Raw genomic sequence first — 288,358 nt, forward strand, 5'->3', positions numbered from 1 at the left:
GTCTGTCTGTCTGTCTGTCTGTCTGTCTGTTTGTTTGTCTGTCTGTCTGTCTGTCTGTCTGTCTGTCCGTCTGTCTGTCTGTTGAAATCAATTTTCTGAAGGCCCCAGATATCTCCGGGATCCAAATCTTCAACAATTCTGTCAGACATCCATAAATAACGGATAAATAACGTCCATAAATAACGGAGATATGAGCAAAAATCCGAGACAACCTCTGAAAATTTCATCAAAAAACACAATGTATTGCATGCTTTGACAAAAAAACAACAAATCGTATGGTTGGATGTGCAAGCTATGCGTATTTTTTTTTTTGTGTTTTGTTTCTTTTGGCGTTGTTGTTGTTTTTTATACAACTAAACGTTTGTTTGGTTGTGTGTTTGTTTTTTTGACAAAAAAACAACAAAACGTATGTTTGGATGTGCAAGCTTTGCGTATTTTGTTTTTTTTTGTGTTTTGTTTCTTTTGGCGTTGTTGTTGTTTTTTATACAACTAAACTTTTGTTTGGTTGTGTGTTGGTTTTTTTGACAAAAAATCAACAAATCGTATGTTTGAATGTGCATGCTTTGCGTATTTTGTTTTTCTTTTGTGTTTTGTTTCTTTTGGCGTTGTTGTTGTTTTTTATACAATTAAACGTATGTTTGGATGTGTGTTGGTTTCATTGCCTTGCGTATTTTGTTTTTGTTTTTTCTTTTGGTGTTCTGTTTCGTTTGGCGTTGTTGTTGTTTTTTGTGTTCTTGATAAATTTAGGATGCTGTACGCTGAAAGTGGGCAATGTACATACATACCTATATACTTATTATAAAAAATAATAATGCATCCACAACAAAGGCGAAGGGTATATAAGATTCGGCATAGCCGAATATAGCACTCTTACTTGCTTTATTTTCATTTAGCCATTTTTGTGACTAAATCAAAACTTATATACATATTTACTTATTAACTAAAAATTTTGAACCAGTAAACAAATTAAGCACATATAAATTGTTGGAACCTTCCATAAATTCTTCAAAATTGCTCTAGTTCCCAAATTATATATTTAAATTTTGTCCAAAAATACATGTTGTATTATTGCATGGTTGCTCAGAATTGTGTGTTCAACGGCCAAAACTCTGTTACTTTTGAAACGATTGCGATATTTTTGTATTTTTTTTAATGTACAGATAAGTTTTTGAACACCCATAGTTAAATGGTCATAAAATCATATATTAGACTCATAAAGATTTAAATAAAAATGCCATAATTATTATAGAGAAAATTGGCGTTATTTGAATAAAAATTGTTAATATTAATGTTAAGGTTTTACGCGCGAGTCCGGGCGTTTATAAAATTAACTTTATTTGGGCAATGTATTTTTTGATTCTTAAAAGTTAGGTTCCTCTAAAATTTAAATTTGACATACACACCATTACAAAAGTATACATACGATCGACTTATTGGGCTTTTTTGTAAACATCTATTATATTAAAATACAATTTTAGCTGATGGCCTAGGCAGCCAGTGCTATTATTTTATATATTAATCTTGTATTTATATATTTTAATATCATGTAAATAAATAAATAATTAAAATACAAGGCCTGACTCTTTCATTCACTCACACATTCACTGACTCATTAGTGAGTGAGTGAGTGAATGAATGAGTCAGGCCTAGTATTTAAATATATATATGTTTAAAAAAAGCCCAATAAGTTGATTTCTAATGGTGTGTAAATATAGTACTTTAAAAAATATTTTATAACGCCTTATACATGCCATGTATACCGTTTTCAAAGACTACAATCCAACCAATTTAGAAAGAAAAATTCAGTTCATTATCGGTAATAGTTTAGCTAGCTATGATCATTATATCTGATCAAATATAAAAAACTAACTTTTTTCCAAAATTAAATATTTATGATTACGGCATGCCACACCCGTGATTTCTAATATTTTGATTAAATATTTTTGCTACCGTAGTTTTGATACGTTTACTAACTAATGGCAAAATGTATGTTTTTGCCAATGAAACTCAATTCTGTCCGACTGTTAGAATATTTTTTTCTGCATTACATGAGAGGCATATTTGCCATATATTCACTTATCAAAATATTCTCCATCGATTTCGAATTTGCCCTGTAGCATTTTGCAGGACAGGTGATAAATACGAGATTTTTAAAACATCGTCATATGATATACGTGTGGCCATTACGTTATTTTAAAGTTAAGGATCAACATACAGGAATAAATATTCTTATTTTCTTCCATTTGAACGTGTGTTATATTCATACATTTTTGTTTGTCTATTCGGCATAGCCAAATGTAACATTCAAAGTTGTTTTTTGTGTCAAATGTATGTATTTTTTTAATGAACAAATTTTAGCCTTCTTTTAGCCCCTTTTTTAGCCTTTTTTTCTAAGTATTTAGCCCTTTTTGTTCATCAAGAATTGGCAACACTGTAGTTGTGTTGTCTCAAAAAAGTTGTTAGTTTTGTTAGCTACGGTTACAGATGTGTTGCAGAACTGTATTACGTAGGTTCCACTTAGATTCTGTGGTTCTGCATTAATAAGAATTGTTTCATTGAATTGGTTTAAGAGAATTGTTCCGGGTTCAATCTCTTAAAATGTGGGGTACTACGATTGTCTATTAAGCTGCAGTTTGCTACCTTGCTTTTAATTAAATCTGCTAGACACATATTATTTTCTAAATTATCTAAATTATTTCTGTTGCAAATAGCTTTTACATTCATTTTTCATACTGTTACGAAATTGTACTTGAATTCAAATATAACGATTTTAAGGGCTGATTTAAAAGTAGCATAATGCTTTCAAATAACATTGCTGTAATAGCAAACTGTAACATATCTGTGGGCATTATTAAATAAAAGCTTTCAGTTGACCATTGGTCGTAAGTTGGGAACGCTGTTTGAATTCGAACATTCAGTTAAATAACATTGTGGAAAGTACACCACAGTTGGCGTATGATCTAGAATATTCGAACTTTGACAGTTAAAAAGCAATCTAGAGTGCAGGTGGCAGTGTTATAAGAGACGCTTTTCGAATAAACATCAACTAGTGCCTTAAAGTGTGTTGTGTTTTTCAAGTAAATTCGTGTACATTATAAATTGTGTCTGTATTTCTGCGAATTTGCAAACGTGTATAAAAAACATTGAGTGACTATTTAATTCTGTTGTTGTACATTTGAATAAATAAAGAGTTGTTACTATTTTCAAACTACTAAACGGCTTTTATTTGCAATCAAAAGTATCAGGTTTATTTAAAGGAAATAAACCAGCATTTTGAAAAGGTTAAAACGTAACAATTGGTGTCAGAAATGGGATTGCAAATTAATAAGCATGAAGTTTGAAGAACTGAAAGTTGAACAACTCAAGAAAGAATTGAGTAAGTTGGAGCTATCAACAGCAGGTAACAAGGCAGAATTGCAAAACAGGCTAATAGATGAATTCAAGCAGCGTGATATTGACATCGGTACTTACGAATTTGAGTACAAAGAAGAAATTGAGATATGTACCCGTTCAACAACGAGCAACATGGACTTAAACACAATGTTTGCCGCCATGATTGAGCAAATGAACGAAAATTCTAGAACATCTTAGAAACTTCTAAAGTAAACAACCAGAAACTTCTTGCCGACAATGAGAAACTTCGTGCTGAGGTTAAAGCTGAAGTCAAAGAAACTTTCAAACACTTAGCTGAAATGGAAGCGAAACTTCAAGAATCCTCTCGAGTTACAGATGAGAAAATTCAGGAAATGTCTAAGGTTATTAACAGCAGAGTGGATGTCGTTGACAAAAAGGTGTCCGAATTAGAGAACGGCTTAGAAAAACAATCCCAAAAAGTTGATAATAAATTTCTCGATCTGGAAAGGAGAATTAATAATCTTCAATGCCAAGACGGACTGGTGAGAGTTATTTCAGAAACATCGAGTAGAATAAAGGCTTCTAGTTTTGATGGTACCACACCATTTAATGTGTTCAAGTTCCAGTTTGATACGGTTGCCATTAGAAACATGTGGAAAGACGAAGAAAAAGCTATCGAGTTGATTTTGGCCTTAAAAGGAAATGAAAGTGTGCCAGTGAGTAAAAGAAATTGTTATGATGACATAATGGAGGCGCTACAACGTAAGTACGGTGGCGAACATAATAAAGAATTATACCGAACGTAATTGCGTGGTAGAGTGCAGAAACCCAATGAGACGCTACAAGATTTTGCGATGGAAATCGAGCGTTTGCTACAGCTTACTTATCCAGGGGAAAACAACCCATTTTTGGACCATATCAAGATATATGCATTCGTCAATGGCATTCGCGATCCTGAAATAAAACATGCGGTTTGTGCTACACCTAAACCATCATTTGCTGAAACAGTCTCATTTGCGCTGGCGCAAGAAACAGCAAAGATAATTTCAAAGCCCCAGGAGTGTAATGTGCGGAAGATCGAGGTTGTCGCTGAAAATGATAGAAGTATGGTCAACGAATTAAAGGAATTAATAGAGGCAGTTTTAAAGGCTTTAAGTAAGAGACAAACTAAAGCCAAAGTTAAATGTTATAACTGTGGAAAAATGTGTCACATTCAGCGAAACTGCAGAGCACCAATAAAGCGAATCAGAAATGTTTCAGCATCAAGAAATAACCACCTGGCGAATCATCAAGCATTACAGGAGCCACCTTTAAAGCGAGCTTGCACTGAGGTACAGGATCGGACACCCACACCTGATGGCCCTACCATCTCCATATCAGTACTGCAGCAGGAAAATAACAATCTTACTGCTAGTGGGTACATCAACGGTCGGAAGCACATCCTTACTATGGACACGGGAGCGTCGCAGTCTATCATCAGAACAGATTTAGTAAAGAAATCGATGGAACCAATTTGCAATGTAAGTCTATGCACCGCTACTGGAGAGCGTGTCACTGTCCATGGTAAAGTTAATGTGAAACTAACTATTGGTGGTATTAGCGTAAATCATGTCTTTGTTGTTGCCGATATTGTGGACGAAGTAATCATTGGTGCAGACTTCATGATTAATCACAGCATTACTTTGGATATGGGACAAAAAGTCATGAATTGGCGAAATGTTAAAATACCCCTTGACGTCGGATATGAGAGCAAGTCTCAAGTAAGAAAATTAGTTTTCGTTGAGCACAAAAGGTTGCCACCGCAGTCAGAGGATTTGGTATGGGCCCGTGGAAGTGGAGGATTGTATAGACAATGGTTTGTTGGTGTTGGAACCAGCAGAAGTGAAAAGTGGCCATGTAACAATGGAGGCCCCCGTTGAACAGTGCAACGGCGGAATGGTTCCTGTTGGATTGCTTGGTCTGTCCCGCAGAGAAAAGATCATCAGGCCGGGTTCCAAGATGGGTGAAGGTGCTTCAGCAGAAAAAGAAATGAATGAACTCGTTCGGAGACGAATTAAAATGACAAATGACCAAATGAAAACCAGATATAGCTCACAACGTAATAAGGGTTTGTCATCCAAATTAAGGAATCACTGCATAGGACCACATAGGGCAGTTAAGAAATTGGACGACATGGTTTATAGAATACGGAAATGTGGAAGACTGATATCGGGAATGAAGGTCGTACATCTAGAACGACTAGCCGCCTATAGTGAAGTGAATCTATGCCTATTCGGGACGAACAGGCTTAAGCGGGGGGCAGTGTTACGAAATTGTACTTGAATTCAAATATAACGATTTTAAGGGCTGATTTAGCATAATGCTTTCAAATAACATTGCTGTAATAGCAAACTGTAACATATCTGTGGGCATTATTAAATAAAAGCTTTCAGTTGACCATTGATCGTAAGTTGGCAACGCTGTTTGAATTCGAATATTCAGTTAAAGAACATTGTGGAAAGTACACCACAGATGGCGTATGATCTAGAATATTCGAACTTTGACAGTTAAAGAGTGTTATGGCAGTGTTATAAATAGTGGCAGAGGTTGCAGTCGTTAGTCAGTTTATCAGAGACGCTTTTCGAATAAACATCAACTAGTGCCTTAAAGTGTGTTGTGTTTTTCAAGTAAATTTGTGTACATTATAAATTGTGTCTGTATTTCTGCGAATTTGCAAACGTGTATAAAAAACATTGAGTGACTATTTAATTCTGTTGTTGTTGTACATAAATAAAGAGTTGTTACCATTTTCAAACTACTAAACGGCTTTTATTTGCAAACAAAAGTATCCGGTTTATTTAAAGGAAATAAACCAGCGCACAGTGGGAAAAACCCTATTTAGTGGAATTAAATTCGTATCTTCTAAACGCTTGGCCAAATTAATTTCATTTATATGGAAATATTGCAGGCAAGGGGGTAAGCTAATAAAGTAATGCAAAATGGGTACTGCTACTTCTGTAGAATGAGCGGGAGAGGCTGCTAAACTACACTACTTCGGAAGAAATTCTATACTATTTTCAATTCTAAGAAATTATTTTAATATATCTTTCAAAAAAGTTAAATTTTATAAGTAATTTTATTTATAGCATGTAACTATTTAAATCTATAGATTTTGGACATTTACCCTATTGCCGGCATAGGTCGAAATATTCATATAAAATTCAACTTTTTTTAGTTTTATTAATAAGTTTATTTTTAAAAACGAATAACAATTATACTGTGCAACAACCAAAATCGGAATGGAGAAAATCGGGAAATATTTGGACCCGCTGTCATCAAAAAACTGGAGTATTATGAATCACTAGGAAGTAATGGATCCAACAAAAGTTGCTTAACATCTTTCGATAACGGTTCCACTTTTTTATAGCTGCTTAATAACAACTTTGAAAACAGTTATTTTGCGCCACTAAATTGTTGATTTCTCCCACAGTGCCCCGAAGGAAATGTGGACACTATAGACAAAATTGTAAAAAATACTGTTACGTTTTAACCTTTTCAAAACGCTTTAAATAAACCGGATACTTTTGATTGCAAATAAAAGCCGTTTAGTAGTTTAAAAATTGTAACAACTCTTTATTATTTCAAAATGTACAACAACCACAGAATTAAATAGCCACTCAATGTTTTTTATACACGTTTATAAATTCTCAGAAATACAGACACAATTTATAATGCACACGCATTTACTTGAAAAACACAACACACATTAAGGCACTAAGTTGATGTTTATTCGAAAAGCGTCTCTGATAAACTCACTAACGACTGTAACCTCTGCTACTATTTATAACACTGCCATCTGCACTCTAGATTTCTCTTTAACTGTCTAGAGGTTTCTAATACATACGCCATCTGTGGTGTACTTTCTACAATGTTCTTTAACTGAATATTCGAAATCGAATACAGCGTTGCCAACTTACGATCAAATCAACTGAAAGCTTTTATTTAATAATTCCCACAGATATGTTACTGTTTTACAGCACTGTTATTTGAAAGCATTATGCTACTTTTAAATCAGCCGTTAAAATCGTTATATTTGAATTCAAGTACAATTTCGTAACACTGCCCCCCGCTTAAGCCTGTTCGTCCCGAATAGGCATAGATTCACTTCTCCCATAGGCAGCTAGTCATTCTAGATGTACAACCTTCATTTTAGATCTCGGGCTCTTTTCTTTCTGTATTCTGTACACCACGTCGTTTAATTTCTTAATCACCTTGTATGGTCCATCCCAATGGGTTTGTAGTTTGGGAGACAGTCCTTTCTTGCGTTGTGGGTTATACAGCAGTACAAGTTGGCCTTCATTAAATCCATCAGAATTCGCTGCTCAATCGTATCTGGCTTTCATTTTGTCGCTGGTCATTTTTATTCGTCTGCGTACGAATTCGTAAAGTTCGTTAAGGTCATCTTGCTCTTGGGAAGTGTTTTCATTATTTGATGAGGGCTTAATACCGAATTCTAAATCACCAGGCAACTTGAGTTCTGTTCCGAAGATAATTTTTGCAGGTGTTCGAGAGGTTGAGTCATGAACAGCTGACCTGTATGCCAATAGAAATTTTGGTATGTGTTCATCCCAGTCCTTCTGGTGTGCACTGACCACTTTTCTTAAATATTCCTCCAGGGTGCGATTGAATCTTTCGACCATGCCATCAGATTGAGGATGCAGTGGCGTTGTTCTGGTTTTTCTTATTCCGTATAAGTCGCACATTTCCTTGAATACGGCGGATTCAAAATTTCTACCCTGATCCGAGTGCAACTCCAGTGGAACACCATAGCGACATACCCAGTTGTTCACAAATACGCTTATAACCGTTTTAGCTTCCTGATTGGGTATTGCATATACCTCTGGCCATTTGCTGAAATAATCCATAACCACTAGAACGTAACGGTTTCCAGCATCACTCACAGGGAAAGGGCCTGCTACATCCATCGCAATCCGCTCGAATGGCGCACCTGAGTTATACTGAAGTTGTCCACGACTTCTTCTTACTGGACCCTTCGCTGCTATGCATTGTGCACAATTGGCTACCCAATCGGCTACTGCTTGCTGACAACCCACCCAATAAAAACGTTGTTTTAGCTTCTCTAAGGTTTTTGTCACACCAAGATGACCACCACTGGTCCCTTCATGAAACTCTTTCATTACTTCGTTTATTTTAGAGGATGGTACAACAATTAGATTTGTCACTGTTTTACCGTCAGCACTTTCCCATATGCGGTATAAGCAGCCATTTAACAATTGTAGACTATTCCATAGGGCCCAATATGATTTCATCAGAGGACTTTCGGCCGATATTTCATTGCGGGCTGGCCTTCTGCCTTCTTCTTTTGCCGATATTATTTTTGACAGTATGGGGTCATTTCTCTGCGATACAGACCAATCTGCACTGGACGTTCGACTAATGCATATAGACATTAGTCGAACGTCAATGACACATTCCTTTCTCTCGGCTTTTACGCAATGCAAGGCCGTCTTGAGAGCGCGTCCGCATTGCCGTGTTTCAAACCCATCCGGTGCTCGATGCTAAAGTCATAGCTCTGAAGCCGCTCAATCCAATGAGCTAGTTGCCCTTCAGGTTGTTTAAATTGCAGAATGATCGGTTCTCAGTTGGAAGTGCTGACCATACAAATACTTGTGGAAATGCTTCACACACTCTAATACTGCTAGGAGTTCACGTCGCGTTACGCAGTAATTTCTCTCAGGCTTGGAAAGTATTCGGCTGTAGTAGCCTATGACCTTTTCCGTCCCGTTGATCACCTGCGAAAGCACACCGCCTATTCCGTATCCACTCGCATCGCTGTCTAGCACAAACTTCGCCCCTGGGATGGGATATGCCAAAATTGGTGCTGTACACAACAATTCCTTTAACTGAAGGAATGCCTGTTCTTGAGATTCACTCCACAGGAACGCTCGCGACTTCTGCGTTAGCTCATGTAGGCTTGCGGCAACACTGGCAAAATTCGGTACAAATCGTCGGTAGTACGTGCAAAGGCCTAGAAAACTGCGCAATTCGTGAAGATTTCTCGGACGAGGCCAGTCCTTTACGGCTCGTATTTTATCCACATCTGTTGATATGCCGTCTGCTGTTACGCGATGCCCTAAATACTTAACTTCTTTCTGGAACAATGCACATTTCTTTACGCTAAGTTTTAGTCCAGCCGCTGCTATTCGTTTAAGGACTTCTTCAAGGTTTTTCAAGTGTTCATCGAAAGACTTCCCCATGACAATTATGTCATCGAGGTACACCAAACATGTCTTCCAGTGAAGTCCTTTCAACACATGTTCCATTAAACGCTCGAATGTGGCTGGAGCATTGCAGAGTCCAAAGGGCATCACATTAAACTGCCATAATCCATCACTAGCACTAAACGCAGTTTTCTCTTTGTCTTTTTCTGCAATCTCTACCTGCCAATAACCACTTTGCAAGTCCAATGTGGAGAACCATTTTGTTCCAGCTAATGTGTCCAGGGTGTCGTCAATTCTTGGTAGCGGGTAGCTGTCTTTTTTGGTAACGTCGTTCAGCTTTCTATAATCGACGCAAAACCTAGTCTTTCTTTTTAACTAACACAACAGGCGAGCTCCAAGGACTTGAAGATGGTTCGATTACTCCATCCCGCTCCATTTCGTTAACCAACTCCTTCACCTCACTTCGTTTTGCTAGAGGAATACTTATGGGCGCCTGCTTAATGGCCTCGCTTCGCCAGTATTTATTTGATACTTTACAATTGCCGTTCTACCTTGGCTTTGACTTTTTAAGGCGAAGACCGATGTATTTCTATCGGGCGGCGCTAATCCTCCTACCCATTTCCCCACATATTCCGCTAGTAGCTCGTGTTCCTTGGTGGATTTATTGGCATGTTCCGGATTTTTCTCGCAATTGATTACTGCCTCTGCTGAAGTGCATCGACCTATTTCGGAATTTGGCTTAACGACTTTTACAGAGCTGCACAGGTTAAGCACTCTTACAGGAACTATTTTGTTGTTGCAGGGTTTAACGAGGGCTTTGCTGTTATAAGATCACTTTTTATTTCTGCTGGTTCTACCACCCACAAACTGTTGTCCTCACAATCTCCCTCCATACAGGCCCATACTAAAGTTTCTGACTGTGGTGGTAGTCTCTGATACTCGACGGTAACTAGTTTTCTTACTTGAGTCCTATTTTCATATCCCACGTCAAGGGGTATTTCCACATTTCGCCAAATCATAACTTTTTGTCCCATATCCAAAGTAATGCCGTGAGTAATCATGAAATCAGCACCAATGATTACTTTGTCCACAATATCGGCAACAATAAATACATGATTGACGCTAACATTGGCAATGGTTAATTTCACATTTACTTTACCATAGACGTAATGGTTCAATTGTGTTCTTGACTAAATCGGGTTTGACGATGGACTGCGACATTCCTGTGTCTATAGTAAAAATGTGCTTCTGACCTTTGATGTATCCACTAGCCGTAAGATTGTTATTTTTCTGCTGCATTACTGATATGGAGATTGTGGGGCCCTCAGATGTTGGAACTAGCTCTTGCCTCATAGTGCTTGCTCGTTTTAGTTTAAAGGTGATTCTTGTGACGATTTGACAGCTGGTTGTTTCTTGGAGGCGAAATCGATCTGGTTCGTTTTCTCGGTGCTTTGCAGTTTCGCTAAATATGACCAGATTTACCGCAATTATAACATTTTACTCTGGCATAGCTATGCTTATCATTAAACGCTTCCAAGACCTTTTTTAATTCGTCGACTATATTTCGCTCATATTCAGCAACAACCTCGATATTGCGCACCTTGCATATTTGCGGATTTGAAATTATTTTCGCCGTTTCTTGCGCCATGGCGCGCCAGTGCAGTGCCAGGGCCGCTCTCTAATTCGGACACCTTTTTGTCAACGACATCCACTCTGCTGTTAATAACCTCAGACATTTCCTGAATTTTTTCATCTGTAGCTCTAGAGGATTCTTGAAGTTTCGCTTCAATTTCAGCTAAGTGTTTGATAGTTTCTTTGACTTCAGCTTTAACCTCAGCACGAAGTTTCTCATTGTCGGCAAGAAGTTTCTCGTTGTTTACTTTACAAGTTTCTAAGATGATTCTAGATTTTTCATTCATTTGCTCCATCATGGCGGCAAACATTGTGTTTAAGTCCATGTTGCTCGTTGTTGAACGGGTACATACACACAAAAAAATCCATTGGTTATATTTCCTAAAAATATAGTATAAATTTAACTAAGCGCAAGGGTAGAATGGGATTTACAAAGTTTCTTAGTTAATATAACAACAATTTTAAATGATTTCTATGTTCGAAAATTCAACTAAAAATTTTGTTAAAATTACTTATAAACTTTTAAAAATTACCAATGATAACAAAGTTAAATCATAATTTTATTTTTGGTAAACTATCGATGAATGAAATGTAACGAAACTAATTTTTTAGTTAAATTAACTTTATTATATGTAAATTGGTCATTTATATATGTTTTACATTAATAACAAATAAATCTATTTATTATTATATTTATTAAATAATTATTTATTATTTATATTATAATTAAAAAATATAAACATAAGAGCTTTATGAAAGTCACAGTACCAGTATTAAAGATTAAAGAAACAAATTATAATCGTTTGACTTTTTTTTGATACATCAGCTGCTATTTGGTCACTTTTTCAAATTACTATGCTTATGACATTTACATGTTCATCACTGTTTTTCCAATATATTGTCTAAAAAGGCTTTACATCAGGAGTTAAAGTTGTATGAATGGATGTGACCCGGATTTATTTGTTTAATATAATGATAAGACAAAGCTTCTGATTGTTATACATTACACCTCAAGTCGACTCACAAACCTCCTCGTGGTGGTCCCTGAGCGATATTCTATGCTTGTATAATGTAAATCCATTAAAATTGTTCCCGAGTATCTGCCTATAGTTCGTATGTTGCCTGACACAAAGGTTGCTTGATATTACTGACCATAATTTGAATTTATTTTGCTAAAATATAAAATTAGTTTATTTATTTAAATATTGATTTAATTTAATTTGAAAAAATATATACCAGTTTGTACAAAAAATATTTTGAATTGTCAACAAAATTAAAAAATGTGTAAAAATTATTTCGAAGATAATACCTTATTCCAATAGTTGTATTAACATGGATTTTAGGTAAAATGTATTGTATAAATTACCTATTAGCATGGATAATAAAACTTAGTTTTTTACTTCCATATAAAAAAATTACCTATGAAAGCTTAGTTAATATGCCCTCGAATATTTTTTTGTGTGTATCTCAGTTTCTTCTTTGTACTCAAATTCGTAAGTACCGATGTCAATATCACGCCGCTTGAATTCATCTATTAGCCTTTTTGCAATTCTGCTTTGTTACCTGCTGTTGGTAGCTCCAACTTACTCAATTCTTTCTTGAGTTGTTCAACTTTCAGTTCTTCAAACTTCATGTTTATTAATTTGCAATCCCACTTCTGACACCAATTGTTACGTTTTAACCTTTTCAAAACATTTGGTTTATTTCCTTTAAATAAACCGGATACTTTTGATTGCAAATAAAAGCCGTTTAGTAGTTTGAAAATTGTAACAACTCTTTATTTATTTAAAATATACAACAACAGAATTAAATAGTCACTCAATGTTTTTTTATACACGTTTATAAATTCTCAGAAATACAGAAACTTTATAATGTATAAGAATTCACTTGAAAAATACAGCACACTTTAAGGCACTTAGTTGATGTTAATTCAAATAGCGTCTCTGATAAACTGACTAACAACTGCAACCTCTGCCACTATTTATAACACTGCCATCTGCACTCTAGATTGCTCTTTAACTGTCAAAGTTCGAATATTCTAGATCATACGTCATCTGTATTGTACTTTCTACAATGTTCTTTATATATTCGAATTCAAACAGCGTTGCCAACTTACGATCAATGGTCAACTGAAAGCTTTTATGTTACAGTTTGCTATTACAGCACTGTTATTTGAAAGCATTATGCTACTTTTAAATCAGCCCTTAAAATCGTTATATTTGAATTCAAGTACAATTTCGTAACAATATTATAAACCATAATAACAAAAACATTAAAAATTCATAGGAAAAAAGTCTACATACAGCAACCAACAAATAAATATTATTTCAAAATTTTATATAAAATTAAAAAAAAATAACTCTTTATACTTGGTTGGTACACCTTGGGCATCAATAAGACGACGGTGCATTAATTTCACCAAATTCTCTGTAATACAGGGTGTTTTTCGGCTTATGCTCGAGTAAGAGCGATTTTTAATGTTTCAAGGCAACTGATGTCATATTTTCGCACAAATTTTTACAAAACGTCCCATATGTGCTCTATTGGGTTTAAGTCTGGCGACTGGGGTGGTGAATATAGTAGCTGTCTTGGGGCATAATAAAGAAGCCAGTCTCGAACAATGTGCGCAGTATGCTTAGGGTCGTTATCTTGCTGGAAAATCCATTGATTTCCCAGACCCAAACTATCAACAAATGCCTTAATATTTTGTTCCAATATGTTTTTATATTGATAGCGGTCCATGTTACGCACGGCAAAAACCAAACGACCCACTCCAGATGACGTCATGGCACCCCAAACCATAACTTTGCCTCCACCATGTTTGACTATAGGTACAATATTCTTTGGATCAAGAGCAGTGTTTGGTTTTCTCCAAACTTTGGATCGGACATCACTTACGAAAATATTATACTTACTTTCGTCGGCGAATACAATACAATTCCCAAAATCCATACCCTTGTCCATATGAGCTTCAGCAAACTCTAGCCAAAGTTTATGTTTCTTCGCTAAAATGAGTGGTTTTTTGCGTGATGTTCTGCTATTAAATCCATTGTCATGTAAAATGTTTATAATTTTTCGTGAAGTAACAATGTTATTGGAACATTTATCGATCTGTTCCGCAAATTTTGGAGCGCTTATTTTCGAATCCTGGTTCACTACTTTCAAAATACTGGTAACATCATAGGTTTGCCAGATCTTGGATTATTTTCGGTTCTATTGGTGTTATTATAATGTTTTATGATCGTCTGTACAGTAGCTGACTTAATTTTGTTGTCTTAGCAATTTCTCCATAAAATTTATTTTCCTTTCGGAGATTTACGACCATATTCCGAACTGGAATATGAACCCCTTTTTCAATTTGCCATTTTCAAGGATAAAAATTGTACTGAGTCTACTTTATTAATTTACTTTGATTATAACGTTTTATTCAAGACGTATTTAACAAGGTGACAGCAGTGGCGAATTAAAATAAATACAGGCGAATTCACTTATTTTTTATATATAGAGTTTGACATACGGGCGTACAGGCGAATATTTTTTATATATGAAGTTTGACATTTGTGCGTGCTATTTCTATAATCAGCTGTGCTGCCGATTGCACCTTGGTTTTATTCAAGGCGTATTAACAAGGTGAGTGCATATTAACAAGGTGAGATGTTATTTACATTTGTTATTGTAAATAACATAATATTTTAATTCGCCTTGATTTTGACATTTACCCTACATTTTAACAAAAACAAATTGCCTGTTGTTTTTGCATTGTTGTATTTGTTGCCGGGACGCACTCACCTTATTAATACGCCTTGGTTTTATTGAAATCCCATTATATTTTCTTTTTCACAACCCGCAAAAATTAATTTTTGTACCAAACCACTGGCACCGGCGAGTATATCCCAGCCGAGAGCGAAAACGTGTCGTTACACTGCGAATAGGTTCACTGTATCGTATGAAGATAAAAACTCATATACAAGTAAATATGGATATATTTTAAGTAAGAGTAAACTTTTGTTTTAATATTTCTCAAAATATGTTAATTTTGTTCGTTAATGGCCTGGCGATTTTTTATATCTCATTAGAACGACAATTACGTACATATTTCGATTCTTTTAAATTAAATTGCAAAAGTAATTACTTAATAGCAAAATTTTTTTAAAAAAAGCATTTTTCCCCTTCTAAATGCACCTCAAAACTAAATCGAAAGTCGGCACGGGTTGCCCTTCTTAAATGTTCTATTCTATTAAATGTTCCAAATAAGATTGTTAAGCTCATTTTGTTATATCAGTGACGAAGAATATACTTGGTCAGGCCATTAGCTTCAATATAACATGCCATCGTTAAAATTGAGCCTGATTTTCTATGAAACGAATAACAAATTTCGATGATATTGTTACGAAATTGTTCTTGAATTCAAATATAACGATTTTAAGGGCTGATTTAAAAGTAGCATAATGCTTTCAAATAACAGTGCTGTAATGGCAGACTGTAACATATCTGTGGGCATTGTTAAATAAAAGCTTTCAGTTGATTTGATCGTAAGTTGGCAACGCTGTATTCGAATATTCAGTTAAAGAACATTGTAGAAAGTACACCACAGATGACGTATGACCTAGAATATTCGAACTTTGCCAGTTAAAGAGCTTTCTAGATGGTAATGCAGTGTTATAAATAGTGGCAGAGGTTGCAGTCGTGAGTGAGTTTATCAGAGACGCTTTTCGAATAAACATCATCTAAGTGCCTTAAAGTGTGTTGTGTTTTTCAAGTAAATTCGTGTACATTATAAATTGTGTCTATAAATTCTGAGAATTTATAAACGTGTATAAAAAACATTGAGTGGCTATTTAATTCTGTTGTTGTTGTACATTTTAAAGAAATAAAGAGTTGTTACAATTTTCAAACTACTAAACGGCTTTTATTTGCAATCAAAAGTATCCGGTTTATTTAAAGCTGGCCACACACGGATGATTTGTTAGTCCGATTTGTTCGTGTTCGACTAGTTAATGGGGCTGTGCGCGAACAAAATCACAAGTAATTGAAAATTTTCAATCACAAATCAGGCGAACAAATCATTCCGTGTGTGGCCAGCTTAAAGGAAATAAACCAGCGTTTTGAAATGGGATTGCAAATTAATAAGCATGAAGTTTGAGGAACTAAAAGTTGAACAACTCAAGAAAGAATTGAGTAAGTTGGAGCTATCAACAGCAGGTAACAAAGCAGAATTGCAGAAGAGGCTCATAGATGAATTCAAGCGGCGTGATATTGATATCGGAACTTACGAGTTCGAGTATAAGGAAGAAATGGAAGTTTCTACGCGTTCAGCAACAAGCAGCATGGATTTAAGCACAATGTTTGCGGCTATGATGGAAAAGATGGAAGGAATGCAAATGAAACTTCAAGAAACTTCTAAAGTAAACAACGAGAAACTTCTTGCGGAAGTTAAAGAATAAAATAAAATAATGGAAATGAAATTTGAAGAAACTTCTAGAGCCACAGACGAGAAGCTTCGGCAAATATCGGAAGTTATAAACAGCAGAGTGGATGGCATTGAGAAAAAGGTGTCCGACTTAGAAAGCTGTTTAGAAATACAAGCCATAGACGTCAATAAAAAACTCTCCGACTTAGAGATTGGTGTCGACAATAAACTGCACGATCTGCAAATAAAAGTTAATAATCTTCAATGCCAAGATGGACCGGTTCGAGTTATTTCAGAAGCATCTAGCAGAATAAAGGCCCCTAGTTTTGATGGCAGCACACCATTTAATGTTTTCAAGTTCCAGTTCGATACAGTTGCCATTAGAAACATGTGGAACAATGAAGAAAAAGCTATAGAATTGATATTGGCCTTAAAAGGGAATGCCGCAGTAGTTCTTGAAAGCGTGCCAGCAAGCAACAGAAATTGTTATGATGACATAATGGAGGCGCTACAACGTAAGTACGGTAGCGAGCATAAGAAAGAATTATACCGAATGGAATTGCGTGGTAGAGTGCAGAATGCCAATGAGACGCTACAAGATTTTGCGATGGAAATCGAGCGTTTGCTACAGCTTATTTATCCTGGGGAGAACCATCCGATTTTGGAGCATTTGAAGATAGAGGCATTTGTGAATGGTATTCGCGATCCAGAGATAAAATATGCGGTATGTGCCACACCAAAGTCATCATACTTTGAAACCGTCTCATTCGCGCTGGTACAAGAAACTGCAAAGATAATTTCAAAACCCCAGGTGTGTAATGTGCGGAAAATCGAGGTTGTCGCTGAAAATGATAGAAGTATGGTCAACGAATTAAAGGAATTAATAGAGGCAGTTTTAGAGGCATTAAGTAAGAGACAAACTAGAGCCAAAGTTAAATGTTATAACTGTGGAAAAATGGGTCACATTCAGCGAAACTGCAGAGCACCAATAAAGCGAATCAGATATGTTTCAGCATCAAGAAATAACCAGCTGGCGAATCATCAAGCATTACAGGAGCCACCTTTAAAGCGAGATTGCACTGAGGGACAGGATCTGACACCCACACCTGATGGCCCTACCATCTCCATATCAGTACTGCAGCAGGAAAATAACAATCTTACTGCTAGTGGGTACATCAACGGTCGGAAGCACATCCTTACTATGGACACGGGAGCGTCGCAGTCTATCATCAGAACAGATTTAGTAAAGAAATCGATGGAACCAATTTGCAATGTAAGTCTACGCACCGCTACTGGAGAGCGTGTCACTGTCCATGGTAAAGTTAATGTGAAACTAACTATTGGTGGTATTAGCGTAAATCATGTCTTTGTTGTTGCCGATATTGTGGACGAAGTAATCATTGGTGCAGACTTCATGATTAATCACAGCATTACTTTGGATATGGGACAAAAAGTCATGAATTGGCGAAATGTTAAAATACCCCTTGACGTCGGATATGAGAGCAAGTCTCAAGTAAGAAAGTTAGTTTTCGTTGAGCACAAAAGGTTGCCACCGCAGTCAGAGGATTTGGTGTGGGCCCGTGAGGAAGTGGAGGATTGTATAGACATTGGTTTGTTGGTGTTGGAACCAGCGGATGTGAGAAGTGGCCATGTAACAATGGAGGCCCTCGTTGAACAGTGCAACGACAGAATGGTTCCTGTTGGAGTGATAGGTCTGTCCCGCAGAGAAAAGATCATCAGGCCGGGTTCCAAGATGGGTGAAGGTGCTTCAGCAGAAAAAGAAATGCATGAACTCGTTCGGAGCCGAATTGAAATGATAAATGACCAAATGAAAACCAGATATAGCTCAAACGTAATAAGGGTTTGTCATCCAAATTAAGGAATCACTGCAAAGGACCACATAGGGTGGTTAAGAAATTGGACGACATGGATTATAGAATACGGAAATGTGGAAGACCGATATCGGGAATTAAAGTTGAACATCTGAAACGTCTAGCCGCCTATGGGAGAAGTGAATCTATGTCTATTCGGGACGAACAGGCTTAAGCGGGGGGCAGTGTTACGAAATTGTACTTGAATTCAAATATAACGATTTTAAGGGCTGATTTAAAAGTAGCATAATGCTTTCAAATAACAATGCTGTAATGGCAGACTGTAACATATCTGTGGGCATTGTTAAATAAAAGCTTTCAGTTGATTTGATCGTAAGTTGGCAACGCTGTATTCGAATATTCAGTTAAAGAACATTGTAGAAAGTACACCACAGATGGCGTATGACCTAGAATATTCGAACTTTGACATTTAAAGAGCTTTCTAGATGGTAATGCAGTGTTATAAATAGTGGCAGAGGTTGCAGTCGTGTGTGAGTTTATCAGAGACGCTTTTCGAATAAACATCATCTAAGTGCCTTAAAGTGTGTTGTGTTTTTCAAGTAAATTCGTGTAGATTATAAATTGTGTCTATAAATTCTGACAATTTATAAACGTGTATAAAAAACATTGAGTGGCTATTTAATTATGTTGTTGTTGTACATTTTAAAGAAATAAAGAGTTGTTACAATTTTCAAACTACTAAACGGCTTTTATTTGCAATCAAAAGTATCCGGTTTATTTAAAGGAAATAAACCAGCGTTTTGAAAAGGTTAAAACGTAACAATATCTTACACACACTCTGTTTTATTTAAATTTAAAGATAGGAAGCGCTTAATGAAAAACTTTATTAGTACCAATAAATTAAACTATAGTAAACTTTGTTCTGAAACTTATTAGTTTATTTATCTTAGATCTATGGAATTTATTTATGGAGCGTATCGCAACACATATTACTTACTCAATGTTTTGTCCCAGAGTTAATCTTTTTAATATTAAGGACATATTGACCAGATAAGTCAGATTTGGTATTTGCGTTTTTAATATATTTATCTATACATACATATCGCAAACCCAGTTCAAAAGTGACACAACTCAAAATTTAAATTTTTCAGAAATCGAAAATAAATATATACCAATTGAAACATAATGAAATACATTAGCGTTTTTTTAGCAACAGTTAACAACAACAGAATACACTGATATATTTTGTATAGATAAACAAGTGTATTGTGCATAGTTTAAGCGTAAAATTAATTTTTTGGGTTTATATAACCCGACAAATTAATTTTGAGTTGTGTCACTTTTGAACTGGGTGTGTGATATGAAATAAGTTTATTAGTATTATTCATATAAGGTAGACAAATTTCTAGATGTACATTTATTTATCATTTCTTTGTGCTTTTTGCAAATAACTATACAAAACTATTTTGTAATAAAAATATAATTTGCTAATTTAATTTTTTATTTATTTTTATATTGTTGTATTTCTACTATGCATTAATATGTGTCTGTTTATTCTTTATAAAATCCATACATTTATTCTTAATCCGTTTCAATCCAATCGGCACTTCCCCAGTTTGGTAGCATGGTTTCATATTCCCATCCAGGACCCTAGAAAAAATAAACAGTAAGCAGAACTTTGTTATACTATGTATATTATATGCAAACTAATTGAAATATATTAACATTAAACAATTACAAGAGATTTGTTGGACTAACATATCGTCTCCTTAATAAAAGAATAGTGTATAATTTTTTTGGCCATTTCGAAATAATTGAGTTTAAAATGTTTGTGTTAGTAGACATCTAGAACAAAAGTAATATTTCAATTGATCTTTTGACCCACTTTGTGGAAGTAGAATTTCACCAAATTTTGACCATATATAGAATCAGATATGTAGATTCTTATTATCCAAAAATAATGGTGTAGTCGCTTATACACTATTGATTTATTGAGGGGACGATATATTCCATATTGTGATGTTACACTCATAAAGTGAACATTTTTCAAACATTTTGAAAAAAAAAACCTAAAGAATTTATATTACATCCGTATTTGTATTTCCTATGTAAAATAAGTATTTTTTAAATTACTTAAATTTTACATTAAAAATATTATGTAAAATAAGTATTTTTTAAAATCAATTATCTATATACATATGGGGCATTTCACGTCAAGTGAACCAACTTTTGACCCTAATAAAAGATTTTAGACTCATTCATTAAAACGTACTACCTATATGATCTTAAAAAACTATTTATTGTCATTCTGAAGACATACGGAAATCAGTTTTTTAGAAACAGCGTTAAAGTTAAGACGTGTGTTATTTACATAAATACTTACAAAATTCAAAATGTCTACGACTTCTAAAAAGGCTAAGGTTGAAAATGAAATTTATTCGTCTTTTTGTTTTAATCCCTTTAACAAAATGAAGCACAGATCATCAGATAAGCGAAATATTTCCGACGGCTTATTAAAAAAATTCCCTACGCTGTCAAAACGATTGAAAATTTGTGGATCATGCAGGAAAGAACTCGGAAAGTTGAACGAATTACCGAAGTTGAAGTTATTCCAGATGAAGACAAAAGTAATTCCGAGAATGAAGACAGAACTGTTGATGATGATGGTTATTCTAACTTTTCAAATTCAACGAATGAGTGTCGAAACCAATACCATAAGGATGCAGTAGAAGTTCTTGAACAAATAAAAGAGAAATACAAAACGTCACAGAGTGAAGCTGAAAGAATTCAACTTCTCACGCTTGCTCCAAGAACATGGAGTTCTGCAAAAACAATGACTGAGTTTGGAACGTCTCAACGAAAAGCAAGAATTGCTAAACAATTGGTTGCTGAGCATGGGATTCTCACACTCCCAAACAAAAAGAAGGGAAAAACTTTGGAGTGCGATACTAAATCTCTAATAACTCAGTTTTATCAGCGAGATGATATGAGTCGCCTGATGCCAGGGATGAAAGACTGGATGTCTGTACGAATCGATGGCAAGAAAGTTCAAATGCAGAAGAGAATGGTTCTCTGTAACCTAAATGAATTATTCGCAACATTTCAATCTGAATACGAGGATGTCAAAATTGGATTCACAAAATTTACACAACTGAGGCCAAAACATTGCGTTTTGGCAGGAAGCAGCGGAACTCACACAGTATGTGTTTGTATTTACCATGAAAATGTTAAATTGATGTTGAAGGAAATCAACTTAAATTACTTAAAAGATGATTCATCAGAAGATTTACACCATAAATTGACTATGTGCCCTAATGCTACAACTTCTTGCCACTTAGGTGAATGTTCGAATTGCCCGGAAACCACATCCATCAAAGAAAATTTAATCAACTCTTTTGATCGAGAATGTATTGAGGAGTTAAAATTTGAATCTTGGCTTCAGACTGAAAGATGCACACTGAAAACCATAATTTTAAATGTGGATGATTTTGTGGAAGAACTGTGTAGAGGATTGCTAAATTTGAGAACCCATGACTTTTTAGTCAAAGAGCAGTGGTCATTCTTCAAGGACTTGAAAACACATTTGAAGTCTGGTGAATTCATTATTTCATTTGATTTCGCAGAGAACTATAAATATGTTCTTCAGGATTCCATACAAGCATTCCACTTCAATAACGACCAAGCAACTATATTCACAGTAGTTATTTACTACATGAAAGAAGAAAACCTGGAACACAAAAGTATGGCAATCATATCCGACGATTTAAAACATGACACCGTTGCAGTTTATGAGTACCAGAAGATAATACTAAATTATCTAAAATCAAAATTTACAGTAGAAAAGGTATACTACGTTTCGGACGGAGCTCGTCAACATTTTAAAAACAAAAGTAGCTTCGCAAATCTTACAGCTCATGAAAAAGATTTTGGAATGCCAGCTGAGTGGCATTTTCATCCTACTGCTCATGGTAAAGGAGCATGTGATGGTATTGGAGCAAACCTCAAAAGAAATGCAGCGAAGTATAGCCTCCAGTGCTCTCATCAAGATCGCATCTTAGATGCGACTGCTTTATTCCATTGGGCAAAGAATTATTGTAAAGAAACTAAAATAGTTTTTAGTAGCAAAGATGATCATGAGGAAACATTGAAAACACTAAAGAGCAGATTCCATGCTGCGGTAACAATCGATGGCACTGCTCAATACCATGCTTTCATACCGCTTGTCGATGGAAGACTCAAATTAAAAAAGTTTTCTGCATCTACTCAATGCGATTTCTTTCCAAAGCCAAAAAAGAAGCCAGCATCGAAATCAGTAGCTGAATCTAATAACGCCAAGAAAGGATTGACAAAAAAAAAGCAGCTAATAAAGGTGACAAATAAGGAGGATAAAAGTATGGATATTTGAAAATTTAAAAACTTCATAAATTAAGTGTAAAAATAGTTATTATATAAATTGATCTATTGTGATTAAGATTAAATTTTACTAAATTATTCATCTTTTTATTATTATTATTAAATTAATTATTATTACAAATAAATAACAAAATTAAATTATTCAACATTTCCATAGAAAAAGAGTGATTTTTATTCCTGAGGTTAACATATTATGAGTATTACAGTATCGAGGCTATGAAATTTTAGTTGGGTATGTTACATACCATCGGAAAGGCTAATGTGTCTAGTTTCTCTGCGTAAGTTTAATTTTTAAGGTTTACACACAAATATGAAAAAAATTAAAATAGTGCAAATTTAAAAACCTTTGTCTTGAGTTACAAAACATTTATTTTGATAGATATCCCACTCGCATCCCACTAAGCGACCAAAAAGGTTTTAAAGGAAAAGACCTAAGCTTTCTTTTGAGAAAAAAAAATTAATAAAAAAAAAGAGTCCATTTTGGAAAAAAAAAGTCAAAAACGTTTTTGATTTTTCAAAAAAAAGTAAAAAATTGTATGTCTTGAGTTACAAAACATTTTTTTTATAGATATCCCACTCGCATCCCACTAAGCGACAAAAAGGGTGTTAAAGGAAAACACATAGGCTTTCTTCTGAGCAAAAAAAAAAATTAAAAAATGGGTCCATTTTTTTAAAAAAAGTCAACAAAGTTTTTGATTTTGCAAAAAAATTCAAAAATTTTAAATCTTGAGTTACAAAATATTTTTTTTGATAGATATCCCACTCGCATCCCACTAAGCGACCATATAGGTCGCTTAGGAAAAGACCTAAGCTTTCTTAAAAAAAAATAAAAAAAAAATAAAAAGGGCCCATTTTGAAAAAAAAGTCAAAAATATTTTTGATTTAAAAAAAAAAAATCAAAAATATTTTATTAAATTTTTTTAATTTTTTTTCGAAAGATTGCATAAATAGCTATCTAAACTATTTGGGACACATTTTGCTAAGAACAATAGGTAATAAGTTATATGGATAAAAAAAAAACACCTGTTTGGCCAAAATGTCAAATGTTGACCTCCTATAACTCAGAGAGTTCTTGACCGATCTTGTTGAAAAATGGTGTCCAAATTACTATCCAATAGAACTAACATTGGTGCAAATTTCATCGCGATCGGAAGACATCGATTTCAAAAGTTGGTTCACTTGACGTGAAATGCCCCATATATAAAAATGAAATGGTCCATGTATGTAATGCCAACACGTGAGAACGGCTGGAGCAATTTGGCTGATTTTTTTCGGGTAAAAGTCGGACATTTTTTTTTGAGCCCAGTCAACTGTAATAAAAAAGCTCCCTAAGGTATGCAGTACAAATTTAGATATTTTATTTGCAAATAAATAAGAACAGGCAGGTGTATGTGGGTTGGAGAAACTTGACGAACTAATATTAGTAAAAGCTACCGGGCGAAGCCGGGGCGCTCAACTAGTTAAATATAAAATTCGTTTACACAGACAATATAAAATACTGATAATGATTAAAATTAAATAATAGTGTTGTTGTCCATACTTTATATGTATATAACACATATGTATAGGAGAATCCATATCAAAACGGACAGAAAACTGTTATTTTCGGATTTTAAATCTTCGATATTAATAAAATTTACCACACATATTCCAAAGGGTTCCTCAAATCAATGATTTTTTCATCGGAAACCCATTTCATTACAAAAATATCGCGACTTGAAAAATTTGTTAAAATTGTCTGAAATTATATACACATAATTGCCCATAACTTTGAAACTACTCAAAGACCAGCATAATTTTGTACTCCATTTTAAAGCCAAATATATTGTCCTCCGATCTAGACAATTTTAACAACTTTTTCAATTTTCAAATCGCGATATTTTTTAAGATCGGAATGCGTTTCCATTGAAAAGTCACTGATTGGATATATTATGTAAGTGGTAAATTTCATTAAAATCGGAGATGCTGTCCGCTTTCACATGGATCTTCCCACATTTTTCTTACATTTGTTTAAGACATTTGAGATTTTGGCATTGATTCTACATTTTACAATATCAAAATCTTGTATTTCATCTTATTGAATACGCTTTGGACTAGTTCACATAAATAGAAAAGTATTTTGTCAGTGCAATATATGTATGTGCATTAGACCTGCCCTTTTGCTTTGGTTGGGTCTCATTTTGTTCTTCAGTATCTAAAACTAACTTATGCAAAAATTTAAAGCAAAATTGCAACATGTTTGAAAAACAAAAAAAAAGTTATTATTTTGCAACTTTCAATCGATTTCCGGTATGTGTCTTCATAGGATTGAGTTCGAATCATGCATCAGCTAGCCTAGGAAATAAGATCCAAAGTAAATATATTTTTTAAGGGCAGATTTAAAGTAAATATCGCACTTAATCAACAAGAGGGTATTAACTCAAAATTTTAAAATTTTCAGTAGAGTTCAAAAACTGTTTGTGGTTACATTTTAAGAGAATTTGAAAATCCGAATACATCACAGTAAGAAAATTCCATTTGAAAATATATTTACATTAAGGGTATTCATTTAAAAAAAAATGGAAAATTACACTCTGATTTTTTATACTTTTAGACAACAAACATAAAGAAAAAAAATCCATTTTTTGAAATGAATAAGAAGGGCACACTTAGAAAGGTGACTGCGATGAAACAGCTGATTATTTTTTTATTCAGTTTGAATTGTCAATTCACTTGTGGTTGTTGTGGCGAAAAATACAATAAACCCAAAAGCAAAAACAACAACAGGCAACTTTGACAGTTCACCTACTTTTTAACAAAAACAAAGTACCTGTTGTTTTTGTATTGTTGTAGTGATGCAGTCACCTTTCTAAGTGTGCCCTGTGAATAAGGGTTTTTCTTTTAAATTATTTCAATTGCACAAAAAATCTATTTTATGTGTTAATACCACTTTTCTTAAACTTCTCGATGTTTTTTTTGTATTATTTTATCAACAAAACAGTATCAACTCAAAATACAAACAAATTTAAATAAAACAATTTGATTACTTTCAACTTGAATACAGGCTCAAATCAAAATACTTAATACCTTTTTTATGAAAATATACGATGCATTTTGAACTTTTGCATTAACTCAAAATAATACCTTTTTGTTGATATAACGGTCACTACCCTCTTCAATTTGTAAATTATGTATATTTTCATTGAAATTTGTTTTTTTATTGAAAAAAAAAAAAAAAAAAACGGAAAATAACTTTAATTACACACCTTATATTTCCATGCATGCAAATACATAACAAGGTCCTTTGGTTTCGGATCTCTGTAGCGAACTTTACATTCATAACAGTGTTTATCTGAAGTCATTTTTTCAGCATTGAATGCCATGTCTGGAGCCTCGTGACCAGTTTGTGTAGCAACTGTTACCTGTAATATTGGATTAAATAATAAAGAAAAATATATAAATAAACATATAGAAAATTTTTAAACATTCACAAAGCCACCCACTTCTACCTTGATGTGAGAATATGAATCATTTTTCTCATACACTTCATTGCTATTGTTAGTATCGGCAATTGTAAGATTGCTAATGTCTGAAGCATGCGTAATTTTAACTAGTTCCACTTCATTTACATTTTTCAGAAGTTGTGCAGCAGGGTCCGCAAGACGTGGACTGTTGGGGCATGTTGGTGAAGTTTCACGAGATGTAATTTCCGAATCGTCATCACTTAAAACATGTCCTTTAAATGCGTACAAAAATTAAATTATTCATACGGCATTAATTGATTAAAATGTATTTTATATATACCTTTTGTTTCGCTTCCTAAGCTTATAGTGTCAACATCACAGTCTCCTTTAATAGTTTTAAACATTGATATATCAGAGTCACCATCGATACCCAACCAATTTTCAGCATTATGAATATTGATTAAATCACGCACTAGCTCTTCGTCAGTTTTACCACCAATATCACCACCTTGGCCTTTAAGGGGTCCAAACACTTCATGATTATACAAAGGATCGTTAACAACAGGAAATCCTAAAAGATAAGTAGAAATATATATTTATTTTAAAATAATTATGGTGTGTGGTTGTAAACTTCAAAGATAATTTTAAATTAAAAACACATACTAAACAGAGAAGATTTGTGGAATCAAAAATGTGTTAGATAATAATTGTATTCCGGACCGATATCTTCCTCCTTAGGGTATCACAAAGGGACCAATTCATGGACCCAAGTGAGTTGGTAAATACTGGCTGCCTTCTTAACCTAGCCTAAACATGTCGTCACTTTCCATTCGAAGTGAAGTGTGTTGCGTTTGTATGAATGGGAGCTATTTCTAAACTGCTCCATACTCCGTGCAACAAAGCAGAATTGGGTGTTCTTTAAAAAAATTAAATCACATAAGTAGCAGTCAGTTAAAATTGTGATTGTGATTACTAAAAATGTCATCACTTATTAGTTTAAATTTCAATTTAGTATTACAAAATTGAATGAGGAAGCCTACTTCCTAAGCAATTGTACATTACGATTCATTATAAATGCCTTTCTAAATTCGTCAATAATTAAACACTTAAAAATATCACACAAAACTGTTTTTAAATATGATTTGGGAATTTAAATATTTAACATCAATTTAAAATGTTATAAGATTAAAGAGTTTTTAGATTAAATATAGAAATAAATAAGAAATTAAATATACCTTTGTTTTATTAAAATGTATTGTACATTTGACTTTTTTTCTATACTTTTTTAAAATATCTTCCACAATGCATATACCAAAAAATTGGTTTCACCACTGATAGAACGTAGTCGATTAATCAAACTTGCATTGGTTCTATGCAATCATTCAAATGAAGAGTCGTATATTTAAATATTTGCATAAACAAACAATCTCCAATGACACCGACTTCATCATCAGATGAACACCTGAATGACCTACTTCATTGAATTATTGTTTATTTATTATCAGATTTTGATGAAAATTCAGAGAAATATGGTAATATATCACATATTGAAATTGGAGTTTTAAAAATTGTATAAAATACAATTAATAACTCAAAATTTTTTCAAATTCAGTATCAGTACAATATTGCCTTTGTATATCACTAATTTATATGTTTGTAAAGTACTTTTGAAAATTGTTTTATTGTATAAAAAACTATTTTTTTAACAATCATACCGATTAAGAAATGTTTTGATATTTCATTACCTTTAGTACTAAAAATTATAATTCTAAAAAATTCACTAGCATTAAGTGATAATTATATTATTTTACATTAGCAATGTTCCCAAATAATGCCAATGAAACATCAATGCCCATCAAGCTTATTTTGTAACCCTCTTATTCATAATGAATTTTTAATTTTATAAAAGGTTTATAAAACAGATTTTCCATACAAAATTTGTTTTATAAACCTGTAATAATGTGCTGTTTTTCTATAGCAAACGATTGCTTTGAGTGGAAATTTTACATGTGTTTTGGTTTTGTTACAATAACAAAACACATGTTAAATTTCCACTCAAAGTACTTGTTTGGATTGGAAAAACAGCACATAAATTTAAAAAATTGATTATGAACAAGGCCTTAAGTATTTACATTATGTATGTGAAAATTAGCTTATATAATAAACAGTTTTAAAACTTACCTAGATATTGTAAGTGGACACGAATTTGATGCATACGTCCTGTTAGTGGTTTGCACAATACAACACTTGTTTTTCCATTGTAAGAAATTTTCTGAAATGTTGTTGTACAATCCTTGCCCTTTGGTGACACTTTACAGACTCCAATTTTATAGCTAACAACTTCAATTGGTTCGTTGCATTCGATAACTCCCCTGTGAACAATTTAATTTTACATTCAAAAGACAAGTTTATAAAACAAACGAAATCAAATACATTCAACTGCAATGCATTAGAGAACAACAAATTTAATGGAATAATTAAATAGAATTCACATTTTATATGTTGATAGCAAAATAGTGTGTTTATATGTATGTATAATGTGCTTTTAATTAGAAAGAGCAATAATTACATACATACATATCTCCCAATTACTTCAAGACTGTCATAAATAAAAAAAAATAATAAATTTTTTAGTATACTCTCACCTATGCTAAAAATATAAAGATATTCTCCTCTCAAGTGGTGAGTATACAATATATTGATATCCATTTTCTACAAAAGCATGATAAAATGATAATTCTACATCATTAACTCAATAAAACCGTTTTTGATTTATGACAGTCTTGAATTAAATGAGCGATATATACTTATAAATATGTAAGTACACAGGTACATATGTATATGCATGTAATAACTCAGCAAAAACATTATTTACCTAAGCCAGCAAGTAGTAAGTATTACACCTAATGAAAAACTACTTATAATTTGGCCGAAAAACTAATTACTGTGTGCTACACAACATATAACAATTCTGTTTTGTTGCAGTCCATAGAGTACGGAAATACGCGTACTTGGATGTAGTTTATTTTAGTGAAATAACGATATTCTTAAAGTTACAATATTAAAAAAAAATCGTAAGTTTCCAAGCTGTAGAAAAGTAAGTACCATTCTGCTAAATAAATTAATATGATGTGTAACGTTTACTCATTACAAAGTAATGTAATACATAAGTAGTTTTGGCTGTGAAATAAGTGAATTAGCATGTAGTATATTTATGATTCCTAATGCAGCATTGTCAATTTTACAAAATAGAAATACTTACTCTGGAAATTCACCTTCCACACGACAAATATACTCCTTTTGCACTTGCCTATTGCGGATTTGATGTTCCATTTGTCGTGCTTTTTTGGGACTGCGGCCAAATAAGAGAAGACCTGAAGTAAGACGATCTAAGCGATGTATTGTACGTAAATTCTTCAAATTATATTCTTTGGCCAATATAAAAACTACAGTGTTATGCCGATATCTGCCACATGGATGAACCTTTAAAGTAGATTTTTATATACAAAATTATTTTCATATTTGTATTACAAAATGCAGTGCATGTTTTATAACTAAAACCTAAAGTAAGTAAATAGGATAGAAATAGGCATTAAGCACACAATACAATGTGCAGTGTTATCGCATTGGAATGTTGCAAAGATAACACAGAACATTTTTAAATTGACCTTGATCAGACATTATTTATTCTATATAAATTTTATTCATGAAACTCATTTATTAATTTTAATTTAAGAAAATTAATAATATAATACAAATGGAATGAATGAAGGTTGGAATAAAATATTCAGACTTATTACGAGTATCGTAGTCATTGGCGTTGTCGTAATCCTTTTTATTTGGTATTATTTAAATTTTTCGACAACGACAAAGTAAAATATATAGAAATGTTGTGGTATTCGAAAATCGTAATACCAATTTAAAAAAAGACTTATTTTCGACCATGACAACGGCAACTACATTCGCCATAAGACTGATTACTTATGTGTAAATGTATCCGTCTTTGGAATTTACGAATTTAGTCGATGACTAGTTTTCGTTTCAGAGGTGTTACATATTTTTTTGTAAACGCATTACAATGCTATAAGTGATAGTACAACATTTTAGCAAGATTCGCAAAAATCTTTTATAAAACTATATGACGTTAATTTGGTTATTTTTTTCGTATTTTAGTAATGATAATAATTAATAACTTGTTCATAATTAAATAAAACAATAATACTCAATTCGTGAATACTGTTTTAAAGATTAAAATTTGTTTTATTTTATGATGATTTCTTCAGGGAAGTTTAAAGGAAATCGAAAAATCCATAAATAGTAATTTTTGTTAATATCCTATTGGATTATTATTTTTTTTTTCAAATTTACAATTATTATTTATATAGTATATAGGAACTGTTGGCATTTTAGGTCTACTAAGGGGTAACACAATTGGATTTAAAAATAAAATAATGTTTCGAAAAGAGTAAGTTATGTGTAGGATTTATTGGTGTGAACAATGGAACAACTTTAAATACATATGTCTGTATATGTAAGTAATAAATAGTTCAAATTTAAATCGTATGTAACTACAGTTATCAGGTATAAGTTAAGCGTTTTTATTAGAAAATCATCATAAAATAAAAAATCTAACTTTTTAAGGCAGCAACCCCCTAAACATACATATTTGTTAATTATGGTAAATAATAATAATAATGGCAGTCTTTAAGCCACTTACTGGTATAGATGCTGGTTTATTAACAACCACAATATCGTCGTCCATGTGTACTATTGTGATTGGTTGACTAGTAACTGGAACTTCATGTCTGTAAATACATATACATTTATACATATTATAAGTTTAAGTAAATATGAAATGGATGATTATATTTCATTTTTTACATATGATAATATAAATTAATTAATCATATTCTATTATTAAAATTAGAAATGTTTGGCTTAGATCTATAAATTATATATTGTTTATTCGTTAGAACATCTTCAAGTATTACATTAAATGAACAAACATATGTGCAATTATAATTACATATAGAAAAACCAGTGCAATTTGAAATATTTCTTTAATTTATTATTCACATCTTTTTATTATGCCCTTCAAAATAGAACTTATAATGTTAAATTGGTGAGTTTGTAGTTTTATAAAGTTTATATTTAGTTATAAACTCGATAATCACGACTACATTTCCAACTCATTGTGTATTCTATCCGAATTGTTATTAACTAACTCTATAACCGAATTGAATACAGCTATTTTTTTAATTTCAATTTTATTCAAATCAGTCTGAAAAATACAGCCAAATTATACTGTATGAGTTTTTATTTCGACTGCGGTTGTTTCATAATACCTTCGTTTTCAGTTTAATATTGATAATATGTAGGCGAGACTGATAAAAATTATTTTGATAAAAAAATCGGGATTACTATCGAAAGTAATGTACTGGATATACATATTAGTTGTATTGTATGGTGGGAGGCATAATACACAAGACAAAGCTCAAAGATGTGCCTCACTTGGCATGACCGCAACAATATCTACCGATTGATGGCAAATCCGTATAAATATTGTACAATTTACAACCTATTGCATCTAAGTTGTATCTCGTCCCATTATATAATGCAATACAATTTTATACAACACATAAAACATGTGTACCTCGTTTTATTTTATATAATATCGAGTATGAATGGATCAGTGATGGAAAAGTAGATACTAATATCGTATAATAATAATGATTTTGATTCAATACATTTTATTTGGAATTCAAATTTATACTATTTTTAAATTTTTAAAATTGTATTTTAATTTTGTAAAGTAAACTTGTATAATATTACATGTTAACTCTTAACGTTAGCAGCAAAACACAGATTAATTAAAATTAAAATTAATGTTTTTATTTTTACAATAAGTTTTTATCTATCAGTTTCTAATCAAAGGCTAGATATGTTTATATAACTATCTGGAGCAGCGTTTAAAATTTGGAGTTTGATATTTCACCATAAATTCTTATAGGGAAAATATTTACACTCGTTGCTCAGAGCTTATTTTTAAATATTATTAAGTCTGTTAATAATCGCAATGCAAGTATATTATATTAAAGAAATAATTCAAGGAGTATGTGATTTCCTATTTGATATTAATATTATTTAAATCAATATTTTTCTTGTCAAAATTTATAATTAGTGAAAAAAGATTTCAGAAATAACTCAACTTTAAGAGCCCATGTAATTTGTGTAATTATTGATTATGATTTTAAATTTTGTTGAACATAAATCATGAAAACTACAAGCTTTATTTAATGTCTTTTGTAAATATATTAAAAATTATAGATATTAAATAAATAAACATACAGTGTCTTATAACACACACTTATAAGACTATTAAACGTTTATGAATACAAATTTTTGAATATTTTCTTATTTACGACTTATAAAGCTGTTTCAAGTTATTCTGAATTAGACCGTGAATATTTAAATTATAATTTTAATCCATGACACAACAATATAAGGTACACTCAGTAGAAAATAAATTCTCAATTATACAATTCTTGTAACGTCAAACAAAAGAAAATATGAAAAAAAAATAAAAATCAAAGTTTGACGTTATAGGAGTAAATATTGAAAACTCTCCCTAGTGATTCTACCTTCTACAATTATTGTATCATGATTTTAATCCTTAAATCTTTTAAGTCCTCTAAAAAGGAAAAACTAAGTGAAAATGAAAAACTGAGTACGCATTTTTACTTCATTTCAAATCTAGTTTCATATATACATATATGGTATCGTTTAAGTGCAAAATTTCCAATTTGTGTAATAAATAAAAAAGGAAAATTTTTTTGTGAAATTTTGTTCATGTTTTTGTTGTATAAAAGTGTAAAAAAATCAGAGTGTAATTTTCCTTTTTTTATAAATTTTATTTGGTAAAATTGCTTTCTGAAAATGACTGTGGTTAAGTGGAAATTATAAGAATCACTATTTGAAATTTTCCATCACACGAAAATAAATAACTTTTTTTCACCAGGGATATACAAATGTTTTTATCGCATATTATGATATTAACCATATTCAAAAAACGACTTAATTGGGTATGTTTTTAATGTTTATATATGTAGCCGTGCCTTTTCCTTCCTCTTATCTCCTAAAAATTCCATCTACGTAAAACGAATATCATTTAAAATAACAATATTTCACTGTATAATTGATTAAAAAAAAGAAATACTAATACATGGTTATTGTAAAAAGAAAAACTTGTTTCTCATCGTTGAGTTTGTCTGTGTCGTATAGGTGTTACTTTAAAGTTTTAAAAATTTTATTTTTCTTCAAAGTATTTTGACCGAAACTGTATGTTTGTAGGAATCTGTTTACATACATACAAATATACACATTTTCTTAAGTATATAAATACATATTTGAATTAAATTTGATTAAAAATTCATACGTACCGATGAACAATATTTGCTAACAAATCATTGTGTTTTAGTCTGTAATCAACAGGCACTTTATCATAATTTACTGTTAAAGTTCCTGATTTGATGCAGCGTTCATACTCTTCAGCTGGATGTGCTCGAAATTCACGAGCGAATACATCTAGAATCTTTTCACCTACCCAACGTCCTTTGGTAAATGTTGTAAAAGTAAAATAATACGGATAAACCTTTCGTAATCCTTTAATCGAAAGATGATTATTAATTAATGGTCAGAAATAAATTGATAGTAATTGAACAATGTCAAAATAAATTAAAAGTTTACTAAATTTAATACCGTTTTCAATGTAGTACGATGTCTCGTGATACCGCTCATCAGTAAAGCCGGGTCTTTTAGCCTTCAAAGCCTTTGTTTCTAGTTTTGCCTGCAAATAAAATGTATTAATTATATAACAACTATCAATAGCTTGTATTATCGTTTTAAGAATTAGGTTTGAGTTGAATACATTCGCATGTTATACGAAATATTAAATAATATTTAATAATATTAAAATTTAATGTTTAAAAACTTACCTTTTTCAAATCTTTCAATTGATCGGAATCGTCAGCTTTTCTTTTTTCAGGATTCTGAATTTTTGGCTTTTCCTTATCATTGGGAGGCAATAACTGAAATGAAGAAAAAATATCAATTAAAAATAATATTATACTTTTCTAATCTTTTTTTTTTATAAAACATTCTTTTATAGAGGTCTCATGATATTTAATTATTGAAATTGTACCTAAGTTATTTTAAAACATAAACAAGTTTTTGCGCTTTCTTTCCAGTTTTAAATATTATTGGAAAAATTCAATGAAATATATCATTCGCTGCTTAAGCAGTAAGATCGTAATATTCTTAACACACGCTTTTCATTAAAACGTTTAACCCAAGTATTAGTTGACTTTTGTTTTGATCAAGTCACCTTTGTAAAGCATGTCAGTTATTATGTTTAATGTCAATTATGTTTATTTGTTGTTAATCTGATTGAAATGAGTGACCAGAAAAATGTGCGTACTAAAATTATTAATTATTATTTTCAACAAATCCCAACTTGGTCCCACAAAAAAGTTGGCCAAACAATCAAAGGTCTGCTATCAAACTGTTTCCAATGTTACTAAACAGTACCAGGAGAACTTGTCCGTTGATATAAAACCTGGTTCAGGTAGGAAAGCAATCCGGTTAGGTCAGTACTCGGACTATTTGGTACGAAAAGTCAAGGTCAATGCAGATTTAAAAGCATACAACAAGGCTCAAAAAGTTCCTGCCAGGAACTCTGCTAAAAATTTGGAGGCCAAAGACAGAGCACGGAAATTGAAGACACATTTTATACAAAAAATATACCTGCTGCATAATGGATGACGAAATGTACGTATGGAAAATTTTTCGCAGCTTCTGGGTCAATTTTTGTATGTTGCACATGCTCAAGGGAATGTTGAAGAAAAGTTTAGGACCCAAAAGTTCTTGGTATGGCAAACAATATGCGGTTGCGGCAAAAAAGCCAAACATTTGTTACAAAGGGCTCTATAAATTCCGAAATTTACATCAAGGAATGTTTACAAAAATGGATGTTTCTATTCATAAGACTTCTTAATGTGTCCACTTATTTTTGGCCTGATTTGGCATCTGTCACTACGGTAAGAATGGTCTTGAGTGGTACAAGAATAATAATGTGGTATTTGTATCAAGAGAGGCAATTCCTACAAACTGCCTTGTGTTGAGGCCAGTGGAGAGATATTGGACTCTTGTTAAAAGAAAATTGAAATTGGTAGATTTTAAACGGAAATGGACAACCTGTTCGAACAAAGTGACAAAAAGCATTATAAAAATCATAATGGAAGGGTTTTCGAAGGGTTTCATCATTAGTGATTAGAACTATAAAAATATTTTTTTTTTTGTAAATTGTAACAATAATTTCAATCAAATAAAAAAGATTTAAAACTGTAAGTTTAGTGTTTTCATTTTTATTAAGATATATGTATGTTAAAAATTTTTCGATCTCAGTCCTTAGGTAATATCATAAGGAAACCTTCTGCTCATTATGCTGTTCATAGGGGTAAAATAATACTGCAAATGAGACATTTACATCTGCATGTAAATACATATATGAGTCAACTTTTATTTCACTGCAGACATAACCACATAATTTTAATAATAAACTAATTAATGCAAATCAATATGTTGATGGATGAATTGATCAGTATTTATTTGATGAATGAATGCCTCAGAAATCATATAAATATGTACGTATGTACATATTTGTGTTCAGCATGAATTTATTAACTTATGGGAAAAAACTTTGGTCTAGACTGGCGAACACAAAACGGCCCACGCCACACCGTGCATTCATATTCTGATGATCATGAAAATAAATTTTATTAGTTTTTTTAAATTTATTAAACACTTGTTGAATAACCTATAGTTTCACACGTGATTTCAAATAAAAATAATTCAGACCACACTTTTCATAGTTTGTTGTTTTTCTATTCACAAGAAATTGAGTGATATTTTCATTTTTTTTAGTTCTAGAAAACACATAAAATTTGTTGACATATTTTGTGTATTAATAAATTTAAAGAGATGGTGTAAAGATAGGTATATAACATAAAATTATATATGAACATAGATACATTCGTACATACAATATATGACCATAGTATGTAGTACATATGTATAAGTACATACATATGTAGGTAAATACATAATTATACTTATGTATTCAAAATACATATAATATGCATACACTGAAAATAATCTATATATGACACATTTTTCTTTTAGAAACATTCATTGTCCCCTGTTTTTTTTTCTATATAAGAAAATTTCGTATTTAACCAATTATTACAGTTTCAGTCAAGTGAATTAAGGGGAAGACGGACATACCGCATCGATGGCTGAGTTGAAATACAAATTTGTGTGCAATTAAAAACATTATTTGACTAACAACTTTTTTAGTGCTCCACAATTTATGTATTACGCGTAGGTACATAATATAAGTCATGAATATTTTTTCAGTGTAGACATTAAAACAATATTTGGCAAGTTATCAAATGTTCTCCTGGTTTATATTAACTACAAAAAATAGTTGTCAATAGTAGACCAAACCATTTGCTACTTATTATACAGGGTGGTGTAGGATTAGCGGAGTTCACTATTAAGTGCGAATCATTGCAAATGCAAAATTGTATAGGTTTTTGTGTGTATTTTGTTATTGGATTACGGTAAAATTTTGCATTTGCAATGATAGTGAACTCCGCTATTATTTTTTCTTTGTTTTTTTCAGAATTTTGTTAAAAAGACTTGGGGAAAGAATAATTAATAAAGTTATGAAAAATATGTTAAAAAGAACACGAACATGTTAAAAAGAACAAAATTAATAATAATCGCATAAATAAAAAAGTTATGTCAATTCATAATCCAGGAATTCGAATAAAATTTAAAAAATTAAAAAAAAACAATTCGAAATCATTTTTTTTTCCAAAAAATTAAAAAAATATACATATTTGGAAAAAAAATAAATTTTGATTACCTAAATATATTTAAAATTTTTATTTTGAAGTATAATTTGGTGAAGGGTATATAAGATTCGAATATAGCTCTCTTACTTGTTATATACAGTGGTGGCCAGCTAATTAGGGACAAAATTGTTTGCTAAATTCCATGTGACTCTCAATTAATTTTTCAAATATTTCAACAAATGTATATGCAAAAGGACTGTTGTAACAAAAAAGTGTATTTTATTCAGCTGTGTCAATTCATTCATATTTACCACGAACACATACAGTTTTTCTACAACTTGACCAAAATTTTATTTTTTAAATAAACATATTTCCTAACTTTTATATAATTATATTTTCATTATTAGAATATATTTAGACCAAATTTCGTACTTTTAATTCCATTTCATTCGGCCATATCATGTTATTAACAGCGGATGATCACTGATATCCACATATTTTTGTCAATATATGTATATTGTAAAGCTTTTTCCAAAAATTTTTGAACAACTAAAAATAGTAACAATTAATTTCATAACCTTTTGTTTTGGCACTTTCGCACTTAAAATTAAATAAATACAAAAAATTCAAATATTTGTCTCTAAATAGCTGGCCGCCACTGTATATATAGATGAAATATCATTTGTTTACAATTTATTTTAATTTAATCTATTAGTTTTTGTTTTGTTATATCGTTAGCTTAGTATGCAAACGTGCTAAGGACTGGGATCGCAAAATTCTTAACACACGTTTTTTATTATAACTTTTAACCCAAGTATTATTTTATTTTTTTTGATCAAGTTACCTTTGTAAAGCATGATTAATGACAATTATATTCATTTGTTGTTAATCTGATTAAAATGAGTGACCAGAAAAAAGTGCGTACTAAAATTATTAAATATTTTCAACAACACCCAAATTGGTTCTACAAAAAGTAGGCAAAACAATCAAAGGTCTGCCGTCAAACTGATTCCAATGTTATTAAACAGCAGCGGTAGAACTTGTCCGTTCATACAAAACCTGGTTAAGGTAGAAGGAATGATCCACATGATGTTTCTAAAGCCCAAAAAATAGAAAGCATTTTCAAAAGAGCTCCCAACACCTCTGGTATGAAAGCAGTCCGGTTAGGTCAGTACTCGGACTATTTGGTACGAAAAGTTAAAGCCAATGCAGGTTTAAAAACATACAAGGCTAAAAAATTTCCTGACAGGAACTCTGCTAAAAATTTAGAGACCAAAGCCAGAGCACGGAAATTGAAGTCAAATTTTACACAAAAAAATATACAGTAGATCAATTTAATAACCGGACAATTATCCATTTTTTAATTAATTTCTTTTTTAATGTGAACAGATTTTTCTAAAAACAGAAAACCCTTCTTAATTTCTTAATTCATCTTTATATTGCATATTTCACTTGTATTAACACCACAATAATATATGCATACCATTTTATAAGCGAAAAACTGAAGTCTGGTAAAATAAAATATCAAATTAATAATCGGACATGTGGCAACTACCATGCTTAAGTGTCATTTTATACCGGAATTCCCCGAACAAATTTAGTTGGCAATTAGCTGGAATTGTAAAAACCTTTATAGGGAGTTTTTTGAAAAAGAAAATTTTTAAATCTGTTGCAAGAGTTTCGAAAAAACGCGATATGAGCAGCAAACGTGTTCAAACATCGATAGAAGTTAGAGAGTTGATAATAAAACATCATCAAATGGGAATGTCCGTACGTGAAATTGGAGCTGCAGTTCAAAGAAGCCATTCCACAGTTCACGACATTATAAAGCGCTTCAAAACAAGCAATTCCGTAGAAAATAAGACAAAATCTGGGCAACCAAAAAAGTTTACTCCGTCTGATGAACGATGGATTGTTAATCAAGTAAAGAAAAATCCTAAACTCAGTGCTCCTAAATTGACAAAATTGGTGTCAGAAAGCTTACAAATAAGTGTCAACCCAGAAACTGTGCGAAATGTACTGCGTAAACACAATTTCCATGGTAGAGTTGCACGTAAAAAACCATTTGTAAATAACGTAAATCGGAAAAAGAGATTGAAGTTTGCTTCTGAACATAGAAATCATGACTTTTCGTACTGGAGTAATGTGCTTTTTACAGACGAAAGCAAATTTAACGTTTTCCGGTCAGATGGACAGGCGTACGTTTGGAGAAAGCCGAATGAAGAACTAAAGGCTTGTAATCTTCGTCCTACAATAAAGCATGGTTCAGGAAGTGTCATGGTTTGGGGCTGTATGTCCGCCACAGGACCTGGACAGCTAGTTTTTATAGATGGTATAATGGACCAGTTTAAGTATATCTCAATTTTAAGGGAAAATTTGGCTCCAAGCGCAGAAAAATTAGGCATTTCGGAAAACTTTATATTCTATCAAGACAATGATCCGAAGCACAAAGCGCATAACACACGTATGTGGTTGCTGTATAATTGTCCTCATGTCATGGAAACTCCCCCTCAGTCACCAGACATCAACGTTATAGAGAATTTATGGGCTTATTTGGAAAATAAACTAAAGTCTCGGACAATTTCAAACATCAGTCAACTAAAGATTGCTCTAAAGGAAGAATGGGAACATATTGATCCAGCTTACTGCAAAAAACTAGTGGAATCAATCCCAAAACGATTAGAAGCTGTCCGTAAGAGCAAAGGAATGCCCACAAAGTATTAGATTGACCAACAATATTAAATTTTAAAAGTGTCCGTTTATTAATTTGATCCAACTTGTTAACATATTATTATTTTGTTGTTGTTTCTCTTAGAATTGAGATTTTTTTTGCAAGTTATGTTAACGTTTTTATTAGCCAAAATTAAATAAATTAATTGCCTTAATAATTTTTTTAGTTTGATGGAAAAATCGTGTGTATTTGCTCAAAATTATTATTACTCGTTTCTGTCCGATTTTTAAGTTGAGCCACTGTAAATATATATAATGGATGATGAAACGTACGTATGGACAATTTTCGCAGCTTTCGGGTCAATATTTTTATATTGCTGATGCTCGAGGGAATGTTGTAGATAAGTTTAGGAACCAAAAGCAGACAATTTTTCCAAAAAGTTCTTAGCATGGCAAGCAATATGCAGTTGCTGAACTATTTGTAAAAAAATAATGCTTCCATTCATAAGACTCCTTAATGTGTCCACTTATTTTTGGCCTGATTTGGCTTCCTGTCACTATGGTAAGAAAAGTCATGAGTGGTAAAAGAACAATAATGTGGTATTTGTACCAAGAGAGGCAAATCCTCAAAACTGCCTGTAGCTAAGGCCATTGGAGAGATATTGGGCTCTTGTTAAAAAAGATTTGAAGAGCACAAAAAATGGGTCCAAAAGTGTGGTACAGTGTTTGAACAGTGACAGAAAGCACTATAAAAACCAAGATGGAAGGGTTTCCGAAAAAGGTTAAAAATTTCATCATTAGTGATTAGAACTATAAAAATATTTTTTTTGTAAATTGTAATAATATTTTCAGTCAAATAAAAGAAAATCAAAATTGTAAGTTTAGTGGTTTGATTTTTATTAACATACTAGCTGTCCCGGCAAACGTTGTTCTGCTATAGCTCACGCAAAGTTTGAAGACTCCCACTATAATAGTACTCCAGATATGCAATAATAAATGTTTACTTTGTATGGGAGGTGCAATGCCCATTGTTAATATATAGGTCACTTGTGAATCTAAACCATCCAGGGATCAACTCAAATACACACAACAAATTTCATTGAAATCGGCCCAAATGTTAAGGAGTTACTAACACACGTACAGAAGAATTATATATATAAAGATAACATATATGTATGTTAAAAATTCCGATTTCAGTCCTTAATTCCATTTTCAAAAAGTTTACAGGACACAAAATTCTATAAAATTCATTGAAATCTGGATGATATAATCGCAGTCTAGAATTATATCATTTTGTACTACATATTTTGTTTTTATTTTATTGGACCTAGCACATTATCTAATAACACTTTTGTTATTTGTTATCATTTTAACTCTAGGAAAACATAACATAAACATAATACATGATGCAACTAAAGTTGCATCAAATATTAAAATTTAATTATAAAACTAATGATTAAAAGAAGTTAGTGCCAAACTTGTTTTAACATAGTTATACCCAATTCCATTTGACTAAGATAATAATTTTGACTTTGGCATACCACAGTATAACGAGAAAAACGAAATAATTTTAAACGGTCTTTAAGCAAACTGTATATTTATTTTTACTTGCTCTAAAGTTTTGTAGTATTAAAATCTAAATTTTTATAAAACGATATTTTTATTTAAATTGAGAAGAAAGGAAAATCATGGAAATTCGAAAATGTTTTCTTGAAAACAAAATAATAAAATGTTCTTGATGGCACTTGCCAGAGATAGTAATGAGCTACATACTATATTTGTTCTGCATCTTTATGAACGATCCACATCCATTTTGGTCTGAAAATTCTATGTTGAAATTTGTCCAAAATGGCTAACATTTTCAGCACTAATGTATCATATCAAGTATCGCAATATTCCGACCGAAACCGAAAATAGCTGCCACTTTAATGTACACTCATACATACATATGTTCATAATATATATGTATGTATATGAATGAATGTATGTACAATACATTTATATACATGACGATTCTTTGCATTAATAAAATTCATAAAAAATCCCCAAAAAAAAATTAGATTAGAATTTATACGTAAAAATGTTTTAGATGACGTTTAATTTTTAATGGTAGCACACTTTTTTTTATTATTTAGATTTACGTTTGTTGCCAAGTTTTAGCAGAAACGAAACAAGTGTTTTTGTACGCTAAAATTGGAGATGTATACTTGCGCAGTCAGAAGGTTTGTAACAACTAATGAACAAATTCAATTGATAGTTTTTAGTTTGTTTTTATATTTTCTAATTTCAATGAAATTCGATTAAATGTATGACTTAAAACTGCGGGATTTGCAATAGATGGCGTATCTTTTGAAAGCGGTTTTTGTTTTTAATAACTTATACATATGAAATTTTGAAGCGTACATGGCTGTCATTTATTTTCACATAGTTATTGAACATTATACAGCCCAATTATGAATAAAAAATCCTTCAAAACATCAATTTTATTGGTAACAAACCACTCTTTCCCACATTTCGATGTGTGTTTGATGTCATTATCATGTTGGTATCTCCATTTAAGCGGTATTTCATCCTTGTAAAAGATTTTAGCCCACCTTCTACAGCTCGTCTTTGGATCGTTCTAGGAGTAATGTTTAACGATAAATGCGTGGACTTTGACGACACAAACGGATCCTTTTTATTAAACGTACTATTGCTTTGTCGTCGCGATCGTTAGTTTTCCTTGGGCGACCAACCCTATGTACTACAGTCAAAGAGCGAACGAAAACGGCTTATTAAGCTGGATGCATGGCGTAATGATTATAAGGTGTATGCGTTACGGCAACAAATACAACAATACAAAAACAAATAACTTTTATAGTGTCAAAAACAGCTGACATAACGTATACAAACTAGGGATGCCAAACGGGACTGGGTTTTACAAATCCCGGGATTCGGGATTTTAGAAATGTAAATCCCGGGATCCCGGGATTTTTCGGGACCCCGGGATTTTTCGGGATCCCGGGATTTTTCGGGATTTTTCGGGACTTCGGGATTTTAGTTAAACGTCAAAAACATCAAATTCAACAATAAAAACTATTAATTTCATTAATATATTTAAGTAAAAATATATCAAATCAAAAACTAATGCATTAAATTAAAATAAAATGGTCCATGATTTCCCCTTGTTCCATACAATTGTCCCCCGGAGTACTGTTTGAGCAGTCATAAATATCTTGATTATGCGGCAATCCTTATAAAATTTTGCACAAAATAAGTTGTAAGTACTCTGAAATTATACTGTAGAGTACTGCGGAAATCGAGCTACATTTGCTTCTAGTCCCCTTCAAAAAATAACTTGAACATAAAATTCGTAAAAGTGTAAATTGTGTAAAAGCCTGTCAATGCAAGGGAGACGTGCTGTTCCCTGATTCAAATGAAAAAATCTGGCTGCGTTTGGATTTGAAGCGAGATTAGTATTATAAATATGCTGAAATTTAGCTTTCTAAGTATTTTGGGTGATTAAAAATCTTCCTAAAATATCAAAAATCTCATAATATTTCGGGATTTGTTAATCCCGAAAAATCCCGGGATTCTTTTTCACAAATCCCGGGATTCGGGAAATCCCGATCCCGAAAAATCCCGGGATTTTCGGGATCGGGATTGGCATCCCTAATACAAACTACAGCAAAAAAAAATTTTGACAAGATTAAAGTTGTAACCAAACTCGAGCAAAAAAATAATCAGCTGTTTGATTAATGTCACCTTGTATATCATTACACCATGGCTGGATGTCTACACTACGCGTCTTCGTATCAAAGCATTGCGTGCTTTTCATACCTACTTCGCATTCTACGCCTCAAGTTATATGCGATGCTTTTTAAGCGTCAAATTTTTGTTTTATTATTAAAAAAAACTTTTTTAACTTTTTTTCTGCAGCTTTTATTTATTTTTTCACCATTAAACTTGTTTTAATTTATTAAAATTGAAAAATACACATTAAAAAAATAATATAAATTGTCAAAATCAGCTGACATGTTCGTGCGCCGCTTGTGACGCTTATAAAAGTAGATCTACTTTAAGCATTCTACGCGTCAAGGCATTCTAAGCTTTTGTACTTGTAACTTGCAGCGTACAAATACATTGATTCTACTTTTTTGACAGCCGCGTAGAATGCGAGAAAGCGTAAAACGCGTGGTGTGGACCTCCAGCTTTATTGTGGAAATGAATATAAATTTTTCCAATGTACATCACCGAAACAACATTATTATAATCTGTTATTATTTTATCATTTAATTGATCCGAATATTTGTTATTTCTTTAAAAGCACAGAAAAAAATGGTAAATGAATAAAAATTGTTTCTATACACTCTTAGTGATCTGTGAAAAGGAATAACGATATTTGTTGTTGGTAATTTCTAACACTTGTATATAACAATAAACATTCAGGGTTACGTGCTTTAGTTTTGTCGATGCAGTTTTAGACATATTGGTAGAAATATATAAAAACAAAGTTTTGAAATTAAAAGCAACAAATTATTTTTCTATACAATTCATATATATACTATACATATATACTATTCTTTGAATGATAATAAAAATTTAAATGGAATCGACATTTTTTAATAAGTAGAAGTCCGTGCTTTAGTTTTGTCCGATACTGTAGATATTAATAAAAACGGGAAAAGTTTCATCACAGGCGACAAAGTTTTAAATATTTGCGATTTTGCATTAAAATATCTATTTATTGGTGGTTTTTGCTGAAACATTAACAACATTTTTAACTAGGTTCTGAAATGTTATTGGAATCAAAAATATGAAATTAACCCACAAAATGATTCATTAATTTGTTTATTTTAAAAATCCATAAATATTTTAAATTTCTTCTTTCAATCATTTCAATCAGCCTGTGTTTTCAAGCGTTTTGAAAAATGTTACTGATTTTGAACCCTGCCACCATGTACCCATACATTAATGGAGTCTTTACTATCAGACCATTTATTTCGACTTAAAATCCACGCATAGCATCTAGTCAATTATACAGCTACCTCATATGTTTGGAGACTTGGATAACTGGCGAATATGAGTCAATGATTTACGGCTTATATATAAATTTAAAAGCCTGTAAACCTCTGCGATGGGTAGTCATCTTGACGCGATGCAGAGGGGCATATGGTGAGCACATACTAAGAACTACCCTTCCCCTTGTCAAGTAGCGTCTGTATATCCCCTATGGGGCGGCTACTTGACGGTACTGTCTGAGGATTTTCCCTTTCAATGAAATTGGGCCTTCTTGACAGTACATGTCCGTTTTTCTGGATCCCTTGGGTCCTCTGTCCCTTTCCCCTACAGAGTCAGAAATCCACCAGCGTCTGTTCCCATATTGGGCGGCTTGGTGGTCTTTTTGACCCCAGTGGGTCGGCAGTTCTTTCACCTGGCAGCTAGGTATAAAATGCAACTTTTATGTCGGTCCGTCCGATAATGAATGACGACAAACAGTGCCCTATGTATCCGGTCGGAGGCCAGGGTTAGGCAACAAACCTGCCGAGTCACTTTCAGCTGATGATTTATCATCACTAAACTGGGCAAGGAACATCCTAGCTGACCTGCAGAATCCTCCTCATGCGTCTAAGGACGCGCCTAAACGCAACGTTCCGAGGAGGAGGCGCAATCGCAGTGCCAGCAGCCCGCGACGAAACGTCCTAAGTCTCAACGGTCGGTTGACAAATCCTTCAGCGAGGTGGCAAAAGGTCATCTTGTTAGGGCTGTCATCGATCGGAGTGACTCTGACTGCTCCATATCTCATGCAAATTGCTGATGGGAGTGTTCTGGAGAGTTCTCAAAGAGAACCCGGGACCCCCCCCCTCAGTGTGATAATGCCGGCTGGTATCGTGGTCGGGTTAAACTGATGGCATGTTCAAACGAGCGATCTGCCATGCTTTTTAAGCAGGCTGTCGCTCTGTTGGACGGCCACTGCGGGTGAAAAGGTACAGAAGAAATAAGAATATCCACAGCTACTTGGAAGTACCATTCATTCTTTAAGGATAAGAAAATCAGAGATTCAGATTAAAGGCTGTTAGCTGTTAATAAAAAGCAATTAGCTTTAATTTTAGTTATAATATTTTAATACTTATTGTTAGGTCTAAGAAACTGCTTTATTTCGGACATTAACGAAAAATCTAATTTTTGCTACAAATAGATGAAATTACAATCTGCTTTCCAAACTGGGAATTTTTTTTGACAATCGTAAACAAACATAACTATTTTCCTTATCCCCATTAACACGAAGTCTGGTTATGTGTTAACTAATAGTTATACTGTCGTATATATATGAGAACTGTTAGTTTAACTATTAGTTAACCCATAACCTAAGCCGTGGACGTTTTGATATTTCTCAACAAATGAAAATAAGATGTACCCTAATGTACACAAGTATTTACTGCAGCAATTTTGCCTACTATAAATTATTGTAAGTCAAGTTTACTATAAATATAAACTTCAAGCTAATCACAACGTAAGCTAAGCAACGTATAAGCTAAATAAAAAAAATATATTTTATCTACTACTTACTGTGGGAAAAACTCAGAGGATATCCGTAAACTATGAAGAGTAAACATCTAAAGGTAGGGTCACACATGGCAAATATTTGACGAAAAACGCGTAACTGCTAAATAAAATATATTTTAATTCTTTTATTTATTGTCAAAAAATCCTTTCACTTAAGACAATTCAAAACAAATATTTAGTTTTATTTTATTTGATGCTGTTTGTTCTTACAAAACACTTGTAAGAGTAAACACGTCAAACAAATTTGTGCTAATAAAAAGTGGTTATGCTTTTTTGAGTAAATATTTGCCATGTGTGGTACGGTCACGTGTAATTGCAGGGTATAGCAATTAAAGTGTTATTTTTATTTTGTGAAAGGGTTATACATTTTGCTTATAAAGCAAATTTTGTGTGAAAATTTTTGTTTTAAAAACCTTTTTAAATTGATTATGAATATGGGGGTAAAAAAGCAACGGTGTTACTGAAGTACAAATTTATGCATAGATTTTAATTAAGCCATATGCTCGTTTCATTTGTAACATTTTGGTCGATAAAGAAAAACAAATATATTAAGTCGATTTCGATATTTTTTTTGGCACAACATTTTGAATATCTCCAAAACTCTTGTTTAAAAAATAATTTGGGTAAAAATTAAACATAATTTGAATATCCAAAAATATGTGCTGCAATCTTCTTAATTTCATATAAAACGGTTCAACACCAGAACCAGAGTGTATTTTATAGCTTTAGAACTTGGAATAACATGCTGCTGATTCAGTGTTGTCCAGTGTCATGAAAGTAATAAAGCATTTTTAGTGACTTATAAAAATATATGTATGTACATTTTTATTAAAAGATAAACTTCCTTCAGACCTACAAACCTTAATTTAAATATAGTGTGAGAACAAACTCAGGATCACAATCTACATCACAAATTCACAGAATGTGAATTTCCATTGAATTATATTACATACATACATAGATATACATACATTCATACATATATACTTAGCTGCAATTATATTACGAGTATATTGGAAATACTTATTATTAAACCACATTCAACTATTTATATTGTAAAAAAACAATCGCTATATATGTATGTAAGTATATACAATTCTACCTGTTATGCACCTGTCTATTTAGTAATTTAAACAATATTGCGTTAAAAAGCTGAATAGATAGATGGAAAGAAAGTAAGAAAATTATTACAAGAAAGACAAAACAACATATTTATTTATTTATATATACATACATACCAGTCTTGCCAGGGGCTTGGAAAAAGTTACAACTTTTCTCATAAAAAATTACATTTACGAATTTTCCCAAATAAATGCTATATAGAATTAGGTTATATAACTATATATAACTAACAATAATAACACGGTGCTACGATGGAAAAAAAACTTGGAAAACGACCTAGCGTGTTATAGGGCTTGCTGAGTACATTAAAAATTGTGTCAAAAAAATGTTCAAAATCACCCTCAAATTCAGAAGTTATTCTGAAAAAACCGTTTTCAGTGATGTTCGTCAACTTATCGATCTGTAACTCAGTCAGTTTTTGTCCGACTTAAAATTAGTTAACGGGTTTGGAAAGAAAACTGATTACGCTTTAAAATTACGTGCAGTTTTTTATACATTTGTAAGTTATCAGTATTGTTTTTCTTAAGAATATCTAAAAGAAAAAGAAAATTTATCAACTTTTTTGATTTTAGTCGCTTTTCATTGTTTATTTTGATATGAAAGTTTATAAAACTTTATACCAACTAAATTTAGTTTTTAATAAAACAGGGTTTTAATTATTCAAATCGGATTAAAATTGTAAAAGTTAATCAACTTTTAATTAACACCATTTTTAGTATTTTCTCCCCCAGCGCATATGAATAAACAAAAAACTGTAGAAAAAAAAATATTTGTAAAATTTTGAATTTACAAGGTAAATTTTTTCGAACTTTTTTCAAAAAAGTTTAATAACTTTTGCAAATATAAAGCGATTTTAACAAGTTATATCTCATTTTTTCCCATATAAAGTTGTCTTTAAAACACTGTGCAAAAAGGAATAGTTTTTTATAGAAACAAATTAAAATAAATATTGTTGAATTTAAAAAATTATTAAAAAAATAAAAAATAAAGCGAAACTTTTTATAAAAACTTACGCAATTTACGCAAATTTTCGATATACATTTTATACATACATTTTATGATCTATACATAATTGTTTAAAATTTTGAAATCGGTCTAAAAATGTGTGAGTTAGAGGTACTAAAGTACTACGACCTACCCTAAAACAGTTTTTTAAAAAATATCTCAAAATTTTGTGTTTCAAAATCTTTGAAAACGGTTTTAGTATGTCCTCACCTAGGCCTACAATCCCCATTAGGTCGCTTTTCAAGTTCTGACAATAAGTGTAATTTTGTAGCAGAGTGTAATTTTGTCCGTAGTCAACCGATTAATATATACATACATATATAGAGTCCGAATTACCGAATCGATTGCGAATTTTTATGGTTGTCTAATTAAAAGAAATGTTGGTATTTTGAAATTTATATAACATTTTGGAGTTTCAACAAAAATATGACGCGATATTTTTCATCATACCTCAATTTAAACTTCTAGTATGATTTTAAGGCCACTAGGTATATGAAATGACAGCTGCATTAATTACATACGATATTTTCCAGACTTATTTAAGTGTCTAAAAACAGAGTTACAATTGTTGTATCTGGTGAAATCATAGTACATTACTATGACCTTTCGAATTTCCAGAGTCTGTTTCAAAATGATATAAACCTAGTTGGTAATAAATTACAAATAAATCACATTATTGTTTTAGAAACATCCATGGCTTGATATGAATTTAAAGTACTAAAAATGTTTACTAATTTTTCATATTGTACTTTATTTAGACGCAGGGCTGAAAAGTTATGAAAATAAGGTCCAAAACAAGAAAATTATACATGTTACGTAGAGGGTTGAAAAGTTACGAAAAATGTAACAAATGTAACCAAACGGCACCACTGATACATACATAAGTACTTATATATGGTATGTACACAGAAAGAAAAAAGCACTTCTAAATTTAAGTTTATTTTACTCAAATTTAGCCAGAATTATACTTAAAAATTTAAGTACGATTCATACTCATTTGTACTTAAAACAAGTATAAACGGGATTGATTAAAAAAATCAAGCGGAAATTTTCTTAAAACAGGAACGAAATTCTTGAATTAATTAAGAAAATCTTGTTTTAAGTACAAGTGAGAAGTTAAATCAAGTAGTTAATTCTTAAACTTCAAATTCTTATATTGATCCATAATAGAAAAAGAGCGGTATAAATTTTACTCTTTGAGCTGTTCTGAAAGTAATTTTCTACTTGCGCTGTGGGTTATTTACATGAATAAATAAGCAATTTGCATCAGAAAGAAGACACCCTCCTGCTCCAGCTTCTCCAGGAGTTTCATCAGCCAAATAATTTTTTCACCCAAAAATTTTTTTTTTAAATTTAAAAAAAAAATTAAATAACAATTTTAAATTTTTTTTTTTCCAAAAAATTAAAAAACAACTTTAGAAAAAAACAAGTAAGAGTGCTATATTCGGCTATGCCGAATCTTATATACCCTTCACCTTTGTTGTGGATGCATTATTATTTTTTATAATTAGTATATATGTATGTACATTGCCCATTTTCAGCGTACAGCATCCTAAATTTATCAAGAACACAAAAAACAACAACAACGCCAAACGAAACAAAACACCAAAAGAAAAAACAAAATACGCAAGGCAATGAAACCAACACACATCCAAACATACATACGTTTAATTGTATAAAAAACAACAACAACGCCAAAAGAAACAAAACACAAAAGAAAAACCAACACACAACCAAACAAAAGTTTAGTTGTATAAAAAACAACAACAACGCCAAAAGAAACAAAACACAAAAAAAAATACACAAAGCTTGCACATCCAAACATACGTTTTGTTGTTTTTTTTTGTAAAAAAACCAACACACAACCAAACAAACGTTTAGTTGTATAAAAAACAACAACAACGCCAAAAGAAACAAAACACAAGAAAAAACAAAATACGCAAAGCTTGAACATAGAAACATACGTTTTGTTGTTTTTTTGTCAAAGCATGCAACATTGTGTTTTTTGATGAAATTTTCAGAGGTTGTCTCGGATTTTTGCTCATATCTCCGTTATTTATGGACGGATTTTGCTGATTTTAAATAGCAAAATTCTGGAAAGTATGTCTGACAGAATTGTTGAAGATTTGGATCCCGGAGATATCTGGGGCCTTCAGAAAATTGATTTCAACAGACAGACAGACGGACAGACAGACAGACGGACATGGCTTAATCGACTCCGCTATCTATAAGGATCCAGAATATATATACTTTATAGGGTCGGAAATGAAAAATGTAGAAATTACAAACGGAATGACAAACTTATATATACCCTTCTCACGAAGCTGAAGGGTATAACAAGTAAGAGTGCTATATTCGGCTATGCCGAATCTTATATACCCTTCACCTTTGTTGTGGATGCATTATTATTTTTTATAATTAGTATATACAGTGGGGAGCTCAAATGAGTACATGTTTCTATTGTGTGCACTTCTTATGGAATAAAAATAAAACTAATAAAGCAAATCCAAAAATTGTTTCTGTCATTTATTTTATGTTTAATATGTAACAAAATGAATTACAATTCAAACAAAAAACATCCAGTTCTAAATAAAAAAACAGACAAAACTAAAATAACTCGCATGTACTCAATTTTGCACCCCACAATAACCTTAGGGAAGAATTGCATTTTTTAAAAAAATTTTCAAAATCCTTTATTACTTAAATAAAATTTTACACGCATTGGCATATTTTCTATAAATTTTTCATTAACTTTTTTTGGAATACTCTCTCTCTCGTGCTCAATCCGCTGTTAAAGCTCGTACAAATTGGTAGGAGTTAATCGGTATTGTTTCAACCGCCAATTCACGATTCACTAAAAATTCTCAATAGGATTGAACTCAAGACATTGAGCTGATAACTGCATTAATAAGAAATTTTTCTAGGAACACCATTCTTTACGATTTTTGACGTGTGTATTGGGTCACCATCCTATTGAAAAAATACTTCTTCTGCGGGATAAGCGTTATAATCTACAAAGTCAAAAGACGAATGTGAAAAAGACAAAGATGATTACGTATTGAGGTCGGTATATCGAACTGGACACTATTTCGGTAGAAATTTTGCTCACTAAACCATTTTTCAAAGTTTTTGATGAGTGCTTTAATTCGCCGTCCTGCTGTAAAATAACATCTTCGACATGATTGGCGCTCTTATCTACAAAATCGGAATGGCAAGTCTATAAATTTGGTATGATTAGTCTTCAATATACGCAGATAGTCTTCTTAACTCATTATTTCGCCGATTTTTTCAAAATTGGTGACACAGTAAGGAAACAGTAAAACACGGTAATGATATGGGGTTGCTTTATATCGTGCCACCTTGGACCAATGCAAAGAATCAATGAAATAATGGGAAAAGAAAACCATCTGCGTATTTTGCAGACTCACCATACCGATTTTGTAGTCTCATCATCACGTATTTGTATATAAAAGAGGAAATCCTGCAGAAGAAGTAATTTTTCAATAGGATGGTGACCCAATACACACGTCAAAAATCGTAAAGAATGGTGTTCCTAGAAAAATTTCTTATTAATGCAGTTATCAGCTCAATGTCTTGAGTTCAATCCTATTGAGAATTTTTAGTGAATCGTGAATTGGCGATTGAAACAATACCGATTAACTCCTACCAATTTGTACGAGCTTTAACAGCGGATTTAGCACGAGAGAGAGAGTATTCCAAAAAAAGTTAATGAAAAATTTATAGAAAATATGCCAATGCGTGTAAAATTTTATTTAAGTAATAAAGGATTTTGAAATTTTTTTTAAAAAATGCAATTCTTCCCTAAAATTATTGTGGGGTGCAAAATTGAGTACATGCGAGTTATTTTAGTTTTGTCTGTTTTTTTATTTAGAACTGGATGTTTTTTGTTTTGAATTGTAATTAATTTTGTTACATATTAGACATAAAATACATGACAGAAAAAATTTTTGGATTTGCTTTATTAGTTTTATTTTTATTCCATAAGAAGTGCACAAAATAGAAACATGTACTCATTTGAGCTCCCCACTGTAGGTATGTATGTACATTGCCCACTTTCAGCTTACAGCATCCTAAATTTATCAAGAACACAAAAAACAACAACAACGCCAAACGAAACAGAACACCAAAAGAAAAAACAAAAACAAAATACACAAGGCAATGAGACTAACACACATCCAAACATACGTTTAATTGTATAAAAAACAACAACAACGCCAAAAGAAACAAAACACAAAAGAAAAACAAAATACGCAAAGCATGCACATTCAAACATACGATTTGTTGATTTTTTGTCAAAAAAACCAACACACAACCAAACAAAAGTTCAGTTGTATAAAAAACAACAACAACGCCAAAAGAAACAAAACACAAAAAAAAACAAAATACGCAAAGCTTGCACATCCAAACATACGTTTTGTTGTTTTTTTGTCAAAAAAACCAACACACAACCAAACAAACATTTAGTTGTATAAAAAACAACAACAACGCCAAAAGAAACAAAACACAAAAAAAACAAAATACGTAAAGCATGCACATCTAAAAACATACGTTTTGTTGCTTTTTTGTCAAAGCATGCAATACATTGTGTTTGATGAAATTTTCAGAGGTTGTCTCGGATTTTTGCTCATATCTCCGTTATTTATGGACGGATTTTGCTGATTTTAAATAGCAAAATTCTCGAAAGTATGTCTGACAGAATTGTTGAAGATTTGGATCCCGGAGATATCTGGGGCCTTTAGAAAATTGATTTCAACAGACAGACAGACAGACGGACATGGCTTAATCGACTCCGCTATCTATAAGGATCCAGAATATACATATATAGAAATTACAAACGGAATGACAAACTTATATATACCCTTCTCACGAAGCTGAAGGGTATAAAAATAAATTTTGTTTACCTAAAAATATTTAAAATTTGTATTTTGAAGTATAATTTGGTGAAGGGTATATAAGATTCGGCACAGCAGAATATAGATTTCTTACTTGTTTTTAATCAGTATTATTTGTAGCGTTGTCAATTTAGCGCTTTAAAATAATGTCTTTATAATTTAATTTTCTTTAACTGTCAAAGTTTTATCTTATGATTTTCCAACTATTAAGGTCGACTTCAGAGCTGATGAAATCCTGTCTTGTCAAAGTTTGGGAGTGGTTAAAAAACACTCAAAACTCTGATAAAATAAGTTGGGAGCAATGAAATTTAGTATACAATTTCAATTTATTTTACAAATATTTCTGTTAATACAAATATTATCCTACTTTTACCAAAGGATCTCATAAATAGATGGACTCACAACAATGTCTACAAATTATTCAACTGTATTACGAATCTTTGTTAGAAATATTTTTTTGTGCACTTCGAGCATCATATAGTTTGCATCATCGACCTATATACCACCCTGTCAAACTTGAGTCTCATTGTTCGGTATAGGATGATACGCTACCTAATAGGCCACATCCAGTCTTCGGCGATAATCCAGCTACGATTCCAGACATGGAAGCGAACATTTCTTACGTAATTCTGAAGATACCGTTACCAATGCCGGAAAGAGTGATTGAAAATTGAATCACCCATTATGTACATATGTATCTATGTACGTTGTTTATATACGAGTAAGGAAAGATGAAATTACAGTTACTGTGTTGTTCTTTTGCCATCCGCTTGTTGTTGACCATTTGAGGAGACATGTTCTTGTTTTAATTGGCCTAAATCAATATAGTAATTGATGCTATAGTTGGATCAAGTAAATTGCAGATACTGATAATGGAATTTAAAAAGCTTTTGTGTTGGTTACAAGAGATGTATATATTTTTTTAATGCATTTAATGCTACTGCTACCTCAACTACAAATTTATATAGTGTACGAAGGCTATCACAAAATTTATTTTCAGTTTTAGTTACAGCTCCAATGTGTATGAATATGTGTGTTTAAGAAATATAAATATGAAATATTTATGTCAAAAGCGCATTAATGAAAATAATAGATTGTATGTACTTATTGTTTCCGCATTATTTAACCAGATTTATTAACAAACTATCTATTATGATTTTTGATAATGATGTTATCTGTAAGTTAAGACTGAAACTGAGGCACTAATTATGGAATTAAATAGTGATCGAAATTGTATTTAAATTCAATTGAAATTTTTATCGCTTCACCCTACCGTAAATCTCTGACCGTTCGCAATATCCGGCCGGTATTGAGACATTTGTATTTAAAATTTAGAAACGAAATTTTCGGTATTTTCTTTTAATCGATTTTATTTTATTAAGTTTACATAAATAACTAAATTATATATATTCTAATTTGTTAATTGGGTCCTATCATGTACATTTTTTTTCATTAAAAATTATAGAATGTTTTTTAAATCATTAATTTCATCATACTGCTTGCTTTTGTTTTATAAATAACATATTTAATATTGTTTTAACATCACATTTTTTATGATATTCGTATAAATTTCAAAGAAATTTGTTTTAATTGTTAATAACTCCAACGGCGACCCTATAATTCTGAAAGGGCATGTTGAGTAGATCATTTTTGTAGAATAAACTTATAGTCCACCTGGTCTGAATTTTTTTTACAGTGGGTCAAAGTTTTAATTTTTTGATCGAAGTGAGCAGTATACTAACTGAAAAATTGTTGTAAGTTAATGTCTAAGAAAATTATTATTGTCAGAGTTATATCTTAACACTCTAGCTCCTCTCCTTAGGGGCCAATTTGATCCTTTTTCGAGAAAATCAAAAAAAGTCCTATCAAAAAGGACATTTAAGGATTAAAATATTCGACAAAAATTTCAGTGGGGGTCACCAAAGATGTAAATAAAGCTCTTTACGCTTAATTAGCAAAATTACACGCCCCTTGGGTCTCATATTTTAAAAAAAAATCACCAAAAATCTATTTATGATCCGAAAGAGCTGATATTTAAAATATAAATAGTTTTAGAGAAGATCTACACATATATACACATGTAGGCTATCAGTTTTAGGTCAAGAGTAATTTAGATATATTTTTTTTTTTTTATTTTGCTCGATCTTCTTTTAGTTTTTTATATACATATGTCGGGCCTACGGAGGTTCAAAATTTTTTTTAAAATAACTTCTATATTTGCGATAATATTTCGAATACTACAAAAAGAACTTGCTAACAGTTATCTCTTCCATATAAAAAGTTATAAGCACCAAAGTTGGAAGAATACCATCCGCCAACACCAACATTATTCGTATAAGTCCGATAACAGCTTGAAAGAGTTGTCGAAAATTGGACCATCCGGATGGACCACTTACAGCATAGTCGTAGCCAACATTTGAATAAAATAATCTTTGAAATGTAAATGTCAGAGTTGTTGAGTTTCTTTAGCTAATAGGGCCTGAACTTCCTTAATGTAAATAAAAAATCATATTTTTATTAAAATTTTTCCGACGTTTCGTAGATGTTATGTCTACTTTTTCAAGGGATCGTCTATTTAAATAATAAAACTTAAAATTAAAACAATATTTTCAAAACAAACATTTAGAACACTTACAGTTTTTCGTAGATATTTTCCTTACATCAAATTATTGTTACATTTATCATTAAACATATAATATTAAACATAAAATACATACACTGGTGGACAAAATTCACCGCCATTTCCCCTTTAGGACGTATAAAGGATCGCCACGCTACGTTTTTGTAAATTAGGTTAAGTTAAAAAGTATAATTAAAATGAATTATTGTTTTTGTTGAAAAAATAAAATTTTGTGTTTCAATTATATTTATAACGTGGTAGTCCTTTAAACATTCTAAAGGGAAATGGCGGTGACTTTTGTCCATCAGTGTACATATAACCACAATTGTACAACTTACGGCCATTTTCACAATGTACAATTAAAAGTTAACGTGAACTTTAACCGCAAGTTAGGCTAATATGAATTTCACAATGTACGATTAATTCTTAACTGACACTATTTAACAACTAAGTTGCTGTTAAACATAAACGAATAAATTTCGCCGGTTAGCATCTTAATTGTAAGAAATATAATAAAAGAACATGGAAAAACATTTATATTTTTGTAATATTTATAATTTTTAAAAGTGTAAAGCGAAGAAAAGTAAATTTTGCACGGGGTGATCCATATACCACCCGGATATTGCACTTACAAACCAAACAACAAATGTGCACTTTTCCTTTTTGGTTTTCAGTAATTGTTGTTCAGTTTGTTCTGTAAATTTTACAGTTAGGTACCTTAATATTTTTGAGTTTTATACGTTTTTTTTATTATACCACTAACCCCCATTAACACGAAGTCTGGTTATGCCTTAACTAATAGTTATACTGTCGGTTAAAATTATTTTTGTATGAAAACTGTCAGTATAACTATTAGTTAAAACATAACCAGACTTCGTGTTACTGGGCGTAAGAAAACAAATTATTATTTTTTATGCCGTCTTTTAGACAATTTTTTATATTTCAATCTTTCATTACACTATTTTTCGTAAACAAATGTATGCATTATTGCCATACTTTCTACTGAATGCTTTGGTTAAGTAATCAAATGATGGTGAAACGTAAATCGGTAACCGTTGGTTAAATGGTCCCCGTTAAACAAACCGACAGTTAGTTAATTTTCCGGTTAAAATGAAATAATCGTACATTGTGAAAATGGCCGTTAGTTTAATATCACAGTTCGTTTAATTAATAGCAACCCTGTAACTCAGTCAATTTTTTTGGTGTATCCTCAAGCTTTCAAGCGTATATCTTTTCCTTTCCATGCCCTCTTTGTCCAATATTTTGACACTTTAAAAATCAGCTGAGTGCCCTGTTTCTAAAATATGTTGTGCAAGTGCAGTTGTCCCTTTTCCCCTCATTATGTCCATTTTATGTTCTCCCATTCTTGTCTCCAAGCTTCTCTTTGTTGTACCTATTTATATGAGTTCAAAATTTTTGTTGTCTTTTCCCTTGCATTGAATTTCATACAAAACATTGCCTTGTTGTTGTTTGTCAATCGGTGTTTTCGTTTTAGAAAATATTGCACTTATTGTCTTATTGGGAGATTGTTCCTACATTTACATCTACAGTGGTGACTTTTTTACGGATGCAATCTTTGAAAAGTAGTGGAACAAATTCTATATCGTGTTAATGATATTTTTGTTTATTGAAAATTAAAATAACTCATACCTACTAAACTATTGAAAGGAAATATGTATTTTGTATTATGTGCTAAAGATATTTGTATGTCTTCCCTCGTATGTACCTACATACATTTAAATGTATAGAATAGGTAGGTATATGTATGTTTGTGCAGAATTATTCGTGATGTGTCTTGTCTGCTGCATCAGCATGAACATCAACAAAGTCAGCATCTCACACAATTCCATTCAAACATTAATAAAAAAATATGTACTGTTGTACTAGAAGAAGGTCTCATCTCTACATTGCGAACGAACAGCAACAATTCTATTTCTAATGTAATAAAAGTGCTTTGAATTGAGGTACTTTCATCAATAAAGAATGAAAAAAAGAAGAATAGAAAATAAAATAAAAGAAATTACATTACATTACACCGTATATACATATATACACCGTATGTACATATTTATGTATAAATGAGTAAGTATACCAAACTACGGTATTGCCCACAACAAATGTACCATATTTAAAGATGAGTACGTATTACGTATTCTTTCTAAGATTGGTCATGTCTCTTTAAATGGTCATGTCTTTATTAAAAAACAAAATCAATTTGAAAAAAGTAACAACTAACCTAGTAGCACAAATATTTATTTATTTATTAAACATTTTCTTGGGGTACCGTCCACTAGCCCACATTCCAACTCAGATACTCTATATTTTAAGCCGTGTGTCCACTCACTACCAAGTTTTCTTGCGGAAGTTTTTGTTGTGTAAACATGTATTAGAAGTCGACTTCCCGAAGTCACAGCTTGCAGAAGTTACTTGCAGTAATTATGTGGAAACACGTGTTTGTTGCTTGCTGGAAGTAACTTGAACGACTTGCTGTGAACAGAAGATGCCGATCGTGTTTTTTATGGAAGAGTAACTAAAAGCCGGTCTGTTTGAATACTTGTTTGAATTACAGATAAAATGTATTCAAAATCATCATTAGACATTCTCAGGAAATGTTTCAGTTGCATGGAATCTTCGGTCCACAAATTCTTCAAGCTCCCAATATCTCGCCCAAACCTTTAATTTTGTTTCTTTTTTAATTTTTAATTAAATATGCTGCGATGGCAGCTGCCAATCTTATTTTGTTACTGTACTGCAAGCTGTACTCACATTGTGTGGAAGCACGTCTGCAATTTCTTGCAGCAAGTTCGTCGTAATAACTTCCATAAATTACTTCTGGATGCAGACATCCGCATGTTTCGGTTTGAGTGGAAACACTTCAGCAAATATGACTTGCTAGTGGACACACGGTTTTATATATGATATCGTAATTCCCACCCTTTTATATTTATTGAATTATTATTCAATTTAACCCTTTGTCGACCACGGGGACACATATATACATATATAAAAATGAAATGGTCCATGTATGTAATGGCATCACGTGAGAACGGCTGGAGCGATTTGGCTGATTTTTTTTTATTCTATTCGAAATTTTCAGGAGATGGTTTGTAAAAAAAAAATCAAAAATTCCGGGTAAAACTCGGATTTTTTTTTATTTTTTGAGTCCAGTCAACTGTAATAAAAAAGCTCCCTAAAGTATGCAGTACAAGTTTAGATATTTCATTTGCAAATAAATAAGAACAGGCAGGTTATGTGGGTTGGGGAAACTTGGAAGAACATTAGTAAATGCTACCGGGCGAAGCCGGGGCGGTCAACTAGTTTGTGATATATATGAGGCCTGGTAAGCAAGGTTGCCAACTCTTCAAAAATGGTTAGAAATGGCTAAAACCCAAAATTAACTGAATATAAATTCATAAATATTACATTTCTTGCACCCATTACCACGAAGTCTGGTGTTAACTAATAGTTATACTGACAGTTTTCAAAAATAATTTTTACCGACTTCGTGTTAATGGGGTTTAGCAGATTAACCCCCATTTTCTCAATCTCCGGTTATCGTTTTTCGTAACGATATACTTCCAATTAATACAATTTTTGTATGAGAACTGTCAGTATATCGTCACGATAAAAAATAACCAGAGATTCAGGAAATGAGGATATATATTGTAATATCAACAAATTTTTTTCCTTTTTGATAAATTAAACAAATTTCTGGGCACTTGCATTCAAAATCGGAAGAAATTCAAAATTGATTTTTGAATATGCCTGATGTGTTTGCTTTAGAAACAATTTCGAATCCTGTTTTCATAAAACCAATAATATTCTCATCAAATCATCTCATCAATTCATTTGATAAAAAATACTGTTTTATTTTTAAAAAATTCCAAAAATGTTCAAGAAAAGTATAAAATAAACAAGTAAGAGAGCTATATTCGGCTGTGCCGAATCTTATATACCCTTCACCAAATTATACTTCAAAATACAAATTTTAAATATTTTTAGGTAAACAAAATTTATTTTTTTCCACAGTTGTTTTTTTTTAATGTTTTAAAATTTAAAATTTTTTTTTCCTATTTTGACCCATTGTAGGTCCAACTTACTATGGTCTTATATAAGTCGTTGCAAAGGTCTTCGAAATATCTATCATTAGATATCCACATTGTCCAAATTAATGACATAGTAATTCAGATATAGTTCAAAAATAGGTCAAAATCTAGGTTATCCTGTTTTTCCTCATATCTCAGTCATTTGTGGACAGCTTTTGGATCCCGAAGATATCTGGGGTCTTCAGAAAATTTATTTCAACAGACAGACAGGCTAAATGAAAATAAAATCGCTAGATCTAGCTAAATCTAGTGCATTTTTGTTACATAAAGTTATAAAAAAAATTTTAATGTCAAAATATGTTTTTTTGGCACTAACTGATTCGCATTAAATAGACAAACTTACCTTCATCCGAATAGTCTTATGGCCGTGAAAGGGTTAAACTCTTGAGACTGTCGGTGCACACATGTCTACCTTACATTATTTAAAGTTATTTCTTTAAATTTTTTGTATCAATATACATACGAGTATTTGTGTTTTTTCTTCCATTCCAATTAGATTGAATTTTTTTAAAGCAGGGGCTGAATTACCGCATTGGTGATCGATTGAACTATCGTATCGAAAAATAAATCGTAATTATAACAAAATGTGTTCAATTTTATGCTCGATATAGCATATAGGTATAGTTTTTAGTGGAGGGAAGTGGTTAGTTTACTAACCACCGTGTCGGTTGGCATTAAAATTAACTATGATAAAAATTTGTCTTTCGTATACATTTTTTTGAAATCGAATATTTTTGACTAAATTTTCTGACCAAACAATCGAAATATCAAATTAACACTGATTTCGATGAACAATAAAATAAACACTCTGTGCATTTTTTATTGAATGCGTGAAAATCTCATAAAAAAAAAACTGATTTTTACAATATTTTCAAATTAATATATTTATCTAACCAGAGCACCCTGACAGCAAAGTTTTGCAAAAAATCATAAACAAAAAATATAATTGTTTAGCTAAATGGCAATAGATGCCAATAAACTATGTTTTAAAGACTATAGAAAATGTGGTTAGTAAACTGACCACCCAACAGCAAAGAGTTGTCAAATTTCAAAACAGCATTTTGCTTATGTTTATATTGCTCAAAAATAATGGATCTTAAGGATTAATCAATTTAAAGACTATAGAAAATGTGGTTAGTAAACTGACCACCCACCAGCAAAGAGTTGTTAAATTTCAAAACAGCATTTTGTTTATGTTTATATTGCTCAAAAATAATGGATCTTAAGGACCAATCGACTGAGAAAATAATTTAAAAAAACGACAGGTCGTAAATGTGTCATTGTATATTTATGATCGGTTCAGTATTTCATCTACTACTTATACAAATATCATCTGAAACTAGGACTTTAACGATTCTAAATTTCTCAACGATTTATAACTGGTAACTGGACTGATTTTAAAATTTTATATAGTAAAAAATAATTTATTCTGAATTTTATTAAAAAGCAGGCAGAAACGTTATTTAATATCACTGATATTGATCTATTACAAGATTTAGATTATATTGATTAGATATACATATATTGAATAAATAATGGAGGAAATAATGAAAGCAATTTTGTTCATTCATTCCATGAAAGTTTTATAAAACAAATAATATGAGCGTTTGCTTAAATTTGGCTATTTTGACATTTCGATTTTTTCTAATTATGGAAAAATACGCAATATAATTTATGATTTTTGATTTTAGAAAAAATTAAAATTTTCAGCACTTAACTTTTAGACCTAGTGTCACAATATTCCACCCGGCACTCTTCATAATTTTAACAAAAATTGTTTTCCATACAACTGATTGCCACTACTTATGAAAGGTTATTATGACCTACTTAAATTAAAAAAAATTAATGAAAATGTAATTTTCTGATGCAGTTTTAAAAAAACGTCTACACTTTTGGTCCAAAACGCATGCATTTGCATTAAGAATGCACTTTTACATTAAAATATTCCATTACAATTGTGCAATTTATGGACAACATAATTACTTTTCATTTGTTTCCCGAATAAACAAAATCAGTCTATAGGTTGACAATGATGAATTGAAATATTTTTTTTTATATTAGAAAACTGGTGGATCATTTTATAAACAATTTTCAAAAGTAGATATTTATCAAAAATGCATTAGAAAATTACATTTGCATTATGAATGCACTTTTAAACGAAAATATTAACTTTTAGCTGCTAAATTTAAAGAGGTCATCCGACCACATCTTTACAATATATGACTACATAAACTTACATACTTTGTCGAATTGAATATCATAAATAAAATCGAGAGATTAAACTTAAAAATCGCTTCATAGGGTATATGTGTGCCAAAAATTAACAAAATCTGAAGGCCCACGGTAAATTAGACATATAAATACGTATGTATTTAAACATTCGTATTTATATAACTTGTATGTTTTGATGGTTCGTTTGCATGCAACATTTTTCTTTCAAATTAATCAGAATCTTGAAACAAATTAGTTTAACTGAAACAATGGAAAATAAAAAAAGCACATAACCTTGGCCTATTATTTAAAGATATGTGTGTGAGAATACATAACAAAGTATACTTTATTTTATGCAGTTTTTTAAAACAATGAAATAAAATCTCGTTTACTGGTACTAAATAATTTATGTTAAATTGGAAAAAAATATACACAATGATAGCTTTCATTCCAAACACTACACAGTGCCACAGAATCAAAATATTTTGCAAATAAATCTGCCACTTTTAACTTACTGTTCCCAGCATTTCTAGGAGACAGTCCCGAACTAGTGATTTTACCCATCATTTAGGGTGGCAACTAGTTACATAACTAGCTACGTGACTAGTTGATTACAATGAGACTGTTTAATAGCTGGTCCAAAGTAGTCAACGTATTGGATTCAAATACTGGTTAAATAGCGTCAGTTACCTTACTAGCTACCTAAATGGTAACTCGATCAGCTACATAACTAGTTATTTTAACATGTGCTAATTGACATGAAATCTGTGGTGGTTTGGAAAAATTAGGTAACTCCACTTTTTAAGAAAATTGAGGTAACACCAAAAATCGAAAGTACGTTTTATTTACTATCACTCTGTCAGATCGAATTTTAAAAATTATTTTCATTTAAAAACTTGCTAAATTCATTCAAGGTAATTCCATATTTTCTTAAAAAATTTAAAAATTAGAAGTTTAAAACGACGTTGTTTCGAAAACTAAGATAGAAAGAGCGAAACAGAGCAAATTCGGGTCTTTGGGTTCAAATTTTGAACATAAAACAAGAAAAAAACTTTGATATGTATATAAGAATAAAAGGAAAAAATATTTTTTGAAAAAAAAACTGAGTAACTGCATTTTTTCGTAAAAAAAAACAGATAAAATAACGTAGTGAGTCAAATAGTCAATGATTTACCACAAATGATTACTAAAGATTCCTTAATTCCGTAAAATATAAAAATAAATTCAAAAAATTGTTTTTTTGGATAAACTAGGTAACTCCATTTTTCGAAAAAAAAGTAACTGATATCGATTTTCGGTTCTAATGTCCCAAAATGAGTTCGAGGAACCAGAAATCTTCAACATAATTTAAAATTATGTTTTGTTTAATGCGCATGCATAATAACATAAATTCATATTAAATAATTAGTGAAATACATATGTTTAAAACTTTAAATGTGTTTTTCTCGTGTTTTCAAAAAATGCAGTTACCTAGTTTTTCCAAACCACCACAGAAATATTAATTTAAAAAGACATCATCGACAGTCCAATTAACGATTGCTTGTAAGCAAACCTTCCTTGAAACTCTCCAATATATTGCTTCTATTGGGTAAAATAACTATTTTCTAAAGTGCTGTGCGAATTACCCAAAAACGTTTACTCTAGATTACACACAGAGACACTTAAGTGACGATTGTCTTCACGCTAGATTACCTGGGATGTATAAAGTAACCAATTGTCTTCTCTCTGCACTACAAAGAGCATATATGTGCCAAATGACACAAAATATAAAAATTTGATTCATTGACTAGTTGCTTAACTGCAGTGCTCCGATTGACATGACAACTAAGGACTTCAGAACGTCGCTGTGGGGTCTTAAAGTAGGAAATCGCAGAGATGTACAATTTTTAAACCTTTACCCATTTCGGCATTTATCGTATTAATTCGTATATTCGATCCAACTTTAAAATTCGCTGATTACTGCAATTCTGTTTTATATTTAAGGTTTTTTTACGATTTACATTCTAACTTTAGAAATCCCATTATTAATATTTATTTATAAATGCTCAAGAAGCCTAATTATGCAATTGTGAAATAAACAATTAACGAATAAAGCTTAACAACAAGATTTCTTTTGCCTTCACTTAATTTTTAAATATTTTTCCATCTAATCGTCTGTCCGTCCGTCCATTCGTCCGTCCGTCCGTCCGTCTATCTATCAGCTTGTCTTGTAAGTGTTGGGATACTAAGACTATACAACAGTTCAGAAATTACTAATTTATACATTAATTAGTGAATATGCGCTAACAAAGATTTATATCTATAAAATAAAAGTACAATACCCAGACATTCACACAACTCCCCGTACTTAGATACTTACATACACTCATAGATATGTATATTCGTCAGACATTTACTTATTAGGTATTAGTACATACTTTTTTTTATTTTTCAGTCAAGGTAAGATTTAAACAACAATAAAGGTACGAAACTATACTCGAATATTTGAATTAAATAAAGAAAAAAACAAAATACAAAAAAATAATAAAAATATTAAATAAACAAATAGATAAACAACAAACAAGTCATGCATATCATCACATTCAGTGTTTGGTTGTATGTATGTATGTATGTATGTCTGTCCGTCTGTCTGTATTCTTACTAAGTGTTTCAAAATCCACTTTGATTGAATATTTTATTTTTACAATAGTTTTCATATTTTATTTGTAATTCATCATCATTCACATAAACAAACAACAAAAACAACTCCTGCATTCATTTGTATTTGTATTTTTAATTTGTATTTATTTTTCAGTAATGAGTAATGTTGCAAGTTAATTACAAGACAATACAAGTCTATCGATAGTTGCAACACTCGAAAATTAACCGATACATGTTTTCAAAGTACATAGATATATACAACATACATATGTAATTAGAAAAACGAGGTCAAGAGGTTTCTAAGAGATGTCGCACGTGGTTTTTAAACAAAATCATAGGTTTCGTTTTTGCAATCGATAGTTGTGGAAACACCTTTTGTTATTTTTACACATTAAATAATTGTCAGGTCATACTAGCGCATTCATGACCGTAAATCCACATGAAAAGTTGGTGAGTAGGTCAATAATATCTTTTGGGATGTTTGCAGCTCAAGTTGTCGTATTTTACCCTAATTTAATCGTTCCAGACCGAAGATCATACTGTTAAAGTTCAGATGGATGCAAATAAGAATTCTATATTCGAAATCAAATGACCAAAAATCTTGTGTTTGTAAATTATTGCCCCTTAATGACGATATCTCAAAGTTTCTCATATTTGTTACAACTTTTCATAAGCTGTTAAATTAAAATATTGTATCGCCATTTTGATTTTATTGGAGAAAATCGAGATCAGGGTCCCTTAAAGGTGATACATAAAATTTTTATTACTTTAAAGGAACCTTACCCAGAAACCCTCGCCATAAAAACATATAAAAACCCTAGTGGAATTTCGTATAAAATTTTCTAAACATATTACACTTCAGAAGTTTCTTATTGTATTGCAGAATATTCCAATTATGTTCCATGTTTGTATTTCAGACTTCTCTAATTGCATTTCGGAAAATTCTTATAGCTTATTTCTGAAATGCAATTGGAAAGTGTGTAGCTCCCAGAATTTTAAAAAAGTTTTACCAATTTGATAACACCATCCGACAAATAGAGAAAAAATTCGTTAGACACGAACCGGATGATATACGTCTGAAACTATAAATTTAATGGAGAAAAACTGTGTTTTCAGTTTTTCATTTCGTGATCCTGTGTCCTTTTTTGAGGACTTCAAAGTTTCAAAGAAGTACATTTTTCAAAAAATATTTAAAAATACTCCAGCTATTCCAACAATGACAAATTGTATGTCTGAGTTTTAATATATTTTGTATTATCTTTATTTTATCCTGTAAGGATCAAAAGATGTCAAAAATGTCCTTTAAAATTTTTATCCTTTAATATCCTTTAAGATTGTCAAAAAAATAGTGCGTTAAAGACCCAAATATTCTTTACTAAATGTCAAAATTTCATCCATTATATATATAAAGGTCAAATTAAAATATAAAAAAAAATTATTGGAAATCTAAAAGGATATTCAAGGATAAAAATTTGAAAGGACATTTTTGACATCTTTTGATCCTTACAGGATAAAATAAAAATAATACGAAATATTTTACAACTTTTCTTGATCATTTGACACCAAATTTGACATAGTAGGATGATCAGAAGTATTTTAAAACATTTTTTTAAAAATGTTCTCCTCTGAAAATGGAAATGGAGATTTTCCCCATTTATCCTAGTATGATAATTAATCTGTGTGTATTTCTCCAGCAAATTTATATAATATTTTTTTAATTTGTTCAAAATTTTTCGAATTTGGAGTTGTTTTTATTTTGGTGAGAAAATTAAAAAAAAAATATGTTTGCTGGAGAAATGCACACAGATTTCTCAAGGTTACTTAAATATCATAATTCTATTCGAAAGGCCTAAATTCGCTGAGAAACTTAAAATCAGTTTATATTCAACTAAGTTACTGGCTTATACATATGTGCATAAAGGTATAAAAATCCGATTTTTACCCGTAACTAAGGATTCAGATTCTTGATATACTCGATAACACCTACCAGGGAGATCTGTAGGTATACCCGGTATTTCTACTTTATTCTTTTTTGGATCAGTGTCATCATTAAAGTCTTGCCTTGGGGGAACAATTGTATGGGGACTAGGTGAAATAATGGACAATTTTAAACAGTTTCAATAGGGTGCCCGATCCAATGGTATATGTGTTACCAAAGTATGTTTGATTGCAAGGTTTACATGGATGGATGTATATCAGAAATTGATACTGACTCGATTGGTATACATTAAGGTATCGTTACAAAAACCCGCATAAACACACAATAATACCCTCACCACCTATAGCAGTGTAGGGTGTAATTAACACGAATAAAAATTTGTAAACTGTGCAACACATATGTACAGTAGTGAGTACCACCTTACGAGAAAAAAAAGTGCGCCGTACATCCTCTAGTATAAAGTATTTTTGTAAGGCAGTTACGACAAACGTAGTGGTCGCCTTTTTACATTTTGTCTTATATCTTGGCCATTTACAGTCGGATCTTAAAGTATGATATATCAATGATTTTGTATTTATCCACCAGATCTGTGTTCCCAGTGTAACAAAAATTTTAACAAAAACAAAACACATGTAAAATGTACACTCAAAGTACATAAGCGAATTCACTTAATTGTGAATAAATTCGAAAATAATGCATAGATTTTTATGATCGATGTCTCATTTTGTTCCTACTATTACACGTGGCTTTACGACAAAGCAATAAATCTAAACAATTTCTGCCGTTTTCGATTTTTCATGATTTTTTTATATTTTCACATAAAAAATATATTTTTTGCTTCAATTTGTTATTATAACTCCGAAATTACTGAGCCGATTGAGAAAATTTGTACATAGCATGGGGAAAATGTTTTAAAAATTCAATCAATCGAAAGAAGAACATTAACTACTCAATTTTATGTATATCAAACAAAAAAGTTAAATTTTGTGAAAATTAGCGAATTCAGTTAATCTATATGGGGCATTTCACGTCAAGTGAACCAACTTTTGAAATCGATGTCTTCCGATCGCGATGAAATTTGACATTTTGGCCAAACAGGTGTTTTTTTTATCCATATAACTTATTACCTATTGTTCTTAGCAAAATGTGTCCCAAATAGTTTAGATAGCTATTTATGCAATCTTTCGAAAAAAAAAATTAAAAAAATTTAATAAAATATTTTTGATTTTTTTTTTTTAAATCAAAAATATTTTTGACTTTTTTTTTTATTTTTTTTAAGAAAGCTTAGGTCTTTTCCTAAGCGACCTATATGGTCGCTTAGTGGGATATCTATCAAAAAAAATATTTTGTAACTCAAGATTTAAAATTTTTGAATTTTTTTGCAAAATCAAAAACTTTGTTGACTTTTTTTAAAAAAATGGACCCATTTTTTAATTTTTTTTTTGCTCAGAAGAAAGCTTAGGTCTTTTCCTTTAAACCCTTTTTGGTCGCTTAGTGGGATGCGAGTGGGATATCTATCAAAATAAATGTTTTGTAACTCAAGACAAATGTTTTTAAATTGATTTTTTTCATATTTGTGTGTAAGTGTTTCTAAAACCTTAAAAATAAAAACCACAACAACTGACCGATAATAGCCACTGGAGGGGTGCAATATGAGGCCGACCGCTATTAATTTTCCACCCAAAAAATTTGTCTGAGTTTTGTATCTTGCGGCTTTTTTAGTCAATCCTAGAGGTAGTTTTCAGCGCACGTGATTTTCATTGTTAAAATATCAGGTGCCCCAGAAACAAATTTTTGGAATCAAGTGGAAATATTTTATGGCCCTTCTCCGAAGTACCAGTTTATTTATTATTTTATGACATTTGACTTTAAGAAGTGGGTGGAGAGGTAGAAGTTGACAGGTAGGTTATTTATATGGTGGTTTATTTTTATTATTATTTGTAACACAAAAGTATGGCAATCATATCCGACGATTTAAAACAGGACACCGTTGCAGTTTATGAGTACCAGAAGATAATACTAAATTATCTAAAAAAAATTAATAAAAAAAAGAGTCCTTTTTGGAAAAAAAAAGTCAAAAAGGTTTTTGATTTTTCAAAAAAAAGTAAAAAATTGTATGTCTTGAGTTACAAAACATTTTTTTATAGATATCCCACTCGCATCCCACTAAGCGACAAAAAGGGTGTTAAAGGAAAACACATAAGCTTTCTTCTGAGCAAAAAAAAAATTAAAAAATGGGTCCATTTTTTTAAAAAAAGTCAACAAAGTTTTTGATTTTGCAAAAAAATTCAAAAATTTTAAATCTTGAGTTACAAAATATTTTTTTTGATAGATATCCGACTCGCATCCCACTAAGCGACCATATAGGTCGCTTAGGAAAAGACCTAAGCTTTCTTAAAAAAAATAAAAAGGGCCCATTTTGAAAAAAAAAAGTCAAAAATATTTTTGATTTAAAAAAAAAAAATCAAAAATATTTTATTAAATTTTTTTAATTTTTTTTTCGAAAGATTGCATAAATAGCTTTCTAAACTATTTGGGACACATTTTGCTAAGAACAATAGGTAATAAGTTATATGGATAAAAAAAACACCTGTTGGGCCAAAATGTCAAATTTTGACCTCCTATAACTCAGAGAGTTCTTGACCGTTCTTGTTGAAAAATGGTGTCCGAATTACTATCCAATAGAACTAACATTGGTGCGATCGCGATCGGAGGACATCGATTTCAAAAGTTGGTTCACTTGACGTGAAATGCCCCATATATATAAAAATTAAATGGTCCATGTATGTAATGTCATCACGTGAGAACGGCTGGAGCAATTTGGCTGATTTTTTTTTTATTCGATTCGAAATTTTCAGGAGATGGTTTGTAAAGAAAAAACAAATTTAAAAATTACAGTTAAACCCTGCTTTTTTGAGTTCAGTCAACTGTAATAAAAAACCCCTAAAGTATGCAGTACAAATTTAGATATTTTATTTGCAAATAAATGAGAACAGGCAGGGTTGGAGAAACTTGAAGAACTAACATTAGTAAATGCTACCGGGCGAAGCCGGGGCGGTCAACTAGTTGTGAATAAATTCGAAAAGAATCAATAGAATTTTTTTATTTTTTTTTATTTATTTTCAACAACCTAGCCTTATTGGACATAACCGGTTATAAATTTCTACTTAAGAATAAGAATTTTTATGATCGATATCTCATTTAGTTGCTAATATATGCGATAAAGTAATAAACCTGAACAATATCTGCTGTTTTCGATTTTTCATGAGTTTTTTAAAACACAAAAATTTGCTATTTTCACGTAAAAAATATAGTTTTTGCTTCAATTTGTTATTATAACTCCGAAACTACTGAGCCGATTAAAACGCAATATATAAACGGATTAAAGGTTATGTAAGTTTGAACTTTTCTAAGTTTACTTTAAAAATGAGTTATCATAAATTATGCGCAGAAAAAATCTATAGGATTAAAAATTTTTACCATTTTTGTACTTAGGTAACTATGATGCATCAAATCTATATAGTGGTTAGTGAAGCCTTTTTTTGCTGTTGACCTGTGTTATGGACCGATCGTTTTTAAATTTTATAAAATAACGTTTGTATATATATGTAACTGATTTGTTTTAAATTTTATTGGAATACCAACATTTTTAAAATATTTATGCTAGTTAAAGTGATTTTCGGAAGTGGACCTTATATGGGAGTTATGACTGATTATGGAACGATCGTCACAAAATTTGGTGGTGCGAGTTCGGCTTATATAAAACTTATTTGTGCTGAATTTGGTTTGAATATCTATATAACAAAGATATTTATGGGAGCTTAACTATTTTCAAATAGGGCAATTATTTGGGGGCTAGGAGAAATAGTGGACCTATTCTAACCAAATTCAACAGACTTCGCCCTTGGAGCTTTAGAAAAGCTTGTACCAAATTTTGACAAAAAGACACGATTTCGTTACATCATACTTATACATCCGACGGCAAATGCAGACTGTTCTGCAGGTATAAATACTAGAACGGTCTTCCCGAGACAAAAACATTGATATATCATACTTTAAGATCCGACTGAAAAGATATAACGAAAAATGTTCACCAAAATAAAACATTTTGTAACTGCCTTGCAGAACTACATACATTCTATTAGGGGGTGTACGGGGAACAATTTTTTGAGGTACGGTCTAATGTACAGTGTAGTTTGTAATCTTGAATTTGTAATGTACCTGGTAGAGTGTCCAAAAAACGGGCAAATTTAAAAAACTGGTTTCCGGTTTAGCCGAAAAAGTGTGTTTTTGAAAAAACCGGTTTGATTTTTGTCTTTTAAAAAAACCGGCTAAACGGTTTAGGTTTTTGTCTTCAGAAAAAAAAGGTTAACCGGATTATATTCAATTTTTATTAAAAATTAAACATTTTTGAATTCTTACGGCTCTATCTTTATGCAATTACTTTATATCTTTTACGAAATGTTGTCAAATGCTGAAATTTTCTATAAAATAAAACAATATTTTTAAAAATGATATCAAAGTTTTTCAAAAATATGTTTAAATGAGATTTAGAAAATATATTTCATTAAAACCGGTTAACCGTCTTACAAAAATCGAAAAGTTGAAGAAAACCGAAACCGGTCGAGTTTACAATGATGAAAAAACCGGTTGACCGGTTTTCGGTTTTGGATACTCTAGTACCTGGCATAAATGGAAGATACGAATTGCGTCAAATCAACCAACTTACCTTTTTCAAAGAGATTGAAAGATTATTGGCCGCATTTATATTGTTAACATGATGACGCATTGCAACAACGTCAACATTCAAGTTTATTGCTGCCGGTAGGGTCTGTTGATGATGGTGGTGGTGGTGATGACTGTGACTGTTGAGATGGTGTTGAGGAGATGGAGAAGATGGAACACATGTTAATTGAGGGGTCGACGTATTGACCTGATTTGGTGTTTGTTGAGGTATAACTTGTGAACAACCCGAAAGGGTTGTTTGGTTGGGCACTCCAACCAATGGATTGTTGAGTGCAGCGGCAGCAGCTGCAGCGGAAGAGGCCAAGTATGTACGCAGGGCAAGTGGTGAGAACATTGCGGCCGCAGCAGCAGCAGCTGCTGCAGACGGCAGTAAAGTATTTGGATGTTGCGTATGGTTGTTCTGCATTTGGGTACCTTGCAGATGTGGAAGACCATGTCCGTGGCCGTTAAGCATGTTTGATGATGGCATGGAAGGTGCAGTATGTTGTGGTGGTGGTGCTGCTGCCACAGCCGATGTATTATGGTGTAGAGTAGCTGGTGTATTGCTGCATGCAAATGTCCCCACAGCATTTGGATGAAAGGTTGGATGTTGATAATTGTGTGCCCCTGCTGCTGCTGCTGCGGCTGCTGTTTGCACTTGAATTGTTGTTGCGGTATTGTTGTTAACATTGCTCGGATGTTGGTTCGGCAAGACTTGGCATGTTAGGGTAGCATTGTTTGTCGCTGCATAGGGACTAATTGTTGCTGCATTTGGTGATCCTGGTTGAGGATACGGCATTGTTAGCATTTTTTGTATTGGTATTCCCCATGGTAAATACCATGAACCAGGCTGATACTGCATGTTATTTAATTTGTTTGGTCTTTGTTATCACTTTTTTTGTTGTTTTTATTTTTTGTTTCTAGCTCTCTCTCTCTGTCTCTGTCTATTTCTTTTTACTTTGTACTAATATTTTTGGTTCTTGGTTCTTATTGTTTATTTAAATTTTATTTTTGTCCAATTTAATCAACATTCCATTATATGGATGTTTAGTGTAGGCACATTATAATTATTCTATTTCATTTATAAACATTATACTTGTGTGTAGAAAAAATGTTTTTAACAGTTTTGAATCTGTGAATCAATAGATTGATTAACAATACGCCTTGTTTACAAATAAAATTTACACATCCATGCAAAAAAAAAAAACACAATTTATTATTTACGCGTATTAATTTTTCTATTTTGAAGACTGAAATTAATTCTCGATTTTATTCCAACAACTACTGGATAAATAATTCAGAAATATTGTGTGTGTGTGCTCTTGACTGACGTCTAGATACAAACTGTTGAATACATTAGACCACCTAAGGAAATAATGTTTTACCCAGTCACCACCTAAAAATTAAATTTACATTTTCTTGACAGATCTTTAAATTTGTGAATAATAATAATCTCAATTTGATTTAACTCAAACAGCGTTTTGTTATTGTAGTTCGAGAGGACGTGAACTCGAATCTACCAAAATGGTTACTGTATTTTTCGAATTTACAACTCAATTCAGTTGTCAAAAAAGCTAACACTCTGAGTGATTAGTGAAAAGGACATATTTGGTTATTACATCGGTAACCTGCGGATATACGGTATCATGAACCTTTTTGGTACTGAAAATTTAGCTAAATCGGCACACGACCACCTCGATTTTTATCCAAAATGTATACACAAATTGGTCTATAAATTACCAGTTCGGTTAAAAATTTTAAACATCAATAAAGACAAATATTTGTGTGTGCCAAAAATAATTTCTTATCGGCGACGACCACTTTAAATTTGCAATTATGTTTCCCTATATCTCGGATACTGGGCAATATATTTATATATATATGTCCAATGATAGCGTAACTTCGAAATTTGAACCGACAATTGTCCAATTTCAGAAACAGATATGTATATATTTAGATAAAGGTAGTGTATAACCAAGACATTAATTTTTAATTTAACACATGTTTGTGCTCAAATTCCAAAAAATGGTTTTCGTAATATGTTTGCTTACAATGGTTGGGAATATTCTGAAAACTTCCATATCTCCACATTTCAAGATTATTTCACATTAATTAAAATATTTCAAACAATTGCATCGCGACCCTATTTATGAAACGTTGTTCTAAATCATGTGCTTTTTTGCAAAAATATTGTTCTCGTAATAAACATTCACCAACTTATTGTATTTTTTATTATATGTAAGCTGTTTAAATTAAATTAAAATAAACACATACTACATTTGTATACTCATTAATAAGAGTGTAAGAATACAAAACAATTTGAAATATTCTAAAGCAATCTTTTAAAATAACATAACTTTAGCGTTTTTATTCGAATTTTCGAAAATTGTTTAAAATATGTATATCCCAGCGTAAAATATTCTGGATAGTTTTTCATATTATATTTTATTGTAATATTGTAATTTATGCAAATAGTTCATAAAAATAGTGATTTTTGTTTAATAATTCTGTTTTAATTTAGAATAAATAAAATCAACAGATAAAACGTAGAGTTGGTATGAAAATCTCACCTAACAGGTGACAGGTTTGCCTTAGTCTTTGGTGTGTTTTGGTACAACGAATTTATAGTTTTTATTTTTGATGGTAATCATATTTATCATGTATTTGGAAATAATTTTTTAATTTTGTATTAGATCACAGACATATACATTTTGCTGGGTGTTCATTATGTATATATGGATAAAAAAATTAAAATGAAATGTTTACAATAGTTTTTGTTTTTTTATAAATCTTGAAATCCATTAAAACTGTGACATTTAGTTCAAAAAAATATACTTGCACTAGGGTTGTCAATTAATCGAGTTTAATTTTAATCGAATAAAAGTTAACCATATTTTATATTATTCGAGTGATGGAAATTTGTTTTTAAATTTACTCGATTATTTGAAGGAATAATCAATAAAACATTTACTATACATTTTTTAACAATAAAGAATAATACAGAATTAATAAAATATATAAATTTTATACTGATTCTGGGACATTTAACGTATTCATGAGCATGATAGACTTTGTTCTTGTGCCAAAACAGCTTTCATCTTTAGTTAAGTTTGATAATTTTGTGATTTTGAGATCTTGAGATTTTGATAAATGTATAAACTATTTTTTAATAAATTATCATTATAAATGATTGGTTTTGTTTTTTTTTTGAGATTTATATATAAACTATTTTTAGCAAATTTAGTTATTCGATTATTCGGCAATATCTGATCGAATATTTTTGCATTCCCAACTAAAACCAAACTTACACATACTATGTGTGAAAAATGAAACGAACAATTAAATTTTGTATGAACGTATGTCTAACAAATACCCTCTCAACTTTAGTTCACATCGTGATCGAATACTATACTATAAATTTTAGAGTTAAATTAATCGAGGATATTTTGTTACAGAAAATAATGATATAAATCCAGCAAAATCTTGATAATTGATAATAATTTGTAATTGTTGAATAACACACTTTTCAATTAATACTGCATACCATCTGCATTATACGGAAGTAGTCTAATAATGAATCATTTATAAGCTGTTAACGTGTCACACGAAGAATCAATAGCGGTATTCAGTGTTTGGTACGTTTTAGGTTGCAACTGTTTGTTATTGCAATAATTTTGCCATTACCAAACAGTGAGCGGTATTTTAAGCAACTTTGCAATGCTAGATGAAAATTAGGTAACAGCTGATATACAGAATTATTGGTCGTGAAAATTTACAAAAAGCTGTTTGATTATTTTGTGAAATGGTTTTAAAATACCACGAAATAATAATAATCGCATAATCTGTTTCTGATTCAATTCCATACAATTCAAGAAGTTAAAATTACTTTAGTTTAGACAATAATGATTCTATCAAATCTTCCAAGCAAGGTTGGCTACCTTTACCGCTAATCATTATCGTTACCGAAATAACTGCAATTACAGATATAATCGTGAATAACAATATAGATTTTTTACTTTACTTACAATAAAAGAGATAATTCAAATTTTCAGAATTTTAAATGCAACAGCATCATTGTCAGCATAATTGAAATTTTTGTAAATTTTATTATAAATTCAAGTCAGACCGAAATTAATCTTTACTGTTTCGAATCGGTAGACAACCTTGGTAAAAAAAAGTTTTCCTAATATTTTCCAATGCCGCCACCCCAATATTTTATTTTATATTATATTATTTTTTACTTTTAATTTAAAATATGTTCATTAGGGCTATAACTTTTTAAAATTTTTTGAAAATATCAAAATTGGCATAGTTTTAAATTTTTATTAGTATGCAATGAATGATGCATATATTATTTTTAATACTTTAGCTTCTTGACTTTAGTGCGTTTCCATATGGGCAATTCCACGAGAATGACAACTACGACTGCAACTTTTTTCAAGATGATTTGAATAGGAGAAAACATTAAAATGTTACTATGTGAAAGTATTTTAGTTGTAATAACATTTTAAGGGTAAAAATAATAGATTGAACTGACTATATTTCATTTTTTAATTTAATTGGTATGTTTTAGGCTAAGATGGTATGAAATGAATTTGACTATTTTCTATTATTTTATTTTAGTTTTTGTATACAGATATTTACAGAATATGTATTGTCACGTTTTTTTAGAAAATCATCCACAGATTGTTTTTATTTAAATATGACGGAATGTAAAGGAAAAGTATTTGCTTTAGTGTAAGAAATTAAACGAAAACATAAAGTCTCTCACGATTCGCAAATTTTTGCATATTTTTACATGTACCTCAAAATTACGTCCGTTTTATGTCACGTACGATATACCCTTATTTCGCTCAATATTTTGGACAACAATATTTCGCAAGAACTTTTTATTATTTTAAAATATAATACCCTCTGAATCACGTACGATGACATGGAATTGCCCATATGTATTTTAAGAAAAGTATATTAAAAATCTGGGAGAATCTATTTTTTTTGTATTGATTTAGAAAATGAATTTGGTTCGTGAAGTTTTTTTTTTTTTACAAAATAACAAGATAATATTTTTCGTTAATAAAATAACATTGCCCACCTCGTGGTATTATGCGAAAAATTTGGTTATAGCCCTAATGTACATACATATATATGAATATATGTAGGAATATATATATACCACGAAACACAGAATAAAATAATACAATATTTTTTAAAAGTATTGTTGTACATTATTTAATTTTTTTGTCTTTTAAATTTCTATCCTCAAAGATACCGAGACATAAATGTCGACCTAAAATACTCATTCAGAAACATTACGAAAAAAAATTTTACAAAAAAAAAAAAAATATTTATATACATATATATAATATTTAGTACATTATAATCAACATACATAAATACATACTTATACAAATGTATAATACACACACGTCGTACAAACTTAAATTAAGAAAATCTAAACATTTTCAAATTTCTCCGTATTTACAATAAAAAAATAAAATAGAAATAATAATAAATAAATTAGAAAATACAAATCCCAAAACAAAGACGTATTTAAATACCAACAGAATACTTTGGCAAGTCACTTAATTTAGTATACATATGTATATTCATGTACATTTGAATGTATTCGTTTTTATGAGTTGGTTTTTAGTAGTTGTATTAAAATATAGAGAAACAAAAAGTTCTGAATACCCACTTATGTAAAAAAAATAATATATTTAACTAAGTACTTATTTTAACTAAATAATCTTTCACAAAATGATTTGAAAGCCACTGAAATTATTCAGTTATGTTATTAATTCCTTAAGGTAGGGTCACACATGACAAATATTTGACGAAAAAGACGTAACCACTAAAGGTATTTATAGACGGCAATACTGAGTATTAATATTTGTCAAAAACTCAAGTATCATAATACAATTTCATCGTCTAAACAAAATTTGTATTAGATTTTCAAAAAATACTAATGAATTTTTTGATTTACGGTCGATATTGAATATGTGTTTAAAACAATTCAAAAACTTTTTATTTTCATATGTATCGGGTATGTATTTATAAAAACAAATAAGGCAAATAAAAATGTCAAGAAAATATAAAATAAAATTTTCAGAAAAATATCAATCAACAAAGAAATAAAATATTTATTATACTATCGTATAAACAATAAATGTTTTTCGAAACGATTTTTTGAAATACCGACTGATTTCAATAATATTTTAAATTTGAAAAGTGTTAATACTCAGTATTGCCGTCTATAAATACCTTAAATTAAATACATTTGATGATACAAAACAAAAAATTTAGTTTTATTTTATTTGAAAAGTGAATAGAGCAATGTTGGTATCGGTATTGGAGATGATAATAAATTTCAAAATTATCAAACATTTCCTAAAAAAATCTTATTTTGGTTAATATTAAATGAATAAACTACCAATTTATTTATTTAATAACAAATACTCAATTCAATTCCATTTGACTGAGATACTAATTTTGAAATTTTGCCAAAAAAAAAAAACGGTATGCAAATTCAATTAGACTAGGGGCCGATTTACTGTATTCCAGATTCAACTAGGCGAGTGCGTACTATAATTCATTTATTTTTTTGCGGGAATTTCAGAAAATTTGCGGGCACAAATAGAATTTGTTAAATTTTTTTTTATTAAATTTCGCATTTTCTTATAACAGAAAAGTAATCTATACAGAATTATCTTTCTTAAAAAAAACTTTAATAAAACACTTTTCCCGATCATTATGTGGCCCAAACATGTAGAGGAAAATGTTAGAAAATCAGAACTTGTTTTGAGAAGTTTTATAATGCTGGACTCCATCACTTATCACCATCCTTAGTTTTTGGGACATTTTCTTATAACATTTTTCTTTATTTTTATCGATTTAACTCTAAAAGCGAAATAATTGCAGACTTTACGCAAACAGTGTATTTTTACTTCTATTTGATTTTTTGATAAAAAATGGACTTAGCACGTTTGCACACTAAGCTAACGAAATACAATAATATTTGGAAAAACAAAATAATGATAATTTAAAATGTTTAAACAATATAACGGAAGCTGAATGAATGGACTTTTAATGAGTAAATTAATTTGTTCAGTTAACAAAAACACAATATTTCCACGAATAGGAAATTTCTCACATACATTTCTCAATATCTCACATTTAGAAACGAAAATGATTAACAAATAGTTTGTGTAGAGTATCCAAAACCGCAACCGAAAACCGGTCAACCGGTTTTTTCATCTTTGTAAACTCCACCGGTTTCGGTTTTTTTTTAACTTTTCGTTTTTTTTGACAAACCGGTTTTTGTATGACGGTTAACCGGTTTTAATGAAATATATTTTCTAAAGCTCATTCAAACATATTTACAAAAAACTTTGATACCATTTTTGAAAAATATTGATTTATTTTATAGAAAATTGGAGCATTTGACAACATTTCGTAAACGATATGAAATAATTGCATAAAGAATTCAAAAATGCTAAATTTCCATAAAATAAAAATTTAATATAAAGACAATAATCGAAACCGCTTAACCGGTTTTTTCAAAAACACACTTTTTCGGTTAAACCGGAAACCGGTTTTTTGGACACTTTAATTCGATGCTAAGCTAAGCTAAGAATTATAATTACATATATGAAATATCTTTAATCTTCAGTTTTCCAACATTTGCTTCTAATAATCTGTTTTCTTAGTTACAAAAATCATAATCTTTTGTTATACGAGTACGTTTTAGTTACATTATTACAATATGTTTGTGCATTCTTCTTATTATTACGAACTTTTGTACAGTTTTCGCTGGGCTGTAAACTTTATTTATAAACATTTATGTGGATCTTTTTCATTCTCAAATTTAAAATGTAATTTTGTCAGACAAATTGTAATAAAATCGTATTAAAAACCTAAAAATGTTTCGTTATTTATATCACAATGAAATGTTCAAGCACCGAAATATGTCTTTGTTTTGCTTTTTATTACATTTTGAAATGCAAATACAATATACAATACAATAAAATAAATAAACAAATAAATTCTACTAAATATTATGAAATTATTTAGTCAGGGACGCAAAAACTTTGTACATACATTCATACATTAATATGTAACTACTATAAATTGTGTAAATGATCTTCTTGTACTCTCGTACCAGTGTACAAATGTTAATTTAAGACATTTTCTCAAGATCAGTAATGAGTGCATGTTTTGTTTACAGTAGCTGAAGTACGCAATAGTCCGCCAGCCAGCAATGAAATCAATTACTTTAGTAGTTAGTTACCTTGTCTATCTCCAGTTACTACAGCTCTAAAATATTTATAAAAATGTATGTGCAACTTCAATTGTACTTCAGTACATATGTTTCAGTACGAGGTTCGCAGCAAACAATTTTTAAAACTATTCTCAGGACTTTACACATGATATTGACTCTAAATTGATACTTTGTCGAAAGAATCCGGTTATAACCAAAATCAATATTTGCAATAGAGCATCAGGTTGTTTTTTTATACGAAGTTCTGACAATTTAAAACGCAGACGCAATCCGCCCTAAATTAAAATCTATTTTAATTTCATTGCGATCATCTGTTCGCTCTCTCTCTCTCTCAATTAGAGTGCCTTATATTTTTCTTACATTTTACGAACAAACACCGTAAATCTCACATAGAGATGCTAATCGGGTCTGATTTTTGAAAATCCCGGGGTTCGGGATTTGATAAAGAATTTTTTTGGGAAATCTAAAATCCCGAAAATTATAAGAAAGAAACGTACATAATTATGTCTTTACAATTGAAAGTAAATTTTTTCTTTAGCAATTAATTTTTATTAGACACTAAAAAGCTATTAGACACTATTGCATCTATGGTTTCATCTGCCATTCGGAACAAATTTTGTTTCCGACATACATATGATGCTGCCGAAAAACATCTCTCACATTAAATCTTTCACAAATCTTTACTTTTATTTAAAAAAATCAATACAATTAATTTCTAAAAAGGTAAAGTAACATAAAATAAACAAAAATAACATGAACTAAAACAAGTATTACAAAAAATAAATACAACGTAAAAACAATAGGAACTTAAGCTATCGTTGTCTATTGGATCTGAAAAACTTTTTAAAAATAGAAAATGTTCTTTCGACATCAACTGATGTTATAGGAGCAAATTTAAAAGACAATATTTCTTTAATACTTAGAACGGTTAAGTTTGAATTAGAACTAAAATTTCATATTTAGATGGCTCTATTATTAAAATAGTGCTTATTTTATATTAAAAAAGCCATATATTTTTCAGTTTTGAATTTTATCTATTTTTCAGTTTTGAATTTTAAAGGAAGTAAAAACATGTAACACAACAGCGAAAAATAAGTATAACAAAAATATAGTCAATATATGCTATTAAACAGTAAAAAATGCTCTAAAAATGCAAAAATATGACATAAATATGCTCTTAAAACAAATATATGCAAAAATAAACATTTAAGGGTAAAATATGCAAAAATATGCACTTACAAATCGATGCCAAAATTCTTAAATAGTTCTGAAACGTGTAAATATCTTATCCATGTGCTCATTAGACTCACCAGAAAAAACATGCATTTGCATATTTTGGTTTCCCTGCTTATAAAAAATCTGCAAATCCTCTTGTTCCTTCAGAAATAAAATGATCTATTTCTTTTGCAAGTTGCAAATCTACATTATAACTTGGTTTCGTTATTGTTATTTTGGGTTTTTTACATTTATTAATAATATCTTTTAGCCTTTTAGCAATCGAAACATTTTCATTTTGTTCGAGCTCCTCATCTGAGATAAAATCAATTTCGTTTGAAGAGAATTTAAATTGAGTTTTGTTAGATAATTTACAAAAAAAAAGATGAACAATTGATTTTCCAGAGGCCTACTCAATGAAAACCAAAAATACCGCTTTCCTTTATTAACTATGTTGTAGCAGGAGTTGAACTTAACAACTTTGCTGAACATCACTTTGCTTCATATAATTAACATTTTCTCTGAGAAGCGGAATTCACATTCAAATACGGCTTCTGTTTCTAATCCGAAATAGTTTTCAGGAAACTACCATTTTCCTGAAACAAAAAGTTCATGATATTCTAAACTTTTCACTTTTATTTATATGAATCGGTAAATTGACAAAGAAATTAATGTTTGACCCTCGTTCATAAACGAGTTGACGACTTATAATACTTTCTAAATAGAAAGAATCTAATCGAAATGTTTGCAAAAACATGCTTATAAATCTAATTAGATAAATATGTACATATGTATGTATATATCATCAACACGGTACTATTCACCAGTTCTTTCTCGCGTGCTAGACTGTGAGAATTGTGTATTTTGTGTATACAATACTACATACATACATAGATATAATGATTATTTTTGATTTTGAAAATAATTTGAATGAGCACTGCAGCAGACACGCAACAAAGACTCAACACGACGAGTACCAGCGCAGACACAAGCATCATTTAATGAATGTAAAATTTGTAAGGAACAATGTTTGTAGGAAGGTGCAGGCGCGTATCCACAGGATAGGGAATAAAATTTGTTTGAAAAGAAAATATTTAAAATAATCTTGAAAACGTGTATTGTTCGACTACGTCTACATTTAGGATGCATTTTTAAATACAAATATAATATATAAATTATGAGGTTTAATTAATCTCCTTTCATGTATTCACATCAAAAGCACAACTAGTTTTATTTTCCAACACCATCCATCTTGGTTCGGTTGCTATTTAAAATCGGCATATAAGCAAAAGCCACGACTACATCGATTTTTTTATACCTATTTGTTCATTTATATCGATCACTAAATCATGTACATAGACAATAGGCATAACATATGAAAGGCATTTTAATTAACTTTTCGATAATGAAATATATCAAACGAAAGTAATTTCAAAGGGCTTCCACCATTTCTTTCGTTTCTTCTTTTAAATTATATAAAGATGAAGGGTATATACGATTAGATACATCCAAGTATAGCACTCTTACTTTTTTTTTTGATTTTAAGATAACCATCTTAATAATAATATATGTTTATAGTTATGTTTTTTTTTAAGTATTTATTATACAAATTGCAAATTGGAAAAAAAAAACATAAACTTTGAATAAACACACCCCCACGCTTCGTTGAGATTCACGCCTGTGTATGAAAAAGTATGAAATATTATTATTAAAACAATACAAAAAGATACAGTGTGTTATACGAGAACATTTTAACCATAAATTTAAACTACATTTTGAATTAAACATATTTGAAATCAGTTGTGTCGCAACGACTGCTAGATCGCTTCTGTGGAGTAAGTAATATTGTTAATCGATAATCATAACTGTCCCTTTTCACATATTTTACAGGAGCCAAAGATAAAAACAGTCTAAAATATAGTCCCTTTTGGGAATTGGCTAATTTTGTATAACTCATTTTGTATTTTTTAGTGCAAATCGATAATTAAGAATCGATTATGTAATCTGATCTAATCTGCTAAATTACCGTTTCAGTCTTATAACAAAAACTATTTTAGCTGAAATGCATATCGCCAATATGCTTACAACGGATTAAAACTTGCAAAGAATCTGAAAAAAGCTTCTCTCCTCTCAAGTTTCTTGTTATGCACTTAAGATAATTTAGAGGTTAGGGCTCGATATTTTCTTTATTTTTATCGTTTTAATTTTGCTCTCAAAATGGAGCCACGATTTTGATATCAGTAGTCGAGATGATAATAAATGTCAAAATAATCCAATATTTCTTTAGAAAAAAATATGATTTAAGTTTTTTTTTTTTAATTAAATTAATAAACTAATAATTAAAAAATTGTGAATATTGATGAATTATTTAAGATTTTTTAAGGAAAAAAAAACTTCTGCCAAAATTTATTTATCGGTACTACACCGAAAGGTGGCCGATGTTACATCATAGTCGGTTTGAGGTATGTTCAGGTGATTCTATGTGATTAATGAAGTGATTAAGTTTTAATCATGCCATCTCGATTTTGAAGTGATTAGAGCTTAATCACGTTTGAGATGATTAACTCTGCAAATGTGAAAATAGTATAAGAAATAGTAAAATGTCATAAAACATTCAAAGTCGTTTTTCTCGAAACGACTTTTTTTGAATTATGCCGTTGTTGCAGCAAATCAAAGACTCAACTGTTTCTTGAAAATTTCAAGAACACTTACGTAGAAGTTATTTCGAAAGTGACAATTTTATGCGTTAGTAAGTTCTTAAGGGATTACTATTAATACATTTTAGCCTGACAAACTAAAGATTTTAGCTTGTAACTTGACAATAGTTATTTTAACTGGACAATCAAGCATTAAAGACCATATTGTCATATGCCTTAGTCGAGAGATTGTATTCAAGAAATGGCAAATTTAAAAATTCGTATCGGACATGTGAAATGCGAATTGCGTTAATAAGCTTTTTGCCAATAAAATCTTATATTGACAAAATTCGAGTTAGCATGTTTTGAATATAGATTATTGTATACTGTTTAAAAATTATAAATTGTTTTTATGAAATAATTAAATATGATTTTTTTGTAATATTTTGCATAAATGTTTCTTAAAAAAACTACAAAGAAAACAAATTAAGGTTTTTGCTTAAATTGTCTATTAAAACATACTGTACTGTAGTGTATTCATAGAGTGGATTGTATAAACTTTTTACTTACTATACAAACATACATCTAAATATGTACGTTCGTATTTATGTTATACAAAAATGGACAAATAAAGTTGCTTTACTCGGGTAATTACAAATTAATTACTTTATACAGATTCAGGTTATGATCATGAGAAATGTTTAATAATTAAATTAAGGTTAAGATCAATATTAAACAGGGTGTAATGTTTTTTTGTTTTTTTTTTCGTAACAAAAAAAAAAACAAGACAAAACAAAATAACAACAGGTGAAATATTTGGGTGATTTTACTTGTAGTTGTCTACGAAAAAACAATTCGCAATGCCAACGTTTTTTTTATCATTAAACAAATGCCATAGCACAGTCGACAACCAATAATTTAACTATAATATTGCAGTTTTTTAATTTATGTTTTACATTACGTTTTTTTTTTTGGCGTAAAATTACGCTATTTTTTAACTAAGAATAACGAAAAAGGCCCTACATCATCACGATCGATGATATTACTCTCAAACAATAATACATTTGAAAATAATTCGAAACGTTTTTTATGATTGAGATACGTAAGGAGTGAGTCAATAAAAATTTTAACTGTTAAAAATTCCATAAGAACTAACTATGTAATTTAGAACTAAAAGAAAAAACATTTATTTTTGTTTAATCATTAAATGAGTTTTGAGATAAAGAGTGATTAAAAAAAAAATCTTATAAACAAGATTCCAGTCAAAGCTTATCATCGGTCCAACAAAATTATTATTTTTTTAACCAGCTTTTAAAAATATGTCAGATAACATCTATTCTAAATCATTCATTTACAGCTGATATTTGAGACAAAATGGTCATCGAAAAAACTACGTGAAAAAATAATTAAAACTTTAAAAATAAAAAGCCAATATGGACTTTCAAAGCAAAAGGTTTGAAGGTTCATCATCACACTGTTTCAAAAGCAATTAAACAGTATAAGGAAGACATGAGCATTGAAAGAAAACCTGGATCAGGTAGAAAAAAAGGTCTAACAGATATTAGTAAGACAAAAGATGTTGGAGCACCGAACACTTCTACGAGAAAAACTGCTTGCAAAGTTAAATGCTCTGATTGTTGATTGTGCAGAGCAAAAGCTAATGATGGGTTGTAGTCGTTGAAGGTTTAGAAAGTTCCAGATCACAATGCATTAAAGAACTTAGAAGCAAAAGAACGTGCGAAAAAATTTAGGTCAAGTTTTAGAAATAAAATATACCTGTTGTGTGATGGATGATTGTAAAATATTTGAATAAATTAACGTATTTTTAAAAATTTTTATATTGAACGGTTTAAGTTTTATTTAACTTAATACAAGTATAAGTTTTTTTCGGGTCACTCTTTATTGCTTGAGAGGTTACCTAGAACAGGTTAAACTACTATTCTAGGTTCTCTTTGAATACATTTTATGGTCCTTGCTATATAATTTGTATATAAATTTAAATCGGAAAATTTTTTTTCTCTAAATTATCGATTGTTTTTTAAATGTATTTTGATCAAGAAAAATGTGTTGTTATTGGTAGATGAAACATTTTTTAACGCACTCCTTAGTACATTCCACTATACATTCATATTTGCGTAAGCAACATGATTTAACACTTGGGGGTTTAAATTAAATTTCTTTAAAAATTCTATGAGCAATTAATTTTGAAACAAAAGTAATAATTTAAAGTTGGTTAAAAAAATGTAATCTAATTTGAAAACAATGAGAAATAACAACAAGTAAGAAAGTATGGTCGGTCAAGCACGACCATATAATACCCTACACTAAATAAAAGAGCAAAAACATTTTTCTTTTAAAATTTCAACAATTTATATTTTTGAGTGATTTTCGGAAGTGGGCCTTATATGGGAGCTATGACCAATTATTGACCAATCACCATAAAATTTTTGTATATATAAAACTTATTTGGAGCGGAATTTGTGGAGATACATAGTGATTCTAAGTCGATCGGTATACTTTAAGGTGGGTGTTAGACTAATATTTTTGGGCGTCACAAACATCTGCACAAACGCATTATTCCCTCCCCACTATGGTGGTGTAGGGTATAATTAAATATTTGTTTATGCTAAATCAGCCATTTATTCCATAAAACCATTCCCAATAAAACAAATTCATTAGCTTCATTCAAACACTTTTTTGAAAAGAGTTAATTCATTGTTGAATTAATTTATAGTCATAATAAAATATATTCAACCTTTGAATGGTTAAATTTTTAGTACTTTAAATCTAATCCAAAATTAATTAAAATATCATAAATAATCATTTAAAAATTAATTGATAACATTTGTCTACAGCCTACTTAAAATAGATTTGAATTAAAGAAACATTTTTAAAAACTATTTTGTAATGGATTATAATTTAGGAAAATTCAAAAGTATTAATTGTCAAAGGAATGCCTTCCATAGGTTTGAAGTATTATGGAATTACCTCTACGAATTCGTAGAGGTATTCTTTAATGAAATGGTTAAGAGATAATATTTAATTTGATTTTGAAAATTCAATTAAGTATTAATTCTATAAAACCTGTAGAGTGAAATTTTTCGATTTTCAATATTTTTCGACTATTGGGCTGATTGGTTTTTATTTTCGAAACAGAGGTGATATAAAGGCAGACAACTACTTGAATAACTTCAGGAATGTTTTAATTCTCACTTACTCTAGCCATCTTTTCTACAACTTTTGGCGACACACTCCTCATTAATACATTTATTAAGAAAATGCAAACCTTTTTCAAAACAAACAACATCATTAGAAAAAGTTATACACTTGTTGTTCAGAATTGGTTTCTCATTATTTTGTATCAATACAAACTTAGCTATTTATATAGAAACAATAATCTTTATCTGTCAGTTTCAAACAGACATATTCGTTTATAAATACATATGTATTTAAATGAAGAACTGAACATAAATATGCCCTAATAACCACCAATGCCAACCAATTTGTTTTATTATATTTTAAGCGATGTTTTTCTAACATTTTCATTACACTTTTGAATTTATTATAATAATCGTGTGGTAAAATGGAAGATTCTTATTTATTATACCATGAAATAAACAGCGCACAAAACAGAGTGATGCAAATTTACTTTTTGTATTTCAGTGAACCTACAATTTTAGAAGGCGATATCATATACAATATTTTGAGCAAATTTCAACACCCTACAATTATAGGAAGAGAAAATGTTGTTGTTTGTCTCACATTGATGAACTTCTCCTAATGTACAGGTTTGTATGTGTAAATTGTTTTAACCCTTGTAGGAGTTAAAGTAATAAATGAAAATCTTACCCTACTGATCAAATTGTTAGTTAAAATTACGTTTTTCCAGAAATACACAGAACCCACACGCTAGGCATGGTTACGACAACAACACTATGTAACAATATATTGTTGACTGAAACATAATTATTTTTCAAACAATTAAAGAATGATAACTACACAAACATATTATTTTATTTACAACCATTTAAACTTACAAAAATAACCATTCAATGTTAAGTTTCTATATGTGTACACAATGGCCCATAATCATAGTCAAAAATAAAGTACATTTTAAGAGAATTAAACTCGACTTTACTTAAGAGTGGACTTTAGGTCTATCATAGACAAGTTAAAGTATACTTCTGACACTGAAGTCGACTCTAAATATAAAACTAGCTGAAGTTGTTTTTAACTCGTTTAACAACAGCATCAGCTGTTCTTCGCCGAGTAAAAAAGTTCGTCACAAAGTAAAAAATGTTTAAGTTACAAGATATTGGTAGAGATTTTGCAATTATTGAACAGTTATCAATAAAATTAGTACCAAAATATCGTAATTATGATAATTATCTTATCTTTTCCACTTTTCCACAACAAACAACTTTCTTTCTTTAGGTGTCCCGGTTACTTTTAATTTTGTATGTCAGCTGTTCAGCGTTGCCACTTGTCTGTTTTTTGTTGTATATTGTATGAAAACATTTTCTACATTTGCGGTTGTTCAATTTAAAACATACTTTAATTTTGACTATGGTTGCAAATTAATAAAAAGCTGGTTTTTATTTTAAAGTTGTTTTTAAAAAGAACCGACTTTAGTGTTTGACTATGATTATGGGCCAATATGTTTACTTTTAATAATATTTTGTTCTCTCCATTTGTAGAATGCTTTTGCTTATTTTTGGTGTTTATCTAAGCTATGATCTTTTTACAAGTAAAGTTTGAGTGTCTGTAATTCCCATTCGCTCTATAGTTTTATTTGTAAAATTCAGTTTTCCTAAAGTGAACAACAAAAAATTTCAATCAATTTGTCAATACTATTTAATTTTATAAAAACTCCCGCGGAATTTTTTATTCATAATTGGGCTGATTATGGAATAAGAAGCAGAAAATGCTTAAAATGAAATCTATGCTATTGCAAGCTGTACTCATTAGACCATGATCATCCTGAAATGTTTCTGAAACTCAAACGGTATTGTTCAACATAAAACGAAATCGAATATTTTCTAAGAAATCAGCAAATCAATATAATGTTGATTACCCAAACACATTTAAAAGTAATTATAAATAATCGACCTCTTTCTTATCAAATTCGATACAAATCTTAAACTCGTTGCTTTTCGACTGTAGTCGAAATAGCTGATCGAACGAATTGTGATTTGGTATTATGGCGCACATTCGTTGCTTACAACCTTAGACCTGCATAAAATTAACGAAAATATTTCAGTTAAAGGGGGGTCAGACGGCATGTATTGCTTGTGTTTTGTGCCATGTATTGGAACATTTTTCCACATGTAAACATATACATACCGTGTGATCCTTATGAAACTTTGTGTATGTAAAATACATGTGTATTACTCGTGACATTTTTGGCAATTAGAGCATGTTCTATTTTCGTGTGTATAACAGTGTTGTATTTTGAAATACAACACTGTGCGAGTGCAAAATAAAAAAACACAAAACAAAAAGGAGTAAAGAAAAATCATAACAAAATAAATTTCATTGCATTAAATATATTTATTGTGATTTAAAAATGTTTTAAATAAATATTTTGTTAAAAACAACAAACATATAAACTAATAGAGGTTATGTCACATGCAATTACATATGTACGTTTGAACGTGGAAATTATGAATCGTATGTATAACGTGAATTTTGACATAAGCTAGGTACTCTGTTCAAAATTTCGTGCGAAATACTGCCAAACTACATATAAAATATTTGGAATGAAATATATGCGAAATAATTTCGCAAAAGCAGTTTTTATTGTGAAAAAACATGTGAAATACACCTGGCACCTTATTTTTCCACACGAAATAACATACGCAGCACTTCTTTCGCACGAACAGCTAGCTGTCAAACAGCATGTAAAATTTTTCGCATGAAAATACCATAGTTTTTCGCAAATATGAACAGAGTACTAGGCTATACACATGAAATTCCATATGTATCGAATACATGTCCCAATACACAAGCAATACATGCCGTCTAACCCCCCCTATTAGTGGGATTTGGTCCACCAAAAACAAATAAAATTACAAATACTTAAATTTTCAACAATATTTTTAATTTTATTTGCAGTGTCGAAAGCAAAATTGTGTTTGTTGAAAAATTCGATGCACAACGAAATTTTCGACAGCGATGCCAACTCATAATACGAATTTAACATTCGATATTCGATAGCCAAATGCAACTCATAATAGGGGCTAATATGCTTACGTACCCTAACATCCAGACTAATCCGATATAATCCGCAGATTTCGAACGGGTCTTGCATGAAAAATTAAGAATTCGAAGTGTGTGACAATTGTACAGATCCCTCAACTCAAATCGAAACTAAAACATTGCATACAATTATTTAACCCTCCGTTAGTCGCAATAATTTTCAATCGAAACCAGTCGCAATGTATCAAATTGATATCAATAAAAAAAACGATATCAATTGAAAATAATCTCTTCACTTTTTATTTCGAAAACATAAAAACAATATTAAATTCAAAGTATTTAAAAGAGTAATAAAAATAAAAAAATTTACAATACATTTTTTTACTGTATCAACCAGATCAGTTGCGACTAACGGAGGGTTAAAAAGCTGTTTAGAATCTCGGAAGTTTTAATCATTAATTAAATATTTTGAAAATCTGGACGCAACTTTTCTTTATCTTCAAAACTATATTTCTTCAGAATGGATAGTCAGAAAGTTGAGATGTACCAAAAAATGCTAGTTTTTCGAAACTTTTAAGCAGATTAAAAAGTAATCTTGTTATATCTTGGAGGTAGTGTCAATTTGAATTTTCTGATATTTTATTTATCCAAATTGGGCAAATCGTTCTCGTGTCTAAATAATGATTTATTACGAGAGCCAGAGCATTTTTTAAAATGCAATAAAAATTAAAATTCTACATCGATCTGATGTGTGTATGTTTGGACTCGTAAGTCCTTTATGGGTTAATGCGTGTGTTAATAATATTTATGATGATTGTCGTTGATGTTGTATGTTTGCTGGCTAGCTGCCTGACTGACTGACTGTTTGGCTGGTTGTCTGGCATGGACGCTGGTGGCTGCTGTTGTTCTTTGCTCAAATTTAAAAATAGGTAAAATAACAACAAAATTGTATTTGTTACGTTTTTTTTTTTTTTTTTTTTTTTTTTGAAGGAAAACGAAAATAATGAAACGAATTCTAGGCGTAAAATATAATACACATCTAAAACTACCTACATATACATACATACATACATTCGTAGATACTCAACTCACTCATATAAATATTTACGAGTATCTTTGTTTGTAGGAATATAGATATGTATGTACATTATTGTACATTCAAACTACATGTATCACAGAAAAGAAATAAATTTTATTTATTGACGACAAATTTCAGAAATGTGCTTTAGCAACAAGTAAATATCTTAATATGAAAATACATCCATAGATATGTACATATCTCTATGTATATAAACATAGATGCATATTTATACTGTATTACTTCTACATACATAGATATGTATGTATATATTTAAGTATATGCATATTCGAATACAAGTGTACGTACGAGTACATACATATTACTTAATATACCTTAGTGTAGTTTAGTATGCATGTTATACATACATATGTTGATGCTTGCAGCCATTCGATAAATTTATTTACTCTTTCAGTGGATTCAACACTAACTATCACCATCGCATTCAATAAATCTATTGATTTAGTTGTTTATGTTCATGTGCACTGACGTATCAATGCCGTTCTGGGGGGTACAATTACCCCTGTTACTACTAAAAAACGTATTTAAAAATTATATCACTGCTCTAACGACTTTATAAAATTAATTTAAATTTTTAATTATGAAAATTGGAAAATTAGTTTGGTTCCCGAATTATATTTCTCAATAATGCTCATAGGTCCCCAAATTTAATTGTCTTTTTTTTTTTTTTAAAGAAACTTTTAAATGTTTCAATAGATCTGAAGGATCACAACATTATCAAACTTAACTAAAATATGAAAAAACTTGTGGCAGTTACTGTAAATACCAGAAATTCGAATTAATTAATTCAATTTGAGTTTAATTCACAAAAATCTTGATTCGGAATTAAATAATTTCAGTTATTCATTCCATAAATCCATGAACAAAATCTTATTTTTTAGCTTCATTGAAATGTTTTTAGTTAAATGAATTCATTCATTGTTAAATTAATTCATAACAGAATTCATTCAACGTTTGAATGATTAAATTAAATTAATTTAAATCTAATCAAAATTTTATTAAAATATTGTTTTTTTCTTCATTCAATTGGTTTTTCAATATTTACAAAATGAATTGAAAAACATTTACTTAAGTCTATTTGTAATAGATTTGATTTGAATTGAAGAGTCATTTGAACATTTGAATGGATTTGAAATGAAGAAAACTTGGGTAATGGAATTAATTTTATAAGTATGTAATGAATTCTTAAAGGAATGAATTAAATATCTTTAGAGTACTAAGGAATTAAGAAAACGAATTAATTCGTGCTGAATGGTTTAATGAAATTGTTAAGAGGATAGATATACTTAATTTGATTTTGAAAATTGAATTATGTATTAATTCATTCGACCCTTTGCTATTGTAAATATGTACGTAGGAAAAAATAAATTATGTAACAATAGAATTGAAATGATTTACCAACTAATGATATACAATTTTTTTTTCATATTTTATTTATTGTATCTTCACAAAAGAATGTGAACTATCAATAATTTGTTCAACTCTTAAATCTAAATATTAATTTTTATTTACGTCCCACCACAGTTGGACGAAAAATTATGTTTAATTTATAGATCCTATCATCAGAGCAGGTCTGTTGGATTCCCTCCAATTCCAATTAAAACAGAAATAATAATCTACATCGACATCAATATTCAAAGTACTTTCAATCAACAATAATTTATTTTAATCTTTCAGAAAAAAAAAACAAATAAAACTCGAATAATTGACAACTCTAATTATATTAAAAATAAGAATCCAAACATCGAGTTTTTTGCCAAAAAAAAAAAATAAAAATAGTAATAGCGTATTTTAGGGGTTTCACATATTACTAGAAATTAAAAAGAAAGGAGAATTTTCAAGCCACAGCTATGTTTTATAATGTTACACACTCGTACATTTATTTTTACAATATGTACGAGAGTACATACAAATAAATAGTTTATTTACTCAAATTTTACAATTTTTACATGTGATGAATTCTAAACCGTTCACGTGTTTACGACCACATCTAATGTAGGTTATTCATTCGTATTCACTCTTCAGTAAACATAAACATCATTATTTAATGTCACATTTTCATTTTTATATCTTCATTCTTAATTTTTATTTTTATTATTATTTTATCATATGTAGTATGTTTGAATGCAACATAAAAACACCGAATGTATGAACTCAAGATATTGGTAAAGACATGCCAGAAAATCGAAATGAAAATTCATATTTTGTGCTAAATTGATTATTGTCAGGAACTATCGCAAAATTTAAAAGGAGTAAGAGGTTTTACAGCTTTAAAATAAACTGTTATATATTGGGAATTTTAAAACTACTGGTCCGAAAACAAAATTCAGAGAAACCTATGCTCGGCCAAATAGGTTAAGACAATTTTGACTTCAAAAATAAATAAAGCATAACTGCAGCCAACAGATGGCCCAATCCAAATTTCATAGGACCATCAAGAAACTTAGATGTAGCATTGGTAAAGGTGGGTGAGGTACAAAACAAAGTTATTTTAGACAGTGACCGAAAATAATAATTATTCTTGAAATTTCTAAGAAAAAATCCATCACATACCATTTTGATCGTTTTCATAAAATAACATGCTTTTTAAATTCTTGATTTTTATTTTTTTGTCAGAAATAATTGTTATTTTTTGATTTTTATTTTTTTTGTCTTTGTCTTTGATTTTTTTTTGTTTCAGAAATATTTGTCAGACTTTGATTTTTATTTTTTTTTTTGTCAGAAATATTTTTCAGACTTTGATATTTATTTATCTGCCAAAAAAAAAAATAAAGATCATTACACGACAAATATTTCTGAAAAAAAAAATAAAAATCAGAAAATAACAATTATGTTACGATTATTATAAATATCATAATTGTTACGGTCCCTGGCTAAAATAGAATTTGTCCAACTTAAAAACTTCGTATTTTGGAACAAGTTTTTTTTGAAGTGTTACGGAGCCAATGCCACTTTGATGACAGTATTGAATTAATTCTTTGTTGGATGATTTTTCACTTTCAAAACTACTTCTACGTAAGTGTTCTTCAACTGTTTTTTTACATTTCCTTGATTCAATTTTGAAGACATACTATTTTTCTTTAAAATTTTTCATAATTCTAAATTTACATTCAAAACAAATGGATTTGACCCAAATCACGGGTTTCCATACAATTACAATACCAATTGAACTCAAAAACACTTCAAAATAAATGGACACATTTTATATTAAAGCAGAGTATGACCCGGCGAAATTCGCCCCGCCCCATTTTTAAGCCTTCAGACAATCTTTAGAGTAATAATACAACACAAATATTTAAATTTTCAATGTGATTTATATGAATGGAATCAGTAGAGAGCAACAATGTTTTTCAATTTGTTTTGATAAATATTGCATTGAATTTCAATTGATTGAAATGCTTTTACCATATATGGATATAATGCGTGATTTACGACAATCCGGAAACAGTTTAACAATACACGAAATTCGTTTAAATTGCAGCAAGAAAAATAGCATATTTACTGTAGAAAATTACAATGCCAAAAATGACACCTGTCAGATTGCGCAAAGTCAACGTATAACGCCATCTATCGGATTTTGGCTGAGAACTCTCACACAAAATTTCATACAAAAACTCGATTTTTTCCAATTTTCCGACTTTTCCGGAGGGATTTTCCAAAATTTTATTCCGTAAAAACCTTCTCCTCGAAAATACGAACAACTGGCAAACAATTTTTAAGAAATCGGCCCAGCCGTTCTCATTTTATGAATTACTATATATTTTGTACACCATTTTTATATATACAGTGAGCCTCAAAAGTGAGTGTACACCAAAAATTATTTGATTTTTTTAAGATAATGAAAATCCTAAAATTTATTCATCGATTAAAATTTTAAAGTTTCGGTTTGTTGGAGATTGGGTTGAATAATAGATTCGGTTGTGAAAAAAAAAATATTTAAGTCGGACTATAATGATGTTCATGATATAAAAAAAATCAAAAAATTTGCTGGTGTTCACTTACTTTTGAGGCTGTGTGTATATAGATTTTACTATGATTGACTGAAACACAATTATTTTTCAAACAACTATAGAACGATAACTATGCAAACATATTATATTATTTACAACCATTTTAACTTAATTAACTTTATAAGATTTTCTCCATTTGTAGAATGCTTTATGATTTTTCTCTGTCAGAGACATATTACAAATTTAACAAACATTCTAGTTCTTGATATAAATCATGTGGAATAGATAAAAGATACCACAGACTTCATTATGTTGCAAGTATTCGGGAACAATGGAAGTATGTTGCAGATTCGTTTATCTCAATTTAATTTATAATTCACATAAATATCTACCTACCTACATATGTATGTCAATATTTTGTATATAAATATTTAAGATAAACATTATATATTATCATAAATACATATGTGTTATTTGCAGTTTCAGCAAAGAGTGAACCAGAAAAAACTTATTTATAAAAATGTTCGCTTAGCAAGTATTAATACTTAGTTCAGCAAATTTGCCGTTTTTTTTTTTTGAATTTCTTAAGATATGTCTAATATTAAATTAAATTCCACAAGTCTTAAATAATTTTTGAGCTATTGAGAGATTCGTCTCATACAGAAACTGGCAGTGAAAAAAATTATAACAAAACTGAAAATTATAAAAATTTGTTGTGGAAATTTTCATTAAAAAAAACATGTTTGTTATAATTTTACCATTTTGCACTATAGTTCAAAGTATCACTTTTTCAGTGTGAAATTCAAATTTCGAAGTTGTTATTATTCATAATTTTTTGTTGTCAATTTGTTACTAAAATTCCAATGCAATAAAATTCGCAATTGGTTTTTGTAAAATACAAAATACAGCTTGACAGCACGACTTCAAAGTTAAAGTTTCGATACATTTTTAAAAATTTGTAAATAGTATCAATATTATATTGTAACTTTTAACCGTTAATTGTGGAAAGTGTGTGAAAAATTTAAATAATGTTTAAAATGGAAAACAACGAGACGTCTAAGTACTTAATTTTTCTTTCCTAAATATTTGGAAACTAGTTGCCTTTATATTAAAAATTACAATCTTTAACCATAACATTAAAGTAATTTCTTTTGATTACAAAACTTTAACTTTATAGAAGCTTTTAAAAAATGTTAACGTTTGTTAAACTGGAAATAAAAAGAAATAAATATATTGAAATGTTGTGAATTCATTTCACTTTATTTCATACTGCGCAAATTTAATAATTTTTTCTAGGTGAATGTACTATAAAAAATGAACTTTTTGAAATTTGGCTAAAAGAACGCCCAAAAGACACAAAGTATGATGCTATTATTAAATATATTGTGAAGAAAATTAGTGCTCATGTTATTCCTAAGGGTTGTAAGAAATTATTGGATGAAAAAGTCCGCCTTTTTGTGTACAATTACTTAAAAGTAAAATGTCAAAAATGCAGAAGAAAGGCCGCACTCCATGCGGTCAAAATTCAAAATTTAAACTCGCCAACACTTCTTCTTTGCGCATGTCAATTTATTTATTCAAATCTAACTAAGGATTTGGAAATTACAGATTGATTTCCCTTTTTTTCTATACTACTGTGCGAAGTTTTATCTGATACTTCAGTTAATATTTTGAATCAAATGTGTTTACAAAATTAATTACTGATTCAACTAATTTGACCGAAAACTAATATGAAATAAATTTTTTCTAATCAAAAGCAATGAATTTACTTCTCCTGATGGGCTAACAAAGGGCTAATTTTTTCTTAAATTTGATGAAAATATAAGTATTTCTACCTATGGTCCAATTTTGGTATCAAACAGTAGAATACTTTAATAGTTATTAATTTCGCACGGAAAAAGTGATATGTACTTTGAACCAGTGTTTAAAAAGCTACGATAACTAACAAATTTTTAACTGTTGCTACAACTACTGCTTCAAAAAAATGTATGTAGCGGTAGCAGTAGCATTTGTCTTTTTTCGTTTTCTCGTTTTTTTAAAACTACTGCTACCTTCAAAATATAAAACTCTTAACAGAGCAGTAGTAATACAACATGAATTGTAAATGGAGTAGTAGCATAAAAATACAAATCATTGCTACTGCTCTATATCGAGTTTTAATTTTTAAGGTAGCAGTTGATGCAGCAGTTAAAGTAGCAATAAAAGTAGTCAAAAAAGAAAATCTTCAGTCATAACACCAAAATTGACAGAATTAAACACTGTGTGTTGTTTTTATTTTAAGAGAGAGTTTGAAAGAATTATTCGTTTTTATTCGTCTCAGATGTTCGTGTTGCTAACAGAAAGATCATGTTTTCTGTGTGTATAACAAAAAAGCCGAACTTTTGTTTACAACACGACCAACTTACACAAATATACATTCACAACAACAACACATAATATACTTTTTTGGCTGAAGATTTCTATGTTTGACTTATTTGATTGCTACCTCAACTGCTACTTAGCTGCTACTTCAACTGCTACTTAACTGCTACTTCTTCTACTACCTCAACTGTTACTTCTATTACTACTAAATTTTAAAAGTAGCAGAATTAATAAAAAATTTAATGACTGCTACATCAAAACTTTTTCTTTTTTAAGGTAGCAATAGAAAATAAATTACTCTGATACTTTTAAATTTTTCTTTTATTAGTACTACTACAACTACTGCTACCAAAATGTGAAGGTAGCAGTAGTAGTAGTAATTATTGACTCCGAGTTTTTATTAATTTTTTAACTAGACTACTTGTGTTTTTTCGTTGCTACTGCTACTTGTAGTCTAGTTTTTTAAACACTGCTTTGAACTATAGTGCATTGTCATAAAGTTCAGAATATGGGGAGTTTTAATTATATATATTAAAGAATTTTCTTATTGAACGATTTAAGTTTTGTTTATGTTAACCTGTTTGTATACAGGTATACATTTTTAATGCCACACTCCTTATGTTATGAATTTTGCATATGTTTGTATAGTGGCATGTTATTGAGATTAAAACAATAAACGACGAAATAGTGCAAGTGTTGCACAGCAAATGAAATAATGAAATAATTTGTATTTGCCTATTCATTGCCTATGGATATGTAAGTGTATTTATGTCTGTATTTGCACACACAGATACGACTAAATGCCTACGAATGAATGCTGCAATGCTGCTGACCAAATGTGTCGCAACATCTTAAAATAAAATTACATCATATGAAAATTCTATTACTAGCATATCTATGAGAATAATTTGTGAAATTTCTAAAGAATTTTATATACAGCTGTCGGCAAAAACTAACTACATATGTAAATTGCAATACATTATAAATTAGTGATAAAAGGAATATTAAACAGCAACATTTTTGAAAAAAAAAAAAAAAAAAACAACCGACTAGTCAAAAACGTTCGCTAGAAAATACATTTTCAATACCTTATTCAGAGCCGATGCTACACCGATTAACATTGTATGATTTGCAACAAATGTCACATTATTCCCCACGCACTCACCAATCTTTAAAAAAAGTACACAGAAAAAATTATGGCTAACATATTTTTAAACATATGCATGTTTGAAACCAGATTTGAATTTTGTTATTTATTTTATTTGGTTTTATAAATATTTTAATTGGTTTTAAATTTGATGGTTAACAATGCTAACAACTTTTTTTAATAATGAGAAACGTCTATTTGTTTTGTAAATCTTGTACTTAAAATCAAGTACGCTTTCATTTTGTGATACATTTTTATAATATTAAAAAAATATTTTCTTTATTAAAATTGTGTTTGAATTTTTTTATAGAATCAAACAATTTTTTAAATGATTGAAAAAATGTTTGTTTACTTTGAAACAAAAACATATTTTGACAAACAGCTGTAAAATAAAAATAAATTATACATACATATATTTTGAAAAAAATAAAAAATATTTACATATGTACACAATTTTTAAGTTTTGGTCTTCATGAAACAGACTAGGAGGTGTTCAGGGGCTCAATAATTCCTCACGTTTCAAGATTGGTAAGTATGTATCAACTTAAAATTCTTTATTATATTATTGTTAAACCTGCCGGTATACATAATTGCAGACTTTGTTAGCTTCCTATGACTGAAATTTGGGAGAATACGACATAAATGGTAAGACGATTGATTTTCAATTAAGATGAATATGAAAACTGGTTTATCTTCCCACAGGTGAACAATATCCACATAACTTGGATTCCCGTTTGCTGGAAAGTCAGTTTGGCAGAAGCTAATTAATATTTTGTATGGCAGTATTTTCTATAGAAAATATTATGTATAACAGTATTTTCTTTAGAAACTACTGTGTATAATAGTATTTTCTTTAGAAACTATTGTGTATAACAGTATTTTTCTATAGAAAATATTGTGTATAACAGTATTTTTCTATAGAAAATATTGTGTATAACAGTATTTTATATAGAAAATATTGTGTATAATAGTATTTTCTTTAGAAAATATTGTGAATAACAGTATTTTCTTTAGAAAATATTGTGAATAACAGTATTTTCTTTAGAAAATATTGTGAATAACAGTATTTTCTTTAGAAAATATTGTGTATATCAGTAGTTTCTATAGAAAATATTGTTTATAATATTATAATATTTATTGATTTTGAATTTAAATTGTATTAATATTTTAATTGATTTAATAATAAATATTGTTTGAATATCTATTCAAAACCAACTATTTGATTGTATGGTTTTATTAAAAATATTGTTTGATTTTATGTGGTATTTCAAATAATATGTTTCATTGATAGTTAAAATATTTTAATAAGAAAAAAAAATTTTTTTTTTCAATAAAATATTTACAAATTTTGTTGTTTGAGTTTGTGATTTTTGTGATAGGTCCCATTTCAATAAAATATTCAATTGACTTTATGAATTTTGTAATTGGATTTGAATTTTTGTTTTTTCTGTGTATATTTTCCAAAACATTAAGAGTTGAAAATAAATTTTCAATTAGAAATATATTTTGATAATCTAACATGCAGTTAGAACTCAATCACATATTTTCAAATTTAAAAAATTTTCCAAATTTTTTCAATAGTTTAACGATTGTATCTTGTACAATTTGTTGTGTTTCGTTATCAAATTATCAGTTGGTAAATGAAAGAAACAATTTATTTTCAACTTTTAATGTTTTGGAAAATATACTATTTCTTTTAAATATTGATGAGTGCGTGGGGAATAATGTAACACTTGTGGCAAGTCATACAATATTAATCGATGTAGAATCGGCTCTGAATAAGTTATTGAAAATGTATTTCCTAGCGAATATTTATGACTTGTCGGTTGTTATTTTTTTTAGCGGATTTCGAGGATTTAGTGTTTGGTAGCATATTTGTTAAATGTTTAATATTAAACTTCATAATTTATGATGTATATTTAAAATACGATTGTTAATCTTTTAAATCTGCGTTCAAATCTGTCCAGACAGCAAAGATATCATCTATTCACAAACGTTATTCACCCTTATTCCACCTTGCGTCGTCGACATCGTCGTCAATATTGAGTCAAAAAATGGTATGTGTTTCTCCGAAATCGATAACAATTGGTACAAAACGCTGTCAAAAGTTACCAATTGTTATGGATATCGGCGTAACACATACCATTTTTTGACTCAATATTGAAGAAGATGTCGACGACGCCAAGTAGAATAAGGGTGATTATAAAATTTTGTTGACAGTTTTAAACCCTATTATTTCGAAATCAAAAATAAAGTTTTAAAACAATTTCGAAATTTTTTTTTTTGGAAAACGATTAATAATTTAAGACCTTGGAAGCAACGAAAATCGATAAAGTCCCATTTAAGAACCACCATAATTGTACATATACTATACGTAATATCTATTAGAAGTATATATTCAAGAAGAAATTAAATAATAATTTTTGTCGTCGGGTATAAGTATGTAAACTCACATAAAAACATGAAACAAAATTGCAAACAATACACATAAAAACAAGAATAATTTTGAAATCAAATAACTAAACTTTTGTTGGCCAAAAATTTAATTACATTTGAATACGTTGAAACTTACATACACCCAATGTTCATATACAATATATATATAAATATATATCTATCTGAGTGTATTGTACAGTTTTGCATATATGTTTATTATATTATGTATGAACATCTGTATATATGGGTAATTCCATGAATATGTCAACCACGACTGAAAAACTAAAAACTCTTGAAACTTTTTTTTAAGATGAGTTGAATAAGATATGAAAAACTACTAAAATTTTACTATGTGAAGCTAATACGAGCAAAAATAACAGTTTAAACTGACTTTATTTTAATTTTTTTTATTTAATCAGTATGTAGTAGGCTAGGGTAGCGGCGAAAACTAAGCGCCCAATTAGTAGTGAGAAATGAATATTTAGTTTAGTGTAAGAAATTAAAAGAAAGAGAAATAAACACCTCCCACGATTCTCAGATTTTTACATGTACCTCAATAACACTATACAACAAAATCATATTTTTTCTAAAATTACAAGGTCCGACCAATAAATTTTGATAGAGGAGACAAAAAAAAAAAAAGACGCGTGTATCGTTTTGAAAGTTTACATCTGAATTTCATTTGAGGGGGGTGGGGGGTTTGTTAAAGTTTCCCAACTCTGGCACATTCTTATTGTTAATTGGCATAAGAAACCATGTGATTCTTACATTTTAGGTATAAAATGTGTTCAGCAAATTTATGTAAAATGTTACGGTAAACACTTTTGTAGAATATGTTAACCCTCAAATCCTCAAGGCATGGGTCTTTTTTGTCCTTCTTTTAAAATATAGCAAAAACCACAATTAAAACAGGGATTTAAGGGGTTAAAATGTCCCACAAATATATTATCCGTGAATTTTTACTATAAGTCCCTGAATACACCAAAACGGAAAATTCAACCAGAAAGTCAGAAATAAGAAAGAACGCCTAGGGTAAATTTCACATTTATTAAGAATTTTATTTTAAAGTACCCCAAAAATTTAGTATGAAAAAAAATAGTTCAAATTTAACTAAAAACAAGTAAGAAAGTATGGTCGGTCAAGCCCGACCATATAATACCCTACACTAAGTAAAAGAGCAAAAAAAATGTTTCTTTTAAAATTTCAATAATTTATATTTTTGAGTGATTTTTGGAAGTGGGCCTTATATGGGGGCTATGACCAATTATGGACCGATCACCATGAAATTCGGTCGTGTGATTTGTGTGTATATTAAAGTTAACTATGTTGAATTTTGTGTGTTTACCAACATTTTTAAGCGATTTATGCACGTTAAAGTGATTTTCGGAAGCGGGTCTATATGGGAGCTATGACTAAATATGGACCGATGGTAACAAAATTTGGTGACATGAATTTTGTGTATATAAAACTTATTTGGAGCGGAATTTGTGGAGATACATATATAAATTAAACATTTATGACCGATAAAGTCCAATTTCGGGAGGACATTTGTATGGGGGCTAGGTGAAATAATGGACCGATTTCAGCCAGTTTCAATAGGCTTGGTCCTTGAGCCGAAAAAATAATATGTATCAAAATTCATCGAAATATCTTCAAAATTGCGACCTGTACTCTGCGCACAAGGTTTACATGGACAGCCAGCCAGCCAGCCAACCAGACGGACGGACGGACGGACGGACGGACGGACGGACGGACATCGCTTAATCAACTCAGAAAGTGATTCTAAGTCGATCGGTATACTTTAAGGTGGGTGTTAGACTAATATTTTTGGGCGTTACAAACATCTGCACAAACGCATAATACCCTCCCCACTATGGTGGTGTAGGGTATAATTACTACATAAACTGATCACATGGTTTCTTATGACGATTAACAATAAGAATGTGACAGAGTTGGGAAACTTTACCCCCCCTCATATGAAATTCATATGTAAACTTTCAAAACGACGATACACGTGTCTTTTGTTTTGTCTCCTCTATCAAAATTTATTGGTCGGACCTTGTAATCAATTCCGTGTTATGTCACAACAAATCTATTCCACTCTATAGGCGTACACATGTCATGTAAGATGACATGGAAATGCCCATATGTAAGTAAGTACATATGTATGGATGTATGTATGTAGATATTAAGACTAGAACCTACTCTAATTGTAAAAACAATTGAAATTATAAATACAAAATTTTCAAAAAGCAGAAAAAATATTTTATTTACGTAAAAGTTTGTCTGCCAACCTGCAGATGTTAATGGCTTGGACGTTTGCGTTGGGCACCCTTTTTGATTTAATGAAAATTTTAAAACAAAGATAATGAAATTTAATTCCAAATTCCATTCATTTATGACTACAAAAAGAAAACAAATATATGTATGTATATTTTTTATTTTACTTCAACTCAAGTGGATTCTTTCAATGAGGTAAAATGTTTACTAGACTCTGTTGAAGTATTTGCTTTTCTTTCTGAAGATTTTGCATTCGATTTCCTATAAAACTCAAATACTGACATTCATACATATCAGAACTGTAAATGAATGATTCATATTTGATTTTTAATTCACCATGAATTAAACAACAATACAATGAATTGAATTAAAATTTAAATGAAAGAATGAATGAAAAGAATAGAAGTAAAATTCGACGATTAAAAGGAAAGTTAGAAAAAATATGACAAAAAAACTCTTATTTTTTATCGAAAAACTCTTGGAAGATTTAAAAAGTTGTCTAAAAGTCTTTTCAAATCCATTGGATTACGAAATATTTTAGAATCGCCATTAGGACCATTTTATTTAAGAATCGGAATCTGAACTATATAGTGAATTAAAACATGAATTACAATGAACGTCAATAACAAAATGAATTATATGAAACGAATGCATTCATATTTTGAGCAAACTGAATACATTCAAGAAATTTTAATTCATGATGAATTCATTCATGTTTCAATTCATTGTTTTGATAAAATGCGGGTATTTAAGAATTTTTTATTAATGATAAATTCATTCAAATTTCAATTCATATTTTGGAATGAATGATTGAAAGATACATTAAAAAAGTAATCATTCTTTTATAGCTCTGATACATTATCTAGATATTTGTTGAATTCACATACGGAGAATTATTAGTTTTATTGTGTTTTTTTCTTCAAATTAATTTTATTTCTAAAAAAAAACAAAATAGTTTCGAGTAAAATATCTTTGTTTGGGTGATTTTATATGACGATTTTTTTAGCTTTGATCCAAGTCGCCTGTTCGGAAAAATAAAAATGGTTTATAAAACAAAATTTGTCAAAGATTTCGGAGTTAGTATATTATACAAAGATATTATTTGGCCAGCAAGAATATAGTGCAAATGATAAAATCTTATTTGACTGTTTGGAGGAGGACACTGAAATGAGATTGTAACATAATGTTGATTTTTTGTAATACATTGATGTACTGTAGGGTGTTGAATGAAATAAATATTGTTCATATAGTGCAAGAGTTCAGCATTTTCCCATAAAACTTATGCATTTTAATCAAAAAAAATATATTTACAATTTAATTCAAAGCAAAAAGCTACACTTCCAAACCTAGTTCATAACAAAATGAAATAAATACTATGAATCGGACCAAACGCAACCGACCAATTTGACAAGAAAATGACGCATCTTTGAAACAGTCCAGATAATGAAGTAGTCCTGTACAATACATGTATGTTAGCCTGTACAAATATGTTAGTTCCAATGAAGATATTGTATCGATTCTTCATATGTCAGATCTGACCATACGATCTGACATATGACCAATTATCGGGGTTGTCGTTTTCAAAACCGATTCCGACAATGATTGGATTCTATGACAACCCCGTATATAGTGCTCAGTAACATTACTTATAACAGCACCTGTGTTAAGTGTCTGATGCAATTGAGAAGAAATTTCCACATTCAATTCTCGTAATGGCATACATTTTCGACAGGAAATGATATATACCAAGAGAGAGGAATACCTAAAGATAGTACAGCCAACATTTGACTCTTTGGAACGACTTAATTGAGAAAATGTTGGCAGTCCTATCTTAATGTTGATACATAGCATGGAAAGATATACCCAGACTGGTCTGACGGTATTGCAAATTGACATCCATGTTGAATTTACCCGTAGTGAGAATATTCCTGACATGGGCATCAAACAGTTTTGCCAGTATGTATTTTCAATCAAAACGATGGCAGACTGATTGGACTAAAGTACTTTGCGATGTTGTGGGTTATCTCTCCCGCTTTGTTCTTTCGGAATATACTCTTATTCCAAACTACCCCTACTAAATAACTCTGGGAATACGGCCCTGGCCCTAATAATAATAATACATCGGCCATCTAAGCATATACAAAAACGAGTTTCTGCACTGGGAGAGATGAAAATTAAATTTCTACAAAAGTAATACTCTCATCTACATCAGAGAAGTACATGAGTTGATTCGATTTTTTTCTATATGAATGAAATCACTGCATTTGTTGTGTTTTCAATCATCAACATGTGCAAATTACAATTGATTGCCATTTACCCAATCATTTATTAAATGCCGTTAGTAATAACAACTCAAAAATTATTACTGTGTTTTGATTTGTATGCAAAGTATTCAAATGATTCATAAAAGCTCGATGATAAGTTGAATGCATAAGACAAAATCAGTGCATTAATTTGTTTTAAATAAATTTACGCGCGTGGTTCAAGAACTAAATTTCGTCTTATTTTGATACAATGGACAGACAGCGAAATAATAAAAAATATTGAAAAAATTAAAATATGCTAGAAAATACCTTCTAAATACAGTCTTAAATTAATTCAAACATTCTCATATAGGAAGTGTATATTTACTCAAAAAACTCAGCGTATATTCAAAACACTCATATTGATTCGCTGCTTTTGTGAATGGTAGAATTTACAGAATATGCAAGCAATTACATGCATTTTGCAACAAAACACTTGCTGTAGTGAATCATGCAATTATAGTATTCGTTTAGTTTATGTATAGTGATAACTCAGTATTCACTTTTGCAAAGTTTACTTAATATTCAAAGAATATTAAGAAATTGCAATTTAAATGATGGCTTTAAAAAGTGTGATTCCGATAAAAACTTGTTAAGACAATGTATTATGATTTAGAATGGATACATGGTACCTATGAACAATAAAATATCAATGGCAGTTAACTATATACATACGTACTATAATTCATAAAGCTACAACTTCAACGATCCTTGTGAATATTTGATTGTTGTAGTTCGATTAAGTGTAGTTGTGTAAATACATACGACAACACATGACTGACTGACTGACTGACTGACTAACTGCAGATAAAACATTGTAAAATACTGTACTAATTGATATTTGCATCACATCTGAGTAAATAATGTCAATGATCTGCTAACATTGCAAAACTCTGACACCATGTGTAAATATGTATGTAAATACGACTACGTATGTAGTATCCTATGTACGAGTAAAATTTTAAAATCCGTATTGGACAGACGACACTTCACCTGCTTACAGGGATATTTGTTGTGTAAACTTTGTAAACATTAAACAATAACTTTTTACGCCACACTAACCTTATCCTGGCTGCATGCCTGCATGCCTGCCTGGGCAGTTAAAGGTAGACGTGTGTGTCTGATGATTATTCGTTTGTACTTTTTTATGAGTCATAAGTTTTCTGGCGTAATTTTACATACTCTAACACATACACATCGATACGAGTACGATACAAGTGCAATACATACATACTAGGGTGATCGGCACGGTTTTTAATAACCGGTTTTTTTTAGCTAAGGTCGGTTTCGGTTTTTTTGCTCACATTTCGAATATCGAAGAAACCTGGGATTTCTCCTCGAATAGCCGGTTTTCTCTAGAAGTGTGTTTTTTATGAATTTTAGTGTAAAAAATATTCAAAATCCAAAAAAAATATTAAAACAAATACTCCAACTATTTTAGAAGACTTTGTATATTTAGAAAATCTCACAAGTGATCTGGAAAGCCTGAAAACTTAGTCAATGCTTTGTTTTCTATATGTCTTACAAATTCACCAAGTAAAAGATAATTTTCAATGTCTATTTGATAAAAACAACAAAAAAAATCGATCGAATCGCATTTAAACTGTGTTTTACTAATTCCTAAGAGATTATTTTACCTTCATTAGGTCTTCAATTTTACTGACGTTAACGATCATCGGGTCAAATTTAACCCAAATAGAAAATAGATTTTTTTTTAAAAAAACCTAACGTAGTTGCTGACATTTGAAATTAAATTAAAGTCATAAAATATCAAAAATATCAACCACTCATTTCTAGAAAAAATAAAGGATAAGAAAAACCGTAGTTCAGCAAGTTGTAGTGCTACCAAAGCTCTGAAAAAATGAAACTTAATTGTACGTAACAAAAGTCCAAACAAGTTTATAGATATTTTTTTGCAAATTTGTTTTTCTAAAAACCTAACATAGTTGTTGACATTTAAAGTGAAATAAAATTCATAAAATATAAAAATATCAACCACTCACTTTCAGAAAAAATTAAATATTAACTTCAAAATGGGTCAAATTTGAACCGAAGACCTTGTGAAGAATAAGTGAAATAATCAAAATGGTTTTAATCACTATTATTTTAATAAATAAAACTTGTTTTCTTCTTATTTCTAGGCGTTTTAATGTTTTTCCAAAAAACTGGTTAACCGGTTATTATAAAAAAATCGAAACCGAAAACCGGTTTCTAAAAAATGTCGAAGAATCGATCACCCTAATACATACATACATACATTTGCATGCACATTAGAGTGATCCAATAAAAAAAATAGTCGGTGTTCCCAACTAAAATTAATGACTACACATTTTATTATACAATTTGTTTATTGGTAGCGATACTCCTTTAAAAGATCTTTCATTTGATCCAGCTAAATGTCTAACTCGAAAACAAAGATTTTAAGAAACTTTAACAAATACATACCAACAAATCCTACCAGTGAAGCGATTTTTGGCACAATTGGGACACTCGATATTATTTTTAGGCACCATTTAGACACTCAATAATTCCGTTTTGGATACTAACTATTACAATGGCCACCAGACTAGACCGACATGATATGTTCTCTTTTTCACATGCAACGGCACTACATAGTAGGTTTTAACCGGCTCTAAACCGAAAAACGACATTTATTCTTCGGTTATCGGTTTTTTGTTTTTGAAATATTTTTAGCAGAAAAAATTAAAAATTTTTAACCGAAAAACAAACTAGCTATTATATTATGCATAAGTTAATTTAAGCAGATCTAACAGTGCAAATACGATTTTAGACACGGAAATTCATCCACAATATTCTTCTAATTGTACTTTTGCACAGGGACCGAAAATAATAATTATTCTTGAAATTTCTAAGGATAAACGCCATCACATGAAAATATCGAAGATTCAAGTATACCATTTTGATCGTTTTCAACTACATATACATACAGTGGTCGACATAAGTCTACGTAGGACCACAATTTTTGCCACTTTATTAGAGAAAACCCGGTAAATAAAAAAATAATTATGCAGTTTTGTTTGAATTGCTAACTTGCAAAATTATTCATAAAAAACAATAAAAAAAAACAAGCTACATACGACCACAGCATGTCCTGGTTTTTTTTTTGAATACTAACAGATAAGCATGCAATTTATTAAGTCTACAGTTCAAACAATATTCAGTAACTTTGAAAACACTGGTAGAGTTAAAAACAAGCTGCGAAGTGGTCGCCCAAAGAAACTACATCGTAGAGATGTAATCTTCATTTTAAAAGAAGTTAACAAAGTTAAAAAAAAGTAAATACCACAAAATTGGCCAAAGAACTCGCAACAAGATCAGAATTTATTGTTCATCCACGAACAATTAAAAGAACCTTAAATAATAATGGTAATTAAAGCAGAACTCCTCGTAAATTAGCGAACGGATCGCAAACTTCGTTTGGAATTCGCCCAAAAGCACTTTGAAAAGGACATGGAATTCTTGAAGAGAGTTTTGTTCACTGATGAGTTAAAGTATAACATATTTGGAAGTGATGGGAGAGATAAAGTATGGCGCAAAACAAATACAGCAATGTATCCGAAAAACTTACTCGCTACAGTTAAGCATGGTGTTGGCAGTGTGATGGTTTGGGGTACTATCGCTGCTTCTGTAGTGGTAAAGTTAGTGTTTATTGAGGATAATATGGATCGTTATCAGTACAAATCCATTTTGGAACAAAATTTGAGAATATCCGTTGATATTTTAACTCTTGGTTAAAGTTGGATTTTTCAGCAAGATAATGATCCGTAACATTGGTCTCAAATTGTCAAAGATTGGCTACTCTACCATGCCCCATGACAATTGTACACACCACCTCAAAGTCCGGACTTAAATGTTATTGAGCACGTGTGGGAAATTCTACAGCGGAAGATCCGAAAACATCTTATTACTTGTGCACCAATGTTAAAGGAGAACCTTCCAGAAGAATGGCAAAATATAACGTCCGCAGAACTGGAAAATTTAGTTGCTTTGATGCCCAGACGCTTGTAGATACCCGTGGTGGCCCAAAGAAATATTGAATTTAATGAAAATTTGTATTCGCTGAAAAATGTTTATTTAGTGTACAGATCGTATTATGTAGACTTTTGTCAACATATTTTATTAATTTTTTGTGAATAAAAGTTAAATTAATTATAAATTTTGCGATATTTTTTGTTATATTACTGAAAATGCATTTGAAATAAAACTGCATCATTACTTTTACTTATTATGGTTTAGAAGTCCGCGAGTTACGAAAATAATGGTCGTATGTATTCATAAAAAAACATGGGCCCTAACTATGAAAGAAATTTTAAAGTTAATTTTTGTTAAAGTCGACTTTATTTTAAAATAGAACATTTGTTTTTATTTGAAAAAAGCTTCAAAACTTTTTCCAACATATACATTCAAATAATTGAAAATATTTTTCAATGAATGTAAATAAAAAGAAGAAATTTCAAAAAATTATAAAAACAAATTGTACATAAAAGTTCAAAACAAAAAGCTTTTCTTGAAATAATAAAACAACATTTTAAATTATATTTGAAATTTGTTTTATGGTACGAAATTTAAAATAATAGTCAACTTTATGGACTTAAAATCGATTTTAAGGCTTTCGTAGTTAGGCTGATGGTTTTTAAATTCTTGATTTTTATTTTTTTGTCAAAAGTATTTGTTATTTTTATTTTTTTTTTCTCAGAAATATTTTTATTTTTTTGAAAGATATAAAAATTAATTATTGAGTTTTATTTATTTACATATGCAGTGGCGGCCAGCTATTTAGGGACAAATTTTTTTTATCGACTTAATTTTAAGTATTAAAGTATTTTGAGCCATTTCAATAATTGCTTCTGATGAACCTTCTAATTTATATTGTAAACCTTCCAATAAAGAATGTTACCATTCACACAATTAAGTTTCATGTAGAAATTACGCGATCTAAATTGTTCATAACTCCCATATAAGGACCACTTCCGAAAATACTCAGGAACAAATTTATTGAAATTTTAAATGAAAGCTATTTTGTTCATATACCCAGTGTAGGGTATAATATGCATGGGCTTAACCGATTACACTTCCTTAGTTGATTTTTAAATATTGCTATTCAAATAATATTTTTTTAAAATTAATTTCGAATGATAAATAACAAAGTTATACCCGTTTTATCAGATCCTATATTAACCCTTTCGGGACGGAGTTTTATTTTGAGAACCAAAATATATATGGTAGAAATTTTTGCATATTCTAAAAGATTGTGGAATGTTCCACAATGTAACACAAAGAGTTGTTGCAGCCTGAGCATATCATCTTTGTACACTTTTCGATACCAAGTAAAATAAAAATGGAGATATTCGGGAAATATTTGGATCCTTTGATATCAAAAAACTGGAGCAAGATGGGTAAAAAATTTGAAAATTTAATTTTCAAATACGAATATCTCCTAAGATATAAGAGATAATTGATTTTACAGTGCTTGACGAGGAGATTCTTTATTTGTATTTTTTTTTTAATCGGAATCCAAATCGAAGTCCGCTCCCCTGGTAGGTCCATGAGTTCCAAACTCGACAAGACTTCCTCTTTGCGCATGTCAAATTTTATTTGCCTCTATATTTTTTCTATACTACTGTGCGGCCGACTTCCAAACTGCTCAAATTTCAACAATGTTATGCTTTTATTCAAATATTATAATGAACTCCTAAACATGGTTTAGGTGTTATTTAGATAAGAAATTGCACTTGAGAATTGCTGGGACGTATTATCCCAGTAGTCCCGAAAGGGTTAAGCTAAAACTAAATGAATTTACGCAGATTTGTGTAGAAAATAATTGTTTACACAACTTTTGTATGTAAAACGTTGGGTAAACAAAAATGTATATAATGTTAGACAGTGAATTTTCTCTAAAAGATACGATTCACTTCAAACGTTTAAAAAATATTATTCAAATAGCAATGTTTTTTTTTTTTTTTTTTTTTATCTAAAAATCGGAAAAAGTTCTATCGGGATCCAGTTATTCGATTGGCCTCACATTAGCTACTAAAGAACAAAATGTGACCCATCCAAAGAAAATCTATTTTTAAGGTCAGGTCTAGTATGCATATGTGTGATACATAGAAACTTTAAAGATTTAAGAGATTACGTGTTGGAATCTAGTTTTGTGGTTCATTTTCATTTTACGGACATTTCATATCACGAAATTAAAGTAAAAAAAAAAAAAAACACACACATATAAAGAGTATAAAGAACCATTTTCACAAATGAGTTGGCTGATGGAGCAACCATTGTTGGGGCTGCATTGCTTGATGCAGTTGCGGTTGTTAAATTCACATGTCATTAGGAGTTTTATGTCTCTGAGTTGATTTTTTTTTTTTGTTATCCTATTAACACTTTTTATTCCACATTTTAATGTTTGTTGGTATGTTTAAATACAGAAGTACATCATATTTTTTATGTCTTCATTTTTATTTTCACATTTGAAATGGCAATAAGATATGGATGGATTTGTCGCAGTCATACACTCAAAAAGTTTTGCAGCAAATAATCAATGTAAGCTAAATTAAATATATGTATATCTGTAAACATAAAAACTATAATCAACAATTTTGACTAATTTTAGATAAATACACGGACAAAAAAAATAAACAATTAATTTTGGCACAAATAGTTACAGCTTAAGGCTAAAGGTAGGGTCACACATAGAGATGCCAAACGGAAAATCCCGTTCCCCAAAATCCCGGGATTTTTTTATTTTAAAATGATGTTCAGCATAGTTGTTAAGCTCAACTTCTGCTACAATATAGTTAATAAAGGAAAACGGTATTTTTGGTTTTCCTTGAGTGGGGTTCTAGAGAATCAATTCTTCACCTTTTTTTGTAAGTTACCTAACAAAACTCAATTTAAATCCTCTTTAAATGAAATTGATTTTATCTCAGATGAGGAGCTCGAATAAAATGAAAATATTTCGATTGCTAAAATGCTAAAAGATAAGGTACTGTTTTTTACCAGTATGTACATTAGGCTGGGTCGATTTGTATGGACGATCAAAAAGCAAAAAATAGTATAGCAGAAACGCAATCTACGGAAAATTCTATGAAAATTTCGCCAAGAAATCATAGGTCTAAAATCAAATCCTATCTTGCGTATTTCGTCTTTTATTTCTATTAAAAAACATATATATACTGAAATATCATTGGATAAAAGACAAAATGCGCAAGATAGGATTTGATTCTAGACCTATGATTTCTTGGCGAAATTTTCTTAGAATTTTCCGTAGAATGCGTTTCTGCTATACGATTTTTCGTGAAAAAAAATCGACCCACCCTAATGTACATACTTTATTGTTATTTCTTCTTTTATATAATATGTACGTTTCTTTCTTATAATTTTCGGGATTTTAGATTTCCCGAAAATCCCGAAACCCCTGCTCGGGATTACGGGATTTTTTACCTAATCCCGAACCGCGGGATTTTCAAAAATCTGTCCCGATTAGCATCTCTATTCACACATGACAAATATTGATTACAAAGGGAGAGTCAATGAAAAGTTTCAATACCCTATGGAGCTATTTTAACATTTTAATTTTTTTTTTAATTTTTCTAAACGATCTATAGTTTCTCGAATTAATCGCTTTGAAGGACGATTATGAGCACCATAAAATATACGTTATGCCCGATGAGTTTGTTGAATTGAACCATGATTTGAACAATTTGTAAACGTTGTTCTGGCGTGAGTCTATTCGTGATAAAAACAAAACCAAATATTTGTATTGTAAAGCAAAGAGGTAAATCATTGGTAATGTTATTAGTAGGGGCGGATTTTCATGCATTTATTCGGACTCTTTAAATTATACCAGGAATTAAATAGCTACATTTTTAAAATTATAATTGTTCTTCTGAAAAAAGGTTAAATATATATTAATTAATCTTGGTATGAATGAATGTCAGTATATTGATCGTGATGTAAAGTAGCATCCAACCTTAATTTTGATCTCAGTTAAGCAAGTAGTAAATGTTTCCCTTATAGACAGTAATTGTCACTAATGTCTGATCACTTGGCTGATTCCAATTTATATATTTTGGGTAATTTTTTATGTGCTATTACATTATACATCCCATGTTATCTAGCGTAAAGACAATTGTCACTTAAGTGTCTCTAAGTAATCTATAGTGTAGTCACTTTAAATTGTGTACTGCATTTGTCTCTAAGTTATCCAAAAGGGTCAATTAATCCCCAGCTTACGATATCCAAGTCACGTAGCTAGTAGGGTGATCGGCCCGGTTTGTAATAACCGGTTTTTTTTTGTTATGTCGGTTTCGGTTTTTTTGAAAAGCTCCTATTTCGAATATCGAAGAAACCGGGTTTTTTTCCTCGAATAGCCGGTTTTTTCTATAAGTGTGTTTTTATGAGTTTAAGGGCCATTATTACAACTTGCCTTTAAGTTCCCTATAGTAAATATTAACTTTAAGCAATAGAAATAGGTACACTTAGGTAAAGTTAACTTTAAGGGTACCTTTTTCTATTGCTTAACTATTACGAACATAAAGGCAAGTTGTAATAATGGCCCTTAAAGTTAACTTTTACTATTGGGAGCTTAAAGGCAAGTTGTAATAATAGTCCTTAGTGTATTAAAAACTTTAACTTTAAAAAATCGATATACTCCAATGCACTTAAACTGTGTTTTACTCATAAGAGATTATTTTAGCCTTCATAATGGGTTCAAATTTACAGACGTTAACGATCTTCGGGTCAAATTGGATCCAAATAGAAAATTTATATTTTTTTTGACAATTTTTTTTAAAAAACCTAACGTAGTTTTTGACATTTGAAATTTAATAAAAGTCATAAAATATCAAAAATATCAACCACCCACTTTTAGAAAAAATTCAATTTTAATTTAAAAATGGGTCAAATTTGACCCGAAGACCTTATGAAGGATAAGAAAAACATTGCTTTGGTATCTAACCGAGGAATTGCAGTTTTCATACAAGTATAATGTTCAAAAAATTGTATTGATATTTTTTTTTGCCAATTTGTTTTTCTACAAACCTAACGTAGTTGTTGACATTTGAAAGTAACTACAATTCATAAAATATCAAAAATATCAACCACTCACTTTTAGAAAAAATTCAATTTTAATTTAAAAATGGGTCAAATTTGACCCGAAGACCTTGTGAACGTTAAAAAAGTAATCAAAATTAGAATTAAAGGCTTATTTTTTTGTTATTAGAATACATGTTAATTCTTTATCATAATTATATGATCTCTTTCTTCTTTTGTTATGTTTTAACATGAATAACCGGTTATTATTTAAAAACCGAAACCGAAACCGGTTTATATTAAATTCCAATTTTTCGAAGAGTTTTGAGTTTTGTAAGATAACTAACGAAAAAAGTTATGAAAAACTGATTTTCCGGGGTCCCACTCAATGAAAATCAAAAATGTATTTTTTCTTTAATGGCTATGTTGTAGCCGGCGTTGAGCTTAACAACTTAACTAGATGGTCAAAATGCATGAAAAAGGCAAAAGAATTACAATTTTTCCTATACGATAATATATACTAATTTAAAATCGATATATCTCGATTCCTAGACCTGACCCGGCGAAACGCCGGGACACGTATAACTTTTTTTTTACCGATCTAACATTTCCCATTGGGCAGAACCCCCGCCGATCACTGTCCCTACTATTTGTCGCATAGTGTAATTAAATATTTATTGCATTAAGTATGGATATAATTGCTAGGTGATGGTTTTATGCGAATTTACATTCCAAATATTTTTGAGTGTACCACATACCCACAAACACTGAGTTTGTTACTCTCCCACAATTATATTTCCGGGAAAATGGCGCTAATAAATGCATATGCATATGTACAAAGGATTAATACAACCTCATGTGTGATTATATGTGTGTATGTAACAAACGTGACAATTACCATGACACATTGTAATAATTTGGCAAGAACGAACGTTGGTTGCATCGTGGGCGTGTTTGAGAGATTATAAAACATAATTAATATACGAGCGTGGTGTTTTTCCTCTGTGTGTGTTAAATAAGACATAAAAGTTAAATCGTTCAGAGAAGTGGTTAAACTGATAGACGACATAAGAAGATAGACAACACATAAACATTTAACGATAAAAATTACAATTAAACAAAGACTCATTGCATTTTAAATATGTATTTCAAATTATTTACACATGTGTTGCTAGTGTGTATAAGCAGGCGCGGATCCACAAAGGGGGGTGGGGGCTGGTTTGTAAATAAGGAAATTACAAATATATATTAATTTCTGTTGTTCCTATAAGTAGCATAGGGCCGTATTACAAAGGGACTTTTTTAATATAAAAAAGGAAAAGAAGAGAAAAACATTTCAAATTTAAAAAGAAGTTGTTTTTAAAGCATTACGTAGAATGGAAACATTTACAAAAATTTATTCGGAACTAACTTCCCTCCTGATCCCATAAACAAAGGGGCACATGGAATGAGACAAATCAATAGAATAAGATCTAGGAACATTTTAAACAACAACAAATTTAGTTATTATATATTTATTTCAAATAATATTAAACAACTGTTTTTAAGTGCGTATTTTTTATATTATAAGAGTATATTATATAAATCATCGTGAATACCGCCAAAGAATACAGACAAAATTTATGTCCTCTTCTCCTCAAAAAATCTTATATCAATAAAATGCGAATATTTAAAAATATTTTTGTTTTTGAAATTTAAAAAATTTAAAGAAATTTTGGACAAAGTATGTATGTGTTTAACGAATATGATCAAAATTGGAAGACGCAAAATTCATTTTGTTTGTGATGTCTTATGGAATTAATGATAAATGATTATTATCAATATATAAGTTTATTGTTCATAATAAATTTTTAATTTTATTAAATATTTATAAAACAAAATTTCCATACAAAATTCGTTTTTTAAACCTGTAATAAATTAAAAAAAAAAATGTATTATGAATAAGGCCTATTATTTTATAAATTCTAAATTTGTATTGTTTTGTCGTGTACCCATAAACTAATAGAAACCTTAAATATCAACCGATTTTAAATTTTAAACAAAAAATTTGGACCAGTAGTAATTTATAAGTTCTTTTAAATTTAGGGAGTTTTAGGAGATGGGGCATTTCATGTCAAGTAAACCAACTTTTGTAATCGATGTCTTCCGATGAAATTTTGACTAAGGGTTAGTTCTATTTGAGAGTAATTCAGACACAATTTTTCAACAAGATCGGTCGAAAACTCTCTGAGTTAGAGGGGGTTAAAGTTTGACATTTTGGTCAAGCAGGTGTTTTTTCTTATTCATGTAACTTATTACCAATTGTTCTTAGCAAAATGTGGCCCAAATAGTTTAGATAGCTCTTTCTTCAATCTTTCCAAAAAAAAATATTTAAATAAATGTTACTTAGTAAAAGCCTGAAACGTTATATTATATTTAAAGAAAAACTGTAGAAAATGTAAATTATGTTTATGAACCCATTAAAAACCAAGACCATTTTAAATGGAAAATTTTAAATTCATTTATTTATTTAAACTAAAATACGGTCAAGGAACATAGAAAACTTAAAAAAAATATTAGGAAACGTGTTTTTGGAGCTGTACCCGAATGGGTACAATGCACATAGGGGCAGCTATATGGTGACTTGTGACGATAAATGAAAAATTAAAAATGCGTTTTACAAAACAAATGATATGTCATTGGAAAGAGGACACTTTTCTACATATAGTTTGTTCAGAACATTTTTTTTCAAAGCTTTGGTTTAAGAGTAGCAGCAGGCCAAACGTAATAAAAAAAATTACTACATTTAATATCTATTAAAAATGGAATATTGAGGTGTATATTTCATTATTAAAATATCTTATTCTTTATTGAATAAAATAGTTTTTTTGTATTAATAAAATTGATATATGTTGTTGGGAACTGATTTGTGATCTTTTTTTAAAGAAATTATGAATTCACGTACTTAAATTTTGGTAAATTCCGAACAAACTATTATTATAATTTTTTTTACATGAAAAAGCTCTTTGGAAGTAAAAAAGTAGCATAAATGCGCAAAAATGCCCATAACTATTTTATGTTGAATAAAGAAGGGAATGTATAGAATTATATTCTATTTTAACATTTTGCGGTTTTCGATTTTATAAAATTTTTAAAATTTTCAAAAACGTTTATCAAAAGTCTTAAGTACAAATTTTGTATGAAAATTTGTTTTATAAATCTTTGATAAATGGTTGTAAATAATACATACATATATAGCAATACATTTTTTATTAGCAAATAAGATTTTGAAAATTTTTAAGCTATTTTTAGCATTAGTTTAACTTTTAAACTAACGCTAAAAACAGTTACCAACTTTTATATCGGCAAAATTTGAAAATCGTAACTTTCTTCTCATAAATTCAGATTCTGTAATAACAAGACTCCAAAAAAAATATAAACGAGCTTCCACAGGAGACATCGGAATTTTTCGTGCCAACCTGCGATACATCAATTTCAGATGAAAGCGATATAGACGATAGTTGTGATGAAAATGATGCTTTTATATTAGATTAATTGTAGTATTTTATGTATGTATTTTTAATTTTTTATATTACTTTTTATTCTTAAAATCACATATAATTAGTGTTTATAAACCGGATAACCGGTTAACCCTAAAACCGGGTTTTCTTCAAAATCTCGGCTTTTTAGGAACCGGTTAATTTAAAATGTTGATTTTCGGTTAACCAGTTTATATCACTTGGTTAACCGGTTTTTAAAATTTGGAACTAAAATCAATAAATCCCATGTTTTGGTGCATTTTTTATATTCATTTTTATTTTATTAATCATTTCGTTAGCTTAGTGAACAAAGCTCCTTTTCAGAAATAAACAGTCTAAAATCCATGATTTGAAATATTTTTGAAACCTGATAATGGAGTTTTATTAATTATTTAGTAAGATTTATAATGACAAATAATCACAGTTAAGAAGAAGTGCGTTTGCATCTTATATGTCCGTTTTTGGGACTTGGAACATTTTCTCTTTCATATCAGAAAGTCGAGGTGAAAATAAATTTTTAAAATTATTAAATATTTAATTTAAAAAATTGTGATTTACATATTTTGGTTGAAATTTAATGAAGAAACCAATAATTAAAACAAGTATTATATATAAAGTAACATATTTGTACTCAATTCCATTTGAATAAGATAATATTTTTGAAATTTTTACAAAATAAAATGGACTTAGCACTTTTGCATATTTATAGTTATATAATATTAACATTCCCGACTACTAAAAACCAAGAATTGTAAAGCTGTGTATACTTTATTAGACATTTTATGTTTTCTTCACATATGTATATGTCGATTAACCGGTTTAACCGATTTTTTCGAAGTCGGTTAAAGGCCAATTTTCGGTTAACCGACAAACCGGATTTTTAAAAAGTCGGTTTTTTATAAACACTACATGTAATGTAATTTAATGTATTTTAAATGACTGATAAAATTATTAGAAAAATTAAAAAAAAAAATTCCATTGTTTTTATTTTTTTATTTCAGTATTTTTCACTTTATTTTGTTCGGTGGGTTACAATATTTTTCCATATTTGAAATCCAGAGAAAATTACATTTTCAATAATACCAATAACTTACATCAAAACCCAGTAGTTGATGTATCGACCCTTTTAATATATCTTTGCCCCTATGTGCAATGGCGTAAAGTGAAAGCTATTTTTATAGTGTGTGAAAATTTGTAAATCATTCCTTTTTCAACACATAACGCAATATCGCATTATTCAGACAACCATATTATTCTGTTATGACATTCACCGCATCGTAGGGGATTTTTTATCCTTAGGAAATTGGTTTCCAGGAGTAGGCGCGACACCAGAAGCCAATGTAGTTTGGCCGTTTTGTCAGTAGCATCTAAATTAGTGTTATTAGCCAAATCAATAAAACGTTATATTTCTTTGAATCTATTCCGCGACATAATTTCGGAAACAATTGGAGTGTGAGTATCCTCTCAGAGCTGCCAATACACTCTTGTCATAGAGCGATATCCACTGTAAAGCAAAATACTCAAGAATATTTTCAAATCTTCTGCGTTAAAGGATAAATTGTGCGTATTAGCTTGCGATGCATAAATGGTTAAACTAACAAGCTTTTTCCATTCAAGTCTGAAATAATATTGAGCTCATTGTCCAAAAAAAAAAATAGTTTGAAACATTTGAACATCTTATTGTCTTATTGTCCAAATAGATTTTTTTTTGCTTGATCTTGAGGGCATATTTTCTGTTAGAACATCTCAAGTGGAAGGAACATCATCGTCGCTATCACTGTCACAAAATACTTATATTTTACCTGGTACATGCGATTTCTAACAATATCCTCAGCAACACCTTTATCTTCATCCATATTACAATCCGGATCTGATAAAATAATAGCTATCAAAATTGTGGTGCTCATATTTTTCCAAAAGATCAAGTTTTTAAAACATTTGCATTAAAAACTTTACATTTTGATGGTCTGAAATTCTATTTAGCGTAAGAAAAATCTTTAAAAAAAATAATACATATAAAGCCATTGTACCCAATTGGGTACACCGATTTTTCTACTCACATAACTTTGTCCAAAAAAAATAATTTTTCTTATTCATTTCTATAAAATGTATACACAATCACTCTACTTCTTTCATAAGACTTGCTTTCATAAGACTGGGTTTGATCTACGCAGCATTACAATAACTATGATACAGCATTACAATAACAGGACAAAATATACCTTGACGGTATTATTTTTTTAAAGTTTGTATATGTGTTTTATAAAAACACAGTGTGTTGAATGCAAAAGCACAATAAACGTTGTCAAAGTTATCTTGTTATAAAATTTATCCGTATTTGAATATTGCATTTTTTCTGTACTCAAGCAGGTACAATGGCTGGGAATGGGTTAAGATATATTCTTGGATACAAATCAGATTCCTTTGCCATCTAATAAGCAAATATGAACTTTGAGCATCTATAAAAACCAAAGTATTGCGAAAAGAACATAAAATTTGATGTACATAAGCTTGGAAGATGAATACATTATTGAATTCCGAACAAAAATAATTGGAGAATCCATACCCCCCAAAATAGTTTGCTGGATCCGTGACTGGTATAAGTATGTATGTACGTAATATGGAAAGTATATAAATTATATTATATGGTTATTTTATTTTATTTAATTTTATTTGTTTTCCTTTCTTTTTTCTTTTTTGTTAGCAAAACCAACATATTTGTCATGTTTTAATTAGAGGCAACAACTGTAGTTAATGTTACCGCATTTTTGCATATACATCCATACATAGATATTTACATACATATGAATTCATACATCGAAATATGTAAAATGTGGTTGAGTGTATGTGTAATATAACAATACCCTCTAGTTTAACAGGTGGCAAAGTACACCCCCCCCCCATTTTCATGTACATTCAACAAGAAACTGTTAGTTAGTAAGACTGAATCAATGATTTTTTTATGTTTTACTTTTCGGATTAGTATTGATTGATCTCGACTTTTAAATTACATGTAAAATTTACAATATCTTGTCACTAGGTACACTCTAAAAAATGCATGTAAATTTACTACTATAATCTAAGCAAATTTTCATGTAAAATTACAGAAAATGTGTAAATTTGAGCACAATATGTCTATCCAATTTTTTTACATACTTTTATCTGCAAAAGTACGTACAAAATATAGTACTTTTAATGTTTTGAAACATGTTTATAATATATTACAGATATTAACTTTAAAATTACATATAATGTGTTTAGATATAAATTTTACATACAAAGTGTGTAATCGTACTTTCTTAAAACGAGTAATATATTAATTGTCAAAAGTGTTGTTTCTGAAATAATAAAAATAAAGAAAATCGATACAAAATATTTGTTATAAAAAAAGAAGGCAAATAATAAAAATTAATAATTTAAATAGTTCGAGAAACAATATAACGGAATGTAAGTCATATAAAGCAGCATCCATACGCACTCTAATATCAGTTCTATATCCTTGCACCAGTTGTACAATAGCTTGGGTGCGATTTTTGTAAAGTGGCCGCATAAGAATCAATAACACTGCCGATTTGATGCGAAGGGAATTGTGCCAAAATACAGGTAATATTGCGCTCATATAGAGTCATAAGTTTGAATACTTTCTTTCCGCCGAGATGTTTATTTGGCCGGAAATCGAGATGATAAAATTTTTTCTAATTCAAATTATCCTTTTTTCCAAAATTTTAGTTTAAAAACATGACCATTTTAACAGCTCAATTGACATAAGAGGAACAAACGTGCTGACTAAGTTCTCAAGAATAAGCATCACGTCCCCTCAAGAAGCTACTACGCTGATATTTTAAACATGTATTTATAAGCGGTCGCTGGATGTGAATATCCTAGAAACAGTATAATTTGTTCTTGTAAATGTTTAATAAAATCATCTTGAATTTAATAAAACAAAATAACTGTTATGTTTTTATATGTATTTTGAATGGAAAGGAGAATGATATGAATTGTTTAATATAAAACATTTTTGAGGTATATATACATATTTTACGTGTAGTTTTAAACATTTTCACTGTAACTTTACATATTAACAATGTCTTTTTAGACACAAAAAAATTAAATTCATATGAAATCGATATGTTGCTAAATATTTTTAATCACACAAATATGTAAATTCACACTCTTTTTGTTTAATTTTTTACATACAATATGCTTAAATATTCGAATTTACACACAACGTGTATTTTTACCCTATTTGTAGTAGGAGAAAAGTTACCTACTATAAATTGAGTAAATTTACATGAAAATTTATTAGAGTGTAGCGTAGATAAGATAAATTAGCACTATTCTCTTTATGGACTTGCCCATTGACAAGTCTCAAGCTATATAAGGGGATGCGTGCCACTTTGCATGCCTTTGTGATTTATTAAGAAGATATTATTAAGAACCAAGTTTTTAAACCCGGGGCCGATTTACCGCATTCGATATGGAGTAAATTCGATCGTAATTTTTTACGGCATTCGATATCGAGCATGAAATTTAGAACATTTTGTTATAATTACGATATCGAAATTATTTTTCGATACGATAGTTCATTCGATCACGAGTACGGTAATTCGGCCCACGGTTTTTGCTTATATCTGGGCCATTTATGCACTGTGGTTCCAATCCCAAATCTAGTTGGAAAAAATTAATAATAGTGTGTTCCGAATAGATTGAAATTTATTTTTTATAATTGCTAAAATATAATGTAAAACGATTTTTTAAGTTAAACAAGTCACACATTTTTTTTTTATTTCATATTTTATTTATTGTATCTTCACGAAATAATGTGAACTATCAATAATTTGTTCAAATCTTAAATCTAAATATTATTTTTTATATACGTCCCACCACAGTTGGACGAAAAATTTTGTTTAATTTATAGATCCTATCATTAGCGCAGGTCTGTTGGATTCCTTCTTCTTAGTCGGATGTAGCCATTACTTCTCATTAATGTTCGTGCAAGTGGGTTTGGGTGAACTTCTAACTTTTTAAAATATGACTCCGCTTGTTTTTTTATTTCATTTTTCACCAGGGAGACACCTAGGTCCTTATGAATGTTAATATTTCTCACATACCAAGGCGCTGCTGTTATCATTCGTAATATTTTATTTTGGAATCTTTGAATTTTTTCAATATTAGAAGCTGAGGCCGTGCCCCATAATTGAATTCCATAGCACCATATGGGTTTTATTATTGAGCTGTACAGCTAAAGTTTGCAATCTAAACTCAATCTCGAGTTTTTACCAATTAGCCAGTAAATTTGTAGTAATTTTAACTTCATTTGAGTCAATTTCGTATATATAAGCTTTTTCCAGGTAAGACGTCGGTCTAGATGCAGACCTAGATATTTAACTTCAGTTTGTTGAGGTATTATATGATTATTTATTAGGATTGGAGGGCACGATTCTCTACGCAATGTGAATGTAAGATGTATACATTTTTGCTCGTTTACTTTTATTCTCCATTGTTTTAACCACCTTTCTATGTCGAGTATATGGTCTTGTAACAGTACAGATGCTTCTTGGGGGTTTTCATGAATGGCTAGTATAGCTGTGTCATCAGCAAAAGTAGATATGCAAAATACATTTGAATTCTTTTATTTATTTCAAAACAATTTGTTTTATTTTATTTGATGCTGTTTGATCTTACAAAACACATGTAAGAGTAAACACGTCAAACAAATTTGTGCAAAAAAAGTGGTTACGCTTTTTTGAGCAAATTTTTGCCATGTGTGACTCTACCTTTAGTTAATATTTTGTTAAAATATTTCGAACAAATTTATGCATCTTCAAATTAACTAAATCTAAATAGTTCTTTTAAAAAGTTTTGATTTGTTTCGGATTAGGCCGAATAATAATTTTTTGGGTTCTGTTCGGTTTTGGTAAAAAAAAATGGCTTCGGTCTGACTCTACTAAATAAATTCTAGTTCGTTTGTTTTAGCACATAGAAGCCAATACTTCAGATCTTATATGGATATTGAAATTATCTTTTATTAAATATGTATTTCACTTTATTGATCCCCACTTGTGTAAGTTCTTTATTGTTGGGTGTCAAATTTCACACATTAATATCGTAATTTTATATGCAAAATAACGTAACTAACATTTTTTTAATTTTTGCAAGAGAAAAAAATTTACCGATAATTCAAATTGGGCGACCAAATGTACCAATTTTATTTAGAAAATAAAGAATTATTATAAATTTTATTGGAGCACGTTTCTCTTCCATTCCATTCTATTTAAAACAAGTAAGAGAGCTATATTCGGCTGTACCGAATCTTATATACCCTTCACCAAATTATACTTCAAAATACAAATTTCAAATATTTTTAGGTAAACAAAAATTTTTTTTCCAAAGTTGTTTTTTCATTTTTTGGACAAAATTTTTTTCGATTTGTTATTTAAAATTTTTAAATTTTAATTTTTTTTTTTAAATTTAAAAAAAAAAATTTTTTGGTGAATAAAAAATTCGGGTTAAAAAAATATTCCGATTTTGACCCATTGTAGGTCCAACTTATATACTTTGTTGCAAAGGTCTTTGAAATATCTATCATTAGATATCCATATTGTCTATATTAATGACTTAGTAATCCAGATATAGATAAAAAATCGAGGTTGTCCTGGTTTTTTCCTCATATCTCAGTCATTTGTGGACCGATTTTGCTGATTTAAATAGGAAACTTCTCGATTGCATGTCTGACAGAATTATTGAAGATTTGGATCCCAAAGATATCTGGGGTCTTCAGAAAATTAATTTCAACAGACAGAAGGACAGACAGACGGACATGGCTTAATCGACTCCGTTATCTATAAGGATCAAGAATATATATAGGGTGAATTCCAAAATGTATGTATGCAATGCAACCTTAAAAAGTCGAGCGATTCTTAACGCAACCGTGTAAATTTTTCATATCGCAAAATGTCTTTGCACGCTTTGTCTTGATAAAGATATGACTGCATTGTATACATACATTTTGGAATTCACCCATACTTTATAGGGTCGGAGAATTATATTGTTGAAATTACAAAAATATTAGTCTAACACCCACCTTAAATTATACCGATCTGTTTAATTTATATAGGTATCTAAACAAATTTCGCTCCAAATAAGTTTAATATATACCGAAGTCATGCCACCTAATTTTATGATGATCGGTAGATAATTAGTCATCGGACTCATATAAGGACCTCTTCCGAAAATAACTTTAGTGAGTTTAAATCTCTTAAAAATGTTGGTATTCACACAAAATTCAACAGAAATAAGTTTCATATAGAAATAAATCACACGACCTAATTTCATGCCGATCGGTCCATAATTAGTTATAGCTCCCATATAAGGCTGAATTTGAAAAAAAATATATGTATATGTTTTTTCTTATTTACTCAGTGTAGGGACGTGCTTGACCGACCTTACTTTCTTACTTGTTTTTTTTTTACTTTTTTGTTGGTGTTGCAAATACGGCGCAACAGAAAAATGTCAGCTGATTGTTTATAAGCAACCAAAACCCACTTTTTATAAACAGTTTAAAAAGGCCCACTCACTTCCCTACACAAATATAAACTCGTATATGCATAGAAAAATACTTATATATACATACATATAAAGTGGAAATTCATTTGTCATTGCTAAAAAGGGAAAACTTAACTAAAAGGCACTTACTTTTAGGCTTTTTTTCTTCTTTGCATTTGCATTTGTTACTTTTCAAATATAAAACTTTTCCAAATACAAAAGATATAGTACGAAAACAAAATAACAAAAAATAAATAAAATAAAACGAAAAGCAAAAAAATGTTACATAGTTTCGGCAAGTTATTTGATACTCGTTCCGTATTCATATTCCTTATTTATGTATGAACATTAGACCTGCCCTAAAACGTTGATTTGCTTAGGATGGTTTTTTTTATTAACTTTTCGACTTTTTTCGAACTTTCGACTTTTTTAAATTTTTGAATATTCGACTTATACTATTTATGAAAAGTCGATTTTTTTTGACTATTTTCGACTTTTGCATCATGTTTTAAATATATGTTTGCTAGATTTATTGATGGGAAAACGCATTTTATAGAATCGACTTTTATCGAATATTCGACTTTTTTTTGGGGTAACATAATCGATTGTTCGAATTTTTCCGACCAAACACAAAATTTTTTCCCGCGAAAAAACGGGACATTTATAATTAATAAAAAAAAACACTTTTGTAGAACCCCATTGAATTATAATATAACGAAGACAATGTTAAAAATTTATGAACAACAAATGTATGAACTCCTATTTGACCACAATGTTCCCTCATCTGTTCAAAGTAGAGTTTCGTGTTCGGTTTTCAAGGCCTAAAACCGAAACCGACAATTATTCTTCGTTTTTTACTTTTAATCTATTTTTAGTAGAAAAAATATAGAAATGAAAAACAAACTTTTCATGACAATTAAAATTCAAATGACTGTTTATTTAATTAATTTAAAAAAAAAAGAATGCAAAGTGTGTTTAACAACGACTTGGTTATTTTCAAATATTAAATAAAAGTATGGAGTACTGGCTGACCCGGTGCGTTTCGCCACCCCAATTAGAAGAAATAAATAGTACTATTAAGTCTCCCTTTGTGAATTAATAATAATTCAGGATAACATGTCTCTAGTTTCAAGTTTATTGGTTCATTGTAATGTGGAAACGTATTATTAGAATTAAAAAAGTACCACAAAGACCCACATTTTGTATTCCCACTCAGTATCATGAATGCCTAATTTCATATTTCTGGGCCCATTATTATTGAAAATGCAAAAGAAATGTACCACTAAAGTCACCATTTGCGAATTCTTACTCATTCAGAATCACGTGTGTCTAATTGTTAGGTTTATTATTACAAAATATACCAAAAGTACTATTACAATAAATAAATAAATAAATAAATAAATAGTACTATTGCCAACTGTTATGTAAATAATAACAGTAAAATAATTTAATATAATAAATATAATAAAGTACCAATTTTCCACAATTGAACGCCCGTCAAGTTTGAAATCAAAGTAATTTCCTGATTATAGGTTCAATATTATAGACAATGAAAAAAATTCCATTTTGAAGATCGAAAAATAACTCCTTAGTTTGGTTTAGTTCTCATTTTCTTGATAATTTATTTACTGGGAAGTATATTAGCCAACTCTAATGTATATAAGCTAACTAATGTAATATATTATCACAAAACCGACCGAAACTGTTTTTGTTCTTCTGTTTTTTGGAAACTCTAGTTCAAAGCGATGATGATGATGTTTCCGAAATACAAATGGAGCAAAATTTTACAAACGAATTAGAATATTAAATCAATATAGAAAAAGGAAACCCTGAACATTTAAAATCAAATGCTGAAAGTCGTTTTAAGCGGAAATTAGCTTTAATTAAAAGTAAGTAGCAATCAGACAAAAAATGTATATTGTCTTTATAATAATTTACTGACGATAAAGCCAACATATGTGGAAAGCTAAAGAGCTTGCTGAAATCTTTGTCACTAAAATAAGAAATCGGATGTCAAATGACTTATTGAATGCATTAGTTATTTTGTTTTATGTTAGTAAAATTGTATTGAAAATATTAGGCGTAAAAATTAAAAAAAACGTGATTATTTTCCACTCGACTTTAATGTTTTATATACCTTATTAGAAAGAAAACGTTTAAAAATATTATCAAAAAAAAATTAAATTTTTACACAATTTTACAAGTTTTAATCGAATTCCGGCACGGGTTCTAATTATCCGATTGAAATCATATTTTGCAGCAGTTAGTTTCAGCCATTAAAGAACAAAATAACACACAGGCAATTCAAATAGATATGTATATTTTTAAGGACCGGTCTAATGTATATTCATATGTATGTAGTTGGTAGGTAGGTAGGTAGGTTGGAAGGTATGTAGTACTCTCAGAATAGTTTTCGGTTGAATATTTAGTTTTTTAATGGCAAAAGATTTTTGTTGGTATAAATGTTTTGCCATTCAACGAAATTTGTGAATTTTTTGAAAACATTTTATGACTGTTAAACATTCATAACTTTGAAACATTTTACATGCACTACTTAAATACTCTGGACAAGTCGATACAAGTATCTCTAACATAGACTGACCATTATGGACTTGTGAGGACATGTGAACATACATATGTACATATATGAATGTAAATAGATGTACAACAAGTCTGCATATTTATTGTAAATAAAACAGTTAGAGCGTTTACAAATTTACAAATGTTATTGAAATTAAAATTGAAGGGGTTTATCAAATAGTTGTTAGCATGTTTTCCAGTTCAAACAAAACTAAACAAGAAAAAAATGTACATATTTAATACAAATTTACCCGCGGAAAAAATTAAACTTTCGAACAAAATAAAACCACATCAGCTTTACTGGAAGTCACTTACAGTAGGGAAACATTATTCTCAATTTCAATTTATCATACAAAATTATACAGATTTTCGTTTTATTTAAATGTACCTATGTAAAATATACTTATATCGACATCGATACAGTTGGTCACTCTAAACTTAATGAAAAAATAACTCAAATGTAATAAGCAAAACTAAAAAATGTCCAAAAACATTGTCAGTGCAATTAATAAGTGTATAATTTAAGTTTATTAGCCCATAAACTATTATTGTTTTAAAGAGAATGCGCTATTGCAACGTTTAGACAACCTGCTTAACCCTTTAAAACCTAAGACCGTCTATAGAAGGTCTACAGACTTTTTACTCTGTATAAAAATACCTATCAACCGGTACCAGTTTGGACGCGCTCAATAAATAAGTTTGGCAGAAATAACAGGTTCAATCTGAATTTTAGTGAAAAAAGACAAAAAAAATATTTGTGATTTTTGTGAAAATTCAAATTTAAAAAAATATAGTTTTAATTTGCTCTATTGACTCGGAAATTTTTTTGGTAAGTAAACTTTCACATTTGTTTACTAATTAGATTTGTGACTGAACATGTGTCACCAAAATGGGGTTTTTCGGTGTTTCCAAAAACCTGACGTCTGTAGACGGTCTTAGTGGTTTAGTTGAACAAAATTTAACTATTCCGTTTAGTCTTCTTTACAGTTAGTTTAATTTAGTTAGAAAAATTGTCTTAAAAACTAAGCTTTTATCATTGAGTGATTAAGAAATAGCAGATTTGATGTAGTGAATTGAAAATGATGTTGATTTCAAAGATACTGATGCAGATTTCGATGACGACATTGAAGACCTAGATTGTAAATGCGATGAAATTATGAAAGAATATAGTGCAATTATAGCAGTAGCTATAATCGTTTATAGAAATGAACGCAAATCAAGAACCATCCACAAAATCGTGTAAATATTGTAAAAAATCTGATACACATACATTTTGAACTAAGTGTAATAATATTCACTTATGTTTTTGAAAAGCAAAAAATTGCTTTAAAGAATACCATATCAAAGCTTAATATAATATATACATAGGTTATTACAATTAAGTTGTTTCGTTAAACCACTGACACCGTCTATAGACGGTCTTTCTCTTTTTCATCCTGGTGCTTTCCAGGAGCATTTTTTTGTTTGGCAAATAGACTTCAAATTCGTGCTTATCAGCCCATAAACATACTAGAACCAAAATTATTGTAGTATTATTACATGTATTTCAATTTCAGGTATTTAAGGGTTAAGATTTTAATTCTGAAATGTTTCGCCATTTAAGCAATCAATATTAAGTAGTTTTAAATGTTACCATATTTTGTCGAGTTTGCACTGGAAAGACATTTGAACAAACTTTCGTTTGATATACATATATACAGTGAGCCTCAAAAGTGAGTAAACACCAGTGAATTCTTTGATTTTTTTAAGATCATAAAAATCATTATATTCCGACTTAAATCTTCTTTTTTCAGAACCGATTCTATTATTCAACTCAATCTCCATCAAATCGAAACTTTTAAATTTTAATCGATGGATAGATTTTAGGATTTTTATTATCTTAAAAAAAATCAAATAATTTTTGGTGTTTACTCACTTTTGACGCTCACTGTATGTATATTGTCTATGAAGAGAAATTATTAGTATACGAGATATATGCAAACATATTTCCGAATTTAAAGTCAAGCTCACTCTTTCATACTCACAGCTATATTTCCTAATTAGAATAGGACATGAACAATTTTAACAGAACCGAAACCGGTTTCGCTTGTTAGCGGCGAGCTATGGACCGATTTGAATGATTACTTCAACACAGACAATACTGAAAGTATTTCTAATATTTATCTGCATTTATACACATTTCTTTATATAAATTTTGTGTAGGGTTCCTAATTTTCCGGAATATGTTTATTCCCGGGAATTTTTAAGTACAAACTTAAGCCAAAAAACTAGTAAAGTTTTTCAAACTAGACAAGTAAGAGTGTTATCATCGGCTGTATCAAATCTTGTATACCCACCATCAATATATGACAATAAAATATTTTTTTTTCAAATATGCGGGGTAGGGTCAATTATGGACCGATGCTAACAAAAAAATGGTAGAAAGTTTTAGGTTCATATAGTGTCTGTATGTCCAATTTCATCACGATATTAATTATTATAACACAATTATGAATGTTAAAGTCATGTTGACCGATTTTCGCCATACATTGCTGTATAATTTCAGAGTACTTTGAACTAATTTGAGCAAAATTTTATCAAGATTGCCGCACAATCAAAATATTTATACCTGCTCATACATAATTTCAGGTGGACTTTTGTATGGGGGGTATACCAAACAATTCTTATCTACAGATTTATTTATTTATATAGAAATATATACTGAAACTAAAAAAAAAATATTTTTAAATCCCTGTTTTTATTTATTGTAGACAAAGAGGCATACAGTTTTTATTAATAATATAAAAAATTTAAATATCACAACAATGTGACATTTATTACCAAAACCTTGGAAATTACTTGCAATTACTGATCAACTTACTTTTCAATGACTATATGCTTAGAAGTATTTAGTTCTGTATTGTATTGCAATGCTTAGAAGTAGTTCAGTATTGACTGGGTTATAATCTGGTAAATACTTTTTTATTATACATCTAGATATAAGCACTTAAATGTACATGCCACAAAAAGAATCAATATAATTCTCATTTAGTTAAGAATATTTTACGCCTAAGTATTTATTCAGTTTACACTTTTTCACATAGTTTTTAATATCAATAAAATAGTATTTCTTATCCGAAGTACAAAATCAGATATTACCTGATATGTTGCAGTATCGTTTCGTAGTAACTAATTTGAGATTTTGGGATTTACTGTTAAAAAGGCTTGGTAATGAACGTGTTTGTTGTTTCGTCTATTAACTCACTATAATTCACAAGTGAATTATATCTGTCATCATGGGGGGGGGGGGTTATGGTTCAATACAGAATACGTACAAATTAATAGAGTATTTAAAATATATTATTTTTATGTAGTACTCTTTAGTCAGTAAATCAATCAGCCTCTGGGGGGCAACGGTGATGGTGGAGTTGAGTTCAAATTGTTTGCTATAAATAATATGTAATCAATAGAAAAATTAAGGAAAAAAATCAATCAGTAGCTGTTATGAAATCATTCACGTAAAATAAAAATGAAAAACACATGCAATTTTATTTATTTCTTTAGTTTTTTTTCTTCCTACAGACACTTGTTGTTTGTGTTGTTAATTGTTTTATATATTTTTCATTTTTCTACATCTCTAGTGTTGCAGAAACTGCTGTAGATATTCAGTCGACCCTGACAATTAATCGATTTACGATTAATCGTTAAACATACGCTGATTGATTTTAATGAAAAAAGAGAAAGTTCTCATTTACCGCTATAAGCAATACATAATATGTATATGAACATATACATATTTTCAGACTAATTTCAAAATTTTAATAAATTGTTATTTTTAAATCAATTCAAAAACACTGGAGAATCGAATAATTTAATTACTCGATAAAAACTGCACCAACATTCATAGTTCTGTTCATACTAAAAGTGTGTGTATAGAAACAGATATACTTATGAATGAATGAATGAATCAATAAATAAATATTTACGTACGACTTTTTGCGTATAGATGTTTTTATATATGTATGTATACCCTGTTTCATAGTTATAACGTCAATATGTTATTCATTTAATACACATCCTCTCAAATATTTATATACATATGTACAAAACAAATTAGATCTATTCTAATAAAATAAACATTCCAGTTTTTCTCATTTCATGTGAATTGAAATGTTGAAATAATATCAAACATTGTTTCTACTTGAGTCCATCAGCACAAAAGTGGTGTAACCCACTTTTGCGTGTGATGTTACACACCGTTCTTACTTATATTACCAATATCAATGCACAAGTGGGATAACCTACCTTTTGGTATTCAAAAGCATATGGTGTAAGTTTATGTTTTATTAAATTGAATTTTTTAATTAGAATAAAGATGATATAAAAAATCCCTTTTTAATCGAAAAACCTTTGTGAAATAGCATAGAATCGAGATTAAGACCATTTTATTAAAGAATTGGAGTTTGTTTTTGTTTGTAGTTTTTATCTGAACTGAAAAGTGATGAATTCATTCAAATTTTAATTCAATTTTTTTTTGTATGAAATTTAATTCAAAATGAATCTTAATCTTATCTTAAATACGGGAAGCTAAATTGTGTTCTTTATTTTAAAGACTAGATTATCGATTTTGTGTCGACTTCGTATTTATTGTATGCATTACGCTTATATCATGTCAAGTGAATCGACTTTTAAAATCGTGAACCAACTAAAAAAAAGTCAAAAATTGTATGTCTTGAGTTACAAAATATTTATTTTGCTAGATATGCCACTAAGCGACTAAAACTTTCTTAAAGGAATGGACCTTAGCTTTCTTTTGAGCAAAAAATAAAAAAGGGTCCATTTTGCAAAAAAAAAAGTTAACAGTGTTGCCGTTTTGGTTATTTATAACCAAAATTGGTTATTTTTTTTCTGATGTGTAGATGTGTATTTATTTTTTATTTTGGTTACTTTTTTCAAAACATTTGGTTATAGACAGATTTTTCAATATTTAATGGTGGTGTGTACTCTCAAAAAAATGTTTCGACATCGGTTTGTGTTAATCCTTGCTGTAGGTGTATAATTTTACATGAGAGTTTTCATAAACAAATTATACGCAGCAAAAACTTGGTAATGACTTGCAATTACTGAACAGCTTACTTTTCAATTACTACTACATACCAACTGCATTACATATAAGTAGTTTAGTAATGGCTGGAATATAATCTGACACATAAGTACTTGTTTATGAGCTAAAGTCTAAAAAAAACAAAGTAAACAAACAAAATAAACAAACAAAACAAATAATCAGTTACTTTTTCTCAATTTGCCCAATTATTTTATTGCATGTTTATTTTTAGAAAAACAGAAAATAATATAGTACTACTGAGTGAAAACCATTATTTGATGCACAATAAAATAACTAAGCAGTGGTGTAGTGAGTAGAACAGCAGACTAGCAAACGGATAGTTCTTGGTTCGACTCTTGGCTGCGACTTATTTTTTTTTTTTATTTTTTGTTTGCAAATACAAAAATCTACAACTTATTTAAATGCCTATTTGTAAGCGAGGGCGGTAAGTACTTGCCTCCAATGACATCACCGTGTTAAAATAATGAGTTAAAAAGCTATTGTGTAAGTAGTGAATAGTTAGCTTTTTAACTCATTACTTTTCAATGTAAGTTTTTGCTGGGTATCTTTCGTGATTGGCAATTGAATTTGTGTGATTTAGGGATGTAAATGAGTTCCCAATATTGGTTTAATTACACCAGCGGAACAGACATTTTGGTGCCGGAAATCAATTACATTTTGTACGAGTAGATGAACTCTTAGTACTATGTTAAACTTGTTTTTTTTCAGTCAGCTCGCATTTTAGAAATATCGCTGTTTTTATATTCACATTACATACCCTATATTTTGGAGTTTTTCTTCTAAATTTTGGGTAATACAGCATAGAAAATGATTTTTTTCCATGAAACTGGTCTACGTAACCATATGATTCTTTTGAGTATAATAATTCTGGTGGATGTTTCTTTCAGCTTTATTGACCATAAATAAAATGTTGTATTCCGCAAGCCCTCTGAAGTTTTGAGATGCATTTACAAGGGGAAAAAATGCATTTTTTTTCAGTTTTTGTAAAAATTTTGCCATTAAAAAATTACTTTTGCAATTTAATTTAAAAGAATTGAAATGTGTACGTAATTGTCGTTCTAATGAGACATAAAAAACAGAAATTGGTCGAAAAATTTTAAAGTTATTAAAAATTCGCGGGCCATTCACGTGTCTCAGGCAACTAGAACAAGAAAGGTAGGAACAAAATTAACATATTTTGATAAATATTAAAATAAAAGCTCATTTTTACTTAAATATGTCCATATTTACAAAAATTTTAAAATGGAGTTTTGAAACTGCCGTTAATAATTTTTTTTTGGTCATACCTGCGAATTGGTTAACGGTATCCTACGAAGACAAAAACTCATATACAAGTAAATATGGATATATTTTAAGTAAAAATGAGCTTTTATTTTAATTTTTATCAAAATATGTTAATTTTGTTCCTACATTTCTTGTTCTAGTTGCCTGAGACACGTTAATGGCCTGGCGAATTTTTAATAACTTTTACATTTTTTGACCAATTTCTGTTTTTTATGTCTCATTCGAACGACAATTACGCAAACATTTCTATTCTCTTAAATTAAATTGCAAAAGTAATTTTTTAATGGCAAACTTTTTACAAAAACTGAAAAAATGCCTTTTTTCCACTTATAAATGCATCTTAAAACTTCAGAGGGCTTGCGGTACGTCTTAACCCCAACCGATTTACCTAACATTTTTCAGGATGATTTTTTTACTAAAGTTCACCAAACTGGGGAGAATGGCCAAAATCCAACTTTCGTTTATTAAGGGCCACCCAATGGGCGTTGGGCTATGGGCGTGAACGATTTTGATAAAATTTAATTTTTTTCTTAATTTAGTTCATATAATTCTCGGTGCCAAAATTCAATTAATTAAAATGGCAGAGTGCGTTTACACTCTGCCATTTTAATTAAAAAATGAAAAAACTCAAAACTTAGCAAAAACTTGCAGCCTATATTTGAACTTGACATAGATAACAACCCATTTAAACATACTTTGTAAACAGTTAACCGAATCCGATCGAATCCACCCTACTTCTATTCCACACAAAATTGGATTTCATATCTAAAAACCCTTTCACAAAGGACATTTTCATTTTCCACTGTTAAGCACTAAAACATACAATCACAGATCACAAACTAATTATTTTTGTTTAATTTTTTAATTTTTAATTTTAATTTTTTGCTGTCAACAAAATTGCTCTTGAAAAAAGCAAAAAAAATAGTTACTGCACTTGCTGAAATATGTGTTAAGTTTGAACGCTTACAGCTGTGCGAATTTTAATTTAATTCGGGGGGAATTTAATTCGGGGAAAACAAAATATTGTTTAAACCGATTAGACGTGTGGTTATCCATAACTACAACATTTTGGAGTTACTTCGAGTCACTACAATCATTATGTGCACACTTGTACAATATTATCGGATTCTCCTATATTATGTAGGGTGTTATTCTAATTATGAAAGAGTAATTAAAAATGAAATACATATATATATATATATTTTTCTAATTAAAACAGTCCAGATGAAATCTAAAGACAAATTCAAAAGAAAACTAAATTACGTTATTAATATTTAATAATACGAAGACCTTCTAATTATTAAACACACTGTATATATATATATTAGAGTGACAATCAGTTGTATGGAAAAAATTTTTTGTTAAAATTTTGAAGAGTGCCGGGTGGAATATTGTGACACTAGGCCTAAATGTTAAGTGCTGAAAATTTGAGCCAAATCGGGCAACGATTTCTGGACGCGCATCGAGGTCAAAGTTCAGATATATGCAAAATTTTACTGTTAATATGGAATAAATAGGTGAAACTCGTTAACTTTCTGCATTGTTTTCTAGAAATATGTAGATTTATTTATATTAATGAATATTACATTAAAAAAAAGTTTTGGAAATTAACCCTGTATCTCCTTTGGTTCAAAATGACCCAAAAACTGTATTATCGCCAAAATTAGAGAAAAATGCAAATTTTTCAGTTTTTTAAAAAAATTTGCTACTAAATAAATACTTTTGCAATTGAATGCAAAAGAATCGAAATATGTACGTAATTATCGTTGTAATGAGATATAAATGACAAAATTTGATTAAAAAATGTTAAAGTTATTACAAATTCGCCAGACCATTATCGTGTTTCAGACCACTTGAACAAAAAATTTAGAAACAAAATTTAGATATTTCGAGAAAAATTAAAATAAAAGCTCATTTTTACTTAAAATATGTTCATATTTACTTGTATATGAGTTTTTGTCTTCGTAGGATACCGTTAACCTATTCGCAGGTATGGCCAAAAAAAATAATTTTTTTAACGGCTGTTTCAAAACTCCATTTTCAAATTTTTAAAAATTTTGTTAAACAAATTTCAGTTTTTTTCGATCATCACATTGGGGTTTATTGAGATCAAAATAGGGAATAAAAATATGAAAAAATTATGTCAATACCTCTTACAGTTTTTCCGTACCTGCGATTGAAATTTTGCGTTTTTCAAGAAAAACTAATTTTTTGTCCATATTTAGGCGAATGAGTCCAATTTCCTTACTGTTATAAATTTTAAGTAAAACCTATTCATAATATTATAGTCCTTGTAATTTTAAATATGTTCTGAAAGTTTTACTAAAATCGGAAAACGATAACCTTTGAATCGTGAAGGTCAAATGCCAAATTTTTCAATATTTGGAATTTCTAATGAAAAGATAGCGAAATGTTACATATTTTTGGGCCGATTTTCATGAAACTTGAGGAAAATATATATTGGGGTCTAGCATTTACAACAACAGTGCAAAAATGAATTTTAACCTTTAAGAGGACTTGGGGTCAAAACGGTTGTGTTTTTCTTGATTTTAAAAGTTGAGAATAATTTGGACCCCAAGTGCTGCTAAGGGTTAATTTCCATTTTAGTGCTGTTATTTTAAATTCTGGACTTTATGTTATATTTTCCTTAAGTTGCATTAAAATCGGCCCAAAAATATATAACATTTCGCTATCTTTTCATTAGAAATTCCAAATATTGAAAAATTTGACCTTTGACCTTCACGATTTTAAGGTTAACGTTTTCCGATTTTAGTAAAACTTTCAGACCATATTTAAAATTACCAGGATTATAATACTGTGAATAAGTTTTACTTAAAATTTATAACAGTAAGGAAATTGGACTCATTCGCCTAAATATGGACAAAAAATTAGTTTTTCTTGAAAAACGCAAAATTTCAATCGCAGGTACGGAAAAACTGTAAGAGGTATTGACATAATTTTTTCATATTTTTATTCCCTATTTTGATCTCAATAAACCCCAATGTGATGATCGAAAAAAACTGAAATTTGTTTAACAAAATTTTTAAAAATTTGAAAATGGAGTTTTGAAACAGCCGTTAAAAAAATTATTTTTTTGGCCATACCTGCGAATAGGTTAACGGTATCCTACGAAGACAAAAACTCATATACAAGTAAATATGAACATATTTTAAGTAAAAATGAGCTTTTATTTTAATTTTTCTCGAAATATCTAAATTTTGTTTCTAAATTTTTTGTTCAAGTGGTCTGAAACACGATAATGGTCTGGCGAATTTGTAATAACTTTAACATTTTTTAATCAAATTTTGTCATTTATATCTCATTACAACGATAATTACGTACATATTTCGATTCTTTTGCATTCAATTGCAAAAGTATTTATTTAGTAGCAAATTTTTTTCAAAAACTGAAAAATTTGCATTTTTCTCTAATTTTGGCGATAATACAGTTTTTGGGTCATTTTGAACCAAAGGAGATACAGGGTTAATTTCCAAAACTTTTTTTTTAATGTAATATTCATTAATATAAATAAATCTACATATTTCTAGAAAACAATGCAGAAAGCTAACGAGTTTCACCTATTTATTCCATATTAACAGTACAATTTTGCATATATCTGAACTTTGACCTCGATGCGCGTCCAGAAATCGTTGCCCGATTTGGCTCAAATTTTCAGCACTTAACATTTAGGCCTAGTGTCACAATATTCCACCCGGCACTCTTTGAAATCTAAAAAAAAAAAATCGGCTGTCACTCTAATATATATATATATATACGAGTACAAACATACATATTATTTTATTTAAACATGAATGTGAGTGAGGTGTACGAGGAGTATGTATGTACTCGTATTCATATACTGCCTTTGCCTACTTGATGGTCGACTTTATAAACACGGAATAATGAGTCTACAACAATTGTTATTTATATATTTTCTTTTATTGCGTATGCAACACATTTTCAATGAATTGTAGAATAAAAACAGTCCACAGAACAAATACTTGCATTCATACACATCTACAAATACAAAACGAAAAATATGTTTGTATAAATATTTATAATTATAATCATACATCTACTAACATATTTACAATATAATGGATGGATATTTTACAAGTATAAAGTTAAAAATGGATGTGAGTATATTAAGACTGTCCTTCATTCGAAATTACTTTTTGTTTAGTTGGAGGCGTTGAACAATAAAAACTATCTAATGCAAAATCCGATTATAGGATTCTGCGACAGAAGACACTGATATGCCTCACAACATCTTCTATCCATTGATGATTATGTGGTGGGAATGACCACAATAGTCTTACTCGAGGCCAAGAAGAATGAGCTACACGAATATCTTGTACGTATTTGGTTTCCGCACATGGAACTTTGGACTTTGAAAGGACACTCATCAATAGAGATTCCGGATACGGATGTCTGAAAACGTTCCGCTGGATTAGACGGGCATATGTGAAATCTTTTAGACTATCGGATGTCTTTCAGACGTATTGTATTTGCGAATGTCACCTGGGGTAATAACAAGGATTTCAATGATGAGAGTCAGGGGACCTAAAAGGGGTGATAGAACACAATGAAGTAACATCATGTTGGGAATGATTGTATCAACCATATATATGGTTACAGTAAACAAGTATATGTTTGTGACAACCATTTATATGATATTGTGGACAACGATATTGTCATTTTTTTCGGTGAAATCACCACCACTCAGCCTCTTCCACTATCACAGGAGAAATAGAACTAATCAATGCTGGATGGACAGATGGAGCACATTATCTGTCACTGCCCGGTTCCACAATGAATTGGAAGATTTTATTGTTTATAAGCCAAAATAAATATTTTTTAATTGTCCGAAAATCCAAGTCAAATAATGTTATATAATACTGAACTATAGTACAGAAATATTGACCCATCGAAGACAAGTTTTTTTTTAAGGGCTGGTCTAATGTACAAGTATATATGTATATAGTATTTATTATAAGCACAGTCTTAATAAATTGTGGTTTAGAAATTGTCCAAACCTTCACACTAAGTGGTCAATTTCTGCATTGTGCACAGCAGCAGAGATATTAAGGTAAATGAAGCAACATTTTTTAAAGTTAAATATTTAAATGATTTTTCTAGTAAACTTTAGATAAAATTTAGTACAACTAAATGAAGGAGAAAAAAAAAACGAATTCTTAACGTAAGTTAATTTATTATGCTGTTTTTAATTCCTATTATAAATATTGTCAAATAATAAGGTACATATTGGCATAACAGGGATGAAAAAATTTATACCAACGTTCTTTGCTGACGTTCAAAAGTACCATACTACTCTCGCGATTCATTTGATACTCTAAAACAAAGGTTTTCCAATAAGATACGTTGCATGATTGAGCATCAGGCCCAAATTATAAATCATTATTATCAAAATTAATGTTCGTAAGTGCAAACGTGGTGGTTCTTCATAGTAGATTCCCAAACCTTTGGTGGCCCAAATCGAGACGACCGGTTCAGTAGGCAAAGAAATGCCAGATCGACCGAGAACTTCGCAAATACCAGGATAACCTGAAGCAGTACATTCCTAGCCGTGTATAAGAACTTAAATTTTTACGGATTTCAACTTTGCGAATTTTGCGTCGAAGCACCCGTACAATATCCAACTAAATCAATATCAATATCAGCTAAATGGTAATGACTATAGACAATACTGTTTATTCGCTAACTGATCTTCGGAGCTTTTGGAAAAGGAACCGAATTTTGGACGTAAATATCTTTAGAAAAGTTGAGCATTTTTGGACGAATGTTTATGTTAACAAGTTAAATTGCCATATATGGGACGACTCTTATGCCAATAAGCCGCAATCTGCCGAGTGAACGTAACCGAGGTCATCAAATTCAGCAAGAGCTATGCAGAAGTGTCATTGAAAATTGGACCTCTCGGTTCCATCCTAACATGCAAAGATGTGCCAGACATTTGTAGAATGAATTATCAACTGATAATCCATAATTTTTTTAAACGTGTGACTGTGTTGAGATTTGTTATCACATCAGTCAACATCTGCGGCAATATTTAGAAATTTATTCTTGGTTTATAAAGTTTTTTAATCCTCTGAAATTCGACTATTATAAGTTTTAGCACACAACAAATCACAGTGATACTATTTTGTGGCTTTTTAAAATGGTTCATTACTGGAACACAAACACATTTTTACATATCTCATGTATGTATGCATGCATGCATATTTTATATTAGGTTGGTTCTTAAATTGGACTTTTTCTCTTGAATTTTCCATTAAAATATGGGCAATTCCACGAGAATCGCTACCACGACTGAAAACACAAAAACCCTTGAAACTTTTTTTCAAGATGATTTGAATAGAAGAAAATAATAAAATGTTACTATGTGAAAGTATTTAGATCATATTACAACATTTTAAAGACAAAAATAATAATTTAAACTGATTATATTTAATTTTTTAATGTTTTAGGCTAAAATTGCGGCGAAAACTAGGATAAAACTTACAGAATATATATTATTTTATTATAAGAAAAAAATCTGTCACGTACGATATTAAATTTTATTTATTATAAAATCATCAAAAGATTTTTTATATTTAAATATGACGGATTGTAAAGGAAAAATATTTCGTTTAGTGTAAGAACACACATGTACCTCTAAATGACTTCAGTTTTATGTCACGTACGATGTACCCTTATTTCGCTCAATATTTCGAACAACAATATTTCGAAAGAACCTTTTATTATTTTAAAATAAAGTACCCCCTAAATGGAACATAAAGACCAAATTATTTTTTCAGATACTCTTATTTTTGCAAAATCTATTCCACTCTATAGGCGTACAAATGTCACGTATGATGATATGGAATTGCCCAACATTTTAGCCAAATCGGTTAACGTACAAATAAAAAATACGTATTCTATTTCATTTGTAATTTCGTCCCAGTCAGTTTTAGATTTCCATTTTAGATCCATTCAAGACAGGTCTAAGGAGGATCACCCTAATACGTATATGTATGTATTTATGTCGGAAAATAACATATTTATACACGCGCACGTTAAAACTTATTCACTCAGGTGTATATTCTTGAGAAAATTATTGCTTCGTCTGTTGCGGAAGTATGAATACATTCACGTATACTCTACAATGTACATATGTATGTATGAACATTAGACCTGACATTAAAATTAAGTTGCCCTTTAAGCAGTACGACCAACATTTTAAGCCAATGGAATAAGACCAAAGACAAGAATCGGTTATAAATTGTAAAATGTTCTATAAAATAATCTAGGAAATAATTGTCTAAATGGGGATAAGGATTTAATGTCAAGTGAACCAACTTTAAAAATCGATGTCTTCCGATCGGGATGAAATTTGCACCAATGTTAGACCTATAGGATAGTAATTCAGACTCATTTGACATTTTGGCCAAATATGGGTTTTTTTCTCATCCATGTAACTTATTACCTATTGTTCTTAGCAAAATGTGTCTTGACATGAAATCCCCCATGTAGACTGAAATATCAAAAATATTCCTTTACAAAGTTGTGCCGGTCTAATGAAGCCTGTGTAACTTTACACTTGTATTAATGTGCATTATTAATTGAAAAGTCAACTTCACAGGATTCGACCCGATAAAGAAATTAAGAGAGAATACGGACGAGGGAAAATAGCAAATGGCCAAACCCAACAAACAATAGAATAAAATACAATCGAGCTTTTTAAGAAATACAAAAAAATTAAATTCAAAATCTTATATACCCTTCACCAAATTATACTTTAAAATAAAAATTTTAAATATTTTTAGGTAAACAACATTTTTTTTTACAAAGTTGCTTTTTCATTTTTTGGGAAAAAAATTTTTCCAATTGTTTTTTAAACTTTTTTTTTTGTTTTTTATATTTTTTTTAATATTTAGCGAAAAAAAGTTTTGTTGAAAAAAAAAATCGGGTTGAAAAATATTTTTTCTGATTTTGACCCATTCTAGGCCCAACTTACTATGGTCTTATATACGTCATTGGAAATGTCTTTGAAATATCTATCATTAGATATCCATATTGTCTATATTAATGACTTAGTAATCCAGATATAGGTAAAAAAAATAGGTAAAAATCGAGGTTGTCCTGGTTTTTTCCTTATATTTTCTCGATTTCAAATAGCAACCGAGCCGGAAGATTCCGGAGCTATTGATGTATAAATCGTGTATGTAAGTTATTTGGGGGCTTCGGAAAATTGATTTCAACAGACAGACAGACGGACATGGCTTAATCGACTCCGCTATCTATAAGGATCCAGAATATATGTATATACTTTATAAGGTCGGAAATGAAAAATGTAGAAATTACAAACGGAAGGACGAACTTATATACAAATATGCAGAGGTTCTCATCTAACAATTCTGTTTTGTTGGAGTTCATAGAGTACGGAAATACTTTTAGTTTTTCTCGTTTTAGTTAAATATATCACTACATTTGCTTAAAAAAACTACTAATCGATGTGATCGATAGAAACTATAAGTATTTTCGAACTCTATGGACTTCAATACATCAGCCTATATTTATGGTGTAGCATAGCTTTATTATTGTCCACAAAATCTAGGAGAACATCACCATTGCATGTAACATAGGTAACATAACAATTTGTTCAAACTTTTAACATAAAATAACATAGAAAAGAAAGTTAAGAAAATGGCTAAAAATTATAAATCTGCAGACTACAACAACATTGCGCTCCAAGCGAGATAGGTGCTTATCGCAAGGTTTTATGTGATTAATTTGAGTCAAACGAGTTAAAAAGCTGGCATAGCGATAGCCATTTTCGTTAGAAAGTCTTACTGATTATCAAAATCGTTAAATATGGCGTAAATTTTTTTAACAATGCGATTATCATTTGTGCTTTTTTGCTTTTTTTTACAGAGATGCTACTTGATATCAATTTAAAATGAAGTTGTCTACTATTGTTTAAAAGAAGTTAGTGAATCGCACTACTGTAGTGAGTGGTATATCAAAAGAGCGGTTAAACTGTTAGTATCATCTTATTTTTGTTCAGTATTGTTTTTCAATTCATCATGTAAAGTCTCACACCGCAACAACGTCGCCAAAATTATTTAGCAGTATTACAAAAATCTGCGTTCTGTGAGAAATGTTTTTCGTCGACTACGAGCAACAATGTCTTTATTGAGAAATCATTGGTGAAGTCAAAAGTCATAATTCGCGAGATACCGGTAGCAATGCTGGAAAGAGTCATAATTCCGAAAAGACTTCCGAACGGACTTCCGAACAGCTTAGTCACGGCCAACATTTGAATGAAATTGTCTTTAAAGAAGTCAAAGAAATGTCAGATATTGTTCTATCGGGTCATAATATAGATTCCGACATCCAATTATATTTTAAGTGTTTAAAATTAAAAACATTTCCTAACTAATCACCAGTTATAAGTCACCTTAGCACAATTATAGAACAGTCCGTAGATTGGCGTTCCCCCTGTACATTCTGTTTGCAGATTATGATCCATTTACCAAACCACGCAAATGCAAATCGAAATTCCAAATTAACTTCATAATTATAGATGATAGAGAAACTATCATAGAAATATGTGGTGCAATTTTCAAAACTTGATAGCGTAATATCAACAAATTGTGGTGCGGTGACATGTATTGGGACATTTTTCACATGTAAACATGTACATACCGTGTGATTCATTGTTTGTGAATACCCCAAATGTGTATTTTGAAATACAACACTGTGTGAGTGCAAAATAAACAAGTAAGAGAGCTTTATTCGGCTGTGCCGAATCTTATATACCCTTCACCAAATTATACTTCAAAATACAAATTTCAAATACTTTTAAGTAAACAAAATTTATTTTTTAAAAAAAATTTTTCGAATTGTTATTTTATATTTCTTTTTTTAAATTTAAAAAATTTTTTTTTAATTTAATTTTTTTTGGTGAAAAAAAATTCGGGTTAAAAAATATTTTTTCCTATTTTGACCCATTGTAGGTCCAACTTAAATATGTCGTTGCGAAGATCTTTCAATATCTTCAAATATCTATCATTGGATATCCATATTGTCTATTTTAATGACTTAGTAATCCAGATATAGGTCAAAAATAGGTAAAAAAAATCGAGGTTGTCCTGGTTTATTCCTCATATCTCAGCCATTTTGCTGATTTTAAATAGGAAACTTCTCGAAAGCATGTCTGACAGAATTATTAAAGATTTTGATCCCGAAGATATCTGGGGTCTTCAGAAAATTGATTTCCACAGACAGACGGACATGGCTTAATCGACTCCGCTATCTATAAGGATTCAGAATATATATACAATGAGTGTCACTCAAAATCGTACAACATATTTTTTTTAAATATTATGAAATTATACAGGCAATAATAGGTGATTATATAAAAAATTAAAAGTAATTTTTTTAATTGGAACAAAAAATATGTATTTCAACAAAAAATATAACAAAACCTCAATTCCTGAAAAAAATATTGATGAAAATTAAAAATTATCACAAAATTCATATTTCACTTCTTATATTAAATTTTATATAACACTTATATTAAATTTTAATTAAAACTTTAAAAATTAAAAAAAATATTAATATTAAATAATCCTAATACTTTGTAGGGTATCCTTTGCTATTTTTTAGTGCCTGTACGATTTTAAGTGAAGAGTTAATATTGTGGGCACTGACGGTGTTACCCAATTTTTTTATTTGTAGATAAGAGCAATTAAAATTATACCATATTTTCAGATATGTAATAGCACACACAATATAAAAAATAGTAGTTTATTTATTAAATATTTCCAAAACATCAACTTTCTAAAACTAATGAATAAAATTTTACTACGATGGTGTACGATTTTAAGTGACATTCACTGTATATACATTATAGGATCGGAAAATTATATTGTGGAAATTACAAACGGAATGACAAACTTATATATACCCTTCTCATGAAGTCGAAAGGCAGACTTGGGCACTACCAATTACATTTTGTAATTAATTACAGGACCAATTACCAATTACGTGTAATTGGTAATTGGCAATAACCAATTACCAATTATAAGTAATTTGTAATTGACAAATGCCAATTACCAATTAAATGTAATTTGTAATTGGTGAATGCCAATTACCAATTACATATAATTGGTAGTTGGTTATTGCCAATTACTAATTACATGTAATTGGTATTTGGTTATTGTCAATTACAAATTACATGTAATGGGTAAAAATTAATTGAAATAGAAAGTAATTGATAAAATATGTGTAATGATTACTTTTAAAGTATTTATTACCAACAATGTAATTATTAAATAATACGTACATTACACAATATACCAAAAATAAAAAAAAAATAAATAATGGAATCCAAACATATTATTACTAGGGGGCGGATTAATATGTAAATGCATGTTTTTTCTCGAACGTCCAAATAAAATGTAGACAATTATCTATTAGAATCGCACATTTTGCTGTAAAATGGCACTGATTTATTAGTGCATATTTTTGCATATTTTATTAATAATGAATATTTAGTTATATTTAATTTCAAAATGCATATTTATGTGCATATTATCCAAGTTTTTAATAAAAGTAGAAGTTTTTGTCGTCAATGGGCAACATATTTGTCGAATTTGTTATAGAAATAACTCCAAATGTTGTCGACTAACTTCTTCATTTCTATGAACAATTGAAAATTATCATTTCAAAACATTTCGCTTCAAAAAAGTTTAGAGTTATGTTGTTTCATTACAATTTCAATTTTTAAGAGATTTCGTTATCGAACGATTTTGTAACTTCACATAGATACAAAGTTTTACCGCAGTCATTTCCCAGCAGTTGTATGAGACTAGTAATTTTACCTATCATTTAGGGTGACAACTAGTTACATAACTAGCTACGTGACTAGTTATTTTAACACGTGAATATCCCAAGCAGAGGGTCAATTGATCCTTTGTATTACATAGAGACGAATGCAATACTTAGATTACTTAGATGCACTTAAGTGACAATTGTCTTTACGCTAGATTACATGGGATTCATAAAGTAACTAATTGATATCTCTCTGCAATACAAATAGCACATACGTTTCAAATGACCCAAAATATATCAATTGTAGTCAATCAAGTCATCAAACATTTGTCTATAAGGGATAGATTTACTACTTTCTTAACTGCTAGGTTATTACTTTCAGCTCGATCAAAATATTGATGATTTTAAAATACAATTTTCTGAAAATAAGTGTATTCTATTAATTGAGGCTTTGCGATAAGGCAATAAATCTGAACAATTTCTGCCGTTTTCGATTTTTTTAAAACAAACTAATTTGCTCAATTTGTTATTATAACTAAGAAACTACATAGCCGATTAAAACGCAATAAATAGCGGATTAAAGGTTATGTAACTTTAAACGTTTCTAAGTTTATTTTTATAATATCGGACTAACCCTTTTTGAGTTATCATAAATTATGTGGAGAAACGTCTAAAAAAATTTGTAATTTGTAATTGACAATAACCGATTTTACAAAAAAAACTTTTCCATAGAATTTAAAGTTTGGACCATAACTACTGGAACCACAATACATCAAAATTGTGTAGCGGTTTTAAAAGCCTCTAATTTTTTTTCGATTTTGTTACCTGTGTTATTGTTAAATTTGAAAAATTACGAAAAAAAAATATACAATTTATGAAAGCTTAATTCTTTGCCTTTAGGTACTAAAGTACTAGAATCTAACCTAAACAGTTTTTTTCAAAATAACTCAAAATTTTGAGGGTGTTTCAAAATCTTTTAAAACGGTTTTAGTATGTCCTAACCTAGGCCTACAACTCCAATTAGGCCGATTTTCAAGTTCTGATAAAAAGTGTTATTTTGTAGCAGAGTGTTATTATTTAATGTTGTTTAGAAATTTAGAAAAAAAATTAAATGTAATTACCTTTTATGTAATTAGAATTACTTTTTTATCAATTACTTGCAATTACTTTACCAATTACCAATTATATGTAATTGGTAATTGCCATTTACTAATTACAGTAATTGGTAATTGATAAAAGCCAATTACCAATTACTTGTAATTGGTATTTGTTGGTTGCCAATTACAAAATGTAATTGGATTTGTAATTGGCAAATTTCAATTACTAATTGCTAGTAATTGGTAATTGGTATTTTTCAATTACCAATTACATGTAATGTAATTGGTAATTGAAAAGTAATTGGCAACGCCCAAGTCTGGCGAAAGGTATAAAAATGGAATCGAGTATAATTTCAAATTTATATTTTTTTAAATCAAATACTTGTTCTCTTCTGAAGCAATATATATATCAATTATTTCTTACACATTTTAGTATTCATTATCATTTTTATTTGAACGTTATTAAGTAAAATTTTAACGCTTTTTAACAGACTGGTTGTGCATGGAGGCCGTCGTTATAATAAAAAGACTTACTGTTGGTGTGATTGTAGTTTCATTAACTTCATTAAAAATAAATAAAAACTTAATAAATAGGTGAAACGAAATTATTTATTTCTTTTTATCTAACATTTGTATGTAAATTGTTAAGCACATGATTGATTTTCACACACGCATACATACATACATACATACAGTGGTGGCCAGGTAATTAAGACACATTTTTTTTTGCTAAATTCCATGTGATTGTCAATTATTTTTTCAAATATTTCCACAAATATGAATGCATGAGGACTGTTTTAACACACAAGTGTGTTTTATTCAACTGTGTCAATTCATTCATATTCACCACGAACACATAAGATTTTTCTACAACTTGACCAAATCTTTTTTTTTTTAAATAAACATATTTTCTAACATTTATATCATTATATTTTTATTATTATAAAACATTCGGACCAAATTTCTTATTTTTTTTAGTTCCATTAGTTTTGGTCATATCATGTTATTAACAGCGGATGTTCGCTGAGGTGGGTCAACGTATTTCCACATATCTTTGTGGAAATATGTTGTACCGATTTTTCCAAACATTTTTAACAAACTAGAAATATTAATAATAAATTTCATACCCTTAGGTCCTTTTGTTTTGGCTCTATCGCACTTAAAACTCAGTTGCTGAGAAAAATTCAAGTATTTGTCTTAAATAGCTGGCCACCACTGTACATACAATAAATACATACTCGGGTATACATACATGCATCGAATTGCTCACTGTGTTTTTTTTAAATATTTTTTTTGTTAATTATATAAAAGTTTAAAAAAAGCTTTCGACAATAGCAACATTCAATTAATTAATTCCCTTAAATAAGATAACAATTATGTATATTTTTTAGTACAAAATTCCCAAAAAATAGTAATATTGCTGATTAAATTTCCTCTTTACAATTACAATTCAAAGGTTTCAATTACGTTTTATCAACATCAAGTTATATTTTCTCAATTTCAATTTTCATTTCATGAATATTAATTTGGGCTTTTTAATTGCATTTTCTTCTTTCTCAATATTAATTTGATTTTCTGAATTACAATTTGCATTTTCTGAATATTAAATTGTACTACTCAAAATAAATTTGGTCCAGGAATCTAAAATCTCCAAGAGTAATGTGAGTTAGAGATGAGCTATATTTTCATACCTGTGATTTAATCACTGTGATTGAAAAATCACTGGTAACAACAGTTACTGAATATAGCAAGTAACGGGTATATTTGAGTCGTTCTTTCATATTTTTCAACATACTGTTTGTTAAATGTCGTTCCTTAATATTTTTCAACATTCACTGGTAACGTTTTTGAAAAATCACTGGAACAACTGTAGTAACAGGTACATACTTTTAATATCGTTCTTTCACATTTTTCAACATACTGTTAAATGTCCTTCTTTTATATTTATCAACATTCACTAGTAACAACAGTTACTGCATATTTTTATGCGCTTAATTTTATTTATACTTAAATGCATGAAAATCCGCTCCATATAGGGTTGCCAGATGGCCTGGAATGGCCTGGATTGACCAGTTTTTTTGGGTCTTGTCCAGTTACCAGGTAAAATACAATTTGTCCAGTTAAAAAATAATTTGTTTAATTTTGAAAAATATTTTTTTATTAATTAAATTAATATTTTGTACAGAAAAACATTTTATAGTTATACAATTGTGCTTGGAAATGTATATTCAGGTGTATTTTTTCCTAGCAGTACATCATTATGCATTATGCTTATGTTGTACATCACTGACAATTTGTAAACAAAAAAATCTTTAAAAAGTACCAACATTAGTATTTTTGCCTATTATCTTATTGTGCCCAACACCAGAAATTTAACAACATTAAACAGCTGATTGGAAACAAGTGAACATTTTTGAAAAGAAGTAGTAAGTATTTATTTAATATTATTAAAATAGATAAAGACATTTGATTTTTTTTTCACTTTACAGAACGATTTACTGATTGATTGTGAATATACATACATAAGCATGGAACTCAACGAAGATGCTGGACCGTCTAAAAGAAAAAAATACACAACTTTTTGCGACAGGTGGATTGAGGCTCCAGATTATTCTAAATGGATTAAAAAGAAAGATGAACACGCTGCTTTTTGCAAATTGTGCCAGATAGAAATTTCCATTAAATATGAAGGGAGTCTATCGTTAAATAAACACATCAAAACAAAACGACACTCAAAAGTGGCACTGTCGCAAAAATTGTCCCACAGCATTTCAAATTTTGTTACTCCGGCAGAATCCAAAGATGAAACATTGGTCTCAAGGGCTGAATTAATGTTCGTTTATCACAATGTGGTTCATGGGCTGAGTTATAACAGTCTAGATTGCCAAATTAAATTGAGTTCTTCTATTTTTTGTGATAGTAAAATTGCTAACAAAATTAGTTGTGGTCGTACTAAAGCTGCAGCTATAACAAGAAACGTGTTGGCTCCATATTCTCAAGAAACAGTTTCTAGTGCCTTAAGAGAAAGCTATTTTTTTTTTCAGTAAGCAGCGACGCATCCAATATAGGAAACGTGAAAACTTTTCCATATGCTGTACAATATTTTAGTGCTGAAACAGGAATACGTAAACAAGTTTTAGATTTTTATGAAGATCCTAATGAAGCTTCAAAAGATATCTTTGGTAACATAATTAGAATTACTAACGAAAATAATCTAAAACTTGAACAAATTACAGCATATTGCGCCGATAACGCAGCTGTTAACTACGGTGTTCATAACTCTGTGTTCCAAAAACTTAAAAATGAAAACAAAAAAATTATAAAGGCAAATTGTAATTGTCACGTCATTAATAACTGCTTTAAAAATGCTTTAAATGCTTTGTCGGTTGATCTGGAAAGTATCGTGATTAAAACATTTAATGAATTCAGTTCTTCGGCTTTGACAAATGAAAAATTAAAGGATTGTTTCGTGTTTGCCAGTATTGAATATAAAAATCTTCTTCGGCATGTCCCTACAAGATGGCTTTATCTCTTGCCAGCAATCGACCGATTAATATATTCTTGGCCAGCAGTAAAGAGGTATTTTTTGCAAAAAGGCAAAAATGCTTGTCGAAAAGTTATCTGGGAATTTGTTTCTCATGGTATAGCAGATAATGATATGATCAATGATGATGAAGAATATATGGAAGAAGGTTTGTCAGAGTCATATTTGTATTTTATGCATAACGTAATGCATGAATTTCATTCAGCAGTATTAGCCCTAGAAAGTGATTCTTGTACTATTATAGAACTGCACAATATAATGAGTAATATTTTGAATAGCCTTAAAAATCGGTTAAAAGATGAGTTTTATGGAAGCAAAGTTGTAAGTATTTTAAAAAAGATTTCCGCTCACGAAACAAAAACTTTCAAATTAGAAGCAAATCAGTTTTTAACAAAATCTATTACATACTTAGAGCAACGATATGATTTCGGACAGGAATCACTTTACAACAAAATTTCTGTTTTAAATTTAAAACAATCTCTTTTATCGTGGGATAACTTATCAGAGCTTCCAAAAGTTTTAGAAATATCAAATTTAAATGACAACGACATGTTGTACACTGAATTTTGCTGCCTGCGAGATGCCTTTGATAATTTGCCGAAAGACATTCCAATTGATAATATATGGTCTATTTTTTTTTCAAAAATACGATACAAATAAAGTACAAAATTTATGTAAATTGATCTCATTTGTTTTGTCCATACCAATTAGCAATGCTTTTTGTGAAAGGACTTTTAGTGTTTTAAATAATCTATACTCCCAGGAAAGGAATAGAATGTCCTTCGACCTAATAAAGGCAGAAATTTTAATAAGGCTAAATTTTGATGAAAGTTGCAAAAATTTTCAAAAATTTTTGCTTACAACTAAAGCAAAAGAGTAAATTCTGTAAATAAAAATACAAAATATATGTGGCAAAAAAAATAGTTATACTTTTTATGTGATAAAAATTAATATATGTAATATGACGTAAGACTGAATTTTAATTGTTACGTTTCTTTGTTTTTATGTTATTTTTTTATTTTTGTAAAAAAAACTTGAAATAAAATTTTACTTTTTTGAACTATAAGCGCATTTTAAAATTTCCAGTTATTTTTTCAAAATCCAGGTCAATTTTTTCCGTCGTCCAGTTATTTGACTTTTGTTATCTGGCAACCCTAGCTCCATAGCTTATCTCCAACACAGTGTATAAAATTAAATGTTAAGTAACTGTTATCTTAAAATTTTTTTGCATTTGCCTAATTCTATTATTTTCCTGTTAAAAAACAGACGTTTTTAAATCAGCAAATATTAGTTTTTGGTTAACATAAGAACAGATTTAAGAATGAAATTAATACATAATGTATTCTTCTTAACATAATTGTTGTTTTGCTTAACATAGACAAAACGTGATCACGGTCACTGTTTAAAAGAACAATGATTTATAAATCACGTTTACTGAGAACGACGTTCTTCATAAATCACGGGGTCGCTCATCTCTAACGTGAGTATTCAGTGCTACTGCAGCGACTGAAATAGTGTTTATAAACCGGTTAACCGGTTAACCGAAAAACCGGTTTTTCTTCGAAATCTCGGTTTTTTGCGAACCGGTTAATTTGAAATGTTGATTTTCGGTTAACCGGTTTATCCGGTTTTTATCACTCGGTTAACCGGTTTTTAAAATTTAGGTCTAAACTTAAGAAATCTCATGGTTTTGTGCATTTTTTATATTCGTTATACACACATCATTGGTCTGATTTGAAACCTAAACTAATGACTTACAATACAAAACTTATTTAGAGCCATTATTACAACTTGCCGTTATAGTTAATGGTAGCGTATGCATTTGCTGCAATACCCTTCTGCCGAAACATTCTCAAAACAATTGTCGAACATCGGAAATGGAAAAATTCCAATTGATCCCTCCACAAATGAGATTTCATTCCCGGACTTCTGCCAAATGCAAATGAATATTCAAGAAGTTGTCGACAAAGTATTCCCAAGTCTTACAACCAACTACAACAATTCGGATTGGCTGTGGGAACATGCAATTTTGGCAGCAACAAATTATGATGTTAACAAGCTCAATAAGCAAATATAATTGCAAATGTCTGGCGAAACAATAAAAAATAGATTGACACAGTAATGAACGAAGAACAAGCCGTCGATTATCCTACTGAATTTTTGAATTCATTGGTAGAAGCCGAAATGCCACCATATGTATTAACATTGAACTGTATATTAAAATCGAGATGCAATATAAAACAGACGTTTTCTAAGGGCCAGCAACGCGGAACCCGGTCCGGCCAGCTAGTTATTTATAAAAGTTATGAATTGAAATCAATGATATCAAATCATAGTACATATTTATGTTGAAACTTTTTTCTGTGTATATAAAAAAAAACGTACTCTTAATAAAGTTTTTTCTTTATAACTCCTGAACTAATTGAGTCTCGATCGAAATTTTTCTGCCCGAATATAGTAGCTAGTTTCGGTGTCCTCATACCATGTTCCTTTATAATTTTTAGCACCGCGATCTTTGATATTTTTTACATTGAAATAAAATTGACCTTTAACCTTTTGGAAATAAACAATTTTATTCACACCATTTTAAGGACAATATATTTGCCTTTAAAATGGAATCAAAAATTATGCTGGTCTTTGAGTAGTTTCAAAGTTATGGGCACTGCAATTTTGTATATATAATTTTAGGTAATTTTAAAAAATTTTTCAATTTTCAAATCGCGTTATATTTATGGTCTATCGGGTGCCCCGATAGACCAGTCGATAGTGTGCTGAACTATTAATCTGAGGGTTGCGGGTTCGATTCCCGCCAGAGACTCTGGGTGTAACTGCAGACAAGCAAAACGCTTCGCAGTTTGTGTTTGTTTTTAAAAAAAAAAAAAGTTTCCATTGAAAAAGTCACTTATATGAGGACCATATGAGATATATTATGTATTTATGTGGTAAATTTCATTAAAATCGGTGATGGTAAATACGACTGATGTCCCCTTTCACATGGATCCTCTCACATTTCACATTCGTAGAGAATGATTCCGTTACGCAGGAATTGAAGATGTTGATTTTGTGTAGCTTAGAAATTTGGCAAGAATATGTTTGCTGCATCATAAAAACTACAAATTTTAAAGCTGTGTATACTTTATAGGACATTTTATGCTTTTACACATATATGACGGTTAACCGGTTTAACCGGTTTTTTCGATGTCGGTTAACCGAAAAACCGGTTTTTTAAAAAAGGCCAATTTTCGGTTAACCGACAAACCGGTTTTTTGAAAAGTCGGTTTTTTATAAACACTAGACTGAAACTACAACTAGTAAGGAAATTCGGTTCATTCGCCAAAATATGTCCAAAAAATTTGTTTTTCTCGAAAATCGCAAAATTTAAATCGCAGGTACGGAAAAACTATAGGAGGTATTGTCATACTTTTTTCATATTTATATTCCCTATTATGTTGTAAATAAATCCCCATGTGTGATAAAAAAATTATGAAATTTTTTTAACAAAATTTTTAAAAATTTCAAAATGGAGTTTTGAAACTGCCGTTAAAAAAATATTTTTTTTTGGTTATACCTGCGAATAGGTTAACGGTATCCTACGAAGACAAAAACTCATATACAAGTAAATATGGATATATTCTAAGTAAAAATAAGCTTTTATTTTAATATTTCTCAAAATATGTTCATTTTGTTCCTACATTTCTTGTTCAAGTGGCCTGAGCATTTAACATTTTTTAACCAATTTTTGTGTTTTATATCTTATTAGAACGACAATTACGTACACATTTCGATTATTTTAAATTAATTTGCAAAAGTAATTATTTAATGGCAAAATTTTTACAAATACTGAAAAAATTGCACCTCAAAAGTAAATCGCAAGTCGACACGGGTTGCAATCATGATAGAAAGACAAAATTTCATATTTAAATTCAAAAAAAAAAAAAAAAAATTTGGGACACTCTAATGTACATTGTTGAATCTATATATTTTTGTGAAATTCATTCACATATGTCCGTTTCAAGGTTCAATTTATTGTTTCATAACTGAATTTAGAAGATTTCACTGTAATAAAAAAACTTTAAAACAAAAACTACACAAAGAGGATAAATAATTTAAAATTGTTTACTGGGCAATTAGTCGAATGAACGATTCTACTGACAAGTTAAACAAATTGACTTATTTGAAATAACCGAAAGTAGGCTACACTAACATCAAACTTCCCACAACTCGCACACTAATACTCTTTCAAAGCAAGTATGTACATTAGGGTGCTTCTTAAATTGGACGTTTTCAGTGCATCCAAAGACTAAAATTAATTGTTCTCAAATTCCAATTATAAATAGGTTTTTAAATATACAATTTTTTTGACATCGTTATTAAATCATTATAACTTTTGATATTTCAAAACCCAAATTTAATATTTCGTTTAACGATTTAAATTTTTTTTCTCAACTATAATAAATACTAACTGAGATTTCACTTTTTCGCGATCGAGAAACAAGTTCAAGCTCCAAATGCATTGAAGTTTTGTATATGCGTAGTACGTTTTTTATTAATTAAAAAAGTAGTATTTTTGTGTAATGTGGTTAGTGAAACTAAAAATAAAATGTACAACTTATTCAAACGTTATCCGATTTTGCTAAAATTTTCATAATTTTTATTTTAGACGACAAAGGACAAGGACCACCCTAATGTACATAGCATGTATGCAAGCAATTCAGAATAAAATGTAACAGTAAAAAACGCAAAACATACAGTCAGCGTCTAAAGAAAGTGTACAACTTGTTTTTACATTTAAAACATTTTATTTACATATTAAAAAACAATTTTTTCTCCAGTTCTAGTATATTTAACAAAACATTTAATTGTTCTCTTGCAATATATAAACAAAAAACTAAACTATTTCAACTGCAACAAAAACAGTAACAACAAAACCAAAAATACTCCATTTTTAACGCGTCAGAAAAAAGTGTACACATTTAGAATTGCAATAAGATTTTTCTAGCTACGTAAAAAAATATATTGTTATTCTTTATTTTTGCCTAGATTATAATTTTTTGTGGATCTTGCTGTTAGTCTCGAGATTTTAAGATAGTAGCTTTTCTTGTTTGATCGCGAGAACTTTAAAACCAAAATGGGAAAACAAACTGCAATTGAAACAAGAAAGTAAGTCATAAAATTTAAAAATGAAGGCAAATCGTCACGTGAAATCTCCTCTGTAATAGGAAGAAGCCATAATACTGTAAAAAAAATTATAGACAAACAAAAAAAATTTAGAATTTTAGAAGATCAGCAACGTGCCGGAACACCAAAACGCCTTAACAACCTTGAAATACGATCGATTGTGAGAGCAGTGAAGAAAGTATTCACATTAAGTGCAGTAAAATTATGCGAAGAATTAACAGATTCGTCTGGAGTGAGAGTTAGTAACAGTACGGTTCGCCGAGCGCTACACCCAAGAGAATAACCCCAGAGATCCGAGAGAATAACCCCACATTTCCAAACGAAATAAAGAGCGACTTCGAGAATTCGCAAACAGGTATAAAAACCAAGAAAATTGTTTTGGAATAATGTGCTGTTTACGGACGAAAGCAAGTTTGAGATTTTTCGAAGTAAAAAAAGGAGTAAAATTTGGAGAAGCAAAAATCAAGAGTTCGACCAAAAAATGTACTATCCACCGTAAAGCATGGTGGTGGTTAGGTGATGGTGTGGGGGTGTATGGCTGCAAGTGGCATGGGAAAACTCATATTTATTGATAGTTTGATGAGCAAAACCGATTCTTATAGAAAATATGGAACCCATCATTAGAAAATTAAATCTAGATCGAATCTGGATCTTCCAACAGGACAACGATCCGAAGCATACTTCTTAACTTGTTAAAGAATGGTTGTTGTATCATACACCGAAACAACTGGAACACCCCCCACAGTCACCGAACATTAATCCCATTGAACATCTGTGGGAGCATTTTGACAGACAGATCAGAAAATGAAATATTACCAGCAATGACTCTCTACACGAAATCCTGCAGGAAGAGTGGTTCAAAATCCCAACATAGGTGACATCAAAATTGGTAGAAACAATGCCAAGGGGGCTTGCAACTGTTTTAAAACCCAAAAGATGTCAAATAAAATACTAAACACGTTTTTTCTTCTAATTTCCCTAAACTGTACACTTTCTTTTGACGCGTTAAAAATGGAGTATTTTTGGTTTTGTTGTTACTGTTTTTGTTGCAGTTGAACTAGTTTAGTTTTTTGTTTATATATTGCAAGAGAACAATTAAATGTTTTATTAAATATACTAGAACTGGAGAAAAAATAGTTTTTTAATATGTAAATAAAATGTTTTAAATGTAAAAACAAGTTGTACACTTTCTTTAGACGCTGACTGTACATACATATCAGAGTTGGGGGTAGTGCACTAATTTTTAACTATCACTAACAGTTAGTGGTAGTGCAAAATAATTCACTAAGTTTTTTAATGTTTAGTGATTAGTTGAAAAATATAAGCCTCACCCAACAATAGTGATAGTGTAGTTAGTTAACTAATAATATTTTGAAAATAGTTAAAATATTTTTTTTGCATCCTAATGAAATAATTTTTTCCACACTAAAATTTTTAGTTTAAAAAAATATTCCTGCACTATTTTTTTCAGCAAAGAAATGTTTTACTCCATTCATAGTTTAAGTTAATATATAAAAATACTTCTTTTTATAAGTAATGACATTTCCTTTTCTTTTTAAAGCATGGGATGTAGTTGGTGTATCTTCTAATGCATATATAGGGTCCATTATACTGTCATCGCTATCAAAGTCTGTATTTTCCATTTTTAATATATCTTTTAACAAATTAAATCTTGTAATGTCCTATAATTTCTTCAAGCCATTATTTTTATTTAGTTTTTTAAGTCAAAATTATTTTTCATTATATATACATACATATATATTTAATATTCTAGTTTAAACTGGAATAACTTCATGATCACTAATTTTGAATATATTAGTGCAAAGAAAATTATTGAAGCTTTTTTTAGTTATTGTTAAATTTTTTAACTATTTGATCTACACTACACTACTACTCAATTGATTTATAGTTAAAAAAATATCACTATCACTAAAAAATATTAGTGATAAAAATATAAGCTTCACTACCACTAAAGCTGATGAAAATTAGTTTAAAAATATATTTTTTAAAATAATATTTAGTGCTAGTGAAATGTTGATTGCACTCAACATTTAGTGCACTACCCCCAACTCTGATACATATTATGTATGTGTGTGTATATGGGCTAAAACTCAATTTTGTTGAAATTGAGTTTTAGCCATTTTGCCCCTTCACTAAAACGACTATGCAGATTGAAAAAAGTTAAGCCTTACTTAAAGGTAATTTTATTGCGGATTTTTTTCAGTTTATTCAATAAACTAAACCGTTTTGGAGTTACATGAATATATATTGTGCAACCTCCTCCATTTTCGAAATAACGGTATATCTCGAAAACAAGAGCTAACCTAAACAAGTAAGAGAGCTATATTCGGCTGTGCCGAATCTTATATACCCTTCACCAAATTATACTTCAAAATTTATTTTTTTAATTTTTTGGAAAAAAAATTTTTGAATTATTATTTTAATTTTTTTAAATTTAAAATTTTGTTTTTAAATTTAAAAATTTTTTAAAAATTTTAAAAATAATTATTTTGTTTTTAAATTTTTTTGGTGAAAAAAAATAGTTTTAAAAAATATTTTTTCCGATTTTGACCCATTGTAGGACCAACTTACTATGGTCTTATATACGTCGTTGCAAAGGTCTATCATTAGATATCCATATTGTCTATATTAATGGCTTAGTAATTCAAATATAGGTCAAAAATAAGTCAAAAATTGAGGTTGTACTGGTTTTTTCCTCATATCTCCGTTATTTGTGGACAGATTTTGCTGATTGATTTCAACAAACAGACGGACAGACAGACAGACGGACATGGCTTATTCCACTCCGCTATCTATCCGCGATTTGTTAGTGCATATTTTTGCATATATTACCCTTAAATACATATTTTTGCATATATTTGTTTTATGAGCATATTTATGTCATATTTTGCGTTTTTAGAGCATATTTTACTGTTTAATAGCATATTTTGAGTTTATCAAAAACAAATTTTGTCTTACTTATTTTTCGCTGTTGTGTTACAGGTTTTTACTTCCATTGTTTAAAAATCAAAATTGAAAAATAGATGGCTTTTCACCAAAAAAAAAAAATTTAAAAAACAGAATTTTTTTTTTTAAAATTAAACATTTTTTTATCCAAAAAATGAAAAAACTGAAAAAAAAATTTTTTTCACCTAAAAATATTTAAATTTTTTATTTTGAAGTATTAATTAAAGGGTATATAAGATTCGGCACAGCCGAATATAGCTCTCTTACTTGTTTTAATATAAAATAAGCACTATTTTAATAATAGCTCCATCTAAATATCAAATTTTAGTTCTAATTCAAACTTAACCGTTCTAAGTGTTAAAGAAATATTGTCTTTTAAATTTGCTCCTGTAACATCAGTTGATGTCGAAAGAACATTTTCTATGTTTAAAAATGTTTTCAGATCCAATAGACAACGATTTTTATTTGAAAATTTAAGTAAATTTTTTTTGGTTAAAAATTATGTACAAGTTTGTTTTTTTAAGAGCATATTTTTTAAATTTTAAGAGCATATTTTAAAGTTTTTACTACATATTTAAAGCGCCTAAAACGCTTTTTTTAGAGCATATTTCCGGTTTCCCTGGTTATTATAGTTAAACTAAAATGTATTGGTTCGCTTATCGATTTAAGTTTTCAAATAAATTATACAGAGATGCTTTTTTACACTACAATTTTATTTTATCCAATAAATCTGCAGATTTCTAATTTTTTTAAGATAAAGTTTGTCAAAAGCTTGCGTTCAGTTTTGAAAACTTTAACGAAGGATCTTGGATGTGCCCCAGCAAAATGTGTTGGGATAAAAGTACCTCGGCTTACAAAGATTTATTTAAACTCTAAAATAAACTAAAATAAAATATAAAATCATAAAAATTTTGGCTTCTAAAAGGAAAAATTACTCAACTTTATTAAATTAAGATTTAGAAGATCTTGGATTCTGAAATTTTTCAGTTTTGTTGCGTTCGGTAGCGTTATTGACACAAAAGTAGTCTGTTTCATAGATTTTATTGTAAAAGAAACGTTTTTTTGCCCATATACATATAAATGAAGATACATACATGTATCATAAATGGATGTATGTATGTATAACCGAGTTTACATGTTAACACTCATATAATTTTTGAGCACGTGATGTAGATGAACATACATACATATGGGCAATTCCACGAGAATGACAAAAATCAACAAAAATTATTGAAACTTTTTTTTAAGATGATTTGAATAGGAGAAAACACTAAAATGTTACTATGTGAAAGTATTTAGAGCTTAATACAATATTTTATTATTGTAATTAGCATGTGGTATAAAATGAATTTGACTCTGATTGTTTTTTTGCTATTATCAACTTGTTTATTGAAACCGATTATATGTTTTATATTTATTTTTTTAGTTTTTGTTTGCAGAATATATGTATGTATATTGTTTTACGTACGATATTAAATTTTATTTATTATAAAATCACCCAAAGATTGTTTTTATTTAAATATGAATGATTATATAGAAAAAAATATTTGGTTTAATGTAAGCAATTAAAAAAAAACTCTCACGATTTTAGCATATTTCTACATGTACCTCAAAATGACTTTCCCTTTATGTCACGTACGATATACCCTTATTTCGCTCTATATTTTGGACAGCTATGTTTCGAAAGAACTTTTTATTATTTTAAAATATAGTACCCTCTAAATGGAACATAAAGACCAAATTATTTTTCAGATACTCTTATTTTTGCAAAATCTATTCCACTCTATAGGCGTACAAATGTCACGTACGATGACATGGAATTGCCCATATGTTGTGTGTGTGCTTAAAAGCCGGGGGTGTTTTTAAAATATAATTTCAATTGAAAGTGAATGAAACAATAAATAAATAAAGATATAAATATTAAACATAATGTAGACAACCGATACTTTGAGCATTACATTCGGGTAATTTGCAAAATAATTCAATTTATTAAAAAAAAAAAAATTTAATATTTTTTTGTTTTGTAAATTAACTAAAACACCTACACACTATAAGTTTTTTATGTTTAAATTGTTGTTTTTCTCGATTTATTCGATTTCAGTCAAGTTAATAGATAAATATTTTCTCAAATCTCTGATAAACATAAATATTTGTTTATTTATATGTGTAAATGGCTGTAGGTTGCTTGCTGCACACACTCTAATAATATTAATTTGTAAACATCCGAAATTCGAGCAATTCATTATTTTATCTAGTCACTCAATAAACCGAACATAACTATCTATACAAGTTCAATTCGAATGTTTATACTGTGAATGTTGAATTAGTTTTTAATATTTATTTTTAAAAAAAAAAAAACTTTTAATTTTAATTCATTAATAGTTTCGCTACATGTTTATATTCAGTTATTTCCATTCACCACATTTATCTACATACTCGTACTAATATTCATTAGGTTTTTTATTTTTGTATTCAAAATATTGTCAAATTACATAATGTTATACCGACCGTTCTGAAGTTTTAAAAATGGAACAATTTTGTAATAAAAAATCGTTTAGAAAACTGTAAGTCCCTAATGTAGTTATGATGTCTAGAAAATTGATAGTTATTTTCTTAAGAATAATAAGCCATAGGTTAAGAATGAATTTTTTTTTGCAATTTGCATATACAATTCATAAAAAAATGAGTATTTATTGTATTGTATAACATAAAACCCTTTCCAAGTCCATTTTTTTGTCGAATAATTAAAAAAAAATTAAATAAAATGTTGAATTTTTTTAGAAAAATTTATTATTAGAATTTTTTATTTTATAATAAAATTTAATAAATAATAATAATAATAATAGTAGTACAGAGTTATAATAATAACAAGTAAGATAGTACACTAAGAAAAAGAGCACAATAATTTTTCTTCAAAATTTCAATAATTTATTTTCATGAATAATTTACGGAAGAGGGCCTTATATGGGAGCTATAACTAATTATGGACCTATCGCCATGAAATTAGGTCGTGTCATTTATGTCTACATGAAAGTTATTTGTGTTGAATTTTGTGCAGCTATCAACATTTTTAAGAGATTTATATGGGAGCTATGACTAATTATAGACCGATCACCATGAAATTAGGTCATCTGATTTATTTCTATATTAAAGTTATTTGTGTTGAACTATGTGTAGCTACTAGGGATGCCAATCCCGAAATCCCGATCCCGAAAATCCCGGGATTTTTCGGGATTAACAAATCCCGAAAATTACGAGATTTTTTTAATATTTTAGGATGAAACCTAGAAAGCTAAATTTCAGCATACTTATAATACTAATATAAAACAAGTAAGAGTGTTATATTCATCTTTTATACCCACCATCAATATGTAGTTTTGGTCTTCTATGGGGACTTGAATCAGTATTTATGAATGAATGAAATTTATGTTAATATCATTATATATAAATTATTTATTGACAATAAAATATTTTCTGATATAGAGGTTATATTATTATGGACTGGTCCTCACAAGAGTTGGTAGAAAGATTAATTTTCATATACAACTTGTTTATTAAATTGTATCACTATAATAATTATTATAAGACAATTATGAATGTTAAAGTCATTTTCTGAAGGGGACCATGTATGGGGACTAGGGACAAATGTAGCTCGGTTTTTGCAATACTTTATATATATTTTAATTCAATCCATTAGTTTTTGCTTTGTTATATTTCTACTTAGTGTATTAACGAAATAAATAGTTTTTATTGTTAAACTTGATGTTTTTTTGACATTTATTTAAAATCCCGAAGTCCCGAAAAATCCCGGAATCCCGGGATTTACATTTCTAAAATCCCGAATCCCGGGATTTGTAAAACCAAGTCCCGTTTGGCATCCCTAGTAGCTACCAACATTATTAAGAGATTTATGCTCGTTAAAGTGATTTTCGGAAGCGGGCCTTATATGGGAGCTATGACTAATTATGGACCGAAATGAAATTAGGTGATATATCTTCCGTATACATAAAACTTATTTGGACAGGAATTTTGTGTAGATACCTAAATTAATTAAACATTTACGACGGATAAAGTCCAATTTCGGGAGGAAATTTATATAGGGGCTAGGTGAAATAATGGACCGATTTCATCCAGTTTCAACAGCTTTGTCTTTGGGCCGCAAAAATTGTATGTACCAAATTTTATCGAAATAACTTCAAAATTGCGAAAAACGAAAAAAGCGCAAAACGAAATGGGTATGTAAATAAAGGAGAGAGTACTTACTTTAAATCGGTACTAGGTTTTTTACGAAATATTAGGAATTCCCTAAGTCCTTTCCATCAAACCTTAAATTTATGTAAAATTTAATACATTTTTAAAAATAATATGAAAGCGATTTCAAAAGTGGTGGAATCATATGCGTACATTAAAATTAAAGCTATGAAACCATTTTAACGAAAACCGTTTATTTCATAAAAATCCTTTTTGAAAATAAAAAGTTATAGCAATTGAATTTTCAAAATTTATTATAAAATCCTATTTTTCAGTCAGATAATAAAAAGGTGCATATTGAATCACCCTGTTTATAGGGAAAATGTTTACAAAGAGACTTGAATTTTTGGCTTCCGAGGTTCTCAGGTGTTAACTTTAATATGAGTATTTAAAATTAAAAATTGGCGGCAAAATAAAATAAAAACTTTAGGCCGCTATTTCAAAATTAGCAACACTGTTGATCAAAGGGTTAAAATTTACAAAATGGAATCTTCCAAACTCATGAAATATTTCTCCGAAGTTTTATCAAAATCCGCTAATAAATACACAGTCCGATATATTCAAATGAAAAATCACAAATATTACAAAACTGAATCATTGAAACAAACCCTTCAGTTTATATTTTCTATGGATTGAGCAGTAATATTCTGAATTGGATTAACTAACTTTAAAGTCTTTTAGCAAATTTTTCCCAAATATAAATTTTCAACATATGTACATACATAAGTCAAATCACAGATATGGCAAAACTATGAGAGGTATATACATATGTATGTAAGTAAATACGAGTATCCGAAATAAAATCTTAAATTTTTAGAATTTATTTGACTTTAAAAAGTTTGAAATTGTAAAAATGTTGTAAAAAAAATTATTTATTTTGGCCTCTAATGGGAATGGGTAAACGTTAATCTGGTTAAACAAAAATTCAAAGCGGAGCTTATCGGAATCTTGTCTATTTTTCTATTTTGCATAAATTTTTTTAAAAAACTGTATATTTATTATTCGATTTAAATTAAATTTTAAGAATTTGACTTTTATATCAAGTGTCACAATAGCCGACACGCAGAAATCAAAAATATTCAATTATAAATAGGTGTTGAGTGTGTGTGAGTGAGTTAAGTTATTGAGTATTGAATGTTTGTTTACAATTACTTCACTGTCGCAATAAAAACACATGTAAGACAATGTTACAGATACGAGTACGACTATGTAGACGATAGATAGATAGATGTTGCAACAGTCAGTAAGTAGTAGCACAAAAACATTTTCCGTCTTTGACGGATGCAAGTAGTACGTAGTAAGTACACCACACAATATATGTACTATTGCAGTGCATGTTTGGATGGATGTGTAAATAAGTATCGAATGTCATTCATTAGTTAGTTTATTACATATTTCGAATATATTTCGTTAGTTTGAATGAAATACAATCACGTGTAACCAAGCGCAACAATTTCAAAACATACCGTTTAAATAACGACAAAAATCTCAACTCCAACCAAACTTGAACAAACACTTTTTTGTTATTAATATTATTAAATTATTTTTATTTTTTAATAATTATCATTATTATTTAACAATATTTTGTTTATTTTAACACTATTTTATATTTATTTCTTTTATTATTAATATATGTATGTATATTTTTTGTTTGTTTTCTGTTGATTTAAAAAAATTAAACACGCTTTTTTGTGTAATGAAAAATTATAATTAAAGATGAAATTATTTATTTGTTATTATTGTATATTTTTACATTGAACAGACGACAAAACACAAGACGACACAACAGCTAATGAGAAACACATCCGAACATAACGAACAATGTTTGTTAACTAAACTTTGAATATCCCGCACAGCGCCAACCACAAAATAAAGCAAAAACAATCAAATAGAAAAATAGACAAAAAAAAACTAAAACAAATACAAAAACAAAAACACAAACACAAAATAAGCGAAACAACAATTCAACAATACGAATACAATACAACAATGCAACAACCAACCAACCAACCAACCTAAAAGCAAGCAGCCACTCACTCATTCATTCATTCATTCACTCGACTACCGCTTACTACTCCTCGTACTAGCTACCGTTACCGTGTTCATTCTATTGTTTGTTTTGTTTAGTGTGGTGGCAAACACACACAATTACATATTTACTCGTACTTAGTAAGTTAGTTAGTTAGTTGGTTGGTTGGTTAGCTGTATGGATGGATTGCAGGCTAGATAGCTTGTTGCCCAGCAGGCTAGTTGGTTAGTGAGTTGTTGGTTTGGTTGGTTGGTTGGATGTCTAGCATTTTGGTCTGATCTCTCTGCCTGGGGCTGGTCTAAGGCATAGTTGCCAGATGATTTGGGTTGAAAATCAGTCAGTGACATTTCAAAATTGTCAATAATTCCTCAAAATAAGAAAATCTATATTTCTCAGAGATTAAATTATAAAGAAATTGAATAAATTCCGCTTTGAAATAGTGTTTATAAACCGCTTAACCGAAAAATCGGTTTTTTGCGAACCGGTTAATTTAAAATGTTGATTTTCGGTTAACCGGTTTATACCACTAGGTTAATCGGTTTTAAAAAATGAATAAAACCAATAAATCTCATGTTTTGATTTTCATTCACCCTAACTATGAAAGAAATTTTAAAGTTAATTTTTGTTAAATTCTACTTTTGTTTTTATTTGAAAAAAGCTTCAAAATTGTTTCCAACATATACATTCAAATACAGTACGGGCTCGATTTGCGCAACCGAAAGGAAATCGAGGTTGTTGCGATATTCGAAATGTTGCAATAAGCAACCACTATATACGCTATTATTTTTTATTCTTTTTTGTAACAAAAACATGCAATTTAATTAACAAAAAGTAATTAATTCATTTATTAAACAAAACAAAGTAAAAATAAGTGTAAATAAATATAATATGTACTCGAATAAATAAAAAAATATTTTAATAAAAAATATCTGTGAATAAACAGCCAAAATTCTTTATGAGAGCAGTGTCGTCGTGAAAGTATTTTTTAGGTGCCTTTGATTTGGCAAATAGTTTTGAATTACGCTTCTGATTAAAAAAAACAACCCGAATAAATAGAGAAGAGAATAGAATAACTTCTGAATAATATTACATCGAGCCCGTACTGTAATTGAAAATATTTGTCAATGAATGTAAATAAATAAAAGAAATTTAAAAAAAAAAAACAAAATGTACATAAAAGTTCTAAACAAAAAGCTTTTTTTTTAAATAATAAAACAACATTTTAAATTTGTTTTATAAATTTATGGTACGAAATTTAAAATAATAGTCAACTTTATGGACTTAAAATCGACGTTAAGGCTTTTGTAGTTAGGCTGATTGTATACTCATTATATCAAACATTTGGTCTAATTTGAAACCTAAACTGCTGTTATCTATATGGGGCATTTCACGTCAAGTGAACCAACTTTTGAAATCGATGTGTTCCGATCGCACCAATGTTAGTTCTATTGGATAGTAATTCGGACACCATTTTTCAACAAGATCGGTCAAGAACTCTCTGAGTTATAGGAGGTCAAAATTTGACATTTTGGCCAAACAGGTGTTTTTTTTATCCATATAACTTATTACCTATTGTTCTTAGCAAAATGAGTCCCAAATAGTTTAGATAGCTATTTATGCAATCTTTCGAAAAAAAAAATTAAAAAAATTTAATAAAATATTTTTGATTTTTTTTTTTTAAATCAAAAATATTTTTGACTTTTTTTTCAAAATGGGCCCTTTTTATTTTTTTTAAGAAAGCTTAGGTCTTTTCCTAAGCGACCTATATGGTCGCTTAGTGGGATGCGATTGGGATATCTATCAAAAAAAATATTTTGTAACTCAAGATTTAAAATTTTTGAATTTTTTTGCAAATTCAAAAACTTTGTTGACTTTTTTTAAAAAAATGGACCCATTTTTTAATTTTTTTTTTGCTCAGAAGAAAGCTTATGTGTTTTCCTTTAACACCCTTTTTGTCGCTTAGTGGGATGCGAGTGGGATATCTATAAAAAAAATGTTTTGTAACTCAAGACATACAATTTTTTACTTTTTTTTGAAAAATCAAAAACCTTTTTGACTTTTTTTTCCAAAATGGACTCTTTTTTCATTAATTTTTTTTTTCTCAAAAGAAAGCTTAGGTCTTTTCCTTTAAAACCTTTTTGGTCGCTTAGTGGGATGCGAGTGGGATATCTATCAAAATAAATGTTTTGTAACTCAAGACAAATGTTTTTAAATTGATTTTTTTCATATTTGTGTGTAAGTGTTTCTAAAACCTAAAAAATATAAACCACAACAACTGACCGATAATAGCCACTGGAGGGGTGCAATATGAGGCCGACCGCTATTAATTTTCCACCCCCAAAATTTGTCTGAGTTTTGTATCTTGCGGCTTTTTTAGTCAATCCTAGAGGTAGTTTTCAGCGCACGTGATTTTCATTGTTAAAATATCAGGTGCCCCAGAAACAAATTTTTGGAATCAAGTGGAAATATTTTATGGCCCTTCTCCGAAGTACCAGTTTATTTATTATTTTATGACATTTGACTTTAAGAAGTGGGTGGAGAGGTAGAAGTTGACAGGTAGGTTATTTATATGGTGGTTTATTTTTATTATTATTTGTAACACAAAAGTATGGCAATCATATCCGACGATTTAAAACAGGACACCGTTGCAGTTTATGAGTACCAGAAGATAATACTAAATTATCTAAAAAAAATTAATAAAAAAGAGTCCATTTTGGAAAAAAAAAGTCAAAAAGGTTTTTGATTTTTCAAAAAAAAGTAAAAAATTGTATGTCTTGAGTTACAAAACATTTATTTTGATAGATATCCCACTCGCATCCCACTAAGCGACCAAAAAGGTTTTAAAGGAAAAGACCTAAGCTTTCTTTTGAGAAAAAAAAATTAATAAAAAAAGAGTCCATTTTGGAAAAAAAAAGTCAAAAAGGTTTTTGATTTTTCAAAAAAAAGTAAAAAATTGTATGTCTTGAGTTACAAAACATTTTTTTATAGATATCCCACTCGCATCCCACTAAGCGACAAAAAGGGTGTTAAAGGAAAACACATAAGCTTTCTTCTGAGCAAAAAAAAAATTAAAAAATGGGTCCATTTTTTTAAAAAAAGTCAACAAAGTTTTTGAATTTGCAAAAAAATTCAAAAATTTTAAATCTTGAGTTACAAAATATTTTTTTTGATAGATATCCCAATCGCATCCCACTAAGCGACCATATAGGTCGCTTAGGAAAAGACCTAAGCTTTCTTAAAAAAAATAAAAAGGGCCCATTTTGAAAAAAAAAGTCAAAAATATTTTTGATTTAAAAAAAAAAAATCAAAAATATTTTATAAAATTTTTTTAATTTTTTTTTCGAAAGATTGCATAAATAGCTATCTAAACTATTTGGGACACATTTTGCTAAGAACAATAGGTAATAAGTTATATGGATAAAAAAAAACACCTGTTTGGCCAAAATGTCAAATTTTGACCTCCTATAACTCAGAGAGTTCTTGACCGATCTTGTTGAAAAATGGTGTCCGAATTACTATCCAATAGAACTAACATTGGTGCAAATTTCATCGCGATCGGAAGACATCGATTTCAAAAGTTGGTTCACTTGACGTGAAATGCCACATATATATAAAAGAGTAAAAACTGTATTTTGGTACTTTTTTGGCACCCTATGTATCTTTTTAACCAATAAACATAGAAACAAATTTTAAATCGTATTTTTTACTTATCAAAAAATAAAAAATATAAGTTTGGTACTTTTTGCAAATTCGAACCCTCAAGGGATAAAAATTGTGTTTATTTTTGGTAATTTTTCATAAAATATGTTTTTCTATAATTTGACATAGACATACGAATGTTTTATTATGAACTCCCACCATAATGCAGAATTTTATTTGAATACAATTTTACCACCACAATGGGGCTAAAAAAGGTACCAAAAAGGGGATAAAATCGGGAAAATACATTTTATTTGAAATTATTAAGCCAATTTTGATAATTTGTTTAATATTGGCTCCTGGATTATTACAAAAATTAACTAACAGGGTGTTATTTGGAACTCGAGTGAATAGGTGTATATTGGGCCAAATCCGGGTAAACAGTTTGGTACTTTGTTTAAAACATATTTTTTCTTGGGCACATTAACACAGATTTCAATCGTTTGAGACATGTCTGTAGCATAAAATTTTTTATCAAAATGGAGTATTTTTAAATTTCAAGCTTTAGGGGTGTTCAAGGAGGAAAAGGGAAATTGGTACTTTTCTCCTAATGGTACTTTTTTAATATTTTAAATTATTTCACTTATCGACATTAAAGTTAGCTGACATGCATCTGAGAGAATTTAATGTTAGGAATATGGGGATAATATTCAGGTACCAAAATGTGAGAACTGAACTATAGGTACTTTTTCTAATTCTAATTGTCTTTTTTGAAATTTCTATAACAATGGACTAGAAACATGAAATTAAGCATATATGGTCCTAAGTGAATGAGAATTCTAGGGGAAGACTTGTTGGTACTTTTTCTTTATTCGAATGGTACTTTTTGTAATTTCTTCACCAATTAACCTAGAAATATGAAATAAAGGTTATATGGACCAGAGTGAGTGGGGAACTACAAGTGGGTGCTTTTTGGTACTGTTTCTATATTCTAATGGCACTTTTTGAATTTTCTATAATAATGGACCTAGAAATATGAAATTAAGCGTGTATGGTCCTAAGTGTGTGAAAATTCAAGCGGATACCTCATGGTACTTTTTGTTTATTCTAATGGTACTTTTTTTAATTTTCTGTAACAATGGACTTAGAAAACATAAAATTAAGAATATATTGTCCTAAGTGAGTGAGAATTCTAGGGAAAGTTTGACTTTTTTTATTCTAGTGTTAGTACTTTATATTACTTTTTTTTAGCTAATGATAATTTCTGAATTTTCTATAGCAATTGACTTAGAAACATGAAACAGTATCATGAGAATTAAAGGGGGAGAATTTTGCTACATTTTCTTTATTCGAATGGTACTTTTTGTATTCTCTTCACCAATGAACATAAAAACATGAAATAAATTAAAATCCTTAATAAAACAATAGTGTATAATTTTTTTACCATTTCGAAATAATTTACTTCAAAATTTTTGTGTTAGTAGACATCTGGAACAGAAGTAATATTTCAATTGATCTTTTGACCCACTTTGTGGAAGTAGAATTTCAACAAATTTTGACCACATATAGAATCAGTTATGTATATTCTTATTATGCAATATATATGGTGTATATGCTTATACACCATTGGTTTATTGAGGGGACGATATGGACCTAAGCGAAAGGAAATTTTTTATTATTCTAATGGTACTTTTTGAATAGTCTATAATAATGGACATAACAAATTATGTACAAACGTTATATCCTAATCAAATAATTTGATAAGTTAAGATGTTTTATGCTACATAAGTAACACATTTTTAATTGTACATTGATACACATACTTTTATTTTAATATCAAAATATATGCTAACGAAGTAGCTGGTAATATGCTAGTACAATATAAAGCTCTTTCGATTAATTTTTTAAGAATTACAATGATTCTACATCGTAGAGGACGATGAGACTACTTAAAAACTTGTTCAGAATAAATTGAACATAGTGGAACTATTAAAAATTAAAAATTAAATTCCGCATAATTCTAGAAGTTTAGGCTAAATCTAACTAATGATTCATTAAAAACTTAGTGATAATTTTACTGAACGTTAAATTGAATTTGAGATACATACCTTTAATTAGTGTGTTTTGTTCTTAAAATTTTATTTTATTAATCATTTCGTTAGCTTAGTGTACAAAAGTGCATAGTTCCTTTTTAGAAATATGTATTACAAGAGTTCTAAAATCCTTGATTTTAAATATTTTTTATATTTTTTAGGGACTTGTTTCATATCACAAAGTCAAGGTGATAATACCAATAATTAAAACAAGAGATCCATATTCGGCAGTGCCGAATCATATATACCCTTCACCAAATTATACTTCAAAAATAAAATTTTAAATATTTTTAGGTAAACAAAATTTATTTTTTTCCTTTTTTGTAAAAAAAAAATTTACGAATTGTTTTTTTTTAAATTTTAAAAAAAAAATTTAAGAATTTTTTTTTTTAAATTTAAAAAAAAATTTTAGTTTTTTAATTTCTTTTTATATTTAACAAAAAAACTTTTGGTGAAAAAAAAATTCGGGTTAAAAAATATTTTTTCCGATTTTGACCCATTGTAGGTCCAACTTACTATGGTCTTATATACGTCGTTGCAAAGGTCTTTGAAATATCAATCATTAGATATCCATATTGTGTACATTAATGACTTAGTAAATCAGATATAGGTCAAAATAGGTTGTCCTGGTTTTTTCCTTATATCTCAGCCATTTGTGGACCGATTTTCTCGAGCCGGAAGAATTCCTGAGATATTGATGTATGAATCGTATATGTAAGTTATTTGGGGGCTTCGCAAAGTTGTTTCAACAGACAGACAGACAAAAAAAAACGTTCAATCGTTTTTTCAATAGTCTTTTGGATTTACGATTTTTTGATAGTTTTAGTGTAATTACTTACATTGTATTTAAAATAGTACTTAATTACTTAAAAATATTCCACTTTCAGGGTATCAAAATTGTTAAACTTTTCTTTTGTTCGAATAAAACAAATAATTCGAATTAGAGGTTTTAACTTGTTCGACACATATCAAATTATTCGAAAAAAATCGTCAAATATGGCAACCATGGCTGGGGGGCTGACAAGTATCAGTGGTCTTAGAATTTGTTGCGTTACAACCAGCTGGTTATTAATTTGTTGCTGTTCGTCGCACACATGTTGAATGAGACCATTTTCCGTTATGGCGTGTGTGTGGGCAACAAATGTTTTCATGCTAGCAAGCAAGCATCCAAGCTAACATTTTCTAGGAAATTAAAATTACAAAAAACCTCGTTACACTTACTATTGATTATCGCTTTTAGTTTACGATATTTTCGCATTTGAAATTTCATTTTTATACCATATGATGTTTATAACGCCTCAAAATAATAGTTTCACGCAAACCTTAAAGTATAGCAATCAGCTGGGAATACCTTTCTGATTCGGATTTAAATAAATATTTTGATTTGATTTAAAATATCTCCTTTATTACATTCACATTTTGACAGCACATGATTCTATTCTACATAAATTTCTACCAAAATTTATTTATTTCGAACTCCTTTTATTATGTCTGTTGATGAAATATCCGATATATTCCAAGAATTAATAATTGAAATGTAATGTAATCTGTGTGTTAAACTTGATTTTGAATTATGTAGTTGAAATCGAAAACTTTGGTTGATAAATTACAAAGAGAATTAGAGTATTATACACTTCGTTTTGTCAAACAAAAATAAAACACATCATACGCATGTATGTCTGATTTAACAATAAAATACATTGACTACAATGTATTTTATTGTTGCAAGAGTTTAGTTTTTGACAATTGCGTCTCAGGCCTATGTTATTGTAATACATATATGATTGAATTATTATCGACTTGTGGTATTCACATGGTCTGCTATAATGTCCTAATATATTATAATATTTGTTGTTGCGTTTTAAACAAAAAAAGTATTATTTTATGACAAAACAATAAACATAGTTCAAATAGTCTTATTAGTTTAGAACTTTTTTGTTTGAAACACAAAAAAAAATTGTTTAAACTATAATAATATATATTAGGACATTATGACAATATGGCCAAATAGTAGACCGTGTGAATACCTCAACTATGTATTTATGTAAAACTACACAATTTCATGTTGAAATTGTGAACATTCAAATTTATATTCAGAAAAAACAAAATAATATTGAGAAAATATAAATTTTAATCAGAAGTTGAGAAAACACAAACTGATGTTGAGATAATTTAAACTAATATTTTAATTTTAGTTACAATATTTTAAAACCAAATAATAGTGCTATACATATTCGGAATCGTGGACGAACAACATATATTCTTGGCTTGACACTCTCACAATTTTTTGTTAGTTAGACAACTAAATTAGTAATAGTATACAAAAGATTAAAGGTATCAATTTAAATATTTAAAAAAAATAATAAATTTTTGCTGTTTTTTGGGCGAAAAGGTTTTTTTTTTATTTCATATTTTATTTATTGTATCTTTACAAAATAATGTGAACTATCAATAATTTGTTCAAATCTTAAATCTAAATATTATTTTTTATTTACGTCCCACCACAGTTGGACGAAAAATTATGTTTAATTTATAGATCCTATCATTAGCGCAGTTCTGTTGGATTCCTTCTTCTTAGTCGGATGTAGACATTACTTCTCATTAATGTTCGTGCAAGTGGGTTTGGGTGAACTTCTAACTTTTTCAAATATGACTCCGCTTGTTTTTTTATTTCATTTTTCACCAGGGAGACACCTAGGTCCTTATGAATGTTAATATTTCTCACATACCAAGGCGCTGCTGTTATCATTCGTAATATTTTATTTTGGAATCTTTGAATTTTTTCAATATTAGAAGCTGAGGCCGTGCCCCATAATTGAATTCCATAGCACCATATGGGTTTTATTATTGAGCTGTACAGCAAAAGTTTGCAATCTAAACTCAATCTCGAGTTTTTACCAATTAGCCAGTAAATTTGTAGTAATTTTAACTTCATTTGAGTCAATTTCGTATCTATATGCTTTTTCCAGGTAAGACGTCGGTCTAGATGCAGACCTAGATATTTATCTTCAGTTTGTTGAGGTATTATATGATTATTTATTAGGATTGGAGGGCACGATTCTCTACGCAATGTGAATGTAAGATGTACACATTTTTGCTCGTTTACTTTTATTCTCCATTGTTTTAAACACCTTTCTATGTCGAGTATATGGTCTTGTAACAGTACAGATGCTTGAGGGTTTTCATGAATGGCTAGTAAGCTGTGTCATCAGCAAAAGTAGATATGTGGGTTCGACTGTTTGTAGGCATATCACAAGTATATAGCAAATATAGGAAGGGACCCAGTATACTTTCTTGGGGTACGCCTGCTTCAATAGGCTGTGGTGAACTTATGAAGTCTCCCTCTTTAAGAACGAACTTTCGATGACTTAAATAACTTTCTAGAAGCTTGTGTGTGTTCACTGGTAAATATTGTTTTATTTTTATCGATAATCCTTCATGCCATACTTTGTCGAAGCCTTGCGAAACGTCGATGAAGAGTGCAGAACAATACTTTTTTTCTTCAAATGTCTTGGATATGATTTCTACCAACCTGTGAGTTTGTTCTATGGTGTTATGTTTTTCTCGAAATCCGAATTGATGAGTTGGAATACAATCAAAATGATTCACTATCGGCTTTAACTTGTGCATTAACAGTTTTTCGAATAGCTTTGATATATTTGACAATAGGCTAATGGGTCTATATGCTTCTACTTTACTGTGATCTTTTTCCGGCTTAGGTATCATTGTAACTAAAGAAACCTTCCATTCTGGTGGATAATATTCAAGGCGTAATATAGCAATTTATACAAATTTTAGTATGAAAAAGTGCAATATTTTTGAAGGACGGTAATTTAAAGTAGCTATTTTTGAATCTAATTGAGATATTGACTTGAAATTTTTTTTAAGACCATAAATTAACTTATCTAAACAAAACAATATATCTCGGAATAAATGTGGATCAAATTGTTCCTAATATTTGTAATCCTATTAACATTTTTATATAAATTTTAGTTTTAGAAACTCAATGAATATGTAATATGTAATAAAATCTTTATTTATTAATGAAACTCAATGAACAAGGTGTAAAAAACTTGTCAGAAGGTCAAAGGCAATCCCGCAATTCCTAAAAATTGTAGCGAAAATCCCAAAAATGGTATTTTTACAATTTTGCCTATAGGGTACACATTTCCTGCGGGGCTGGGAAAATACTTTGGCGATAAATAGGGAACACATCAAAATCTGCTTTTTGTTTTCTGATCCCAGCTTTGGGATTTTAGAACATGTGGCGCAAAGTTGAATTTTTGATAAAAAAAATAGGTCAAATTATAAAGGTCGTAGGGGCGACATTTTCTAAGAATAGGACATGTTATTTATATCAGAATGTTCTCCGTAAAGATATCTTTCAGAAAAACATAAAATTGTTATATGTTCTTAAAGAAAGTTTTCTTTCACAATTTCGCTCAAAAACTGCAAAAATCAATTATTTTTTGAATATTTAAAATGAACATCATTTATTTTTGGATCCATAATTGATATTGCTCTGAAATCTTTTGTATGTTATTCGTAATTTAGTTGTCTAACTATTAAAAAAAAATTCGAGTCCATTCGGTCCAAAAGTACGACCCATATTTTAAAAAAAGCGGACCAAGGTATGGCAAAATTTTAAAATTTCAATTTTGAAATGTCTTTAACTCGAAAAGTATAAGAGATAAATAGCACACGCAAGCATGTTTTTTCTAAAAATCTTTGAAATCGGATAGGAAACAAAAAAATTGCACGTGTTTAAAAGGTTTTCATGTCGAAGGTACCCTACTTTGAGCCCCCATAGCGCTGCCCCACTGTGTAACGTGTCGTATCAACGTTTCCTTCCCTGCAATGTTGGCATTTTAAACTTATCCTTATCGTAAATTTCAGACGTGTCTATTCTTTCTGCTTTTTGCGGTACGAATGTCATAGATTTGGATATTATAGGTGGTTGACATATTTAGTTAATAATATTGGTTTCCAGTTATCCCCAATGCATTGTCGTAAAAGTTGTTCCATGTCTATGTCCACAATAACTGGAAATGCTAGTAATATCATTGGAATACACCTTTTTTCAGTACATATGGTAAAATCGATATCTTCGTGATAGTAGGAACATACACCGTTTTGATCAGGAGAAAACATACAACAACTTTATCAGACTGCTGAACTTTTTAGGCCCTATTCATAATATATTCTTAAATTTATCAAAGGTTTTTAAAACAAATTTTGTATTGAAAATTCGTTTTTAAACTTTCCTAAAGCCTTTTGGGAAAAGGTTTCCTGATGATATGGCCTAAGCAACCAATGAAATCCACATAACCTAGCTTAACCCCCAACAATAAATTTCAGTGCATTTATACAAATATATACAGTGGCGGCCAGCCATTTAGGGACAAATATATGGATTTTTGGTATGAACTGAATTTTAAGTGCGATAGTGAAAAAACAATATTTTTTTTTGGAAATAACTCAATGCTAACTTAGCATTGCTAAGTATATGAAAGGATAACAAATTATGAAAATCTTAACCAGAACCAACATTTTAGAAAAAATATTTGAATTCCACAGAGTTCACACTTAATGATCTATTAAAAACAATTCTAAAATGCTCCTGGAATGTCGCGGTCAGTATTTGGATACCATTCAGATAAGGCTTTTAATGAAATGCTTTAAAATTTCCACTTAACATAACGAAATCTTTGATTATCAGACTTTCATTACTAGGAACTGAACGTAAATCTTGGATGTAACTATTTATTTATTCATATGGTGAATATGTGCAATAGAAAGCTTTATAGTTTTATGATATAGAACAAGTCACCAAAAAGGTGACGGAACTGCATGTAGTATCTGTTCTAGGGTTCCTAATCGGACAATTTTTCCGGGGAATATTTTTTGGGAAATTTTTGTTGAGAAATTTTGGGAATTTCTTTATAATTTTTCTGCTTAAAGTTACAGTATTATTTCTGCATAAGTAAGACAGATTCGTTGTGATATGTTGCCAATCGAATTCACGAACCATAAAAGAGACAAAATGTTCAAATTAATGGCGTTTTCTTTTCTGACACAAAATGTTGCCAACATATTTTGTACCATTTATTAAAAGTTACCCATACCCTCATAATGTTTTACATTTTTAACAATCACAATAGAACAAAAACCATTACCATTTATGCAATTTTTTTTATGTACCTTCTAAATGTTGTAAAACTATACATTTTGCTGTTTCAAAAGTGCTGCATTTCTAACCCTTTGATAAAATTGAGGGTGAAACGTGTAGCATATCTTTTTTGGTTTTAGGGCAACATTATTTGAAAAGAACACGTTATACCCTTATCAAACTACTTTTTTTTATAAAAGAGCACAGAAAAGTGTAAAAGGCAGAATAAAGGCATCATTTATGCCAGAAAAGAAAATGACATAAGTCTTATGTATTACAGATTTTCATTTTTATAATACGGATATAAAGAGTGAACAACTGAGAAATTGATTCCCAATATGATTACTGAGCCAACACTGCAAGTTAGTCTAATTTTTCTTTATGGGGTCATCGTTTGTTAGCCAAATTTCTAGGAAAACTAGAACTAGTATGTTATATGTAACATTTAATTATAGCGATTGAGATGCGCTTTGTAATACACATTTGTTTTTAATGGCGGAAATCGATCCGATTTACCGTGTTCAAGTATCAAGGAGCTGCAATATAGCTTAGAAAAGTTTTATATGCCAATTTTTAACATAATTTTTGTTTATTCAAATCACTTTTACAACACAATACATAATTTCTCAATTCTTTGTCAAGTGGAAAACGGAACAAAATAAAGTTCTCCACTTGCATTCATTCACACATACATACGTATAATGTACTTAGTAGTGTGAGTGACTGTTTCATGCCTGACTTAACTTAGAGGTTGGCTGTATAATCTGTATAATTCCAATTAATCCTTCCAAAAATTGATCTTTGAGAAAAGAAAAGAAAAGAAAAACATAAAAATAACCTAAAAAGGGTTTTTGTATTATTTACAAAGAATAAACTTGGAATACTTGTTAGTGTGTGCGTTTCTGCGATGAGTTGTATGATGAAAGTAAAAACGTTTGCATGTGAGGTGGTGAGTGGAGTTGCAAAACAACGCAAATGAAACTATCGCGTGCTAAAACATTAGGTCACCGGAAGTGGCCCAGTCAAGCAATAAACGCTTAAACTAACTAAAAATTAAAATCCTCATTCTACAATGCCAAAATCTATCATGCAATTCAGAAACCTCCCCCGTTCATAAATGTGTAAAAAAAAAAAAACGAGCAAAAGAGTGAACAAACATGCCCAGCAAAAAATATTATTGATTTGAAAACGGTGTTCAATTCAGCTTCTTTTAGTGCTTCTAGTATAGATTATCGTAATATTTAGTGAATGGAGAACAGAATCTTCACAAATTTACCTCGTGTACTATTTATGTGGAGACATTTTTGGGTACGCGACGTAAGATACTCATAAATAAATATTTTCAAAACTAAATACCTCCAGTGCTTTGCATTTATAGTTCAAATTACATATGTATATTGTAGGATGTGTAAACATAACAAAAATGTTTAAATATACACAGAAAACAGATTGGTTGAAAATCGGTTGTAATTATTAAAATTTAATTACGTTAAACAACATTATATTCTAATCATTAAATAACTGTATATTTAATCATTTTTTAATGATTAGAACTGAAATACAGTTATTGTTGTGGAATTGTGGTTGCAAATGTTGGTTTGTGTCTTTACTAATATAATTTTGGTTAATGTGGAAATGACAACCAACACTATTGGGGTTTGTAGTCGATAAATTCGGTTATTATATAAAAAATGCCAATTCGGTATTCTCAACCGACGGAAAATAATGAAATGGTAGATTTTATTGACATTCGTAAAGAAAAAACAATTAAAATAAATTTAAAAACAAAAATTATTAATCTGTGAATAAATTTTGTAACAAAAATTAAATTATACGGAAGTGTAAGTAATTAACACCAATTTATTTCCTAAAATATAAGTATGTTTCATTAAGGACCTTTTAATATTTTTTTTAGGAGTTTAAAGAAGAAAAAATCGTGAGTGGAACCACCGAAATAGACCGAAAACTAATTTTCAACTAGCCATAAAACAATATTTTCCCATTATAAAATATATTAAGTGAAAAAATAATGTACAAAGCTAAAAAGTATTATATTGCAGTTCAGTGGTTGTCACTTATTGAAGTGATAGTGTTCAAAACACGCTAATAACTTTAACATTGCCCAAATGCTGAGGCCAACAAGACGATCAACCAACATCCGTACAAGTACATTTAAGTTGACTCTGTCAGCAGAAACCAATTTAACTGGAGGCACATGAATAGGCACTGGAGGCACTCTGTATAGTTGCTGGATGCGAGCATAATTCAGTGGCTGCAGGAAAAATTAAAAAGAAGGAAGAACAAACGGATTGCAAACTGTAAATCACATCATACTTTAAAACACTAAAAACAATTGTAATTTATGTTTATGTATGCATCTTTCATTAAGCGCATGTTTATTAAATAAAGTATATTAAAAAAGAAAAGTCAAATTATTTTGAAATTAATTCACAGTAGTCATTGATACGTTCTGTCCCTTTCACCGAATTGTATTTGAAAACAGTTACGAGCACTAATAAATTCAGTAATTCCAATCGAATTTTGAGATAGTTATTGCAACCGACAAAATTCGATTGGCGCCAAATTCGGTTGTGCACACGAATCTGTTTTCTCTGTGCACACAGAAAACGGATTTGTTGGAAATCGGTTGCAACTATGAAAATTTTGTAGAATAAATCAATATTGTGTTGTAGTCATTTATAAGTGAAAAATCATAATTGTAATGAAATTGAGGTTCCTACAATTGTATTATTAGTTAACGTAATCAATTTGAGTCTGGTTAATATTAAATTAAGGAATTCGGCAGAGAGGACTGACTATTTCAGTTACAATAACCAATAAATTCGGTCATAAAACCAAAAAATCAAATTCGGTTATAAACATACGATTATGTTTATTATAAATTTGTTTGGCAGTTTTCAAAAATAAACAATAAATTGTGGGTACGTTATGAAATATTCACCCCTATCGCGAATCAATATTTCACATGAAATATTTTCCCTTTTCCTTTTTTCGTTCATCAACTTTGTTCACGTGAAAAAATTCCCCTTGTTGTGAAATTTTTAGATGGAATTTTGTAAACAATAAACAGCTGCTACGAACAAAATCAACTATTGTGAATGTAAAGTTCATCGTGATATTCCCGATAGCAATTTTCCCTTCGAGGGAAATAGATATTTCATGGGAACAAAATTTCACATGTTATTGCCGATAGGGGTGATTAATTTAACTTTTCTCACTGCATTTCTTTACAGAAGATTTTATAGACTAGCACAAAATTGGCCTATTTTTGATGATTTATCGGTAGACCTGGGGTAAGGTGTACTTAATCGTACTCCTTCTTGTAAATAAAATAATAAACAATATTTACTTAATCCAACAAACTCTCATTCCTTTTCCATGTTTACCAATGATTTCTGGTGATGTGATAATCCGTTACCTTTTTGGTCGAAATTTTTTTCAAAAAAGAATTTATGAATAAAAAAAATGTTTGATGAAAAAAAAATCGGGTTAAAAAATATGTTTTCCGATTTTGACCCATTGTAGGTCCAACTTACTATAGCCTTATATACATCGTTGCAATGGACTTTGAAATATTTATCATTAGATATCCATATTAATTAATGACTTAGTTATCCAGATATAGATCAAAAATAGGCCAAAAATCTAGGTTTTCCCGGTTTTTTCCTAATATCTCAGCCATTTATGGGCCGATTTTGTCGATTTTAAATAACAACCGAGCCGGAAGAATTCCCGATATATTGATGTATGAATCATGTATGTAAGTTATTTTGGGGCTTCGGAAAGTTGAATTCAACATACAGACGGATATATCGACTTCGCTATCTATAACGATCCAGAATATATATACTTTGTGAAAAATGTAGAAATTACAACCGGAATGTAATACATATACATCTTAATGCTATTAATACCAAACAACAAAGAAATTGTTTTAATCCGCAGATAATAGAGTTCTGCACATCAAAATGTTTCTTTAAAAAATTGTTATGTAAAATAATTGAATAGTTTAAATAATATTTTCAAAAATAATTGTTAATTTTATTTTTATACTTAATCGTAGTCTGTAAGGAATTTGTATTTCCATTGACTTAATAAATGAAATGAAATGAATGACAAGCATATATGTATATACCCTTGCCACTCATGGCGAAGGGTAGACAAATAATTTGTTACCTTTTATGAAAATCCGACATCAATAAATTAATAAATGTGAGGGTCTAAATCAGGGGTTCTCGCAAGATTTTGCTTCAAGACACCCTGGCTTATTTCATTACAAGCACGGCCCACAGTTTCTTTTTCATATTCATTTCATTCTTTTGTGAATGATTTTCGGTAGTTGGCCTTATGTGGGAGCTATGACTAATTATGGGCCGATCACCATGAAATTAGGTCTAGATTTATGTGTATATGAAACTTATTTCTTTTGAATTTTATGTGGATACCAACATTTCTAAGAGATTTATGCTCGTGCACCAACATTTCTATATAGTGTAGTATGCGAACCATTCACCCAGTTCCCAAAATGGTCACTAATCCTCTCCAGCATTTGTTTTCAAAAAACTCAATTTTATTTAAATTCCAATATTACTTCTTACTATCTTACTATTAGTTCACGTCAGCAATTTATTTTTTTATAATTTTTTTTATTTTTTATAGTTCTGAAATTATTTCAGATACATATTTCAGATATACATATTTCATGTACTATAAATTATTAATGATGACGGTTAAGTGCTTAACAGTGCTATGTTGACTGTAAAATTATCAATGTTAAAAAATGTGGTTTTTGTCTGTGCTAGTTAAATTCGAATTTAACTTCACACACATACAAAAAAATTACTCAAAATAATCACACATACGAGCGTTGTTTTTGTTTTCACATAGTTTTTTCTACTAATACATTCTCACCACTTAGGTTTTTGACAACTGAGTTAGGTCTTTGACAGGAGAGTTTCCGCTCTATGTCTATTCTCTATGGATACTACGTTGTATGTCGACTTTTTTCCTGCTAATTATTATGTTTTTCCCCAACAATTTCTATGATACACTTATTTTCTTATTTTCGTTTATATTTTTTAATATTATTTTTATACTTTTATACACAGAAAAAAGTTTCAACATAAATATTATGATTTGATTTCATTGATTTCAATTCATAACATTTATAAATAATTTCTTAAATATTAAAATTTTTTCATATTTTATGTTTTCAAAGAGCTTGAAAAATATATGTAATTTCAATTTCATTTAAATTTTTATGTTGTTGAAAAATGTTTGAAATTTTCCTTGGAAATTTTTTATTTATTTTTATGATTTTCAGCTACAAAATGAGCAAATATGCGCGAAATTGATTAAATTTGTTTAAGGGGATGATATGCTTAATATTTATGGATATTTTATTATGTTTATTGATATTTTTTAAGTTTCAGATATTGTTGATTCATCGTTTTGAATTAGTTCATTAGATAATGCAATCTTTATATATATAATTCTTCTGTACGTTAACGGCTGGGCCGATTTCGATGAAATTTGTTGTGTGTGTTTGAGTGGGTCCCTGGATGGTTTAGATTCACAATTGACCTATATAGGAACAATGGGCATGGCACCTCCCATACAAAGTAAACATTTATTATTGTATATGTGGAGTAATATTATAGTGGGAGTCTTCAAACTTTGTGTGAGCTATGGCAGAACAACGTTTGCCGGGACAGCTAGTTTATTATAAAATATTATTAAATTTATGCAAATATTTATGAACATGTTCTTATTCTGCATGAAAAAAGTTTGGGAAAAAAAGTCAAGTTCGATTAATAATATTACAAAATTCATTCCAATTATGTATTTCTTTTTTCTGTGTATGTACATTTGCTTTTTCAACACTAGAACTACATACAACATATTACGCAATGTCAATATCCATTTTAGACCTATGGTTTCCAGGGCAAAGAATTCTTAGAATTCTCTGCTTTGTTTTTTTTAATTTCCTTCTTAGTGTATCCGATCTGTCATTTGTACACAACTCTCCAAAGAACGGAAAAATCTGAGATATATAATTTGTTAACGCTTAAATTATTTGAAATAGAGTGCTTCGAATTAAATGTAAAACAATTTAATTAACAGATTTCTGGTGAATACACAAGAGGAAAATAAAATAAATGTCGTGCGAAATAAACATAAAAAACTCCATTTTAAATGTTAATCTTAATAGTTATAGGTTGGTATTCCCTCAATATAATTTCGATATAACTATGTGAACACACATACATACACACATTCATACATACACATCCCAGCAGTTAAGCAAGTAGTCAATGTATCCCTTACAGTAATGCATTAAACACATTCAAGACAGCAGGCTACCAACTTCAATCTGTCAAAAACAAAATGCACACGTTTATATGAAGACGATTATTTTGACGACAGCACAGCTACACGGCCACACGACTTTTTTTTTACTAATACATTCTCACCACTTAGGTTTTTGACAACTGAATTAGGTATCCGCCCACTTTTACGCCCACCTCCCACACAAAGTGTGGCATTGATTTTTGGCACATAGCATTTTTAAACACTCAGAATCATTTGTGTGAAATTTGAAAAATATCCGCCCACTTTCCATACAACTTGTATTGAAAAAGTTTCATAACTCGCTTGATTTTTAATGCATCAACTCAATTTTCTCAAAAAATAAACATTATAATTGTAGAATAGGCTCCTGAAAATATATACCTGATCCGCCCATTTCCCATACAACTTGTATTATAATATTACTATTTTTAAACTTTTGCTCAATTCAATTTATTTCATTATCAGTGCATTTATTCAATTATGTTTGACTGTAAATTCGATCTCTTTTTAAATAGTTAACGCATTTACATATTGTTTCTCAATAATTATATTATTTGTCACTCATTACTCTCATTGTTTTATTATTATTGTTTAGATATATACAATTGATGCTCAATGATCTTTTGTTTTTCTTTGTCTCATTCTTTTACTTTCGTAATAACTCATGTTATCACTCAACTCTCATTTACTTCTTAAAATACCGTTAATCCTGTATTATTTTATTGATTTATTTTGAAACTTAGCTGTAAATATTTTTTGAAATAAAATTCATTCGCTTATGAACTGTCCACTGGTAAAGTTGATCAAATTAAACAGCGGCGTTTTTTTAAATAATAAAAAATAATACTAAAAAGGACAGATTAAGACTTTTATAGTCCGATTTGTCCCTTTAAACAAATAAATAAAAAGTATTACCCAGCTTTGACGTTGATCGACTGACTTAGGTTTACTTAATAATTTAAGTATAAAAAATAATAAAATAACAAAACACTCAGGAAAGGAGATAAATTTCCCCTTCCTACAACTAAAGAATTATGGCAACAACAACATGCATGAACGAAAATTCATGTTTTGTTACTTTATCACTATATCACTTTATAGTTTTTACTGTTTTTTTTTTTGGAAAGGAGCAGGTAGGAGCAGCTGAATTTTTTTTTAACTTTAAGCTGAGACTTCAAGCTGTAATTTGACATCTTTCGTGAAACAGCGCTCCACAGCGCTAAAAAGATGCAGTCCACTGAAGTTGATGAACATTGAAATTTTGATGTTGTTTATATTTTGTTATACGAAATTTTTTATATGGCACTTTTTCCAACTTTTTTTAATGCAAATCTCATCTATGGCAATTGTCATTTACGAAAATATACAACAAAGTCAAATGATAAGTTTACTGTGATTGTACCAAAAGATTGAATATACAGTAAATTTGCATGCCATTTTAAACAAGCGAACATATATGAACTTCGATCGTGTCTGTCCAAACAAATAATAAATATATCAGCCTAATATTACTGAATCATAATATTCAGATATCTGACAAAATACCAAAAAATTATCCAAATCGGCGAACATGAAAAAAATTAATTTCGGCCACTCTTCAACCAATGTGCCACACGACTACAACTTCAGCCAGCAGAATTTGTGTTCGTGTAGTCGTGTAGCCTGTTGTCTTGAATGTGTTTAAAGCATAATTTTTACAAATGTCTTATCACTTGGCTGACTCCAATTTATATATTTAGGTCATTTGACACGTGTGTGCACTTTGTAGTGCAGAGAGAAGACAATTGGTTACTTTATACATCTCAACTAATCTAGCGTGGAGACAATTGACACTTAAATGTCTCTAAGTAATCTGGAGTGTAGCCACTTTAAACGTTTTGTGAGTAATTCGTACAAACTAGTTTTATACAAATTGTGTTGATATAATTCTCATACAGTTTATTTTTATTTTTACTTAAATATACTGATATCCCATGTAACATAGCATGAAGTCAATAGTCACTTTAGTGTCTCTTAGTAACCTATGGTGAAGTCACTTTAAACTTTTTTTTGTACTGCACTTTATTTTACCCAACGATCAGATAGTCACATTGTAATCAAAGGGTCAATTGATCCCCTGCTTAGGACATGCACGTGTTAAAATAACTAGTCAAGTAGCTGATCAAGTAACCAGTTACAAAGCTAGTAAGGTAACTGACGATATGTAACCAGTATACGAATCCAATGCGTTGCCTACTTTGGACCAGCTATTAGACAGTCCCATTGTAATCAAAAAGAGACAATTGACCCCCTGCTTAGGACATACTCGTGTTAAAATGACTAGCCACGTGGCTATTAAATGATGGGTAAAATCACTAGTTCGGTACTGTCTCCTAGAACTGCTGGGATACAACAAAGTACATACATTTTAAGTGTATGTGTATGTTAGTGTGTTTGTACAACTCTAATACAGTTTTCCCAATCCCAAATGTGTGAATCTTATATTTAAATCAGAAATAGAAATTACGACAGGATTGTCACACTCATTTTAAGCACTCCCATTTACACAGCAGTTGCAGTCAATTAAATAGCACTAACAACTTCAAAGGTCGATGATGTATATGTATTTGGGTAAGTTTGTAAGTTTGATAAAATATTTACAAATGAAACTGATACCGTTACTGATATTTAACAGTTTCGTTTTTGGAAATCTTTTCACAATATCGTAAACGAACTGTTAGACTTTGATTTTCAATAATTTATAGATGGATTTTGTAAGAAATTACTAGATTATATAAACTAATAGCTTAGTTTGGAGTTCATTAGATATAAAATAATGTTTTTAGAAACAAATTGTTGACAAGATAAATATCGAAAATTTAAAAATTTCAATATAAATGTTTTTTTAAAAAATAAGAGAGAACTATAGTAAAATAAACAGAATTTTTTTATTATCATATTTTGCATTATAACGAAATTTTATTTAATATCTATCCGTATTTGTTCAAGTTACGAACTCCACAAAGCTACGCAAACTAAAGGTGTACAACATTTAAAAACTGCATCTTAACTTGAGTTCTAACAGGTTGGTCAAACATTTTATTTTTTGAAGTCTTATATCCTCCTGTACGATTTGTTTGTATGAACCTCATTTTGCAATCGGACCAGTAGTTTAGAATATACAGATTTATTACCACTTTCCCTTTGATCGACCCCACTGTGTCAGGTTTGGACGGAATTGTCAGGATATTTGGGACCAGCATATGCTAGGGACTATAGTTAGTGTGGTCACAAATTTAATCTTTTTAAATCTAATATCCTCCTGTACGATTTGTTTGTAGTTTAGAATAGACTGCGACGGATTTGAACGGAATTATCAGGATATTAGGGAACTGCATATGCTAGGGACTATAGTTAGAGTGTCTTGAGGTAGACAAATAAAATACGTACAATAAACAGAATTAACACTGTTGATTTGAAATTTTTTGTTCCAATTCTATTGTTTTCTTTCTTACTTACTTAATAAGGCCCTAAGTTTTTAAATCACGTCACCAAAGTGATATTTATGTGGATAGCAAATACAAAATTTCAAACATTTTAAAAAATTGTTTTTGTTTTATATACATACAAATACTGAACCGAACAAACGCACCAAAATTCAGGCATTGATTTGCCTTTCATAATTTGAAATTTTGTATGAAAAACAAAAACAAATTTTTAAAATGTTTGAAATTTTGTATTTGCTATCCACATAAATATCACTTTGGTGGCGTGATTTACAAAATTAGGGCCTAAATATCGCAAAAATTTGACTTCCGGATTTGTTTCAATATTTTTCCGGAAGTTAGTCTTGAAATAACAAAACGATATATGTTTCACAACATGAACAAAAACAAAAATTGAGAAAATTCTAAATGAAATTTAGAATTTCCATTTTAAATTGAGAAAATTCCAAATGATATTGAGAATTTACATTTTAAATTGAAAGATTCCAAATGATATTGAGAATTTACATTTTAAATTTAGAAAATTCCAAATGAAATTGAGAATTTCCATTTTAAATTTAGCAAATTCCAATTGAAATTGAGAATTTCCATTTGAAATTGAGAAAATTCCAAATGAAATTGAGAAATTCAAATTGAAATTTAGAAAATTACAAATGAAATTGGGAAAATTCCAATTAAAATTGAGAAAATTCCAAATGAAATTGGGAAAATTCTAAATAAAATTGAGAAACTTTATATAAATTATTTTAAATTAAAAAAAAAAAAAAACAAAATTAACGATTATATCAGATGTGAAAAGATGTGGTGGTCTGGATAGAAAGACCAATTTCAATTTATTTTGTCGTAGAAAACATGGTTGGTCTCGTGTTGGATCCCGAACAGTTCTTTCGGTACCTACTTCCCGTGGCCCCCACATCCACATGATAGGTGCAATTGTATTATATTATTCAAATGGATAGATAGCGCAAACGAATGGGTCAAAAGTGTTGATAGCAAGAGTTGGGTACTTGTACTTGTTCTGGTATGTGACAATGCCCCTTGCCACAGTCGTTTACGTGAAATCCTCGAGAACTCTCCAGTAACAATTTTACCATTGAGTCTCTATTCACCAATGCTTAACCCTATTGAAATAATTTGGTCCAAAATCAAAAGTATTGGGAATTCAAAGATGAATATACCAACCGTAAATTCTCCTAATGTACACAGAAAAAAAAGACAATACATAGTTAAAAAATAATTAAAAAAAATTGTTGAAACTGAATCAAAATTTGTAACAATTTTGTTTGTTAGTATGTTTTTAAATTGTCATATTTACAATTTTTCTTAGTTGGATTTTAACTATGTATTTCCGTAGTTGATAATTTATTGAAAATTTCAAATGTGAAAAATAAAAAAATAATGTGTCAAAAAATTTAAAAATTTAATTTAAATATAATTTTTTTATAAACATGCAATATTTTCAATACAAAAAGAATGAAATATTACTAAATGTGCAAGGCATGGTAAGTGAATACAATATACAAACATATATAGCGTACAATTAGGAAGGACATAGAATTATATAACTTTTTTTTTCCAACAGGTCATCTACTTCGGAATGGATTCAAGAATCGATTCAAAGACTTGCGAAAGAGTTAGAATCAATATCAACAAAAATCGCAGCTGAAACACGAATTGTAGATTCGTTTTAAGATGTATCAGAAACTAGAACTGATAAAGAATTTTCCAAAAAAAAAAAAACATTACCCGCAATTAACAACTATTCGTGCGTTCTATATTAAATGTATATATGTATGTATGTATATCGTTCTACAATGAATTATTTTACTAGATTTAATATTTTGACTTGTATAATTCTAAATAAAACTTAAAATGCTATTTAAACCAAATTTTTATTGCAAATATATAGTCATTGTTTATATAAAAATTTATTAACTAATAACAATATTATTGTTCAATATAACAAACTCATTGTTAAGATACAGTTAGTTGATTGATAACAAATTTGTTATTCAATATTACAAACTAATTGTTAAATAAAATTGTTAGGTGTTAACAATTTTGTGTAACAAATATATTTTTTGTATTTACAAAAATGATTGTTGGTGCCTTTTTAATTAAAAAATAATTGTATTGACGAATTTGGTAATTAATATAACAATTGATTTGTTATAATTTTTTTCTGTGTAGGAGAGAAGAGGATTTTATATCTTCAAGAATTAATTAACTACTGGAGAATGCAGTAGAGCTATACAACATACAACATCATTCCACCAAAGCGCTTTGGAATTGCAAGATATGTCTGTTGCTCAATAAGACTGTGTATGTTATGTTTTTTGTTTAATGTATATTATTTATGTAGAGTAAAATAAAATTTTCTCAATTTCATTTGAAATTTTCTTAATTTCAATTAGAATTTTCCCAATTTCATTTAGAGTTTTTTTTTCTCAATTTGAAATGGAAATTCTCAATTTCATATTGAAATTCTCAATTTCATTTGGAATTTTCTCAATTTGAAATGGAATTTCTCAATTTCATTTGAAATATTCTCAATTTAAAATGGAAATTCTCAATTTCATTTGGAAATTTCTCAATAACATTTATAATATTCTCAATTTCAATGAAAAATTGTGTAGTTTATTTGATGTTGGTGTTTAGATTGATTAATGATGACAAAATTAAATATAGAATTATTGAGAATTTTTCGATAAAGCGTCATTCTTTTCGTCAATTTTTTTTTATATTTTGAAAGTCCAGAACTTCAAGATCTTAGTTTTAGTCCTTATGACTAGTTTATTTGAAAAAATCTATTGCTGCTCAAATTAATGTTGTATTGTATTATGGGTGTGTGGGTGACTTTTAGATTTTGAGTGAAATATGTGTACATACAGTTACACAAGCACGAAACAATACACTTCCCCACTACCATCTTTACAAACTAATAACTAACTTACCTACTATTCATTAACACTGTTACAACTACTTTTCTTTTAAAACAGGGATACCAACAAGTTCAAAAATAGTAAGCACTGCCGGGAAATATGAAAGTATATAATTCGAATTTAAATAATGCAACAAAATGTAATTTAGAAAAAAACTAGTTTTTTAAATAAAAATACACTGGTTGAGTTATTACAGGATATTACACAGAAAAAAGAAATTCATAATTGGAATGAATTTTGTAATAAATATTATTAATCGAACTTGATTTTTTTTTCCCAAACTTGTTTCATTCAGAATAAGAACATGTTCATAAATATTATTAATTTGTACATGACGGAAATTTTAGCTTTTTTTGCATAAATTTAATAATATTTTATAATAAACTGAATTATAATTGCATTATCTAATGAATTAATTCAAAACTATTTGCATAATAGCCACATACTGGCCAATATTTTAAGATGAATCAACAATATCTGAAAATTAAAATATCATTAAACATAATAAAATATAAATAAACATAAACATAAAGTATATCATCCCCTTAAAAAAATTTAATCATTTTCGCGCATATTGGCTCATTTTGTAGCTGAAAATCATAAAAATAAATAAAAAATTTTCCAAGAAAAATTTCAAACATTTTTCAACAACATAAAAATATAAATGAAATTGAAATTATATTTTTCAAGCCTTCTAGATTTAATTTAAAAACATAAAATATGAACAAAATCTAAATATTTAAGAAATTATTTATAAATGTTATGAATTGAAATCAATGAAATCAAATCATAATATTTATGTTGAAACTTTTTTCTGTGTAGGTGAGAATATTCGGTCTTGAGCCGACAATAAAAAAAAAACATTTAAATCTATCTGTGGTGTCTACACGACATCTAGACTGATATATGAATGCGGTTATCTCTTCTAACCTGGAGTTATTCAGAGTGCCGAATCATTCTGTTGTACCTGACAATGACATTTCGGACGAACTGGCCATAGCTTACAAGATAACGACATCGATTATTTGGTTGGTCAAAATTTAGTTATGCTCAATCCAGATGGACTGCGATCATGTGTAGTTTATTTTCTGCACGACGTATCGGACCAATCATCAAGGGATGAATAAGGAGGTACAAATTTAAAATGAAATTTGTTTTACGAGTGTTTTTACAAATTATGGACCGTAAATTCTGAATTCAATGCTATCGAAACTGCAAAAATATATCATTTAACTGGTGTAAATATTTTGCCATATTTGCTATTGAAGTAAAGTCTACTTATTACATTCTATACTTTGGCAACATTGAACAAATATAAAGAAAGGAAAAAACTAAAAACTAAATAGTCAGGGTGCACACCTAAGTAACTAACCAACTAACTAACTAACATTTTATGTTTATAAAAGAAATAACACGAATAGAAAAAGAAAATACATTTTAACTGTCGGCCATCAACAAACTACATGAACTCGTACGTATTAACGTTTGGACGACGGACGACGGACGAACAGCGGCAACGAGAACAACCACGCACCATCATAAGTTAAACTTATTGCCATTAATAAGAACTTAATAGGGTGAACAAGAGTGGACAAGCCCAGTTCTTAGTATACGAGTAGTTCGTGACAATTCTTAATAAGATTTAGGTCATTTTTGCGATTTAATTACATTATGAGTGAGATCACATCAATTTATTTTCTTACCGTTGTGGCCTAATATTAATAAACCCTTAAAAATAGCTGAAAACATGTAGTAGTTTTTATTTTTTTTTATTAAAAATGCCTAATAGTAACGAAACTATGTGAAAAATATAACAACTACTCTTCAAAAATTAAATCTTTTTGGTATAAAACAAGATTTTCCAAACAGTCTATATAATTTACGTTTAATTCAGAGTAATTTTTGGATATTTGAAGTAAAGGGTGTTTCTTTATAGAGGCGGAAAACTTTAAATTTAAATAAAACAGAGAAAAGCATTTTAATATCCATCCAATTGGCTTTATTAATTAGATACATTTTGTGGCATTTTCACACACCCTTCGCTGTAAATCAGGCTGTATTTTGCCAATAGTGCTTCGAATATTCGCTTCCAAGTGTTAGATCGTTTCTGGTTTATCTGCATTAGAGATGAGCGATATTTTCATACCTGTGATTTAATCACTATGATTGAAAAATCACTGATAACAAAAGTTACTGAATATAGCAAGTAACAGGTACATTTATGTCGTTCTTTCATATTTTTCAACATACTTTTAAATGTCGTTCCTTAATATTTGTATCAACATTCACTGGTAACGTTTTTGAAAAATCACTGGAAAAACTGTAGTAACAGGCATAGATAGGGTTAGTGCACTAATTTTGCAGTTTGCACTAATACTTAGTGATATCGCAAAATTAGTGCAATCATTTTGTTCATATTTAGTGCTGAGTTGAAAATTAGCAGCCTCACTAAACATTAGTGATAGTGAGTTAAAAAATTTTGCACTCTAAATTAAATTAGTTGATTTAAAAAAATGCAATCATCAGTTTATTGCAACTTTTTTGTATGCACTAATTTGAGTGCAACTTCAAATTGTGCACTAAATTTTTAAGTTCAAAATGGTTTAAGTTTATTCCTGTACACTAATTTAAAACTTAAGACTAATATTTCATTAAAAATAACAAAAAATATTTAAAATTTTTATTTTTCGAATTGGGATTCAACAATTTCATGACTACTCATTTTTGAAAATTTAGTGATAGTATGTTTAATGCAGCCTCTTTTTATTGCAGGTTAAAATTTTGCACTAATTAATTGTAGTGCAGTGATAGTTAAAAAATTATCACTATCACTATTTTTTTTTAATGCTAGTTCAGAAATAAGTATTATCACGAAAGCTGATAAAAAATAGTGCAAACTAAATTTTTTGCAATTTTAGTGAGTGATAGTGCAATGCTGATTTCAATCAACATTTAGTGGTAACAGGTACATTTAAGTCGTTCTTTTATATTTTTCAACATTCACTGGTAACGTTTTTAAAAAATCACTGGTAACAAATGGAGAAAGTAACAGATACTTTTTACGTATTTCAACAAACTGTTAAATGTAGTTCTTTTATATTTTTCAACATGCATGTTTTTAGGTGCATAATTTTATTTATACTTAAATGCACAAAAATCCGCTCCATAGCTAAATCTCCAACACCGTGTATAAAATAAAATGTTAAGTAACAGTTATCTTAAAATGTTGTCTATTATTTTCCTATGTTTTTTTTAACAGACGTTTTTAAATCAGCAAATATTAGTTTTTGGTTAACATAAGAACAGATTTAAGAATGAAAATAATACATATTCACCCCTATCGCGAATAAACATTTCACATGAAATATGTTCCCTTTTCCTTTTTTCGTTCATCAACTTTGTTCATTGTTGTGAAATTTTTAGATGGAATTTTGTAAACAATAAACAGCTGTTACGAAGAAAAGCAACTATTGTGAATGTAAAGTTCATCATGATATTCCCGATAGCAATTTTCCCTTCGAGGGAAATGAATATTTCATGGGAACAAAATTTCACATGTTATTGCCGATAGGGGTGATTGTATTCTTCTTAACATAATTGTTGTTTAATTGTAACATAGACAAAACGTGATCACGGTCACTGTTTAAAAGAACAGTGATTTATAAATCACGTTCACTGAGAACGACGTTCTTCAAAAATCACGCGATAGCTCATCTCAGATAAAATAATCTAATGGCGTAAATTAACATGAACGAGGTGTCCAGTTAGCAGGCCCATTTTTTTAAATGATTCGTTCACCAAATGCCTCTCTCAGTCAATCAATTTACATCGCGCGATGTTTGATAAGTGGCACCAACCTGCTGAAACCACATGTCTGTTTGTAAGAATGTCTCTATACCTCTCACCGTTGACTGTAGCGTTCTGACCATCGATAGTTGTAAAAACGTATGTCGCTCCAAATGAGACAATTTAACCAAATGTCTGTTTCATCACTGAACAAAATTTTCAAATGAAATTGAGGGTGAATAGCGATGTTTCCTTAGAGTTTCATGATCTTATTTTTATCGCTTTTTATTTTAAATAATCTACAAAAGCTCTGCTATTTAATAAGTTCCAAAAAATCTCAAATTAGTTTTAATTTAAAAACACTGGGACATTGTTTATCTTTAGAAAGTCAGGAATTTGAATCATATGGGCGTGACAGTTGGATGATGGAAAATTTAAGAAGAATTTTGTATACACATTTCATAATATATTAATTCTAATTAATATATTATGAAATGATGGTCAAAACAAATTTCAAAAAAGTCAAAATTGGCAATTTATAACATCCATATACATATATTTTTTTGGAAAAATGATTATGTTCAAATTTGCACATCTTATCAATAATAGGTTTATTTACTTCCAAAAAAAAGTCCACTTCTCTGCCCTTCACTGCCACTTGATTTAAAATATAACAAATTGTTTCCGATGAAAATAGATAAAATATGGAAAAACTTGCAAATATTTTTTCAAGATAGTTCTTATTTTGTTAACATTTTGAAATAAATAAAAGTCAGATTTTCATTCAAACGGGGTTTTAAAGTATTAAGGCAAAACATAATTGGGGTATTCACACGGTCTGCTATTAGTCATATTGTTATAATGACCTAATATATAATAATAGTTGTTGTTGTGTTTTAAACAAAACAAAGTATTATTTTATGACATAGTTCAAATAGTCTTATTAGTTTAGAACTTTTTAGTTTGAAACACAACAAAAATTTTATTAAACTATCATAATATATTAGGACATATGACCAAACAGTAGATAATAAGTCCTAAAACACTAATAGCTCATGTACTTTTTCTTTGGCAAGTGTTGCAATTTTATACCGCATACGTTATATTTTTGATCAGATCAGACCTCATCATTAGATTATAGTTCAATAGGATAGTTGAAGATCTCAAATTTCGCGGAGAGATTTCGAAAATGTCCAATTTGGTAAGAGCTGTGGGATGAACTAAGCATAATTTTGCGAGAAATCTCAGATTTAAAGTTAAAATTTCTCGTTTTTTGACATTAGACTTCTTACAATATTGAACACAAATTTTGTAGAAAAAATCGCGAGAAATTTAAAGTTTTCATCGAATATTTCCTAAAATACTTAAATTATTTGTCTTGCAAATATTTTTTCTTTTAATTTCATTTGTTTCGAAAATAAAATTCATCTATGGCAATTGTAATTTACGAAAATATACAACAAAGTCAAATGATAAGTTTACTGTGATTGTACCAATAGATTGAATATACATTAAATTTGCATGCCATTTTAAATAAGCGAACATATATATGAACTTCGATCGTGTCTGTCCAAACAAATAATAAATATATCAGCCTAATATTACTGAATCATAATATTCTGATATCTGACAACAAATTACCAAAAAATTATCCAAATCGGCGAACATGAAAAAAATGAATTTCGGCCACTCTTCAACCATTGTGGGCCGTTGCGTGAACTGAATGTTTAAAATGTTAATAATATAAAACTAAAACATAAATGATTTTTGCCTTTGCTAATAATAAAGAAGATTATTACTAACAAGTATAAAAGTCAGTTCTGTTCAAGTTAAAGACAATTTGCGAATTAATCACATGTATTAATACTCGTATTTAATACTAATTTAAGTATGCATTTAGATTTGTTTATGTTCCACATGTACTTGATATAACATTTTATTGGTAGCAGTAATTAATGTGGATGGTTAAACGCTCTATTGAAAGGAAATGTATAATTTTATTTAATGTATAGTTTTCTAGTCTAAATAAAACAAAACTAAATGAATTTGCCCCATTTCTGTGAGATAGAAATCTATTGTTACTTATTCTACATAGCCGTATATTTTACGTAGCACATGTTTTTTTCATCTTCAAAATCGTTAATCCTTGACGCCTTAACAACAACTCATACTACTCGTATATTGTTACTTTTCTTGCTTAGAAAATAATGCGCACTACGGTTTTGCATCCGCAGCATGTTTCTTAAATGGCCTTTTTTCCATATTTGCTCAGCACAGAGTTCTTACTAGTAGACTGTTGGTGTTTTCTAAAGGAATGATACTGATTGTTTCTACATCCTTTCCTAAAATATTTGTTTGTTTTTGTTTACATCCAAATGTAAACAAAACGTATCCACACATTTTTACAGTGTTGGAAAAAATAAAATTTATTATACGGTTGTAATAAAAATACATATAACTTCAACATTTTTTTTTATTTAAATTAGAATATATTTTGTCTATATAATAAAATAGAGTTGTATGTGTTCTATTTTAAACAACACCGAAACCGCGATTTTATAGGACCTAAAACCAAGATGGGTTAGCGTCATTGTCCTCGTCACCGCAAAGCTACATCGTCACTCGTTTCCGATATTGCACAAATTTTTGATTTAAATAATTGAGTTTATTTTTAATATTTGTGAACTCTATTAATCATTTCAGTTACCGAAATAATCAAAATCATCGTTACCGGTACCTTCTTACCGTTTCGAATAGGTAGCGTACCTTGACTAAAACGGACAATTATTCTTAGGTTCTTTTTGAACTATTTTTAGTAGAAAAAATTAAAATTTAAAAATGAAAATGAAAATCAATGATTCATCCAATTTTATTGCTCAATTGATTTCTTTAATTATTTTTATGACTCTTTATTTATTTTATTACACAGAAAAAAGAAACTCATAATTGGAATGAATTTTGTAATAAATATTATTAATCGAACTGGAATTTTTTTCCCCAAACTATTTCCATTCAGAATAAGAACATGTTCATAAATATTATAAAGTTTTTATAAATGTTATAAATTGAAATCAAATCATAATATTTATGTTGAAACTTTTTTCTGTGTATTAAGTAACTAAATTAAAATTGTCTACACCATGATACAGTAATTGTAGAAGGTAGAATCACTAGATAAAGTTTTCAATATTTACCTCTATAAGTCATACTTTCATTTTGATTTGTTTTCATATTTTCTTTTGTTTGACGTTACAAGAATTTTATAATTGAGAATTTATATTGTTGTGTCATGGTCTACACCAGTGATGTTCAAAAATAAAAATGAAGATGTATTGGTGAGAGAGCTACCCAGCAAACATAATGTCAAACACTTAAAATAAGAACAAAATAAAGAATGTTTAGATTTAGAATTTTTGCCAGATATAACCAATTTATTAAAAGAATATAATTTAAATTTTAAGGAAATAAAAGATATACATTAAACGGCCGAAATTCTCTCAAATTTTTTATTTATTTCTGACTTTGTTGTTTTGTGTTCAATTGTAATTGAAACGCGTGTGTTTGCTATGCTTCGTCCAAAAACCAACCAACAATAATGCTTAATGAATTTCTGAAAAAATGAGACATTTGTTATGCTCTTTTAAAGAGAATAAGAATATGTGTGTTGTTACTCAGCGCGAAAGCACAATGAAATGAACATCATTGGTCTACACCAGTGATGTTCAAAAATAAAAATGAAGATGTATTGGTGAGAGAGCTACCCAGCAAACATAATGTCAAACACTTAAAATAATAACAAAATGAAGAAAGTTTAGATTTAGGATTTTTGTCAAATAAAACCAATTTATTAAATGAATGTAATTTAAATTTTAAGGAAATGAAAAAATATACATTGTAAGTCCGAAATTCTCTTAAATTTTGTATTTATTTTTGACTTTGTTTTATTGTGTTCAATTGTAATTGAAACGCGTGTGTTTGCTATGCTTCGAACAAGAACAACCAACAACAATGCTTAATAAATTTCAGAAAAAAAATTACGATAGTCCGCCCTATGTGTTTTCTTCGCATGCTCAGCGATGAATGAACAAAAGTCGTTAAAAGAGCATAACAAATGTGTGTAAATTTTTCAAACAATTGTTGTATGGCGTGAACATCACTGGTCTACACCAGAGGTTCGCAAAAATAAATCCTCTCACCAATACACTTACTCTCACCAACACATTCAATTCTTTATTTTATTCAGTGCACCTACAAACACACAAATACAAAAACTGAAAAAATAAAGAAAAAGTCATACACCAGTGCTCATGCGTATTCCTAGTTGTCTCGTTGAGTGGACAACGACTATTAAAATGTAAGAGCATAAGAATACGTGTGATTTTATTTTCCACAATTGTGGTATGGGCTGCGCATTACTGGTCTACACCATAGAATAAATACATAGAACGGAAGGAGAGCGTAATACATATTGAAAAATTACTCTCTTTTCACACATACGGGTGATACAATAACAAAATACATGCAATACATTCTCATGAATTAGGTTTTTGGCTCTCAGTTACCTATCTAGTTACACCATTTTTAATTGAAATTGAGATTATACATTCTATTGACAAATTTCCAAATGAAATTGAGAATTTCAGTTTTAAATTGAGAAAATTCGAAATAAAATTGAGAATTTTTATTTAAAATTGAGAAATTTTTAATTAAAATTGAGAATGTCACGATGAAATTAAGAGAGAATTTCCATTTAAAATTGGGAAAATTACAATTGAAATTAAGAAAAATTTAAATTAAATTGAGAAATTTTTAAATGGACTAATTTGCATTTTACTCTATATGTACAATATGAATAATGCCCGAGGTACCAATTGCAGGTGCATGTACGTGTGTGTTCTAAAATTGGTCTCTTCTAACCAGACCTCCTGCTTTCCAGATCATGACATAATTGTTTATTTTGTTAACGTGCAAGTTTAACTTTAATAATTTCTAAGTTCATAGGACCAAAAATCAATTGCAGCTGGTTGTATAATAGGTATTTTAAATTATATATTTTACTAGCTGAACGACCGGCTTCGCCAATAGCTATTAACTAATGTTAGTTCTTCAAGTTTCTCCAAAAAATTTCTCTTAGTAAGATAAAGACAGATAACATTTCATTGATATCTATTGCACATAAGAGTTTTTATCGAATGGTTTGTGGAAATTTCATTAATGTTTTTTAAACTCTGAATGGTCTTGATCATCAGGACTGGCACTCTTAATAATGTCATTCCCATCTGCTATATCATTCTTAAGTTATTGACGGGCTAATCTTAATATTGTTCTTTTCTTTGTTCATAGTCATGTGTCATTTGCTTTGTTTTCTTGTAATTTATTCAGCTTGTTTTCTTTTCCGTCAGATCTTTTTGCTCCTAATATGTTGATATATTCTGAAGATATTAACTCTAATTTGGCAATGATAAAGTTTTGGTTATCATTGATCCTCTTATGCTTTTTGACTACTATCAATCGTGGTTCTTTATGGGGAAATTCATGTAAGCATTGTTAATGGATTTTTTTATTATCATATGATTTTCTGCATTCTTAGTCATTGTCATGTTAATTTATTTCCATTCCGTTGTTGTAGATTTTATGAGACTGTCTTGACTGTGTTATGTTTGTGAATTCATGAAGTGTTGTTTAGTAAGCTGTTGTGGCGTTTGGAGTTACATTTAGTGTTTGATTACGTGTTGCACTAGTGCAATTGGTTGAGCCGCCAAAATGATATATATGTTTGAAGTTTAATTTGCGGATAGTGTGTAGACATTGATTTGTGGACTGTGATAAGTACCTTTCCGGTGAATTTATCATTCTCTCATGAACTTATTCGAACTTGTTTTGATTATTGTTTGAATCACTTATGATATTAGGATTTGAGTATTGGAATTGATTATTAGATATTCACCCTTTTGATGACATTGTTTGTCATAAATGTATTCCACAGAAAAGTCATCCGTATGGGTAAAAAATCAAATTGTAAAGAGAGAAGAGAAATTATGTTAAATATAATCTGTAGATTTACAACATCATTTGCAAAGTTGAATTTTTAAAAATAACGTTTTTTTTCCTTCGTTTTCCGTTACTTTTGTGAGTGAATATGTTGGGCTAAAGTTTTGCAGTTTTTTAGCATAAGTTTTTTAGATAAATGAAGTTTAATAGAATAAGAAATAATGTAACATGTGCGTTACGAAATTGATATATGTTTCAATACAGCCTCTGATATTAGAATTTCTTTCCCGGAAAATGGTATTATGTGTGGGTTTTGAGATGGTAAACCCGATTAAAAACATTTTGATATTATATATCCATTAAAAAATTCACGCGTTTCGCACATGTTACACTTTTTTTTCTTCAATATATACTACTTGTTGCGTCTGGACACAAAATTAGACTCAGACAATTGCAATTTTGAAGATATTTTGATAAAATTTGGTACATACAATTTGTTCGGCCCAAGGACGAAGCCTATTGAAACTGGCTAAAATCGGTCCATTTTTTCACCTAGCCCCCATACAAATGTACAAATTAGTCATAGCTCCCATATAAGGCCTGCTTCCGAAAATCACTTCAACGAGCATAAATCTCTTAAAAATGCTGGAATGCACATAAAATTCAACAGGAATAATTTCCATATAGACATAAATCACACGACCTAATTTTATGATGATCGGTCCATAATTAGTCATAGCTCTCATATAAGGCCCACTTCCGAAAATCACTTCAAAGAGCATAAATCTTTTAAAAATGTTGGAATACACATAAAATTCAACAGGAATAACTTTCATATAGACATAAATCACATGACCTAATTTCATGGTGATCGGTCCATAATTGGTCATAGCTCCCATATAAGGCCCACTTCCGAAAATCATTCACGAAAATAAATGATTGAAATTTTAAAAGAAAAATTATTTTGCTCATTTACTTAGTGTAGGGTATTATATGGTCGGGCTTGACCGACCATACTTTCTTACTTGTTTTGTATTGCATTTTATTTTTTAGGTTGTTCGAAACAACCAAGTATGTATTATAAAAGTACATACGGTGTAATTGTGCGTGACAAATGTAACAAGTGCGTGACGATGTTAAAAGTTAAAAAATATTAATATAAATATATTTTTTCCAGATAACATATTTATTTATATAATGTAGGATAGCTACTTATAGCTATAAAAAAGTATGAAAATTCTATCTGAAGTAATTTCGCAGAAATTTTTGATTGAAACTGACATTAAATTTTAAAGAGATAAATTTTGTAACGCGTGCGTACGATACATTTTGTTTTATACCAACGAAACTAGAAAACCGATTAATAAATCCTTTACACATTTTGGAAAAAGTATAAAATTGAATAATAAAAATGACAAATCTGCTTTAAAAAAAATCAGCTGTCGTTACGCTGCCACCTGGTTAAATATGCCTGGACGCTTAGCCTCTCCCTTACCAGAAGACATGAAGGAAGCAGGTTTTGTCTTTGTGTAGTTCATTGCTTTTATCTATTTATTTAAGTTATCGTATAGTGAATATTGGTGATTCCATTTTATTGTCCACCACTATGTGTAAACAAAACACATAAACAATTATAGAAAAAGTGAAAATAGTGTAGAAAATATTAGTTAAATTTTTGGCTTAAAATCGAAAAAAAAGAACGTGTATGTTTAGGGTTCCTACGCGGGAAAAATTTCCCGGGAATTCCCGGGAATATTTTTTTGTTAATTTTCGAGAAATGTTTGTCGGGAAGTTTTCTTCTAAAAGTTACTATTTTCAGATTCGTTTCGATGGCCAAATTTGTTGCTAATTGAATCATTCTATTATATCCATAGATTTTTTTCGGTTCTAGCAACCGATAGTCAGTTGGAAAAGAAGTATTATGGTTGAAATAACCGAATTATTTTCACTCAACTCAAGTCACAGCAGAAAAAGTTGGTTATTAAGAATGAATCTAACTTAAACTTTATGCTCTTAAAGGAATTATTAAGATGCCTAACATTACAATTTTTAGGGATATTCAACGAATATTATTCATATTTAGAGAAAATAATAATAATAGTGATTCAAATTTGTTTATCTCTCTAACTACGAATGTTTTCTAGATTTAACATAGTCGAAATTCTTATGTTTTTTAATTAAACAAAGAATTTATTGATTTTATATTGATTAAAATTACGACTGTGGCAATACCGATAAAATGCCACTATTAAATTAGAAACCCTTATAAAGGCTGGACCAACATTGTACAACCAAATATAGTTATTTTATACTTCTTTTAAAAACCTGGTACAATTATAAGTCAATTTATTCGAAAAAAAATGTCTGCCGGGAAAGAAAAAAGTCCTGGAAATTAGGAACCCTAATGTGATTACATAAAATACACCTAAAGGGTTGTCATTCGAATAAAAATTATTCGATTAATCGACGAAAAAATTGTTAATTCGAATGAATAATATTTTCATATCCATATTTGTCGAACATACGAATATTTTTTTGCTCAAGATGGATTTTTATCACTTTTTCTACATTTTAACACGGTTATATCTCGGTATAAAAAAGGGGAATATACCTACCCAAAAAAAGTGCATCTAGTGTCTTAAAAATAGCAAAAATTCACCATTTTTCCCAAATTTTTCAATTCTTTTTCGGCCAAGGGCGGAGCCTATTGAAACTGGCTGAAATCGGTCCATTACTTCACCTAGCCCCCATACAAATGTCCTCCCGAAATTGGACTTTATCGGTCATAAATGTTTAATTTCTGTAGGTATCTACACAAGTTTCGTTCCAAATAAGTGCAGATGGGATTCTATCCGGTATTTACCCGATGTATGGGTAAATACTGGGTAAATACCAGGTATATTTCTTTCTTTTTTTAATCTTTTTTTTGGGTATTTATAAAATGATTTTAATATCAAAATATTTTCAAAAACTGAATGTCAATCAAACCTAAAAATATTTTTATTCATATTAGAAACTAAAAAACATTCAAAAAGGCGAAATAAATTTGTAATTCCGCGAGAAGGTATGTGTTTATTGTGCTAGTAGTTGTAAAATGTAATATAGAAGAAATATCTCCTTCTACCTGGTGGAAAAGCATATGCGCACCACTGAACTGAGCAGGGTAGCTGTTCGTATTTTGACAGCTCCCTGCACATCAGCTGCAACAGAACGTTCATTCAGCACACAAAGTTTTATTAATTCCAAGAAACGCAATAGGTTAACTGCCGATAATGCTGCAAAAGTCTGTTTTATATCTAGAGTATCCGAAACCGAAAACCGGTCAACCGGTTTTTTCATATTTTTAAACTCCACCGGTTTCGGTTTTTATAACTTTTCGGTATTTTGACAAACCGGTTTTTGTAAAATGGTTAACCGGTTTTAATGGAATATATTTTCTAAAGGTCAATCAAACATATTTATGAAAAACTTTGATACAATTTTTAAAAATATTGATTTATTTTATAGAAAATTATAGCATTTGACAATATTTCGTAAAAGATATCAAATAATTGCATAAAGATATAGCTTTAAAAATTCAAAAATACTAAATAAAAATTTAATATAAACCGGTTAACCGGTTTTTTGAAGACAAAACCCGAAACCGTTTAACCGGTTTTTTAAAAGATAATCAAAACCGGTTTTTTCAAAAACACACTTTTTCGGTTAAACCGAAAACCGGTTTTTCAAATTTGCCGGCTTTGAATCATTTGATGATATACCATCCACTTCTACTGGAATAATCCATTCTTCACCGACACCTCATACTATTTTTGATTATTTCCCAAGTGAAACTAATATTGAAAGTTTCAGCAACAGTGAATAGAAGTCTTCAGGCCTTTATTTTACAACTACTATGTACAATTTTTTAATTTTCTTTATAAAATTAAATAAAAAAATCATTCTCTTGAACCATCCAATGTTTTTCTGCTCCACATAATCTTCAAGATAGTTTTTACACACATTTTTAGTAAACACCTGGGTATTTACCCGTTTTTACCCAATTTACCCATTTTACAGGGTATTTACCAATTGGGTTTTTACCCATTTTCCATCTATACATCTATAGAACAAGCCCATACTTTTTTACTTGTTTGTTAAGAAAATTTGAAGTTATTTATGGGAAAATGCATGGTGATAATAAAAAAAAAAAAACATATGGAAAAATCGTACGTTCGCGACCGGTACTAAAGCCAATTAAACAAAAACCAATAGAGATATTTTATTGTGTAAATACCGGATAGAGACCTACATTAATACACTTTAAAAATAAATTAATCGCTTTTAAATATTCCGTACCATTTCTCAGATTTTTACATTTCACTACAGTCAGCCAAAGCGGACATCTATTTTGCGTACGTTCGTTAATACATGTTTATAACTATCATTCACCCCTATTATGTATGTCGTTGTCGACATTAAGTCACGTCGACGGCACAAAAATGGTATTTGCGAAGTCAATATCGATAACAATTGTTAACTATTGACAGCAATTTGCAATTTTCTAAGGCGCGTTAAAGTCGACATTGACTGAAAACTAGTATTTTCTGTCGACACGATATTTGACAACGACTCATACAAAAATTAAAAATAGTTGCGATTAGAGAAATTAAAAAAAATAAAATCAACAATGGGAAGCAATTTGAAACCGTAATGGCAGAGCTTAAAGCTGCAATTTATTTTTATTTATTCTTTTAATTATTTTTTTTATTTATTTTTTTATTTCAATTAATTTTAAACATGGTAGGGATGAACTCCGGCTTAAGTCAATTCTATTGACACTTTTCAAATCACTTAAAAATGTTGCTATTAGCGAAGTTATCTATTGTAAACAAAATAAAAAAAGTTTGTCCTACCACGTACTACCATAGTGTAAAAAATTATTTCGCCCGGCCGAGTGCCGGCTGCATATGAAATATTTACTAGCGAAATATTCAAATCATAGCTTCTTTTCATTACATTGAAGCTTAAGGATTTGTTTGTTTCACTGGAATCCAATAGAAAAAGGCATTTTTTATAAGAATAATAAATAAAATTCAACAGCTGTCACGAAATGCATAGGGATGATACTTATTTCTTTTAGATTATCGATAACGAGTCGACATCAACACAACATTGTTAGTAAATACCAATTTAGCGTCGAGTTGATGTCGATGTCGACTCGAAGTGACAATGACTACAAACGAATAATATTCGTTGTTTAAAAAAACTATTGAGCATTTTTAAATATATTTTTTTAAATTATTCGAATAATATTATTACTCGTTATTCGTTCGAATAATGGAGGAAATTTTCAAAATCGAATAAAACTCGAATAATTGAAATCCCCAATGAACATACTACATAAATATGAACATTAGACCTGCCCTTTACATCGATTGGTCTTATATTGTTCTTTAGTGGCTAAAACTAACTGCTGCTAAATATGAGGACAATCGGATAACTGGAAATCCTGCCGGAAATCGATTCAAAGTGGTTACACAATTTAACGACTTTCTAATTGATTTATCCGATTGGCCACATATTTTGCAGCAGTTAGTCCAAAGCAAATCTATTTTTTAAGGGCATTTCTAATGTACATTCATACAAACATGAAAGTAGAAAAGACTGAAACAAAAATAACACAATGATACGATGTTTAAAAATACATACATATATACATATGTATGTATGAATGTATATTGTACAATAATTGTAAAGCCCTATGATTTTTTCCTAAATGTCTCCTTTTCATATCAATTATGCATCTTCTTTTGCAACATGAATTATTTTTAAGACGATGTATTGCGGTTAAGAGGACAGTCGTAAAATAATATTAAGTGCTTTGTATTGTTTAAATTTTTCAATAGGTTGCTTTCATAAGAGCCCATTTAAGTCTTATATTTATGTGCATATGGATGTATCTATATACCTGTGTATAACTGGGTATGTTTATAAAAGGTGGAAGATATGTTTGCTTTTTTTATTAAATTTTAAAGCGACCGGATCTCGAAATGTTGTGTTGATAATTTTAAAGAATTTGGAAAACGTTTAATGGGTATCCAATGAGACTACAGGATGGTTCACATATGTTGGATGTTTTTGCAAAACTAATGTATAACATTGAAATTAACTAAATGGTCTTTATTTAGAAAACAATTTGTAAACTTTGAAACATAAGTAGACTTTGAATTTTCTTTACATTTTAAGGCGCAACTATAGAGATATACATACATATAGTGCTGTAATAAACAATTAAAAGTACAGAGCCTTATTCCGGGTAGATATTTTTATATGTGCTAGGAGAAATCATTGACTACTTCTTACCATTTTTAACACAAATTGTTCTTTTATAATAGGAATAACGTGTGTAAAATGTATTATCTGCAATACTCTTAAAGAAAATTGCAAAAAAGTTTTAAAAAAAATATGTATCAACTTTTTTGGATTTGACCAAAGCGTTTTGATCAACAAAGAATATTTGAGACAAATTTCATAGCTAATCCCAAGATTATGTGGTGGTGGGTATAAAAACAACACTAGTGAAATATACGTAGATCGGAAATAACCGAATTTCGATTAGATTCATTATTGACCATAGGTTACTAAGAGACACTAAAGTGACTATTGACTTCATGCTATGTTACATGGGATATCAGTATACTTAAGCAAAAATAAAAATAAACAGTTGGTCAATTCACAAGGTCTCTTATCATGTAATATTGTCATAATGTCCTAATATTTCACAATGGTTTTTATTGTTTTTCAAGTAAAAAATGTCCTAAAATAATAGTACTCAACCAGTAGAGACCTTCGCCGAATACCTAAGTGTCGGTTAAGCCGAGCTGCCGTGTCTAGATATATTAAGACATTATGACAATATGACTGATAAGAGACCTTGTGAATTGACCAAGTATATGAACATAATTTGTATAAAACCAGTTTGTACGAATTACTCACAAAAGGAATTATAGTGCTACTAGTCTTTTAGTAAGAAAAAAAGTTAAACTCGGTGGCGCGGATGCATTAATATGGGGATGCTTTTCATACAACGGTGTTGGTACAATATACGAAATAAAAGGCACTATGGACCCAAAAATGTACGTGGAAATATTGGATAGAGTTATGCTGCCATATGCAGAGTTGAATATGCCACTTAAATGGGTCTTCCAAAAAGACAACGACCCGAAACACACGAGCAAATTGACAAAGGAATGGTTTCAGGTCAATATCGTGGAGGTTATGTCATGCCCTGCACAGTCCCCAGACTCTATGCCTTGTATATGTGCTGCAGTAATAAAAAATAAAGGCTATTTTCCCAAATACTGATCGTATTTAAAGTTTCTGATATTATTCATAAGCTTTTGTAACTTTTTTAATAGTAAATATTAAAGGTATTTATAGGCAATATTGAGTAATATTATTTGTCAAAAACTCTTTATTAGATTTTCATAAAATACGAATCAAGGTGTATTCAATAAGGTGAAGTTACTAGCACAGCTGATTTATTGTTTGTTTATTTATATTGAGTTTGAAAGTGTCAAATAGTTGTTTACTCTTTGTGGTTGACATTTATAATATTTAAATTGAAAAAATAAAAAACGAAAAATTATTCAAATAAATTTATGAAAATCAATTAAATAAGTTGTGTATTTTGGATTTGCGAGTATTTTACATATACAGCTTAATGCTTAGAACTCCTTTCGCGAATTAGGTTGTGTATTTTGGACTTGTGAGTATTTTAAACAGACAGACAAAGCTAAATGCTGATTTTCATTACAAACTCCTTACAAGAATTAGTTTGTATATTTTGGACTTGCTACAGTTTTACACAAACAGATGGACACTGTTAAATGGATAGTTAAAAAGTTATATTGTAATCACTAAGCTTTTTATTCACGTTCGACGCATTTATAAAAAATTACCAGTAATTTATTTATTTATTTATTTTTTTAATTTTTCTGTTTTGACATTCTCAATCTCTTGACAAATAAAAAATATTGTCTTTGTTGTGTTTGTTGCCGATTAATACGCCTTGATACGAATGATTTTTTTGATTTACGGTCGGTATTCAAGATTTGTTTAAAACAATTCAAAAACTTTTTATTTTCATATGTATCTTAAATACAAATATGGCAAACAAAAATTACAAGAAAATAAAAAATAAAAATAAAGTTTGCAGAAAAATATCAATCCACAAAGAAATAAACAATTTGTAATACTATCGTGTTAACAATAAATGTTTTTTCGAAACGATTTCTTGAAATACCGAATGATTTCAATAATATTTTAAATTTGAAAAGTGTTAATAAGCAAAACATTGCCAATTCAAAATTTAAAAAATAAAATATTTTGATTTTGCGAATTAACACAATTAATTGGAAAAAAATCTAATGGAAATACAGTGAACTCACGAAAACGTGAACATTCGAAAGTGTGAACGTCTCAGAAACGTGAACAAATTTATTTTTATACAGACTATTGTAAAACGTGAACAAAATCTGGAAGCTCTAAAACGTAAACACATATTTGTTTTTTTTTCTATACTTTTTAAACTGTTTTTTTGTTTTTTTTTAATTGGTAAATCCCCGAATTGAGTGACTTATTTGTTTATGTTACTACGCACATAGGGGCAGCTATATGGTGACTTGTGGTGATAAATGATATGTCATTGGAAAGAGGACACTTTTCTACATATAGTTTGTTCAGAACATTTTCTTCAAAGCTTTGGTTTAAGAGTAGCAGCAGGCCAAACGTAATAAAACAAATACTACATTTAATATCTATTAAAATGGAATTGAGGTGTATATTTCATTATTAAAATATCTTATTCTTTATTGAATAAAATAGTTTTTTTGTATTAATAATATTGATATACACATCTGCTCAAAATAATAGATACACCAAAATTTATTTTTTAAAAACGAAAAAAAATAATAGTATATTGTAAAATTATAAAAAAAATTCAGTCGATTTTTATTTATAGTTAAAAGGAGAGTAAAAAACAAAAACAAAATATTTCATAATTAATAATAAATATTATAAAGTAAATTAAATTTCTTAAATTTCGAAAAATTTGGTGCTCATAATAATAGATACATTTTTAAAAATTCTTATTAAACAAAAGCTAATAAATTTTATCTTAAAAAAATTAGTTTATTATTAAAGTAAAGCTAGTATCCAGTATATCCACCTTTGTTTTGTAAAACTTTCTCCACTCTTCTGGGCATACTGGATATCAAGTTCTGACACTTCTCCAATGGAATCTCGTACCATATTTTTTGCGTTTTCTCCCATAAATCGTCTTTATTTTTGAAAACTTCCTTCGAAAGCCTTATCTTTAATTCACTCCACAAGTTTTCTATTGGGTTTAAATCAGGGGATTGGCTGGGCCAGCTTAAAACAGGTACGTTATTCTCCAAGAACCAGTTTTTAACTATTCTTGAACTATGTTTTGGGTCGTTGTCCTGCTGGAATGTCCATATTAATGGCATTTTTTCCGATGCATATGGAAGCATTACGTTTTCCAATATGTCTCTATACCCACTAGCATTCATGGTATCTTCTATTCGGAATATCAGACCAACACCATTCCATGAAAAGCAACCCCAAACCATTATGTTTCCCCCGCCATGTTTTACCGTCTTTTTTGTAAATTTAACGTGGAATTCTTTTCCTTTTGGTCGGCGTACATTTCTTTGGCAGTCGTTTCCAAACAAATTTATTTTTGTTTCGTCGCTCCATAAAATATTTCTCCATTTTTTTTCGCCTTCACACCCGGACCATTGTAAGTGCTCTTTAGCAAATTCTAATCTTGTCTTGATATTTTTTTGGCGCATTAGTGGCACTTTTCTGGCAATTCTTCCCGGCAATTTAGCTTGTAAAAGACGACGACGAACTGTTTGTGGACTGATTTCGTTACATAGCTCCGCAGAAATAGCTTTCGATGATATGAAAGGGTCTTTTTTAACCATAAGGACGATCCGCCTATCTGTTTCTGGACTGGTTTTCTTTGGTCTACCGCGAGTTTCTCTTTTTTGTTTTTTAGATAAAGCATTTTGGACAAAATGTAAAGATCTTCCTATGCTCTTTGCTATTTCCCGTAATGATTTTCCTTGATTTCTCATCGTTTGAACAATTTTTTTCTCATCTTCGGTACAATGATGATTTCGTCCCATTTTCTTCAAAAGAGTCCTATTTTTTATAAAATTGTTGCTAAAATTTAAATTATACTTACTGTTTCACGTAAATAGGAACAAAAAATTGCACAAAAAAAAAATTGTATATAAACAAATTACAAATTACTGATGTGTATCTATTTTTATGAGCAAATAATTTTTTGTAATTCAAATAAATTCGTTTTTAAAAATCAACATGAAAGCAAATAGTTGCCAGATTTTTTACTGACATGACATTGCCAGATAGAAATTTTAATAATATGATGTATTCTTAACGCTTGCGAGGAAATTTTCAATGTTACCGCCATTGAAATTTTTTCCAATTAGGTGTATCTATTATTTTGAGCAGATGTGTATGTATGTTGTTGGGAACTGATTTGTGATCTTTTTTTAAAGAAATTATGAATCCACGTACTTAAATTTTGGTAAATTCCGAACAAACTATTATTATTATTTTTTTTACATGAAAAAGTTCTTTGGAAGTAAAAAAGTGGCATAAATGCGCAAAAAAGGCCATAACTATTTTATGTTGATTAAAGAAGGGAATGTATAGATAGAATTATATTCTATTTTAACATTTTGCGGTTTTTTGCGGTTTTCGATTTTATAAAATTTTTAAAATTTTCAAAAACGTTTATCAAAAGTCTTAAGTACAAATTTTGTATGAAAATTTGTTTTATAAATCTTTGATAAATGGTTGTAAATAATACATATATAGCAATACATTTTTTATTAGCAAATAAGATTTTGAAAATGTTTAAGATATTTTTAGCATTAGTTTAACTTTTAAACTAACGCTAAAAACAATTACCAACTTTTATATCGGCAAAATTTGAAAAACGTAACTTTCTTCTCATAAATTCAGATTCTGTAATAACACGACTCCAAAAAAAATATAAATGAGCTAAAAAAATAGTGCGTTAAAGACCCAAATATTCTATACTAAATGCCAAAATTTCATCCTTTATATATATAAAGGTCAAATTAAAATATAAAAAAAAATGTATTGGTATACAAAAAAAGTGTTATTAAGAAAGTGCATGTTTATAAACTACACCACCATAGTGGGGGAGGTATAAAGGGTTAGGGCTGTTGTTTGCAACATACAAAAATATTGTCTTTCTCAGGATCACTTTCTGAGTCGACTAAGCGATGTCCGTCCGTCTGTCCGTCCATCCATGTAAACCTTGTAATCAAACTACAGGTCGCAGGTTTAAAGATAATTCGACAAAATTTGGCACAAACCTTTATATTGCCCCAAGAACAAAGGCTATTGAATTTGGTTAGAATCAGCCCATTATTTATACTAGCCCCCATACAATTGGCCTATTTGAAAATAGTTAAGCTCTCATAAATATCTTAGTTATAAACATATTCAAACCAAATTCAGCACAATTAAGTTTTATGTAAGCCGAACTCTCACAACCAAATTTTGTGACGATCGGTCAACAATATTCCATATAGTGTCCAAAAAACCGGTTTAACCGAAAAAGTGTGTTTTTGAAAAAACCGGTTTTGTTTTTTATCTTTTAACCGGTTAACCGGTTTATATTAAATTTTTATTCAATATGAAAAATACGCTAATTTAAAATTTTGGAATTCTTATATATTTTTCGAAATATTGCTAAATGCTACAATTTTCCATAAAAATGGTATCAAAATTTTTCAAAAATATGTTGAAATGAGCTTTTGAAAATATATTTCATTAAAACCGGTTAACCGTCTTACAAAAACCGGTTTTTCAAAAAACCGGAATGTTAAAGAAAACCGAAACCGGTCGAGTTTACAAAGTTGAAAAAACTGGTTGACCGGTTTTCGGTTTCGGTTTTGGATACTCTAATTCCATAGCTCCCATATAAGCAACATTCTCGAAATGTCATTAATATACATAAATCTCTGAAATATGTCAGTATCCAAACAAAATTCAACACAAATATGTTTCATATATTCGCAATTCATCCCACCAAATTTTGTGACGATTGGTCCATAATTAGTCATAGCTCCCATATAAGGCCCACTACCAAAAATGTGTGTATTCAAATAAGATTCAACACAAATAAGTTTCATATCAAAAGAAAACTCTTTATAATCATATACCCGGTGTAGGGTATCATAAGGTCAGGCTTGCCCGACTATACCATTTTACTTGTTTTTTAAAATTCTTCTTCGTTGCTTTTCACAACGGATTTTGTTATATTTTTTTTCAAATAATTAAAATTTAAAATATTTTTTAACACTTAAGTACTTAAGATAGAAGGATGAAATTTTTGCATGTGGTATTCAATATTAGGATCTTTAACTCACTATTTTTTTAAAAAAAATTATTGGAAATCTAAAAGGATATTCAAGGATAAAAATTTGAAAGAACATTTTTGACATCTTTTGATCCTTACAGGATAAAATAAAAATAATAAGAAATATTTTACAACTTTTCTTGATCATTTGACACCAAATTTGACATAGTAGGATGATCAGAAGTATTTTAAAACATTTTTTAAAAATGTACTCCTCTGAAAATTTGAAGTCCTTTTAAAAGGAAACAGGATCACGAAATGAAAAACTGAAAACGCAGTTTTTCTCCATTTAATTCATTGTTTAATACGTATATCATCCGGTTCGTGTATAATATTGAGTGTCGTACGGTGTAATAAGCATGAAAATTAAATAAATCTTTGCAAAAAAAGTTATTAAAAAAACATTAAAAAATTCATTATTTTACTGGACAAAAGTATAGGCACAACTATTTGTACATTAATTTTATATTTAGTTGGCAGTCCTTTTTGCCGAATAACGGCCTTAAGTCTATTTGGCATGCAGTGGATTAATTTGTTGGTCCTATTTTCGCCTATGTTATACCATTCTTCCATTAAAACTGCTTTAAGTCCAGTCTAATTTGAAAATGGGCGTTTTCGTATTCTTCGCTCCAACTCCTTCCACAAATGGTTTAGGTCTGGGTACTGCGGGGGGTGTGTAAAGACATGAACCGTATTTTAGGCAAGCCACATCTTTACGTCATGTATTGTGTACTTCGGATAGTTGTCTTGCTGGAATGTAAATGACTTAGGTAAATTCAGCTTTTCTACGCTTATTTTGAAATTCTCCTTCAAATGTTAAAGACCATTATCTGGTCAATAAATACGATCTCCACATCTTTACGTCATGTACTGTGTGCTTCGGGTAGTTGTCTTGCTGGAATGTAAATGACTTAGGTAAATTCAGCTTTTCTACGCTTATTTTGAAATTCTCCTTCAAATTAGAGATGAGCGATCCCGTGATTTTTGAAGAACGTCGTTCTCTGTGAACGTGATTTATAAATCACTGTTCTTTTAAACAGTGACCGTGATCACGTTTTGTCTATTTTAAGCAAAATAACAATTATGTTAAGAATAATATATTATGTATTATTTGCATTCTTAAATCTGCTCGTATGTTAACCAAAAATTAATATTTGCTGATTTAAAAACTTTTTTTTTAAAAAATAGGAAAATAACAGAATTAAACAAATGCAACACAATTTTAAGAGAATTTACTGATATGGTACTTAACATTTTATTTTATACACTGTGTTGGAGATAAATAAAATTATGCGCCTAAAAATAGGCTGTTGTTACCAGTGAATGTTGAAATATATAAAGGTACGACATTTAACAGTTTGTTGAAATACGTAAAAGAACGACATTAAACGTACCTGTTACTTTCTTGTTTTGTTACCAGCGATTTTTTAAAAACGTTGAAAGATATAAAATAACGACATTTAACAGTATGTTGAAAAATGTGAAAGAACGATATTAAAAGTACCTGTTACTACAGTTGTTCCAGTGATTTTTCTAACACGTTACCAGTGAATGTTGAAAAATATAAAAGAACAACATTTAACAGTATGTTGAAAAATATAAAAGAACGACTTAAATGTACCTGTTACTTGCAATATTCAGTAACTGTTGTTACCAGTGATTTTTAAATCACAGTGATTAAATCACAGGTATGAAAATATCGATCATCTCTACTTCAACTGTTAAGGAAAATACGATCTCTCCCACACCGTCAGAAGACATTCAGCCCCATACCAAAACAATTCCTCCACCATACTTTTGCCTTCATATACAGTGTTACGCTTTCGCCAGACCCTAGTGTGTCAATCAGTTCGGAAAATCACAGAAATCACATATTATTGAAAATCACTTATTTTCAAATAGATGTTAACGGTTTACGTCTAATCACGTGAGTTATAACCAGCTTCATGCGACTAAAAAATAATAACGGATCATAAGAGCATGTGTCAAATGTAAAATTGTTGCTTGATTATTAAAATTTAAATAACTGGATGATGCCTAAAAAAGTGTGCCTATTAGGGTATTCGAATTATTCGACTTTTCTCTGTTTCGAATAAAACGAATAATTCGAATAAGAGATTTTAACTTGTTCGAATAATTCGATCACACGTTTAAAATTAATCGAATTATTCGAATAATTTAAACTTTTTTAAAAAAGTAAAGAATGAGTTTTGATGACGGATTTTAATATTTTATTGTTAAAGAAAAACAAAAAATAACGTTAAATTTAACAATTCAAGTATTGATAATGTTAAAAAACATTCGAAAACAAAGTCCATCATGCAGCAACCTTTAATAGGTTAATAGAAGTTTCAATACAAATAATATTATTTCTGCTTTTAATGCAATTTTTAAATACAAAATGAATGTTGTGCTTATACTTAAGTCCATCACTGTATATTCTTAAGTTTTCATACAATTTACATGTTTTGAGCATTGAAGAACGAAAAAGCAGCTTAGTTCACTAATCTTATAAGCATTAACAAATTGTCTATCTAAATAAATAAATAAATAAATAAATATAAAAGTGTGTTTGTTAATTTTATTAAAGTTTTTATTTGACTGTGTCAAAAATAGTGAATTTTTCTCGCAAGACTAAATTCTTCAATTTCAACGAAATTTACATGTTTTAAACATGGATATACGAAAAACAAATAAAGTTTAAGTTCCACAATTTAGAATTAAATTTATGGTCAAGACATGTTAAAATAATATTAAAATATAATCCAACTGCATAGTGAATAAAGAAGGCATTACATAAGTCGCTGAAATCGTTAATTTTTTTATTTCTCTTTATTTTCATATGGCTTATATTCTACCAAACAACAATAAAACTCAACATTTTCGAAATGATTTTAATTATGACAAAATATTTATAAACATATTTAATAAATGTACAGTTGCGTTCATAAAAATAGGAGCGAACCTATTAAAAAACAGCACATTTATTTTTAACTAAAAACAACATTCCATTTCTTTTAAATACTACTAAAATAATTCCACTTTCGATCGGAATAGAATTTTGTGACAGCCCTGAACATTTACGAGTTTTTGAAATAATGAACTTGTTATTGGTCTATTTGGATTAAATCTTTTAAGCTTTAATCGACTTTTAGACAAAGTCATGTTCAAAAAACATCACATAAAACTAAAGAAAATAATTCCCGGGAATTCATTGGATCCCAAAAAATGCAGATCCATTATTAAAATAATTGGTTTAGAATCTAAACTTTAGATTAATCGACTTGAAATTCGAAATGAAAATAGTAGTTTGAAAATTGATTAGTAGTTTGAAATAAAATAAACCTAAATAACAAACATACCTTCTCAACATTGCCAACATTATTTATCTCTTCAACTTCAAAAAACCAGACGCATTGCGTCGATTCAGATGTCATGTGTGTATCCGTTTCTGATGTCTTGCTGTCATTTGATTTCAGATTAACCGAATCAGTGTCACTCGCGCAACCTTCATTATCGGATTTTTTATCTTCATCTCGATTTTCTTGCACTACATTGTCTTCCACTTCCGTGAATATATTAGCTTTGCACAATACAATATTCTCCAAATCTACGGTGTCGTCACCGTGTTGAGTTTGGGCATGTCGGAATAGTTTGGTATTGATCATTGTTAAACAATTCGATAGGTTCTGATATTGATAATAAAGGGAACACGATAATGTAGGTGCCGTCTTATAACTATAACTTGTGGCTACCGCTTTATTTATTTGAGCAAATAACCGCTAAAAAAGAAACATAGTATTAATGGTATATTTGAATTGGAAAATAATGAAAACATACAATATAATTATTCGAAAACTTAGCTAGTTTCATTAATTAATTTTTTAACTAAAATACAAAGTATCCTTCGTAACTTTACAGTAAACAAACTTCGCGCATTCTACAAACAAAAAAGCCACTAAATTCAGCTGTTTAGAAACGTGTGTCGGTAGTGCAGTGCACGATGTGTTAAGAAAACTAACCAACACATGATATAACATTGGTGACCAAAGCGAATTCTTACAAGGTGGTGTCAGTTCTACAAAAACAACGATTGGTCTTAACCCTAGGTCTCCACGTAGCAATTTTTATTGCAAAACACAAGCAATAACGTCGACAGAACAACAGCACAGCCATTGCTGATTGCTTTAGGTGGAGAAAACGTACGTCACAAATACAAAATTTTCAACGCGAGAAGTTCTATGAAAAACTGATGTGTATTTTGCTTATATTTTGTGTTGAATGATTTTTTTTCACTAATTTCTTTGTTTTTTTAATTTTGGTACTTAAATAAATTAAATATGTATAAATTATTCGCACTGAATAATAGAAAAAAGAAATTTTACATTAATGACAACTGAACTGACAGCTTATTGCTTAGCAATAATTGCTCAGGCAATCAGTAAAGCAATCATTGCGCAATGGATTGCTACATATGGCAATTTGCGGTCTACACTCGCAAATTTCATTGACGCAATAAAATTTGACAATTGCAGCAATAAATATTGCTACGTGGAGACATGGGGTAACAAATGTCAAGAAACCAAAATGAAAAATTGAACAAATAAGTATTTAAACTTAATATAGTGTAGATAATTGAATAGTGAGGGCTTTAGTTATTTATATAAATAATAAATATTTTGTTAATAAGCTTAGAATATGTAGATATTTAAATATAAAAACAAGCTTTGACAGTTGTTAGAAACAAAAAGCGAAAAAAAAAATTATCAGCTGTTTGACTGACTCCAGGGCAAATTTATATACCAGGTGGTGTTGATAGCACAGCTGAATAATGTTGTTTAGAGGTTTGAGCTGTCAAATTATCTTGTGTTTGTTGCGGCGAATGCTACTACAAACGTAAAAGTAACAAAAACAACAGGCAAATTTTGACAGCTGAAACCACATAAACAAAAACAAATTGCATGTGGTTTTTGTAAATGTTGTACTTGTTGTAGAATCAACACCACCTGGTATATAAATTCGCCTTGACTGTCTCCACCTTGAATAAATTCGCCTTGATAGGAGACATAATTGTAAGAAGCAGTATTGCCACAACCTCAAAATATTTGTAACCAAGTTTGTTTAAAAAAATAACCAAAACGTCATGTTTTTAACTTTTGTATATCACGTAAATACAAAACCATAGAGAAAACACATAGAGCGGAAACTCTCCTGTCAAAGACCTAACTCAGTTGTCAAAAACCTTAGAGGTGAGAATGTATTAGTAAAAAAAACTATGTGAAAACAAGAACAACACTCGTATGTGTAACTTTTTTGAGTAATTTTTTTGTTTGAGTTTTTTTCGAGTTTCCGCTCTATGTTCTCTATGTACAAAACTCTCTATTGCTGTAGTTAGATTTTAGATTTAAATTACCTAAAAAAATAATTTATAAAAAAAATATTTTTTAGGATGTAAAATTTCGGGGTATTATCCAAATATTTCATTACATTTTTAACTAATTTTAATTAAAAACTATGGCCCATAATCATAGTCAGAAATAAAGAATACTTTAAGAGAATTAAACTCGACTTTACTCAAGAGTGGACTTTAGGTCTATCATAGACAAGTTAAAGTATACTTCTGACGTTGAAGTCGACTTTAAATATAAAACTAGCTGAAGCTCAAGGCGAATTCATACAAGGTGGTGTCAGTTCTACAAAAACAACGATTGGTCTTAACAAATGTCAAAAAACCAAAATGAAAAATTAAACAAATAAGTATTTAAACTTAATATAGTGTAGATAATTGAATAGTGAGGGCTTTAATTATTTATGTAAACAATAATTTTTTTGTTAATAAGCTTAGAATATGTAGATATTTAAATATAAAAACAAGCTTTGACAGTTGTTAGAACCAAAAAGCGAAAAAAAATTATCAGCTGTTTGACTGACTCCACCTTGTATAAATTCGCCTTGCTGAAGCTGTTATTAACTCGTTTAACAACAGCATCAGCTGTTCTTCACCAAGTAAAAAAGTTCGGCAGAAAGTAAAAAATGTTTAAGTTACAAGATATTGGAAGAGATTTTGCCATTGTTGAACATTTATCAATAAAATTAGTACCAAAATATTCTAATTATGATATTCATCTTATATATTTTATTTTTCCACAACAAACAACTTTTTTTCTTTAGTTGTCCCGGCACAAAGTATACAGAGGCGACACGGCAAAAAAAATATATTTGTCTCTTTCGCTCGAAACAATTTCAATTGGTTTTGTGGTTATTTATATAGTTGTTTGTTTTAACGCACTATCTGTATTAAACCGCAAATTTGTTTTCTCTTTCTATCGAAACAATTTCAAAAAAAGCTGATTTTAGTGTTTTTGAACTGTCAGATTTGACGCCTCTGTATACTTTGTGGTCCCGGTTACTTTTATTGTTTACATTTTCGGTTTTGTTTTTAATTTTGTATGTCAGCTGTTCAGCGTTGCCACTTGTCTGTATTTTGTTGTATATTGTATGAAAACATTTTCTACATTTGCGGTGGCACCCAGTTAAAGTCGGTTAAATTTAAAACATACTTTAATTTTGACTATAATTGCAAAATAATTAAAAGCAGGTTTTTATTTTAAAGTTGTTTCTAAAAAGAACCGATTTTAGTGTTTGACTATGATTATGGGCCTATATTCACTTTAATGCCTTTAATGTGAAGTGTTAAATTTTTATTTTTTTATTATTTTCGGAATATAACATTTTAGTGAGAATAAAGCTAAAAGAGTCAAGTTTCAACATTCTTGAAATATCAGACAAATATTCCAAAACATACACCAGAATTATTATACTCAAAAGAAACATATATTTACGTAGACCAGTTTAATGCTAAAAAAATTTCATATTCTAAGCTGCATTACCCAAAATTTAGAAGTAAAATGACAAAAAATAGGGTATGTAATGTGAATATAAAAACCACTATATTTCGAAAACGCGAACTGACTGGAAAAAACATGTTTAACATTGTATTGAGGGTTCATCAACTCGTACAAAACGTAGTTGAAATTTCCGTCACCAAAATGTCTGTTCCGCTGTGTAACTAAACCAATATTGTGAACTCATTTACATCCCTAAATCACAAAAATCGTAAATATGTTTTAAAATAATTATTCGTTCTCACATATATTGATATCATTTTAAAAGGCTTGAAATATAATTTATTTATGAAAAAATATACACCTACAACAAGGATTAACACAAACCGATGTAAAAACTTTTTTTGGAGTACACCTTATATTGGTCTTAAATTTACGATATCGTTATAATATAAAAATAGCCAAAATTAAAAATAAATATACGCCAGGAAAAAAATAACCAATTTTGGTTATAAATAATTAAAACGGCAACACTGGTCAGAAGGCTAGCTCTAGCAACAACAAAATACATGCTAGACAAAGTATTTTGTTATTGTATCAAACCATGGTAGAACCAACCAGGCAAGGCATATTTAACCAGGTGGCAGAGTAACGCCAGCTGACTATTTTTTGCTCTACTCATGTTTTGCCTTGTGAAATGTCAAAAACTTGTTTACAAACATTTTAAAATTTGTAATAAGATTATTTTATATTTAAAAAAGTTAGTATTTGTCACCGCTTTATGTGCATAAAATATTTAAAAGTGTTAAAAAAAACTTTTTCATTTATAAATGCGTTTTTGTGAATTTTTTTTTGACAGTTTACACGGTTTTACACAAACAAAAATGACTATTGTTCTTGTATTGTTGTAATTGTAGTAGTTACGCTGCCACCTTGTTAATACATCTTGCAACCAGGTACAATTATTAGGGAGAGTTTTCAATACCCCTACAACGTCAAATAACGCATTTACTCTCATCACTTTTAATTTTGTTTTCGCAATGTTTTGCACGTTATATTAAAACTAACACATATTTATTTGGAAAAAATTTAATTTGAATTGAATATTTCACGAAAAAAAGTAAATACACAAAAATTTGTTTAATTAATTTATTTTTGTCTTAGACATTTCGTTTTGTTTTTTCTAATTTTCTTTTGTTTGACGTTATAGGGAATGTATAATTGAGAACGTACTTTCTAATAATTGTACCTTGCTTGTTCTGCCATGGTATCAAACATATTGATACGTTTTAACCTTTTCAAAACGCTGGTTTATTTCCTTTAAATAAACCGGATACTTTTGATTGCAAATAAAAGCCGTTTAGTAGTTTAAAAATTGTAACAACTCTTTATTTATTCAAAATATACAACAACCACAGAATTAAATAGCCACTTAATGTTTTTATACACGTTTATAAATTCTCAGAAATACAGACACAATTCTTGTTGTTTGTTGCCGCGTTAAGCGACTTTTTTTACACGATTTTTATATAAAGCTAGGTACTCTGTTCAAATTTTCGTGCGAAATACTGTCAAACTACATACAAAATATTTGGAATGAAATATATGCGAAATAATTTCGCAAAAGCAGTACTCTGTTTTTATTGTGGAAAACATTTCCATCTCCGATGATGATATCATTGCAGAACATTTCCGTAGTTACTACAGTAGAGTCTACAGCGAAAACACACCTGAGCGGCCGTTAGACAATATTAATTCCCGTATATCCACTTTAATGGAAGTTATGCCACAACACATATATTCTTTTGACACAACTTCAAATTCCTTGGAAAATCCTGATAATTATCATTTTACTAATCTTGATGACGTTAAGCAAATTGTTAAAAAAGTAAACAATAAAAAATCGTATGGTATAGACGGGGTCTCAAATTTTATTCTGAAAAAGCTCCCGGACATATCGTGGAAATTTCTGACCATATTATTTAACAATTGCCTCAACAACTATTACTTTCCTGCAGCATGGAAATCTGCTAAAATTATTCCAATAAAGAAGAAGGAGAGCAGTAACAATCTTGCAGATTTTCGCCCCATATCGTTACTATCAAATATCGGAAAGGTATTTGAGCACATTATTAAAAATAAACTTGAAAATGATTTCTTGGTTAACCCAGTGTCACCGTTCCAATTTGGATTTAAAAAATACCACTCCACACAACATGCTCTTTTAAAACTGCACAATGACGTCATTCATAATCTGAGGCAAAAGATTTGTACCGTTGCCATTTCTCTAGACATTGAAAGGGCCTTTGATTCGGCCTGGCATAAGGGAATTTTATATAAGCTAATTGAGCTTGAGGTTGATCCTTTTCTTGTAAAGATGTTTGAGAGCTATTTCACGGACCGTAGGTTCAACGTGCAGATCAACGAGTCTATGTCTAGTTTTGATTTAGTAAACAGCGGTGTGCCCCAAGGAAGTGTACTGGCACCTTACTTATTTAACCTATTTCTATATGACTTTCCTCACTGTGTAGGAACCACTAAAGCCATTTTATATGCGGATGACTGTCTAATCTACGCTCACCATGAATCACCAGCACAGGCATTGTGTAATGCTACTCTTCACCTGAACACAATCGATAATTATTATAGAAAGTGGGGCATTAAGATAAACGCTGCAAAATCTCAGGCTATTTGTATAAGAAATGCATCAGGTAAATGCGCTAGATTCGTGGTTCCGGAAAGTAAGCTTCTGAGACTCTCCTTGAATGGCGTTGAAATTCCATTTAAATCCAGTATTAAGTACCTTGGAGTAAACTTTGATAAGTTAATGAAATTTAATAATCACGGAAGAATTTTACTTACCAAAGCTAAACGTATTACTGGCATGTTTTCCAGTTTATTTAATAGTTCACTCCTTCACCAGAACACGAAACTTCTTCTGTACAAGGTTGCTATCAGATCAGCTCTCATTTATGCATTTCCAATCTGGTTTTCTATTTCACCGATAGTTGCAAAAGAATTGGAAATACATGAAAGAAAAGTTCTACGAAAATGTATTGGAAGAAATTTTCAGAGCCATACCAAACGATACTCCAACTCATATATATATACCCAGTCTGGTGTCAAACCTTTGTGTGCGTATGCCTTCGACCTCCAAAGGAAATTTGTTGGAAATCTTGGTCACCATGATAACTTCCTTATGAACGACATTTATGAGGAGGAGAGATACACGGACTGGTCGATATTTGGATACCTATCGCCTATTGGTATTGTTATGGAGTCTTTGGATGCTGACATGGATCCATTCATGGTGCCCATAGAGGATGAATTCACCACTTTTTCATCCATTTTATTTACTTATTATTTATTTATATGACAATTTATTATTTTTTTTTTGTACTTAAATGGTACTCTCGAATTATGTATGTACTTATTGTTCATCAATGTAACTGTTTTATTAACGTGATTTTTGAATTCTGGGAATTCCATTTCTGTTATTTAATTTATATTCACATACAATGTATGTTACATGTAATTATTGTTAGTCATTTAATTTATCTGTGATATCGGTTTTCACTGTTGGCCAATGTGATTTACGGTTTTGTTTTATTTAGTTTTAAGTGTTATTTAGTTTTATGTATTTATTTTGTTTAACAGTCTTCTCTGTTAGTTATAGTAAATGCCGGGAGCAAGCATTGTTTGCGTATCATTTTAACAGTTCAATGTTAACAACATATGATTTTTATTTAGCAAGTTGATTTTCATCTTTTAATGTGTATTAAAACCAGACAAATATATAGTTTTAAGATTTTATACATCAAAATGTCGATTTTGTATCTCACTCTTCCATGTAAAGAAAAAAAAGACTCAATAAAACGCTTTACTTACTTACTTGTGGAAAACATGTGAAATAAATCTGGCAACCTTATTTTTCCACACGAAATAACATACGCAGCACTTCTTTCGCACGAAATTAAAACCAACAGCTAGCTGCCAAACAGCATGTAAAATGTTTCGCATGAAAAAACCATAATTTTTTCGCAAATATGAACAGAGTACTAGGCTTAAAGCCTTAAAGTACTGCTTTCGCGAAATTATTTCGCATATATTTCATTCCAAATATTTTATATGTAGTTTGACAGTATTTCGCACGAAAATTTGAACAGAGTACCTAGCAATATATAAAAATCGTGTAAAAAAGTAGCGTATTTCAAAAAATGGTTGCTAATTTGAGTAAATAAAGTACCGCGTAAATGGAGGCTTACCTGTATCTATATTTTTTAAAATTTAGTTTTTCTCACACCAATTTCAAATGTGACTTGTTTTGACAGTTCTTGTGAGAAACTTTTCGCAAAATATTGTTACGTTTTAACCTTTTCAAAACGCTTGTTTATTTCCTTTAAATAAACCGGATACTTTTGATTGCAAATAAAAGCCGTTTAGTAGTTTAAAAATTGTAACAACTCTTTATTTATTAAAAATGTACAACAACAACAGAATTAAATAGCCACACAATGTTTTTTATACAAGTTTATAAATTCTCAGAATTACAGACACAATTTATAATGTACACGAATTTACTTTGAAAACAAACACAACACACTTTAAGGCACTTAGATGATGTTTCCTCGAAAAGCGTCTCTGATCAACTCACTAACGACTGCAACCTCTGCCACTATTTATAACACTGCATTGCCATCTAGAAAGCTCTTTAACTGTCAAAGTTCGAATATTCTAGATCATACGCCATCTGTGGTGTACTTTCTACAATGTTCTTTAACTGATTATTCGAACTCGAATACAGCGTTGCCAACTTACAATCAAATCAACTGAAAGCTTTTATTTAACAATGCCCACAGATATGTTACAGTTTTACAGCACTGTTACTTGAAAGCATTATGCTGCTTTTAAATCAGCCGTTAAAATCGTTATATTTGAATTCAAGTACAATTTCGTAACAATATTGTTACAGAAACACTTTTTCTCACTTCCTTCCAATAATTACTGGAAAATTATTTAAATGACAGATAATTCTCGCAAACTCAAGATACAGAAACACTTGTGCGAGAAAAAACATATTTTGTTTCATATTACACTGTTTTTGTTGCAATTCAATCGTTTCATGCGGAAAGTTTTTCGATTCGAGAAATACAGAAACGGGCTACTGTTTGGAATATGAATTTGGAATTGGAATATTTCCAGTAATTAAGTGTCAAATGCAAGCGAAGCGTCAACGAAAGAATTAAATTATAATAAAGCCAAAACAGTGAAAGGATACATATAGAAAAAGAAGTGTACACTTTGATGTCATCACTAACTGCAACCAAAATTTGCACGAAATCGGCCCAGTGGTTCCGTAGATATGGCATTTAGATTTTCCTATATATTCCCATACAAATACATATCAACAAAATGCCCTCCATTTTCAATATTATGATTTTTTATTGTCACTTGAAAAGTTATCAAATCATGTATCGTAATGTCTTATGTGTACAATGACATTCGGTCTTTCTAATTGGAATGTTGAGCTGCAACCAAAGTAAATTACTAAAGTAGACTCAGTAGAACAGCTGACTATTTTTTTTATTCAGTCTGAACTGTCAATTCACTTGTGGTTGTTGTGGCGAAAAATACAACAAGCCCAAAAGCAAAAACAACAACAGGCAACTTTGACAGCTCAGACCTTAAACCAAAAACAAAATTGCTTGTGGTTTTTGTAAATGTTGTAGTACTGTCGCTACTTTATTAATTTACTTTGGCTGCAACTTTTCAGTCGTTCTTTCGATCGTCATTTTATTTGTGCGCTGACCATTCCATTGTACACAGTTCATCCAAATAATACGAAATGTTATTATTTGCGGTTGTTGGTAAATGTTGTGGTATCACGTTCATTTAAACATTTGCGAACAGTGAATGACTACTTATGTCAGACGTATATGATGCGCATTAGGATTTAACACTTCACGATTGCTTATTCTCCATATCAAATACGTATGCTATATAAACATGCGTGCTCAGTTGCACAGTAATCAATCCGAAGATCGGTTCTCAAGGCAATTGTTAGAAATCGGAAATGGCAAAATTCGAATCGATAATACAGATGCATTGAATACTTTGCCCAACAATTTTTCTACAATTGAAAGCAGAATTAATTGAACGCGTTTTCCCAATTATTATTCAAAATTACAGAAATCTCGATTGGTTGAGAGAACGCGCAATACTTGCACCATGAATGTGCACGTCAACGCAATCAATTATCACATTGATGAAAAGTTACCAGTAGCTCGTTTCTGTAGTTCTCGCATCGTAAAACTTTCCGCATGAAATTATTGAATTGCAACAAAAACAGTGTAAAATAAAACCAAATATGTTTTTTCTCACACAAGTGTTTCTGTATCTTTACTTTGCGAGAATTATCTGGCATTTAAATAATTTTCCAGTAATTATTGGAAGGATGTGAGAAAAAGTGATTCTGTAACAATATTTTGCGAAAAGTTTCTCACAAGAACTGTCAAAACAAGTCACATTTAAAACTTGTGCGACAAAAACAAAATTTTAAAAAATATGGATATTTTTAATTTCGTATGTATAAATAGCAAAGAGTTTGAATAAAATAATTATATAAACACATGCATGTACACAAGAATGTGTTTCTAAAATATTGTTACGTTTTAACCTTTTCAAAACGCTGGTTTATTTCCTTTAAATAAACCGGATACTTTTGATTGCAATTAAAAGGCTTTTAGTAGTTTGAAAATTGTAACAACTCTTTATTTCTTTAAAATGTACAACAACAGAATTAAATAGACACTCAATGTTTTTTATACACGTTTATAAATTCGCAGAAATACAGACACACTTTATAATGTACACGAATTCACTTGAAAAACACAGCACACTTTAAGGCACTCAGTTGATGTTTATTCGAATAGCGTCTCTGATAAACTCACTAACGACTGCAACCTCTGCCACTATTTATAACACTGCCATCTGCACTCTAGATTGCTCTTTACCTGTCTAGAGCTTTCTAATACATACGCCATCTGTGGTGTACTTTCTACAATGTTCTTTAACTGAATATTCGAATTCGAATATACGGTCGCAGCAAACAGCGTTACCATACTTACGATCAATGGTCAGCTAAAAGCTTTTATTCAATGTTAATAATGCCCACAGATATGTTAAAGTTTGGGCACTGCTATTTGAAAGCATTATGCAACTTTAAATCAGCCGTTAAAATCGTTATATTTGAATTCAAGTACAATTTCGTAACACTGCCCCCCGCTTAAGCCTGTTCGTCCCGAAAGATACCTTATAGAAAAATATAAAATTGTTGTATGTTCTTAAAGAAAGTTTTTTTTAATAAAAAAAGAGTGAAGTCACCTTTTTGTCCAAAAAACAGCAAAAATCAACTATTTTTTGAATATTTAAATTGAAAATCGTTTATTTTTGGATCCATAAATGATATTGCTCTGAAATCTTTTGTATAATATTTGCAATTTAATTGTCTAACTAACCAAAAATTCGAGTCCATTCGGTCCAATATATATATTTTTAAAAATGCGGACCAAGGTATTACAAAATTTTAAAATTTCACTTTTGAATTGCCTATAACTCGGAAATTATAAGAGATAAATAGCACACGCAAGCATGTTCAAGATCTAGCTGAGCGCTTTCCAAAAATATAAAAATCTTTGAAGTAGGATAAGAAACAAAAAAATTGCACGTGTTTAAAAATTTTACATGTCGAAGGTATCCTACTTTGAGCCCTCATAGCGCTGCGCCTAAGTTTTAATAACTTAAACTTGGATACTTCTTGACTACGCCCACGTCGAATTTTATCCCGATTGGATAAGCCGGTTAGAAATTCCAGATTTATTTGCAAACTATTTTGATTCTGCCCCACTGTTATAGGCATTTCAAAATTGAAATTTTAAAATTTTGCCACGCCTTGGTCCGCTTTTGGACTCGAATTTTTTTTGTTAGTTAGACAACTAAATTACCAACAACATACAAAAGACTTCAGAGCAATGTCAATTACGAATCCAAAAATTACAGATTTTCAATTTAAAAATTCAAAAAATGGTATATTTTTGCTGTTTTTTGGACAAAAAGGTGACTTCACTCTTTTTTATTAAAAAACAACTTTCTTTAAGAACATATATCAATTTTATGTTTTTCTATAAAGTTTCTTTACGTAGAACATTTTGGTATAAAAAACATGTCCTATTGTCGGCCCTACGCCCTTTGGAAATTGACCTATTTTTTATCAAAATTTAAACTAAAATTTATATCAAAATTTTAATAGGATTGCAAATATTAGGAACAATTTGATCCATATTTTTTCCGAGCTATATTTTTTTGTTTAGATAAGTTAATTTTTGGTCTTACAAAAAAAATTTCAAGTCAATATCTCAATTAGATTCAAAAATATGCCACTTTAAAACTCCGTCCTTCAAAAATATTGCACTTTTTCATACTAAATTTTTTTTATAAATTTTCTTAATATTTTATTCAACACAAATCATTGGCTCTGACTCAGTCACATTAAGAAAATTTATACAAATTCTTTATTTTTTTGGTATTTATTTTTACCAAAAACTCACACTAGAGGGCGGGGGACCAGAGGTTCCCAAAGTAGGACACCTCGGGTATGTTCAATTTTTAAAATGATCCTATTTCTTCGTTTGTGTTCCGATTTAAAAAAAATTACACATACAGAATCTATCGTAAATCTAGGTAAATTCTCAGCGAGTTGTTAAGTTTTCCCTAATTTATTTGGCACGTAAAAAACATAAGGTAGACATGTTATATATCAATGGATAGAGGATTTTGTCTACTTTTCAAAAATGTATCTTTTGACAATTAAAAAATTCATGGAATACTTTTTTGAAAAATATGACAAAAAATGCTTTTTATTGAATTTTGCATAGATAAAAATTTTTCAAATTGAAATAAAATTTTTGTTTATGAATATTTTTTAATGAAATTTCACAGTTATGTAGAGTTTTCTATTTAAAATGGAAAAATAAAAACAAATTTTGAAATTTGTTATCAAGTATCCCGCAATTCCCAAAAAATCTTGAAAAATCCCAAAATTGGATTTTTTCGTTTTTTGGCTATAATATCCATAATAGGGGCGGGGAACCTTTTACAAGATAATTAAGAACTTATTGGGCCATCTAAAATAGGTTACTATATTTTGATATCAAGTATGCGATTTGAGAAGAAAAAATAGGCATTTTTGGAATGGACCTGATATCGTCGGTATCAAAAATTATAAATATTTCTTTCATTTAAAATATTTGGCGTAAAGTTAGCTTTTCAAAAAGTATAAATTCATTATACATCCTCTTAGAAATTTTTTAGATAACTTAAAAAGAATAAAAGTACTTTTTTCGCCTTTTTAATTTTTTTATATTCAAATGCATGTAACTTTGACTCAGTCATGATTTTTAAACACTTCTTTCTTTATTTGATATATAGATCTATTGTGAATCCTATAAAAGAAAAATGTATAAAAGCGGCGAATATTTGGAACCGCGGTCACCAAAAAACTGGAGTAGGGTGGGTAAAAATGTTGAAAATTAATTCAAATGCGAATATCTCCTAAGCTATAAGAGATAATTGATAGCTAGTGCTCGACGAGGAGATTCTGTATGTGTAATTTTTTTTAAATCGGAACACAAACGAAGAAAAAAAATTGAACATACCCGAGGTGTCCTACTTTGGGAACCCCTGGTCCCGCTCCTGGTGGTGTCATGAGGTCCAAGTTCAAAACTTAAACTCGACTACACTTCCTCTTCGCATGTGAAATTTCATTCAAATCGGCGTAAGGGTTTAGAAGTTACAGATTTATTTCCCTCTTTTTTTATTCTCATACCACTGTGCGACGGTGCATTAATTTCACCAAATTCTCTGTAATACAGGGTGTTTTTCGGCTTATGCTCGAATAAGAGCGGTTTATAATGTTTCAAGGCTATTGATGTCATATTTTCGGAAATTTCTTTACAAAACGTCCCATCTTGAAAACAAGAGCTATAAAAACTATTAGCGTTTTTAAAATATTCATTATTTTTAAAATATTGCGCTTAAATGGGTTTAAATCTGGTGACTGGGGTGGTGAATATAGCTGTATTGGGGCATAATAAATAAGCCAGTCTCGAACAACGTGCGCAGTATGCTTAGGGTCGTTATCTTTCTGAAAATCCATTGATTTCCGAAGCCCAAACTATCAACAAATGCTTTAATATTTGGTTCCAATATATTTTTATATTGACAGCGGTCCATGTTACGCTCAACAAAAACCAAACGACCCGCTCTAGATGACGTCATGACACCCCAAACCATAGTTTTGCATCCACCATGTTTGACTGTAGGTATAATATTCTTTGGATCAAGTGCAGTGTTTGGTTTTCTCCAAACTTTGTATCGGACATCACTTATTATATTTACTTTCGTCGGTAAAAATAACATGATTCCAAAAATCCATACCAAAAATCCCAAGCCAATGTTTATGATTCTTCGCTGAAATTAGTGGTTTTTTGCATGATGTTCTGATATTAAATCCATTGTCATGTAAAATGTTTATAATTGTTCGTGGAATAACAATGATATTGAAACATTTTTCTATTTGTTCCGCCAATTTTTTGGCGCTTATTTTCGGATCATGGATCACTACTTTCAAAATACTGATAATATCACGTCTCGAAAGCTTCTTAGGTCCGCAAGATCTTGGCATATTTTCGGTTCTATTGGTGTTAATATAATTTAATTTTTTTTTATAATCGTCTGTACAGTAGCCTACTTAATTTTGTTGTCTTAGCAATTTCTCCATAAGATTTATTTTCCTTTCGGAGATTTTCGACCATATTCCGAACTGGAATATGAATCTCTTTTCAATTTTACATTTTCAAGGATAAAAATTAAAAAAAAATCTTTAATTATCACTTTAACAATTGTAATGCATGTAAATTTAAATAAATCAATAAAATTAACTGTTGTTTCCTTTTCTTTGTTTTTAATATTATATTTGATGTTAGAAGATACTACGTTGAATGCAGACTTTTTTCCGGCTAATTATTATGTTTTTCCCCAATAATTTCTATGTTACATTTTTTCGTCACTAACTCTTTAAAACTTCAAAATCATAGGGTGTATTTAGACTTTTTTCCTTGACTGTATGTTGTGCAACCTCCTCCATTCTCGAAAACAAGAGCTAAAAAAAACTGTTAGCGTTTTTAAAATATTCATTATTTTTAAAATATTGCGCAACGGAGAAAACTTGATAATTTTTAATATCCATTTCCGAAATTAATGCTCGAAACTAATTTTATTTTTATTTATTCTGAAAAGTATAAAAAGTGCCAAAATAGTATCGACTGTACCATTGTGCCACTCAAAACGTAATTGTCGGGGTTGTCATAGTATCCAATCATTGTCGGAATCGGGTTTGAAAACGACATACATACTATACAATCCTCCACTTCCTCACGGGCCCACACCAAATCCTCTGACTGCGGTGGCAACCTTTTGTGCTCAACGAAAACTAACTTTCTTACTTGAGACTTGCTCTCATATCCGATGTCAAGGGGTATTTTAACATTTCGCCAATTCATGACTTTTTGTCCCATATACAAAGTAATGCTGTGATTAATCATGAAGTCTGCACCAATGATTACTTCGTCCACAATATCGGCAACAACAAAGACATGATTTACACTAATACCACCAATAGTTAGTTTCACATTAACTTTACCATGGACAGTGGCAGGCTCTCCAGTAGCGGTGCGTAGACTTACATTGCAAATTGGTTCCATCGATTTCTTTACTAAATCTGTTCTGATGATAGACTGCGACGCTCCCGTGTCCATAGTAGTAAGGATGTGCTTCCGACCGTTGATGTACCCACTAGCAGTAAGATTGTTATTTTCCTGCTGCAGTACTGATATGGAGATGGTAGGTCCATCAGGTGTGGGTGTCAGATCCTGTCCCTCAGTGCAAGCTCGCTGGTTATTTCTTGATGCTGGAACATATCTGATTCGCTTTATTGGTGCTCTGCAGTTTCGCTGAATGTGACCCATTTTTCCACAGTTATAACATTTAACTTTGGCTTTAGTTTGTCTCTTACTTGATGCCTCTAAAACTGCCTCTATTAATTCCTTTAATTCGTTGACCATACTTCTATCATTTTCAGCGACAACCTCGATTTTCCGCACATTACACACCTGGGGTTTTGAAATTGTCTTTGCTGTTTCTTGTACCAGCGCGAATGAGACGGTTTCAAAGAATGATGACTTTAGTGTGGCACATACCGCATATTTTATCTCTGGATCGCGAATACCATTCACAAATGCCTCTATCTTCAAATGCTCCAAAATCGGATGGTTCTCCCCAGGATAAATAAGCTGTAGCAAACGCTCGATTTCCATCGCAAAATCTTGTAGCGTCTCATTGGCATTCTGCACTCTACCACGCAATTCCATTCGGTATAATTCTTTCTTATGCTCGCCACCTTACTTACGTTGTAGCGCCTCCATTATGTCATCATAACAATTTCTGTTGCTTGCTGGCACGCTTTGAAGAACTACTGCGGCATTTTCTTTTAAGGCCAATATCAATTCTATAGCTTTTTCTTCATTGTTCCACATGTTTCTAATGGCCACTGTATCGAACTGGAACTTGCAAACATTAAATGGTGTGCTGCCATCAAAACTAGGGGCCTTTATTCTGCTAGATGATTCTGGAATAATTCGTACCGGTCCATCTTGGCATTGAAGATTATTAACTTTTGTTTCTAGGTCATGCAGTTTTTGATCAACACCATTTTCTAAATCTGACACCTTCTGGTCAATACCATCCACTCTGCTGTTAAAACCTTCAGACATTTCCTGAATTTTCTCGTCTGTGACTCTAGATGATTCTTGAAATTTCGCTTCCATTTCAGCTAGGAGTTTGTCGTTGTTGACTTGAACTTCAGCTAATAATTTTTCATTGTTGACTCTAGAAGTTTCTTGAAATTCTTCTTTGACTTCAGTTAGAAGTTCAGTTTTAACCTCCGCAAGCTGTTTCGAATTTTCGTTCATTTTCGCTTCCAGGTTCTCGTTGTTTACTTTAGAAGTTTCTTGAAGTTTTATTTGCATTCCCTCCATCTTTTCCATCATAGCCGCAAACATTTTGCTTAAATCCATGCTGCTTGTTGCTGAACGTGTAGAAACTTCCATTTCTTCCTTATATTCGAATTCGTAAGCACCGATGTCAATATCACGCCGCTTGAATTCGTCTATCAGCCTCTTCTGCAATTCCGCCTTATTACCTGCTGTTGGTAACTCCAACTTACTCAGTTCTTTCTTGAGTTGTTCAAATTTTAGTTCCTCAAACTTCATGCTTATTATTTTGCAATCCCACTTCTGACACCAATGGTTACGTTTTAATCTATTTAAAACGCTGGTTTATTTCCTTTAAATAAACCGGATACTTTTGATTGCAAATAAAAGCCGTTTAGTAGTTTGAAAATTGTAACAACTCTTTATTTCTTTAAAATGTACAACAACAGAATTAAATAGCCACTCAATGTTTTTTATACACGTTTATAAATTCTCAGAATCACAGACACAATTTATAATGTACACGAATTTACTTGAAAAACACAACACACTTTAAGGCACTTAGATGATGTTTATTCGAAAAGCGTCTCTGATAAACTCACTCACGACTGCAACCTCTGCCACTATTTATAACACTGCATTACCATCTAGAAAGCTTTAACTGCCAAAGTTCGAATATTCTGTTCTTTAACTGAATATTCGAATACAGCGTTGCCAACTTACGATCAAATCAACTGAAAGCTTTTATTTAACAATGCCCACAGATATGTTACAGTCTGCCATTACAGCACTGTTATTTGAAAGCATTATGCTACTTTTAAATCAGCCCTTAAAATCGTTATATTTGAATTCAAGTACAATTTCGTAACAATATTAATATTAATTCGGAGCTTAAAAAATATGTCTTCTCCGCTTCCATTACAGCGTCGTTTTTGCATCTCAAACATTTTTCAGCAATATGAAGTAAAATAGATTGCAAAGAAACTTTGGCAAGAGTCTCATTTGCTTTTAAAATTTCAATAATTTATATTCGTGAGTGATTTTCGGAAGTGGGTTATATGGGAGCTACGACCAATTATGGAACGATCGTCATGAAATTAGGTCGTGTGATTATTTTCTTTATGAAAGTTGCATTTTCTGTTGAATTTTATGTGTATATAAAATTTTTTAAGAGATTTATGCACGTTAAAGCTATTTTCAGAAGCGGGTATTATATGGGAGCTATGACTAATTAAGGACCGATCATCATAAAATTAGCTGACATGAATTCCGTATATATAAAATTTATTTGGAGCAAAATTTGTGTAGATACCTATATAAATTGAAAATTTATGACCGATAAAGTCCAATTACGGGAGGAAATTTGTATGGGGGCTAGGTGGTATAATGGACCGATTTCACCCAATTTAAATAGGCTTCGTCTTTGGGCCGAACAAATTATATGTACCATATTAAGGTTGGTGTTAGACACTAATATTCTTGGAAATTACAATCATCTGCACAAACGCATTATACCCTCCCCACTATGGTGGTGTAGGGTATAACAAATTTATTGTTTTCGTTATATGCTTCTCCACTTCATCTGAAAATATGTTTACTTCAAGTTTGTCCACTACATGTTTGAAAACGGCATAACATTTTTCTTTTTTTGAATTTTTGTTAAGCCAAATTTCAAACAATAATCTAAAAAAGATAGTTTTATTCGAAAACGGCTAAAAATGGCTATTATATGTAAATGAAAATTGGTTTATAACATTTCAATATATTCATTTCTGATTTCATTTAATCTTCCGAACTTTAAAAGCTTCCACGAAGTTACATTTTGAAAACAATCGCAGCACTTTTAAGGTTATGTTAGAAAAGTGGATTTATTTCAAGCAAGTTAAACAATTTTATCACATTTTTTTAACAAAAAACATTACTACTTACTTAGTTTATTGTTCTCCATTTTCACTTTTTTGTTTATAACTCGCGAAATTATTTAAACATGCAATTGAAAATTTGAAAGCAATACAGGCTTTTCAACTAAATTTATTAAGTAATTACGATGCAATGCCTTTGACTGCGTGTTGTCAAATGGAATTTAATAGTTACCAAAAACAAAAAGCTGACTTAGTTAATTTGGAGTATTGGTTACAAAATGGCATTAAAGAAGTGCAATATTTGCATTTGAAAAATTGGACTTTAGCACAGTTTTGGTAGACGTTTAACCTATAGTGCAATGATTGGATTCTATGACAACACCGAGTCTAAAAAATGGCACAATTGTGCCACAAATCCCATCACTGTTGTATATAGCGTTTTGCTTAACACATCACTGATATTGTAGTACAAAATATTTGCTATCTCCTTTTAAGAGAACTACCCAAACCTCTGATTTGGCGTTTTCGAAACGTGATATATGACATCTCTGTTATACTCTGTGCCAAGGCGAATTCATACAAGGTGGTGTCAGTTCTAAAACAACGATTGGTCTTAACAAATGTCAAAAAACAAAAATGAAAAATGAATCAAATAAGTATTCAAACTTAATATAGTGTACATAATTGAATAGTGAGGGCTTTACTTATTTATATAAACAATAAATATTTTGTTAATAAGCTTAGAATATGTAGATATTTAAATATAAAAACAAGCTTTGACAGTTGTTAGAACCAAAAAGCGAAAAAAAAAAATTATCAGCTGTTTGACTGACTCCACCTTGTATAAATTCGCCTTGCTCTGTGCTATCAGTCAATATTCAAAAATATTATCCGCTGAGCCAAAGTAAATTAATAAAGTAGCGACAGTACTACACAAATACAACATTTACAAAAACCACAAGCGATTTTGTTTTTGGTTTAAGGTTTGTGTTGTCAAAATCATATGATTTTTGTTTACAAAAATTTTCTTTAATGACAACACAAAAAAATAATATTTTAGCAAAACATATTTTAGTAGTTTTGTTTAACAATCAATAAAAATGTAAATAAATAAGAAATATGGCAGCAATTAATTGAAGTTATACATATATTTAATAGAAAATATAGTCTTTTTGCTCCAAGAAATGTGAAAACTTGAGGAAGGTGATTAATTTCATCTATTTCTTGACTTATTCAAAAGCAGTTTTTTTAACAATCGCAATAGTTCCAGTTTTCATAAAATAAAAAGTGCAAGTGCAATTACAAGTGGTACCAAAGCCAGTGGACAGAGAACGTATTTTGAAGCAATTGAATCACTTTTACTGTACGCCCTTAAGATGAACGAGCAGCGCGTTTTTCATCGTTTTTCCATCGTTAAATTTGTAGAATCCTGGAGTTATGTTACCAAAATACTCTTCAGTTGTGCTTTTCCAGCCGAAAAGATACTGGAATTATTAATTGAAATATTGTAAAGGATTTTAATGAAAGTGGCACACAATGCTTGTCAATTTATGCTGTTTTGTGGAAGACAACGAATCAAACTCAATTGGCTAAATACAATAGTCAAACCTTTAATGTATTCTAAAATATATTTTGGAATGGATAATAGTAAGTGGGTTGGCTTCGTAAAAATTGCGCATAAACTTGTATTATTAGATTATTAGAGATCAAAATGCCAAAAAAAACTCCATATCAAACGCAACTCAATGGATCATTAACAATCTTAGGCTCTCTGGCATTTCAATATATTGCCAATATGAATTAAAATTTACCAGTACCGGGTGTGTGGTAAATAACGTGAAGCTATTTGTGACGTGAAGAACGGCAAGGTGTTTTACATGAACCTACAGTGAGCCTCAAAAGTGAATAAACACCAAAAAATATTTGATTTTTTTTGAGATAATGAAAATCCTAAAATCTGTCCAAATTCAAATTTAAAAGTTTCGGTTTGTTGGAGATTGAGTTGAATAATATATATTTTTTTACGTTTATTAAAATATTGTTCCTGCCTTTAATTTCTAGGCCTTACAATATGTAATTAAATCTTAAAACTAAACAATTTATTGTTCTTTCAGTGGAGAATAATATTTGGAATATTAAATGAATGGTAAACCAGCTCTACGCAGCCTTGAGCTGTCTTGAGTTACTGTAAGTAGCCTTGCGAGCGGGTTCGGATGATGATGTAATTTTGATAAATAAGCTTCACGAGTTTTCCTGAATTCATCTTTGACCAAGGGTACATCTAAGTCTCTGTAGATGTTCTCGTTTCTTATATACCATGGAGCTCCCGTCATGGTTCTTAGAATTTTGGATTGTGCCCTCTGTATAAGATTTATACTGGTATTGCTTGCTGTTCCCCATAATTGGATTCCGTATGTCCAAATTGGTTTTAAGATTGTCTTATACAGGATGACTTTGCAGTTAAGGCTTAATTTCGATTCGTGGTGGATTAGCCAGTGTAAATTAGAAGCTTTTAGTTTCATGTGGAGCCGCTTGGCTTCTATGTGCCGACGCCAAGTAAGACGTCTATCTAAATGAATGCCAGGTATGTAACGTTGTCAGACTGTGGAATGTTCACACTGTTTAGTGTCAATGGTGGACAATTTCCTCTCCTAAGTGAAAACGTTATTCTCTCAAATGTATTCTCCAATTTTTAACCACGTTTCCACGTGCCTGAGATAATTATCAAGGTTTCTAGATGCTACATTTAAATCCACATGAGAACTAAGAATTGCAGTGTCATCTGCAAAGGTTGAAATGGTTAATTCTTCGGACTCGGGCAAGTCTGAGGTGTATAATAAGTACAGGGTTGGTCCTAGAACACTTCCCTGAGGTACACCAGCATTGATCGCATAGTCGCTTGTCACATAATCGCCGCATTTTATCCTAAACAAGCGATCCGATAGGTAAGACTCTAGTATTTTGTGAGTACTAGAAGGCAGTAGTCATTTAATCTTGTGTATTAGACCTTTATGCCATACCTTGTCAAAAGCCTGGGCAACATCTAGAAATATTGCCGAACAGTACTTTTTTAGTTCGAAAGATTTTCGTATCTCTCCAGTTAGGCGGTTAACTTGCTCGATTGTTCCGTGATGTTTACGGAATCCGAATTGATGATCTGGGATAATGTTTTGACTATTCAAGAATGTTAAAATTTTCCCTTGGATTATTCTCTCAAATAGTTTAGACAAGCAAGGCAATAAGCTAATAGGTCTGTAGGATGATGCCAATGTCAAATCCTTTCCTGGCTTGGGTATCATTGTAATTTGGGAGATTTTCCAATCATTCGGAAATACTCCTAGAGACAAGATCGCATTGAATAATACTGTGAGCACAATAATTGCCACATCTGGTAGGTTTCCAATCATGGAAGGCGTAATTAAATCATAACCTGGAGATTTTCTTAATTTAAGATTGTCCTTTATGATCCTCTGAACATATTCTATACTAACATTGATTAGTTCGGAGTCTGTTCCTATCCGAACAGGTAAATCCCCCAATACAAAATTATTTGATGGGGGTTTGGTTAAGTGTTCAGCGAAAACTACGGCTTTATCCTTTGCACTACGTGCCCAGGAACCATCAGATTTTCTTATCGGACTTTGACCCTCTACCGGTGGCTTAATATTCCTAGCTGCCTTCCAAAGGGAGAAGTTTGTGTACTTAGTACTGGTTAAACTTTCAATATAGTTTCGATTTCTGCGATCCTCTTCAGACTGAAGGGCTCTTTTTAATTTCTTGCTTGCAATGGACAGCCTCTGCTTAGCAGCAGGGGATCTGTTGTGTTGCCAATCTCTTCTACATCTCCTCTTTTCGAGGAGGAGTCTATTAATTTCTGCATTAGAAATACACATTTTAGGATTAGGAGGAATTTGGCACTTAGAGTGATCCAAGGCCGAAAAGATTAGAGACTTGAAGTCTCTGATACAATCGTTGATATCATCCTCACACTGTATGTTACATTCAGTGTGGATGTGGCTGCTGATGTATTTTCTATATTTCAACCAATCAGACGATTTGATATTGGCCGTAATAGTGTAGTATAACGGGAGAATGATCAGAAGATAGTTCATATGATATTTCTGCAGTAATAGAGTTTCTGTTTATATTCCTTGATATGGCAAAATCTATTAGATCAGGTATTTTTCTAGGATCAGAAGGCCAATAAGTGGGCTGACCAGGTGATATAAAATCGAATCAATTGTTTCGATCAACTAGAGTCCTGTCTGCCTTTGGGATTCATTAATCTGGAACCCCAATATGTATGCTTAGCGTTGTAGTCGCTACAAGCCAGGAAACGATCTCCTAGTGTATTAAAAAATTCTTCAAAAAGTTCCTTAGTCACAGAAAATCGTCGGGGGCAATACAATCAATGAAAAAGTCTAAATACACCCTACAATTTTGAAGTTTTAGATAATTAGTGGCGATAATTAAAAAATATGTTATAGCAATGTTTAAGGTATTTAATATTAAGACAGTTTGAAGTAAAAAAGAATATGAAAAAAATGTAACATAGAAATTATTGGGAAAAAACATAATAATTAGCGCGAAAAAAGTCTACATACAACGTAGTTCTTCTAACATCACATATAATATTTAAAACAGAGAAAATGATATAACAGTTAATTTTGTTGATTTATTTAAATTTACAAGCATTACAATTGTTAAAGTGATAATTAAAGATTTTTTTAAATTTTTATCCTTGAAAATGGCAAATTGAAAAAGGGTTCATATTCCAGTTCGGAATATGGTCGTAAATCTCCGAAAGGAAAATAAATTTTATGGAGAAATTGCTAAGACAACAAAATTAAGTCAGCTACTGTACAGACGATCATAAAGCATTATAATAACACCAATAGAACCAAAAATAATCCAAGATCTGGCAGACCTAAGAAGCTTTCGGGACGTGATGTTACCAGTATTTTGAAAGTAGTGAACCAGGATTCGAAAATAAGCGCTCCAAAATTGGCGGAACAAATCGATAAATGTTCCAATAACATTGTTACTCCACGAAAAATTATAAACATCTCGCAAAAAACCACTCATTTCAGCGAAGAAATATAAACTTTGGCTTGAGTTTGCTGAAGCTCATATGGACAAGGGTATGGATTTTTGGAATTGTATTGTATTCGCCGACGAAAGTAAGTATAATATTTTCGTAAGTGATGTCCGATCCAAAGTTTGGAGAAAACCAAACACTGCTCTTGATCCAAAGAATATTGTACCTATAGTCAAACATGGTGGAGGCAAAGTTATGGTTTGGGGTGCCATGACGTCATCTGGAGTGGGTCGTTTGGTTTTTGCCGTGCGTAACATGGACCGCTATCAATATAAAAACATATTGGAACAAAATATTAAGGCATTTGTTGATAGTTTGGGCCTGGGAAATCAATGGATTTTCCAGTAAGATAACGACCCTAAGCATACTGCGCACATTGTTCGAGGCTGGCTTCTTTATTATGCCCCAAGACAGCTACTATATTCACCACCCCAGTCGCCAGACTTAAACCCAATAGAGCACATATGGGACGTTTTGTAAAAATTTGTGCGAAAATATGACATCAGTAGCCTTGAAACATTAAAAATCGCTCTTACTCGAGCATAAGCCGAAAACACCCTGTATTACAGAGAATTTGGTGAAATTAATGCACCGTCGTCTTATTGATGCCCAAGGTGTACCAACCAAGTATAAAGAGTTATTTTTTTTTAATTTTATAAAAAATTTTGAAATAATATTTATTTGTTGGTTGCTGTATGTAGACTTTGAATGAATTTTTAATGTTTTTGTTATTATGGTTTATAATATTGTTACGAAATTGTACTTGAATTCAAATATAACGATTTTAAGGGCTGATTTAAAAGTAGCATAATGCTTTCAAATAACAGTGCTGTAATAGCAAACTGTAACATATCTGAGGGCATTATTAAATAAAAGCTTTCAGTTGACCATTGATCGTAAGTTGGCAACACTGTTTGAATTCGAATATATAAAGAACATTGTAGAAAGTACAATACAGATGGCGTATGATCTAGAATATTCGAACTTTGACAGTTAAAGAGCAATCTAGAGTGCAGATGGCAGTGTTATAAATAGTGGCAGAGGTTGCAGTTGTTAGTCAGTTTATCAGAGACGCTATTTGAATAAACATCAACTAAGTGCCTTAAAGTGTGCTGTATTTTTCAAGTGAATTCTTATACATTATAAAGTTTCTGTATTTCTGAGAATTTATAAACGTGTATAAAAAAAACATTGAGTGACTATTTAATTCTGTTGTTGTACATTTTAAATAAATAAAGAGTTGTTACAATTTTCAAACTACTAAACGGCTTTTATTTGCAATCAAAAGTATCCGGTTTATTTAAAGCAGCGAAATGCAATGAGCTCTCAAATGAGCTCTCTTGTTTTTATTTTCACATGTACGCAAGCACACACATTGTATAAAAACAGTCAGTCTCGCATGAGCATTGATAGAAGCAGGTTGTGTTACGCTTTTATGCTTGTTTATTTCATTCCCAGCGGGAAAAAATGATAGGACTTCAGTTTGTAGGCCTTCTAAAAGGCATACTTACACATTCTAAAAGATCCGATACTCATTCCACACTGCCTGCTCTTAGAAGGTGTTCATGAAGGCCTATGAATCCCCTTCTAATAACAAGTGGTTAAATAAAAATAGTCTACATCAAAAAATAAAACACTCTGCATCTCTTTGATTAACTCTCTTTACAAAATTTACAACAATAAATTGCTTGATGTGGCTTCTTATTTATTTATGTTGCTTTTAAGTATGTAATCAGAAATTATCATGTTTCAAAAAATTAAACAAACAACTTCATATTAATTCTTATTTTTATTTTAGATCTTCTAATAAGACTTTATAAATAGGTCTTCCATTGTAGACGTTCTATAAAACTTGAAAATGTACAACTTTTCATAGGCCGTCCTTTGATGCCTTATTCTAATGCTGTTTTTCTCTTTTAGGCACTTTATTAGGCCTCTCATGTAGCCCTTCCATAAGACTTTGCAGTAGTCCTACCTTTCTAGGCATTCCATATGACATTCCTCTACAGGCCTTTCATTATATCAGTAATAACAGGTTTTTGTACAGGCATAAGACCATATAGCAGCCCTTCGAATAGCCCTTCCAAAGTAGACCTACTAATAGCCCTTCCAAAGTAGATCTTCTAATAGCTCTTCCAAATTAGGCCTTCTAGAAGCCCTTGCAAAGTAGGCCTTCTAGTCGCCCTTCCTAAGTAGGCCTTCTCTCAGCCCTCTAACAGCAGCGAGTGTGCAAGGCCTTGGCTCGCAATGACACGCCGTGTAAAATTGAAATGATTTTGCAATGCGGCTAGAAGTCCTTGTGTCTGCAAAAGAAGGCCTTTAGGAAGGCCTCTTTACAGCATCTCTTTCCCGCTGGGTTATTTTGAGCTATTTGTTTTTGTTTTTGCCAGAGAATAATTCTCAACTCATACAACTACAATATCTAAAAACTGTAGTGGTGTGAGTTTGCATTTCGCTGATTTAAAGGAAATAAACCAAACGTTTTGAAAATGTTAAAACGTAACAATTGGTGTCAGAAGTGGGATTGCAAATTAATAAGCATGAAGTTTGAAGAACTGAAAGTTGAACAACTCAAGAAAGAATTGAGTAAGTTGGAGCTACCAACAGCAGGTAACAAAGCAGAATTGCAAAAAAGGCTAATAGATGAATTCAAGCAGCGTGGTATTGACATCGGTACTTACGAATTTGAGTACAAAGAAGAAACTGAGATATGTACCCGTTCAACAACGAGCAACATGGACTTAAACACAATGTTTGCCGCCATGATGGAGCAAATGAACGAAAAATCTAGAATCATCTTAGAAACTTCTAAAGTAAACATCGAGAAACTTCTTGCCGACAATGAGAAACTTCGTGCTGAGGTTAAAGCTGAAGTCAAAGAAACTATCAAACACTTAGCTGAAATGGAAGCGAAACTTCAAGAATCCTCTAAAGCTACAGATGAAAAAATTCAGGAAATGTCTGAGGTTATTAACAGCAGAGTGGATGTCGTTGACAAAAAGGTGTCCGAATTAGAGAGCGGCCTAGAAAAACAATCCCAAGTTTTTGATAATAAATGTCTCGATCTGGAAATGAAAATTAATAATCTTCAATGCCAAGACGGACCGGTGCGAATTATTTCAGAAACATCGAGTAGAATAAAGGTAACTAGTTTTGATGGCAGCACACCATTTAATGTTTTCAAGTTCCAGTTTGATACAGTTGCCATTAGAAACATGTGGAACAATGAAGAAAAAGCTATAGAATATTGGCCTTAAAAGGGAATGCAGCAGTAGTTCTTGAAAGCGTGCCAGCAAGCAACATAAATTGTTATGATGACATAATGGAGGCGCTACAACGTAAGTGGTTAACATAAAAAAGAATTATACCGAATGGAATTGCGTGGTAGAGTGCAGAAACCCAATGAGACGCTACAAGATTTTGCGTTTTACTTATCCAGGGGAAAACAACCAATTTTTGGACCATATCAAGATAGAGGCATTCGTTAATCGCATTCGCGATCCTGAAATAAAACAGGCGGTTTGTGCTACACCTAAGCCATCATTTGCTGAAACAGTCTCATTTGCACTGGCGCAAGAAACGGCGAAAATAATTTCAAAGCCGCAAATATGCAAGGTGCGCAATATCGAGGTTGTTGCTGAATATGAGCGAAATATAGTCGACGAATTAAAAAAGGTCTTGGAGGCGTTTAATGATAAGCATAGCTATGCCAGAGTAAAATGTTATAATTGCGGTAAATCTGGTCATATTTAGCGAAACTGCAAAGCACCGAGAAAACGAACCAGATCGGTTTCGCCTCCAAGAAACAACCAGCTGTCAAATCGTCACAAGAATCACCTTTAAACTAAAACGAGCTAGCACTATGGGGCAAGAGCTAGTTCCAACATCTGAGGGCCCCACAATCTCCATATCAGTAATGCAGCAGAAAAATAACAATCTTACGGCTAGTGAATACATCAAAGGTCAGAAGCACATTTTTACTATAGACACAGGAGTGTCGCAGTCCATCGTCAAACCTGATTTAGTCAAGAACACAATTGAACCATTACGTGGGGTAAGTCTGCGCACAGCCACTGTCTATGGTAAAGTAAACGTATATTCGAATTCGAATATTTAGTTAAAGAACATTGTAGAAAGTACACCACAGATGTCGTATGTATTAGAAATCTCTAGACAGTTAAAGAGCAATCTAAAGTGCAGATGGCAGTGTTATAAATAGTGGCAGAGGTTGCAGTCGTTACACAGTGGGGGATCTGAAAAAAAAAGTGGAAATAAATCTGTAAGTTCTAAACGAATAGCCCGATTGTAATAAAATTTCCCATGGCTATAGAGGAGGTGTCGATAAGTTTAAGTTTTGAATTTGGGCTTAAACAGCCAAGGGGGGCCGAGCCACAATGCCCCAAAGTGGGGCACCTCGGGTATAACAAAAATTAAAAATGATGCCAAATTTTTGTTTGCGATCCGATTTGAAAGATCGGATATATAGCTTTAGCTATATATTATCTCTTATAGTTTACGAGTTATTCGCATTTGAAAAGTAAAATTTTATTTTTTTTGCCTACCTTGGTCTGTCATTTTGCTAATAGATTTGTTATTGGGAATCCCACAATTCCCAAAAAACTTTTCAAAAATCCCAAAATTGGGATTTTTTTGATTTTTGGATCTATTGAAGGTACCAAGCTCGGGGCTATGAAATCCCTTTTTTTATTTTATTAAGTTTGAATGCACATAACTTTTGACTCAGTAGATATTTTTTAACAATTCTTTCTTAAGATTATTAATTCAAAAAAAGATACTTCAAGAAAATCGGGAAATAATTGGATCCGTTATTAGCAAAATGGCAGACCAAGGTAGGCAAAAAAATAAAATTTTACTTTTCAAATGCGAATAACTCGTAAACTATAAGAGATAATATATGGCTAAAGCAATGTTTTTTGTAGATCTCGTCTAGTACATTCCATATATATAAAAATCTTTCAAATCGGATCGCAAACAAAAATTTGGCATCATTTTTAATTTTAACTTAAACTTATCGACACCTCCTCTATAGCCATGGGAAATTTTATTAAAATCGGGCTATTCGTTTAGAAGTTACAGATTTATTTACACTTTTTTTCAGATCCCCCACTGTGCGTTAGTGAGTTTATCAGAGACGCTTTTCGAGTAAACATCAACTGAGTGCCTTAAAGTGTGTTGTATTTTTCAATTGAATTCGTGTACATTATAAAGTTGTCTGTATTTCTGCGAATTTATAAACGTGTATAAAAAACATTGAGTGACTATTTAATTCTGTGGTTGTTGTACATTTTAAATAATTAAAGAGTTGTTACAATTTTGGAACTACTAAACGGCTATTATTTGCAATCAAAAGTATACGTAACAATATTATTACAAATAAACCGTAGACATTATTATTTTTATATCTTTTTGAAATAATTATTGATGTACATAACTGTCACCCTGTGACATAAGTGGAATATTTTAAACGTTATAAAAATATTGTGTACGTTGTAAATGTACTATGGGATTTCCAATCAAATTAGCATCACTGGCTGTAAGTTGTATGCAAAAAAAGTCATGGTTGGCACAACTGATTTTTATTTAAGTCATTTAGAAGAGAACACATCGGATTCGTGGATTTTTTATATTGTCTTTTTATAATAAAACAGCATAGTAAACAAAATCTGAAAATATTTGGTATGTATTGACTTCCAAACAATTTTAAACTATTTTTTTAGTGATTCTAATAATAATATTAGCAGTTTGTGGACAACATTTGTATCATTAACCAATAAAAAAGTTCAATTCTTCGAAACCAAATTGTGAATGTTTATGGTGTTGTTTTTCTAAATTATGCCGACACAGTGAAAGTAACTAAAATACTTAAAAATTCAATATTATAGTGGAAAAAATAAGATTAATAACTTAACTATGACAAAACTAAACTGAAAACGTTAGTTCTTATTGCTGCAAAAATTAAAATGGCGAATAAAAATATAGTGGACTAAATAAAAAAAAACAACAATTATATTTCTTTTCAAGTTTCACTTAATTGGGACTGGCCCCAAAATAATTATTTGGATAATTTCATCCAAATAATCATATTTTCATTAAAAATATGATGAGTAAACCATTGTCCTAAGTCGTATATCACTTGGGAAAATGCAGCATCCAAATGCATTCTGTCAATATGCAAGCTTATACTTTCAGCCATTCCGATAATATATCGAATCACTAAAAATATTACAAATTGCTAATTACAGACGTTTTTCGTGTAACAATAACTTTATTGCAGAAATAGCAGGGAAACGTTACCAATTAGCCAGTATGTATTGTTAAAATCTATAAATTATAAAATTATACTTTCTATCTATGTATGTAAGTAGTAAACTATATGTCATTGTTATATTTAATACATTAATAGAAAACACTTAAATCGTTTGGAAATCGCCTTAAGGTTCGTAATTGCATTTACAAGCTAGTTATTTTTTAGTTGAGTTATTTTTCCTAAGATTCCGCCAAAAACACTTAATATTTTCTTATATTTTCATGAAGTATCCTAAATCAAGAATTTAAATTATGATTCCAGTTTTTATCCGATTTTTACCATATAATTTTGACTAATTATAAAATACAGTTTCAATACTTTAAATATAAAACTACAACTCTCCCAAATATTAAGTAGGCTGATAATGTAGAAGTTTCCGAAAAAAAAATAATTATAATTGGAAAATGCAAAATCATCCGTTCGTAAAGTGTACAACCCATAACAGGTAGAGCGAGAGAGAGACAATACAACAAATACAATTAAAGCACAAAATTTCACTTATTTTATTGCTACCTGAGTCACCAATAATATGTTTGTACAATTTCTCTTGAAGATAAATTACTGTCCTTACTGGTTAGTTGTGGTCCAGGGATGAAATTTTTGATACGATCGTAATGGTTTTTATACATTTTTGAGTATTTAGTATACTTTATTAAATATGTTTAAACATATTTGGTCAATTCACAAGGTCTCTTATGTCATATTGTCATAATGTCCTAATATTTCACAATGCTTTTTATTGCTTTTAAAGCAAAAAATGCCCTAAAATAATACTACTCCGTATGCTATGTTTATTGTGTTATCATAACCAACCAGAGACACCTGTGTCGAATGCCTAAGAGTCGGTTAAGCCGAGCCTCCGAGTCGTGATATATTAGGACATTATGACAATATGACTGATAAGAGACCTTGTGAATTGACCAATTATTTCTTAAATGGTCTATAGTTTTTCTTTTAAATATATTAGCCCTTCTTCTTGCATCATTGTATATCTATTGCATTTTTACTTTACACTAACAAAATATTCAGAAATACATCATTACATAAATTTACAATACAAATATATGTATATTTGACCAATTCACAACGTAGTTGTATGTTGTACGTTGTATGATAGAACTATTGTGGTTGGGAACACCAAGTCGTAAGTTTACCGTATCAAGCGTTGAAAATGCCAAAAGAGGAAGATAACAACAAACATTCAGAAGTCTATTAATATGTAAAATTAATAATGCAAGCGAACAACAGCAAACTAATGTCTGCATTGTGTGAAAAATGCAAACAATTGGCAAATATTTAAAAAAACCGTTTTTCATAAATTAAATAAAGAAGTATTACCGTTTGGTTGTTATTTTCAACAAAAATGAGCTAATTTTTTTTGTTTATTTATAGATATAAACTTTTGGTAACTCTTAAAATTTCATACAACATTCGAAAAACATGTTAAAATATTGTAGGTGTTGTACAAAACATTTATATAGGAATTATCAACAACATTCGTACAACTATTGTACATTCAGACGACTTATAACTCATACGACTGTACAACGTCAGTTGTGAATTGAACAATTGTGTTGGTTCATTTACCTGCTTGTTTTACTATTTTCTTTTACTCTTTAAATTAAAAATTTGCAAAACCAGTAAAAAATGAACAGACGTTTTATTAATATAGTTGAATAAGTTACTTTCATGATCTCAGGTTTTCTTACTATGTACTGTTGCTATTTTGGCCATGAAGGCTTAATATTACGAAATAAATAAAAATGCACAAGATTGTGAATACCGCTATTGAAATTTGTTTAATTTTTTATATAGTTTGGTAGTTCATTATATAAGTTTAATCCTCTTCCTTAATTTGATGGTACTGCTATTTTCTAGTTTGCAACTGTATATCATACTTAGCAATGCGCCCAAAACCGATCTCTGAGGTACATCAAATGACCAATTGTTTTTCTATAGCGAACGAGTACTTTGAGTGGAAATTTAACATGTGTTTTGTTATTGTAACAAAAACAAAATACATGTAAAACGTCCACTCAAAGCACTCATCTTATTGGCCATAATCGGTCATTAATTTCTACTTAATAATATTTTTTTACATATAATTTGAAAGTAAATTTTTAATTAGACTTAAGTTCATTTTTATTATAATTTATTTGTAATAATTCAAAGAATATCACTGAATACTAAAATTTTAGACAATTGGCAAATTGGAATGCATTTTCTACCCTGCCAAGGGCGTCATCAACAATCTTCATTGTCAAGGTCTATTTGTAAATATCATCTATTTAACTTACTATTATTAGGAATTAGAATATGGGAAGCCTAATTCATATTTATATTATTTGTAAATTAGACGAAATTTTAAATATTTTTATTATATACACATCTGCTCAAAATAATAGATACACCAAAATTTATTTTTTAAAAACGAAAAAAAATAATGGTATATTGTAAAATTATAAAAAAAATTCAGTCGATTTTTATTTATAGTTAAAAGGAGAGTAAAAAACAAAAACAAAATATTTTATAATTAATAATAAATATTATAAAGTAAATTAAATTTCTTAAATTTCGAAAAATTTGGTGCTCATAATAATAGATACATTTTTAAAAATTCTTATTAAACAAAAGCTAATAAATTTTATCTTAAAAAAATTAGTTTATTATTAAAGTAAAGCTAGTATCCAGTATATCCACCTTTGTTTTGTAAAACTTTCTCCACTCTTCTGGGCATACTGGATATCAAGTTCTAACACTTCTCCAATGGAATCTCGTACCATATTTTTTGCGTTTTCTCCCATAAATCGTCTTTATTTTTGAAAACTTCCTTTGAAAGCCTTATCTTTAATTCACTCCACAAGTTTTCTATTGGGTTTAAATCAGGGGATTGGCTGGGCCAGCTTAAAACAGGTACGTTATTCTCCAAGAACCAGTTTTTAACTAATCTTGAACTATGTTTTGGGTCGTTGTCCTGCTGGAATGTCCATATTAATGGCATATTTTCCGATGCATATGGAAGCATTACGTTTTCCAATATGTCTCTATACCCACTAGCATTCATGGTATCTTCTATTCGGAATATCGGACCAACACCATTCCATGAAAAGCAACCCCAAACCATTATGTTTCCCCCGCCATGTTTTACCGTCTTTTTTGTAAATTTAACGTGGAATTCTTTTCCTTTTGGTCGGCGTACATTTCTTTGGCAGTCGTTTCCAAACAAATTTATTTTTGTTTCGTCGCTCCATAAAATATTTCTCCATTTTTTTCGCCTTCACACCCGGACCATTGTAAGTGCTCTTTAGCAAATTCTAATCTTGTCTTGATATTTTTTTTGCGCATTAGTGGCACTTTTCTGGCAATTCTTCCCGGCAATTTAGCTTGTAAAAGACGACGACGAACTGTTTGTGGACTGATTTCGTTACATAGCTCCGCAGAAATAGCTTTCGATGATATGAAAGGGTCTTTTTTAACCATAAGGACGATCCGCCTATCTGTTTCTGGACTGGTTTTCTTTGGTCTACCGCGAGTTTCTCTTTTTTGTTTTTTAGATAAAGCATTTTGGACAAAATGTAAAGATCTTCCTATGCTCTTTGCTATTTCCCGTAATGATTTTCCTTGATTTCTCATCGTTTGAACAATTTTTTTCTCATCTTCGGTACAATGATGATTTCGTCCCATTTTCTTCAAAAGAGTCCTATTTTTTATAAAATTGTTGCTAAAATTTAAATTATACTTACTGTTTCACGTAAATAGGAACAAAAAATTGCACAAAAAAAAAATTGTATATAAACAAATTACAAATTACTGATGTGTATCTATTTTTATGAGCAAATAATTTTTTGTAATTCAAATAAATTCGTTTTTAAAAATCAACATGAAAGCAAATAGTTGCCAGATTTTTTACTGACATGACATTGCCAGATAGAAATTTTAATAATATGATGTATTCTTAACGCTTGCGAGGAAATTTTCAATGTTACCGCCATTTAAATTTTTTCCAATTAGGTGTATCTATTATTTTGAGCAGATGTGTATGTGTATTCTTATTATTACAAATTTATCATTTTTATTTGAAATTTCGTCTAATTTACAAATAATATAAATACAAATTATATATATAAAAAAGTTCGAATAATTACCAAAAATCTATAAATAAAATATTTTTTTACGAAATCCAGATTTATATTTCGAAAAGAAATTATTCTTTTCCATATATTCATCTAGTTGTCCATTTATAACCATATCAATTATGTTTTCAATGTACTTATATGTCGGAATTTTTAACATTTTATTGCATTATTCACTTTCTACATTTGTGTTTCCATAGATAGATTCTTTCCAGTTATTTTCGATTTTTTTGACATTCGGAAAAAACTCACTTGTTTTTGAAAAAATATATTGACAAACTTAATATGCATTCGCATTGGAAAAATGTAAATTTTACTTCATTAAAACACATTAAATTGTGTAATTGTGTAAAGCATTAAAGGCATCAGTAGTCTTGCTGTAAGGTATCTTATCGGCATCGTAAAGTTGATTCATATTTTTCGAAACGTAAATCCGCATATGGTCTTGCGAAACGGCAAATGCAAAATACTGTAGCTTATGTTTGCAAGTCCATCAACAAAATATATAACAAAATATATAAGCCCAATTCACAATGCACTTGCAAATGTTCTTGCATCATTGTATATGCATTGGATTTTTACTTTACATTAACAAAATATGCATGAATTACAATACAAATGCACAAGATTGGGAATACCGCTATAGACTTGCAATTGTCTCATCATTGCTTTTGAGCAATACTAAAACTGTATAGCTTTTTGCATCTAGCATTGCAAAGTTGCTTAAAATACCGCTTACTGTCAATGGAAAAACTATTGTAATAACAAATAGTTGCAACCAAAACGCAGCTAACACTGAATACCGCTTATTTATTTCAGCTAAACCATTACCATTTTAATTGCATTTTTTATTCTATTTTCTACTGAACAGTCCTACCTTAAATGAAATTTTATCTTCTAAAGATTGTTTCGATATTTGCCAAAAAAAAATTAAAGACAAAGCTTCTGCATATTTTAATTCCAAATATTATTAATTTTGTGTGGGAAGCTAAAACAAAATTTAAACAATTTTTTTTGTTTTATATACAAATTCTGAACAGAACAAAAGCACCAAAATTCAGGTATTGATTTGCCTTTCGAAACAAATTTTTATAATTTTTGAAATTTTGTTTTTGCTTTCCACATAAATATCACTTTGGTGACGTGATATTTATGTGAAAAGATATTGACAGAATCGCAATTATATATTAAGCAAAGCACGCTGTACATATGGTCGTTAGTGATACCGTTTTTGGTAAAATAATAAATAGTTAACTCAGAAGTACGATTAATATTGAAAGTGATGCTAAAATGGTGCAGAAAAAGTTTTCGACAGTGACATTGATGAAATACGAAGACGAAGAATATGATCTTAAAATGTATATAAGTGAATTTTACCTAGCACTTGACGAAGAAAATCTTCTTATTTTCCATTATTTAAAGAAATTGTAATTATTCGAATTCGATTAATTTTAAACATGTAATCGAATTATGGAATAAGTTGATATCTCTTATTCGAATTATTCGTTTTATTCGAACAAGAGAAAAATCGAATAATTTGGACACCGTACTATTTAGTAATTTTCCCTTTTTGTTTAGTTTTTCCTGTTTTAGTTAACTGTTTATTTATTTCATTTATTCAGAATCAAGCCCTAAGGGCCAAATTTTATTCCGCATAGGTAATATTTTGCATACTCTGATTCTTTATTTTATCTCTATGTAACATGATTCTTATTAAGTAAATATTTAATATCGGGCAGATGTTTTATAAATTCTTTAAAATTTTTCGATGTTTTATTATGTGAATAAAGATTTTCCCCCATATGTATAAAAAAATTTTAAATTTATCGAAGGTTTATAAATCAAATTTTGTATGGAAATTTTGTTTTATAAACCTTGGGTTTATTTTTTAAAATATTTTATTATTTGTCCACATTTTCTAATAGATTAGAAATCGTCTGCTTTTAATTTAAGAAGAAACAAATTACACAACCAATTTTCAACCAAATTTATCCAATAAAAAATCACTAAAATCAATCAGAACTGGACATATTCATAAATTGTAATTATTGTAAAAAATTTATGTTTTAAATGACAATAAATATATTTAAAATAACTTTGAAAACTATGTCCTTTTATTTTTTCCAATCGAATTCTTAATTTTTTAAATATCGTATTTAAAAAAGATGATTGTCAAAATGCAAACAAATTATGAAATGACGCCATATTTCAAACTATCTCACTAAGGAGCAAATAAAATATCATGCTTATGAAAAAGTTTACAACGTGTCTCTTACCCCCATTATCACAATATGTACAGCTGTGTTCAAAATAATAGGAGCAATAGTTGTCCATAACTTAATAAGGTTATTTTGTTAGTCTGTCAACATTAAAACCATGTAAAAAAGCTAGCGGTTGTTACAATGGAATGTAAAAAACCAAAATGAAAATAAATTATTATGATAGCTTTTATTTCTGTGATTTTTTATAGTGATTTCTTTATTTGTCCATGAAGTGCATGAATCAAAAAAATAGGAGCAATTGTGATTTACAATAAATTAAAGTGATTAAGTGAATATATCGTGTGTGAAATAATAAGTAAATATTGTAACATTATGTTTTTATATAAAATATTGTTATATTTTAAAACACTGGGACGTGGAAAGTACAGAAGCGAAGAAAAGCGTGAAATTATTAGAATTCTTCGAAATCAAGGGAAAAAATACATTAAAATTAAAGAAATACTATCGTGCTCTGATCAGAAGATTGCAAATGCCTTGTCATACGAAAAAAAAGCCGAGACTCACGTTCGGAAGCTGAAAACATCGAGTCAAGGTGATCGCCGTATAGTACGCTTTAGTAAAGGCGACCCTTCCGCGTCAGCAAATAAAATTCAAAATTAACTTAAACTTCCTTTAAGTGTTGTTACTATTCGTAGGTGATTGCTGGAGAACAAACTATTCGCTAGAAGTCCGCGAAAAGTGCCCTTACTAACTAAGAAAAAAATCAGCGGCAAGATTTAAAAATCCCCACGAACACATCAATTGGCCTAAGGAAAAATGGAGAAATATTTTGCGGACTGACGAAAGCAAAATTGTATTATTTGTTGGAACTGGATCTAGGCAGTACGTTCGACGTCCCCCGAACACAGATATGGGGATGCTTTTCATGCAACGGTGTTGGTACAATACACGAAATAAAAGGCACTATGGACCCAAAAATGTACGTGGAAATATTATGCTGCCATATGCAGTGTGGAATATGCCACTAAAATGTGTCTTCCAACAAGACAACGACCCGAAACACACGAGCAAATTGGTAAAGGAAGGTTTTGGGTCAACATCGTCTAGGTTATCTCATGTCCTGTTCAGTCCCCAGACTTGAATCCCATAGAACATCTATGGAGGGATGTTAAGAAATATGTTGCGGAACGAAAACCGTAAAATGCAGCTGAATTTTGGTCTGTAGTGAAAAATGGGTGGAATCAAATTCCCCTAAAGCGATGTCAGGATTTAATCGACTCTATGCCTCGCAGATGTGCTGCAGTAATAAAAAATAAAGGATATTCTACCAAATACTGATCGCATTTAAAGTTTCTGATAATATTCATAAGCTTTTTTAACTTTTTTAATAGTAAATATTAATCAATACTGAAATGCTCCTATTATTTTGAACAGCAATTTTTAAAATATTGTTTTTTAACTTCCCGTTACTTTCTTTTCAAAAGCTTTATTTAATAAATGAATTATTTAAATAATTTAGGATTAAATCGACATTACATTACACAAAAACAAATAGAATAAATCTTGTTGTTTTTAGTTAAAAATTAATCTCTTGTTTTTTAATAGGTTCACTCCTATTTTTATGAACACAACTGTATATCACAATATGTTTTAACCTAAACCTAAAACATACATTAAATATTTTAACAGACAGTATAACTATAAGTTAGAATATAACCTGACATGGTGTTAATGAGGATTAGAGGAATGTGATTGTTCCTATTTTCTAAAATGTTAAATAACGTATCATCTTTTTTCATAAGTTTCTAGGAGAAGCAAAAAACGGTATAAAATTAAAACTACTTGAGATATTGAAAAAAATGTTCAAATCTGAATTATATTGAAACTAGAATTATAATTTATACAAAAAAAAGTTTTTCTCATAAAAGTTAAATAAAACCTAGCTTTCCTCTGTTTCCTATTACTTACATAAAAACCTCAAAGTTTACATTAAAGCTCATTTTTATTTTTGTTAAAATAGGGCTATCTGCTTATTTCACTGTTAGAATCAAAAAAACTTCTACTTGTAAAAACTGCTATCTAACATATAAGCACGAATATTAGGAATTAATAAAAACTTAACATATGTAGGATTTAGACGTCGTTTTTAAATTACTTTGTGAAATAAACTTTAGTTATTATTCTTAGAGTTAATGAAAAAAAACAGTTTTTTCGCTCTCCTGTAAAATGTTGATTTTGCTTATAGCACTATTTGAATATAAACCCTCGATATGATTGTTAAACTTTTTTAGTTATTTCATTGTAGTTTTTCATTAAGTTCATCAATTATTTCCACGAATACTTCAAAGAATTATGAATCTTGAATGATAGGTGATCGATAAATAGCAGAAAATCTCAATGATTAAAGTTGCTGTTTTAATCATTGAGATTTTGTGCTATTTAACGTTCTATGTTTGCACTTATCAAGTATATGGATTCACAGTATTTATTGAAATATATAGTAGTGTTTGATAATGTTGCAAGTTGATTATATTCTTATAATTGTATTTCACATTCATGTACTCTATATGTTAAATTAGTTTCCTTTAATATTATAAAATATAGTTTATCCATACTTGCAGTTGCTTCCAACTAATTAAAGTTATTATTTAAGCCTTGTACATTAGTTTAAATTCCATATATACTCTTTAATGGTTAATCCATTATAACCATTCTCGTCTATAGATTTAATTTATTATGATACACCGGGAACCATAAGTTGCATGATTCTCAAGTCCTAAATTCAGTCTCTTATTAGTCCAATCAAACCAGAATTTGATTTATTTTTGAAAACTCGATTGAATTTAAAACTAATTTTCTGGGCGATTTGCATAAGTTTATTACAATTAATTAAATATTTTCGCGAAAATTCAAAAAATTCGGATATGTTAGGAATTAATCGGAAATTGTTGAATTAGCTAAAAATGAACAATGTATACAGCCCAATTATGAATAAAAATAACCGGGAGGTTTTCCCATTTTTCCTAATAAAATTCAATGTTAAAAGAAAGAAAAGACAAAAAAAACTCCCGTGGAATTTTTATTCATAATTGGGCTGATAGTGTGATTTTATAAATCAATACATTCGAAATAAGATATTTGGATTATTTTAACACTTTCTTCGTTTTTTGTTTGTTTCTGATCTATCTACAAAACATGTTTATTTCGAATATAAAATGGCCTATCTTCAAGTTTTTATTAGAATTTTGAAGTTCTGAAATGTACAAACAGCAAATTTAAAATAAATTTAAATTTATTTTATTTATTCACAAATTTTAAAATTTTGTTTTAAAAATAAAAAAAATTTTAAAATATGCAGTAAAAATCTTAAAATAAGCAAATTATATACACTTAAAAGGAAAGTATCTTCTGATTCGGAAAAGTAATTGGATCAAATTGATTTTGGATTTCTGACTACAAGCATGTATTTGCATGAAAATCGCTGCCCTGATTTTGATAATATGTACAAACAAATTTAAATTTTCGTTAAGTAGGTTATATTGAAAACATTTTTAATGAAAAATTATTTATAGCTAAAAACAATTTTTTATATATATTTTCAGAATTGAGAAAAGTTATTATTATCCTATATACAAATTTTGGCTTATTGTTTAATGGTTTTGTTTTAAAAGTTGACGTATTTAATTTATCGCAGTCGTAAAAATGATGACAGAAAAGATTAATTCTGCACATGGAAATATGATTATAAAAAGGTACGTTCTGAATTTCTATTTAATTAAGATTTAATTTTCAGTTAACAAATAAATTCAAGAAGTGTCTTTCTCTTTATTTCATTAAATGCACACTGCGACACAAGAACAACCTTTTCCCGTGACATGAACCATTTTATATAGAGTTTTTCAATATGTGGTTATTTTCTATATGAATTTGTTCATGTCCTGTAGTCCTGTCGCATGATTGATTAAATATACCGTATTGATATTAAAAAAAATAACATTAAACATTTATCACTTGTAGTATAAACAAAGAACACCAACACCAACTTGTTACAAACATTGGAGATGACATGGGTTGGAAATCTAAACTTAAAATACCACCAAAAGACAATCGTTTTAAAACAAGTGTAAGTACAATATGTATACTAATAAACTTTATATATTTATATTTTCACATACAATTTATATGTACGCATAATAAATGTTTCGTCGTTGCACATTGCTAGGTTTACCCACTTATTTAAATATTACTAAAAAATGTGACATGAAGTTAATACCCTAAATGGCATTGAATTTTAATTAATCAAGGAAAAATATATTTGTTTTATTCGAATAAATAACATTTTAAATTTAGAATGAAAACTTATTCGATCAATAATAGTCGTATAAATCTATTTTCAAGTTAAAATTTAAAAAAAATGTATACCTTATTGAAACAAGACCAATAGTTAATAATGTTATTCCAAGTTGATTACATTGGAAATTTCATTAGAAACGAATTTCTACAAAGTTAAAGTATAAATATAATAGGGACTTCCGAACTTTGAGAGTGTATTTTGCCAAATCACCATGGACGGTATAGCGATCAACAACATGTGCTTAGATAAAAGAGATTCAAGAGCGTTCAATACATCCCGAAAAGTCAGTTTGGTGTGGATTTTGGGCTGGCGGCGTCATTGGTTCATATTTATTTGAGAACGACGTTGACCGTCAACGACATGTGGTTTCAATAAGTTTTCTTAAGTCGCCTGTCTATGCGAATAAGCCACAAACCACAGCGGCTCTCAAAGTTACATTCCATACATAATCAAAAGGCATCAATAGGTCTTTCAAACAAATAATACATTTCGATGATATCTCACACACATTTTGTGTGTGTAAGACCCGTTACAAACTAAAATTTGGACAATGCTATCTTAATGAAACAAGTCCGATAGTTTATAATTTTATTTCAAGTTGGATAGATTGAAAATTTTATAGACACGACTTTCTACATTCATTTTCCAATCACCTTTATATTAAAACACTAATATCAGAACATTATGAAACCTAATTTAAAAACGAAATCCTTGTGATTAGTAATGACCTAGGAAAGGTTAAAGCAATAGAGTTAAGAATCTTAAGCTAATTGGCAGTAAGTTAAGGATTATATCCAATGATGCCTGAGGTGAGCTACAGATGGCACCAGTTATGCCAATGGAAGCACATCTCTGAACTTTACTGAACATCTTCCTATAACTACTTTTTCTCATTGCATCCCACCAAACCGTGCAACCATAAGTAATAATGAGCCTTACCAACCAATGTGTAAATCCAGGTTATCATGGCTGATCGTAGTCCCCAATTCTTACCAATAGAATTCCTGCATGTGTAGTACGCCTTTATTTTATTTATTTTCATTTATTTAGAATCAAGCCCTTAGGGCCAAATATGATTCATATTCCACTCAGAAAAAATTAATTACATAAAATTAAAAAATTTATACATAGTAAGAATAGAAATTAAATACTAAAATTTTTTAAAAAAAATATGATAATCAATAAAAAAAAAAATTGTAATATAAAGTATAATAATTATATATACATTATACGATAACAGTATTAGGTAATATGCAAAGGGGAGAATAATAAAAAAAATAGAAGCAAAGAAGCAAATTTACAAACTTTGTTCAAAATATTGTTTCAGTCTACGCTTAAATGTTTGATTCGAAAAAGAAAAAAATTTTAATTTTATGGGAAGAGGATTCGACACCCGTAAGACTCACACGTGAAGTGATCTTTCATAAATGGAAGAGGCTATACGGTGACACACTATCTGTGGGTTTCTACTAGATCGCGAAAATTGGAAACTATCTACAATATACCTCGGATAATTCATCATAATAGTTTTACGAAATAGTAACAGCATTCTTAATTTTATGAAATCTTCAAATGTAAACCCAATAAAATCCATAACATAGGGAGAGACATGAGTTCTAATTCTCAATCGGTAAATAAATCTGATAATACGATTAAATGTAAGTTGGATTCTCCTCAAGAATGTACTGTTGGTGCCTGAATATATCTCCAAGGTATACATCAATTGTGACATTAGGAGAGCATTTGCAACATTCCTCCTAATACGAAATGGAAGGTACAGATCAAGTGAATATAATCTTCTGATGGTACCATTCACACGTGCGCAAACATAATCAATATGTTTCGAAAAATTCAGTCCTCGGTCTAAATAAACCCCCAAGCACTTCATTTCATCCACAAATTGTAAACCAACTCCATTCATAGATATATGGAAATCTTCAGCATCACATCCAAAACACATAGCTTTAGACTTATCAGTATTAATATTAAAACCATTATCCTCCATCCACCGAGAAATTAACCCTAAGTAAAAATTAACATTATTCTCCAAAACATCACGGTTATTCGATGCAAACAAAATCTGAATATCAGCATATATAAAAGATTCAAAAGAAGTAACATCAAAAATATTAACAAAGTCATTGATATAAATCATGAACAACAATGGACCAATTACCGAAACCTGGGGTACTCCACTCGAAACCTCTAAAGCATATGACTTCGTACCACACACTTCAACGTACTGCTTCCTCCCAGACAGATATGATTGCATCAACTTACATGAACATCTGGAAAATTTGAACATGTCACACAACTTTAAAATTAACCTTGAATGTAGTACCCTGTCAAATGCCTTCGACAAATCCAGCGAAACCAATACACTCATTATCCTCTCATTAATTTTCCGTCGTATTGAATCTGTAAGTCCACCAAGTAGAGCAGTAGTACTATACTTTCGTCTAAACCCAGACTGATTGACATGTAATAACTCGTTCTGATCTATATAAAGCATAATTTGGTCCTTCATAATATGTTCAACAATTTTAGAAAGAATTGGAACCATAGAAATTTGACGTAGGTTTTCAATCGAATTAGAATTTGCCTCCTTCCTAATCGGTGCCACTCGTGCAATTTTCCAGATCGAAGGATATTTAGAGGTAGTAAATATTGTGTTAACAATATGCGTAAGAGAAGGACTTATGTAAGGGAAAATAATCTTGATAAATTTCAGAGGTAAACCATCGTGTCCCGAAGCATTTGAACGGATCTTACATAGCGCCGAGTAAACTTCGTATTCATCAACTCCACGAAAAGAGAAAGAATTCTCATTAAGAAAGTTTAGATCAGTTAACGAAACTACCGGCCATTCATAAGACTGGTTCGAAATAAAAAACCGATTGATATCGCATGGATCCACGTTATCTATTTCATCCTTACATTTAATACATCCATTTTCCCTTAATAAATTCCACATCTGTCTATTATTCAACCCCTCTTGAGTATTCTTCTTCCATGGTAATTTGTTATCAAGGAAGTTCCTAAATGCTTGGCTCTCTCTGATAAAGTCAGCTCATCCGTCTATTTCCGGCAAATTAAAACTCTATCCTATGTTTCCTGGTAAAGAGTACTAACTCTGTTTTCGTTGGGTTTAGACCCAAGAGAGGTCGCATGCATGATTTCGCTGATTGTCAAAAGAAACACAACGTTGTCAGCATAGGCTACTATCTTCCTTCCGAATAGATTTCACCGCTAGTAACCATAACAAGGGAGACAATATGCCACATTGCGGTGTACCCCTGGTAACCCGCCATCTAATCCTATCAGAAATGAGTTGTTAATCCTGCTACCAAGCATCGAAACTTGCCAATTCAACAAGTCCTTAACCCCGAGTTCAAATAACAACTCTCTTATAGCCTCTAGCCTAATGTTATTAAAGTCTCCCTCTATATAAAAACGCAGCTAAAGTATATTCTTTATGCTCTAAGCCGTGTTCAATGCAATCCACAACCTCATGCAGCGCACTCTCCACAGACATACCCTTGAGGTAGGCGTGCTGAGCATTGTTAATGAATTTGGTATCTATAATGCTCATAAGAAAAAGATCTATCAGTCTCTGAAGAGTCTCCAACAGAAAAGACGACAGGCTTATATGTCTAAAATCATTTGGCTTCGAATAGCACGGCTTATCGGCTTTGGTTATAAAGATTACCTTTTTACCGCCATACTAATTTTTCCCCTGAGGCTATTTCCCCATTACAATTGTAATTGTAATTTTTATTGAGACTTTCAATTAGATACAAAAATTGTCAATATCACATTTTATACTTAAAGCTATTAACGTTTTGCTTTATCACATTATAATTGAAAATGCTACATGCTCTGTCGTAGACGTATTTGTTGGAGTAACGTTTAGTGTGAGTTTTAAAATGTCTGTTAACACAGCTTCTCAGGATTTTCCTTTCAAAGATTTCCAGTTCATTTGCAACTGATGGTGAAATGGTAAGCCAAATTTGAAATGCATATAACAAGGCAGATCTTATAGCAGTTTTGTAAACCAGTAGTTTAGTTTTCTGATGTAAATATTTGTTGTTTAAAATTTTTTAAAGCATACCTGTAATTCTTTTACATTTCAATAAGGTTGCTCTGCCATGATTATTAAATTTGAATAGTTTATCGAATGTAACTCCTATGTATTTACATGTAGATTTAAAAGGAATAATACTACCATCAAGGGATAGTTGCAGGGACTTGCTCTCTGGTACAACAAACCTTGGGCACTTTCCTGAAGCATTTCGTATGCATATTGCTTCAGATTTTAACGCATTAATTTCAATTCCCCATATTTTACAAAAATTTTCAATAATAGAAATATGGTGTGAGACTTTGCTAAGGGCTGCCTGCGGTGATACGTCGTGACTGAAAATCAAACAATCATCTGCATATAACATTGCCATTGAATCATGTGTTTCATGAGGGAAGTCGTTTAAATATAAGTTGAAAAGATATGGAAATACGCTGCCCTGTGGCACTCCGCTTTTTACTTGTCCAAATTTAAATCGCATCGAATTAATTTGCACGCAGAATTGACGATCAGAAAAATAACTTGAGAATAATTTCACTAAATATGGATCGATCTCTAGGTTGATTAGTTTATACAAAATTCCTTTGTGCCACGCTGTATCGAATGCCTTTTGAATATCTAGTGACACAGCCACAGTACATTTCTGTTGTCTTAAATTACACTAGTTTACAAATCAAACATTTTTGTTTGCTCATGGAATGAAACTTATATTTTTGAGAAGAGCTAGGGACGCTAGTTAATTGACCATTTTTTGTTTCCCACCTATACGTCAAAATTTTGAGATATATGGGTTTTTATTTTTCACCTGCCCTGAATACTACTAATGCATACTGTAGTGTACCGAATTGTAGTAATTAAGTATTGACATCGTTTTTGGGTACTCAAAACTCTGACGAAGCTACTAGATACTTTCAGAGTTGTATTCTTTTGACAAATTCCAAAAAAATTAACGGGGAAAAAATAAATACTGTTTAAAGGTAAATCTTTCCTATAGATAAACGTTAATAAATCGCTATTAAATACAAAATTCTAAAGTAAAAACTATTTTAAAATGTCTTCTAGAAAGTGTAAAATAAACCTAGACCATGTTTGTTTTATTTGTGGAAAATTTATTCAGTCAAATCGAGGTTCTCCTATAACACAAACACTGCAAAATGCTTATTTACATTAAAAAATTTAGTAAAAGCTTTAGATAAGACAAAAACCAGCAAGTGTTCCCGAGTCTTTCTGAGGCTAAACTAAAAGAAGGGATATACAGCTATGGACATATAAATGGCACATTTTACCAAAAGTTCTTTCTTATACTACTATATCGTAAATACTATTAACAAACAAAAAATTTTTGGTTTTTTGCAAAGTTTTACTACTTATCTTTAAAATGAATATAAACAAAAATTTAAATTCATAATTTTAAAAAAATTTCTTTATTAAGAAAAAAAACACCACTGAAATCAGCTGGACACATAAATGGCACAATTTTTAAAAAAGAGAAAAAAATCATTTTAATATTTCATTTGTTGGTTTTTTGGTATGTACAAATATTTTACTATTAATATAAGTGATGTAGCCTTTGTTTTTGATAACAGCTTCGCACCTGCGACCCATATTTTCCACTAGTTTTTGGCATTTTGTTTTGGGTATGGCATACGAATCTTTCTGAGCTGCCGACCACAGATCGTCCATATTTTTATAATTTTATTGTTGCTGTATCAACCTTGACTTCGTTCCAAAGGTCCTCTATAGGATTTAAGTCAGGGCACTGGGCTTGCCAATCCAAAACTTCGATCTTCTCTGCACAAAACCACATCTTTTACTTCTTTAGACGAGTGTTTGGGGTCAATATCTTGCATTAATTTGCATGGAATCGAAGGCATATGGCTCCATATGGTTTATTATAATATCTAAGTACTGAAACTTATCCATTTAGCCATTGATTTTTATAAGGGGACCTGCCATTTATGTGTCCAGCTGATTTCAGTGGTGTTTTTTTTCTTAATAAAGAAATTTTTTTAAAATAATGAATTTAAATTTTTGTTTATATTCATTTTAAAGATAAGTAATAAAACTTTGCAAAAAACCAAAAATTTTTTGTTTGTTAATAGTATTTACGATATAGTAGCATAAGAAAGAACTTTTGGTAAAATGTGCCATTTATATGTCCATAGCTGTATGTGGGTCCTCAAATAAGAAAAATTTTGGTTGATACCAAATTTGAGTGTCTATTAACCGATGTTGAAAATGCAGCATGGAATTCTTTTAAACTTGTTGTTCAAGAATTTTTGGGGAATAAGAAAAGTCAAAATTATAGAGACATTGTTGCGAATTTATTACATAATTTTGAACTGATGGGTGTAAATATATCCCTCAAAATTCACTTTTTACATTCTCGTGTGGATTTTTTCCCGGAAAACCTCGGACTCATAAGTGACGAACATGGAGAGCGTTTCCATCAAGATTTGAAGTTTTTCGAGAGGAATTTTTAAGGTTTTTGGGATTAGAATATGCTACGAGACTACTGTTGAAGTGTCGTGAGGAAGACAAATGAAAATAATTATAAAAAGAGCACTAAACACTTCAATTTTAATTTTTTGTGCTAATTTAATTTACATTTTTATATGTTTCGTTTTTAATAAATATCTCAAAAGTTTGACGTCCAGGATTTTTTAAAATATTTTTTCCGAAGTTAGAAGACCTAAATACACAAATCCCCATATGTTTCATTTCATGAACAAAAACCTTGTAAACTAGTGTTATTAGTCACATTGCTATGAAATTTCAATAGTGCATGCGCTGTTGAATGTGTCCACTTGAAGCCAAATTGAAAACATGATATTGGATCAATATATGTTCCAGAATTTTACCCACATTGGACAACATCGATATCGGTCTAAAATCCTCCAGTCTTTCACTTTTCCCTTTCTTCTTAATGGGAATGATTTTCCCATTTTTCCCGCAAGATGGAAAGTAACCATTGTTGATACAATTATTAAAAAGTATTGTAAGAAATTCTATTGTTACATCAGGTAATCTCTTTAGCAGGAAGTTGGAAATGTCAAATAGACCAGAAGACTTTTTACTGTTTATACTTTGAATAATATTTTTCACTGTAGCTGGTTTAACGAAATGAAAACAATCTTCATTTTCCAAGGAGTTAAGTGTGTCGTCTGATATTAATTGATCTATTTCTTCATTTGGTAGATTTCTATTGTCAGGTGGCATTATTTCAAATGTTTGCACTTCCATATCACGACGAAAATTAATCCAATTTGTATTTTTAAATGATGTAAAATAACTTGGGAGTGACAAAACAAAATCAACGGAATTAAACTGGAGTTCCATTTTTATAGGAAAGTGGTCAGAAAAAGTAGGCAAGCCAAAAATGTTGTAGTTTGGGTAATCAGTGTTGATCAGGTTCGAACTGAGCAAAAACTGATCGAGATACGATTCGCCATTAGGAGAAGAAGGTTTATTGTCCGAAAAACGGATAATATCCAGTGTGTGATCCTGGAGCCATCTGTGCAAATATCTTCCATTGCAGTTATGGTTACGGTCACCCCAAGAACAATGTTTTGAGTTAAGGTTGCCACCAACTATTACACCGTCAAAAGTTGTCGAAGCATTGAGTATTTTTGATAGGCCGTTGCTGATGGCGACTTCGTTTGAGTTGCATGGAATATAAAGTGATCCAATTAAGATTTCTTTTCGGATGTCATCAATATTCATTTCGATTTTTAAGAAAACATTAAAATTAATTTCATTAATTCTAATTCTGCTATATGCAATGGTGTTATTGATTATAATCCCAATAATCATAGATAAAATTGTAACCTTTGAGTTTAGGATTCTCTGTAGGAAAGATTTTCCTCAATACGAGTCATTATAAAAACAAAACATTTCCGTGGTTGGATTAATAATTAATAAAATAAAAAACCTTTGAGTTTTATATTTGCATTCCCTCTGATATGGCACTCCTAAATAAATGCGATATATATTTTGTTGTATCTTAGTAAATTTAAGAGTTCTATGCGTCGACTTGTATCTACAAGCGAGCTTACATTAAAAGTGAGGAAATTAAGCCTTCTACGGGTCATAAGAACTTTGAACTTTAGTAAGTAGCCTTTTGAATTGTGTATTATATTTTTGAGCCCCTTGCCCTGCTGAAGGGTGACCAAATATAAGCCAGCGTCGCTATTGTTCCTCTTATAATAATTAGTGGTAAACTTTGAGACTTTATCTATAGTATTAGGAATTTCATTATCCAGGTAAGCTTTTACCTCATCAACCTCAGTTTTGAAGTGTAATCCACGAATGACGAAGGACATTTGACGTAGTTCTTTTGGGGTGAATGAGTAAGAATTATTTTCTTTAAGCAAGGCCATCATCTCGTTGTACACATTAATATCTGAAATAAATAGTTTGCTTTTGTGTCTATTAATATTCTTTATCTTGAAGTTAATTTTCGGTTTCCTCGCTTCAAGTTGTTCTACTAGAACCTTACATTAACGTCGTACATAATTATTGGTGGGCAAAATAATTTGCTTGGCTTGGCCTCCGGCCGGGTGCTGCTTTTGCCATTCTCAACGTTAGGTATTACCAAATCAGCAAGTATTTGATAACAGTTCTGAGATTTATTGGTCGTCCCGTTGCCACCATTACATATTTTGGAAACATCAGCTCCTATTGGTGAATCTGATTCGTATCTTTTCCTTTTTTGTTTTGCAAATGCTGGCATTATCGCATATACTGCTGCCACATATAAGACAGCCGGTTTCTGTCGTTGTTGCTTGTGTAGTCACCGCAACGTCCTCACCAACTACCATTGGATCCATATCATATATAAATTTATCCTTTAATTTTATATTATTTTATTAAAATAAATTGTCAGTAGAAAAAAAAGTCAACCACTCGCCAGTGATGCCAATCGTTTTTTTCTTCCCCAACACAACTAGAAATGAGTAAAAAATTACAAAGCACAAACATATGAAAAATAAAATAAACAATTCAGCACAGCTGCTCTTTGTTTAGATTTGCTTTATTAACATCAATATAATTTTTAATATACATTTTATATACTTTAATGCAGGGTTTACAATTGTTACTATATTAGCCGTCAATTTACTGCAATTTATATATAAAATATACATTTTTATCAATCTGCATACTAAAAATATAGTTACTATTATAGTTACTAATATAAAAATTGCTGTTACTATTCATATATTATACAAATTGCAATGTTAGTTTGCAATTTCTAGTAGCAGATACAACCAGTTGTCAACTCGTTATTGTAGCACAACAACCAAAATATATGTTCGTGCTATAGCAGCATACACACTTTTTTGCCGAACTAATATAGCATTCGTTTTTGTTTTGTTGTGCTAGCAATTTTCTCTGGCAGCAATTTACATTTCTTTGGTTGCTATGCTGTGGTTGCATTGATATTTCTTGTTTTTTGGCTATTGGATATTATTTTATTGTCAAGTATGTAATACGAAATAACGATTTTAGTTTTAGAAACTATAAATATGTAATATGTAATAAAATCTTTATTTATTAACAAAACTCAATGAAATTTTCAACGTTTTTTAAATTTGTCATTCCAAATTACAAAGTGTAAAAAAACTTTTCAAAAGGTCAAAAGGAATCCCACAATTCCTAAAAATTTAAGCGAAAATCCCAAAAATGGTATTTTTTTACAATTTTAACCATAGGTTCTACATTTCCTTCGGGTCTGGGAAAATACTTTGGGGATAAATAGGGAACACATCAAGGTTTCTAAAGCTGCTTTCCGTTTTGAAATGCCAGATTTATTTCCAAAAAATTTTGATTCTGCCCAACTGTACATTGGGTGTGTTTGCTAATATGTTGTTATGCACTTATCAAGAACAGCAACTAATAGCATCAATTGCAGAAATGTCAATTGTTCTTTAGCACAATCAAAGAAATGTGTGTTGTTGCTAGAAAAGTTTGGCAGTACAACAAAATAAAACGAATGGCGTGCAATATTAGCACGACAAAAAACTGTGTGTGCTACTAAAGCACGAACATATATTTTGGTGGATATTCAATGGATTGTGTTTGCTACTAAAAATTGCAGACTAGCATTGCTATTTTAATAGTAATATGAACGAACAGTATGAATATTTATATTATGTAGTTAATTTTGATGAAATGAGATAATTTCATATTTATTGCATAGTCAAATGTAAGAAATATGTTGCTAGAGCTGAATATCGAAACCCTAGTTTAATGTCACTTTTTCTTTAACAAAGTTAAAATTTACAAAATAAGTTATGTACGCGGTAGGGTTTTCTTGTAAAATTTAAAATATTGCCATATTTATATGAAAAATTTTGAGGAATGCACATGTGATTTGATTGAAAAGTATGGCAATGCTAACAAAATTAATCCATTAGTGAGAAACAGAGTACGGAAATAAACAAATCGAAACGTTTGCTATCGTTTTGTTTTGTTCTTTTCAGTGAGTAAAACAAAAACCAAACACATACAATGAGAATGATTGTCCCATTATGTTTTGTATTGTTTTTGCTCATGAGCGCAAACTGTACATTAATATAAACGTACGCAGCTAGAAAAGAGTAAGAACAATATTGAAACATTATGATAAAAAACGTTTAACAAACGTTTGGTAATTGATTTACTCATTATGTACGATTGTTACATAATGCAGATGAGTGAAAAGCTAATCGTTTCGTTTTCTCTCTTTGTCACTTGAAAAGTTTTTGTTTTGTTTTTGCTCATGTACAATATAAAAATTTTGATTTGTTTTGTACATTTTGCAAACGTTTGCGAAATGTTTTGTTTGTTTTCATACTCTGGTGAGAAACACAATCATTGGTTAAATCCCGGCAAAATATGTTTCAGGTTTAATACAACAGCGTGTTAAGCTAAGTTTAACTGAGAAGTAAGAAACTAGCTCTTAAAGGGGGGTCAGACGGCATGTATTGCTTGTGTTTTGTGCCATGTATTTGGACATTTTTCCACATGTAAACATATACATACCGTGTGATCCATATAAAACCTTGTGTATGTAAAATACATGTGTATTAATCGTGACATTTTTGGCAATTAGAGCATATTATATTTTCGTATGTATAACAGTGTTGTATTTTGAAATACAAGACTGTGTGAGTGCAAAATAAAAAAAACAAAACAAAAACAAGTAAAGAAAAATCATAACAAAATAAGTTTCATTGCATTAAATATATTTATTGTGATTTAAAAACGTTTTAAATAAATATATTCACCCTTATTCTACTTGGCGTCGTCGACATCGTCGTCAATATTGAGTCAAAAAATGGTAGATGTTACGCCGATATCGATAACAATTGGTAACTTTTGACAGCGTTTTGTACTTTAACCCGACTTATAAAAGTATACAATTCTGTCAAAAGTTACCAATTGTTATCGATTTCGGAGAAACACATACCATTTTTTGACTCAATATTGACGACGATGTCGACGACGCCAAGTAGAATAAGGGTGATTGTTAAAAACAACATACTTATAAACTAATAGAGGTTATGTCACATGCAATTACATATGTACGTTTGAACGTGGAAATTATGAATCACATGGAATTCCATATGTATCGAATACATGTCCCAATACACAATCAATACATGCCGTCTGACCCCCCTATTAGTGTAGAATTCTAACTGATTAAGATAGCCCATGAAAAAGTATCTACTTGTGTATTTCAATACTTAATGCTTAAATATGCGTGTATCGGAGAAGGGAGATATAATTTGCCTATGCAAATTTCTTCACTTTAATTTAGTTTATTTTATTTCATTATAAAAGGTATCATAATGGATCCCATTGGTCTCCTAAATCTATCTATTTTATTATGATGAAAATTATTTACGACTTAGTTTTCATTTACATTTTCAGGATGTCACTGACACTCGTGGAAATGAGTTTGAAGAATTCTGTTTGAAGCGCGAACTCTTAATGGGAATCTTTGAAAAGGGATGGGAACGACCATCGCCCATTCAGGAAGCAGCAATTCCAATAGCATTAAGTGGAAAAGATGTTTTGGCGAGGGCCAAAAATGGAACCGGAAAGACGGGAGCATATTGTATACCCGTCTTGGAGCAAATCGATCCATCTAAGGATTATATACAAGCCTTAATAATGGTTCCGACCAGAGAACTTGCTTTGCAAACATCGCAAATATGTATCGAATTGGCAAAACATCTTGATATACGAGTAATGGTTACTACTGGTGGTACAATTCTAAAGGATGATATACTGCGTATATATCAAAAGGGTAAGTACAATCGAAATCGATCAAAGTCAATTTCAAATTTAAAAATTTGTTTAAATAACATTTTCTTTATTTTGTGCAGTATAATCATTGAGAAACAATAATAACAGTTGTTGAAATATTAAACTAGATTAATCAGACGAATTTCTAGAGTGAAATAAAAAATGTATCAAGTAGTTATAAGGGAATACATATATTATTATTGAACTTTATTTTGCTACATTAACTAGTAATATAATTCTAATTTAAAAATAACATACAAAAATTTTCACATATAAAATAAAATAATCTGTTTCATTCGGGCTGAAAGGCGGCAAAAAGTGTACTTATTCTAATTCTATTTCAGAATTTTCTAACTGTATTTCAGAAAATTCCAATTGTATTTCAGAAATTTCTAATTAAAATTCAAAAAAAAAATTATAATTTCTGAAATACAATCAGAAAATTTTCTAAAATATAATTAGAAATATCTGAAATACAATTGGAAATTGTGCTGTTAACCAATTGTAGAAGTTTAGAAAATTTATTTATTAATCTAATGACTTTTATGCCTTTTTCTCCATGATCTGTTCTTACTGATTGCAATATAATGGAATCGAAAGCTATGACTTGTTTCTTTATTATGTCTATTCTGGGTGTGGAAACCAATGAGCTGATATGATTTGAGCTTCAGTTATAACTAAGCTTTGTTTAATTAATATACAGAAATATGTCTAAGATTTATTGTACTGTTTGTACTGTAAACGAAAAGGAAAGTCTTTGTATTAACTTTTAAAAGTGAAAGCTGATATGATTTGAGCTTCAGTTATAACTAAGCTTTGTTTAATTAATATACAGAAATATGTCTAAGATTTATTGTACTGTTTGTACTGTAAACGAAAAGGAAAGTCTTTGTATTAACTTTTAAAAGTGATCCGATAACTAAAACAAAAGAAAATATTGTGGACCACAATTGTTTTAGTTTTAGTCCTAATTTTTTGTTTTTATCAACTGTTGTTATTGCTCTTATGGGGTTAGCTTATATTGTAACAAATAAAATCTGGTGGCTCTATTTCTGTAAGTTACGTTGATTTATTTTTCTTTTTTCCCTGGTTAGTTCAACTTATTATTGCAACTCCTGGGCGTATTCTTGACTTGATGGATAAAAAGGTTGCGGATATGTCTCATTGCAAGATACTTGTATTAGATGAAGCCGATAAACTGCTATCACTTGATTTTCAAGGCATGCTGGATCATGTTATTTTAAAATTGCCTAAGGATCCTCAGATTCTTCTATTTTCTGCAACTTTTCCGTTGACTGTTAAAAATTTTATGGAAAAACATTTGCGAGAACCGTATGAAATTAATTTAATGGAGGAATTAACATTGAAGGGTGTCACGCAATACTATGCATTTGTTCAAGAACGCCAAAAAGTACATTGCTTAAACACTCTGTTCTCTAAACTGCAGATAAATCAATCGATCATATTTTGTAATTCGACGCAACGCGTAGAACTTCTAGCAAAGAAAATCACCGAGCTTGGCTATTGTTGTTATTATATTCACGCAAAAATGGCTCAAGCTCATAGAAATCGCGTATTTCACGATTTCCGACAGGGCTTGTGTCGAAATCTTGTCTGCTCTGATTTGTTTACTCGTGGTATAGATGTTCAGGCCGTCAACGTTGTCATCAATTTCGACTTTCCACGGATGGCCGAAACCTATTTGCATCGTATTGGTCGCTCCGGTCGATTTGGTCATTTAGGTATGTATACACTGACTGCCACACACTCACAGTCAGTATAAATTATTAACTAATTGATTTTAATTTGTTTTCATTACAGGTATTGCAATCAATTTAATAACATACGAGGATAGGTTTGATTTACATCGAATTGAAAAAGAACTTGGAACTGAAATCAAACCAATACCTAAGGTGATTGACCCAGCTTTGTATGTGGCCAATGTAGCTCTTAATTCCGGAGAATCTAGTAATAATGATCTTAATAATTCATGTACCGAGGAGGGAAATGTTAGCAAATAATATGCTATTATCAAAAAATTATACATAAAATTCTAAAAAGAAAAATTATTGAATTTTTGAATTTTCATTTTTGTAAGATTCTTTTTATTATATATCTTTTTTTTTTTAATAAAAACAAATTCTGTACAGTTTTATAGACCTGTATTTGATTTAAAAAAAAATATCAAGTCACCTGAAATAAAAACAAAACGCCCGAAATTTCGTTAAACCTCCGAATTGCATTTATTTATTTATCCGCCTATATTTAAGAATTGGATTTAGTTTAAAATGATCTCTTCTATAGACGAGCATATAATTCCTAGTGGGGTTCATTGACAGTTATTAGGTGATGTGAATCGTGATAAGGTACAAAATAAAAATTTTTGTAGTCCATAATTGAGTTTATTGAAATTTTGTTAGTACAGTGCACTCGCGGTAACGTGAACAAGCTTTTGTTTACATTGACTACTCTGTAACGTGAACAAACTCAGAAAGCTCAATAACGTGATAAATTTTTTATCACTTTATTTGTTTTCTAAGCCGACTGAAACACTGAAAGACATACATTAAGTTCGATTTTTAAAGTTTTGGAAATCCCCTTATATAAAAAATGTGTTTGTATCCTCTAAATTATTTTTTTGTGTATGGCAACGAATGAGTAATTTTATTTGCTATGTAATTTTATTTCAATGTATATTTTCTCGTGATCTCGTTTTGTTTTGTAATGCATTTTAATCAATAATTTTTGTTTTATAATTTAATAATGAAAATAATAATAAAAGAATTTCACGTTCATTTTTCACGTGTTAATTTTATATTTTTTCCATGAAATTCGTCAATCGCTAATGTGAACAATTTCACTAACATCAACTCCCTTAGTTTTAATTAGTTCACGTTACCGCGAGTGCACTGTAAATTTTATTAATAATTTAAGCCAGTTCGAAATTATAGTTATCATTAAAATACCGAAATAATGAAAATTTGGGTTACCATTACATTTTAGCCATTTTTTTATTAAAAAAAGTTCATGCTTATAGAAAAATTATTTTTCTAAAGTTCTAAATTAAAGACCTGCACAAGCTGCATTGTTTAACATGAAGACAATTGCCACATGATGCTTTTGTCATGTTATGTTCTTTTACCTACTTAACAGCAACACGCAAAGGCAATGTATATCAAAACAAAAAACAAACGCAGCTTCATTTTAACAACATCATAACACACAACATTAAAAAAATTAACAGATGCATGGATGACATGGAAAATAATTTCAAGTCATTTAAATCATGTATGAGGCCTTTTTTGTATGAGATGATTTCAATTCATTTGTAGTATTTATTGTGTGCAATAAGAAAAAATCTATATAAATATATAAATGTCTTTGTTGGTTTGTTTATTTGTTTAAGCATCACGCCTAAACGGCTGAACCGATTTTATTGAAATTTGGAACGTAGATAGATCCTTACGTCAATAGGCTAAAAATACAACTGAAATTTATATTTATATTATATAGTAGGTCAAAATAAAAATACGAAAGTACACCAATGGGTTTTTCAATGTTGTTTTGGAAAATTTTACAATATTTAGTAATATTACCTGTTATATTATATACTTAAAAAGGAATACGTGAAATATAAGCCATAAAATGCCAATAATTTTCATGGAATTAAAAATGTAATGTGTTTCACATACATATTTTAAATACTACCTGACTTAGGTACAACCGCTCGAATATTATTAACGGGACATTTAATAATTACATTGCTAAATAAAATAAAACTTCATGAACAAAGCCAATTGGCCTATTAGACGGTGTTTAATTAAAGAAAAATAAATCCTTAACGGTGAAGTTTATAATATATTTAAAGATATTAAAGACACGTGTTTATTATACTCGTTGTAAAAACGTGTTTAAATTTAATGAAGTGTCTCTGAATCTTTCGCGGCATAATTGCTACAAAAATATAAATCTACGAAAATGATCCAATGGAACAAAAGCAACTGCCCAACGATTTGAAGAAAAAGTGTAGGGCATTTATTGCGTAACTTCACAGAATTTTTTTTCCTATTTTTTGTTTTCAAATAAAATCTAAGAGTCTTGAACAAAATTATTTAAATTTTCTAGTATATTTTTATGTTATTCAAAAAGTTTTGAAATTTTTCTTGGAAAATATTTAATTTTTTTATGATTTTCAGCTATACAATGAGAAAATATGGGTTAAGTTTACTGCATTTTTTGAATTTTAATTATATTATTTACGTTTCAGACTTTTCGATACATTTAGAAATATTGGCCAATATTGGGATATTATACAAAAATATTTGAACTACATAATGCAATTTATTATAAAATAGCAACAAATTTGTGTAAAAAAAAGTAAAAATTTCCTTCATGTACAAATTAATAATATTTATGAACAGTTCTTATTCTGAATGAAAAAAGTTTGGAAAAAATTCATGTTCGATTAATACTATTTATTAAAAAATTCATTCCAATTATGAATTTCTTTTTCCTGTGTTACACTTTATTATTTATATTTTTTAAAATTCCTTATATTATTTATTCTAAATGTTTAAAAAAAAAATATGCTAAATAATAATAGTTCTCAGATTTTCACAGTACAGCAGTTGTGTACAATTTCATTCTGATATGCAATTTTATTCTGCCCAAAGTAAATTAATAAAGTAGCGACAGTACTACAACAAATACAACATTTACAAAAACCACAAGCAATTTTGTTTTTGGTTTAAGGTCTGAGCTGTCAAAGTTGCCTGTTGTTGTTTTTGCTTTTGGGCTTGTTGTATTTTTCGCCACAACAACCACAAGTGAATTGACAGTTCAGACCAAAGTAAAAAAAATAGTCAGCTGTTCTACTGAGTCTACTTTATTAATTTACTTTGATTCTGCCTAACAATGCGGCACTTGTTAACATCAATTCAACTCAAGCTACCACACATAACAACAGCATCATCAATAGTTATAGACATGACCAAAGTAAATTAATAAAGTAGCGACAGTACTACAACAAATACAACATTTACAAAAACCACAAGCAATTTTGTTTTTGGTTTAAGGTCTGAGCTGTCAAAGTTGCCTGTTGTTGTTTTTGCTTTTGGGCTTGTTGTATTTTTCGCCACAACAACCACAAGTGAATTGACAGTTCAGACCAAAGTAAAAAAAATAGTCAGCTGTTCTACTGAGTCTACTTTATTAATTTACTTTGTGCAGGCCTTTATTCTAAATGTTTACTTTACTTACGAGTGCAAAGTGGGGCAGAATCAGTGATGCCAAGTGTAGGGAATTTTCCCTTTTTGTAGGGATTTTTCCCCAAAATTTCACATGTAGGGAAAAAGGGAAAGATTTTTTACTTTTGTCGAATTGTAGGGATTTTTTGCAATGGCAATTTAAAACTACATATTCAGCCCAATTATGAATAAAAATTCCGCGGGAGTTTTTCCCCTTTTCTTATTTTGCTATTCAAATTCAATGGGAACAAACTCCCGCGGAATTTTTTATTTATAATTGGGCTGATTATGTATTATCTCAAGGCGTATTAACTCACTCACGCACTCACCTTGTTAATTCGCCTTGGATTCTCCTTTTTACGGTATTTGACATTTCCTTAAAGAACTAGCTACAAGAGTAGATTCTACAAATAAATTTTCTTTTGAAGTAAACACATGTTTGGTTTTGTGCATTTTTTACATTATTTTTTATACGTACTCCATCTTCGCAGGTCTCATCGATTTTAATAAGTAAGTTTTTAAGAAATATATGTCATTATAAATTAAAACAAGAAATTTTAGAAAAAATTTCCTATTCGTCTTCTGATAATGATGGAAACAAAGTAAAGAAATACTGCTCAAGTTGGTTGAGAAACGAGAAGCTAATGGGATGGCTGGAGCCGGTCAAAGATGACGACTTTAAATACAGATACAAGGCTTGTGTGCACCAAAAAATCTTTCAAAAACAAAAACCCGAACAATGGATTCTCTTTTTGGCAAGCAAGTCCTGGAAAAACCAATGATGTGGCCAATTTCAAAATCCGATTAAGCCTTTTTTTGATTGAACACAACTTAGCTGTTCAAAAAAGAAAAAAGTAGTGTAGGGAAAAAAGGGATTTTTTTCATAAGCGTAGGGATTTCTGAAAAAATCTCCTGGCATCACTGGGCAGAATCAAAATTTGGCATTTCTAAACGGCTGGTCCGATCGGAAAAAATTTGTATAAATGTTCTTAATACTATTTTATACAAGTCAGTGGAGTACATTCGGTTCAAAAGTACGCCCTATATTTTTAAAAAGGCGGACCAAAGTTTGGCTAAATTTTATAATTTCAATTTTGAAATGCCTATAACTCGGAATTGTAAGAGATAAACAGAAAACGCAAGAATTTTTTCAAGACCTAGCTTTCCAAAAATATAAAAAACATTGAAATCGGATGGGAAACAAAAAAATTACACGTGTTTAAAAATTTTACATTTCGAAGCTACCCTACTTTGAGCCCCCATAGCGCCATCCCTGTACCATTTTAATAACTCAAACTCGAAAACTCCTAGGCTACGCTCACTCCCACTGGAGTGCAATGTACATATTTGATTTTATTTTTTTTAACTAGTCGTTTTATCAAACATTAGACAGTAATTTCCGGTGTGTTCGTAAATGCACTAACATTTATGTTCGAAAAAACATACACTGATGGACAAAATTCACCGCCATTTCCACTTTAGGATGTGTAAAGGACGCTACGTATTTGTAAATTAGGTTAAGTTAAAAAGTCTTGTTTTAACTGAAGTATAATTAAAATAAATTTTTGTTTTTGTTGAAAAAATAAAATTTTGTGTTTCAATTACATTTATAACGTGGTAGTCCTTTAAACATTCTAAAGGAAAATGGCGGTGACTTTTGTCCATCAGTGTATATGCCATCATTACTTGCCGCAAATTTATGCAAACACCGCATAATTTTGTTAGCTGTTGCAAAAGCATGCAGGTCATTGCACCAGTGATCGAATTAACTATCGTATCGAAAAATAATAATCGATATCGTAATATGTAATAACAAAATGTAGTAAATTTCATGCTCGATATCAAATGCCGTAATCTCAAATAAGAAAATTACGATCGAATTTACTCGATATCGAACGCGGTAATTCGACCCCAGGAATTAAATAGTTTTAAAGTTATAATTGTTCTTATGAGAAAACGATGGATATATTAATTATAATATCAGGGTATGAATACTTGTTTAAAGCCATAATATTTATAGCATCTATCTTGCGACTTACCTTTTAAACTCGACAATATTTTGATCGTCCTGTCAAGCATCAAACCTTAATTTTCATCTCCTAATAACCCAGCAGTTAAGCAAGTAGTAAATGTATCCCTTAGTAAATCTCACTAATGTCTTATCATTTGGCTGACTCCATTTGACACGTATGTTCTATATACTTATACAATTTAAAGACAATTGTCACTTAAGTGTCTCTAAGTGATCTATATCTTAAACGTTATTTGCGTAGTGCATTTGTCTCTAAGTAACTCAAAAGGGTCAATTGACCCGCTGCTTAGGACATGCACGTGTTAAAATAACAACTCATGTAGCTTGTTATGAAACTAGTTGTCTTTCTAAATGATAGGTAAAGTCACTAGTTCAGGACAGTCTCCTAGAACTACTGGGAAATGACTGTGGGGAGCGGTAACTGTGTAGCTGAAGTTACAAAATCGAAATCTCTTATAAATCGAAATTGAAATGAAAACAAATATGTTTTCGTTACATTTACAATTTGATTTTTGATACATAAAAAAACTAAACTTTTTTGAAGCAAAATGTTTTGTAATGATAATTTTCAATTGCTGATAAAGAAATGAAGTTTCTCGATGTCGAAAGAAGTTAGTCGATATCATTTAATGCTATTTCTATAACAAATTGACGACAAAAAATTATATTTTTATTAAAAACTTGGATAATATGCATTTTGAAGTAAAATATAACAAAATATGCATTATCAATAAAATATGCAAAAATATGCACTAAGAAATCGATGCCATGTTATAGCAAAATTTGCGATTCGAATAGATAACTAGCCCATATTCGGATTCGGACATTCCAGAAAATAAAATGCACTTGCATATAAATCCGCTCCCTACTTATGTGTTTATACAATGCATATGATGATGTATGATGTCCTTAATATTGATTGTGGTGTGCTTTAGCTGCAATTACGTTTCTTGAGCGATTTTTCATCGATAAAGCCAGTTTTTCTGTAGTGTCTGCACCAATATTCCACCTTTCTTGAACGATGACATCTTTCAGCATTTGCTTATTAGCAGAGATCGAAAATAACTCGTCCATATACAAAAAAACCCAAATTGCGATTTATATTTTTGTGATAAAAATAAATCACTGAAAATAACAGTTATAAAATGATTTTTATTTAAATGGTTTGGTGTGACTTTTATTTGTTTTTGTTGTATTTTAATGGTTTGATATGAGATAAACAATTCATTTGTTCTTTCTGTTACTTTCTCTTTTATTTACATACAATAACATATTGTTAGTAATTTTTAACAAATTATGGAAATGATAAGTTTGAAGTAATGAAATCTGAGTAACAGAAATGAAATTTTTTTAAATTGTTATTAATATTTTGATAAATTTTATAGATTTAAGCGTTGATTTGCATCAAATGCATTTTTGCGATTTATTTTTCATGTTCGCAAATAAAAGTCACAAGCTGACCTTTACGAAAAAAATAAATTATAAATCACTCATTCAGATTATTTGTGTTTCTTTCTTTTCTGTTTCTCTCAACCCCAAACCTAAAATGTTCTCGAATAAATCACTCTCTCAGTGATATATCACAAAAAATTATGGGGCCTTTTCGGAAATGCATCACTGTGCTGCATTTGATGCGCATCTGTGATTAGTTTGCGATGCTGATGCAAATCAGCTCATGCTGATGCGCAGACAATGAATCAGCCATTTTGGTGATGCTTGTTTGATGGGTTTTTGCGCATCATCTGTTTCACTGTTGCTTTTTAGAACTCAAGACATGTGCAGTGTTGGCAACTTTTGCATTTTAGAATGTACTGCGCATCAGATGCAGCGCAGTGATGCATTTCCGAAAAGGCCCATGTTTAAATGTCTGCGAATGAGAATTTACCATTGAAATGAAAGTGAACCCGTTATTTTCGGTCTCTGCTTATTAGTTATTTTAAGCTGGCGAATTTTCTCTCCAAAATAACTCATAGATGTACTATGTGGTTTAAATCTGGGCTATGGGGACGGTGAGGCACCACTTCCTAATCGGTGTAGAGGAGCCATTCTCGCACAACCATGGAAGTGTGCTTTGGGTCGTTGTTATCTTCAATGTTAATACATGTGTTGGCATTTCGGCTGGATCTATTGAATTCAAAAATTCAGTAGGATAATTGACGACTTGTTCTTCGTTCATTACTGTGTCAATCGATTTGTATTTTAATGTTTCGCCAGGCACTTTAAATTGTATTTGGTCATTTGGGGCTGCATATTGAGTGCCGGAGTATACAATTTACATTTTATCGATGGCAAAATGGACAAATTTGTCTATCTCAACATTTTGAAGCAAAATTTAGAGCGAATTTCGAAAAGTGTGTACATCATTCCTTTTATCAAGACTACGATCCCAAGCGCACATCAGGTGTTGCAAATTTGGTTGATCCATAACTGTCCCAAACTTATAGAAACTCCTGCACAGAGCCCTGATTTTAATGCTATTGAGCATCTTTGGGAGGAATTAGCTAGGAGTGCATCAAATAAAATTTAACACGTTAGTTCAGATAAAAGAGTCCTTACTGGAAGCATGGACCTCAATAGAGCCGGAAGTATGTCAAAACATGGTGAAATCGATTCAAAAACGATTACAGGTCATTCGAGACAACAAAGGATATGCAACTAAATATGTATCGCACACTTTTGAATACCTATTTTACTCTGTCCGATTTTGTGTTTGGCACAAGAAATTGAGTTATTTTGGTTTTTATGCAAAAATTTACAGTTTTAATTATGCAAATTTTAGCTTTTGTTATTTTTTAGAGACATAGGTATGTGGAGTGTAAATAGAAGCGAGAAAAAACAATATTTTTGGTACATACTTTTATGTTTAGAGCACATTTATATCAGACAAACTCTTGTCCGATTTTGCGATGGGGTCACTGTACATACACACATCCATTTTTAAGAAATACTAGCTAACCGGACAGACGTTGTCCTGTCCAAATTAGAAAAAAGGTCGATTTGTGAAAAGAACTTATTTTTGAATGATAATGTTTGATTTACATTTGATTTTAAAATATGTATGTACAACAAATCTTATGGAGTTCTATTTACATTTTGATTGAAAGCTCGATGTTGAAGTAACCAATTAAAATAAAGAAATACTTTTTTTCGATTGCTCTGCTGTGACTAGTGTTTATAGAAAACCGACTTTTTAAAAAACCGGTTTGTCGGTTAACCGAAAATTGGCCTTTTTTAAAAAACCGGTTTTTCGGTTAACCGACTTCGAAAAAACCGGTTAACCGTCATATATGTTTAGAATACATAAAATGTCCAATAAAGTATATACAGCTTTAAAATTTGTAGTTTTTAGTAGTCAGAAATGGTTAATATTAAATAACTATAAATATACAAAAGTGCTAAGTCCATTTTATTTTGTAAAAATTTTATATTTATTGTCTCATTCAAATGGAATTGAGTATATTTTTGATTTTATTACTTCTAGTATTAGGTAATATGATATTTCACCTAAACTGTTGACTACAAATTTGGTGTTGAGTAGTTCAAGAGCATGTTTAATTAAATTTTTGTTTGTAGAAGCTACTACTAAGTCATCAACATATATTAAAATATAAATATCTTCTCCATTGATGACTTTTCTGTATAAACATGGATCTGTTTTACTTTGCTCAAATTTACCACTCATGAGGACATCATTCAAGGCTTTATTCCTGCTGCTTGCTTAAGTCCATATAACGAACGTTTCAGTAGACATACTTGACTTTCATCACCTTCGATAAAACCGGGTGGTTGTTTCATATAAATTGTTTCTTTAAGGTATCCATTTAAAAAGGCACACTTCACGTCCAGATGTTCCACATGCATTCTTCTAACACTAGCAATCGACAAAAGAATACGGAATGTAGCTTGACGAACCACAGGGGCAAATACCTCGTCATAATCGCAACCATACTTTTGATTGAAACCTTGTGCGACTAAACGAGCTTTAAAACGTTTAATTTTACCATCAGCTCCTCTTTTTGCTTTGTATGTAAATTTACAGCCGACTATATTAGCATCTGGCGGCGCTTGCACTAAATCCCAAGTGTGATTCTTCTTTAGTGAATCCATCTCCTCCTTCATTGCAGATTCCCATTCATGTTTTTCATTTGATTTCATGGCTTGTTTATAAGTTTTTGGTTCAATTACGTCATCAGATTCTGCCAAACGAACTGCATATTTCGCCGGAGGTATCCCTTTGTTTATTCTTGATGATCTTCGTAGGGTTGGTTCAATCACTTCAATTTGATTATTAGTAGCTTCAGAGTTCGTAAAATATTCAAGATCGCTTGTAATACTGCAGTATGAACCCACATCAGAGTCATCATCTGTAATAATATCACTAACATTAATAGATTTATGCGCAATAGTTATTTCCAAATTATTATCAGTTTCCAATTCTTTATTGTCACATTTCAAATTCAACAATACTTATGAAGAAACAAATTTGAAATCTCTGCTAATAGTTAGTTTATTTGTACTTGTGTCCACAAAACGCAATCCTTTGCTTTCTTCATCACAACCCATAAAAGTTAATAAATTAGATTTGTTATCAAATTTCTTCCTATTCACTTTTGGAATTAGGACATATGCTTTGGAACCAAATATATGAAGATTTTTTATTTTAGGTTTTCGATCTTCCCATCTTTCATAGGGAGTACAAGGTATAGCGCTTGTAACAAGTCGATTTTGTAGATAATTGGAGTACATAATAGCTTCCCCCCAATAAATGTTTGGTAGACTTGCTTCTTCTAAAAGACAACGAGCCATTTCCACAAGATAGCGATTTTTTCGTTCAGCTACTCCGTTTTGTTGTGGACAATATGGAACGCTAAATTGAGACATGATACCATAACTTCTTAGAAATTCGAACATCTTTTTCGACTTATATTCAGTACCATTATCCGATCTTATACATTTAGGTACCTGTCCAAACTTATTTTTTACCATTTCTACATATAACTTCATTTTATCGAAAACTTCCGATTTTTCATTAATTAAATATACAACAGTATAACGGCTATAGTCGTCAATGAAAGTTATAAAATACCTTTTCTTTCCAGGAGTTATACTTTGCATAGGGCCACAAACATCTGTATGAATTAACTCAATAACCATATTGGATTTTGCCTCTGACTTCTTAGGAAACGGATTCTTTGTTAATTTGCATTTAGCACAAACGTCGCATGTAGTTTGAATACCACAATCTATAATTTTAAAATCTTCGTTTAGCTTACCAGATTGCATGGCCTTTACTGCATTGAAATCTCTGTGTCCAAAAAGTTGATGGTAATAATGCTGACATTGATTCGAGTTACATACAACTTTATTAACTTCTTGACATGTTTGAGTTTTTAATTGATATAGATTATTGACGCACTCAGCAACACCGACCTCAGTATTATTCAAATCTAGAATTTTACAGTTTTGTACCAAAAAATAAAACCTTGTAGCCTTTTAATGACATTTTCTTCACAGATAGCAAGTTTCCTTTGAATGATGGAATGTAAAGTCTTGGACAGTAATAACGTTTTCAACACCTTGCTGATTTAGCATTTTTATTTTACAGTCACCTTTTCCATTTGAATAAACTCCATCACCATTTGCGACAGTTACCTTTTCACGCCATGATTTATCCAAATTTGTAAATTCACTTTCACTGCTACAAATATAACAAGTAGCACCAGAGTCGACCACCCACACACCTTCTTCTCCATTAAGAACAAAACACCAATTATTTTCCTCATTTTCGGCCAATTTAGCTTTCTGATGTTTTTCATTTTTGAATTTATAGCAATCTTTCCGTATGTGACCAATACCACGGCAATAGTGACATACAATATTTTTATTATTATGCTTTTTAAATTTATTTGTCGTTTTTAATACGGAATCTTCAACAGATTCTCTCTTCTTATGTTTTTCAAATTCCTCAAGCAATTTGTTTTCAACGATGGTCATAGTTAGATCTTTTTCATCTCTTACTTCAAGTGCTGTTATAAGGGTATCGTACAAGCTGGGTAAACTACTAAGTAGCATTGAAATTAGCCAGGATTCAGAAATTTCCTCACCAAGAGATTGTAATTTACAAAACAGTAATTTCATTTGGGTGATATGCTTGTCCATATCCTCTCCCGGCTGCAGTTTAAGTTCACAAATTGTTCTCATTAATTTGACTTTGTTACTAAGAGTTGATTTTTCATGATATGCTCTAAGAACATTCCAAGCATCTCTAGCAAATTTACAGTTGGCAATACGAAAAACTTCTGTTTCATCAACAGCAAACCCAATCAATAGTTGCTTCATTATCAAGCTCTTTCCATTTTTCTGTGGGGACTTCTGGGATTTCATTTTCTATTACTTCCCATACCTTCTCTTTCTTGAGCAATAATTTCATCCGATACTTCCATATTTCATAATTATCGCGATTGAGCTTCGTTATTAAAAGTTTTGGATCAGCCATTCCGCACAAAATAATATACAAGATTCAAACAGTAATTAAAAACAAATTACACAGTGGGAATTCAGGCAATAAAATTAACCAACTTTATTCTTTCGTGGATCTCACACAATCTTAATTATAAAGGGCCCATAACCTATTAAAATTGTGAACTCAAAAGTTTATTTAAATTTATTAATGAATTATGAATGTTGTAATACAAGTATCGAATAATATTTTAAAAGTTAGAAAAATTTTCATTTCAAAAAACAATTTCAAAACATACTACAAAAATAAGTTGCAAGTATTATTTAACAAATTGAGCAAGTGGAAAAACAATAAGTATATTTTCAACAAAAGGAAATAAACCAGCGTTTTGAAAAGGTTAAAACGTAACAATTGGTGTCAGAAGTGGAATTTCAAATTAATAAGCATGAAGTTTGAGGAACTAAAAGTTGAACAACTCAAGAAAGAACTGAGTAAGTTGGAGCTACCAACTGCAGGTAACAAAGCAGAGTTGCAGAAGAGGCTCATAGATGAATTCAAGCTGCGAGATATTGACATCGGAGCCTACGAATTTGAGTATAAAGAAGAAATGGAAGTTTCTACCCGTGCAACAACAAACAGCATGGATTTATCCACAATGTTTGCTGCAATGATGCAGAAATTTAAAGAAGTTCAAGAAACTTCTAAAGTAAACAACGAGAACCTGAAAGCGAAAATGAACGAAAATTCGAAACAGCTTGCGAAGGTTAAAACTGAACTTCAAGAAACTTCTACAGTCAACAATGAAAAATTATTAGCTGAAGTTCAAGTCAACAACGAGAAACTCCTAGCTGAAATGGAAACGAAATTTCAAGAATCATCTAGAGTCACAGACAAGAAAATTCAGGAAATGTCTGAGGTTATTAACAGCAGAGTGGATGTCGTTGACGAAAAGGTGTCTGAATTAGAGAGCGACCTAGAAAAACAATCCCAAGATGTTGATATAAAATTTCTCGATCTGGAAATAAAAGTTAATAATCTTCAATGCCAAGATTGACCGGTGCGAGTTATTTCAGAAGCATCTAGCAGAATAAAGGCCCCTAGTTTTGATGGCAGCACACCATTTAATGTTTTCAAGTTCCAGTTTGATACAGTTGCCATTAGAAACATGTGGAACAATGAAGAAAAAGCTATAGAATTGATATTGGCCTTAAAAGGGAATGCAGCACTAGTCCTTGAAAGCGTGTCAGTGAGTAAAAGAAATTGTTATGATGACATAATGGAGGCGCTACAACGTAAGTACGGTGGCGAACATAAAAAAGAATTATACCGAATGGAATTGCGTGGTAGAGTGCAGAAACCCAATGAGACGCTACAAGATTTTGCGTTGGAAATCGAGCGTTTGCTACAGCTTACTTATCCAGGGGAAAACAACCCATTTTTGGACCATATCAAGATGGACCATATTCGTCAATGGCATTCGCGATCCTGAAATAAAACATGCGGTTTGTGCTACACCTAAACCATCATTTGCTGAAACAGTCTCATTTGCACTGGCGCAAGAAACAGCAAAGATAATTTCAAAGCCCCAGGAGTGTAATGTGGTTGTAACGAGGTTGTCGCTGAAAATGATAGAAGTATGGTCAACGAATTAAAGGAATTAATAGAGGCAGTTTTAAAGGCTTTAAGTAAGAGACAAACTAAAGCCAAAGTTAAATGTTATAACTGTGGAAAAATGGGTCACATTCATCGAAACTGCAGAGCACCAATAAAGCGAATCAGATATGTTTCAGCATCAAGAAATAACCAGCTGGCGAATCATCAAGCATTACAGGAGCCACCTTTAAAGCGAGCTTGCACTGAGGGACAGGATCTGACACCCACACCTGATGGCCCTACCATCTCCATATCAGTACTGCAGCAGGAAAATAACAATCTTACTGCTAGTGGGTACATCAACGGCCGGAAGCACATCCTTACTATGGACACGGGAGCGTCGCAGTCTATCATCAGAACAGATTTAGTAAAGAAATCGATGGAACCAATTTGCAATGTAGAGGATTGGTGTGGAGGATTGTATAGACAATGGTTTGTTGGTGTTGGAACCAGCAGAAGTGAAAAGTGGCCATGTAACAATGGAGGCCCCCGTTGAACAGTGCAACGGCGGAATGGTTCCTGTTGGATTGCTTGGTCTGTCCCGTAGAGAAAAGATCATCAGGCCGGGTTCCAAGATGGGTGAAGGTGCTTCAGCAGAAAAAGAAATGCATGAACTCGTTCGGAGACGAATTAAAATGACAAATGACCAAATGAAAACCAGATATAGCTCACAACGTAATAAGGGTTTGTCATCCAAATTAATGAATCACTGCAAAGGACCACATAGGGTAATTAAGAAATTGGACGACATGGTTTATAGAATACGGAAATGTGGAAGACCGATATCGGGAATTAAAGTTGAACATCTGAAACGACTAGCCGCCTATGGGAGAAGTGAATCTATGCCTATTCGGGACGAACAGGCTTAAGCGGGGGGCAGTGTTACGAGATTGTACTTGAATTCAAATATAACGATTTTAACGGCTGATTTAAAAGTAGCATAATGCTTTCAAATAACAGTGCTGTAGAACTGTAACATATCTGTGGGCATTATTAAATAAAAGCTTTCAGTTGATTTGATCGTAAGTTGGCAACGCTGTATTCGATTTCGAATATTCAGTTAAAGAACATTGTAGAAAGTACACCACAGATGGCGTATGTATTAGAAACCTCTAGACAGTTAAAGAGCTTTCTAGATGGTAATGCAGTGTTATAAATAGTGGCAGAGGTTGCAGTCGTTAGTGAGTTTATCAGAAACGCTTTTCGAATAAACATCATCTAAGTGCCTTAAAGTGTGTTGTGTTTTTCAAGTAAATTCGTGTACAATATAAATTGTGTCTATAAATTCTGAGAATTTATAAACGTGTATAAAAAACATTGAGTGGCTATTTAATTCTGTTGTTGTTGTACATTTTAAAGAAATAAAGAGTTGTTACAATTTTCAAAAGTATCCGGTTTATTTAAAGGAAATAAACCAGCGTTTTGAAAAGGTTAAAACGTAACAATATAATACTTGTTTTAATTATTGGTTTATTCATTAAATTTGAACCGAAAAATGTAAATCAATTTTTTAATTAAATATTTTATAATTTAGAAATTTATTATCACCTCGACTTTCTGATATGAAACAGAAAATGTTACAAGTCCCAAAAAAGGACCTATAAAATGCAAATGCACTTCTTCTTAGCTGTGATTATTTTCATTATAAATCATACCAAACAATTAATAAAACTCCATTATCAGATTTCAAAATTATACCCTCCCCACTATGGTGGTGTAGGGTATAAATATTTCAAATCATGGATTTTAGAAAGGTTTTTGTATCTCCTGTAATATTTCTCAAAAGCTAACGAAATGATTAATAAATTCAAATTTTAAGAACAAAACACACTAATGAAGTCAAATTTATTGAAAGAAGGTATGTACATCGAATTCAATTTAACGTTTGGTAAAATCATCATTAAATTTTTAATGAATCATTAGTAAGATTTAGCCTAAACTTATAGAATTATGCGGAATTTAATTATAATTTTTAATAGTTTCATTATGTGCAAGTTTTTAAGTAAACTCATCGTCCTCTACTATTTCCAATCATTCCAATTCTTAAAGATATCAATATAAAGAGGCTTGTATTGTTAATCAGCAGTTTAGGTTTCAAATCAGACCAATAATGACTACACAATGAATATTAAAAATTCACAAAAACATGAGATTTATTAATTTTAGTCCCAAATTTTAAAAACCGGTTAACCGAAAATCAACATTTTAAATTAACCGGTTCGCAAAAAACCGAGATTTCGAAGAAAAACCGGTTTTTCGGTTAACCGGTTTATAAACACTAGCTGTGACATCATAATTTAGTTTATTGCAATGCACGTAAACAAATAATGCTGATGGTGTTCCAACACGGAAACAGGTAGCAAAACGTCTTGTCCTTTGTACTTCCTTTAAGTATTGTTGCTCCGATTACGTTAAGCATCATGTTTTTTATCGCAAGTCGGGTGCCATTACAAAGACGTGGTCCCATCAGGCGGTAATCCTGGTAATTCCAGCGAGTTGGATAATTGACGACATCGTCTTGGGAAGTAACAGAATCCACCGATTTGAATTTTAAAATAAAATTCTTCGACATCAATGTTTTTCGCAGTCAATATAGCACGCTAGCTCAACCAATCATGATTTTTGTAATTTTGTGAAATGTTTGGAATCACCTTTCGGATGAGTTCGGATTTTGATTCGGTGAACTGGCAGAAATGATGGGAAATAAAATGCAGCCGTTCGAAATGTCAATCGGTATTTTGCCGTTGCCAATGTCCAGCAATTGTTGGGAAAATACTTCTCCAGATTGATCGTTCTGCAGCTTGACACACATGTTCACAGTCAATTTGAGTTTCTTGACGTGTTTCCACAATACTGACGACTTCAAACATGCATTAAGTTCATCGGTTTGCGTTGACCGTCGAATCACTGGCAATGTTTGCCAAAAATTACCTGCCAACAAAATTCGTAAAGTTTTGTCTAATGCCACCAAAGACTTTTTATACACCATTGTACACACATCCCAAACGATCAGTTTGCTTGCTGTAAAAATTTATCCATCGCACTTTTCATTGATATGCATATTCAATGGCAACTTGAGTGCTGAATGAGCAGTTCGATCGCCTTCCAACAACGTAGCTGCAATTCCTCATGAAGCAAGTGCAATATCATTCTTCGAGCGTATCGTTGCCAAAATTAACGCGATAAAAAAGTTTTTCCAGTTCAACCGGGAGCGTGCAAAAAAATCCTTCCAGTTCCATCTTTCACAACTTTCATAAGAGTGTCGTACGCTTATTTTTGTTGACGATTCAACAGTGGAACGTATGTTCGAACTGATTCCCTTAAGGCATCGCAATCATATTGTTTTTCGCGTCGCAACTCTTGATTAAATGTCGTGCATCGGACGATTGATAGCTCTCATGCCTAACTCAGATAATACCTTTTTCGACATCATCAATCACATGTCCTCAATAATTATCAAAGTCTCATTAAAAATTTCATCTCCCAGTTGCAAATTTGGATTTGATGTTCTAATACGCATCTCGGGGAAACCTGGAACTGGATTTCCTTGTATCCGCCGTTGAAATTTCTTTGTCGAATGATTCCAAGTAATATCTTGGCATTTCGGAGTATAGCAGCGTTAGGACAATTTAACAAAATTGGTGCAGCCGTTTTCCGATAAATCGTAAAAAGTGGGCGTAAAAGTAGGCGTGGTCATTTTTTCTTTCAGTAAAAACTTAAATTTGATTATTACTAACATTTAAAGGAAAATTTTGCCATATCGGTGTAGCCGTTTTCTGGGCGTAAAAGTAGGTATGATAAATTTTTCTTTCCGTAAAAACCTAAGTTGGACTATGACGAACATTTGACAAAAAAAATTGTTCAAATCGGTCCAGCCGTTCTTAACTGATGCAATTACCAACGAACGACGTTTGATTATTATTTATATAGACTAGCTGAACCCGGTCCGCGTTGCTGGCCCTTAGAAAACATCTGTTTTATATTGTATCTCGATTTTAATATAAGTACAGTGTCGGATAAAGTCGGTGATCCAACCTTCAATGTTAATACATGTAGTGGCATTTCGGCTGGT

General features: G+C 30.2%; 2 protein-coding genes across 4 annotated transcripts; one reads left to right on the forward strand and one right to left on the reverse strand.

Moving 5' to 3' along the window:
* Positions 1–19,829: 19,829 nt before the first annotated feature.
* On the reverse strand, positions 19,830–216,530 carry LOC135951473 (pseudouridylate synthase RPUSD2-like). 3 transcript variants are annotated; one of them, XM_065501129.1, is made up of 12 exons: positions 216,415–216,530; positions 215,937–216,356; positions 34,300–34,392; positions 34,064–34,151; positions 33,745–33,967; positions 31,023–31,110; positions 29,568–29,788; positions 28,487–28,677; positions 26,646–26,876; positions 26,345–26,577; positions 26,108–26,263; positions 19,830–20,099 (listed from the first exon to the last, which is right to left on the reverse strand). In XM_065501129.1, exons 1-12 carry the CDS (start codon positions 216,445–216,447, stop codon positions 20,031–20,033), a joined length of 2,046 nt encoding a protein of 681 aa, XP_065357201.1. In that variant the 5' UTR covers positions 216,448–216,530; the 3' UTR covers positions 19,830–20,030. The 3 variants fall into 3 exon arrangements, with proteins under 3 accessions (XP_065357201.1, XP_065357200.1, XP_065357199.1); XM_065501128.1 differs by lacking the exons at positions 215,937–216,356; positions 216,415–216,530 and adding exons at positions 71,723–72,850; positions 165,045–165,191 and having other exon boundaries at positions 26,351–26,577; XM_065501127.1 differs by lacking the exons at positions 215,937–216,356; positions 216,415–216,530 and adding exons at positions 71,723–72,850; positions 165,045–165,191.
* A 28,513-nt stretch (positions 216,531–245,043) lies between these two features.
* me31B (ATP-dependent RNA helicase me31b) lies at positions 245,044–271,132 on the forward strand. Its single transcript, XM_065499675.1, has 6 exons — positions 245,044–245,182; positions 255,771–255,920; positions 256,186–256,291; positions 268,518–268,896; positions 269,990–270,637; positions 270,717–271,132. Exons 2-6 carry the CDS (start codon positions 255,871–255,873, stop codon positions 270,914–270,916), a joined length of 1,383 nt encoding a protein of 460 aa, XP_065355747.1. The 5' UTR covers positions 245,044–245,182; positions 255,771–255,870; the 3' UTR covers positions 270,917–271,132.
* Positions 271,133–288,358: the final 17,226 nt, after the last annotated feature.

This window comes from Calliphora vicina, chromosome 2 (genome assembly GCF_958450345.1).
Source record: "Calliphora vicina chromosome 2, idCalVici1.1, whole genome shotgun sequence".
In the NCBI taxonomy this organism is placed as follows: Eukaryota; Metazoa; Arthropoda; class Insecta; order Diptera; family Calliphoridae; genus Calliphora; species Calliphora vicina.

What these genes read in the sequence shown, in the direction of transcription:
- LOC135951473 (XM_065501127.1), bottom strand. Translation starts at nt 72,580, where the DNA reads ATGCAGTATCAGCCTGGTTCATGGTATTTACCATGGGGAATACCAATA. An exon ending in TTTCAATCTCTTTGAAAAAG is followed by an intron (nt 34,393 to 71,722) that starts GTAAGTTGGTTG and finishes TCTTCATTTCAG; the next exon opens with TTATTGCCTCCCAATGATAA. An exon ending in TTAGCAAATATTGTTCATCG is followed by an intron (nt 31,111 to 33,744) that starts GTACGTATGAAT and finishes ATGTATTTACAG; the next exon opens with ACATGAAGTTCCAGTTACTA.
- me31B (XM_065499675.1), top strand. Translation starts at nt 255,871, where the DNA reads ATGATGACAGAAAAGATTAATTCTGCACATGGAAATATGATTATAAAA. An exon ending in ACAATCGTTTTAAAACAAGT is followed by an intron (nt 256,292 to 268,517) that starts GTAAGTACAATA and finishes TTACATTTTCAG; the next exon opens with GATGTCACTGACACTCGTGG. An exon ending in ACTGCGTATATATCAAAAGG is followed by an intron (nt 268,897 to 269,989) that starts GTAAGTACAATC and finishes TTCCCTGGTTAG; the next exon opens with TTCAACTTATTATTGCAACT.